This window comes from Siphateles boraxobius, unplaced genomic scaffold (genome assembly GCF_051911475.1).
Source record: "Siphateles boraxobius isolate OS27281-9 unplaced genomic scaffold, OSU_SipBor_1 30, whole genome shotgun sequence".
Classification (NCBI taxonomy): domain Eukaryota; kingdom Metazoa; phylum Chordata; class Actinopteri; order Cypriniformes; family Leuciscidae; genus Siphateles; species Siphateles boraxobius.
In genome coordinates, this window is record NW_027508920.1 from 1954044 (window position 1) to 2242401 (window position 288358).

A 288358-nucleotide genomic window follows, 5' to 3' on the forward strand; every position below is an offset into this window, starting at 1 on the left:
AATGTATTGTTTTATGTGAATGATTAGGCAGGATGATTTTCAGATCATTTTGAAGCAAAAATTCTAGGCGAGAACATCCATTAGTCAAAAGTCTTGTGGACACATATTTAGTATGTGTTTTATGTCCTTATTTCAGAAACTTTAAGTTTTAGTTTTTTCAATAACCATGCATAAACAATATTCTCTCAAAAATACAAACATGTACATACATGTTGCTCACATATTATGGTAGCCCTGTTTGTGCTAAATAGAGTGTAATGACAACTTTGCCATTAATATGTTTATAAGCAACTGAAAAAAGCACAAATGTCAGAGCATGTCAGAACACCTCCAGGTCCCAGAAAACACCTTAGACCCCAGAGGGTTAAGATTGAGCCACTGTAGTGACTTGGACTATTTCAACAATGTCTTTAATAACTTTTCGGGGAACAAGTTTCAATCCCTTAAGAAGCCTATTGAGCTTAAGAAGTGATCCAGCTCTCCGATTTAATCAAAAATATCTTAATTCGTGTTCCGAAGATGAACGAAGGTCTTATGGGGTTGAACAACATGAGGGTGAGTAATTACTGACAGAATTTTCATTTTTGGGTGAACTATCCCTTTAAGATGTCTTCTCAAGAGTTAACTGTAATCTGTAAAACATTCAACTTTGCTGAAATTAATCGTCTCACTTTGGACTACACTGGAAGTGTTCTGTTTTCTCTGCTAAACTATAATTACTAAAAACTAAAACTGAAACTAAATAAAATAAAAACTAAATAGAAATGTGTTTGCAAAATAAAAACTAAACTAAAACTAACAAAACCATTAATAAAACTAACTAAAACTAAACTGAAATTTAAAGCAAATTTGAAAACGATTTTAAAATAAAAACTACTTTAAAAAAGCAAAACTATAATAACCTTGCTTGCAACCAAATTTATTTTATTTTACGATTTCGACTACAGGCTCTTAGTAGTACTGTACAGTAAGAAAGACATTTCCCTTCCCCAGAAATGAAAATTTCTTAGAATTAATAAACAATTAACACTGAGTGTTCACAGGACGAACAGGTTGATTGATTGTAATATTAATTTTACTAGTGTGGCAAGCCAATGTTGCGGCAAAGAAGTAGGTCCCAGCTGGGAAGAATCACCAATTATGAATACTTCCACCTGTTCACCCTTCAAACATGGAACCACTCACAGCTGTAGCCAATAATGGCCCAATTGAGGTCACTATAAATCTGGGATCTGTGCTTCACTAAAGAGAGAGAGGGTCCTGGGAAGAAGCACAGGGAGGCCAAGAGTGAGACTGGCTGAAGAAAAAGAAAATACACAGTTAACCTTGTTACCTCTGTTTTACCAACTTTGCCTTTCATTTTTTCTGTCTTCCCCCTTCAAAGAGGCCTAGAGTTCAAGCGGACGGTAGGAACGTAGCGGTCACGAGTACCCCAGACCTAAGAACCTAAGTTCTAGTTTGGATCCCTTTTGGCCTTCCTATATATTTTTTGTTAAATAAAAGATAGTTTCTGTTAATGGTGCCCCTGTCTCTCTTGTGGTTGCGTTTTGTAGCAGCTGAAACCTCTCCTAGCTTTGGGGACGTGTCACACTACATTAAGTTAATTCTATTAACTGATCCAAATATTCATAATCAATTATAACAAGTTAATTTGCTTGTTTTAATTGTTGTTTTAAAGAGCTAATTTGCTACACCTGTGCCACCAGATCATGTTCATGGCAGACAGAAGTACAAGTATAAATGCACTCCAGGCCACTGATGTTCCCTTAGCAGCGAAGGCTCATGGTTCAGAGACAGGAAAAAGTACATAAAAGGATTAAGCCTCTGCAGATGATCCAGAATGTGGTAGCATGTCTGTTTTTTCAATCAGCCAAAGGGCAGAGTCAAGTCACCTTCATTTATATAGCGCTTTTAACAATATGGATTGTTTCAAAGCAGCTTTACAGTGATAATAGGAAATTAAAGTAACAGAGATTTTTTTGGCTTTACAGCAGCTCTAGAATAAAGTTATTGTCTAGCTAAAGTTAGTTTTGATTGATTCACTTCCGTCGCAACGATCATTAGTTATTATCCCTCTGGGGCCTAAAGTGTTTTGGGGTCCTTGAGATGTTTTGACATGCCCGGACACTTGTGCTTTTTCAGTTGCTTATAAACATATTTCTGTCAGGTCCATTTAAGTCAAGAACACACAAGACAATAGAAATGATTAGGAAATTTGTATTGAATAATTTGCAATTCAGTTGATAATTAAAATTTGGCGGTATGGATCTGTTCAGGGAGTCCTCTGACCTTTCATGAGCACCATGAAATAGCAGAGAGTCAGAGGAGAGCAGCAGCATTAGGGAACGCTCACAGTTTAGTACTGGGAGAGCAGAACTATTCCCCCCAAACAAACCATACCTGGCAACCTCTTGTGGATAAGACAAGAGATGGAATTAGACAATTAGAATGCTTAGAAAACTTTATGAATAAATACGATTAGTGGGCAATATGTTTCAGTTCAGATGAGTCTCCTGACCATTCATGAGCACCATGAATTTAGCAGAGTCAGGGTACAGAGGCAGCATTAGGGGACGCTCACATGAATTAGACTAGGAGAGCTGAACTATTTCCCCCAAACAGACCATAAAGCAACCTCCTGTGATAAATATGAAGGATGAATTTAAAGAGCTAATTTGCTACACCTGTGCCACCAGATCATGTTCATGGCAGACGGAAGTAAGTAAGTAAGTCAAGCCAGTAAGCGCATCCAGGGGCAATGTAACTAGCAGAAGAAAGACAAGTAAGATTTAGCAGATGAGACTTCTTTTAATTGACTCACTGAATAGTGACTGTTACTATTTTTTTTTTAGAGATGTGCCACAGCAGAAATAATTCAGTTGCACCATGAATTGTTATTACTAACTATCTATAACTGCAAGCTGCTTGATCTGTGCTGCATAGTGCTAAAGCACTGCATGTGCAACGCGAGCAGTTGCCAATGACAACAGATAAGTAACGCACATTGCCAATATGATCGACTAAGCCTAGCAAGAGCATGTAAATGAAAACGACTAGATAAGCCCAAGCAAACGGATAGCATTAGCAACAGCATGGTGCCATATCCTAATAGCTTTTAACAATGAGCATTAAAAAGGAACTTAGCTTAGCTTCGTGAAGACTTTCAGAGATGAATGGAGAATGAATACATCGAGTCCTGTTTCAATTTGCAGAGAGCGAGCAATAAGCAGTTAGGTGCGAACTGAATCTGTTTAAATAGGGTGCCCTAATTTGAGCGTAGTCATTAGCAGCGAGGGGAGATGAACAGCTGATGCGCTGATGCAGCTCAGCTGAGCAGATCGCTGATGAGACCGTGTTGGCCAATAGCATTAGCAGCATTTTGACAACTTGGCCTGCCAGAACTGACGCTGACGCTCAATTAATGGCAAAGGTGTAATTACACTCTTCTCACCACAAACAGGGCTACAATAATATGTGAGCAACATGTATGTACATGTTTGTATTTTTGAGAGAATATTGTTTATGCATGGTTATTGAAAAAACAAAAAATTAAAGTTTCTGAAATAAGGCCACAAAACACATACTAAATGTGTCCACAATACTTTTAACTAATGGATGTTGTCGCCTAGAGTTTTTGCTTCAAAATGATCTGAAAATCACCCAGCCTAATCATTCACAGAAAACAATACATTGATTTAAATTTTGTAAAACACTTTTTGTTTGGAAAGGCAATATGCGTGGGGGCGTGAAGGATCATGAATAATGCTCTGATTCACACCTGAGAAGACAATGACCTGCATAATGAGCCTTTCATTCAGGTGCGTCACACAAGAAAGAATGCAAGGACAAAAAATAAAATAAATAAATATATATATATATATATATATATAGAATTGGTTCAAAGTTAGAGTTGAAAACATCTTGAAAAAATAATTGTCTTTTTACACAAATTTTTTATACAAGCAAATTGTATAATATCCAAGGTAAACATTTCTAGTAATTGTGCAGTTAATTCTCATACTGTATTTTCAGAGAGTTTTGGAATATATCCTCTCCCCAAATGTGTCAATAATAAAAAACAATAGTAAATAATTTAATGAGAAGGCTTATTTGACCTATTAAGATTTTTTTACATCTACCTTGTAAATATATTTTTTGCTATTTTATTAAAAAGTGTTCACATGTAAATCAACAACAATTACAATTTTAACAATATTTCAAGCGTAATCTTTCTTTTTTTAAAGTATAAATTTTATCATACATATTTCAAAGTTAAGGATTCATTAGTTTGATATAACCTACATTGGAACAAACACTATAATAACATCTTAGGTGATGAGTTTATTTTTGACAAAACATACTATATATTTAACATATGAGCAGAAACTGGCTAACAAAAGCTTATTTGATGTCTATTTTACAGTAAAAACTTTATAATCTATCAATAACTAGTCAACGAAATGTTGTCTTTCATATTTCGTCTGTAACATAGTAAACAACAGTGCGCATCTGTGCTATTCATTCATTCACACACAGACACGCGATTCATATTTAAACAGTCTTTTTGCAGTTTACAGACACTATTCCATATCGCGATTAGAACAAAGCACTTAAGAATAAAAAACGTACTATTCACAATCCTCGGCTGGATCCGGTGCTCCTCAAAATGGAACTAACCAGCACTTCTGAGGTAAATTTCTGTTTTGAAAAACAGCCTCGCAAGACGACAGTACATTAATCTGATTAAACTTAGTGTGTTTTATCGAGTTGATGTGGGCGTTGGCACATTTGCATGTATTGCTCAGATCATTTGCGTTTGAATAGTGCGCGCTCTCCAAGGGCATGTTCACATTAACAGATAATGAGCTATAATGAGCTGAAATAAGAATGACTGACATCTCTCTCTTTTTATATAGATTACATAAACAGAGAATATTTTTTTTTTAGTTTTGAATTACATAATTTAAAAGTACACACTTAAATTATTATAAAGATATATTGCTCATGCCTGGGTGAATAGTATTCGCTGAGTTTTGTTTAAGTTCAGAGACGTGCTCCAGAAAAAAAAGTTCACGGAGACGGAGAGGCAGAAAGCACACCCTGTTTATTTTCTTTATTTTACAAAAGCACAAAGTTTTATTTCGATTGTAAGTGGACACATAATAAAAGTAGACATATAACAGTTTATTTTTTCATATTTCTTAAGTCTGTATGACCAAAAATGACAGAGTATTTTAAGTCTATTTTGCTGCTATGTGAAAAAAATCGAGCAAAACGCCCTGGCGCGTTTGCCTACCCCAGAGGGCTAACTTAGGGGCAGCTAACACAACACCGTTCTAACAGAAAACCCTTGATGCGATCCGGCCGCTCATTTGCACAAAACAGTGCCTGGTGGCTCGAGAACGCAAACCAAGAAATAGGTTCCAAGATACAATCCTTGAAAATTGTATAATACAGAATTTTTTTATCACTTCCACGTAGCCACGTGAACCGGAATTATCCCGACAACATTTTGTTAGAGAACGTCTTGGTTACTAGTGTAACGCTCATTCCCTGATGGAGGGAACGGAGATGTTGAGTCGAAATACCAACACTAGAGGTCACTCTTGAGAGCCCCAAACACCTCTGACGTATTCAGAAAAGGCCAATGGAATTGGTGTGTGGAATTTGCATGCCAGGCCAAGCCCTTCATGCACACACACACTTCAAGTTTGTCCTGAGGAGCCGAGACGGTGTCTCAACCCCTCAGTAACATTTCAAGTGGGAACGAGGGTTACACTAGTAACAGAAACGTTCACTTTCTGTCTGTCACGTTCCGTTACATTACGACATGGTTGTTAACGCTGGAAAGCATATTCCTCACTTAGAAAGAAACACTACGAAGACCACACCTACCCAAATGTTGAAGATACATCCAATGGACTCATAAGTGGGGAGTACCACATAGGGAAGAGTCCTTGTGGTGGGCTCCACCTAATGAGGGGGAGACTACCCGCTTCACAGCGAGTGGTGACAGGGCTAGCTCCATTCAGGGGAAGACACTGGGTTCAAAGAGAGGGAAACTGAACAGTGGAAGAATACATCGTATGGAGTCACTCTCAGGGAACCACTGTCACGGTTCATGAATTCACTGCTCTTTCTCGTCTCGTGTGTTTGTTTTTGTGCGTGTGGGCGTGTCTCATCACCGCCGCTGATCAGCAGCAACAGCTGAATCTGTTCAGCGGTGCCAGCTGCTGTTGATCAGCGGTGCCTATTTATGTTCACAGTTTTCGTCCTGTCTTTGTCAGATCGATGGTGAAAGTCCTGAGTTTGTTCCCGATTCCTGGTCCTGTCTGGCGTGTTGTTCATCGTGTGTTCCCGTCTGGATTATTCTTCGTGTTCATTGTTTCCCGTCTGGATTATTCTTCGTGTTCGTTGTTCCCGTCTGGATTAGTTGTACACTCAACACTTCACGGACCTGGTTTCACCCTTCACCACGTGGGATCTGGACTGCCCATCGAGGTCCCTGCGTCACGCTACTGCCATCGTTGTGTGTGTTCACCATCTGACCCCTCTGTGCATTTCTAAATAAATATTACTCGCAATTGCATCCGCCTCTTGTATCTGTCACAGAACGGTCTGACCAGAAAATGGAAGCAGCGTTTCAGTTCTGTTGATTTTGATTTTATTTCTAAACTTGTTTTGTCAATGAATTCTACTACTTGCATACTTGATCCACTACCTACGACTGTTTTGAAAAACTGTCTGCCTGTCATTGTGCCCCACATCACTGCTATTGTCAATACCTCACTCAACACAGGGGATGTCTCTTCTGCTTTAAAAATTGCTGCATTTAAACCAGTTCTTAAAAAGCCTGGCAGTGATATCACCGATATGTCAAATTATCGACCCATCTCCAATTTACCTTTCCTGGCAAAAGTACTTGAGCTTGTGGTTGTTGGGCAACTCCATACTCATCTTTCGACGTATAGCATACTAGAAACTTTTCAATGCGGGTTTAGATCTGGCCACAGTACAGAGACCGCTCTAGTCAGGGTCCTGAATGACATCCTCGTTATAGCTGACTCTGGGGCTTGTGGCATTTTGGTTTTATTAGACCTTAATGCTGCATTTGATACCATATGTCACTGCATATTATTGGACAGATTGCATACGTGGACCGGTCTGTCTGGAACTGTGTTAAACTGGTTTAAATCCTACCTCTCAAATCGTTCCCAATTTGTCTTACTGGGTTCTAACAGATCTCAGACTGTGCCTCTATGTCAGGGTGTCCCTCAGGGGTCAGTTTTGGGTCCTGTTTTATTTAGTATTTATATGCTACCTCTTGGGCAGATCATTCGGAGGTATGGCCTGAGCTTCCACTGTTATGCGGACGACACCCAGATTTATATCAGCTCTCAGCCTGATCTTAATTATTCCTCTTCAAAACTTTCTGACTGTTTGTTGAAAATTAAAGCATGGATGAAACTAAACTTTCTAAAATTAAACTGCTCCAAAACTGAAATCTTATTAATTGGCACTCCAATTAATGTCAGTAAATGTAAGGATTTTAAACTTTCAGTTGACAATACCCAATTGTCCCCTTCTGACCAGGTGCGTAACCTGGGTGTGATTTTTGATGCCCAGTTAACTTTTAATTCACATTTTAAAAACATAACGAAAGTTGCTTTTTTCCATCTGAGGAACATTGCACGTGTTAGACCATTTCTCTCTAGGCCTGATGCAGAGAGGCTTATCCATGCCTTCATCACATCGAGGCTTGATTACTGTAACTCTCTCTTTGCGGGTTTTCCAGCAAATTCTATTAGGAGGCTGCAATATATACAAAACTCGGCCGCACGTGTCTTGACTCATACATCCTCACGCCAACACATTACACCTGTGCTCCAGCAACTGCATAGGCTTCCAGTTCAGCTACGTATTGATTTTAAAACTCTGATTTTAACCTATAGAGCAGTACATGGGTTGGCTCCAGATTACATCTGTGATTTAGTTTCTCCTTCCATTCCCGCTCGCTCTCTCCGTTCTGCTGGCTCTCTTTCTCTGTGGCAGCCTCGTTGTAAATTAAAAACCATCGGGGGAAGGGCCTTTTCCTACAACGCACCAACATTATGGAACACATTACCTACAACTATTAGGGATGCTGATTCTCTGGATTGTTTTAAGAAACTTCTTAAGACACATCTTTTTAGTCAAGCTTTCAATTTATAATTGTATTATTTTGTTGTACTTTTTTTACTATTTCTTTATTTATTTTATCCTCATGTTTGATTGTTTTGTTCTGTACTGTAGCGCTTTGAGTCTGAGAAAGGCGCATTACAAATAAAATATATTATTATTATTATTATTATAAATTATCTCAAAACTAAAAACTTTTACATACATGCTGCTGACATATTACTGTAGCAGAGTTTGTGCTGAATACAGTGTAATCAGACTTTAGCCATGAAAATGTCACAAGTATCAGAAATAAGCACAAATGTCAGAGCATGTCAGAACACCTCCAGGACCCAGAAAACACCTCAGACCCCAGAGGGTTAACATGATGTTCCATGCATTTTTCTCTTCAACCCAGAACCTTCTACAGCAAGCGATCAAAGTTGGCATTCGTGCTCAGGCTGCTGTTTGGCAATGCGTCATTATGGGGAACGGCGGTGTGGGAGAACCAGGACCCATGCTGCACCTCGTTCCAGGCACTCTTCGAGGAGATGAGATGAGTATTTGACTGGGCAGTGGCAGGGAGAGAGGCGGCTAGGATACGAGCCGACATCCAGCAAGGTAACCGCTCGGTATCAGAATACTCCATCGAATTCCGGACCTTGGCGGCAGAGTGCAAATGGAACGAGGAGGTGCAGTGGGACATTTTCTGGCTGATCGTGTCCAAAAGGAGATCCACACCCTGGACCTTCCGACGCCCCTTAACAGGCTTATAGATCTGGCCTTAAGGATAGATGCTTGGCTAACCAGGATGGAACGACGCACTCTCTCCAACAGACCACCTGGGGGCACTGAGAGCGCACGAACCAGCGGCGGGGACACGGTCAGCACCGTTTTCGACCACAAGCCCATGCAGGTGGGTAGAGCTTGGCTTTCCCGGGAGGAGAAGGAGAGGCGGAGATCCCAGGGGCTCTGTCTCTACTGTGGGGGAACGGGCCATTTCCTTCACGCCTGCCCGGTAAAAGGGCCCAGCCCGGTAGTAAAAGTGATACTACTATCGGGTGGGATCTCAAGAAGACCTCATCATCATCCACCCTCCTTCCGGTAAGACTGAGATGGGCCACTCACACTCACGACTGTCATGCCCTGCTAGATTCCGGAGCGGAGGGTAATTTCATGGACCACACTCTTGCCCACAGACTTCAGATCCCCATCACATCTCTCGAACACAGAATATCCGTCAACGCACTCAATGGTCAAAAACTCCCCAACATTTCGCTCACCAGCGGACCCATTACTCTCATCACATCAGGCAACCATACGGAAACATTATCATTCCTTCTCATGAACTCTCCACTTGCACCCATAGTCCTTGGTCACCCGTGGTTAACCCAACACAACCCCAGAGAGGACTGGCGCCAGAATTCCGTAGTCACTTGGAGCACTCAATGTCATGAGTCCTGTCTCGTGTCTGCTTGTTCGTCTGTGTCTGTTACTGTGTTTCAGAGGAAGCAGTGGATTTATCAAACATGCCCGTAGAGTACCGCGACCTGAAGGAGGTGTCCAGTAAGTCTCGTGCTGCTTCTCTCCCTCCGCATCGTCCCTATGACTGTGCCATAGATTTACTGCCAGGTAAATCTCCGCCTAAAGGCAAGTTATATTAAGAGAGGTCATGGAAAAATATATTTCTGATTCTCTAGCATCTAAGTTCATTCGCCCTTCCTCTTCTCCTGAGGGGGCGGGGCGTGGTTCTCTGCGAACTTGTATCGATTACCGGGGGTTGAACAACATCACGGTAAGAATACCTATCCTTTGACATTGATGTCTTCAGCTTTCGAGAGGTTGCAGGGAGCATCGGTCTTCACGAAATTGGATTTACGTAATGCTTATCATTTGGTCCGCATAAGGGAGGGGGATGAATGGAAAACTGCGTTTGACACCCCCAGGGGGCACTTTGAATATTTGGTTATGCCGTTCGGGCTGTCCAACTCCCCAGCGGTTTTCCAGGCGCTCGTCAATGACGTGCTGTGAGATATGGTTGATCAGTTCATATATGTTTCCCTAGATGACACATTGATTTTTTCATCTTCTCTCCAGGAACATGTGCAGCACGTCCGACGAATGCTCCAAAGATTGCTAGAGAATGGGCTTTTTGTCAAGGCGGAGAAATGCGTTTTCATGCACAGTCTGTTGGGAGTCTGAGGGAGTACGTATGGACCCTGACAAGGTTAAGGCTGTAGTAGATTGGCCAAGTCCAGATTCCCGTAAGGCCCTACAGAGGTTTCTGGGTTCGCAAATTTTTATTGGGGTTTAATTCGCAATTTCAGCCAACTAGCCGTGCCTCTGACCGCCTTGACCTCCACCAGGACTACATTCAGGTGGTCTGATACAGCTGAGGATGTATTCGCCAAACTAAAAAGTCGCTTTGTTTCGGTTCTCACTCTGATAACCCCTGATTCCTCACGTCAGTTCGTGGTTGAGGTCGATGCGTCAGAGGTGGGGGTAGGTGCAGTACTCTCCCAACGTTCTTCCACAGACAAGATGCATCCTTGCGCGTTTTTGTCCCACCGTTTATCACCTGCTGAACGTAACTATGACATTGGTAACAGAGAGTTATTGGCAGTCAAATTAGCGTTGGAGGAATGGCGTCATTGGTTAGAAGGGTCGGGGGTACCTTTTATCGTTTGGACCAATCACAAGAATTTGGAATATATCAGAACCGCCAAAAGACTCAACTCCAGACATGCTCGGTGGGCACTTTTTTTCGGTCGTTTTGATTTTTCTCTCTCGTACCACCCGGGTTCCAAGAAATTCAAACCCGATTCTTTGTCGCGCATTTTTTACCATTCTGATGGCCCGGTTACTTCCGAGTGCATTTTACCCGAGACCCTATTTGTCTTGTAGGATTGAAAATAATTCAAGAAATTTGAAATGAGCATTTGCTTTGAAAGACGTTTGTTTTACTTTTTTCCACCCCCTCTTTCTACCACAAGAACCATTTGGAGTTCCCAAAGGCTCAGAGGGGCTGATAGTGATCAAGGCCTGTAGGCCAAGATGTGTGCACTCCGGGGGTCTATGCATTGTCTCACCTTTAGTACAATGGGGGAAGTTGTAATTATCTGATTGGTCAATTTGAATGTCTCACATTTGGGTTAAAGTCACATGGTCAGGGAAAGGATAAAAGAGGGTTGTAACTGTTGCTCTGGCCCTTTTTATGCTCTGCTCTTTTATGCTATGGGTCTCTTTCTTGGGTCTCTCTATCTCTCTCTCTCTCTCTCTCTCTCTCTCTCTCTCTATCTCAGGTAACATTTTACTTATATGCTAGGTACAATTATTGATATAAGTATTATCATCTCATACATCTATTTTGTAACTATTTTAAGTGTAACCATAACCATATTTTGTCATTAAACCTTTTCAATTACAAATAATGTGCTAACTAGTTTTGATTTGGTATTGACTTTGAAGTGCTACCTATTGCAATACAATATTGTCACTCTCTATAGCAGGGGTCACCAACCCTGCTCCTGGAGAGCTACTGTCCTGCAGATTTTAGCTCCAACCCCAAACACACCTGGACCAGCTAATCAAACTGTTCAGGGTTACTTGATAATTACATGCATGTGTGTTGGAACAGGGTTGGAACTGAAGTCTGCAGGACAGTAGCTCTCCAGGAGCAGGGTTGGTGATCCCTGCTCTATAGCAACGCTCTCCCACATATTAAAGGGATAGTTCACCCAAAAATGAAAATTCTGTCAGTATTTACTCACCCTCATGTTGTTCCAACCTCGTAAGACCTTCGTTCATCTTCGGAACACAAATTATGATATTTTTGATTAAATCTGAGAGCTGGATCACTCCTCCATAAGCTTCTTAAGGGATTGAAGCTTGCCAGCCCCTAAAAGTAATTAAAGATATCGTTAAAATAGTCCAAGTGACTACAGTGACTCAATCTTAAGTTTATCAAACGACGAGAATACTTTTTGTGCGCAAAAAATAAATAAATAACGACTTTATTTCAACTATTCGTTTCCTTCTCTGTGGGCCTCGAGTCGGTTCACTAGTGATTTAGCGCAGTTCTTCTGTTGTTGTACATCACACGCATCACACACATGACCAGCGTCGGCCAATAATGAGCCTACGTGTGACGTAGCTCTTCGCTATCACACTAAGTTAACTGACTCGAGGCCCACAGAGAAGGAAATGAATAGTTGAAATAGTCGTTATTTTTGGTTTTTTTTGCGCACAAAAAGTATTCTCGTCGCTTGATAAACTTAAGATTGAGCCACTGTAGTCACTTGGACTATTTTAACGATATCTTTAATAACTTTTCAGGGCTGGCAAGTTTGAATCCCTTAGAAGCCTATGGAGGAGTGATCCAGCTCTCAGATTTCATCAAAAATAACCTAATTCGTGTTCTGAAGATGAACGAAGGTCTTACGAGGTTGGAACAGCATGAGTGTGAGTAAATACTGACAGAATTTTCATTTTTGGGTGAACTAACCCTTTAAGCTATTGTAACTGCGCTTATTTCCGTCGTTGATATAAGTGGCAGTGGGTGGTAATAGACTGAAATGTACAGTTTTCTACTATCTTGCTGACAACGTTTCTTTAGTCATTCGGCAGTCTTGCAGACTGAACCCCTGCAGGAAATCCACCCTTACAGTCTCCACGCTCACATGGGAGGTCGAATCGAAGGTCAAGTTACCTTAGAAGGGGTAACTCCTCCGCCCGGTTGCCCAACTAATCTTTTGTTTGTGCCGGAGGGATTACGGTCCAACGTCATTCAGTGGGGGCATTGTTCTAACGTGGCTTGTCATCCAGGAGTTAACCGCACCAGTTTTTTGGTAAAAGCAACGATTCTGGTGGCCATTAATGGCTCGGGACATTCACAGTTTTGTTTTGGCCTGCTCGGTTTGTGCCACTGGTATGACTTCCAATCAACCCCCAGATGGATTACTCCAACCGCTGCCTGTCCCTTCGAGACCCTGGTCCCACATTGCGCTAGATTTTACACCGCCCTCCCGTCCTCCCAGGGCAAGATGGTCCTTTTGACCGTAGTGGACCGGTTCTCGAAGGCGACCCATTTTATCCCCTTGCCTAAATTTCCCTCTTCCAAGGAGACAGCGGTGGCTGTTGTAGATCACGTCTTTCGGTTACATGGCCTCCCGATAGACGTGGTTTCCGACAGGGGGCCCCAGTTTGTCAACATTTTGGCGAGAATTCTGTAAATTACTGGGGGCGAGTGTCAGTCTGTCCTCAGGGTTTCATCCCTAGAGCAATGGCCAAACCAAGATTTGGAAAGAGTGTTGCGATGTTTGGTATCTAAGAATCCTTCCTCCTGGAGTCAACAGCTCTCAATGGTGAGTACGCTCACAACTCGTTACCAGTGTCATCCACGGGCCTATCGCCGTTTGAGTGTAGCTTAAGGTACCAGACACCAATTTTTTCCAGCCTGGAATCCAAAATGACGGTCCCCTCCGCTCACGCATTCGTCCAGAGGTGTCACCGCACGTGGAGCAGAGCCCGTGAGACTCTACTCCAGGTGGGGGCGCACACCAAGGCTAAGGCCGATCGCCACCGGTCAAGGCCACCCGTATACATCGTTGGTCAAAAAGTGTGGCTTTCAACTAAGAACATTCCACTCCGATCCGTCTCTAATAAACTAGCTCCCAAATTCATTGGCCCGTTTCCTGTCACCAAGATCCTTAGTCCGGTGGCAGTCCGACTTAAACTTCCTCCGGCGTACCGGAGAATTCACCCCGCCTTTCATGTATCCAAAATAAAGCCTGTGTTTCATTCACACATTAATCCGCCTGCCCAGGTTCAAAATTCAGTGCATCTCCTTAACCCTCTGAGGTCTGCTATCGCACCGGCACGATAGTCTCGCTTTTTTTCTTATCAGTGCAAAAGAGACTCAAAATACTCTGTTGATTTTGATCGTACGTGTTAGTGTTATACATCATTCGATCCTGTTAAGTGTCTATTTTTTTGTGTATACATAGTTCCCACAGGCCAATTAATGTCACGTGACCTCCCTGGAGACGCCATCTTTGATGGCATAATCTGCGGTGTTTACACAGTTTTACAAGCAAATTTCGAATATTTCTTTCTGTTTATAATGTTACGCAAATCATGAAGAGACAAAATGACAGAGATTATAAAGAGACTCTATTAACACAAGACAGAGAGAGGTACAATGGGAAAATTTCAGTCATAAATGGTTTGGATCCGTATGCGCTAACGAAGGAAGCACTGAGCACTGATTATGCAGCTTTGCCTCAGATACAGTATTTTCATGTGTACCATTATCTAGTATTGGCTAGGTGTTTTTACACATGTGAGCAATTCCGAGCCTGGAAATCACTGGAGGCGTACAATCAGTTTGCCGAGGGTTGGGTTGGTGACGTTTGCTCAAGTGCAATCAATGGAAAATTAGTCATCATAGCAAATGTAGCATGATGCTAGACTATCTGTCTATTAAAAAGCCATAGCCTCCACAACTTAATTCCAATGTTCCCATTAAAACAGTCATCGGTGCTTTCTGTTATATGCATGTACAGTACTTATTTGTACACTGAAGAATAGGGGTGGAACGGTACATGTATTCGTATTGAACCGAAACGGGCGTCATGGTTCTGTGCACGAATATAAAAATAAATAAAACCCACGTGCAAATTAATTAATGTAATGCGGAACTACTTTATACGCAGGTTCTTTAGGGGCATAATATGAGATTGCAGTGCTGGAATGTGCGTGTGTGTGTGTGTGTGTGTGTGTGTGAGTGAGAGAGAGTAGCGGGCGCGATCGCGATCAAACAGTGGAAACAATGTTGTTTTTGTATGTTTTTAATACCTCATCATTTTGTTGATACAGGACATCATTCAAACTGCAAAGTGTTAACTTATATTTGTTTTGAGGGAGTTTCTTTCCTGTTTATCCTCTCCAGCCATAACCTCCGTCATTGATCTGACAAAAGCTTAGTCTTCTCACATTCATGAAGTCTAATGACGGGTATACTGTAAAATCCAAATTTAACTGAACCTCCGGCACGATTTGAACATCCATTGACCCAGCAGGAGATGACCATTTTCACTTTTTATCACGACATTAACTCGTTTCAGCTTCTTCTTCTAATGTTCTGCCCACAGCATGCCCACAGAAATGGCGCCGGGTCTGCAAATGCCCGTATGCTGTGACGTCATGTAGGAACTATGTATACTCACAATATAAACAAAGTATTGTGCTTTTAGTCAAATAAAGAAAATAAACATGATGCTAGTTTTGCCTTCTCTCTGTCAGTCTAGTCCATTCTGAAACGCGTCCTGTAATTGTAATTCCGCAAATACTTGTCATACAGGCACGAGTGTTTTCCCATAATGGAGCTGGAACTCTCTTCTTTTAAATGAATTAATTTATATAAAAAAACAAATATTCTCAGTTTATGTAATCTGTATGAAAAGAGAGAGATGTCAGTCTATTTATTTCCAGCTCATTATACCTGATTACGCGTTAATGTGCCACGCCCACGGAGAGCGCGCGCCATTCAAACGCAAATGATCTAAGGCAAGCCATTCGAACATGCCAACGCCCACCAACTGGATTATAAAACACATCATGTTTAATGAGAATCTTGCGCTTTACCTCGTCTTGCTACGCTGTGAGGAATAATACTATCTAATAACCCTGGAAAATGTACCAGAAGTGCTGGTAGTTTCATTTCGAGGAGCAACGGATCCAGCTGATGTAGTAAGTCATTTATTCTTAAGTGCTTTGTTCTAATCGCGATATTGAATAGTGTCTGTAAACCGCAAAAAGACTGTTTAAATATGAATTGTGTGTCTGTGTGTAGGCTAAATGATGAATGAACGACACAGGCGCGTGCGTTGTTTACTTCATTTATACAGCGCATGTCTGTGCCGTTCATTCACTCCTCGCACCTACATTAGTAAACATGTTATTTTTACATGAACACATCCAAACTATATTGCTATAGCCTACTAAGATGAGTAAAAATAAACTGAAATATATTGAAATAAAATGTCTGTATAAGCAACAAACTGCAAATTAAAATGTATATGCTAATATATCATAAACACGATATGTTACAGATTAAATATGAATGTTTAGACAAGATTTCGTGATTAGTTTTGGATAGATTATAAAGTTTTGACTGTAAAAAAAAGACTACTGTCACATTAAATAGGTAATTTTCTGCTCATATGTTAAATATACTATAGTATGGGATGTTTTGTCAAAAATAAAGTAGGTATATTGAATTAGCAACTAAGATGTTATGACAATGACAATGACAATGACAATTTATTTGTATAGCACTATTAAAAACAACAGCTGTTGACCAATGTGCTTTCCACATAGAATCACAAATCAATACGGAACTTTATATCTAAGAAACATGTAGGCACATATAAATACACAGTTTTTAATCAAAAGCTTTTGAAAATAAATATGTTTTAAGTTTGGATTTAAAAATAGTAAGAGATGGAGCCTGTCTTAAGCTAATTGGGAGAGCATTCCAAAGTTTAGGTGCAGCGATGCAAAACGCTCGATCTCCTCTGCGCTTTAGCCGCGATTTTGGGGTAGAAAGTAAGGCCAGATTTGAAGAGCGCAGAGACCTTGCAGGCTTTTGTTCTATTAATAATTCCACTAGATACGTTGGTGCTAATCCATTCAAAGATTTATAAACTAAAAGTAATACTTTAAATTCTACTCTGTAACACACCGGTAACCAGTGCAATGATCTTAGAATTGGTGTAATATGCTCTCTCTTTTTTTTGTTGCACAGAAAACGGGCCGTAGCATTTTGGACAAATTGTAAACGAGATAGTGTTTGCTGACAAATTCCCAAATATAATGAATTACAATAGTCCAATCTCGTCGAAATAAATACATGAATTAATTTTTCAAGGTCTTTGAATGAGAGAAACGGTTTTGCCTTAACGAGCAGACGTAGCTGATAGAAACACGATTTAACCACAGAGTTTATTTGACGATCAAATTTTAGATTGTCGTCTAAAACAAAACCCAAATCTTTCACCCAGGGTTTTAAATACACGGACATCTCACCCAGATTTAAGTTAACAGGTTTTGATTGCTCAGATGGGCTGAACATAATGATTTCGGTTTTCTTTTCGTTAAAAATTAAAAAAATTAAAGAAAGCCATGCCTTTACCTCCTCTAGGCATGCTGTAAGAGACGTTAGGCTTAAAAAATCTCGTTTCACGGGCAAATAAACCTGTGTGTCGTCTGCGTAGCAGTGAAATGACAGCCCGTGTTTTTTAAAAATGGACCCAAGAGGAAGCATATATAAAGAAAATAATAATGGAGCTAAAATAGAGCCCTGCGGAACTCCATAGTGTAGGTGTGCTGTTCTCGAATAACGTTCGCCCATCTTAACTGAAAAACTCCTATTTGTTAAAAATGATATTAACCATTTCAAAGCTGTACCTCCTATACCAACATAATGCCTTAAACGGTCAATTAGGATGGTATGATCAATAGTATCAACTGCTGCTGTTAAATCGAGAAGAACAAGTACTGTAAAATCACCAGAGTCGCAAGTAATTAAAATATCATTAAGAACTCTGACCAATGCAGTCTCTGTGGAGTGACATTTTCGAAAGCCAGACTGAAATATTTCAAATAATGAGTTCTCAGCTAAATAACTCTGTAACTGTAATAGAATAATTTTTTCAAGAAATTTTGAAACAAATGGCAAATTAGAAATTGGCCTAAAATTTGTCAGAACAGATGAATCCAGGTTAGATTTTTTAATCATTGGACGGATCACTGCATGCTTTAAGCAGTCAGGCATAATTCCGGATTCTAGACTGCGATTTATTATAAGCAGTAAATATGGAGCCATATCTGCAATGAGTTGTTTGAATAAAAAAGGAGGAAGACTATCCAGTGGTGAGCCAGAAGGCTTGACCTGCTTAGCTATTTCTAACAATTCCGCCTCAGTAACTGAGTTAAACTCACTAAATGACACAGCATCAGTTTCATTTAAGAGATGGTTATTAGAATTAAGAAAGATTGTAGAGGACGTGCAAGTTATACTCTGTCTAAGATCTCTTATTTTGTTTTCAAAGAAAAATAAAAACTCATCACATGACGGGGATGCAACCCCCGGAGTGAGTACAGTCGATGGATTTAAAGCAACATTTATAATATTAAAAAGTGTCTTTGGTCTGGAGCAGTTCTTGTTAATAATGTTTGATAGATATCGACATTTGGCTTTCTTTACTTCCTTCTGGTAGCTGCGCAGAGCATCCTTTAAAATCTCAAATGACACCTGAAGCCTGTCCTTTTTCCAATTTCGTTCCGCTCTTCTGCAACAGCGTCTGAGGCAACGAATGGAATCATCAATCCAAGGTTCATAATGGATTTTTTGTCGCGGTGATCTTAAAGGTGCCACGGCATTCAAGACATCAGAGCAGGTGGAATTAAATCTGGAAAGAAGTACTTCCGCGCTGATCTCGCAAGCAAATTCATCGAGCGATGGCATCACTTCGTCAAAGATGGTTAGGAAAGATGATTTTGTATGATTATTAATGTAACGATATGGAGCCTCACAAGATAGGGTTGTAGATATCTTCGCATGGCAGGGTACAGTGAACATAACAGTCTTATGATCAGAGAACCCGTTTTCACAGATTTCCAAATCAATGATAGAAACTCCATGCTGGAGCACTAAGTCAAGGGTTTGGCCACCTTTGTGTGTGGAAACATCGAAACTTATCATATTTTGGGGTCAGATCACCAAGGAATTCCGCAAAATCTGTTATAAAGTTTGTGTTATATTTTGGTGGTCGGTAGATAACAGCAACCAGAAGTGGATCAGCAAGTTCAAAGCAAAACGTCTGAAGTTCAAAACTGCTGTAACTGTTACTCGTCACCGTGCGACAGGTAAAATGTTCTTTATATATAGACACTAGTCCCCCACCCCGGCCAGTTGTCCGTGGGGAGTTAAAATAGCGACATTTGTTTGGCAGAAGTTCGGAAAAAGGGCTCAGATCTCCTGGACAAAGCCAGGTCTCAGTAAGAAATAGGAAGTCCAGTCTCTGCACAGAGAACAGGTCATTTAAAATAAAAGTTTTATTTACGATCGATCTGGAGTTTATCAAGGCCATCCTTACGTTCGTGGGATTTGATGTAGATTCCTTTTCATGCACTGCATGTGGTAGCGAGCGAAGATGATTCAAACACACTCCTCCACGATGGAAACGAGGAGAAAAATCAAGAGTGTGAACGCCCAAAGTCGATGCCAGCTCAATCGGAACCAAGGGAACTATCCATTGTCGAAGCGGACACAAAGAGCGTCTCCGAACAGCTCGACGCCAGGTGAATGGAAGTTCTCCACGCCTCAGCAACTCCAGCCTCAACTTAACCGCGATGCCTGCTCGTTTTCCCCGGCGCCGCCTCCGCCTCGAAACCGAAAAAGAGCCAGGCCAGCGGCGCAGGTATTCAGGTATAGATGATAAATCCGGTGGTGGTATTGAGTGAGGACCTTGAGAACCATCCTGTAATTGGTATGGCTGCACATTTGATGAGATTTTCACATTTAAAGTTAATAGAGTTTCTCGATTATATAATAATATTGATGCGCAGCATTTCTGCACGGTAGCACAAGTTAAAACATATAAGCAAACAAACAACAGACGGAGCAATAGACGGCCTGCCACACACATCGGCGCCATCTTTTTCCGGCGTTATTATAGTGTTTGTTCCAATATTCAAACTAATGAAACCTTACCTTTTTAATACGTATGTGTCAGGGTACAGGCACGGAGACAGAGGTAAGTGAATCCAAACACAGCTTTATTAAACGTGACAAGTGCAAAGGTGAGTATTTTCAAAGTTCAGGTGCAGATTAGGTGAAGATCCCTACGTGCGGGGCAGATTACAGGTGAGCAGGTCCTCTTCAGGTTAACTGCTGTCAGACAGTCACAGATCTCTTATACTTGTCTTTTCTCTTTCAGACGTCATCGTGGAAGAGACAACTCGGCGTGAACACAGGGACTCAGGAGAATACAGGGTCTCGGGGAACAATGATCCAGACAGGATTCTGAAAAACAAGGATTCAGACCGGATTTCGGAGAACAATGATCCCGACAGGATTTCGGAGAACAAGGATCCAGACAGGATTTCTGAAGACAGTGGAACAGGAATGCAGAGGTTAGTAATTCACAGGTGAGTATACGTTACTTGGCTGGAACTGGAAATATCAGAGACTTCGGGAGACAACGGGAGATGGTCTGTTCCTGTTGGGGGCTTGACAATGACTGAGGTTGTGGTGAGTGTTTTTATGCAGGGGTTGATGAGGCTTACTGATTGTGAACAGGTGCAGGTGATTAGTATTCTGGGGAGAGTGATCGTTGTGTGGTGAAGGATGTTGTGTCTGATTGGCTCCTGACATTACCCCCCCCCCCTCCAGAGTCCGCGCCAGCGGACCTTGGACCCCGACGTCGTGGTGGTCTACCTCTGGACCTTGGTGCAGGTTTGTCAGGATGTTGAGCGTGAAATTCGAGGAGCAGATTGGGATCAAGGACGTCGTTCCGGGGTATCCAACATCTTTCCTCTGGTACATACCCCTCCCAATCTATCAGATACTCAAGCTGACCACCTTGACGTCGGGAGTCCAATATCTCCTTTATCAAATAAATGGGCTCTGCTTCAATAGGCGGTATCAGGGGGTTATCTTCAGGAACCGGTTCTGTGGCTGAGTTGGGTACAGGTGAATGATGAGGTTTCAGGAGGGAGACGTGAAACGTGGGATGGATCCGATGTTCTGGGGCTAGACGAAGTTGATAGGTGACTGGGTTGATTTGTCTTACGATGGGGAATGGTCCGATGTATTTGGGGTTGAGTTTGCGGCAAGGTTGGCGTAGACGGATGTCTCTTGTGGAGAGCCAGACTAACTGTCCGGGTTGGTACTCAGGGGTTTGACGGCGACGAGCATCAGCTAAATGTCATTGGCGGTTCACCGCTTGCTGAAGGTGATGATGGGTTTGGTTCCACACTTCTTCGCTCTCTTGAAACCACTTGTTTTCTGCTGGGACTTCTGATGGTTCGCCGGACCATGGACACAATGGGGGTTGATAACCCAGCACACACTGGAAAGGAGTTAATTGCGTGGATGACTGTCTGAGGGAGTTTTGTGCGTACTCTGCCCAAATTAGATAGCGACTCCAGATGTTCTGGTTGGAGTGGCAGAACGTACGCAGGAATCGTCCTACATCTTGGATCTTTCGTTCGGTTTGGCCATTTGTTTGTGGATGATACCCTGATGATAGACTTACAGTCACGTTCATAAGATTGAAGAATGTTTGCAAAACTAGGGAGATGAATTGGGGTCCTCTGTCGGACACGATGTCCTCTAGGATACCGAGGTTTCGAAAAACATGTTCCATCAGAAGTTCAGCAGTGACAAAAGCCGTAGGGAGACCCTTCAGGGGAATAAGTCTGCATGCCTTGGAGAACCGATCGATGGCCACGAGGATACATGTGTTGCCGTCAGAAGTGGGAAGATCTGTGACGAAATCCACCCCAATGTGGGACCAGGGTCTATGTGGGACAGGAAGTGGTACTAGTTTAGCTGCAGGGAGATTCCTGGGAACTTTGGACATGGCGCAGGGAATACAACCCTGTATGAATGTTGTGATGTCCTGCTGCATGTTGGGCCACCAATACTTGAGTTGGAGAGTTGATGAAGTTTTGCTTATTCCGGGATGACCTGTGCCTACAGAGGAGTGAGCTGATGCAATGAGAGAGTTGCGGAAATCCTCAGGTACAGTACGTAAATCTTCTCGGGGGGACATCCTGGGATTCTGGGCTGTTGACGTGACAATTCCAATAACTGCTCGTTGATTTCCCACTGGATGGTGTTGACGAACAACTTCTCAGGCAGAATGGGTTCAGGTTCCTCCATCGGAGTTTCTGGGGCATGGATGCGAGAGAGAGCATCTGCTCTAGTATTCTTGGAGCCTGGGCGATAGGAGATTCTGAAATGGAAACGGGTGAAGAATAGTGCCCATCGGGCCTGACGTGGATTGAGTCTTTTAGCATCTCTCAAGTACTGGAGGTTCTTGTGATCGGTAAGTACTAAGAATGGATGTTTTGCCCCCTCCAACCAATGCCTCCATTCCTCTAAGGCAAGTTTCACAGCCAAGTTTCAAGTTTCTGCTGTAGATAACTTCTTGGAAAAGTACGCGCAAGGTATGGTCTTGGAGGATAGGTCAGAGTATTGTGACAGAATCCCACCTACCCCGGTAGTGGAGGCATCTACTTCTACCACAAATACTTTCTCTGGATCTGGATGGTGGAGCAAGGGTGGAGTGGTGAATGCTGCCTTGAGTGAGTTAAAAGCAAGCTCTGCGTCTGGGGTCCAAAGTAACATGTTCGGTTTTCCTTTTAACAGGGAGGTCAGGGGAGCTGTCAAGATACTGTATCGGTGTATAAATTGTCGGTAAAAATTTGCAAAGCCAAGGAACCTCTGGAGTTCTTTTACCGCCTGAGGAGTTGGCCAGGACATGATGGTTTCGGTCTTTCCCTTATCCATTTCCACTCCTCTTTCACTGAGTTGGTATCCCAGGAATTCGACACTGGACTGATGAAAAGTGCACTTTTCTGCTTTTAGAAACAGGGTGAATTCTCTGAGTCTTTGGAGTACCAGGGACACATGATGTTGATGTTCAACAGGGTTTTTGGAAAGAATCAGAATATCATCGATATATACTAACACAAACTTTCCCAGGAAGTCTCGGAGTACCTCGTCCATGAAGCTCTGGAACACGGAAGGAGCGTTTACCAACCCATACGGCATGACCAGGTATTCATAATGCCCTGCAGGCGTGATGAAAGCAGTTTTCCACTCTCTACGACGGGAGCGTTCGGCCTGGGTGAGTCGGTGAGTGTCGGCTTGCATCTCTTCTGGGGTTCTTTCAGACCCATAGTTCGTGAGGACATGAGGAGATGTGGTGTGAGAATGTTGAGCATCCCGATAACAGCTCTGAGATCGTTGATGTATACGGAGGGTTTGTTGTATGAATTTTTCCAGCCCCAGGTTATCACCATAGATCGCCATTTGGAGACGGAGTGCAGGATTTAAACCACCGCGATAAACAGCCAGGAGAGCCTTTTCGTTCCAACCACTCACTGAAGCTAGAGTACGAAACTCAATGGAATACTCTGAAACGGATTTCTGATCTTGTCGAAGTTGTATCAATTTATCGCTGATGGATAAATCACTGACCGGCTGGCCGAAAACTTCCTTGAAATGGTTAATGAAACTTTGTAATGACATGGTAACCTCAGTTTCTTGTGCCCACAGCGACTCAGCCCATCTCAATGCTGTTCCAGATAATTGCTGAATGATGAAAGAGATTCGTGAGCGATCAGTGGGAAACAGATGAGGTTGCTGTTCAATGATGAGCGAACACTGCAACAGGAAGCCGTTGCAATCTTCCTCCCGGCCGGAGAATGGCGCTGGTCGAGAGGTGGAACTAGCAACGCATACCAGCGTGGAAGCGGGATTTGCGGAAGTGGTGGCGGACTGAGGAAGCGAACTCGCTGCATCGGTTACAGATTGTGTTGGATCCATAGCGGTAATGGTCAAGCCTTCTGTCAGGATACAGGCACGGAGACAGAGGTAAGTGAATCCAAACATAGCTTTATTAAACGTGACAAGTGCAAAGGTGAGTATTTTCAAAGTTCAGGTGCAGATTCGGTGAAGATCACTACGTGCGGGGCAGATTACAGGTGAGCAGGTCCTCTTCAGGTTAACTGCTGTCAAACAGTCACAGATCTCTTATACTTGTCTTTTCTCTTTCAGACGTCATCGTGGAAGAGACAACTCGGCGTGAACACAGGGACTCAGGAGAATACAGGGTCTCGGGGAACAATGAACCAGACAGGATTCAGAAAAACAAGGATCCAGACAGGATTTCGGAGAACAAGGATCCAGACCGGATTTCGGAGAACAAGGATCCCGACAGGATTTCGGAGAACAAGGATCCAGACAGGATTTCAGAAGACAGCGGAACAGGAATGCAGAGGTTAGTAATTCACAGGTGAGTATACGTTACTTGGCTGGAACTGGAAATATCAGAGACTTCGGGAGACAACGGGAGATGGTCTGTTCCTGTTGGAGGCTTGACAATGACTGAGGTTGTGGTGAGTGTTTTTATGCAAGGGTTGATGAGGCTTACTGATTGTGAACAGGTGCAGGTGATTAGTATTCTGGGGAGAGTGATCGTTGTGTGGTGAAGGATGTTGTGTCTGATTGGCTCCTGACAGTATGATAAAATGTATACTTTTTACAACAAAAGAATACACTTGAAATATTGTTAAAATTGTAATTGTTGTTGTAATTGTAACCTATTTGTAATTGGTTACAATTTCTAATTGTAATATATATATATATATATATATATATATATATATATATATATATATAATTTATTTTGTCCGAGGTCACATTCTTTGGTACCCAGTGACACATCTGTGTGAAAGGCTCATTAATATGCAGCTCATTATGCGGCACATTATCCGGCCTTTGTATTCTCAGGTGTGAACACGCCTCCACGCATATTGCCTTTCCAAACAAAAAGTGTCTTATAAAATTTAAATCAATGTATTGTTTTGTTTAAATGATTAGGAGGATGATTTTCAGATCATTTTGAAGCAAAAACTCTAGGCAACAACACCCATTAGTCAAAAGTCGTGTGGACACATATTTAGTATGTGTTTTGTGGCCTTATTTCAGACACTTTAAGTTTTAGTTTTTTCAATAACCATGCATAAACAATATTATCTCAAAAATAATGTACATACATCTTGCTCACATATTATGGTAGCCCTGTTTGTACTAAATAGAGTGTAATTACACCGATGCAATTAATATGTTTATAAGCAACTGAAAAAAGCACAAATGTCAGGGCATGTCAAAACATCTAAAGGACCCCAAAAACACCTTAGACCCCAGAGGGTTAAAGAATAAAGAAAAATAAAGAAAACAATAAAGAAAATGTAGCAAAACTTTAACAGGGCACTATTTTACATTTTACATTGTGTAAATATATTTTAGGAATCAAAATATAAATTTGCATTGTACCTGATTAATGGATGTGAAGAAAAACTCAAAATATACAATCAATAAAAAACAAATATTCCATAACAGAATGTAACCAAATGAGAACATTTCAAGGCAGAACTATGGAAGGTCAATTAATGGATAAAATTCAGAGTCTTTGTTATTTGACGCTTAAGAAACTTAAAACCTGGCTGTGATACAGTGTCAGTGATTGGTTGTGAAATCTTACTGCATGAATTGAATCTTATTTAATCTTCCATATGAAAGTTTATGTGCTCGAATTATTTCTATGTATTAAACAATAGTTCAAAACAAGACATTTGTAGTACTGATTATTGGAGTCCATTTAATCGAACTTCAATGCCTTTTAAATAGTAATTATATATTACTATTTAGTATGTACCAATTTACTAATGCTCACACTCAGTCTCTCTTAATGGTCACACTCGGTATCTCTTGCGCGCTGTCGCTTGCACGCAGAGACACTCGCGCACTGTCGAGCGCCCTCTTGGACACTCGGTCTCTCTCGTGCTCTCTCACTCGCGCGCAGACACACTTGGGTCTCTCTTGCGCACTGTGGCTCATGGAGGCACGTGATCAGACAGTGGTTTAGGGAGCGCTAGGTTGGCTTTGCAAAAAAAAAAAAAAAACATTGTTACGAAGCGTTCTGAGAACAGAATGACACATTTTAAATATCGCTCGATCACGCGAATTTGATTGTGGGGAGCCAAAATCGTGATCGTGATTAAAATTTGATTAATCGTGCAGCCCTACGTCCAGGAACCAGACGTGGAGGTTCCAGATTGTGCCCTGCCCTTGAGAAAGGAGGAGATGGCAGGCGAGTTGTGACATGCAACAGGAATGGATTCTGGCCTGGCGATTTATATACGCCACTGTTGCTGTGTTGCCCATCCAGACCAACACATTCTTTCCCTGAATCAATGATCGAAACCTCTACAGGGCTAGTGGTTTCACGCAATGATTTGGAGCTTATCATTCATGCCTTTGTGTCTTCGCGTTTAGACTATTGTAATAGTTTATTTTCATGCCTAAACCAGAAGGAGCTCTCTCGACTGCAATTAATTCAAAACTCTGCAGCCAGAATTTTAACACGTACTAATAGGAGGTCTCACATTTCCCCTATCCTAAAAGAACTTCACTGGCTACCAGTGTCTTATAGGATAAATTTTAAGATTTTGGTTTTAGTTTTTAGAGCTTTGCATGGTCAGGCACCCTCCTATATTAGTGACCTGATTCAGCGTTATACCCCTGTGCGTGCTCTGAGGTCTGTGGATCAGAACCTGTTGACTGTTCCACGCACTCGCTATCGTACTAGAGGTGACCGATCTTTTCAGGCTGTTGCCTCTAGGTTGTGGAATGACCTCCCACCATCTATGCGCTCTCTTGACTCTGTTGATGCCTTCAAATGCAGACTAAAGACTCATTTATTTGTTCAGGCTTTTAATTAGCTGCTTGTGGGTTGATATGATCATGTACTGTCTATGCTTTTATTGTGTGTATTTTATGATATAATTGTTTTTGTTGTGAAGCACTTTGTGGTCTTATACCTGTGAAAGGTGCTATATAAATAAACTTTTACTTACTTACTTACTTACTTACTTAATAGTAGCTAGGCCAACAACTCAAGGCAGTTGATGCAACCTACTTTCAAAAAGCAGCTCAAGACATCTCTTCCACAAGCACTTAACCACCCCACACCTTTAAGCCAATTTAATTAAAGACTGCACAATTGAAGAGTCTGGCATACAGGTTCCACACACACACAAAAACATTCTTCTCTACATTTCTCCCCTTCTTTAGCTTGATCTAGATGTGTAATAAAACTGGCATTGTATTTTACGAATGTTGTTGGCTCATTGACAAAAGTCTCTGCTAAAATCTGTTATATTATACAGTATATAATATTAAATTATATACAGTGATTTTGTCTCTTCAGAAATCTTGGAATAAGATGCTCGATTCAATTAAAAAAAATTTTTATGAACTTTTTGAAGCATCAAAGTTTTGGTACTGTGGACTTTCAGTGAAGGGAAAGAAATCTCTCATGTTTCAGTTAACTATCTTCATTTGTGTTTCGAAGATGTTCTATGGGTATGGAACGACATGAAGGTGAGTAAATGATGATAGAGTTTTTATTATTTAAATAGTGTGCTTAAATCATTATAGTTTATTCAAATTTAAACAAATAAATGGCACTAAAATCTCATGATAGTTCAAGTATTTATAGTTCTACTAATACTAGTATTAATATATCTAATTTCTTATCTGGACTTATATGTGTTTCTGCATGTGATAGTGTTTTCACAGGTGGATACACCTACATTGCTCTGCTTTAAAGCTGTATGCCCTCCTCCCAAAACCAACAGTACACTACAACCAGAGATCCCTCATAAGCCCATATACTCCAGCCATTTCAAACTGATACAATTTCTCTTCTTCCTTTAGTACACTTTATCCTTTCTTTTTTCCGTGTCACTCTACATTCTTTGATGTAGATATTAGATAGATAGTTAGATATTAGATTTTATCTGCTTTGCCTCCTACACTCCATTTTTATTTCTCTTTTTCTAGCATTCTAGCATTCTCTTGCTCGTTCTTTCTGCTGGTGGTTGTTGGTTCATAACAATGATACAGTTTGCTTCTCTCTCAACCTTAGCATTGGAGCATTCCTGCTTAAGCATTCCCAGATATGAGTTAACAAAAACACTTGGGAACAGAACACTAAGTGTAAAATAGTGTTAAAGCCTTCCAAACCTGATTACGGAATTACATAACTGGTCATTACACTGTTCAATCCCACTACATTTTTTACATTTTTCCATGGGGAAGAATTATCTGGTATTTGCCAAGGAACTGGAGGCTTGCCAGACCATTTCCCAATGGATAAGTTTATCCCAGCCCACTCTCCTTCTGTGTCCATCCTACATTTGGATAAAAAAACACCTGCTTTCAATCCCTTGCTCTCTTGAATAAAAACTGAGGCTAGGACACCCAGCAAAACAGAGCCGGATGACATTCCTTAAGATTCCAGAATTCCCAAAACGCAGCCACAGCAGAGTGTGTTAAAGTTCATAAACAAATATCCATTTGTGTAAAACTGTAAATGTCCATCAAAACTCAAAGATTTTGAAAGGTGTGCATATGTTCCTCCATAGTTCTTCACCACCAGTGTTGTGCAAGTTACTTCCAAACTGTAATACATTGTGCATTACTTGTTACTGTTATTTAAAAGTAATTCATTATCTTACAATATTACTGTCTCAGAATTGTAATGCGTTACATTACTCCTGTATTACTTTTGAGTTACTTTCACCAAAATAGCTATAGCCTACAGTAGTAGAACTTAATATTGTAAGGCCGTAACGATATGCGATATGAAACACTCAGATCCACGAACCTGCAGAATCGCGACACACCCCTTCCAACTCCAAGAGTTATCCTTCCCGTCCAGATCCAATGCTACCACATCTTTAAATTACTATTAGTATTATTTGAATTTTGTAGTTAACATTATAAAATACGTAGACCTACACCACAAAACTAGTTGAGGATAAATTATTTAAAATTGGGGAATTCCAGCGTTATGGACATGACATTTGCAGTCAAAACTTGAAATATAAATTCTCAGAAAAATGCATTTAATACCAACATATTGAAACGTCTGTTTATCCATAGGCTACCCCCTTAAAGGAGTCCAGACATTATAAAAATATCAGTCTACACATGCATTTTATATTTAATATGAGGGAAATACACATGCATTCATGCGTGACAAAAAAAAATATTTAACTTTTAGGAGGTAAAATATTTTTTTGTAATTCTGTGAATTAGCCTACACTGCGCAAATCAAAAGTGATACTACCCACCGGATGAAGAAGGGTTGTCTCTCCACAGAACATAAAATATTCATTTTATTTTATTTTTCGTGTTCGCATTTATGAGGAAAAAACAATGTAAGGACGTGACAGTTCTCCGTTACGGACGCGACCGCTCTGAAGCGGCACTAAAAGACTGTTTTAAAACTTTCACAGAGACCTCAAACAGAAGACACAAAGCCTTTCTTTAAAGTGAATTTCGATTTGCACTAATTGTATCTTAATTTTAATCAATGTTTCATCAACCATTTGCCTGGATTTAATAAATAAGAAGTAAATATAGCAGATAATAGATAGGCTAATCACGACACGGAGGCGCCTGCGCGTGAACTGGAGCGCGTCTCATAAATTAACTGAAACTCAGCGTATAAGGTAGCCTACTTCACAGACCTGAAAAATATATCTATATTGAAATGTCTACTTGTAAACAGAACAATTCAAAATGAAAGGAAACGGACTGCTCTCTGCTTATGAAATGTGCATTTCTCTCTGGTGCATTCACTAGCCTACTGCGAAGATCGCGAGTCAGCAACGTCAACTTCATCTTTTTTAATAAACAATTAAAATGTCTCCTTGCTATATTTCACATATTCATAATCATTGCTTTTGCCGGTTCTTTGTGACAGCTTTTAGGTGCTTTATCGGCAGCGCCGCCGCCACCCTTACATCATGTTACGTGAACGCGTCACCACCGTATCAAAAATAGGATTGCGTGATGAAAACATGAAAAATACCACCTAAACATAGCCTAACTGTTTATAAAGAAAACACAGATAAAATAGAGTAGCCTAATGCGCATACGTCCATCTCGCGAATTTACAGTCTTCTTCATGCCATCTTCACCCATTAGCCGCTTTTCCACTGGCCAGCGCACAGAGGCGGAAATAATGCCTCACGGTACTCCTGTAAAAAATAAATTGCTATACATACAAATATATCAGATGCTGCCACGCAGCCATTTAGTCTTTATTTACAAACTTGGACACCACACGCGGCTATTGACTGACCACGAACAGGTAACTTAGCCTACTTGCATTTTTCATTCGTTAATGTCTTGTGGTCTTGGTGTAATTTAAAAAAAAAAAAATGTTACAATTAAAACTAAAAGTGTGTTGTAACGCAAGCGTAACTGAACATGTACCGAGTAAAATATTACTGAAAATTGATTAGTTATGCCTTACACTACTGCGTTACAGCAAAAAAAGTAATATGTTACTGTAATGCATTACGTTTGTAACGCGTTACTCCCAACACTGCTCACCACACTAAGCTGACTCCAGGATGTCCGGATGGGTCTGTATTGGACCACAATGCCTTCATCTGGCTGAGGTTGTTTGGGCTCAGTGTCCTCATCAGAATCATTGTGCAGTGCTTTCTCTTGGTAATTCTGGTACAGAACTTCTTCCTCTGAAACAACAAAACACATAGTAACTTTGTAAGACTGTGAAAACATTCCCAGAAATGATCACCTGATGGCACAGACTGAACTACACATTTCACATTTTTAACATACTATTTAACATGCCTGTGACCACTTTGCACAGACATGAATCTATCTTCTGTTTTATCTAAAAAAAAAAAAATTGAAAAAAATGTATGCATTTCAATAAATTGGTTTATAGAAATGATTGTCTGCTTCATTTGAGTCTATTAGGATATCCAACACTAAAACTGCCTGATTGGCTGATATTGACAAGCCTTTATAGGGCTGTGCAAAAAAAAAAGGTCTGTGCAAGGGCTGGTATAAACCGCAGTATAAAATGTCTATCATTAATGATTTTGTATTTCATGTATATTGAAGTATGTAAATATATAGCACTATTGACACTTCAAAGTAATGAAATGCATGAATGAGAATATAAAACGCCTGACATGCGTGATGTTAAAATAATACACACTCAATTTGTGTAAACACAGTCGGTTATGTCTCAAGTGCAAGTAAACAGTTAGATTTAAACCGGATGTGTATCAGTATAATAGATTTGTGTGTTTGATCTTAAAGGATACATATCATGCATGAAAATCTGACTTTTTCCGTGTTTAAGTGCTATAATCGGGTCCCCGGTGCATCTACCAACCCAGAAAATGTGAAAAGTGACAACCCAGCAACTTAAAAGTAATCAAAAAATAAGCCGATCAGATTTCGCTCCCCTTCTGCTGTAGGAAGGCGATCTTATTATAATAATACCGCCCCTTAATCTGCACGTTTCCACCCACTGCGCCGCCATTTGGTTTTCACAAGCGACAACAGTGCACCCAGTTCTAACGTAATGGCAAAAGTTAAAGCAAAGCATGCAAACTGTTCTGTTGTTGGCTGCACAAACGATCACAGAACACTATTTGGCAAAAAAAAGTCACAGCTGTCTTATAAAGACCTCAGGGAACTGTGTCAACGTGTAAAAGTTAAACATGATGGTACATGCAAGTCAATGAGATGAATCAATGTAACTCCACAACAACTAAATAAATGTATCCACTGACCATTTGGAAACGTTCAGGTGCAGTCTAAAAGTTTCAACCGCTTCCTGAGTCTCTCCGTAAGGCTGCACTTGACATCTAATGTGGTTAATGGTTGATTCTCACCATTAACCCTCTGGGGACCAAAAACGCGCCCCCGCGTTTTGCTCGTTTTTTTTTTTAGCAATGCAAAATAAACTCAAAATGCTGTTAATTTTGATCTTTCATTTCCGTGTTATACATCAATCGATCGTGTTCAGTTTCTTATTTTTTCTGTATACTCACAATAAAAATAAAGTGTTTTGCTTTTTGCCAAATAAAGAAAAATTAACATGATGCGAGTTCTGCACTCTCTCTGTCAGTGAACTCCAATTTGAAACGAAGTAACCCCTTGGTTAGGAAATTTGTATGTGTAAATGATATGTTTAGATCATTATGTATGAAAGCTAGAATTTAGAAGTTATTTTAGAAAATAGGCCTAGTAGGTCTTTAGATTATATTTTGACTAGTTTAAATGCTGCCTCATTATCATTAACGATGCATGCTCGCAAATATCAGTTGTAAATGTGCTGAAATGTGTAAATATACCCAGTTAATGAATTGCGCAAATGTGTTTTGTTTGCGGTGTGCCTCTCCGGTAATGGCCCATTGACACGCATATAGGCTTATTGCACGCGTCTAAAATTATTTACATCAGTTATTCATTATAGACTAATGCTACTGTGGTTATATTTATGTAATAATATTCTTCAACTTTTTTTAAAGGAATGTAGCTTCATCACTACCTCTGCCTGCAACTCGGAGTGCGCTTAGCAACGCAGTCAGAAATCAGAAAGAGTAAGTACATATTTACCTACAATTTTACAGATGTTAGTTCAATTTTGTTTATACTTAGTGTTAATACAATATGAGCCTGTATGACTTTATTATTTATTTTTGGAGATTGGTTGATGATGTTACATATGTTTTGTGTTATCAGCATTGCTAAATGTCCATCAGTTATGCATGTGCTGGAATAGTACTCTTTAAAATATATGATAATAATAGTTTTTAACTTTTTTTAAAAGGAATGTAGCTTGTTCACTCCCGCCTTCCACTGCAACGAGGACACACAGCAACAAAAATCAAAAAGAGTAAGTAAATATTTACCTACTATTTTACAGATGTTAGTTACATTTTGTTTATATACTTAGTGATGATACAAATGTATATGTGCCTGTGTGGCTTTGCAAAAAATGTGTTGTTATGCATGCACAATATAACTTTATTGATTGGTAATGTTAATATAAAAGAGCTTATATTGTGTTGTTTTATCAGCATTGCTAAATGTCCATCAGTTATGCATGTGCTGGAATAGTACTCTGTAAAATATATGATAATAATAGTTTTCAATTTTTTTTAAAAAGAATGTAGCTTGTTCACTCTCGCCTTCCACCTGAACTCGCAGGACACGCAGCAACGGAAATCAAAAAGAGTAAGTACATATTTATCTACTATTTTTTACCTACTACTGTGGATTTGCAAAAAATGTGTTATGCATGCACAATATTACAATTATTGATTGGTAATGTTAATATAAAAGAGCTTATGTTTTTTTGTTTTATCAACATGCTGATTGCCCTGATAGCCCTGACATGCTGATAGTACTTTGATCAACCTTTATTAACCTTTATTAATATTATTATTTTTATAGGAATGTGGCAAAGAGGGCCAAGACAAACAACAAGGAGTCCACTCTGTCATGGAAAACAGAAACTGACATTGATATGGTTCCACAGACTCTGTGATTCCTGCCTGCCCGGGAACTTGGACCACAGCTGAGTTCTGCTTACACACACACTCCACAGACTCTCTTCAAAATGTTTTTTTCTGAGAATGCAGTGTCAACTCTGTGCCACAACACCAATGCTCAGGCTGCTGGTGCAATTGCAAAGGGCCGCAAATTTAAATGGACTGATGTCAGCATCAGTGCGATGTACCGCTACATTGGGCTGGTGTTTTACATGGCCATGGTGAAGATGAGCTCCATCAAGGACTACTGGCGGCAAGACAGTCTTTTCTCTTGGCCTTTTCCTCCCACAATCATGGCAAGAGAGAGATACCGCACAATTTCATGGAATGTACACATGAGTAACCCAGATGCAGATAAGGAGAATGACAGAAAGAGGGGCACACCTGAACATGACCGTCTTTTCAGAGTCAAACCTCTCATGGACACTATCCGTCATGCTTGTAAAGCCATCTATTATCCTAGAAGAAACTTAGCTGTGGGTGAAAGAATGGTGGCATGCAAAGCACACACAGGCATGACACAGTACATGAAAGCTAAGCCAACCAGATGGGGTTTCAAGTTGTTTGTTCTTGCAGACTCCTCAAATGGATACACTTTGGACTTTTCTGTGTACACAGGAAAGAACAACTTTCCCACAGGCCATGGACTGTCATATGATGCTGTAACATCTCTTTTAGACTGTAAAGCTTTAGGCTCTGGGTACCATGTGTACATGGACAATTTTTACACAAGCCCAAAGCTCCTAAAAGACTTGTTTGCAATGAAGTTTGGTCCATGTGGTACTTACAGGGACAACAGGAAGGACTGCCCACATGATAGAACTAATTCACTCTCAAAAAAATCTGCCAGGGGATCCATCAGGTGGATTCGGGATGGACCTCGTATATTTGTGAAGTGGATGGACACACGTGAGGTGTCTGTCTGTTCCACCATTCAGTCTGCTTATACTGGTGAGACTGTGCAGAGGAGGGTGAAAACACAAGATACATGGAGGACAATGACATTTCCATGTCCTGCACCTGTGACTGCCTACAACAAACACATGGGTGGTGTTGACCTATCCGATCAACTCTTACAGTACTTCACTGCACAACACAAAACAATGAAGTGGTACAGAAAGATCTTTCTACACTTCTTGGACATTGCTGCCACCAATGCTTTCCTTATCCACAAAGAGCTATGTGGTAACATGAATCATAAACAGTTCATGGAACAGCTTATTGCAGAGCTCTGTGGTGTGTCACAGAAAGTAGCACCAAAACAAACCAGTAGTGACCATGTGCCGGTTCCAGGCGCTGAGCTGAGCTCAAATGCAAAGAACATTTGCACAGTTGGTCCCAAGATCTATGTGCTTTGCAAAGGACAGCTTGGTAAAAGGCAGGACACACCTTGGAAATGCCAGGCATGTAATGTTCACTTGTGTCTTCAGTTGAACAGGAACTGTTTTAAAAAATGGCACCAAGACATGTAACTGTATTCTCAAAACAATCGGATTGCTTTGATTTCACTACTTATATCCACCTTTCTGAACTTCCACTACTAGCCTTAGCCAGCTAGCATAGCAGGCGTGGTCTGCGAGGATAACGATCTGCCTTTACTTTTGTTTATTTCACATTTGCTTAGAGCCCGCATAAAACAGGGCATAATCATTTACTGTGAGATACCTGCCTTTACTTTTGTTTATTTATCGCTCACAACTGCTTTGTTTATAGCCGACTGATTATTTATTTATTTTACTCAAATTTGATTTGCTTAGAGCAAATTTAGAACATTTAGTTTCTCCACATAGAGGAATTACAATAAAACAGATTGAAAAACAAAACCTTTGAATCTCCTCTCATTCTTTGTTAGGGCTTTGTTATTTTTTCAATAACCACGCATAAACATTATTCTCTTAAAAATACAAACATGTACATACATGTTGCTCACATATTATGGTAGCCCCGTTTGTGCTATATAGAGTGAATTTACACCTTTGCCATTAACATGTTTATAAATAACTGAAAAAAGCACACGTCAGTGCATGTCAAAACATCCCAAGGGCCCAAAAAACACCTTGGTCCCCAGAGGGTTAAACTTTCACGCCTGATTGCTCCTGCGATTGCTCCTGTCTGCCTTGATTGATTGCTCCTGTCTGCCTTGCTGCTGGCCTGTGTCTGTAAGCTCCGTATAGCTTTCTGTTTTGAATCTCTATTTACTATCATTTCCTGTTGTTTATACTGCTAAATATAACTTAAGTTACTCAACATCACATATTAACCTTACATCGCTAGCTTCAATGTAAATCATTGCTAGCACAACACGCTAGTAATTCGCTAGCCTGTTAGCGTGCCATCAGTGCGCTTTATTTATTTATTTATTTTGCGCTTTCTTTCTTTATTTATTTTGCTCACGCCTTTTACAAATCCATCAAACAACTGTGGTGAGTATCAGTCAGTCAAACAAACACGGTGAGTCATGTCATGTTTTCCTCTAATTGTCACTTGCACTTCATGTAACATGTATAGCATAGCCTTCTCTGTCAGCACTGGATTTACATGTGATAAATGCAGGGAGATAGTTAGGCTGACGGAGATTTCAGAACTAGAGACACGCACCCAAACTTTAATTGAGGTTAATTGTAAGAGTGCAAGGGTCTTAGGTACTACTTTGGATGCGATTAGCTTAGAGAACACTGTACATTGTTCGGTTCCGGCTGTAGTAAAGCCCGTCTAGCAGGGCAAATGGGTGACGGTGAGACGCTGTAGTCGCGGGACAAAACACCGCTCTTCCGTTCCGATTACAACATCAAATAGATTCTCCCCACTCAGTGAAACACCCACTGAGAATCCTGTGGAATGTGCCCTAGTTATTCTATTAGGCAATTCTATTACACGAAACGTGAAAATTATTATTATTCACGTCAGCACTAATGATGTTCGACTTCGCCAGTCGGAGATCACTAAAATTAACGTTAAAGAGGTGTGTGAACTCACAAGTACGATGTCAGGCACTGTAATTTACTCTGAAGATGAAGAAGAAGAAGTTTTATTTATATAGCGCCTTTCCGTAGCTCAAGGTCGCTTTACATTGTACATTACAATACATTTACACACCGTTACACACATTACAAACACATAGGACACATATAGTCACATTATCCAAAACAGATATTAAATAGATATGTTTTAGCTGAGTCTTGAATGTAGCCACAGATGAGACATTACGAAGTGTAAGGGATAGTGAATTCCATAATTTAGGAGCATTAACACAAAATGACCTTCCACCTATAGTAGACAACCGGAAATGAGGGATGGACAATAAACCAAGTTCAGCTGATCTAAGGGACTGAGCAGGGTGGTAAAAGTAAAGTAGATCAGACAGATATGGAGGTGCAAGACCATATAATGCCTTAAACGTTAGAAGCAATATCTTAAATTGAATATGTGATGCCACGGGTATGGTGGCATGAAGGTCATGAAGCAGAGGAGTAATGTGAGCAGAACACCTGGTGGAGGTGAGAACTCTTGCTACTGAGTTTTGAACATACTGTAATCTAGCAATACATTTTTTGGGCAGACCAAGAAGTAGAGCATTGCAATAATCCAGGCGTGATGTGATTAATACATGAATTAAGGTTTCAGCATCAGCTAAAGTGAGAGAAGATCAAAGATGTGCGATATTACGAAGATGGAAAAAAGAGTTTTTAACAAGAGAAGAAATGTGAGAGCCAAAATAAAGAGTTGAGTCGATCAAGACACCAAGGTTACGAACAGATGGCGAAGGCTTAACATGAACTCCATCAATATCAAAGGACAGGTCCATCCTTTTGACTGAGGCAGAAGAGCCATTCACCAATATCTCAGTTTTTTTTATTGTTTAATTTGAGGAAATTAATAAATGCAGTGAGTGAGTCAGGAAGGGTTGGCCTATTGGAGCTGGTGGTGAGATAAATTTGAATTATCATCAGCATAGCAATGGATTTGAAGTCCAAGCCTGCGTATGATGTCACCAAGTGGATATATATAGATGATGAACAATAGTGGGCCAAGAACTGAACCTTGAGGAACACACTGTGTAAGCAAAGCAGAGGCAGATCTATACCCTTGTATAGTGATATGTACTTTCTGTCGGTGATGTATGAAATGAGCCGGGAAAGAGAGGAACCAGTGATGCCGATATCAGAAAGGCGAGAGATGAGTATTTCACGGCAGACTGTGACAAAAGCAGCGCTTAGATCGTGAAGAATCAAGATGTTTATTAAACTTGAATCCATGGACAAAAGAATGCCGATAACCACCCGAAGAAGAGGAGTTTCAGTGCTATGAGATGGGTGAAATCCTGACTGAAAAGGTTCAAAAAGACCATTTACATCTAAATATGATTGCAACTGCGAAGCCACAGCCTATTCAAGGATTTTGTTTAAGGAAGTTAAATTAGATATTGGCCTGTAATTGTCCATGTTTAGATGGTCAAGGCCTGTTTTTTTAAGAATCGGGGTCACCGCAGCCATTTTTAATTCTGCTGGAACAATGGCGGAAGCCAAACTACAGTTTATCATATGTGTCATGAAGGGTGCAACCTCGGGGACACACATTTTAAGCAAAACAGTAGGTGTAGGATCAAGTCGCCAGGATGTGGAATTAGACTTCACAATTAGATAACTTATGGCAACAGGAGTAGTCAGAGTAAAAGCAGAGAGATAGTTTGTTGAATGAGCTGAATCAGATAACATAAAATGATAATTTGATTCACTTGTATGAGGGGTGTCTTTGGTAATGGATTCAGTGATTGACTTCAGTTTGTCTGAAAAGAATTGGGAAAATCTATTTACAAGCACCCCAGAGCCCGAAATAACATGTTGTGGTGGATTAACGAGTTTGTTAACCATAGCAATGAGTGATTTGGTCCTGCACATGGAATTCCTAATGGTAGAGAAGAAATAAGAGGATCTTGCATCGTTGAGGGCTGTGCGGTAGTTGAGCAAATGTTCTTTAAAAGCCAGAGAGTGCACAATGAGTCCAGTTTTCCTGTTTAGTCTTTCTAGGAGGCGACCTTCAGTTTTCATCGTTCGAAGTTCAGCTAAAACTGAAGTTTACGAGTTTGTGATTTGAGAAAGCAAAATCAGAGCAACTAACAAGAATATTGTATAAGCCAGATGTACATATGAGATCCAGTATATGACCCCTGGAGTGAGTAGCAAAAGTTACATGTTGAGTTAAATTGAAACAGTCCATCAGAGACATCAATTCTTTGCATTGTGCATTGTTTTCATGTATATTAAAATCGCCAAGCAAAATAACAGATGAATAACTACCACAGACAAGAGTAAGTAACTCACTAATCTCAGAGAAGAAGTCAGAGGGAAATTTTGGAGGTCGGTAAATTAAGATTACAGCCAGTGACGTTTGGCCAGTCATTTTCAGTGCTAGGTATTCAAATGAAGATGCGGTTGAGAGAAATAGATGTCCCAGGTGGTGTTAAGTTGGTGTTTAGGATTTAAGTTGAAAAACTCATTAGACACCTGCCAAGTTTCTGTCAAAAGTAGCATGTCCAGGTTTATGTCAATGATTATGTCATTCAACACTGATGCTTTATCAGTTAAAGAGCGAGTGTTCAACGGCGCACATCGCAAGTCAGATGATGCACGTCTGCAGGTTCCGTGGTTGGGATCAAAACGCAATGATCTTAGATTTCCAAAGTTGATAAGTCGATTTTTCCTGCTGCGTTTTACCCGAAGCACGGGTGTTGGTACAGACAACCGGAATGTTATTTGAAGATGAGCAGTGATAAGTCCGGAGTTTCTTCTGCGAACGGTGTATGTAGCTTGGTCGGAGTAAAACTCCAAGTTGTTCACACCATTTATAAGTGTCCGGAGCCAAGCGGAAAGATCCTTTTAATGTTCTGAGTTGAGCAGCAGAAAATTGTAAACCCATCTCGGGAAAAGTAATTTGATTAACATTAACATTAACAGCCAGAAACAACACAAAAAGACCAAAAAACAAAACCTGCAAGTGGATACGTGACGACATGACCAGTGATGACCAATGTGACCCACACAACATTTTATCAGTTTAACTACATTAGCCAGAACCGTATCGGATCCACAATCCACACAATCCACAGAAGTGAATGCTACCCAACCATACCAAGGATTGACACCACAAAATGATAAAGAGAGTGGAGACTCGCCGGGTCAGTTATCCAAAACTTTTTGAATGTGTAAGTAGTCCAGTACTCCATTTATAGTAGTCCATTAATCCAAAAATGTTGATTCCCAGTAAAAAAAAACATATCCAAAAACAAACGTAACATTCAACAACAGCAGACAGGTACCAGCGTGAAGCGGCAGCACAAGTGTGCCAAATTAGGGCTGGGCGGTATATCGAGTTTGTACAATATATCGATATTTTTTATCCCCACGATATGGAATGAGGCAATACCGTTTATATCGATACAGTAGTTTGTTACGAGCACATCTGAAAAATAGCGGAGGACGCAGTGTGAACTCCTGCAGTGAAAGTACATGGTAGCCTACAATTTGTCCTAAACATGACACAAGCTTATATTAAAGGGTTAGTTCACCCCAAAATGAAAATTAAGTCATTAATTACTCACCCCCATGCTGTACCAACCCCGTAAGACCTTCGTTCATCTTCGAAACACAAATGAAGATATTTTTGATTAAATCTGAGAGGTGGATCACTGCTACATAGGCTGCCAGAGGGAATGAAACTTGACGGCCCAGAAAGTCATTAAAGAACATGTTTAAATATTCCATGTGCCCACAGTGGCTCAACTATAAGTTTATCAAGCGACGAGAATACTTTTTTTCCGAAAAAAAAAAACATAAATAACGACTTTATTCGACTACTCCTTTTCTTCCTTGTGGGCCTGAGACGAGAGTTCAAGAGATTTCCACGACGCATGCGCGAGAACTGAACAAGAAGTATTAGAAGAAGAACGTCCTCTTCTCAGTTCTCGCGCATGCGTCGTGGAAATCTCTTGAACTCTCGTCTCAGGCCCACAAGGAAGAAAAGGAATAGTCGAATAAAGTCGTTATTTATGGGGTTTTTTTCGGGAAAAAAGTAGTCTCGTCGCTTGATAAACTTATAGTTGAGCCACTGTAGGCACATGGAATATTTAAACATGTTCTTTAATGACTTTCTGGGCCGTCAAGTTTCATTCCCTCTGGCAGCCTATGTAGCAGTGATCCACCTCTCAGATTTAATCAAAAATATCTTCATTTGTGTTTTGAAGATGAACGAAGGTCTTACGGGGTTGGTACAGCATGGGGGTGAGTAATTAATGACTTAATTTTCATTTTTGGGTGAACTAACCCTTTAAGCGCTTTAAAATAACTGGTAAGATATAGTTAACAAGTTTAAAGCAGCTTGCCCTGTCAGATGCTCTGACAGAAACTGTTGCTGACTAAGGGTGTCACGATTTCGATTTTAAATCTCGTTCATCAAAATTAACTAATCTTTTTTCTAGTCACTTCAGGGGCTTTAAATGTTATACTTTTAACAGGCAAATTCCCCGAACACATCCACCTACGCAATCTTGATCATATTCTGAATTAAGAAATCATTATAATGCAGTCAAAAATAATTTACAGGGAACATTAATAATTACTCGACCTTCCGAGTCTTTTGTTCATTTGTCGCGTGACAGAGGCAATGAACGGATCGTTCATGAACGACTCATCACGGCGCGGAAAAAAAAAACACACGTGTTGAAAGGCTGTGTCGTCTAACTTAGATTCTATGTCCGAGGCCCAGAGCCCGAACTTGGCCCGACCCGGGACGATATTTCCCGTCACTATCCTCTACCCTCGGGCCGGGCTCTTGATCTACAGACGTGCACTCCCAACGCAATAGAGTGCGGCGCGGGACTAGATTTGATGGCCGAGTGCGAGCGCGGGCGATAATGCACTCACTCTGTGTGTGCGGGAGAATGAAACGATTTGCGGGACTCCCGCAAACTAGAAATAGCTATGAATAAAACATATAAAACTAATACATTTTTATTTATCTGTTGCAGAAAAGCAACAAGAACAACTAAAACAAAATAGAAACTATTTACAGGCCAGAGTTTCTATTTAAAACATGTTTGCAGCGTTGAGCGATTTAGCTAGACTCCTCACAGCTCAAAACGGACTTTTTGTTCAGTGCTGAATTCTGCAAGCTGGCAAATCCTCTAATTATAACAAACAAAGTGTAGGCTATATATTATGAAAGATTCATTGTGCAGTTAGCTTCATTGATAATAACAGAGATGGGTGAGATCGTGATGAACTGATTTCAGCTTTTTAGGAGCAACAGCAACCTGTGCTTAAAAAAAAAAGAGTAAAAATGGAGAATCGAATCGAACCGTGACCTTAGAATCGAAAATGTAATCGAATCGAGGATATGGAGAATCGTGACACCCCTATTGCTGACTGACAGATAAATAACGTTACTTGCGCTGTTTATGCGTTTGAGACGTGGTGCTTTCCTCAGTGCTTAACTTACATTTCACAGGTATATTCTCCTTCTGTAAATGTTAGAAAATCAAACAAATATGTCCATTTCACTGTCAGGAGAGGACGAGCTTCTGCAAGTGAATCTCCGCTAAAATTCAAGCTTCCGTTAATGAGCGCCGCCGCGCGCATGCGCCAAACAGACGAGCACAATAGAATAGTAGCGCAATAATTCTGACTAAAATATACATAGGCTATTGCTAAAATATTTGTTGTTGGAGACAATAAATGTGCCATATGTGGAATTTTAAACCTACAAGTATATTTTTATGAAAGTGGCCATTATAATGGGGTAGCCTAATCAAATGCAGGCTAATATAATTAGTTTGTGCTTTTGTTTTTATTTTCATTTTTAGTTTAGCCTTTAGTCATTTTAAAAACAAAAGAATTATATTTGTTTTTAGTTTGTAATGTTACAATGTAATGTGATTTTAACCACCTTTTTGCACATAATATATTGCATAGCCTACATTACATTCACTATATTTGTTTCCATATCCTTCAATATCAACATTGTTTGGATATCATTGAGCAGGATGTAAAAAAATTTTTTTTAAATAAATACAGATTTTCTTTATCCAAATAGAAAAACGTAGAAAGTACCGAGATATATATCGTATATCGCCATTTAACCAAAAAATACCGAGATATGATTTTTTGGCCATATCGCCCAGCCCTATGCCAAACATTCTCAAACCGGAAGTGACGGACACATGAACTATGTGCCTTCATTGCTCTGGCCCCCTTCCTGTTCGAAGGATTGATGAGATAGTTAGTAGACTGTCCTCACTCAATGGCTGGCTGTCTAAGTGGTGTCCGCAAAATAATATAGATTTTGGGGCAGAACTGACCTGTTGAACAGAGATGGTATTCATCCCTCCTGGGATGGTGCTGCTCTTCTCTCTAGTAATATGGCACATAGTCTTAGAGCTGAAACATGACAATCTGGGGCTCAGGTCAGGAAGCAGACAAACTGGCTAAACCGACCGTCTGCTAGCTGTCTCACGTCACTGAGGTCAGATAAATCCCATCACATAGAGACTCTTTCACCTAGATATCATCATATCACTGTTTTTGTTCCCCAATCTAGGAAATACAAAAAACTTACAAACCCTTTTAAGGGTAAAAATTTAATTGATGTTCAACAAATAAAAAACAGATATAATACTGTAAGAAATTATAGTCTGCTCCGATCCAAATTCCACTCCAATATAGATATATTGAAATGTTCCTTCACTTAAAAGAGCTTATTTATCATAGAATTAATTCCTTACAATGTGTAAGTAATATGCACAGAGTTACGGTTATCACCTATAGCATGGGGGCGACAACAGGCAATCAGGAACCATCTTGATTACAGGGACTTCAAATAAATGTTATCACCTTAACATTTTACCGTTCTACATTGAAGTGATGTACATTGTGTTTTGCACTTTGGAGTTGTGATGATGTCACCTGTTAAGCATGAAAGTTCTGCCAGTCCTGTTCTCTCTATTGTAAGTTAAATGAATCAGTTGGGCTGATTGGATTATCATCAAGATGTGAATGAGACTGTTATGCTGGTGAGATCAGGACTGGGGAAATGGGCTGACTCTTGTACTTCATTTACATGCTGAGGGGGAAGACGAATGGAATACAGTATAAAATGTTTGAGCTGAGATTATTTCGGGGTTCATTTTGACGCCGGTGAACCCAAGGTGCTCCGTGTATCTTGCCACTGCTATGTTGTAATAAACTTTATTTTTGAGATCTTCGACGTCCACATCATTTTTTTCTTACATTGGCGAGCCACCCATCGAGGAATTTCCAACAAAAAGTGGGGAAAGGTAAGAAAAAGCTGATTTCTTTCATTTATGCTGTTTTTTTCAGGGAACCCCCTCGTTTAAAAAAATCTAGAAAGGAAAATTTTAAGGAAAGAAGAGATTTTGGTTTATTCAGTATTAGCAGGCGGAGTTGTTAAGCCTATTCGGTAAAATTTTGTTTAAGATTCTAATGGAACTGAATCTGCCCGAAGCAGTGTGGTGGCAGAGTTGTATTGGAATTGTTGTCTCTAAAGTAATAGAAACAAAGTGCTTAAGTGTAAAGTTTCTAAAGTAACTGAAACATTGTGTTGGTCTCTTATAAATCTGTTAAGATTCTAAAGTAATTGATTCAACCCGAAGTAGTGTGGTGGCAGAATTATATTAGATCAGTTGTTTCTAAAGTAACCGAAACAAAAGTGTATGCAGCCTATTTGAAACCGATTGTGAAGTTGTAGTAATTCTGAGGAAATTCTAAAGTAATTGAATAAGACCCGACGCAGTGTGGTCACAGAATTATTTCACAACGATTGTGTTTTATAGTGTAGTTGATTAGTAAGTCTGTCTGACACTGTACTGCTCTGTGAAACTTAAAACAAGAACCCGAAGCAGTGTGGTTTTGCCCGACGTACTGTGGCAGTGTTTTGAATTTGATAAATATTGTTTAAGCCTAAGTTAGTGTGGCTATTTTGTTCATTTGCGTCCGAATTACTGGAGTTGTGAATAACTATTAGATCACGAGATACTCTAAAGGCCGATAAGACTTTTGAAAATGGAAGAAATTATTGTTAAATACATCGCTAAAAATGGTTCTCAGGGAATGTTTGATGGAATAGACAATATTGTTGATAAACCGTACAAGTGGGCTATCTCTAAGTTTGAAAATGATCCCAAAATGCCTAAGAACAAAAATGGGCAAATTGCTAATGCGCTTCAAGCACTTTTTGCTTCATACAAAGTAACTAGGAGGAGAGTAGATGAGTTAGAGGCTGAAAATGAGCGACTCAGTGTTGGGGTAATTTCTACAAAAAATTACCTGGCTAGTGAAACGATATGGAAAGAAGAAAAGGTCAAGATGCAGAATGAGATCGCACTTCTTAGAACTAACAATAGTATGCTTAAATCATCTGTGGAAACATTGTCCAACAATTTGGAGGAAGCGAAGGCGATTTGTCATTTTATGATAAAGAATGGCACAACTGAGAAAAACTTTAGTAAGACATTATTAGGTGTCACTTTTTGTAATCCAATTTCAGAGATGCCAGATTTGAAGGAAAACAGTGCTGAGGGTTGGGAACAGGATTCTCAGTCATTCAATAGCCACTACTCTGACTGTACAGTTAGGCTTCCCATGGCACCAGTCCATGCTACAACGACTATGCGTGATAGTGACGAAGGGGAAGAACCAATGACTTCTACTGTAGTCAGAGGTTTTAATCCAAATGAATTAGAAGCTGTGATCAAGAATATTGGGAAATTTGATCCTGCCAAACACGACCCATTAGATTTTCTGAAAAACTTGGAGGAATATGCTGAAGTTTACCAGTTTACTGATGGTGATGCATGCGTATTGTTAAGAATGTGTTTGCCTGATACTTTGTCTGGAGCCTTAACTCAGAAAGTAAAGGACAGAACTGCTAATAAGTCAGAGAGGAAACAGGCACTGCTGGATGTCCTAGGTGTGATGTCAGTTAATTAGGATAGAATATCTGAGATGCAAATGAGAAAAGGGGAACACCCAGCAGCATTTTCAGAACGATTATTAGAGATGTTTAAAACTTTCAGTGGCAATCCTGATATTACTAAGAATGATGTCAGTTTCAAGTCTGCCTTGATTAACAAATGTGACCCCCTCACCCGGTCTGCTGTGACAATGCTTGTGACACCACTCTCTGAATACAATGACATTATTGGTAAAATGACACAGTTTTACAACAATAATGCTAATGCAAATAGTCAAATGAAAACTTCCAAATCTAGACATCCAGTTGCTGCCTTTGACGGGAGAGAATGTTCTACTACATTGTCGAATGGTTTCCATCATAGACCAAGGAGATTTGCAAGAATAAATTCAAAAGGTGTTATTCTTTGCTATACATGTGCAGTGTTGGGAAGGATACTTTCAAAACGTATTTCGTTACAGAATTCAGAATACATGCCCAAAAATGTAATTTGTAATGTATTCCGTTACGTTACTCAATCTGAGTAACGTATTCTGAATACTTGGATTACTTCCACATTGAATTGCCTTTTATAAGTGTAAAAATGCGGCCATCAAATCCGGCTTACAAAACAGGCCTATTCTGGTGGGGTGGGGGTGCGGTGGTGACGCGTTCATGTAACATGTAAGGGCGGCGCTGCCAATAAAGTACCGGCAAAAGTAATGATTATGAATATGTCAAATATAGCAAGGATATATTTTAATTTTTTATTAATAAACAAGTGTTTTCTTTGTCAGTATTGGCTAAGATGAAGTTGACGATGCTGACTCGCGAGCTTCAGAAGTGAACGCGCCAGAGAGAAATGCACATTTCATACGGATTACATAAGTAGAGAGCAGTCTGTAGTCTGTTTTCTTTCGTTTTGAATTGTTCTGTTTAAAAGTAGACATGTCTGTGAGGCAAGTAGGTTACCTTATACGCAGAGTTTCGGTTCATTTATGAGACGAGCTCCAGTTCACGCGCTGGCGCCTCCGTTTCGTGATTATCTATCGTCTGCTATATTTACTTCTTATTTATTAAATCCAGGCAATTGGTTGATGAAACATTGATTAAAATTAAGATACAATTAATACAAAACGAAATTCAATTTAAAGAAAGTTTTTGTGCTTTCTGTTGGATGTCTCTGTGAAAGTTTTAAAGCATCTTTTAGTACCGCTTTCAGAGCGCTCAGGTCCTTTACGGAGAACTGTCGCGTCCGTAACATTGTTTTCCTCATAAATGCGCAGGGAAAAATCAAATAATATAAAATGAATATTTTATGTTTTGTGGAGACTGAGAGCCAACCCTTCTTCATCCGGTGGGTAGTAGTATTACTTTGGTTTGCGCAGTGTAATTCACAGAATTACTAAAAAATATTTTGCCACCTAAAAGTTAAATATTGTTTTGTGTCACGCATGTTTCCCTCATATTAAATATAAAACCCATGTGTAGACAAATATTTTTCTAATGTCTGGACTCCTTTATTAAGTGAGTATGGATATAAACAGACGTTTCAATATATGGTATTAAATGCATTTTCTGAGAATTTATATTTCAAGTTTTGACTGTAAATGTCACGTTTATAACGAAATTGGCCAATTTTAAAGAATTTATCTTCAACTAGTTTTTTGGTGTAGGTCTACGTATTTTATAATGTTAACTTCAAATAATACTAATAGTAATTTGAAGATGTGGTAGCATTGGATCTGGACGGGAAGACCCAGTAAGATCCTCCCTTCTCTTTCTTTAATGTGAAATGCTGTTTGAATTTCCAAGATAGAAACGTATTCTTGCCCTGGATCTGTTGTTAGGCTACATCTACCTCTAGCTCCTGCTGCTCCTCTTCCGACTCCATTGTGACTTCACTGATCACGCAAACCGTGCATTTTTTCGTTTTCATATTGGGGCTTCTGGAAAATGCATGGAGTTGCTTTAATTTATTTAGAGAGTGAATAAACTCATGAAACAGAGAAGTATCGTCATGTAATCCATTGATTTCAAAAATGTAACTGTATTCTAAATACCAACTGTTTAAATTGTAACTGTAACGGAATACAGTTACTCATAATTTGTATTCTGAATACGTAACGCCGGTACATGTATTCCGTTACTCCCCAACACTGTACATGTGGAAAGGATGGTCACATAGCAAGGCACTGCTTGGAGAAAAGAAAGGAAGATCAGGAAGTTGTTTGTTTTGCTTGTGGAATGATGGGGCACAAGGCAAGACAGTGTCACTTTTCACACAAAAGAAAGATGGGCTATCGTGGTTTGCTTAAGAAAATAGGCAATTTAGAAACCCAGTTGGCACTGTCGAAAGGAAATAAAGAAGAAGCGATTCACACCTTGTCAAACATATCACTGCAAGAGCAACATGACTGTAGATGCTGATGCAAATTAGAATTAGTTTTATGATAGTAACACATTTTAGAAAAAGGTTTACTATCAAAAGGGGGGTGATTCTTTATGATTTATGGAACATGTTTTATTGGCATTGCTATGTAGTTGTAATTTATAATAAATGTTTTAATGGCATTATGTTTAGAAATAATTAAAAAAAAACACCGTCTGATGTTTTGAGATTAAACTTCTGTGATTTTGATGTTTGAATGTGAAAAGATGATTGTGGGGGAAAGCGGGGCAACCTCTTCTTTTGATCATTGTTTCAGATATAAGCTTCGAGATGTTTGTCTGAAACATGTTACCTCCTGGAGAAAGATGACATGGTCGTTTGAAGGACGAGAAGGAAGTAGAACCAGTGGAGCCAGGGGATTTTCTCAAGAAAAAGAACAGAATACAGAGATTTCCAGACCTGCAAGATCCAGAACTCCAGGCCTAAAAGACCTAGAAACCCTGAGACCCACCATGAGATGGATGGAACTGATGAAGAGGCACAGACTCGAACAACACCAGTGACTGCTTCTTCTAGAAGGACTTACAGTATGCTCCATGTGAAAAAGAATGGACAATGAGAAAAGAAACAAGAAGAGATCAAACCATTTCAGAGACTAAGGACAGCAGTCTTTGCACATAGATGAAAAACAAGTGGGCAGAGGACATACCCACTCTAAGAAATGCACAAAGACACAGACTTACATGAAGAGAAAAATATATGCTTACTCATTTGCATTAGATATATTATTGTCAATTGGATGCACACATGTGGATAAAGAATGTCCACACTGAGAAAATGGACACAAAACACGTGACAAAATGAAAACACACACACACACACACACTATATTGCCTATTGATTGTTGATTGTTTGAGTTATCAAAACTAAAACAATTTACTAACATCACTGATACACATTGTGAGAGCTCAACAAGGCCTTGGAAAAAGAAAAAAGACAAAGATTTTGGCAAAACAAATGCATGATGGAGACTTAGATATTGCCTTTTCTGGTTTAATTTAAATGCACGATGGAGATTTAGATATTGCCTTTTCTGGTTTAATTAGTGGTGCTTGCCAAAGGCAAGGCATCACTAGTGTTCTTCTCCATACTTATTATTCTTCTTCTTTTTATTATTCTGGACAAAGTTTGGCGCGTAGCGTAACTCCTCCTGCACCGATTGTCACAGACCCCTGAGTGAGGCGTCAAATCATGCGGCTCATTGAGGAGAGGTGTGCTATGACTTTTCTAAGCGATCGGGTTTACGATGTTCGCACAGCGGACGAAAAAGCGGCCAAAAAAATCCCATTGACTTAACATTGCGGAATGTTCAGAATTTCAAATCCCAACCGACTTTTTCACACACACAGACACAAAGGGCCTGACACCCCTGCGTTTCTCTCCCTCTCTCTCTCCCTCAGAGGATTTATATTATCAAGCAACCAATAAGTAATGGTCTAAAATCTTCATAGCCTCACCCTAGCAACCAATTACAGCACCCTAGCAACCGTAGGCCATAGACCAATTTTTATTTTTGAGATCTTCGACGTTCACATCATTTTTTTCTTACAATACAAATGAACAAATGTGACCCGTCACAGAAACCAGGGACACAAGTCGGCAGCACAACTTTCGAGCAAAATGAGAAAGAAGAGTTTTTTTTCAAAATTGGTGAATTTAAATTTTTTGCAGAATCTGTTAATTGAAATCACGAAGAAGCCTCTCCATGTTTGAGATAGCAGTATTGGTATATTTAAAAGCTTACATTTTGAGGTTGAAATCAGCTTGTTTTCGGAGATTCTAGCATGCAGTAGGGGCGTGGCGTGTCATTGTCTGTGTGTATTTCCATACTGAATAACCCGGCGCTTTTGCCCCCGCCCTCCAAGTGAACCGCATGGCTACTTATTATGCTGTGCTCTGGCCGGCTCTATCTGATATCAAAATTCAATGAAGATGGATGCCGCAAACATATTCGCAGACGAGCTGAACCGTCTGGCAGTTACAACGAAAATGTTTTCGCCGCACTTCGTGGGCTCGGGAAACTGAACCGGAGGTATAGGCGCGGCGCGCGCGCCCTCAGTGCTTGAATACGGCGGCTCGGCTCGCTGACAGCGGTGGCTGGCTGTTTCATATGTGACGTCCCGATTGCATTGAATGGGGAACGTTTTGTGAACAGGGAACAGAGTTAATGGACTGGCAACAATCTCCATAGAACATGAACTGGCACAGAGAATCGAAATAGAGGATGCAGTTAAGACCTTTGCTGCGATGAAGGCCTGCCGTGCGCGTTTGCGAAATGTAAGTTAAGCTTCATTTGCTCTTTAGTCGTTATTTAAGATGCTGAACCTGCTGATGATATAATGTGCTTGCGGACATTTCATTTGTGTGTGTATATGCACATAAGAAAGTGGTGTAAAGAGATTTGCAACAGTAATTTGAGGAGGTGAAATGTGATTATTTGGAAAATTCCTGTCATGACTGCTTAAAGAAAAATGCCAGCAGGCATTTGCCTCCTGCATAAACTTTAATATTGTTGACATTTTGGGCACACGAGCGTTGCTCACTATTTGTGTTATATGTAGGCCTATGGCTTATTGGTCTTTGTGTGTTGTTGCTGGTTTTGCGTTATATGTATATGGCATATTGGTCTTTGTGTGTTGTAGCTGGTTTTGCGTTATATGTATATGGCATATTGGTCTTTGTGTGTTGTTGCTGGTTTCGCGTTATATGCAGGCTATATGGCATATTGGTTTTTGTGTGTTGTTGCTGGTACGTTGCAAATAGAGGGGCAGCACAATTGTTTTTCGCCTAGTGCGGCAGAAGTGCACTCATTCGAAGTGCAAAAAAAGCTGTAAAGCACAGGGGGGAGCTTTACAGGGGGTATGGCTTATCTAAATGAGATGTAAATGAGCTAGTTTCCGTGACTGGTCACAAATAATAAAGCTTGGGTTGCTGAATATTCGATCCCTTACTTCAAAAGCACTTATTGTTAATGATATAATTACAGACTATAACCTAGATGTGCTGTGTTTGACAGAAACCTGCCTAAAACCAAACAATTACATTACTTTAAATGAGTCCACCCCACAAGATTACGGTCATAAACATGAATCTCGTATGAAAGGCAAAGGGGGAGGTGTTGCTGTAATTTATAGTAATATTTTCAATATTACTAAGAAGTCTAGTTTCAAATATAATTATTTTGAAGTGTTGGTGCTTAATTTAACAATATCTAGTGTAATGATAAATCACATTTGTGATTTGTGCTGGCTACTGTATACTGCTACTGGCTACTGTGGCTACCACCAGGGCACCATACAGACTTTATCAAAGATTTTGCTGGTCAGATTTAGTACTGGCTGCAGATAAAGTCCTAATTGTTGGTGATTTTAATATACATGTAGATAACGAAACATATGCATTGGGATTGGCATTTAAAGATATTCTTAATTCTATTGGAGTTAGACAACACGTGTCAGGACCAACTCATTGTCGTAATCATACTCTAGATCTAATATTATCACATGGAATCAATGTTGATGCCGTTAAAATTCTGCAGCAGAGCGATGACATCTCATATCATTAACTAGTCTTGTGTAAAGTTCATTTAGCCAAGACTGCAAAGCCGACTCCGTGTTACAAATACGTTAGACCTATCACTTCTGCCACTAAAGATTGCTTTATAAATAATCTTCCTGATCAGTTTCATCATCTCAGCATCCCAGATAGCTTAGAAGAACTCGATATTGCGACAGAAACTTTTAACTCTCTATTTTCCAGCACTTTAGACACATCCTTTCCAAAACTTTGGAACAATCTTCCTAACATTGTCCGGGAAGCAGACACAGTCTGTCAGTTCAAATCTAGACTAAAAACACATCTCTTTGGCTTAGCATACACATTGCACATTATAGACTTCTATAGTTCAATGTTAGGCTGCATAGTTTAGATCAGCCGGAACCGGAAACACTTCCCATAAATCTTGATGTACTTTGTACATCATAAGAAGGATGGCGTCTACGCTAATATTTGTCTCTCTGTTTATCCCGAGGTTTACCGCAGTCCGCCGGATCCAGCCCGTGTCCAGATCTGATGAAGGACCAATGCCTGGACACAACGACAAAGCAGTCCTGAAGTGTCAACTAGTCTCTCCCTTGAAGGCCTCCTTCCCTTTACCTCTGTACTGATAAAACGTTGTCGGGATAATTTCGATTCACGTGGCTATGCGGAAGCAATAAAAAAATTCTCAGAGCCACCAGGCACTGTTTTATGCAAATGAGCGACCGGATTGCATTAAAGAATTTTTGGTGTTCTTACTTTTCAGTAAGTTAGAACGGTGTCGTGTTAACGGCCCCTAAGTTAATAACTAATGATCGTTGCGACGGAAATGAATCAATCCAAACTAACTTTAGCTGGACAATAACTTTATTCTAGAGCTGCTGTAAAGCCAAAACAATCTCTGTTACTTTAATTTCCTATTATCACTGTAAAGCTGCTTAAAAACAGTCCATATTGTTAAAACTTGACTTGACTTGACTTGGAAGTATTCCTGGGCCCATTTAGTAATGTCATTGACACAATCATGCCGACGAGTGATGCAGTGTCATCTGAGGGCCCAACGACCACGGGCATCCAATAAAGGTCTTCGGCCTTGTCCCTTACCCACAGAGATTTCTCCAGTTTCTCTGAATCTTTTGATGATGTTATGCACTGTAGATGATGAGATTTGCAGAGCCTTTGCAATTTGACATTGAGGAACATTGTTTTTAAAGTATTCCACAATCTTTTTACGCAGTCTTTCACAGATTGGAGAGCCTCTGCTCATCTTTATCTCTGAGAGACTCTAGCTCTTTTAGATATCCCTTTTATAGCTAATCATGTTACAAACCTGATATCAATAAACTTAATTAGTTGCTAGATGTTCTTCCAGCTGAATCTTTTCAAAATATCTTGCTTTTTCAGCCATTTGTTGCCCCCGTGCCAACTTTTTTGAGACCTGTAGCAGGCATCAAATTTGAAATGAGCTTACTTAGTGGATAAAATTATAGCTAAAATGTATCCGTTTTTTTAGTTTTCATTTTATTCAATTTTTTAAAACATTGGGTTGTAGTTACTGTCACCTGACCTACAAGTATCAGCTTCACTGCCATCCATAAATCCTCTCTCGTGGCCTCATGTGATAGTAAAGTAACCAGCGAATGAATCTTCAGAATCTCAGAGGAAGTAGTAGGTCATCCGGGGACTTTTCGCCTACTGTTTTTTAAATACTATGCATTCGGACATACTACTCTGTTGGCATGCTGTTTTTCACATACTATATAGTAGGAAAGTATTCGATTTTGGACGCAGCAATGGTCTTATTATTGGGAGATACGATGGTCCGGGGCGCATTGAAGGTTTTCTGTTTTCGGTTAGAACGGTGTCATGTAAGCTAAGTTAATAACTAATGATCTTTGCAACGGAAGTGAATCAATCAAAAACTAACTTTAGCTGGACAATAACTTTATTCTAGAGATGCTGTAAAGCCAAAACAATCTTTGTTGCTTTAATTTCCTGTTATCACTGTAAAGCTACTTTGAAACAATCTATATTGTTAAAAGCACTATATAAATGAAGGTGACTTGACTCTGCCAATGGAGAAAGCGTAACGGCTAACTTAGATCATGTGTTTAAAATCTAGCAACTACCTCCTCAGCACATGCCATATAGTACCCAGGTCTTCTTATTTCTGTTTACGGACGTGATGTAAAAACACAAAGACAAATTACCTCAAACTGACATTTCCCACAAAATCGTAACGACAGCTCAAATTATAAATACTTCTTATAAGCTTAATGTTGCAAATCGGGCTACGTTAGGGAGACCGTTTTTAACACTGATGTCTTATGTACTTGCTCGATAACTGATTTTTGTTTTTTGTTTTTTTACCTAAAAAAAGTTACATACTGCAGCTTTAAATATAACATTTTGAATATAGAAATATGCAATAATTTAAAAAACAAATGGAATAATACTTTAATTATGAAACCAATACAGCTAATAGGTGGCAGCAAGTTACAAAATTTTCCAATATGCAAAGTTGTAACATAACCAGTAAATTACCGTTATCTGCTATTATTGAACAATGCATAAGATTACAAGTATGAGCATGTGCGAGGTGAATATCACACATTTGCATTTGGGGAAAACAGCATTTTTTGGTCCAAGCCCCATTATTTTCTGGCCCTGCTTTATTTAAATTTAATTTGACAGGCTGCTAAGAATCAACAACAGCTCATGTTAACCGGTTTCATCTTGTAAACCTAAATACACAAAAAACACAATGTTCAATCTCTAAAGTGTATCCATCACACATGGAAAGTGGCAGCATTTGCGTATATAATGTAGAGTTCACCTAGTCTCTGTTGTGTGTGCTCTATGTAGCACACAGAAAGGTCTGGAGGATGCTCCAATGCTTACCCTCACTGTCAAACGTCCGCTGGGTTGGGAGGCCTTTCTTCCGCTCCACATTCTGCAAAAAGCACAAGTGATTGATTAGTTGTGCTTGACAATTGAGATTTTGACATTATTTATCCTTTTGATCTGTCATTAAAAAAATTCACAAAAATCTAACCTTTCATTTAAATAAAACGAGTGAAAGTAGGGGGGAAATCACATTATTAAACAAAACTTTTTCTCGAATACATGTTGACCACAATAATTGGCACCCCTAAAATACTACACTCACAAAACTAGCCAATATTCAAACATTGCTCTTTACTTAAAAAGAAAATGTTTGCAAATGCAATTACGTGGACAAGCCAATAAACATGCAATGGGCATGAGATGCAGAATGAATCTGAATTCACATGGGAGCATGTGGCCACATGCTCTGACTCTATCCCATCATTCTGCATAATGCATTCATAAAAGGAATGAAGGTCCACTATCACAGTATGCTGTCATTGTTCACGATACCCGAAAATTCTGAAGGATGAAATTAAGTCATGGAAGCTTAATGTCACATGCAATCTTTGACCTCTTTTGATAAATATTATGACCTTTGCCGTTATATAGTGCTGCCTGACAAGGTTAATTTGAGGGCAGTGGTCACAGTCCTAAATATACACAAATACAAATGCACACACAGTACATCAATATTAAAAACGTTAAATGGGCAATATTAAAACTATACACTATTTAGTCTAAATTAATAATAAAAAAAAATCACTTGACTAATTGACTAAAATCAATTGTTTTAAATGTAATATGTTACCATATTATCACACTTGATGTTTTATCGACAAAGTTCGGGAGGAAAACGTTCAAATTGCCTATCCAATCAGCACGAGAGGAGGCCTATATACAGTATAGCTGACTCACCTATGTTCCTCGACAGTTTTTTGCATCCCTCCACCACCCCGACTCCTCACTCGACTGGTTACTATACTAGCCAGGGATACGGGGGGAGTACTCTGGGTTCGGGACAAATTTCGAGCTCGGAGCCCTCCCCTTGGATAGGAGGTATGCAAATATGCATACTCTTTACTCTATCTGATTATTTGTAAGTGTGAACTCGTGAAACTGTGACGATCGGGTGCGGATATCTAAATCAGAGAAAATCATAGGTTCGGGTGGGTGGCAGGTGGATGATTAATTTTTAACAGTGGATTTGTGTGAAGTTAGAGCTGATCCACGCATCTCTACTGTATATACATATACACACTCTCTCCTTCATTGAGCAGTGAAAAACAATTCCTCTATAATTATAAAACAATACACAGATTAGGATTTCCAAAAGTTCCGGGATGCATTCACATTATGACCACAACATAAGAAGAACAAGTTTGTGTAATTTGTACAATATTTAGTGTTCAACTCACTTTGCACTTGGATGGACTCGGGTTAGACTGTCTCTCTTCAACGACTCCTTTCAGCACAGGCTGGGACAGGCGTTTGGCCTTTGGGTCTAATGATGGAACTTCTATATCTACACCACTGCCCATTGCCCGGCGATATGATTTGGAGCGCTGGCCTCTTGTCAGTAGTCCTATATTCTCATCTCCATCCAGTTCATCATCCTTACTGGAGGAGAAAGAAGAAGTTTCAAACATGCTTCGTGGTCGGAAGGCACTTTTACCTGTGTCCATAAACTTTTGAGAAGGCTTGTTGAAGCGTGTGTCAGAGACCAGACCCCTGGGGATGATCTGCTGGGTGCCCATCTTATGCGCTACAGGACTGTGGGTGCTCAGTATTATTGGGGAAGGGGGCTGCTTGCCCTCAGAGCCCTGAGATGACCCTGAACTCTGCCGCTGCAACAGAACACCCCCCGGCCTTTCAGTGGGGGATGGGCTGCAGGGTGTTAGGGGGTCTGAGGGAAGGCTAAGTTTGGAGGACATAGAGGGGATGCTGGAGGTGGAACTGTGAAGTGGGGAGCTGCGGTAGCCGATGGGAGATCTAGGGACATCCTGTGATTGGCGTGAAGGCGTGGAACCTTGAGATGATATGTTTGAGGTGATAGGTTTTGGTGAAACTGTGTCTGGAGGTGAAGACGCATCCCCAAAAACAATTTGATCCCTTTGAGAGGTGAGAGTGAACTGACTGGAGAGACGTTTGAGGGGCTCTGTTATGTCATGCCAAACACTGAGTTCTCCATTCCCATTCTTGGTGGGCAAAAAAGGGGTTTTAGGGGAAGAAATAGCATCTGCATTCTTATCATCCGATTTAGTAAAGCTTGACAGAGAGAACCTGCCGTTAGATAAATATCCAATACTGATGCTCCGGACCACCCTAGTCTTCCTAGTGGGTTTGTTGAGAGTGTGTTTCAGCACTGTAGTGTTTGACGCAGTGGTGCTGATCTTCTCAGCTGGCTGGGTGAGAGTGAACATGCACTTATCATCCACAGGAAAGTCTGTCATAAGAACTCCATCTATTTGGTAACTGTGAGGTCTGGGCTTGAGCTTCTTGTCATTTTCGCTGCGTCTTTTCCAGAGAGGAGTGATGTTGTTGGAGAGATCCACTTCGTTGCCAAGATCCATAATGAGTGTACTCATATCACTCAGCAATCATTCTGACCTTTGTCTGAACCGAAAGAGAGAGCGCAAAGTTGCATGAGTGGAAGTTGAACTGTGCCCTGAAAGTTATACTGATCGTTTAATAATGGCAACCAAAAGAGATGGTTCACTCAAATAAATAAATTAAAAATAAACATGCATTACCAACTCTCATATGTTCCAAACCTGTATGAATACTTAAAAGGAACAACATTACATTTTACAGTCTTAGTCACCATTCACTTTTGTATTGGGAAAAGATGAATCGTAACTGATCTTTAAATTCGATCTCTTTTCGTGTTTCACAGAAGAAATAGCCTACAGTCATAGAGTCATAGAGAAAACTGTAGTATTTTCACTTATGGGTGAAATATCCCTTTGAATTGTGCGCGAGGATGTGAGGCTCAAATCCACGATTATAAATGTACAGGTATTTTAAAAAGTTTTAACTACTTCTGAGTCTCGTAATGGATTTATAAATTTTGTAAGTATTAGTGTATCAATTCCCGTCATCCTCTGTACGATTAATCGCGCTTGTTGATAGCTCTAGCGCACAAAAACAACACACATTGCTCGCACGAAACCTTTGCAAAAATTTTTGAAAAGAAATGCAGCATACCTCTGTGTGAAGTTTAACTATAACCCTCCTCTCTACTCCTGTTTTTCAGCCCGTATGAACTATATTAGCTGCCGCTTTTCCCTCGAGAAATACAAAAATGAATGTGCTCAAAACTCCAGAAAGTCTGCGTTGTTTATTTGTCGTCACAAGGTGCTTTGCGCTTTTGCAGTCGTGTGTGTTGTCAGATTGAGACTGTAGTAATGCAGTAAGTGAAGGTTGAGCAGGGAGAGCACAAGAGTTCCCAAGTTCACGTGACGTCATGTGCTCAAGGATTGAGCTAGTGTGAGTGTCCCAATATTTTTGGCCTCAACTGAGAAGCTCATGAACTCTGATCGAGGGGAACTAAATAGTAACCGGAAATCTTATTAAGACTATTTTCATAATAAATTAATTTTGTGTAGTGTTGTGTATTTGGTGATCAAAAATAGAGATCATCGAAATGGCGTTGTGCATAACAGTGAATACGTAGCGCCATCATGTGGTGTTTGGCTATTTTTGCAATGTTTTCAAAGATTTAGGCCGGGTGTATGGCAGGCGGATTGATATGGTTGGACTATCCATAATTATAGTTACAATTGTATTTTGACGAGTCATACTTATAATTTGAATAGTCAAAATAATTAGAAATATCTAATTGGTCTAGAAAAATCTGATTAGAGATATCTCTAAATAGGTTTTAACTTTTTTTTTTTTTAAATAAATAAATAGGTTTTAACTGTCTACTATTCAAGATCTGTAATGACGTCATTGTATCTTCAATTGACGCTTCAATCATACGCAAATGTAATTTGAGATATCTAATTTAATTTTGACAATTCAAAAGGATATTTTCTGAATTTTACCTGCTCCTTGTCTATGGCAAGCCGCTTTAGCATTAAATACCCCTGGCTGTACTAGTTGGCTATGGCAAGCTGTTTAACTTTTATTCATTCCCAGTAGGGGTTGAACGTCTTCAGATTTTTTTAAAGTCGACATTTATGTGATGAAAGTCGAGTCGACGTCGACTAGTCGCTGATGACGTCATTGATGAACAAATAAGCCTGAACCTTGAGCTGAGACTCGAAAGCGGGTTGCCTTGTACACAGCTATGGCATATGACACAGTGCTCCTATACATAACAGCTTATTTTTATCAGTTCTTTTGGAGATTTCTGTAAGAAATATAACTTTATAGACAAAGTAGCACAGTAAAGATTACATTTATATGAATGCATTAGTCTGAGAGAGTGCATATGAATTGCACCCTGGCAACCTGGCTACTAGTGAAGCTGTGGGTTTCAGTTACTAAGAAATAAATGCTATAACTTTTCAGTTTGCTATTTTTTTGATAAATCACAGAACAGAGTTTACAATACATTTCTACGCTACTGAATGATCTTCACGTGATACGTGATACAAGAATTTGTATTTCTGCAAATAATGACATCATTGTTAATATCAAGAATTAACATTTTTTACTAGTGGAAATCCCTAGTGAAAAAAAATTGCTACACTATAAATTGGTATACTGAATTTTGTACTAAATGCATTTTAGTTGTCCTAAAGGAGTGCTGAAGTTCAACTAAAGTTGTATTTAATATACTTGTTTGTGCTAAAGTGGAACTATTCCAAGTATACTTAAAGGCCCACTGAAGTGCCTTGAAACACGCAGCTTTGTATGATGCGCTGACGTAATTTCCACAGAAACAGGAAACTAAGGCGGGACATATCGAATGGTGCTTCCCCCTTTTCAAATAGCCAATAGCGTTTAGTTTACCTAACAGACTGCAAGTCATACTTGACAGCACCATGGAAATGAATCCGAGCGCTGATACATTGTATTCAATAGTAAAGTTAGAGGTGTGAATAAATACTAGCCATTTGATTCTGAAAACGGAATAAAACTCGAGCGTTTGAACACACATCTCCAACCAGGCATGTACTGGCCAAGGGGGTAATCCATCAGCCGGAAACGGAAGCCTCACTGGGGGCCGCCATTGTAGCAAACCATCACCTGCTGTCAGCATTCCATTGACTCCCATTCATTTTGGCGTCACTTTGACAGCAAATAACTTTACATCTGAGGCGTCCAAAGACTTCATTTCTGTCAGGTCCATTAAGTCAAGAACACACAGACAAAAAATTAATTTAAGAATTTTATTGAATAGATTGCAAACAAGTTGATGTTCCTGAATTAAAATTTTGGCGGTATGGCTCTGTTCAGGGAGTTCTCTGACCTTTCATGAGCACCATGAAATAGCAGAGAGTCAGAGGACAGCAGCAGCAGCATTAGGGAACGCTCACACGGTTTAAGACTGTGAGAGCTAAAATATCCCCCTGTGAAAAGAGCAGGCAATATGACATAAGCAAATGCCACGTTATGCATAAGGAGGAGCTGGGGAGGTGGCGGGCAGCAGAAGCGAGCAGCGAGCCAGCAGAGCGAGCAGCAACCAGCAGAGCGAGCAGCAAACCAGCAGAGCGAGCAGCAAACCAGCAGAGCGAGCAGCAAGCATGTATGAGCAAGGTGAATGAGCTTTAAATAGGCACCTTGTTTGAGCTTTGCCATTGAGCAACGAGGGGAGTTAATCAGCTAATGCAGCTCAGCTGGAGCTGATCAGCTGACGGGACAGTGTTGATAGCAAAGCATTAGCAGCGTCTTGACTACCTGGCCTGCCAGAACTGACGCTGACGCTCAATTTGTCCATTATTTATTTCTAAAGAAACACGACAATGTATAAAAGGCTCCATTACTTTGTGGTCCCGTAGAAGCCGTTTTTGTAAAAATAGGCTAACGATTGTGTCATAACCATGCGACTCTCTGTCGCACCGTAGAGAAATTACCGTATAGACAGGAGGAGAAGCTCGCAGGCAATCTTTTACTGTCTATGAGGCAATCGGGGGACATGGAGGCATAAAGCCAAGGGAGGAGCCCATATAGAGAGTCCATAAAAGCAACGGGACGAAATATTTCAACAACGTTTTTGAGGAATTAGGTGATTCAGATTTGTCTTGGCACACCTACTAGAAGATTTACAAATGTCAGTCTGTCGTCAAGCTCAGTTTGAGCCTGCGCAGTACGCTCAGCCATCAGGAAGTGAGTGCTTCTAATGGGCTTCAGTTTTCTCCGTTGAAATCAATGGGGTCGCTGTGTCCATTTCTTTTACTGTCTATGGTACTGGCCCTCGGGACTACCAGGAGATTCCGGGGATACCACGGTCTGTGTGGGCTGGATCGTTATGTATTTTGCTTTTAAATCATTATTAATCATAAATATATTCGTAAGTATATTGCTGTATAGTCCAATTCCGGGCTTATGTGTCTCTCTCATTGGCTGCATGAAGCTGATGCGAGCTGCGAGACTGACAGGTAGGCTAAACGTGTGAAGAGCACACGTGACGGGTTCACTGAGCATTGGCCAATCAGAATCAAGTTATAGACTTGCAAAGCGCTTTACAACTGCAGCGATTAGCCTACTTATGTGATGATGTGCAACGATAGTCAATATGTTAAAGTAGGGATGGCCCGATACCGATACTGGCATCGGGGATCGGGTCGATACTGTCCTCATATACTCGTACTCGTACTCATAAAAATTCGCCGATACCACGCCCCGATACCACGTACATTTTGCGAAACGAAACTGGCCGCCGCGAGTGCTTTGTCGAGGTGAACTGAGGCATAGGGACGTGCACTCCCAACGCAAAAGAGTGTGGCGCGGCACTAGATCTGATGGCCGAGCGCGAGCGCGGGCGCGGGCGGTAATGCACTCACTCTGTGTGTGCGGGTTCCGGGAGAATAAAACGATTCGCGGGACTCCCGCAAACTAGAAATATCTATGAATACAACATATTAAAACTAATAGATTTTCATTCATCTGTTGCAGAAAAGCAAGAAGAACAACTAAAACAAAATAGAAACGATTTACAGGCCAGAGTTTCTATTCATAACATGTTTGCAGCGTTGAGCGATGTAGCCAATCACAGACATGTGTGTTGATTTCTTGAACGCAATGGCTAATCAGAAGCATTTAAGATAGACTCCCCTCACTGCTCAAAACTTTTTTGTTCAGTGCTGAATTCTGTATGCTGGCAAATCCTCTAATTATAACAAACAAAGTGTGGATATTATGAAAGATTCATTGTGCAGTCAGCTTCATTGATAATAACAGATGTGTGAGATCGCGATGAACTGTCAGCTTTTTAGGAATTAGACTATTAAGGGAGCGCACTTTGGGCGCATTCAGTCATGTCAGACCATGCACGCAGTAACTGCTTGCTTTTATGTTAAATTAACAGTGGTTTGTGTGTTAATACATTTATTATTTTACTCATTATTATTTATTTTTAGACTTGTTAAAACAAGCAGAGAAGAAAATAAAAACAGTCTTCTAACCTGTGTTCTAAAATAGTCTTCTGTCTTCTTTTCTGGGAGCCTATAGTTACTTTTGCGGTAGAAATATCGGTATCGGTACTCGATATCGGCAAGTACACAAATGTAAATACTCGTACGCGTATCGGTTTGAAAAAAAATGGTATCGGGCCATCCCTATGTTAAAGCATAAAATATCTAAACATAAGGAGGGGCCGAGAAGTTGAGAGAAAAAAAACCGACAAGCACTTGAGGCAGAGGCCACCAAATGTGTGAAAATAAATTATTTGCTGGAAGGCCGGCATAAAAGGGCTGGAAGGCCGGCTGTCAGCAGGGCGGTCCTGACTGCTAAGTTGAGACGGACATTTAATGATACATGTACGGCATTGTTTTGTTTAAAAAAGTTAAGAAATTGCAGCTGTAATAGGCCACCACTCATATATACGCTATATAAATGCCACTCTATATAAATGACATATAGATCAGATCAGTGCTGCAACTGTATAATCTCACTGCTATCAAAAATAACTTGATTAGTTTTCGTGCCCATAATACGGTGTGCGAGTTATCTTTTGCATCTTCTTTGCGACTGAATAGGTAAATTCACACACAGTTATTGTCAAAATAACTTTCTTGGTTAGAATGTAATCAATTGAGAAAAAAATCCCTTAAAGTGACAGGCAGCAGCCTTATAACTACCGTCTGTGTCATAGAGAGCCTAAGTCCCTCCCCTCCGCTTCCGGCTCATGGGACCTTATTTCTGAAAAAATATGTATGGTAGTCAATGGCGATTGGCGAGAGACAACTTATCTTTTTACAGTCTGTAAAACACAGTTTTACAAAACACAGTCTGAACTGTGCCCTGAATTACACATACTGTCACGTAACTAACACAGGAGGCAGAAAATCCAATAGCAGTAGTTTATTTGAGGGTAATCCAAATCATAGTCTTCCAGGCAAGGGTCAAATCCAAATAATCAGGCAGTCCAAAAACAAGAAACAAAACATGAACAGACAAGTAACCAACCGTAAAGTGTGAGGACATCTAACACATCGACTCCATGACATGGACTGACACAGACAGGGTATTTATACACAGAACTAAACAATGTAATAAGAAACAGCTGCGTGCAATGATGAGTGATGAGAACAGACAAAGGATCGTGGGAAATGCAGTTCCAGAATGAATGGTGACAGTAAGGGAAAGAGACCTCTAGTGGACACCTGGGGAAACACAACCAGACACTGTGACAGAACCTCCCCTCTACGGAGCGGCTACCAGACGCTCCATGACAGTTCACAAGACAACACAAGAGTCCAAGAGGAAGGTGGAAAGTGGGAAGTCCAAGGGAGGGATGCGAGGGCCAGGACCATGAAGGGGAACAGGAACAGGGGGTGATGGCTCAGCCGGCGACCAGGGCGAAGCAGACAGTCCTTCGGGCGACCAGGGCGAAGCAGACGAAGACCCTTCGGGCGGCCAGGGCGAAGCAGACGAAGACCCTTCGGGCGGCCAGGGCGGTGAAGACCCTTCGGGCGGCCAGGGCGGTGAAGACCCTTCGGGCGGCCAGGGCGGGGAAGACCCTTCGGGCGGCCAGGGCGGGGAAGACCCTTCGGGCGGCCAGGGCGGGGAAGACCCTTCGGGCGGCCAGGGCGGGGAAGACCCTTCGGGCGGCCAGGGCGGTGAAGACCCTTCGGGAGGCCAGGGCGGTGAAGACCCTTCGGGCGGCCAGGGCGGTGAAGACCCTTCGGGCGGCCAGGGCGGTGAAGACCCTTCGGGCGGCCAGGGCGGTGAAGACCCTTCGGGCGGCCAGGGCGGTGAAGACCCCTCGGGTGGCCAGGGCGTTGACTCAGGCGCCTGGCACTCAGGCACCCGTGACTCAGGCGCAGGAACAGCGGACACCGGCTCAGGAACAGACACCGGCTCCGGCTCAGGAACAGACACCGGCTCCGGCTCAGGAACAGACACCGGCTCCGGCTCAGGAACAGACACTAGCTCAGGAACAGACACCGGCTCAGGAACAGACACAAGGACAGTAACAACCACAAGGACAGACACAAACACAGAAACAAACATTGGCTCCAGAGCAGACACTGGCTCCGGCTCAGACACTGGCTCCGGCTCAGGAAGAGCAGGCACTGGCTCCGGAACAGCAGGCACTGGCTCCGGAACAGCAGGCACTGGCTCCGGAACAGCAGGCACTGGCTCCGGAACAGCAGGCACTGGCTCCGGCTCAGGAACAGCAGGCACTGGCTCCGGCTCAGGAACAGCAGGCACTGGCTCCGGCTCAGGAACAGCAGGCACTGGCTCCGGCTCAGGAACAGCAGGCACTGGCTCCGGCTCAGGAACAGCAGACACAGGCATGTCCAGAATCCGAGCCAGATGCTCCAGATAGTCCAGATCCAATAAGGCAGACAGCACTGGCTCTGCCTCCGGTTCTGGAACGGGTACTGGCTCTGCCTCCGGCTCTCGAACCGGCAAAGTCTCTGCCTCCGGCTCTGGAACGGGCACTGGTTCTGCCTCCGGCTCTGGAACGGGCACTGGTTCTGTCTCCGGCTCTGGAACGGGCACTGGTTCTGCCTCCGGCTCTGGAACGGGCACTGGTTCTGCCTCCTGCCTCCGGCTCTGGAACGGGCACTGGTTCTGCCTCCGGCTCTGGAACGGGCACTGGTTCTGCCTCCGGCTCTGGAACGGGCACTGGTTCTGCCTCCGGCTCTGGAACGGGCACTGGTTCTGCCTCCGGCTCTGGAACGGGCACTGGTTCTGTCTCCGGCTCTGGAACGGGCACTGGCTCTGCCTCCGGCTCTGGAACGGGCACTGGCTCTGCCTCCGGCTCTGGAACAGCAGACACTGGTTCCGGCCCTGGAACAGGAGACACTGGTTCCGGCTCTGGAACAGCAGACACAGGCATGTCCAGGATCCGAGCCAGACGCTCCAGATAGTCCAGGTCCAGGAAGGCAGACGGAACGTGAACAGCCTCTGACAGGGCAGATGGAACGTGAACAGTCTCTGACTGGGCAGACGGGACGTGAACAGTCTCTGACTGGGCAGACGGAACGTGAACAGTCTCTGACAGGGCAGATGGAACGTGAACAGTCTCTGACTGGGCAGACGGGACGTGAACAGTCTCTGACTGGGCAGACGGAACGTGAACAGTCTCTGAATTGGTAGACGTGCATTTCTTCCCCCTTTTCCGTCCGCAACGGTGAGATGTTGGCTCTGTGCTGTCCCCAGGGTCGAAGGAGGGCCAGGGTGGAGAGTGGTGCTGAACTTCCTCTCTACCACCTCCTCCTCTGCGACCTCCCCGGTCCCACGAAAAATGACTAGGCGGGTTCCCTCAAAATAATCTCTCCTCTCCCGCTCAGTGGCTGGGGAAGAGAAGTTTAAAAACATACCGCTGGATTTAGGTCTTGACGGAGTCGTTCTGTCACGTAACTAACACAGGAGGCAGAAAATCCAATAGCAGTAGTTTATTTGAGGGTAATCCAAATCATAGTCTTCCAAGCAGGGATCAAATCCAAATAATCAGGCAGTCCAAAAACAAGAAACAAAACATGAACAGACAAGTAACCAACCGTAAAGTGTGAGGACATCTAACACAACGACTCCGTGACATGGACTGACACAGACAGGGTATTTATACACAGAACTAAACAATGTAATAAGAAACAGCTGCGTGCAATGATGAGTGATGAGAACAGACAAAGGATCGTGGGAAATGCAGTTCCAGAATGAATGGTGACAGTAAGGGAAAGAGACCTCTAGTGGACACCTGGGGAAACACAACCAGACACTGTGACACATACGATGTTTGTCAATTTAAAAGATAATTATGAAAGTCAAGAAAGTCACAGTTTGTCATAAAACAGAAGAGTAACATTTAGTTTTTCGTGAAAATCGCTCAATGAACTACATCTCTCGTCTCGCACAATGTACGTCACCAAGCTCGAATGTGTGCAATCTGGTATAAAACACACATAGTTTAATATTTTGATTTCTGTATTAATGACTCTATTTGTATGTTCTTACTATTTGTATCGTTAAGATTTAATAAAGATTTTAAAAAAAATTAATAAAACTTTCTGCACAGAGCTGTTTGAAGTGAAAAAAAGGTATAAAACACACAGGCATAACGGCGTAACATTACGATTATAACGTTAGACTATACAAAAAATTACAGATGTTAGCTTCAGTAAAGTTAGCTTCATTCATTGAGAGAAAAGGTATGACGTCACATGCGCGCCTTTTGGGTTTGTAGTCTTTGTAATTACGTATTTTCACAGTCTTATACCTCAACAGTTTTACATCAAACTGCGACTCTCTTGACTTTAAAATGTATCTTTTAAATTGACAAACATCATATGTGTAATTCAGGGCACAATTCAAACGAGATCCAAAAATTTGTTGTCTCTCGCCATTGACTACCATACAATATTTTTCCGAAATAAGGTCCCATGGTTGTCCACCGGAAGGGGAGGGACTTAGGCTCTCTATTAATAACTCACTGCTCTTGACTAACCAGCTTTAACAAGGATTAACATATATATATAATATGTTAAGTGTAGTATTTTACTTTTTTTTAAATTTATTTTATCTGAAAACGGTGCTATTTATGATCATTTGTTCTTATTTTATTACTGACTGTTCACTTGTCTTCAGTAATGTTTGAACTTAATAGTTAGGCTAGTAGTGTTTATTGTGGTATTGAAATTGGAATTGAGAATTGTGAAATGAGATTGCAAGTTACATGCATCAAAAACAAATAAAACAATAGCTATTTTATTTTTAATTATGTATTTATTTTTTGCAGGGCAAGTAAAATTTTGAACCGTAGCATTGAGCTCTACATTTGAATATAGAAGCCAGTCTACTTCATGAATTTTTAAAGGCCTTTGATTATATAAAAAATGAAAAATAAATCACTACACAATGTTCTTCGTCTTAATTACTCTTTTACTTTATTGTAGATCAGTTGTCTTATTAAATCACTTTTACTGTAGATCAGTGGTCTTAATACTACTATCAGCAGCCAACAGGTCCACGGTAATTTGTGTAAATTAATTTTTTTTTTTAAATAAATACAATAATATATACATAAATAATAGAATGAGCTTAAAAACCTCTTCAAAATCCCCAAAATGAAGTCAGCTCTACAACTAGCTTTTTTCAGTTCCTAAAATGTTCTATTTGTGATTATTCTCAGAAGTGGTGCATGGGTCTTTTTTCTTTACTGCATACTCTTCTAATTTAAAGAAACATACTTCTTCAATTCTTTGCCATTATACATTTTAATTTTAGCCTTGGGCCCTGAGTAACACCATGTAACACCGTCACTTTTTTTGGTGCAGTGTTTAGAACGTATTGTCTCTACTTTTGTGCATTTGTGACATCATCTATGTGGGTCCAGTGGGCCACATTAGAGGAGAGTGGAGAGGAGAGAGGGCATGAGGCAGGAGAGGAATGTGAAGAAGAGAGGAGAAGAGAGTAGACAGGAGAGAGAAGAGAGGAAAAAAGACAGAGGAAAAGAAAGAACACATGATGGAGTAGAGGATAGAGAACATGGAAGAATATAGGGAGTGGAGAAGTAAGAACATACACAGTAGAGGAAAGTGAAAACACTAAGGAACAAATTGATTACTATACTCGTCCCCACCATGAAAGCTTGAAGACCTTTTTTGAGTATCATCCCCAACAAACATCAAGTAATCCAGTAGTGCAAAAAGTGTTCTGGTGCAAGGATGGCACTAATAAAAGGTGGCTTACTTACCGACAAGAACCTCATGCATTACATTGCTCTGTCTGCATAGCATTTGCCAAGTCAGCTGACAAATCTCCCTTCATAAGTGGTATGACAGACTGGAAACATATGCATCAGCGCTTAGAGGAACATGAAAAGAGCATGGCTCACAAAATTTATGCAGAAGCATTCTTTTTAAATGCCTCTAAATCTGATGTGAAAGACTTACTTAGTGGAAGTCAGTTGTCCTCACACAGGAAACAAATCCGAAAGAAACGACAAGTACTGGAGAGTGTAGTTGATGTTGTAAAGATGATTAGCAAAAGAGGCCTTAGTTATAGGTCAGAGAATGAGGCTGCATACATGCTTGATCACTTTCTAATGACTGAGACAAACCAGACACAACTATTTGTTATATTTAACAATTAATCTTTAAAACTCACTCTGGGATCTATGGTCCCATCCCCCCAACTAGGGCAAGTTTTTTCATCAGCAACCAATCCAGCTGCACATGCAAATGAGCACGATTGAAACAAAGTTCCAAAGATTTTCCCACTTGGAAATTCCACCCTTCTCATTGGTCAAGCAAACCCGGAGAGGTGGGACTTTTCTCAGGCTTTATTAGAGACAAATTCACTCTCTTCTTCTTCTGGCTTCTACTACTGCTTCTTCAGGTTGATGTCTGTGGAGACCCCCACCGGGGCCCATGGGCGCTGGCAGGCCTTGACCACAGTCTGCTATGCCTTCACTCTCCCAACAGAGTCAGACAGTAATTTCTTCATTCCAACTCAGAAGAAAACTGCAACTTAACTATCACTGAATGGACAACCATCAGCTCTTCCGACTTCCTCCCTTCTCCTGGTTGCACTGCGTGGCTTCTCTGGCCCACAATCTACATGTGCATCTGCATGTGCTCAGCCATGTGCTCATGGAGAGAGAGAAAACCTTCAAACAGAACAGAGTCAAACAAACCATTCAAGTACATCAACATTTCTTCATTCAACACTGAAGAAATCGATTGAGACTCATGGAACCATCAAAATCCTTCTTCAGGAACTTCACGAAATGTCTTCACTGCAAAGGCCATGCAAGTATACATTTAATGAGGTATACATATTTTCATAGTTAAATGGATCTTTTCCATTGTTCCATTTCCTTCTTCAGGTTTCATTCTGTCACTTACCATTTTACCTATGCATGTATGTATGTATGTATGTGTGTTTAAATTAGTTATGTTTGTGATTTAGTTAATAAAACGTGTATACAATATGTATTTGGTTCTGATTCTCTGCTTGCAACAAAGTTTATTTTACGTTTTAGATTTTGACTACAGGCTCTAAGTAGTACTGTACAGTAAGAAAGACATTTCCCTCATCCAGAAATGAAAATTTATTTGAATTAATAAACAATCAACACTGAGTGTTCACGGGACGAACAGGTGGATTGATTGTATGATTAATTTTACTACATTAAGTTAATTCTATTAACTGATCCAAATATTCATAATCAATTGTAACAAGTTATGATTGATTATTAATATTTCTTTAGAGCTAATTTGCTACAACTTCAATATTGATCGTGGTAACTTCTTGGAGGTTATAGGCCTGTTAAGCAAGTATGACATTTGTCTAAAAGAGCATTTAAAGGAATGCATTGAAAAATCCAAGAAGATTCATCAAACTGGGGCAAAAGGCAGAGGTTCCCTGGTTTTGTTACTGTCTGGGAGAAGCGTTAATTCGGTCATTAACACCATTCAGCAGATTATCCAGCAGACATAAAGGGACATTGTGAGGGACATAAAGAATACTGAAATGTTCTCACTTCAGATTGACACCACTGAAGACATCCCCTCACAAGACCAGTGTTCTGTTGTTGTACAATATGTTGCAGACAAAATTCACCAAAGGCTTATCAGCATTGTCAAGTGTAAGGAACCTACTGGACAATATTTTGTCAGTCTTGTTTCAGAGCTTGCTGAGAAGCTCAATTTGGACCTGAGCAAGTGCATCGGACATGCTACAGATGGTGCTTCTAATATGCAAGGCCAATACAAAAGGCTTTACTAAATTTACTAAGCCCAATGATAAATTTGTCTGTCGCTGAAAAGTTGATTAATTAATTTGTTGTCACACTGCTGGATTACTGTAATGCTGTTTTAGACGGAGTTTCTAAAACCACAATTAACAAACTGCAATATGTTCAGAACTCTGCCGCCCGGATCCTGACGGGAAACAGGAAATCTGACCATATTACTCCGGTTTTGAAGTCTTTACACTGGCTCCCGGTCAGGTTCCGTGTTGATTTCAAGATCATGATGTTGACATACAAGGTATTACACGGCTTAGCTCCGCAATACTTATCTGGCTTATTAATCCCTTATTAATCCCCAAACGAAAAAATTGCAGGAGCAAGACAAATAGATAGACTGGAAGTTGAGTCTGCATTGCCATCAAAAAGAAAAAGACAACCAGGCCTGTAGAGATTCCTCATGCTGAAACTGTTACAAGTCCAGAAAAGGTTTATGAAGTCACAGTCCATAATCAGATCATGGACACTGCTACTGAGACGTTGCACAGGTTTGGTTTTGAAAGTAAATAAATTCTAATCAGTCATTTTATATGCGGATTAATGTATGTATAGACATGTAGTGTGTGTGTGTGTGTGTGTGTGTGTGTGTTTACATGCGTAGTGGGCCGGTCTGAATGAAGTCCAGTGCTGATTTTTTGACCCAGTCCAGCCCTGTCTCCAACCCATATTGCTCCATGATGTGGCAACGGTAGTGATGTCCGGTTCGTGAACGAATCGTTCTTTTGAACGAACTGAATCGTTCAAAACAGAGTCTGATCCAGTTTTCTAAAGTTACTCGCTTTTGGACGTGCTGAAGTCCGCGGTGACGTCATAAAAATCTGTGATCCATTTATCGGAAATGAGAGACTGTAATTTTTGAATGCTTATATCTCCTAAATGAGAATTTTGTCATTGTTTTGGAACACACCAGCTTATTTATAACATTAAGGCTAATGTAGTGAGGTAAAAATGCTATGGCCCCTTTAAGAGCGATTCTTTGTGGGCGCGATTAGATTTCTGTGCGCTTTAAGACCGAAAGAGCAGTTGTTTGCATGGGCTACAGGCTTTGTTCGTCGTTTGAGACTTCAAAGAAGGTAATCGTTGTTCTGATAGTATGGCGGGCCGGAAGGTCCAAAAATAAGACTAATGACTTGTCGTGGGAAGTCACTTTACTATAGCCAATAGCTACTGACTTTCCTACTGATAGGCCAGCGGTGGATCTGTATACGTACTCTCCTCACACAGCGAGCGACTCACACTCCTCACACAGCGGGCGACTATGGCGGCATAATAATGTCAATAATCGCGAGAAGATTTGAGATCCTCGCGAGAGGAAATGAGATCCGCGCGCGCACAAGCGAAAGCCGCACGCGCGCATATTACTTTTGCGTGCAGAATTTCTCTGCTCGCGCGAGCAGGATTGTAACCCGCGAGGAGAAAACTGTGCTTTGAGTGTGCGCAGAATCCCATGTACAAGTCCTTGCTCTGCTGCTCGCGAAACTTTAACCTGCTCGCTCGCTCGCAGTTAATCTTTTTGGCAGTAGGTGGGTGGATCCAGTCGGCATCATTTCACTTCACATGATTGGTTACAGTTCCTGTCTTCTGTGATTGGCTGTCTATGAGAAAAGCAGTAGACAGCAAAAGCCAATGAGCATACCTCTTCTCACTTGCACCTCAAGACCCAAAGTTTAGAATAGCTCTAGGTGTTCTTATAAGATATTTACTGTCAGATGTGTGTCTGCTATATGTACTGACTGCATATGTGCATCATAGTTATTTATTTATATTAACATAAAATGTGGACAGTCTGATTCAGCCATGGCAAACTAAGTATTGTGGTCACTACCAAAACATTGGTTCATAAACATAAGGCTCTGCCTTATCTCTCCCTTCACCTGTGAGATCCAGTGCATCAGTCCCGTGTTCGGAAGCACGCGCTGCGGTTTCTTCCGCTCGGGCTAAGGCACCAGTTATAAATGAGGGAGATGTGGAGGATTCGCCACCTTACATTCCCGAAAGTGATGAGCTAGTGGAGGTATTAACAAGAGCTGTAGAAAAACTCAGCATTGTATGGCCAGTGACTAGACAGGAGTCTGTTTCTAAATCAAAATTAGATGAGAGATTTTTGCCGTCACGAGTGCAACCTCCACGCCGGTGTTTGCCGTTTTTTCCCGATCTCCACACTGAGGTGTCGAAATCATGGAAAAAACCGGTGTCATATAGGGTGTTTAGTCCCCAGACTTCAACATATTCTAATATTGTGGAGGCAAAATCATATGGTTATTCGGCTATGCCACGCGTGGAAGAGATGCTTGCGAGTTTTCTCTCCCTCGAGGCTGCGTCATCTGTTAAGGCACCGGCATTACCCACCAAGCCTCTTAGAAATATTTCGGTTTTTGTGGGTAAAGCGTATTCGGCGGCGGGTCAGGCTGCGTCATGTCTGCATACTATGTCTATTATGCAGGCATACCAGGCTGACCTGCTGAGGGACGTGAGTGAGAGTGAGGAGGTCAGTGCTGACGTGGTTCGCGAACTGCGTCAGGCTGCTGATTTATCCCTGCGCGCAACCAGAGAGTCGGCCAAGCTAGTGGGTCGATCTATGGCAGCTCTGGTGGCCGCAGAAAGACATCTGTGGTTAAATCAGACAAATATAAAAGAAAAAGAAAAAGCTTTCCTTTTAGACACTCCTCTCTCCCCCCTGGGTTTATTTGGCGATGCTGTAAATTCTGTCATCGATAAATTCCAGGAGAAGGAAAAGCAAACAACAGCTTTTAAGACATTTCTCCCTTTAAAAATTCATGTCCCTGGGGCTGCTGAGCGGGAGCAGCCCCGGCCGTCTGCGAGCTCATCATATAGGGCGCTGAAGCAGAGTGTCGCGTCTCGTGCTCCCCCTGCTGGACAGTGGGCTCAGCCGCGGCACTCTCAGCCGAAATCTCCCAGTAATAGAACTGATCTGAGGACAGTTATATTAGCTAAGAAGGCTTCGGCTAAGAAGAAGTCCTGGCGCCACGGCGCGCAGGACACTGAGGGTGGTCCCCACCGAGGCGGAAAGGTGTTCACCTCTTTCTACGGTGCCCATTCTTCCTCGGTGCCCTCAGGGGCCCGTTCTGCCAACCCCGCCTTCATGCCGGGGCGCAGACGGTCCCAGCGAGCGATTTCCCGAGGGACGCTCGCTCCCTCTGAGGAGGGTTTCAGAGCGGTTAGACCAGTTGTTCCCTGCCGGTGTGCCGTTACAGGGCGCTGCGTTTGCTGCTCAAGTTACACCAGAGCCCAGTCTCGAGAGACTGGTACCCTTAGTAGAATTTCTGGCAGAGTGGAAAAGCCTTCCAAAAATATCTCATTGGGTCCTGCAGACAATAGAAAGGGATTATGCTATCCAATTCAGGTGTCGTCCACCAAGATTCAGAGGGGTTCTGCCTACAGTGGTGGGCCCCGAGCAGGCTCTGGTTATGGAACAAGAGGTGAAAGCACTCCTTCAAAAGGAGGCTATAGAACGGGTTCCTCCTCCCAGTGTGGAGTCAGGCTATTACAGCCGATATTTCATCGTTCCAAAATAGGATGGGGGGTTGCGTCCAATTTTAGACCTGCGCCTATTGAATCGCTCGGTAGGGAAGCCAAAATTCAAGATGCTCTCTATCAAGCAGATCGTGTCACAAATCAGATCCGAGGACTGGTCTGTCACGATAGATCTAAGGGACGCGTACTTCCACATTTCCATCCTTCCACAACACAGGAAGTTCTTGAGATTCGCCTTCGGGGGCGAGGTGTACCAGCACAGGGTTCTTCCGTTTGGCCTAGCTTTATCTCCCCGCACTTTCACGAAATGCATGGACGCAGCACTAGTGCCCCTGAGGCTTCAGGGTGTTCGTGTCCTCAATTAAATCAACGATTGGTTGATTTTAGCTCAGACAGAGCAGATGACGGTTCGACATTGAGATGTCGTTCTCGTTCATATCAGGAAGTTGGGGTTGAGGCTGAACGCAAAGAAAAGTGTATTATCTCCTCAGAAGACCACTTTTCTGGGTGTCGTTTGGGTTTCGGTTTCGATGCAGGCGCGACTCGCTCCGACCCGCATCGTTTCGATTCTGTCAGCTGTGAAACAAGTAAAGCTAGGCCAGCTACTTACTGTAAAACAGTTTTAGAGACTGTCGGATCTCATGGCAGCAGCGTCCGACGTTATACCTTGCGGCCTGTTGTACATGAGATCGCTACAGTGGTGGCTCAGGACCAAGGGATTTTCCCCGAGGGGAAATCCGCTCCGCACGGTCAAAGTCACGCGGCGCTGCCTTTGTGCTCTGGTCATGTGGAAAGAAACTTGGTTCCTATTCAAAGGGCCTGTGTTGGGGGCTCTTTGTCGTCGCGTAACGCTAACGACGGATGCTTCCCTCACAGGGTGGGGGGCGGTCACGAGTGGTCGTCCAGCCCAAGGGCTGTCGCAGGACCATCATCTATCACGGCTTATAAATTGTCTAGAGATGTTGGCGGTGTTCCAGGCTCTGAAACACTTCCTAGCAGACCTGAGAGGTCATCATGTGTTAGTTCAGTCAGATAACACGTCGGTGGTCTCTTATATAAATCATCAGGGGGGCCTGCGGTTTCGCCGGCTTTACAAGTTGGCCCGTCAGATCCTCCTGTGGTCCCAAGGGAGGTTACTATTGCTGAGAGCAATGTATCTTCCTGGGTATTTGAATGTGGTAGCAGACTCCCTGTCGAGACAGGGGCCGAGGCCGGGGGATTGGAGACTCCATTCCGAGGTGGTGGAGCTCCTCTGATTGAGTTTCGGTCGCACCGAGGTGGACCTATTCGCTTCCAAGGAGACCACGTATTGTCATCTGTGGTTTTCCATCAGCCATCCAGCCCCTCTGGGGTTGGACGCTATGGTGCAGCCGTGGCCGAGGTCACGTCTGTTCGCCTTTCCCCCGATTGCTCTGCTACCTGGAGTTCTGGAGAGGGTTCGCCGGGACGGGGTCAGCCTACTATTTAGTAGCCCCGTTCTGGCCGGCCCGAGTATGGTTTCCGGACCTGATTTCTCTCCTGGACGGCTCTCCCTTGGAGCTCCCGGTCAGGAGGGATCTACTCTCTCAGGCAGGCAGCATGATATTTCACCCCCGCCCAGTTTTGTGGGCTTGGCCTCTGAGGGGGCCCAGCTCATGAACTCTGGTCTCTCAACCGAGGTTGTTGAGACCATTCTTCACTCCAGAGCTCCATCCACGAGGAAGCTTTATGCCTTGAAGTGGAAACTCTTCACCCCAGTGGGTGCATTGCTGGAATTCCTGCAGGAGCGCTTCTCCACAGGGCTATCCCCCTCCACACTAAAGGTGTATGTGGCGGCACTGGCTGCTTACCACGTCCCTTTCAGTGGAGTTTCTCTTGGGAGACACCCGCTTATAACTCGTTTCCTTTTGGCACACTGAGGCTGAGGCCAGCAGTCCGTACGAGGGTGCCGGCCTGGGATCTGGCCATCGTATTAGAAGGTCTTTCCCTAGCTCCTCTTGAACCTATCGAAGAAGTTCCTGAGAAGTTTCTCACGTTTAAGACTATCTTTCCTCACTAAAGAGAATCGGAGATTTGCAGGCTCTGTCGGTTTCACCCTCGTGCCTGGAATTTTCGCCTGGCATGGTTAAGGCTTTTCTGCATCCTAGACCAGGTTGCGTTCCCAAGGTCCCTACTAATGTTGTTAGACCTACAGTTCTGCAGGCCTTTTATCCTCCTCCATTTCTGTCGTCTGACCAGGAGAAACTTAATTTACTCTGCCCTGTTAGGGCGTTAGACGCCTATGTCCACAGAACTGCCCTGTGGAGGAAGTCAGAACAACTATTTGTGTGCTTTGGGCCACCCAAGAAGGGGTGTCCCGCGTCTAAACAGAGAATGAGTAAGTGGGTGGTCGAGGCTATCTCACTTGCCTATGAGTCGGCTGGTCAGCCTTCACCTTTGGCTGTACGAGCCCACTCTACCAGGAGTATGGCGGCTTCTAAAGCCTTACTGTCAGGAGTTTCCCTCAGTGACGTTTGTGATGCGGCTGGATGGTCTTCACCGCATACTTTCATTAAGTTCTACGACCTAGACTTAAGTTCTACCCCTGGGGCACAGGTGCTCTTGTCCTCTGTGCGCTAGTTCTCACATGGCGGTCACTTGGTCCTATGGCGACGTGGGTATTAGCGTTCCCACAGCGTTTGACGCAGCTCGAGTTCCCTTGAAAGGGAACGTCTCGGTCATTCCACCATACTCCCGGCATTCCCGCTAGCGCTTCCTTCAGGCCTATCAGAAGCTGTTGCGCTTGTGTTTATGGGGTGCTTTATAGTTTCCTGGTCGATGACGTCACCCGCCTATGACGTTCCATCTCTCTATTGGGCTGATTCCATACGTGCTTCATGACGCACAACGCAGGGGCGTTCCCACAGCGTTTGACGCAGCGTCTCGTTCCCTATCAGGGAACTAGGGTTATATACGTAACCGAGACGTTTTCATGAGCTGTATGCCAAAATCATCAGTATTAAAACAATAAAAGACCTGAAATATTTCAGTTGGTGTGTAATGAATCTAAAATATATGAAAGTTTAATTTTTATCATAACATTATGGAAAATAATGAACTTTATCACAATATGCTAATTTTTGAGAAGGATCTGTATATATAAAACCACTTGAGAAATGTATAAACATGTATCTAATTTTCACATCTCATGATTTTCCTTTGGATGTTGTTTTGGCCTTTGTTTTCTTGTAAACTCTAATGGGTTAATGTTTTAGACTTTGCATACAAATCTGTGAACTATATTTGGTCTCTATAAATTCCAATCTTCGTTCCCCATTTGTTAATTTACATTACATTTTGTTAACTTTGTGACACATGGGTATTATAAGAATCTTGAAGATTCTTTCTCTTAAACACCCAATGAAATTACAGATTCAAATGTGCTGTCTGAACACAAAGAGTCATAAAATCTCCTTCCAAAGGGACCACTTCGGATTGGCTCACATACCCCCAGAGGGTGTGACATCTTCACCCTTTTAAATGACTGATCAAGATCAGTACTGAACTTACTTCTCCTCTCCTCGCATCAGGTAACGGCTTCGCGATCCCCCTCCGGGGATCTTTTCCTTTGTTTGTTTAAGTTTTATTTTTCCTTTCTACTTTGTTCATTTCCTCAGACGAGTAAGTGAACTTAGCCTGAATTGTTTCTTTGGTAATTTAAGACTGTTAAACCTTCGTTTGAAAGTGCACGCTCCAGACCCATCCACGGGCCACTTGACTCTTCCACGGAACACATCCACCTGCCTTCGAAGGAGCCACACAACGAGCCAGTGCAAGTATACATTCGTATCGAGCTATTTAGAGCATTAAGATGTGTTTCTCCGTGTTGTTTCTGAAAGGTTTTAAGGTCTGTAATTTGCCACTGATCCTTCCAGATTCTCTCTCTCTCTTTATTTATGCATTCTCTTTCTTGGTCGTTGTATTTTGTTGTAAATACATTTTATTCCTTGTAACGTTAGTAACCGTATACGTAGTTTTCCTTTATTAAATTCATTATATTCATCTATTGACTCTGTCTCTATGCTCATATACAAGTCCCTTTAATGTTACGATCCAGTTACGTGCTTTACAAATTTATTGATACTTAAAGAGGTCTCGTTATAGAACAGGAAGGTTGTTCCTTGTGGCCAGAGGAATAACTTCTCTTGGAAGTCTATAAAGTAGGATAATTTTGCGAGGTTTAATGAGATTGAATCATCTGGTTTGCTGGACAAACATTCGATCATAAATTAATCCCCTTAAAGATTATCCTGACGATCGATCTATGATTGTCACGATTCCTGCCTTATGTTTTCCTTGTCTTGTATGGACTTTTGTTTATTCCTGTTCTGTGCTATGTTTTGTAGTCCTTTGTCGTTTTTCTTGTTTATTAGTCTCTCCAGGTGTTTCTAATTAGCCCCGCCCCCTTTTTATCTTGTTTAGCTTGTTTGCCTGTGTATTTAAACCCCTGTGCTTCAGTTGTTGTTTGTCGTTCGTTGTTTAATGTTGCTTGTAGTCTGAGTTCTGAGTACCTTGTTCCTAGTTCTGAGTTTACCCTGGATTACCTGTTTGTTGGATTATTAAAGTGCTTGCATTTGGATTCACTCTCTGCTTTGTCCTTGCTGCGCCGTAACAATGATAGACATAATTGATATTTTAAATATTTAATTAGAATCCGTTTTGATTAGGTATTGATATACAATTGAGCTGATAATAACCTGTCTGTAAAATATAGTCTACATATGCAATTAATTATACTCCTTTGTGGTTAATTGTCTAGGTACATATATGAATGCAGATGCAGGGAAAAAATCATCCCTTTTTGGGAGATTTAACATGTATGATTATCTGGGTCAAACCTGAATGGATAATTATTAATTGAAAAATTACTAATTTTTGAATACACATCCCCAAAGCCTGACCCAGGTTCCTTACATGCGTCTAGTAAGGCTGGTCATTGCTGCTGTTATGAGTCTACATATGGGCTGCTTAAACTATAATGTATAGTTAAATTATAGTTAATAAAAAAAAAAAAATAATTCTGTGAACCAACTAATTTGTTTTATTCCTTTCTTTGTTTGTTTTAGCGGATCACTGAGGGGTCCTGGTTGGAACGCGGGTGTGGTCCCTTTGGTGGATATCCTCCGTTGGTGCTGCATGTACACTGTGTGTGGTGCACATATTTTCTCTTCATGTGTGTGCGCGTGCGTGTGGTGTGTGTGTTTGTATCTTTTTTTTAGGCACGTTTACTGGTGAATATTACAGGGGTAATTGAAAGTGCATTAAACTTGAAGCTGTTGAATAAATAAGGCCAGCAGACACAACATTAAATATCATCTGCAGAATGTTTTGCTTCCCTCCTGACATGATCTTTCATTAACACTGCTGGAAGTAATTGCATAAACCGGCATAACATTAGTTTTATTATTGTGCACGCACTAAAACACAGACAGTTCCGTTCGTTGGTGGATGAATGTGAATGTGCAGAACTCAAATACAGTTCATTGTGTTGTACATTTAATCATAACAGGTAAATAGAGGATTCAACAAAAATAAATTACTAAAGTATTACTTAAATATTTGTACAAATTAATTTTATTTACAAATTGCTCATTGTTAATTTGCACTGTAGGCAAAAGTTGTCTTTTACCCTTTTTTGTATTATTCTCAGGTTAGGTCAAGTCAAGTCAAGTCATCCTCATTTATATAGCGCTTTTAACAATGTAGATTGTTTCAAAGCAGCTTTAAAGAGATAAAGATATAATTAAAGTTAAAAATTAAGGTAAAGTAAGTCGAGTCTGGTCTAAATTATAGGCATTTTAAATTACTTAGGATTCGGTCAGAAGACTTCTCTGTGGCATGTTCTTGTGTAAAGTCTTTAAAAACACTATAAATCAAGCCTCATTGGGAAGTTTTTGTAGTCAATTAAATTTATTTTAATTGGTTACTTTTCTCTTTATAATAAAGACTTCTTGGAAACCAAAGTTTCCAAAATCCTTCTCTAGGCCTCTTAGATGCAAGCTGTCCACCTTTTCATTTCCTTGAACTCCAGAAAACTCAGCCAAGATGGCTGATTTTCCTTTTAAGGTTGTAAGACAGTGGTCGGGAACCTATGGCTCGCGAGCCACACCTGGCTCTTTGGCAAAAATCATGTTTACTTGGAGGGTCGCAAGGTCTCTTACCAACAAACGAGCGATAAAAAAAATTAAGACACATCAATAGAGATCAGCTCTCTGCAGAAAAAGCAGCCAATTAAAATTCCCTTATAGTACACCCCACCGAAGTTAATGAAAAGTTTATGATAATAATAATATTCATGTTGTACACATCATATATCCTTTTATTGAAACGGGTGCTTTGCTGTGCAAAGAGACATTTCGAAACATTTCACCGGCTGGTACTTTCACTTTTGCTGCAGAGACCCTTTATGACACATGATAAATGTGTCGTATTTTTGATAATCCGCGCAGATTTCAGTTGACGATTCTGTTTAAAGTTATTAATAACAAAACATGAAGGAATAAGAAAAAAGAGCAGGATGTGCTTTATATTAAAAAGAAATATTAAAAACGCGATAAGTCGCGAAAGACAACGGAATTCTAATGACAGGATGCTGTGCGCGTGCTTCGAGTGCAACACGGACAAGCACAGTAGCCATTGTCTTCTGTTGCGCACCTAAACGGCCAAATAAACACTGAAATATATCAAAATGCCAAGTTGAGTATTCACGTAAACACAGTAGATGTACAGTACTGTGTGCATTCTCTCTCTCTCTCTCTCTCTCTCTCTCACACACACACACACACACACACACACACACACACACACACACACACACACACACACACACACACACACACACACACACACAACTTGTTTTTAGTTGTCTTTGGACCTAATAATTACTGCTGTTGAAATTGTATTGAAAAAAAGCACGTCTTTAATAATAATATTATATATATATATATATATATATATATATATATATATATATATATATATATATATATATATATATACATATATATACATGTCCTTCTAAAAAAATTAGCATATTGTGATAAAGTTCATTATTTTCCATAATGTGATGATAAAAATTAAACTTTCATATATTTTAGATTCATTGCACACCAACTGAAATATTTCAGGTCTTTTAATGTTTTAATACTGATGATTTTGGCATACAGCTCATGAAACCCCCAAATTCATATCTCAAAAAATTAGCATATTTCATCCGACCAATAAAAGAAGTGTTTTTAATACAAAAAAAAAAAAGTCTACCTTCAAATAAGTATGTTCAGTTATGCACTTAATACTAGTTTCGGGAATCCTTTTGCAGAAATGACTGCTTCAATGCGCCGTGGCATGGAGGCAATCAGCCTGTGGCACTGCTGAGGTGTTATGGAGGCCCAGGATGCTTCGATAGCGGCCTTAAGCTCATCCAGAGTGTTGGGTCATGCGTCTCTCAACTTTCTCTTCACAATATCCCACAGATTCTCTATGGGGTTCAGGTCAGGAGAGTTGGCAGGCCAATTGAGCAGAGTAATACCATGGTCAGTAAACCATTTACCAGTGGTTTTGGCACTGTGAGCAGGTGCCAGGTCGTGCTGAAAAATGAAATCAGATGGAAGCATGAAGTGCTCCAAAATCTCCTGATAGCTAGCTGCATTGACCCTGCCCTTGAGAAAACACAGTGGACCAACACCAGCAGCTGACATGGCACCCCAGACCATCACTGACTGTGGGTACTTGACACTGGACTTCAGGCATTTTGGCATTTCCTTCTCCCCAGTCTTCCTACAGACTCTGGCACCTTGATTTCCGAATGACATGCAAAATTTGCTTTCATCCGAAAAAAGTACTTTGGACCACTGAGCAACAGTCCAGTGCTGCTTCTCTGTAGCCCAGGTCAGGCACTTCTGCTTCTGGTTCAAAAGTGGCTTGACCTGGGGAATGCGGCACCTGTAGCCCATTTCCTGCACACGCCTGTGCACGGTGGCTCTGGATGTTTCTACTCCAGACTCAGTCCACTGCTTCCGCAGGTCCCCCAAGGTCTGGAATCGGTCCTTGTCCACAATCTTTCTCAGGGTCTGGTCACCTCTTCTCGTTGTGCAGCGTTTTTTGCCACACTTTTTCCTTCCCACAGACTTCCCACTGAGGTGCCTTGATACAGCACTCTGGGAACAGCCTATTTGTTCAGAAATTTCTTTCTGTGTCTAACCCTCTTGCTTGAGGGTGTCAATGATGGCCTTCTGGACATCAGTCAGGTCGGCAGTCTTACCCATGATTGCGGTTTTGAGTAATGAAACAGGCTGGGAGTTTTTAAAAGCCTCAGGAATCTTTTGCAGGTGTTTAGAGTTAATTAGTTGATTCAGATGATTTGGTTAAAAGCTCGTTTAGAGACCCTTTTCATGATATGCTAATTTTTTGAGATAGGAATTTTGGGTTTTCATGAGCTGTATGCCAAAATCATCAGTATTAAAACAATAAAAGACCTGAAATATTTCAGTTGGTGTGCAATGAATCTAAAATATATGAAAGTTTAATTTTTATCATTACATTATGGAAAATAATTAACTTTATCACAATATGCTAATTTTTTTGAGAAGGACCTGTATATATATATATTAATTAATTTATTTATATATTTATATATTTATTTTTATTTATTTATTTATTTATTTGTTTGTTTTTTGGAAAAATGCATTAACCAAAAATAAAAAAATGGCTCTTCGGTCAAAAAAGGTTCCTGACCCCAGTTTAAGAGTAGAACCACAGTAGAACTAGCTCTTTGTGTCCTTGAGCACACACACATAAATCCACACATTTCTGCTCCTTCTCCTCATGGGTAGGCACACACACATACATAACTAACAATACTGTACATTACTGTATAAGGCATTTCTTAGAAACAAATTAACAACATTGTACACAATGCATTATATTTAGTACATTGGCTAAATATGTGTAACAAAACGGCGTCTACAATAGACAAGTAGGCAGGGTAATTGCATTTCCATATAATACAACAGAAAACTACAAATCCATTAACATACGTATTTACTGACATTTGACTTGAGACTTGAGACTTGGCTTGAGACTTACTGATATAAATGTTATATTTAGACTTTATTTGGAGTACTTCTTTATTGCACAATGCACATTTCTTAATATTAAGCCTAAAATGTGTTTCAATATCACTATTAGTAAGGATAGTATGATCACTGTATATCATCAGTCTTTCAATGCAAGATATTTAAATTGTACCTAAAGTATACATGCAATAGTTCCACTTTTGTATGTATATCTTTAGTTGGAACTCAGAACTATTTCTGAATAACTAAAGTACATTAAGTACCAAATTAGTTGTTCTAATTTAGCAGACTTTAGGTATACCAATTTAGCATACTAAAGGTACAATTTCAGGGTATTTATATTATGTACATAAATATGTAAATGTATTTGTAGTATACTTGGCATAAAATGAATGTATTTCAAATATATTTTAGTATATTTATTTTTCACTAGGGATGTAATTCCATATATCAAAAATTTCCATTGTTACTAGTAGAAATCTAATTCCTGATATCAAGAATTGGCATTTTAATTATTGAAAATTGAATTGTTGATATCAAGAATTCACATCCTGGGAATTAGGGGTTGAACAGACTAGTCGACTTTAATGGTCTGCCATGACACTTTAAGCTTGACATTGACTAATCGCTGATCATTCATGGCAAATAGAGTGTGCAACAGGATTAGAAATCTTTTAAGTCCACTTTTACTCTCCGCTTCAGTTAAAATGACAAATAAATGCATAGGCTACTCAGAGAGCGCTCCACAAGACAAGTTTGATTTTACATCTGGACGCACAAAATTGATCACGTGAATGCACGTTTTACACAGCTTAATGTACAGGAAAGTTAATCGCCGTTCTAAACTGCTGCTGCATCACACACACACACACACACACACACACACACACACACACACACACACACACACACACACACACACACACACACACAGAAATTAATTGTAAACTCTGTTCTACCAGAAAGACTTGGGAGATAGAATGATCTAACAAAGCATTAATTTATTGACAGCCCAGCAAGCGATTATTTATAAAGCTTAAACGTGAACAGAAAGAAGTTCATCCACTAATAAAAACAGAAAGGGAGAGATTGGACAGCCTTGGGGTATGCCACGATGGATCCCAAATTCTTTTAGAGGTTCCCATATTAAGAATAATAGACCTATTAATATCTTTATAGAACATTTCTATAATATCAATACAATTATTGCCAAAACCAAAAACTTTCAGTGAGTGAAGTAAGAAGCCGTGTTCGATGGTGTCAAAGGCTTTACAAAAATCTAACAACACAATAAGAGCCCCTGAACCATTTGATCAGAATAGTCTAGAAGGTCAATTATAAGGCGAATGTTATTACTAATGTGTCTATTTTTCATGAAACCTGTTTGAGTCTCATTAATGATTTCATTTAATCCGGATTTTAATCTTTTTGCATACATTAGTGCAAACAATTTATAGTCTATATTTAATAGAGTGATAGGTCTCCAATTATCTATATTTTGGGCATCTTTATCTGGTTTAGGAATCAGGGAGATTAATCCTTGTTTCATAGTTCTGACCAAATCCTTTTTTTTTTAAATACATTCATTAAACAATAAGAAAAGGGGATCTTACAATACCTTCCAAAAGTGTTGGTAAAATTCAGTTGAAAGCCTATCTGGCCCCGGACTCTTACCCTTTTTCATATATTGGAGAGCTGACAGTAATTCCTCCTTCTTAAGGTCGGAGTCACAAAGGTTTTTGAAGTCATTACTAATTAACGGAATAAAATCTTGAATGTCATTAGTAAATGATTTACAAAAGTCATAATTAAAGTTAGACTGATAAAGTTTTTCATAAAAGGAGCTGACAAAATCTGAAATTAGTTTGGGATCCTTGCATAAGGTGTTGTTAATATATAATACAGGCAAAGAATTTCTCTTAAAATTCCTTTTTTCAAGGGCAAAAAAATAGGCTGTATTCCTCTCTCCCTTTTCTATCCATCTAGCTCTTGAACGCACAAAAGCTCCACTTGCCTTGCTAATATACAAGTCATCAAGTTTTAATTTTAAGGACTGGAGCTCACTTTCCTCTGTTTGAGAGAGTGTCCCAACTTTCCAAAGAGTATCAATTTTGTTTAATAGTTCTGTTTCTATGCAATCTGTGTCTTTTTTTAATTTCTTCCTAATAGCTAATTCTCTGTATTTGAATTTAAATAACTCCCATTTAGATGCATAATCTGATTTCTCTGAATTAAAGATATTGGCGGCAAACGTTTCAATATTTTTTGTAAAAATGTTATCTTCTAAGAGGGAGTTGTTAAGTTTCCAATATCCACGGAGGCAGCTGGGTTTACGAACAACCTGTAAAGACAACTCAATCACAAGGTGATCTGAAAAGGGAGCATAATGATGGGAGATATCTTGAACATGTTGTAGGGTATGGACCAATCAGACACATACTATTTATTCATTATATACAAAGGTTTATGAAACTCCTCACACAGCCCAAATGAACAAACACAAGTGAAAGAAACAGTGTCATGTTACAGGGCATGATAAGGGGATTTTACGACCTCCGAGGAATGTGGCCACATACTCAAGAGAGAGACTATGAAACAGAAACCCTCTTTAAAACAGACTTTGCTGCGTTAATCATAGACTAACTGATCTATAAATGAACATGCATAAAACTGTGAAAGAAACAGTGTAAATGGTTTACTGTCTCGTGTACTATTAGGTATATATTATGGTATGTATCCTGGTATACAACCAACTAACGATCAATGTAACCTCACCTGTATAATGCCTCCTACCTAAATAATCCTCATTTAATGACTCACACTTTGATGTACATCACCTTCTTCTAGAATGCAGTGTGGATGTGTTATAGCTATTTTAGCATTAATGAAGGTATAATCATATTATGAGACAAAGATCCGTAAATCAACTAAGAGCCACTTTCCCTCTCAGACATGTCCCCTTTCTGATTGGTCGAGTTCAACCCTTAGGGGAGGATCTTCTCCAGGCCTTATTAGAGACAGTCCACATGTGACCTCCCTCTCTTAGTTCTTTCATCCAGCCGGAACACTGTTCTGGTGTTACTGGGGAACCCCCTTCCCCCTCCACGGGGGCCCCAGGGCCCAGCAGGCCTCAATCCAACCAGATATGGGCTCAGGCAGGAGAGAGGTGACTCTCTCACAAAGAACCAAGGACAATCTCAAGAGTTTTGGAACAAAGACTCCAACCAACAACGACTCCAATCACCCATCCTTCTGGCTTCCTCACTTCTCCTGGGTGCTCGGCGTGGCCTCAACAGAGTCCCAGGCCTTGCCCAAACCAGCCATGCGGTCCTGGAGAAAGAGAACGCTCAACCAACTTCCACTTGACACTGCCGGAACCATCAACGACTTCAATTTTCAACAACTTCAAGAATTGTTCCCATTACAAATGCAAGTATTCAATTCAATGAAATGTGAAAATGAAATTCTGATGGTTCTTCTCATAGACCCTCTTCCGGTTTCCAATTTCATCCTATCACTAACCTATTTATGTATTCATGTGTGTATGTTGTTTAGTTTATTTATATTCATATAAATATCTATATTTAGTTAATAAAACCTGTACATAATATGTATTTGGTTCTGTTTTGTTTGCAATACAAGTCACTTTACGATCACGGTTTTTGCTACTGGCTCAAAGTACTGTACAGGCGAAGAAATAATTATTCTTCGGTGGCCATGGAAGATACCCTTTATTAGAATAAATTAATAATCAAAAGAGTTCGTTGGAAGAACTGATTAATTGATTGTAATATTAATTCAGCCACATCAAGTTAATCCAATTAACTGACCCAAATATTTATAATTAATAATAACAAGATATTATTGATTATTAATATTTCCAAAAAGCTGAGTTCCTTACATAATGGTGGAGAATTTTAAGGCATCGTATTAAACATTTTATGCAAGCAGACAGTAATCAATCATATGTTGTCCCATAAGTTTTATTAACATCTCATACATGCACGTACAAGTTTCTGAGTAAATCAGCAAAACTATAGCTTGAATATAACTTCCTACGAATGGCAGAAAGTTCACAAATGCTATAATGCATATTTAAATCGTACGATAAGAAACTCCTGATATTAGCGAAGAAAGCCTAATTTCAGATATAAATCGAGCATAAGCCTTCTCTGACGAAGAAATCTCAGATTAGCCGCGCGCATAAATGGTACCAAAACTAATTAACCTGATATGGACGAAGAAATCTCCATTTTCAGCATTTTTGAATGTGATCTGAGCGATGTTCCTCAATCACCGATTAAGGCCTTATTATGCGTTACGTCATTGTATTCATATTAAACCGCTGAAGCGCTCATATGAAACAATCGCGTCGAATTAGTGGTATAAATTCTAGCTTAGCTAACTAGTAATTTGCCATTGTCTGTGAAAGAACGGTGCTGTTTTGATTTGTTAAAAAGAGTCACTCACACGCAACGTCGTGTCTAAGCGAGAGACTCAGTGCAAACTGTCAGCACAGCTCGATCGCTGCTCCGAACGATCTGTGTTGTTGGTTGGCATTGCGTCCGGAACGCGAGCAGGCGTTCCTATCTAGTTTTTCTGACAACAGCACCAATCTCACAGACCCTTGTGTAAACAAGCGACGGTTGTAGCCAATAGCTCCCTCAATCCTAACTTACACGCATGACTTACAAGTAAAACCCTCTACCTCGAGTGATAGTTTTAGCACCGCCTAAAAACTTAGACACGTTAGAGCGTAAAGTGTAACCTTAAACCAAAGACTATAGATTTTGCGTGATTTGAACTGAGTGATTTGAACACGAGTAATGAGAGTCAAAGCTCTTCGAGGCTTTGAATCAAAGGAGTCAACTGAGTCACAAATGATTCTTTGTTTGAAGCGCCCTCGCTGGCGACTCCTGCTGGTCAAAACAGTGGAAGTGTAGCGGAAACTCAAATCAACGGAACACCTTTTACAAACCAATCGCAAAGGTTTTATCAAAAGGTGTAATCAGGTAATGGCAATCCGCAAGCTACCTAATATCGTTTAATATGAGGTGTCTTTCAAGGCATAATATCTTAGTAAACCGTAGGGCTCGTTTTATGAAAGCTTGACTTGAAAGTCAATCAGACCCTTTATCAAATGCGTCATTAAATGTGTACGAATCTATAAAGTGATACGAGATCACATAGAGACCAGATACACAATGGTTCACGAACCGTTGAAATTTAAAACAATTTCGAAACAGCTATGACGTGTAACGAAGCCCAGTTTAATAAAATCACGTGACCTTAGCAGTGATACACTCCGAATGATTTGAGACGAATGATTCACCCTGGTGTCAGAGCTTCACGAAGCACGTCTCATAAGAGGGTTAAACCACCCTCTTCTCTCTCTCTTTCTCTCTCTCGACCCCTTCCTCTTGGTTTCACTTTCAGATTGAAACCCAGATACTTTGGGTTCTTATTTGTGTTTCTTTTATTTTTACTTAAATCTACCCCTATTTTATTTTGTGTATTTACACCTGTTGAGCCTGAATAGTCCTATTCAGTTAAATTGAATTTAATTAAATTGGGAATTTAATTAAATCAATTTGCTTAGTCAAGTTCCCCTCTAGTTACCAGAGCTATGAGAACACACAATGTTTACATACATTTTTTTATTTTATTATTTTATTTCAATTTAGTTATTTACGTTTGTTTCAGCCTGATTTCTTATATTCAGCTAAAGAAAAAAAGAAGGGCTTAACTAAATTTGAAATTTAATTAAATTACTTGATACGCTTCCCTTTCCTTTTAGTTTTCTTAGAGCTATAAGGACGTTCTAACTTTACCTTTACCTTATTTTAGATCACTAGTCACTATCCTCATCTTCTCTCTCTCTATAGGATTACAATATCTAGTGACTGTTGTTTCCATATCGAGTTACACAGGTCATTAATATCCTACTTCCTGTCTGTGTTTTACCCATCCTCACTCCTTAGCACCAAGCTAAGTACATGAAGTACGGCTAAACACAAACGCACAGTAGGCCCCAGACAGAACTGGAAACACTTCCCATTGTTTCTTCTTCTTCTTTTGGACCTTGAGATGTCTGATGTGTCCCTGGTAGCTTAGTCTAACAGCAGCATAACCCATAAGTGACTCCTGTTTACCTATGTCTCCTAGCTAAACCTAAATAGGTAAAACACTCCTTTCTTCCTCTTCTTTTCTGGTTTCATCCCATTGTTTTATTTTGGTTTTGCTCTATCTGTTACTCTCGTAGCACAACATGTGAGAAGAACCATCAGCATTTTTGAGTAATAGGTTATGACATGTAAGAGCCCAGTCATCAGTCGATGCTGCTTAAAGCACGTCAACTAAGATACTCAAAACTTTTTTTTTTTGTTGTGTGTGCTCACCAACACTAAATTTTAGCTGCTCCACATAGCCATTCTCCCACACAGATAGCTCACCACCTCTGTAGAAACTTGCATTTGCCTTTGCCATTTCTCTCTCGTGTTCCCACAAGTGTTCCAGTAGGCCTCAGACACCCAGCCCTGCCACCAGGACCACCTGAAGACCCGGCAGAGCAGTGTCATGGACATCCTTCAGCCTGAAGCAGGCAACGACCTGCCACGGCAGAGGAAGGAACAGTTAGGCAACAATGAAAGCAGACGTCTGACACCCAGCCTGAGCCACCAAGAGCTGACCAGCATTATCTTCTCCTTGGCCATGCTCCCGCAGGCCTCAAACAGGAGGTAAATGAACTAACGCTGCCAGCCACAGGACTCCACAGAGAACGAACCCTGCTCAACGGGAGAAGGCACAGGACAGATGCAAGGACCCTGACAGAGCAGAGCAACTGAAAGAGATCATCAGTTTTCAGGCGGACGACAGCTCTGAGCACCTGCAAACCGACGGGTAAAGAACTGTTTCACTCAAAGAACTTAAAGAAATGGTTGAACTCAAAGAGAGCTAAAGCCAGCAATGTGCAGCGGAAGTCCGAACACTGACTTAGCGATGCTGTAACATTATTGACGCACTCCATGTGGTCCAAAGAGAGCTGCAACAGTCCAACCCACTGCAAATGGACCACACAAGAAAGATGGACCCTGCTGACCTTCACATTAGCAGCGTAAGCTTCCCCAGCCCTGCACAAAGGGGGGGAGGAGCCAAAGCCCTCGGCTTAACACTTCACCAGACAGTGTCCTGAGAGCCCCTGCAGCTGCAGGAGGAAAAGGTAACTCAGACAATCCCTGAAATGGCACATGAAGTGACACTCAACAATCTCAAGTGAAAGGTCAGAGACATCCCTGCCAATCCACGAGACATTGATTTTCACCTGCAGTCTGCACCTGCAGCCGGTGTGGCACACCGAGACAGACTCCATCTGATCTAGACACATCCAGCCCAGCTGGGCCCTGCCCAAACACCAAGCAGGACAGACCTAGAAGGGCCTGTGCTACCACCACCGACTCCGAACGAGTTTTCTGTGGAACTTACAACGAACCTGTGACGGAGGAGGACACCAGCTTCAAGAAACTTTTCCTCCAAAACCAGTTAGTCACCATATTTTCACCTGCCCCCACGCAATGCCCACTCAACGATGCGTGACCTGATGCAGAAGGCCTCTAACACAGAAGGCCTCCCCAGAAAAGGTTCCTAAGACCCCATTGATTCTGAACTGCAAAGCCAGAAGGCACACAGCATGAAAACAATGCAAGACTCTGCTAAAAAGTCCCTGGTCAACATAGGACATAAAACTTTTAAAGTAGATGAAAATGTGTGCTCAAAGAACAGCAAGACTCTGCATTAGTAAAAGTAGAATTTTACTGATATAAAGAAAATCTTGAATGGACGTGTAAGCCTCACCTGCCAACAGACTATGCACGACTCTTTTGAAACAAACATTTGCTACATGCTGGTTGAATTGGCACTGCTACACATTAGTTTCCATGACAATGAAGGGTTACAGGAAACACTAGCTCCAAATAGGGCATACCTTGACGCCAAAGTGTAGGAAAACCACCTGAGTTTTAAACTACTGTTAACCTACAGGCGTGCATTTGACCATTGCGGTCCAACTGGAACACAACATGCGATACGCATTTTGATCACTGGTTGCTGGCTTGTCTAAATGCAGATAAAACGATAGCGGGAATTGACATCTCTACTGTAAGTGAAAGAGTCTTAGATTTCCAACTGGTATCAGTAAGTTCAGCATTAAAGCGTAAGTCTGTTTGACAAAGGAATCTCATCTCAGCAGCTTGTAAACTGTACCGATATCTATCCTGCTTTGGTTAAAGAAATCCAAATTGCAGTATTGCTAAACCTGTTTCTGACAAAGAAAGCTCAGGACAGTGTTATATATATGTAGACCTGGGTGATGCTCCCCTTTCTACAATGTAAAGGCCTTACAAATTATTGTTAGATTGATGTAATTCACCTAAATTTTTAGCTGCATCCACAAGCAGAGAGCTACCTAGTGATCAAAACTGTTCACTCGCTGAAAAGTCAGCATTTATGCATGAGAGGGACGTAACTATATAGGCTTAGACAAGCTTTGACTTACAGCAAATCTATTTCCTTACTCTGTAAACAAATAGAATAAGTGGTGTAAAGTAAAGAGAAGAGTTCCATGAGTATAATTAGCAAATGCCAAAACACATTAGCATTTTACTGAATGTAACATCAAGTTCTTGAAAGACTAAAAGTATAGGCGCCCCCTTTTAAACCGTTTAAACATTCATAACGCAGTAAAAGGTGTAGACATTCTTCAGGTACTGTTGAATTGTTCTGACATGCACTGGTTCCCATGACAACGGCTTGTCACAGGAAGTGCTAACTCGTGACGTCATTTTGTAAACAAACCAGCCTAGGTGGCTAAGCTAACTTAACCTAGCGTCCATCCAGCTTAGGCTAAACTAAGCTAACCTAGCATCAATCCAGCTTAGGCTAAGCTACATAATAACTTCTACAGTTAGCGGTTAGCATCATTTACTTGAAGCCTTAATTACAGCTTTTATGTATACAGCGCAAAGTATTCTAAAATACTTTCTTTAACCCCATTTAGGGTTTCTAATTTTTCTCTTTCCTTACTTTCAATTCTTCTCAGCTGAATTTCACCTTCACTAGTTTAGGCATAGTCCTTGCTGAGCGCTGTAGGCTAAATTTGCAGATGCCCTGTCAATTAAACCCAAGTTTAATTACATGTAAGCTGTGTAGCTAGAGAAGAATTCTTATAGTTATGAGAATTTTCATCAGCATGTTGACTAAACCTTTGGAGGGACACACACGGTGTGGTCTTAAACACGCAACAGCTGTGACCCACTATGGAGTGTTGGTCCAGGCAAATCTAAAGGTTAGTCACTAGTGCTATTGATTACTCTCAATTTCAGATCATTCCGGCTGTTTTGATCACTTACTTAAGTCCTTTTTATTTTTATTTTACTTCGATAATAATAGCAGTCAGCTATTCACTTGTCTATACTGTCATGTATATGATTTATTTCCATTTCTTCTCTTGTTCAAATGTGGTTCCATTTCCCATAGGGCCCAGAAAGGAACCAGAGACACCTTTATTTGTGATTTTGTTTATTTTCAACAAGTGCACTAATTTTTATGACCCTGCAACACAAGTAACTTCAACGATTACCAGGGCATAACTATAGTCCTGAGGATTGATAATAAGCATAATTTGAATAGGAAAGCTGTCCTTTTTCCTCCTATTCTTCACTTCGTCAAGCCGTAGTGAACCACCAGTTAAGTCCAGAGAAATATTTTAGTCATAAGAACCATCTTAAGTCATTTATTTCATCTCGGCTATGCCCTTTCCAGGAAATACTCTCGGAACCACACAAGTCTTAGCCTCCTAACATTCACAGCTAAGATGATAAGGATACAATACACACTTCACTAGCTAGCTACACATGAAATACCTAGCTTTATGCTACATATCTAGCGAACCCATTAAACCGTGGCTCTGAACTTTCTAGGGTCATGCATTAGTCTCTCACCACAGGTGTGCCAAAATGTTGCAGATCCTCTGCTTAACCTGACCTTAACCGGTTAGGAGAACGAAAAGACTGAAAAAGCCATCGCGAGGAACACTGTTCCACCCATGGCTGCTGACATCCGACCCATGACCCAAGCCAGAGTTACAGCCACACCGGGGTGATCAAGATTCTCATCTCCTTACCCCACCTTATGGGTATAAAACAGAAGGTAAACAACCTCACATAATAGATCACAGCGTCCCACAAGGAGCGGACCTGTGCCCAAAGCCTTACAGACCAGCTAGACACTGAGGTTCGAACCAGATTCAATGCAGCTGGACTGAGCATGCCCAGGACCAGCACAGAACTGTCACCATGGCAACAACTCAGGTACCAGCCAAGCCCCTTGGAGAAGCCATGGAGGACAGCACCCTCAACCTGCAAACACCACAGGAAGACCACGGCTGTCAACGACAGCATCCTCTTCCATACCCTTCACACAGGTGTCAATCTGAGGCTCCGCAAGGACAGCTGGACGCACCTGCCTCAGAGTTACTGGAGCCGCTGACACACGCAAAATAGCTCCCTGCACAGGACTCACCCGAGGAGTCCTGTAAGGTACAAGCTTCCGACTCCTTGCCCACCCCAGCTTAGGCAAGCTTGCGTCGGCACCACCATAAGGACAGAACAACACTTCAATCCTTCAGACCTCTCGTGACTGAGAGGCTAACAACCACCTTCTGACCTCCGGCCACCAGCACCATGTCAGCTTGAAAACCTCTCTATGCTACATAGAGGCCTAACCACTTCCTGCAACCACAAGGAAACACCTGCCCCAAAACTAATGAACTTCAGAATGTCCCAACACCTGCTGCCTCAACACCTGCTGCAGAGACCTGGACTTGGCTACTGTCCACATCACCAGCCGTGGAACGACCACCGCTCCAGAAGACACGAGCAACCAGAGGCCACCATGGCCTTCCAGCCTTCTATGACAAGTGTGTTTCCGATCTCTCTGCACTTCCAACTTCGCTCGTGGTTGTCCTTGAGGGGGGACAACAACGATCGAGAGGGGGGATCTGTAGGGTATGGACCAATCAGACACATACTATTTATTCATTATATACAAAGGTTTATGAAACTCCTCACACAGCCCAAATGAACAAACACAAGTGAAAGAAACAGTGTCATGTTACAGGGCATGATAAGGGGATTTTACGACCACCGAGGAATGTGGCCACATACTCAAGAGAGAGACTATGAAACAGAAACCCTCTTTAAAACAGACTTTGCTGCGTTAATCATAGACTAACTGATCTATAAATGAACATGCATAAAACTGTGAAAGAAACAGTGTAAATGGTTTACTGTCTCGTGTACTATTAGGTATATATTATGGTATGTATCCTGGTATACAACCAACTAACGATCAATGTAACCTCACCTGTATAATGCCTCCTACCGAAATAATCCTCATTTAATGACTCACACTTTGATGTACATCACCTTCTTCTAGAATGCAGTGTGGATGTGTTATAGCTATTTTAGCATTAATGAAGGTATAATCATATTATGGGACAAAGATCCGTAAATCAACTAAGAGCCACTTTCCCTCTCAGACATGTCCCCTTTCTGATTGGTCGAGTTCAACCCTTAGGGGAGGATCTTCTCCAGGCCTTATTAGAGACAGTCCACATGTGACCTCCCTCTCTTAGTTCTTTCATCCAGCCGGAACACTGTTCTGGTGTTACTGGGGAACCCCCTTCCCCCTCCACGGGGGCCCCAGGGCCCAGCAGGCCTCAATCCAACCAGATATGGGCTCAGGCAGGAGAGAGGTGACTCTCTCACAAAGAACCAAGGACAATCTCAAGAGTTTTGGAACAAAGACTCCAACCAACAACGACTCCAATCACCCATCCTTCTGACTTCCTCACTTCTCCTGGGTGCTCGGCGTGGCCTCAACAGAGTCCCAGGCCTTGCCCAAACCAGCCATGCGGTCCTGGAGAAAGAGAACGCTCAACCAACTTCCACTTGACACTGCCGGAACCATCAACGACTTCAATTTTCAACAACTTCAAGAATTGTTCCCATTACAAATGCAAGTATTCAATTCAATGAAATGTGAAAATGAAATTCTGATGGTTCTTCTCATAGACCCTCTTCCGGTTTCCAATTTCATCCTATCACTAACCTATTTATGTATTCATGTGTGTATGTTGTTTAGTTTATTTATATTCATATAAATATCTATATTTAGTTAATAAAACCTGTACATAATATGTATTTGGTTCTGTTTTGTTTGCAATACAAGTCACTTTACGATCACGGTTTTTGCTACTGGCTCAAAGTACTGTACAGGCGAAGAAATAATTATTCTTCGGTGGCCATGGAAGATACCCTTTATTAGAATAAATTAATAATCAAAAGAGTTCGTTGGAAGAACTGATTAATTGATTGTAATATTAATTCAGCCACATCAAGTTAATCCAATTAACTGACCCAAATATTTATAATTAATAATAACAAGATATTATTGATTATTAATATTTCCAAAAAGCTGAGTTCCTTACAATGTTGTAGCAGACTGGATGAAATAAGAAATAGGTCAATTCTCGATTTTAAAGACTTTGACACATTGCTCCATGTATATTCAAATGAATTACTATTAAAGTAGCGCCGCGAATCCACTAAAGATAGATATTTGCATAAGGAATCATTAATATTAGAGCTCTGAGAGTGGGGTCTTGCTTTCCTTGGAAACCTATCCATTAAATCATCAGGGACTTGATTAAAATCTCCCACGATTATTAACTTAGCATTTGGGGTTGTTTTGAGCAATTGAGATAAAATAAGAGAAATGTCAGTGAAAAAGGAATTATTCATAGAGTATGAGTTAAACCCATAAATATTACAGATAACAAAGATGGTATTATCTAGTTTAACAGTTAGAATAACCCATCTGCCATCAGGGGAGGACACAGAATTTACAATATCTCTGTGATGTGGAGGCTGAGGCAGTAAGATCCATTTGCAGAAGTTTATTAACACAGGTAACAAAAACGAGTACAGCTGACATAAGCTCAAGCTGGCAATAGAAGAGAACTCAGGCAGGCATAAGTGGTATACTCAGGCTGGCATTAGTAGAGGGGCAATCCAATAATCCAAGCGAAACACAGGCCAAGGTCAGGACAGGCAGCGAAGGTGCGAAAGTACGTGAAGCAGTCCAGGTCAGAGATCGAAGGTCCAGAGATAACAGAGTAGTGCAACACAGACAGATAGGCAAATCAATACTTCACAGAGAACAAAAGAGCAAGCAGTCTATATAAAGGGAGGATAAGGAGCAACAGGTGATAAAGCTGAAGATGATGAGGGAATTCAGCAGGGCTGGATGGTGATGAGTGCAGAGAGGGGAGATGGGAGATGAAGTCTTAATACTCAGGAGAAAGGGATCTAATGACGCCAGAAGGAGGTGTGCTAGAGCGTTCTGTGACAGAGCCAATCGAAAAGAGACGGGAGAGATTTGGCGCAGAATTTTAAACGGTCCAATGAACCGAGGGGATAGCTTTTTGCTTTGCAGCTTCAGACGCAAGTCTCGGGTGGAGAGCCACACTCACTGGCCGGGACGATACTGAGGACCGCCACGCCTTCTCCGATCTGCATAATGCTGATAGTGGCGAATGGCACTCTGCAAATGGACATGAGCAGTATCCCAGGTAGCTTCACTACGACGGAGCCAAGTGTCCACTGCTGGGAGGTCCGATGGTTCTCCTGTCCACTGGAATAGAGGAGGCTGGAACCCTAAAACACATTGAAAGGGAGTCAATCCTGTGGCCGGTTTAAGCAGGGAGTTCTGGGCATACTCTGCCCAGACCAGAAAGCGGCTCCAGTCCTGCTGATTTTGGTGGCAATAAGTCCGCAGGAAGCGAGTGAGGTCTTGGTAAAGCCGTTCAACCTGCCCATTGGCCTGAGGATGGTATCCAGAGATGAGGCTGACGTTAATATTGAGCTTGGAGCAAAGTTCCTTCCAAACACGAGAGGTGAACTGCGGACCCCGATCAGTGATGATGTCCTCGGGAAGACCGAAGAGACGGAACACTTGATTGAGGAGCGCCTCTGCGGTCTGAAGCGCTGTGGGGAGTCCAGCCAAAGGGATGAAACGGCAGGACTTCGAGAAGCGATCGACTACTGAGAGGATATTAGTAAACCCCTGAGATCGTGGCAGATCCGTGACAAAATCTATGGCGATGTGGGACCAGGGACGTTGTGGTACTGGCAGAGGCTGTAAGAGACCAGCAGGTTTCAGGTGAGATGACTTGACAGTGTTACAAGTGGTACATTGATGTACAAACTTTATGACATCAGATCGAAGTGAAGACCACCAAAAGCGTTTAGAGACCAACTGAGTGGTGGCTGCAATACCCGGATGTCCAGCGCAAGGGGTGCAATGAACCCATTGAAGAACTCGGTTACGGAGTTCGAGGGGGACATACAGACGATCCGTGGGGCATTCAGGTGGAATTGGATGTCTTTGCTGAGACACAGTGATTTCAGAGATTATATCCCACTGTACGGGTGCAACAATGAGAGTGGAGGGCAGGATAAATTCTGGTTTAGACGGTTCCCAGAGGCTGTCGAATTGACGAGATAGGGCGTCTGCCTTTCCGTTCTTCGAGCCCGGCCGGTAGGTGATTTTAAAATTAAATCTGGAAAAGAAGAGGGACCAACGAGCCTGGCGAGCATTCAGACGTTTGGCAGATCTGATGTATTCCAGATTTCTGTGGTCAGTGAGAACTGTGAAGGGCTTGAGCGCACCCTCTAACCAGTGTCTCCACCCTTCAAAGGCCGCCTTCATAGCCAGGAGTTCCCGGTCGCCCACATCATAATTGCGTTCAGCTGCATTGAGCTTGCGTGAGTGGAAAGCACGTGGATACATTTTAGCGGGACTACCATGGCGTTGAGACAGGATCGCACCCACACCAGTGTTAGAGGCATCCACCTCTACAATAAACTCCTTCTCCGGATCTGGATGACGGAGAATGGGGGCTGTGGTGAATTTTGCTTTCAACCATTCAAACGCCGAACTGCACTCCGGGGACCAACGGAAACCTCTTCCTCCTCCCTGAAGCAGGGATGTGAGCGGAGCCACAATCATACTGAAATTACGAATGAATCTGCGGTAAAAATTGGCAAAGCCCAAGAAGCGCTGCAACTCCTTCACTGATGTGGGTTGAGTCCAGTTAACAACCGCTTGGACTTTGCTGTCATCCATAAGCACTCCCTCGGCACTGATGACGTAACCCAGAAAAGCGATGCGTATCTGATGAAATTCGCACTTCTGGATTTTGGCATATAATTGGTTCTCAATTAGACGCTGAAGGACGGCACGTACATCCTTGATGTGTGCTTCGAGGGTTTCGGAAAAAAATAGGATGTCATCAATGTATACAATAACACTCCGATTGAGCAGGTCCCGGAAAATCTCATTGACAAAGGCTTGAAAAACGGAGGGACTGTTAGAAAGTCCGAACGGCATTACCCGATATTCATAGTGGCCGGAAGTTGTGGAAAAAGCCGTCTTCCACTCATCACCCCTCCGAATGCGAATGAAATTATATGCATTCCGTAGGTCAAGTTTGGTGAAATATCGGGCAGTGCGAAGCATCACCAGGGCAGCTGGAACGAGTGGCAGCGGATAGCGGTATTTGACCGTTAATTCATTGAGACCCCGAAAGTCAATGCATGGCCGGAGACCCCCATCCTTCTTTTTTACAAAAAAGAAACCGGCAGATGCTGGAGACGTAGAGGTGGTGATGAAACCCTTGGCAAGCTGCTCCTCTATGTACGAATTCATAGCCTCAGTTTCAGGTTGAGATAGAGGATAAACTCTCCCGCGCGGTGGCACGGACCCTGGCAGTAGTTCGATGGCGCAGTCGACCGCCCGATGTGGTGGTAAATGTGAAGCCTCCCTCTCGCTGAATGCCAGGGCTAAATCATGGTAAACTTTGGGTAACTCATGGAGCCATAAATCCTTGGGAGAGAGCGAGCCCGTCTCCAGACTCTGAACAGCGGACCTGCAGTTATTTTCAGAACCCTGGACAGCGGACATGCAACTCTCCTGACAAAAGGGGGACCACTGAACAATTCTCCTCTCTACCCAGGAAATTTGTGGGTTATGTTTCTCCAGCCAGGGAAATCCCAGGATCACAGGATGAAGAGGCGAGTTGATTGTAAAAAACTGAATTGATTATGTGTGCTGCGAACCAATGCAAAGAGTGAGAGATTGCGTGGTGAACTGAACCTCTCCTGTCCCCAGGGGCCGCCCATCTAACGCTGCCACTGTCACACGTGGTTCACAAGGGAGAAGAGAGAGGTGATGAGTATTGGCAAACGCTAAGTCAATGAAATTTCCAGCAGCACCCGAATCGATTAAAGCCCCCAATTTAATAACTCTCTCATTGATATTTAATGCACTCTCTACGATGAATGAATTAGGAGAGGGTAAACAAAAACTCACCGCAGCGGGATCTCGAGATGCGGGTCTTACAGGACAGGAAGCCCTCAGATGACCGGCTTGTCCGCAGTACATGCACAGATGGTTGCGTCGTCTTCTCTCGCGTTCAGCGGGGGTGATGTGAGTATAACCGATCTGCATCGGCTCAGGCTCTGGACTAGTATGGGACTCGATATTCAAACAGGATCTGAATGGTGTGCGTCGAGCCCAGATCAGATTGTCGAGACGAATGGCGGGATCCATGATTTGATTGAGGGTCTTACCATCGTCACGACACGCCAACTCTCCCTGAAGGTCCGCATTTAATCCCTTTCGATACAGAAGCTTCAGTGGTTCCTCCCCCCAGTTAGTTTGAGCCGCAAGCGTTCGGAAGGAGAGAGTGTGATCTGCTGCAGTGGAACTTCCTTGACGTAGAGCGAGCAGTAGTTCCCCAGGCTCCTTTCCTCCTGCGGGATGTTCAAATACTTCTCTGAAGTGGGTAACAAAAACATCATAAGTAAAAGACGAAAGTTGACCTCCTGACCACATCGCCGTTGCCCACTCCAGCGCCCTTCCAGTGAGAAGCGAGCATACAAAGGAGATACGGCTCTCATCCGTGACGTGCTCCCGGGACTGGTTGAAGTCGCAGTAAGATCCATTTGCAGAAGTTTATTAACACAGGTAACAAAAACGAGGACAGCTGACATAAGCTCAAGCTGGCAATAGAAGAGAACTCAGGCAGGCATAAGTGGTATACTCAGGCTGGCGTTAGTAGAGGGGCAATCCAATAATCCAAGCGAAACACAGGCCAAGGTCAGGACAGGCAGCGAAGGTGCGGGAGTACGTGAAGCAGTCCAGGTCAGAGATCGAAGGTCCAGAGATAACAGAGTAGTGCAACACAGACAGATAGGCAAATCAATACTTCACAGAGAACAAAAGAGCAAGCAGTCTATATAAAGGGAGGATAAGGAGCAACAGGTGATAAAGCTGAAGATGATGCGGGAATTCAGCAGGGCTGGATGGTGATGAGTGCAGAGAGGGGAGATGGGAGATGAAGTCTTAATACTCAGGAGAAAGGGATCTAATGACGCCAGAAGGAGGTGTGCTAGAGCATTCTGTGACAATCTCCTTTAAACTTATGAATTAAAATAAGAACACCAGCTGGATTATTTGACCCATGACTAAAAAAAAAACATATCGCCCCATTGAGCTTTCCAAAATTTTGAATCAGAAGCAGCTGAATGAGTCTCTTGCAAGAAAATTAAATCTGCATTATAACGTCTACAAAACAGAAAAATTGCTTTTCTTTCAATGTCATCTCTTAAGCCCCGCACATTTAAAGAAACAATTTTCAACTGGTTGAACTCGAATTTGTCCATTAACAAATAAAAGTATGAAAAAGATTAGGGGAAAAAGAAAGAAAAGGAAAATGACAACCACAATGTGTATTGAACACCTACTGTAACTTGAAAGTTCTGTAACGCTGTTTCCTTTAAAAAGGTTCAGGGAATCAGTAGAGTAAGGTCGAAAATCCCTAAGAAAAATGTCAACAATTTGAGCTGGGCAAACGTGCAGAAAAAAGTAAATCAAACCTGACACACGGTTAGAAACGTCTCGGTTAAGTATGTAACCCTAGTTCCCTGACAGGGAACGAGACGCTGCGTCAAGCTGTGGGAACGCCTCTGCGTGTGTGCGTCATGAAGCACGTATGGAATCAGTCCAATGGAGAGACGGAACGTCATAGGCGGGTGACGTCATCGACCAGGAAACTATAAAGCACCCCCAAAACACAAGCGCGACAGCTTCTGATAGGCCTGAAGGAAGCGCTAACGGGCATGCTGGGAGTATGGCAAAACGACGCAGCGTCTCGTTCCCTATCAGGGAACTAGGGTTACATACGGTACCGAGACGTTCCCTTTCAAGGGAACTCGAGCTGCGTCAAGCTGTGGGAACGCCAATACCCATGTCGCCATAGGAGCAAATGACCGTCATGTGGGAACTAGCGCACAGAGGACGAGAGCACCTGCGCCCCAGGAGTGGAACTTAAGTCCAATTCATAGAACTTAACAAATGTATGCGGTGAGGACCACCCAGCCGCATCACAAACATCACTTAGCAATACTCCTGACAACAATGCTTTAGAAGCAGCCATACTCCTAGTAGAGTGGGCTCGTACAGCCAAAGGTGAAGGCTGACCAGCCGACTCATAAGCAAGTGAGATGGCCTCAACCACCCACTTGCTCATTCTCTGTTTAGACGCGGGACACCCTTTCCTGGGTGGTCCAAAGCACACAAATAACTGTTCTGATTTCCTCCACAGGGCAGCTCTGTGGACGTAAGCGTCTAACGCCCTAACCGGGCAGAGAAGGTTAAGTTTCTCCTGATCTGAGGAGGATCCTCACAAAATGAGGAGGATCCTCACAAAAGGAGGAGGATAGAAAGCCTGCAGCCCTGTAGGTCTGACAGCATTAGTAGGGACCTTAGGGACATAACCTGGTATAGGGTATAGAAAAGCCTTAACCATACCAGCAAAAACTCCAGGCACGAGGGTGCAACCGACAGGGCCTGCAAATCTCCTATTCTCTTTAGTGAGGAGATTGCAAGCAGAAAAAGAGTTTTACACATGAGAAATTTCTCAAAAACTTCCTCAATAGGTTCAAAGGGGTCCAAAGAAAGAACCTCTAGTACAATGGCCAAATCCCAAGTCGGCACCCTCAAATGAACTGCAGGCCTCAGCCTCAAAGTGCCACAAAGGAAGCGAGTTATAAGTGGGTGTCTCCCAAGAGAAACTCCACTGAAAGGGACATGGTAAGCAGCTAGTGCCGCCACTTACACCTTTAGTGTGGAGGGGGATAACCCTGCAGAGAAACGCTCCTGCAGAAACTCCAGCACTGCACCCACTGGGCCGTTAACTGGGTCCTGCCGGTGTTCTGCACACCAAGAAGTGAAAAGTTTCCACTTCAGGGCATATAACTTCCTCGTGGACGGAGCTCTGGAGTGAAGGATGGTCTCAACAACCTCAGTTGAGAGACCAGATTCTATGAGCTGGGCCCCCTCAGAGGCCAAGCCCACAGTTTCCACAACTCTGGGCGGGGGTGAAATATCGTACCGCCCTCCTGAGAGAGTAGATCCCTCCTGATCGGAATCTCCAAGGGAGAGCCGTCCAGAAGAGATATTAGGTCCGCGAACCATACTTGGGCCGGCCAGAACGGGGCTACTGGAAGTAGGCTGACCCCGTCCCGGCGAACCCTCTCCAGAACTCCTGGTAGCAGAGCAACCGGGGGAAAGGCATACAGACATGACCTCGGCCACGGCTGTACCAGAGTGCCAACCCCAGAGGGGCTTTCTGACTGATGGAGAACCACAGATGACAGTGTGTTGTCTCCTTGGAAGCGAATAGGTCCTCCTCGGTGCGACCGAAACTCAACCAAAGGAGCTCCACCACCTCGGGGTGGAGCCTCCATTCCCCCGTCCTCGGCCCCTGCCTCGACAGGGAGTCTACTACCACATTCAAATAACCAGGAAGATACATAGCTCTCAGAGACCGTAACTTCCCCTGGGACCACAGGAGGATCTGACGGGCCAACTTGTAAAGTGGACGCGACCGCAGGCCCCCCTGATGATTTATATACGAGACCACCGACATGTTGTCTGACTGAACTAACACATGATGACCTCTGAGGTCTGCTAGGAAGTGTTTCAAAGCTTGGAACACCGCCAACATCTCTAGACAATTTATATGCCATGATAGATGATGGTCCTGTCACAGACCTTGGGCTGGACGACCACTCATGACCGCCCCCCATCCTGTGAGGGAAGCATCCGTCGTTAGCGTTACGCGACGACAAAGAGCCCCCAACACAGGCCCTTTGGATAGGAACCAGGTTTCTTTCCACATGACCAGAGCACGAAGGCAGCGCCGCGCGACTTTGACCGTGCGGAGGGGATTTTCCCTCGGGGAGAATCCCTTGGTCCGGAGCCACCACTGCAGTGGTCTCATGTACAACAGGCCGCAAGGTATAACGTTGGACGCTGCTGCCATCAGACCCAACAGTCTCTGAAATTGTTTTACAGTGAGTAGCTGGCCTAGCTTTACTTGTTTCATAGCTGAAAGAATCGAAGCGATGCGGGTCGGAGAAACTCGCGCCCGCATCGAGATCGAATCCCAAACGACACCCAGAAAAGTGGTCTTCTGAGAAGGAGATAATACACTTTTCTTTGCGTTCAGCCTCAACCCCAACTTTCTCATATGAGCGAGAACAACATCTCGATGCTGAACCGCCATCTGCTCTGTCTGAGCTAAAATCAACCAATCGTCGATGTAATTGAGGATACGAATGCCCTGAAACCTCAGGGGCGCTAAAGCTGCATCCATGCATTTCGTGAAAGTGCGGGGAGATAAAGCAAGGCCAAATGGAAGAACCTTGTACTGGTACGCCTCGCCCCCGAAGGCGAACCTCAGGAACTACCTGTGTTGTGGAAGGATGGAAATATGGAAGTACGCGTCCTTCAGATCTATCGTGACAAACCAGTCCTCGGATCTGATTTGTGACACGATCTGCTTGATAGTGAGCATCTTGAATTTTAGCTTCCCTACCGAGCGATTCAACAGGCGCAGATCTAAAATTGGACGCAACCCCCCATCCTTCTTTGGAACGATGAAATATCGGCTGTAAAAACCTGACTCCAACCTGGGAGGAGGAACCCGTTCTATAGCCCCCTTTTGAAGGAGCGCTTTCACCTCTTGTTCCATTACCAGAGCTGCTCGGGGCCCACCACTGTGGGCAGAACCCCTCTGAATTTTGGTGGACGACACCTGAATTGGATAGTATAACCCTTTTTTACTGTGTGCCACTGAGATATTTTTGGAAGGCTTTTCCACTCTGCCAGAAATACTACTAAGGGTACCAGTCTCTCGAGACTGGCCTCTGGTGTAACTTGAGCAGCAAACACAGCGCCCTGTAACGGCGCACCGGCAGGGAATGACTGGCTTAACTGCTCTGAGATCCTCCTCAGAGGGGGCGAGCGTCCCTCGGGAAAACGCTCGCTGGGACCGTCTGTGCCCCGGCATGAAGGCGGGGTTGGCAGAACGGGCCCCTGAGGGCACCGAAGAAGAGCGGGCACCGTGTAATGCGGTGAACACCTCTCTCCCACGGCAGGGACCACCCTCAGCATCCTGACGCCAGTGGTGTCAGGACTTCCTCTTTGCCGAAGCCTTCTTAGCCATAATAACTGTCCTCAGAACAGTTTTGCCAGAAGACTTCAGGCTGAGAGTGCCGCGTCTGGTCCCACTGTTTGGAAGGGGGAGCGCGAGACGCGACACTCTGCTTCTGTTGCGCCCTATGTGAGGAGCTGACTGACGGCCTGGACTGCTCCCGCCCAGCAGTACCGGGGACATGAATTTTAAGAGGCATAAATTTCTGAAACGCTGCCGACTGTTTCTTCTCTTCCTGAAATCTATCTATGACCGTATTTACAGAATCACCAAAAAGACCATGAGGAGAGAGCGGAGCTTTTTTTTTCTTTCATACCAGAGAGATTTAACCATAGATGCCTCTCTGCGGCCACCAGGGCTGCCATAGTAATGCCCATTAGCTTGGCCGACTCCTTGGTGGCGCGCAGAGATAAATCTGCAGCCTGACGCAGTTCGCGAACTACGTCAGTGCTGACCTCTTGAGTGTCACTCACATCCTTTAATAAGTCAGCCTGGTATGCCTGCAAGATGGACATCGTGTGCAGGCACGCCGAGGCTTGACCGGCCGCCGAATACGCCTTACCCACTAAAGCTGACGTACTTCTAAGAGGCTTAGAGGGTAAAAGTGGTGCTTTAAGTGTAAAACTGGCTTGATATTCGCACATTTAGGGACCGTCTCTAAAGTAACATTGGTAGTCCTATAGGCCTAAACGTTTCTAACTTCAATAGCAAACTTCAATTTATTTGAATAAATTGCGCATTATGCCTGACACCTACATGAACACTTTACAGTTGGTTTTAAGACTGCAAGTCGTTCTCTTCAAATGCTATTGAAGTTAGAAATGTGTATACCAATGTCGTATGTAACTTTAGAGACGGTCCCTAAATGTGCGAATGTCCAATGTCAAGCCAATTTATGGCAGTATCACTGAGAAACGCTCAGCTTTAAACTTTGTTTGTTAAGTTCATATTCTGAGTCCTTCTGCTTGCCTGCGAGTTTGGTCTTTTATATCACTGTATTAGTCCATTAAGCTACGTTAAGCGTTTTATATGTCCAGCAGGGGAATCCTGACGTATAGAGATCGCTAAGACATGTGACCAACTGGGCGGCAACGTCATCAGAACGCAAAGAATTATGGGTATGTTTGGCCCGTTTACATGGGCTGGCATAGCAGGCTAGTGTTCTGGCCTATTTTTTTTACGTTCTATGGTTCTGGCATGAAAAAAAAAATAGCGTGAAAACAGAATATAATCCTACAAAATGCAGCGGGCTAAAGAAAACATTGTCGGACCATACCAGAAAACTGTCGTCCGTTCAAACGTATATGTTTTAAGCACCACACTCCTCGCTCTCTCTCATCTATCTGCATGCAGTCAGAATTCATGTCAAGATTGCAATGCATGCTGGAGTGTGTGTGTGTGTGTGTGTGTGTGTGAGAGAGAGAGAGAGAGAGAGAGAGAGAGAGAGAGAGAGAGAGAGAGACACAGACGCGATCGAACTGTGTGTGTGTGTGTGTGTGTGTGTGTGTGAGAGAGAGAGAGAGAGACGCGATCGAACTGTGTGTGTGTGTGTGTGTGTGTGTGTGTGTGAGAGAGAGAGACGCGGGCGCGAATCGCGCGATCGAACAGTGGAAACATAAAAACATAGGCTACTCCGTTATTTTGTTCATAGAGGTTATCATTAAAACTGCAAAGTGTTTACTTATATCTGTGTAACTTACACTCGCAATAAAACACAACATTGCGCTTTTGTCACACAACTCAAGCTGTAACCTACAACTGTCACCCAACCAAACATACAGTTTTAAAAGCAACATATTTATCCAACCCCATTTCAAAAAAGTTTGTCATCTTTTGGACATTAATCATATTGCATTGGTTTTCATTTCTTTTCTTCAGAGCAGTTACATATTCTACATTTATTAAAAAAGAAAATCAAATGTGTTTTTAATGGTAGTATTATTTTATACGAAAATCAATTATTTACCATTCAGATGAGAACAAAGTTAGGGTTCATTAAAATTAAGGAAAACAAATATATTGATTCGTTCTTAAAGGATAATTCAAGTATTTAGCATTTTGAGTCTATTTTCTAGTTAGTTTTGGATGAACTAAGTTTGAGTGGTGGGTAACTTATAGAATTTTGACGATGGGTCCTGTCTCGACTTTTTGAATCTTTTAGAATCGCCTCTGACCGCTTCAGAGTGGCTGTCTACGAGCACACACAAACATGTCCTTAAAACAACCCTTAACGTTCGTTTTCAAAACTGTGCAAGAAGGACTATTGCGGTTTATAACACAGCAGGTAGACGGCATCTTGAACACTGCGTTCTTCCCTCCATGCAATCAAGTCTGGCGCCTTCTATTTGTGCCGCGGATTCCCAAAATGCTTTGCGTTCACCACTGGTAAAACGTCACGATGACGTCACATTAGCAATCTCTATTGAGGGAAACCCTAGCCTAGCCTACTGCATGCAGCACAATCGCCGCAATATAAGGTTGAGGCAACAAACAACCAATAGATTATGTCAAACTCAAATGTAACATTGGATCTGTAGGCCTATACATCCGCATCGGGGGAATAACATTATAATCTCGTTCACGGTAGAGATGCATGTAGGCTACACAGGGAAAGTAATCGTGAAGACACTGAATTTCACATAAAACATAATAACAGATACACTTACATTGTTGTAAATGAGTTTATGAATGAATGGCTTGCTCTAACCATAGATATTATGATATCTATGACTCTAACTGTTGCTCTGGTCTTCGTCAACAACACGCGCTTGCACCCCCTGCTGGTGAGGTGAACTAACAGCAGATGGAGATTATGCTCGGTAATCTACTGCTTTTCCTGCAGTTCCTGGATGTCAACGTTGAATTTACTGTCGAATTTGAACCACTGAATTTGTGGAAGCGAATTTGCACAGCGAAATAAAATGGACCGAAAACCACCTGTTGAATATAATAGGTTGTATTTTTAATCAGTTTGAATATTTTGGAAGTGAAATATGAAAGGTGAATATGGATTATTGAAATTTTACTAATGAAAATGTGTTTGAAATGTTTTGAATTCAAATATTCACAGCTTAAATATTCAACCATGCTAAATTTCAGCCCATAAAAATGAATGCCCTAAAAATACAATGCATTAAAATACAAGCAGGGTTAATGCAATGCATATTTTTTTTCAAGTAGTACAATTCAACAGGCTTTTTGTTTCAAAAACATATGGCATTATTTTACTACCATAGGTTTCTCTCCTGTATGCATTCGCTCATGGATCTTCATGACACTTGATCGAGCAAAAGTCTTTTCACAATGTGAGCATTTAAAAGGTTTTTCTCCTGTATGAGTCCTCTTGTATAGTTTTAAGTCACTTGGCTTATAAAAACTCTTCCCACAATCACTGATCAGTGATACGGTTTTTCTCCAGTGTGAACTCTCAGATGAATTCTAAAATGAAATGGACTAGCAAAGCTCTTCCCGCAGTAGGAGCACAGGTACGGTTCCTCTCCGGTGTGAATCCTCTCATGGGTTTTCCGGTGAGTCGAATGATGGAAACGTTTCTCACAGTGTGAACACTGATACGGTTTGACATCATTGTGTGTTTTTTGGTGTAACTTTAGATAAGTTGAGTTTGTAAAGGTTTTCTCACATTCACTGCACTGGTACGGCCTCTCGTTGGTGTGGATGGGTAGATGCATTTTCAGATTAGATCCATTTTTGAAGCTCTTCTCACAGTGAGGGCACTGATACGGTCTCTCATTGGTGTGAATGCGTATATGGCTCTTCAGGTGAGATCCCTGATTGAAGCTCTTTTCGCAGTGAGGACACTTGTACGGCCTCTCATTGGTGTGTGTGAGTAGATGGCTCTTCAGAATGGATTTCAGTTTGAAGCTCTTCTCACATTGAGGGCACTGATACGGTCTCTCATCGGTGTGTGTGTATAGATGGCCCCTCAGATGGGATCCCTGGTTGAAGCTCTTCTCGCAGTGAGGACACTTGTACGGCCTCTCATTGGTGTGTGTGAGTAGATGGCTCTTCAGAATGGATTTCTTTTTGAAGCTCTTCTCACATTCACCGCACTTGTACGGCCTCTCATTGCTGTGCACGAGTAGATGGTTCTTCAGACTCGATCCCTGGGTGAAGCTCTTCTCACAGTGAGGGCACTGGTACAGCTTTTCCTCCCTGTCCTTATGAGTCATCTTATGACGGTAGAAACTAGAAGAGGAATTACATTTCTTCTCACACTGATCACAATGAAACTCTTTCTTCTTGTGTTCTTTTGAATGACGTCTCTTCTCTTCTGAGGTTGTAAAGCTGATGTCGCATATCTTGCAGGTGAAGTCTTTCTGTTCTGTGTATTTTCTCTTACGTCTCGCTAAATGTTCCTGTTTGCTGAATGTTTTTCCACAGTCGGCAACTGTCTGTCGCTGTTTGGACATAGAGGAAGTTTCTCCATCAGAAGATGAACCAGCGTCGTCATCTGAAAGGAACATAATGGGCATAAGTCAAATCACCTTTATTTATAAAGTGCTTTTTACAATACAGATTGTTTCAAAGCAGTGATAACAGGAAAATAATGCAACAAAGTTTGTTTCTAGAAGAAAATAGCGTCATAGTCCTGATAGGGCTGGGCGATAAAACGGTATCGGTATTTATCAACGGTATTTATTGTCGGTTACGATGTAAACATGTTCGATATAGCCCTTGATATTTTCATTAAAATGCGCTCGCATCGCACGTAGATCATAAAGAGCCTATCAGATGTTTTGATAAATCCGCGTGCTACCATTGACAAGCAAACAACCAATAAGATCTAAACAGCCAGGTTGCGCTGCTCTCGTGTTCGGTTCCGTCACCGCATTGACAGCCCAATATCTCTTACAGTTTTAGAGGTTTGTATTGTCCCAGGGGTGTAATGATACACGTATTCATATTTAAACCTGTTAACCGTTTCCAGAGCGTCGGCGCACTGAAGCGGTTTTTTTTTTTATTTAGTTCAAATTTACTATCAGATTTAATGTTATACCTTGACAAACTATACATCATTAAAAAGATATAATACTCAAGATTCAGTATTTGACCACTATTGTATTCTGAGAAACTTATAGTGACAGTTATGTCTTAATTTGTGTCAGGAGTTATGAAATGGAAAAATGAGTCGATACCTTTAATATGAATTATGAGCGTCAGCTGGTCCATTCATAAAAAAACACTCCGTGCTGTCGTCATGACAGCGATTCGCAAAACATCGTCCCTCAGGGCTTTAGCTCAAAAATGTGCAGACTTGGAGAAATATTGATATATTCTCATAGATTCACATCATATTTCTATAGACAGGAATAATATTTGTTGAATTTATACCCAAATGCGTCGATGTAGTCATTATGATCGCTTCTTACTGAGATGTGCTGTGTTTTCAATTCATACCAATAGCCTGAGGGCGCTATATGCACAATAACAGTCCATATATGGATCACGAAGAAGACCCATAGTCATGTGACATTCCAGGACGTCACTGATACAGAAAGTAGCTGACAGAGATCGCTGTAACATGCAGATAAAGATGTTTTGAAGACAATAAACATGATTGCAATGATATTTGAGTTACCTGTGTTCTTCAAGCCATGCCAGGTATTTCATAATAATAGATTATATTTATAATGCAATGCTAATCGATATAGATTTCATCATCGTGCAGAACACTATAAATAATAAATTTTCTGTCGGATTTTTTTTTATCTGAAGCCAAATTAGATCACAGAAGATTATTTAAAACACTCGACTTGCGTTATAAAGTAAGTTTGGAGCACAAACATGGTTTCAATCTCATAAATGGTCGTGTATTGATGGTGTGCTAAGCTAACATGCTAGCTAGCCCAGGTGCACCTGCCACCAGCAGTTGTTTTATGATTTTTTTCTAAATAGGAATGCTTACTGAAATGTTTCAGTGCATTTGATACCAGTTTCAAATATTTAGTGAGAACTTTGATAAAAGAAATTAGGGTTTGAAACCCTATGAATAGCCTGTGAATAGCCAGTCGTTAGTAGCTATAATGCAGACAAAAGAAATGCATATTTAGAGCCATAACCAGTCTGGAGAGGTGTAAATGTGTGCAAGGAGAGACTGACTCTGAATGGGGCTCGTTTGCACCACAAAATAATAGAGACAATAGACTGATTAGATGACTCAGAAGATGACTAAACATCAGTTTGCATTTTAGAGTCTAATCAAAATAAAGTAATTTGACATGATCTTGAAAAACATTTAACTAAATACAGAGTTTTAGACTTATCATTTTCAGATTTTAAATATAAAATGGTCACACATATGGCTTTAGCTGCAGTGCATTTCTAGATTGCTCCAGGGCCAACTTCAATTTTATTTTTATGAAGATGTTTCATAAAAGTAAATTTCTAATAACTTTACAAAACTTTGAAGCTATTTAAACATTTTTTTTCATTATGACAATAATTATTTATACATTTACAATAAACTACTAGGTGTCAGCTTTCAAATGAGATCATACTTGTGCTTTTAGTGCAAAGGGTTCATGAACTGTATCTGTTTAAGTTTGGGTATGCCATTTCTGGGGATTTTTCAAAAGTGGCCTTGAAGGTTAACAGGTTAACTGTTCGGTACGAGGCTGTCGGTTCGGTACGCATTACAAACCGAACAATTCGTTGGACCAATTTTCCTGCCGGTGCGACCAAAATTTTGTTAGTAGTCACACTGCCCAACATCAAATTGCAAACATAATGAAAGCGGAACGAAACTGCACTGCTCATTATTTTGTTTCATGGACCGTTTATCAGTTTGGACCAATGTCAGATTGTCAGTGCAGCACGAGCCGATCTTGGTCAAGCGACATGTTACTACAACGAGCTAAGAGATCCAGTAGAGAAAGCATTTGAATTCTCCACTGAAGTAATAACATCGCTGCGAGATCTAGTGAGAAGCATTCAAATTTCTCCATTATTAACAGATCAAACAGCGCTGACATGAAAACCAGAAGAAATATTGTTCCATGAATGAACTAGTTATAGGCTTTTAGTCCACAGATCAGCAACATTCAACATGGATATATGTAGTAACACTAACTTGTAACCATAGAAGTTTGGCAGGAATAGTAAAATGCTTTCAAGTACGCCACACATCTTGAAGTAATGAAGAACCAATCAAATTGTAGAGAAATTATGTAATGTATCATGTCATTTTGCCATACCCCCATACTATAAAAACTGATGTATTAGTGTTTACTGGTGGGATTCTCAATGGGATAATACACGGAGTGTACACAGAAACAACAATGACCACAGGGTTTTCATTGCACCCCATCTTCTAAGCGACCATCTGGCCAGCTGATAAATTAAACTTTTGCCGAATCCCGTAGGAACACATCGGATTAACACTGTAATGTTGGATGATCATCAAACAGCAAAGTACAGTCTAATTTAGATGATCGTTTGTTTCTTTATCTGTTGCTGTTTGAGTGGAACACACGCATTCATTAAATAAAGTTCAAAACAGACTTGCTTATGGTAAAAGACATAAGCGTTGAATTTATTCAATTGTGTTCGACAATCACCAAAGGATCACTAAACTTTTCTGGTCAAAAAAGGTAGAAACATACCTGAAGGATCAAAATCTTCATCACCGTCAACATTATCATTACTCTGATCTTCATCATCATCCTCTTCATCCTCCTCCTCCTCATGGCTCTGTTGTTGTTCCTCTGCTGTTTCTTCTCCTCGTCTCTCTATCAGGTTCCTGCAGTCCTCCAGTTTGACGGAGCACATCTTCATCTGCTGTTCTCCAGCGTTACAGTCAGAGGTTTGATCAGCGGATCCATGATCCTGAGCGTCAGTATAACACAGTAAAGTGAGGCTGAGCTCTGAGTCCTGTGTGTCTCTGGATCTCCAGACTGAATCCTGAGCTTCTGTCCCATCAGTCACACACACTGAAACCTTCTCCAGATCATGACAAAATAGATAAACAAAGAACAATGGTTGATACTCAGCAGTTATATTAGTGATTTGTTTTCATATTTTGCAGCTGGCTTAAAGGGGCATTCGGCAACTATTTCAACTTAATAAAACCGTTTAGAAATCATTTGGATGGTTTAATAACCTGTTCTGGTGAGAATGGTGACTTTCCCCGCTCCCCCCAAAGTTCCTAGGCGGAAAACCAACCTTGCAACATGGGGACTAACGTCCCGGTAAGTTTGAAATAGGAAGTCTCGTGAGAAGCGAGAATGAGCGAGAAACACAAACTGCTTTACAGCAATTTGACATAAAGACACACGCCACCCTCAATGTGTATGATGTATTACCCACCTCGACATAGATCCACACGATAAAGTTGACCGGCTCCGATAATAACAAATGCACATGAGCAGCGGTAGAAAGGGGGAGGAGGGTGCCACAAGTGAGTTTTTTTTATGACATTATTGTGAAATATACGCCTCACAGCTGTAGGGGAAGCTCGTTGAGAAAACATGTGACAACAATAGTGAACATCAGCGAAGAAATAGCTACAGCTGCCGAATGCCCCTTTAACTTGAGATGTGCATAAGAAGTGAGAAGCTAACACAACTGTGGTTTGATTGAACTAAAGGATGAAATGATGAGCTGCTCAAACCTCTCTGTTGGATTTGTCTCCTCTTTCTCTCAGCTTTGCCTCCAGTGACGCCACCTCTTTCTTCAGCTGACAGATTTCAGTGATGAAATCCTCAATATCCAGCATGGACAGATCCGTTCCTACTGATTTACAGCAGATCACATCCATCTGTGCTGTCATGGTCAACATCTGAAGACAAAACACATCATGAGCAGAATATTTGGAGAATATTCAGAAACTTTTCATTTCAGATGTAAATGTGCTTGAGCCACGTAATGTTACCACAGCTCATGAATATTATCAAATGTTACAATATGCATTCAGATATTAAACATGATATTGTCAGGTTTCTGCTAATTTCTCACTAAATTGTAAGCGCTTTAGGGGTCTATTGTACGAACTATTGTTGACTACAAATATCATGGTTAAAACGTGGTTTACTGAAGTAAAACAAGAGGACCTTTGTTATGGTTACTGTAATAAAACCATGGGTTTTTTTTCATGGCGAGCGGGCGAGGAAAAGCTATAATAAATTCATTATAAAGACAGAAAAGGAACAGGTAAACAGCAAAAACGCATAATGTAAAACAGATTAAAAACCCACCGTCTGAGAGATCCAGTTGTCTTTCTTTCTTCGGTACTTTTACTGTAGACTAAGTAACGTCACAGCGCCTCCTACAGTACGAGCGATGGAGTAAAAGATTAGAGGCTTCACCAAACCCAATATCTCTTATTAAAAATACCATTGTATTTCACTAGCATTGCCTAGCGACTAATATCCTAATAAATATTGACATCGCAAAACGATTGTTAGTCAGTCAGACTGTTAATATTAAAATGACCGTTAATATTTGAATTACGCAAATTCGCGGCTTTCACTGGAAGACAGTAGAAAGCGCGCGTAGATATCAGAGGCGAACTGTCCACATGTTCCTGACGCTTTTTGTTTGGAATAAATGCTGTTCTTCGCTTTCTGTTGATCTGTGAATCCTGAAAAAACACTTTTGTCAGATTCCACACTTCATTAAGCAGCAGCTTCCAACTGCGATGATAAGAAAGATTTCTTGAGCAGTAAATCAGCATATCATTTCTGCGTCGTGACATAGAAGGCTGTAGAAAATAGAAAAATACAGAAAAAATAGAATATTGATTCAAATAGAAAACAGTGATTTTAAATTGGAAACATTTATTGTATGTTGTTTTTACTGCACCCCCTCCAGCAAAACACAGGCAAGAAATGAAGCAGGCCAGCCACAAACACACTCTCCCTGAGACAAAGGAGAGCGATAAGACAATAAACTTACATTAGTAATTGCATTACAATGCTTATTGTATGCTTAGATATTACTTGGTAACTGGTAAGTAAATACAGGCTTGACTGCCGTTGCACATTAATACAGACAGTAATTAAGGCGCTAATGAAATCTGATTTGTGAACAAGACATTTCACGATTTACACCTGTCAGTAAATGCAATTGTCAATCCCAAAAACTGACAGTGTGACCTTAGAACACGTTACTGTACCTGTAGTGTATTATTTTATATCTGGATTATTTAAGGGAAATAAGCCTAATTTAATAAGTCTTAAATAACTGCTAAAAGAATTAGGTCATTCTGTTAGTGTGATTAAATGCCACATAAACACACTTTAATCCAACATCAGAAACTGATCTGCACATTACAGAGAATTTTATCCAAAGGATTCATTTTTTACACAATTAATAATGTTCGAGAACAGGGGCGTCCAATCCTGCTCCTGGAGGGCCAACGTCCTGTACAGTTCAGCTACAACACACTTGCCTGGAAGTTTCTAGTGAATCTGAAGACCTTTGCTGTGTTCAAAATCACCCCCTATACGCTCATTCACTATTCCCTATAGTCCACTTGAAGGAGTGAATGAAAACGAGTGGGTGAATTCAGACACTGAGTGCACTGGAAGGGCTGCTGCTTTTGCATAATTTGAGCTGTTTAATAAGCATTTGAAACTGGCAACTCGAGTAGTAAGATAACATTTTTTATCTTGAACTCTGTATTGTAAACTATGTATAAACCTTTATTAAACAGTTTAATAATCAATTAAAAAGCAATTAATACCTGTATGATAGTAAGCAGATAGATGCAGGAATTTATTCATTATGGTTGGAGATAAACTCTGCAGGACAGTTTGGGCGCCCCTGTTCTAGACACATACTAGTTTTTGTTTTTTTATAACAATAATATAACGTTTCCATAACACTGCAAGGCGTTTTTTTTACATAACCTAAACATGATGAAACTATAATGGTTCTGAAGCGGCGTGTTTCTTCTGGTGAGTCTGAAAACCCCATTTATAAACCTAAATTAAAAAGCAACTTATACCTGTATGATATTACGCTGTAGCCACATTGGACCAGCGGTTTGGAAAATGGATGGATGGATCGATAATTCAGTTGTGGGCATCATCTTCTGGATAGATGCAGGAATTTATTCATTATAGTTGGAGCTAAACTCTGCAGGACGGTTTGTGCACCCCTGTTCTTCTAGACACATACTAGTTTTAGGTTTTTTACAACCATAATATAAAGTTCCCATAACACTGCATGGTGTTTTTTTTTTACATAAAATTTATTAGATGAAGCTATGATGATTCTTGAGCGGCGTGTTTCTTCTTGTGAGTCTGAAAAACCCATTTAAAAGCGAATCTCTCGCCACAGATGGAGCAGCGGTAAGGTTTCTCTCCTGTATGCCATCGCTCATGGACCTTCATGGCACTTGATCGAGCAAAAGTCTTGTCACAATGTGAACATTTAAAAGGTTTTTCTCCTGTATGAGTCCTCTTGTGTAGTTTTAAGTCACTTGGCTTATAAAAACTCTTCCCACAATCACTACAGTGATACGGTCTTTCTCCAGTGTGAACTCTCAGATGAATTCTAAAAGAAAATGGACTAGCAAAGCTCTTCCCGCAGTAGGAGCACAGGTACGGTTTCTCTCCGGTGTGAATCCTCTCATGGGTTTTCCGGTGAGTCGAATGATGGAAACGTTTCTCACAGTGTGAACACTGATACGGTTTGACATTAGAGTGTGTTTTTTGGTGTAACTTTAGAGAAGTTGAGTTTGTAAAGGTTTTCTCACATTCACTGCACTGGTATGGCCTCTCATTGGTGTGAATGAGTAGATGTTTCCTCAGTTTATATCCATCTTTGAAGCTCTTCTCACATTGAGGGCACTGATACGGTCTCTCATCGGTGTGTGTGTGTAGGTGGCTCCTCAGATGGGATCCCTGGTTGAAGCTCTTCTCGCAGTGAGGACACTTGTACGGCCTCTCATTAGTGTGTGTGAGTAGATGGCTCTTCAGAATGGATTTCTTTTTGAAGCTCTTCTCACATTCACTGCACTTGTACGGCCTCTCATTGCTGTGCACAAGTAGATGGTTCTTCAGAATCCATCCCTGGGTGAAGCTCTTCTCACAGTGAGGGCACTGGTACAGCTTTTCCTCCCTGTCCTTATGAGTCATCTTATGACGGTAGAAACTAGAAGAGGAATTACATTTCTTCTCACACTGATCACAATTAAACTCTTTCTTCTTGTGCTCTTTTGAATGACGTCTCTTCTCTTCTGAGGTTGTAAAGCTGATGTCACATATCTTGCAGGTGAAGTCTTTCTGTTCTCTGCGTTTTCTCTTACATCTCGCTAAACGTTCCTGGTTGCTGAATGTTTTTCCACAATCGATCACTGTCTGTCGCTCTTTGGACATAGAGGAAGTTTCTCCATCAGAAGATGAACCAGCGTCGTCATCTGAAAGGAACATAATGGGCATAAGTCAAGTCACCTTTATTTATAAAGCGCTTTTTACAATACATATTGTTTCAAAGCAGCTTTATAATAATGCAACAAAGCTTGTTTCTAGAAGAAAATAGCGTCATAGTCCAGCTTTAGCAAGTTCAGTGATGTGGCCGGAACCCAGACTACTCCCAAATAATTAACTTGGGAAGAAAGCTGAGAATTTACTAACTAACCCCCAAAAAAGAGTGAAACGAAGTCGGCAAAATGGTATTTACAGGGGAGTCTGGATGCTCGACCGGGAGGGCCTACACAAGATCCGATGGGATCCTTCAGCTCACAGCATCGGACGGGTGGGCCAGTCGGCAGGTGAACAGGGTGTGCATACATCCATTTGACCGAGAGGGCCCATGGGTGCATACAACTTAAGGCATCGGACGGGTAATCCGGCAGGATGAACTGGCTGAGCTTGCTCCTTTAGCGGAGATAACATCACGTAGAGCCCTGCATTTCAGCCCGAGTACGACGGGCCCCGACTTATTTACGCCCCTAGGGCCGGGCTTCCGACCAATTTTCACGTCACTGTTCACATGCGGGCCAGGCCTCGGGCCTTTTTTGGGTTATCTTTTTTATATTTTTAGACATTAATTAAAAGAAAATATTAGAAGTTGACGTCGATGATAGAAAAATAAAAAGACATTTCATAACCTGTTTTTAACCTATCTTATAATTACACTGACATGACTATCTCACGCACGCACACAGAAGGTTTCTCGTCAGCGCGAGCTGCGCAACCCACGATTCACCTCATGTGCAACGGAGAGTATTAAGAGAAACCAGAGAGGAGACTTTTTTTTTAAACTTTTCGTTTGATTGACTTTATTTTCGTTTAACTGTTCGAAAATACTGATGTTTTTTGTTTGATTGGACTTTATTTTCGTTTAACTGTTCGAAAATACTGGAAAAAAAGAATGGCCATGTTCTGTGGTGCATTTTTGAGGTAAGATAACCTGCAAGTTTGTTTTTAATTAAAATTGTTTAGATTGTAGGCTATTGCTCATTTCGTTCGCGAGCGCTGCGAGCGGCCTGAGCCTGCCTCAGTAGTATTTCAAAAAACGTTGTTTTACTCACTATGGTTTAATAAATAAACATTTATTAAACTAACTGTCTGTGTGATATGTTTTAAGTGTTTTATATCTATGGATTTTATTGTAGCCAAGTAAAGCATTAGCATTGATTTGAGAGGCTAAATTGATCAAATAAATAAATGAAAAGAAACATAAACTAACAGAACTGACCCATTTAATGGCTGCAAATAGGGCAGACTGTCGCTGTGTAATGGAGAAAAAAAAAAAAAACGAGCTCGGACTCGGGCTGATAATTTTGATGAGCTGTCGGACACGGGTCGGGCTAATGGTGCGTTCACACCGGACGCGAATAGAGCGTCTAGCGCAGGGGTAGGCAAGTTCGGTCCTATGGAGCCACTGTCCTGCAGAGTTTGGCTCCAACACTGAAAAAACCTCACCTGCCTATTAGCCTTAGTAATCCTGAAGACATTGATTAGCTTGTTCAGGTGTGATTGATTAGGGTTGGAACTAAATTCTACAGGACAGTGGCTATCTAGGACCGAACTTGCCTACCCCTGGTCTAGCGCAAGTGATTTCAATGTTAAGTAAATGCAAAGACGCCTTACGCGCGTAAAAAATTCATGCGGCGCGAATGAGGCGTAGAGCGCGGCGCGGTAGACGCGAATTCGCCTCATTCGCGCGTCAAGTTCACGTGAATGGCGCGAATAGAGCGTCTGCCGCGTTACGCGCAAATGATTTATTTAGTGTTTTTTGTGCATTCACGCGTTTGATGCGATTTCGCGTCTGCCACCCGAGTTGAAAAATCTGAACTTCTGCGTCAATTCGCGCCGCGTTAACCAATCAGGAGCCAGCTTGCTGCTGTCACATGGTGAAGTAAATATTTTATCACATAAAAACTTGATTTTTAATATATGAGACAATTTTGTATGCTATTTATTTCATATCTAATCTAGATTATATGAAACATTATTATTATTCTAATGTAAAGAGAACCAACATAGGGTTGTGTAGTGTAGTGTCCTGTGTTCTTGTGTTTTTTGTATTGGATGCCATAGAATGTCATTGCACTGTAAAACAAATTTACCTACGGGTATAAATAAAGTAAACAACAACAACAAACAACAACAACAACAACAATACAACATACTAGTGCAAGAACAGTTTGTATCTGGACAAAGTGGACGTGTGAGGGAAAAAAAAATCACAGGACAGTTTAATCACTTTTATAGTAGCCTAGGCTGGCTCCATTTATCATCAAAACAAAAATAAATTACAGATCAGGTGGGTGAGGGTGAGGGTGATCCTCGCTAAGATGCAGGACAACAGGTCATCAAACTGGGCGTGGGACAGGCGGAAGTACCGCTGAAAGCGGCCGTCATCCAGGCGCAGCTCCTGGAGCAAATGGTGAAACTCGCCAACTGGGTTCACCTCCGAAGGGTCTGGTGGACCCAAATACGGCGACGATTATCCCTACGCCGTTGTTCTGCTCTCCAGAGCAAATACAGTGCAGTGACTCTCTCGATGAATGCTCGATCAACATTAGCCATCTTGTAAAAAGATGGCCGCCAGCAGATTTCGCATCCGACGCGCGTAAATTTCGCTTCACTCTTGTCGGATGCGAAATCCGTGAATGGATTAAAAGTGTACACGCGTATAACTAGACGCGGCAGGGACGAATTTGACGCTCAATTCGTGTCTGGTGTGAACGCACAGTAAGACCTGAGCGTCTCGGGCAAGGGCCGGGCTCGGGCCTAGATTTGCGGCCACCGGGGAGAAGCCCGTGCAGGGCTCTAACATCACGCAAGGGAGGAGGCATTTGTTGAGAGGGGCAGGCATTGTTGTGTGGGGTGCGGCACCAGGAAAAGCTGCGGTGTGAGGCTGAGCGGAGGGGGATAGTGCGGCCTGGCACCGGCAGAATTAGGGGCTTAGCCCAGGCTTGCTGAAGGCCTGCTACTGCAGCCAGACCTCTCGTCTTCTAGCACGCGAGTCAAAGACGCGAGGGAGAGGAGATATATGAAGAAAGTCAAGTCAAGTCACCTTCATTTATAGAGCGCTTTTAGCAATTCAAATAGTTTCAAATCAGCTTTACAGGGACAATAGGAAATAAATGGGACTGAGATTGTTTTGGCTTTACAGCAGCTGTAGAAAAAAGTTATTGTCTAGCTAAAGTAAGTTTTTGATTGATTCACTTCTGTTGCAAAGATCATTAGTAATTAACTTAGGGGCCGCTTACACAACACTGTTTTAACTGAAAACAGATAACTTTTAATGCGTTCTGGCTGTTCATTTGCACAACAACGGTGTTTGGTGGCTCGAGAACGCAAACTTTGAAATAGCTTCCAAGGTGCAAATTTTGAAGGATTTTGAAAACGTTATTGTAAGCCTGTTTATTGGTCCAATGAGGGTTTCCAATAATACAGGTGAAGGTCTTTGCGTGTTACGTCTTTTCTCGCGGCAAAGTATTTTTGGTTAAATGCAATACATTTTATCTTATGTATTATCTCGTTTCATCTGACTCCATAAAATGAAAAGGTTTTTCAATGATATCTGTGCATCATTAAATATACGTTAATGTTTGACTATTCCCTTTAACTCCAATGAAAATAAAGTTTAAGTCTGTTAGAATAATCAAATATAACAATTTATTATGTCAGGTAAATGTATTATTACAATTCCATAATTAATTGAAAGATAATCAATGCAAACCATCAAATGTTCTAGAACAAAGAGGAAAATCCTTTACCCGACACTGTATGGCTATGGGAGCTGAGAGTCGCGAGACCCTCAACCACACGGGCTAATCTGAATACAGAAAAAACAGCCCTGAGCTCTCGTTGCATTTTCCTTATATAGCCAGACCTTATTTGATATGTAAAACTTGAGTTTAGTGGAAATTTACTGTATTCCCCCACCATTACTGGGGGTAGAAGTTGACCATCTGCTAAGAATAGTGGACATTAGCATTCATGAATTTACACCTTTGGGAGTGCCTAGAGACCACATTCCTTTGTGTGCCAGTTATTCCTAAACTCTTAAAAACCTTATTACCTTTTGTTTTACTTCTTTGAGAATGAGACATTTGTACCAGTCACACAGAGACATTTCAAATAATACCAAACATGTATAAACCTTGATGAAAATCATTCACATTAAACCATTTAGATTCTTGTGTGAGTTTGGGAGATCTCTGCCAGGATGAAGAATGGGGGAGAGAAATGTAGATTAGGATGAGGGAGGTGAGACCTTCGTCTCAATAGTGCATGAGGGGGAGATCAAATGTTAATTTCCTTTGTTTTCTCAGAGAGTGGCCCTCTCTTAAAGTCCTTAGAGTTTTTCCAGTCTTACATTATCATCTCCGTGTAAACCTCAAAAACATGAATCTATATAAAAGGTGACGACGTGCACATGAATATTATACGTTTAGTCTATACAGTGTATATGCAGGAATCTTGAAGTTAATTTTAATACCTTTTCAAGACTTTTTCCAACTTCTCAATATTTTTTAATACCTCACCGCCACTTCAAGCTGTCACCATTTACATCGGTGATACTTTTAACTTAACAGTTTTATATTGTGATAAAGACTATAGACCACTCTGATAAAAAAAAATCAAATAGGCTGGGATAGTAATTCAAAGCAAAGTTTATTAAAAAACAAAACAAAACTTTGCTCCACCCTCAACAACAATCATGCTGACATGTGCCTCAGTTCTTCGTTTTTTTAATAAAAATTACTAAATTCACACACTTTTACGATGTTTTTGGGACTCAAACTGTTGGACAGCTAATTCAGAAAAAATACTATCAAAATGTAATGTAATGTATGACTTTTTAATACTTTTTAAGGGTCTTAATTTTCCCAAAATTGATTTATCACCTTTTAATACTTTTCAAGACCCCGCGGATACCCTGCTATAGGTATGCGCATTTGAATATTACAAATATTACTCTTTCTTTACAAAGTCATATTGCCAAACCTGTCTGGCCTGCATTATACAGAATTTTTAGTCGTTTCCTCAGATCCATGCAAACTGGAATCACATTTTATCTGTACAGAGGTAGGGGAAGAGAAGGAGGCCTTCACAGAGGAGAGTCGACTCTTCAAGGCTTCGTTGTCGCCGTGTCTAGGCACAGGTCATTCATCAGATCTGAATACGGCTTGGATATGGCGGACAACGGTAAACCTCGAGATAAACAGAGAGACTAATATTAGCGTAGATGCCATCCTTCTTATGATGTACCGAGTACATCAGGTGTTATGGGAATTGTTCCCGGTTCCGGCTGACCAAGTTTATGCAGCCTAACATTTTACATGATTTTGTTGATAATGTGTTATGTGTAAGCTAGGGCAAAGAGATGTGTTTTTAGTTTAGATTTAAACTGACAGAGTGTGTCTGAATGTTAGGAAGACTGTTCCAAAGTTTAGGTGCTAAATAGGAAAAGGATCTACCGCCAGCAGTTGATTTTGATATTCTAGGTATTATCAACTGGCCAGAATTTTGAGATCGCAATAGACGTGAAGGACTATAATGCTTTAAGAGCTCGCTCAAGTACTGGGGAGCCAAACCATTTAGTACTTTGTAAGTAGATATAATAATTAGAATCTAATTTTTTTCCGAATTAAGTAGTAGGAAATTAAAAGTCATCCAGTTTTTTATATCATTCCGTTAATTTTGTGAATTGGTAAGTTTCGTCAGGGCGCGTAAAAATATACAGCTGAGTATCATCAGCATTACAGTGAAAACTAATGCCATGCTTCCTAATGAGATCTCCCAAGGGTAGCATTACAGAGTGAGCAGCAACGGTCCTAGTACTGAGCCTTGTGGTACTCCATACTGAACTTGTGATCGATATGACATCTCTTTGTTTACTACTACAAACTGATAATGGTCAGTTAAGTATGATTTGAGACATGCCAATGCAAGAGATACAACCACAATCGGATAAGAGCAAATCATTTGTAACTAATGAGAGCCATCTCAGTACTATGGTACGGTCAAAATCCTGACTGGAAATCCTCGCAGATACCATTTCTTTCTAAAAAGGAACATAGTTGTGAGGATACTACCTTTTGTAGTATATTTGACAGAAAAGGTAGATTCGAAATCGGCCTGTAATTGACTAATTCTGTAGGATCAAGTGGTTTAACAAGCGGTTTAATAATAGCCAGCTTAAAAGTTTTTGTTATCCTAATGATAATGATAAATTAATGATATTAAGAAGAGGATCTATAACCTCTGGAGGCATCTCTTTCAGTAGCTTAGTCGATATAGGGTCTAACATACATTTAGTTGATTTAGATGATTTACCGAGTTTAGACAATTCTTTCTCTCCTATAGCAATGAATGAATGGAATTTTTCCTCAGGGAGACTACACTGGACTGTCTGATGTGATACTGTAGTAGACGGTTGCATAATTTTCTCTAGCATTATTAATCTTGTAAGTAAAGTAAATCATAAAGTCATTACTGCTGTGCTGTTTGGAAACGTCTGGGTAAACATCTTTATTTCTCATTAATTTAGCCACTGTTTGAAAAAAATACCTAAGGATGTGTTTGTTTTCTTCGAAGAGGGTTGAAAAAATAAGCAGATCTAGCAAGTTTGAAGGCCTTTCTGTACGCAATCGTGCTCTCTCTTCACGAAATGTGAAAAACCTCTAGTTTTGTTTTCTTCCAGTTACGCTCCATTTTACTTGCATCTCTCTTAAGGGTCCGGGTGTGCTCGTTGTACAACGGCGTTGCACTATTTTCTTGTGTGAAAAGTGCTGGAAAAGAGAGTCTAAATAGTTTCTGTTGCAACATCAAGTTCTTCTAAGCTATCTGGGATGCTGAAGAGATGAAACTGATCAGGAGGAAGATTATTTATAAAGCAATCTTTAGTGTTAAAACTGATAGTTCTACCATTTTGTGACAGGGAGTCAGTTTTGCAGCCTTGGCTAAATGAAGTATACATGAGACTAGATAATGATCTGAGATGTCATCGCTCTGCTGCAGAATTTCAACTGCATCAACATTGATTCCATGTGACAATATTAGATCTAAAGTATGATTACGTAAATGAGTGGGTCCTGACACGTGTTGTCTAACTTCAATAGAGTTTAGAATGTCTCTTGAAAGGGCGGCCTTGCGATTATGCCGAATGAGAAGTTTAAGTGGCCGAGCAAAGAAAGCAGTTTGTGTTTAGAATAGGGGTGTGCACGATACTTAAATTTTCGAAAAATAAAAAACTATTAGAATTTTAATGTTGCTTTGCTGGCTGTAAATGCTGTGAATCCATGATAAATCCCAAACACTAAATTATATTACAAAATGGAATTACTTTTAATCAAATAAATTAATGAAACTGAGTTATCATAATATGATCACCACAATGAGAAATCAAATGAAATCCAAACAGCAGTCGACTGAGGAAAGACAGCCATCCATAACTGCATTCACGACTGCAGGTAAGCGCCGCTGTACCTCGAGTGATCTGACAATATAATTTATCATCTGATTGCAAAATGATTTCATTTTGAAGACATATGCTTCCTTTAAATTTTGTTGTGAGAGACCGGTTTAAGAACAGAAAATGAAAAGTTCTGTTAGAAACTTCGCTTAGCACGCCGTTATCTTTGTGTCTCTGCAACGTCTGCCAGCGCAGTGCATTTTATTACTCGAGCATGTAAAAGAAAACCTTAAGATATATCGTAAGCTTGTTGTGTATATTGCTTAACCGTAAGCTTGTTCAGAAATGGTGACAAAAACTTTAAACTTAAAAAAATAATGTCTTTCTCGTTAAACGTCATTTAAATAAATGAAGATTCTATTTTTATGAGCCCGAATATTCGAATACAATATTTTAGAAAAATGCCTACAGTAGTTTAGAACAGTTTCGACTGTCTGGGAAGGTAGACCCGACCAGAAATATCCTATCGATTTTTCCTTGTGCGGTGAGGCTTGGAAATTAACTGTATCCAAGTTAATGCCCAGAATTCAATGGACGTGGCTAGACCCATGGTTTTATCTTGGCCGATTGGAATCCCGAGCTCAGCAGAAACCATGCGGGCTGAGAGATCGATTATAAAAACATTTTTGTAAATATGCTTATTTTCTCAGTTTAAAAAAAATTTAATCTCTCAAAGTGATAAGATGCGCTAACATGAGAAGAAGCCTTAAACGCTTTATAACCTGAGTATATTCACCTCTGACACCATCGGATTGATACTGTAATGTTGGATGATCATCAAACAGCAAATTACAGTCTGATTTAAATGATCGTTCGTTTCTTTATCTGTTGCTGGTTTGAGTGGAATACACATAGATACATTTCAAAACAGACTTGCTTATGGTAAAAGACATAAACCACATTTATTCAACTGTGTTTGGAAATCACAAAAGGAACACTAAACTTTTCTAGTCAAAAAAGGTAGCAACATACCTGAAGGATCAAAATCTTCATCATCGTCAACATAATCAATATTCTGATCTTCATCCTCCTCCTCCTCCTCCTCATGGCTACGTTGTTGGTCCTCTGCTGTGGTTTCTTCTCCTCGTTTCTCTATCAGGTTCCTGCAGTCCTCCAGTTTGACGGAGCACGTCTTCATCTGCTGTTCTCCAGCGTTACAGTCAGAGGTTTGATCAGCGGATCCATGATCCTGAGCGTCAGTATAACACAGTAAAGTGAGGCTGCACTCTGAGTCTCTAGATCTCTGGTCTCTGACTCTCCAGAGCGAATCCTGAGCTTCTGTCCCACCATCTTCAATCTCATCTTCATCATCCTCCTCCTCATGGCTCTGTTGTTGTTCCTTTGCTGTGGTTTCTTCTCCTCGTCTCTCTATCAGGTTCCTGCAGTCCTCCAGTTTGACGGAGCACATCTTCATCTGCTGTTCTCCAGCGTTACAGTCAGAGGTTTGATCAGCGGATCCATGATCCTGAGCGTCAGTATGACACAGTAAAGTGAGGCTGAGCTCTGAGTCTCTAGATCTCTGATCTCTGACTCTCCAGAGCGATTCCTGAGCTTCTGTCCCACCATCTTCAATCTCATCTTCATCATCCTCCTCCTCATGGCTCTGTTGTTGTTCCTTTGCTGTGGTTTCTTCTCCTCGTCTCTCTATCAGGTTCCTGCAGTCCTCCAGTTTGACGGAGCACATCTTCATCTGTTGTTCTCCAGCGTTACGGTCGGAGGTTTGATCAGCGGATCCATGATCCTGAGCGTCAGTACAACAGAAGAAACTGCGGTTGAGCTCTGAGTCCTTTGAGTCTCTGGATCTCCAGGCTGAATCCTGAGCTTCTGTCCCATCAGTCAGACACACTGAAAACTTCTCCAGATCCTGACAAAATAAAGAACAACTTGTTGATATTAGCCTCATTACTCAGCAGTTATCTCTAGTGGTTATTTTGGTGATTTGTTTGCATATTTTGCTGCTGGCTTAATTTGAGATGTGCATAAGTGAGAAGCTAACACAATTTTGGTTTGATTGAGCTGAAGGATGAAATGATGAGCTGCTCAAACCTCTCTGTTGGGTTTGTCTCCTCTTTCTCTCAGCTTTGCCTTCAGTGACGCCACCTCTTTCTTCAGCTGACAGATTTCAGTGATGAAATCCTCAATATCCAGCATGGACAGATCTGTTCCTACTGATTTACAGCAGATCACATCCATCTGTGCTCTCATGGTCAACATCTGAAGACAAACACATCATGAGCAGAACTAAAGAAAATAACATCTTATTTTTGGAGAATATTCAGAAACATTTCATTTCAAATGTAAATGTGTTTTCATTGCGAGCAAAAGCTATATTAAATTCATTAAAAACTAGAGACAGAACAGGTAAACAGCAAAAACGCATAATGTATAACAGATTAAACACCCACCGTCTGAGAGATCCAGTAGTCTTTCTTTCTTCGGTACTTTTACCGGTAAAGTTAGACTAAATAACGTCACAGCGCCTCCTATAGTACTAGCGATGGAGTAAAATATTAGAGGCTTCACCAAAAATAATTTATCTTATTAAAAATACCATTGTGTTTCACTGACGTTGCCTAGGGACTAATTATATTAATAAATATTGACACCAACAAACGATTGTTAGTCAGTCAGGCGGTAAGTCAAAATGACCGTTAATATTTGAATAACGCAAATTCGCGGGTTTAAGTGGAAGACAGGAGAAAGCGGCTGCGGCGCAGATATCAGAGGCGCACTGTAAAGGAAGATATGTTCCTGACGCTTTCTGTTTTCTGTACTTCACTTTCTGATGATCTGTGAATCCTGAAAAAACACTGTTTGTCAGATTCCACACTTCATTAGTATGTGAGTGGCAACAATTTTTATTTGCTTTTTTGAAAAGTGCAGTGGTTATATATAAAAAACTGGCTTATCCATCCCCACAGATCGTCTGAACACACGAAATCTCCCCTCGGCCCACCGTCTAAAAGCAGCACAAGCATTTCCAAATGCGATAAGAAAGATATCAACTGTAAGCTGATTTGTGAACTACGACATTTCACGATTCACACCTGTAAGTAAATGCAGTTGTCAATGCCAAAAACTGACCCTAGAACACGTTACTGTACCTGTAGTGTATTATTTCATTTCCATGTCTGGATCATTTCAGCTTTGTGTAACAAAATAATGAGGCTCATTTCATGTCATCATGTTTTTCAGTAAGTCTTAAATAACTGCTAAAAGAATTAGGTAATTCTGTTAGTGTGATTAAACGCCCCATAAACACACTTTAATCCAACATCAGAAACTGATCTGCACATTACAGAGAATTTAAATTTGTTACAAAGAAATACAGATTTTCATTGAGAGGATTCATTTCAACACAGTTAATAATGTTCGAGAACAGGGGCGTCCAATCCTGCTCCTGGAGGGCCAACGTCCTGTACAGTTCAGCTCCAACACACTTGCCTGGAAGTTTCTAGTGAGTCTGAAGACCTTTGCTGTGTTCAAAATCACCCCCTATACTCTCATTTACTATTCCCTACATTAGTCCACTAATATAGTTCACTTGAAGGAGTGAATAAAAACAAGTGGGTGAATTCAGACACTGAGTGCGCTGGAAGGGCTGCTGCTTTTGCATCATTTGAAACTGGCAGCTCCAGTAGAGAGATGAAAAGATTTATCTTGAACTCTGTCATGGAAACTCTGTATAACCCTTTATTACAGTTTAAAAAGCAACTTATACCTGTATGATATTACGCTGTCTCCACATTGGACCAGCGGTTCGGAAAATGGATGGATGGATGATTGAGTAGCGGGCGCCATCTTAGATGCATGAATTTATTAATTATGGTTGGAGCTAAACTCCTCAGGACAGTTTGGGCACCCCTGTTTTAGACACACATTAGTTTTAAGTTTTTTACAACCATAATATAACGTTACCAAAACACTGCAAGGTGTTTTTTTTAAATAACCTAAAAATGATGACATGAAGAAGCTATGATGATTCTGGAGCAGCGTGTTTCTTCTGGTGAGTCTGAAAAACCCTTTTAAAGGCGAATCTTTCGCCACAGATGGAGCAGCGGTAAGGTTTCTATGGAAGTAAAATAATGCCAAATGTTTTTGAAACAAAAAGCCTGTTGAATTGTACTACTTGAAAAAAATATTTATTGCATTAACCCTGATTGTATTTTAATGCATTGAATTTTTAGGGCTTGCATTTTTATGGGCTGAAATTTAGCATGATTGAATATTTAAGATGCAAATATTTAAATTCAAAACATTTCAAACACATTTTCATTAGTAAAATTTCAATAATCCATATTCACCTTTCATATTTCACTTCCAAAATATTCAAACTGATTAAAAATACAACATATAATATTCAACAGGTGGTTTTCGGTCCATTTTATTTCGCTGTGCAAATTCGCTTCCACAAATTCAGTGGTTCAAATTCGACAGTAAATTCAACGTTGACATCCAGGAACTGCAGGAAAAGCAGTAGATTACCGAGCATAATCTCCATCTGCTGTTAATTCACCTCACCAGCAGGGGGTGCAAGCGCGTGTTGTTGACGAAGACCAGAGCAACAGTTAGAGCAAGCCATTCATTCATAAAAACTCATTTACAACAATTGAGCATGCATTAAGTTTTTTTGTGATGATTATCTGGGTCAGTGTACATGCGGAAAAGATGATAAAGGCACAAAAGCTGTTTTTATGTTTCATTCATTAACTTCATTGTTACTTTCCTTGTGTTAAGCTACATCTTATCAACTTTTTCTACCATGAACGGGATTATAATCGGTTTCCCTCGATACCTCATCATACTCAAGGATTCCCCTTCCATCAGGACAAAGCGCTTAACGTAGCTTAATGGACTAATACAGTGATATAAAAGACCAAACGCGCACCTTATTGGGGAAGTATGCCTACATACATGTTAATATTCCTACATACATGATTAATCTGGGAAGGGTCATAGCACTTTCATATTGTTGTCTCATATTGTTAGTTTAACTGTAACTTAAGTCGCTTTGGATAAAAGCGTCTGCTAAATAATTAAAAGAAGATGCAGCTTCAGCAGAAAGATGACTAGCAAGCGCCTCTTCTGCTTTGGGCATCGCCCCATAAACATGAGATTTAGCCCCCACAATGTTTGAATAAGTGGAAGTTTGAGGGCTAAAAACACGATAAGAGACCGGCTTTTTCCACGATCTCGAAACCTCTGTGTGGAGATCAGGGAAGAAGGGGAAGCACCGGCTTGGAGGTTGAGAACGGGAAGGCAAAACTCTTTCATCTAATTTAGATTTTTCTCCTGCCTAACAGCTTGCCACTCGATGCTTAATTTAGAAACAGCACGAGTGAGCACCTCAATAAGCTCCTCACTTTCGGGAGAGCGTGATGGCGAATCATCGACATCTCCCGCATCCAGACTAACAACATCCAGATCCTCAGAACTGGATAGTTGCAGTACTGGGGCCTCAGTTCGGGGGGAAGAAACCGCAGAGCGTGCTTCCGAACCCGAGACTGAGGCACTGGATCTAACAGGTAAGGGCTGAGATAGGGCAGAGCCCTATCTCAAGCCCCGCTGTTAGATCCATCTGCGATCCCCACGAATGACGTCGCCGCTCAGCCTCGGCATAAGCGGGACCCGATCCGCGGGGATTGCGAACCGAACCACTCTCCTCAAAGAGTGATCGGCGGGAGCGGAGCGTTCTAAGAGGCAAACGCTCTCAATGCTCACAATCAGCCCCCTCGAGAGCTGACTGGGCATGCTGCACTCCCAAACAAACAACACATAAGCTGTGTGTATACCCGCTCGTTAAATAGCGCGAGCAGGGAGGAACACACTTTTTAAATTGTTGTTCGCTCGCCATTGTCTCTCAATATAATATATATATATATAGTTTTTTGAAATAGTGAAACTCCTGCTTAGTGACAGACAAAAACACTTGAGACAGATCCACATATAGCGCTTAATGAAGGCAAAGAAGCTGTCGCGCTTGTGTTTTGGAGGTGCTTTATAGTTTCCTGGTCGATGACGTCACCCGCCTATGACGTTCCGTCTCTCCATTGGACTGATTCCATACGTGCTTCATGACGCACACACGCAGAGGCGTTCCCACAGCTTGACGCAGCTCGAGTTCCCTTGAAAGGGAACTGTAGTCAGTTTACGGATGCTGTGCTGAATTGGCAGCAATTCTCTTGTTATTGATAACAGCAAAGGGACCACTGAGACCGGCCTTCTTTCCTTCCTTCCGTGCCACCAGGACAAGGGGCCAAAGTTTATTCCAACTTTCAATGTCTGCTTTGGAGAGAGATTCCTTGACATAGAGAGCGTTCTCTCTGAGGTCGATAGAATTCTTAGCTTCCATCCATATGATGTTGCGGTACCTCCGCGTGGCGAATCGAATGATGATGTGTCGCGGCGAGCCATCCGGCCGTTGTTTGCCTACACGATGGACCACATCCACAGCCTCCTCCAGCTTGTCTTTGATTGTGGTCGTTCGGACATTTTCTTCCTCACGTTCTTTCACTCCAAGTAATTTCAAACACCATCTGCGGCGGTACCTTTCTAGGTCTTCCACTTTAGACTTGAGAGAAACATTCTCCTGTTGCATATGTTGTATCGAAGCTTCGGCCTTACCAATCTTTTCGCCGTGAGTGGCAACATCTGAAAGGAGTCGATTAACGGTGTCAGACAAAGAGTTCACAGCCGCAGTTGTGATCTCAATGGAGCTCTCGATGTGAGTTATCTTTTGACAAACCGCGTCTTGCTTGGAGTTCAGGGACTGAATAGTGTTGAATATCTCAGTAAGCGATACAACACTATAAGCTTTTTTCTTTTTTCCAGGAGGACTTTTGCTGGGTGTAGCACAAGCATCGAAACCATTTTCAAACTTATCGTGTGATCTAAGGGAGGCTTCTCCAGATTCAGGCACGGAGACATCCATATTTTGGTCAAGAGATTCACGAGACATCAGACTGTTGAAGTTCCACGAGGCGCGCAGGTTTCTATTAACTCGTTTTTTGCCCATTATACTCAAAGGCGGGTTCCAGCTTTTGTTTTACAGTTTTTAGTGATTAAAATCATCCGCCATAGGATCAAAGTAACGACCCGTTGACCAAAGAATTCCTTCTTAACCAGAAGAGGTGCAAATTACAGATCTACTCAGCAAGACGCCATTTTGGGTCCCCCACTGCGGAGGTCAGAATGAGGAAGTATACACAGGACCGCGTCATCAGAAAGGCAGGATTATGGTCACGTTGAACCATGTGAGATGATTGACAGCTGTACAGCGAATAAGAGAATGCTGAGATCATAACTGACGCAAATCGGGAAGAGAAGAGAGAGCTCGCTGTGTTCGCTGTTTGAGGTCTTCAGATCGCATAATTCAGTGGAAAATGAATAGAAATTTTATTCTGTATGACGAAATATTTTACAAACATGTGATAAATCATTATTTCTCCAAATATGCGCACCATTGGACTTGTTAGCACAGCTGATGAGCGGATCAGCGCCAGCTGTTTTGAATGAGAATGTCCTTTATATTGTTTGTCATCTCGTCCTGTCTTTGTCAGATGGTTGTTGAGGCTCACCTAGGATATTTCTCACCGTGTCTTTCTGCGTTCCAGTCCTGTTTCCAAGCAGTGGTTTTCCCGAGGCTTCCCCGAGGATTTGCTATCTGTTCCTGTGTCTTCGTCTGCCCATTGCGTCTCTGCGTTGCCGAGCCTGAGTGTTTCTGCCAGCTTCCTGTCTGACTTTCTGAGCTATCTACTATTGTGTTCAATAAACCTGTTTCACTCGCAACTGAATCCTTTGACTATTTTCCTTCCGAGTCATAACATAACTAGCAGAGCATTCATTTAGTTTGTTAAATAAGAGGCGATCTAGCACGCTGAAATGTGTTTGTAACCCAGTAGAATACAATTCTTCAGGTAATGGGTGATTATCCTGTCTTCCAATCCTAGTGATGTCCCTGTATAAAGGTATGTGTTCCTTTAAGAACTTCATTCCTATTTCAAGTTTGATTGCTATGTACATGTGAAAAACGTTTCATTAACAAACAAGTGTAAAGAACCTAGCTATATGAAATATTAATAATCAATAATAACTTGTTATTATTAATTATGAATATTTGGGTCAGTTAATTGGATTAACTTGACGTGGCTGAATTAATATTACAATCAATTAATCAGTTCGTCCAACGAACACTTTTGATTATTAATTTATTCTAAGAAAAGGGTATCTTCCATGGCCACAGAAGAATAATTATTTCTTAGCATGTACAGCACTTTGAGCAAGTAGCAAAAACCGCGATCGTAAACGTGACTTTGTATTGCAAACAAAACAGAACCAAATACATATTATTTACAAGTTTTATTAACTAAATATAGATATTTATATGAATATAAATAAACTAAACAACATACACACATGAATACATAAATAGGTGAGTGATAGAAGGAAACCGAAAACGGAACTATTGAGAAGTTCCATGTAACTATATGAGAAGAACATCAGCATTTCATTTTCAAAGCATCAAATCAAACGTATACTTGCATGCCTGGGTAGCGTACACTATTATCAAAGTTGTGGAAAACTGAAGTTGTTGATGATTCTGCGAGTGTCAGATGTTGAAGTCTCCATCATTTTCCTCTTTGATTGATGAAGAAGATATGATGAACTTGCATGGTGGGTTAGAGTCCTCAATCTCCAGGAACGCACGGCTGGTTTGGTCAGGGCCTGGGGCCCTGTTGAGGCCATGCCGAGCACCCAGGAGAAGTGAGGAAGTCGGAAGAGTGGGTGATTGGAGTCGTTGTTGGCTGGAGTCTTTGTTCCAAAACTCCTGAGATTGTCCTTGGTTCTTTGTGAGAGAGTCTTCTCTCTCCTGCCTGAGCCCATATCTGGTTTGATCGAGGCCTGCTGGGCCCTGGGGCCCCCGTGGAGGGGGAGGGGGTTCCCCAGGATCACCAGAGCAGTGTTGCGGCTGGATGAAAGAACTAAGAGCAATCTCAGGAGTTTTCTCAGGAGTAAAATATATGAGAATTTTTATTTTTGGGTGAACTATCCCCTTAACATTCATATGCTGTTGGTATGATAATCCAAGAGCAGCATAGACTAATAAGAATAAAGTGCAACCCCTTGTGTACTTGTGAACTGTGTTGGTTTTAATCTAGAGCTCCAAAGAAATTAAAATATTTGCATAATATTAGGTGTCTGAAGATCAAGATCCCAGTCATTCAAAGGTGATGTGTCTGAACAAAGTAAGTGTAACAGAGCAGGCTCCCGCACTGCCTCCTCTTCACCACCAGAGGGAGCCGTCTCCAGAATATTAACTTCACTCACCGAACTTCAATTCCTATCATGCCTCATACCTGGGACTGATTACATTCACACCTGCACCTCATTCACACACACTCATATAAGCCTCTTCCACACACTCATTCAGTGACCATTCTTAAATAAAGCTGCAAATGCATCCTCCTGACTCCACCTCTTCACAACAGAAAGATTCTTGTCTGATGTGGACAGTGGATCTCTAGTACTACCACTCCATCCTCTGTGACAGCATCAGAATTTTGTTTATGGAAAAGCTTCTCCACTCCCCGGATAATGATAAAAGGAAATGTATAATAATCTAACAATTCAAACTTATTTGAACTTCCACATAACAAATTGCAGACTATAAAATATACCTCATGCACCATTATTATCTGTAATACTGTTGTGTAACCAGTAGATGGCTGTATAGCCCTATATATAAATATATATCCATGGCTGTATGTATTCCCTGGTTGCTGGATGTTTTCAGTCATAAATACTTGCATGTATTAGGTTTTGCATTTGGACATATATTTATTATTAAAGACTATTAAAGATTAAACATTTAAATTGAGCATTTTTAAATGATTAATATTCAAATATGGACACAAAAAGCATGTTGTTACTGATACTAGCTACATATAATAGCTTGATCAGTCACACAAAGTAAATATTGACTCACTGCGACCCGGGCAATACTTCAAAATAATTGAGTGTTTACATATCATGAACAGAGATGTGGTCTGTGGTCAAGTCATTTCTCTCCTCTTTCATAAACTCTGCATCACAAGTTAATCAGCAATTTACAAATTCAGGTTTCAATAGCTTTATTGGCATGGCAAAAAGGCTTTACATTGCCAAAGTTGAATCAGGCAGTGATTGACCAGCGCTCTGGTCCAATACCATCGGTTTTCAGATACAGTACTTTTTGTACTGTACAGTACTCTAGCCTAATGTTGTTTGGAGTGGCTGGGGGGAAATATGATCTAATCGAAGCAAATATGATCTAATAAAAGACTGTAACCGTATGTAGATAAACAGGTCATGTAATGATTGGGCTAAATCAAGACAACACTGCAGTATAATGTTATGGGCTCTCACTGAGCTCTAAAATACCTCTCCACCTGAAAAAAAAGTACTGTATTATAAATAGTAACTGAATTAGTATATTAAAACTTTTTAAAAAATCTGACTTAGGCCTACCACGAATATCCAGTGTCCTGTTAGCGACGATTACTGATGATAATGATTTAATTCGTCTGAACTATTCATTCTATAAGAAATCATCTCAACAATTGTAGCAGCAGATAAATACAGATATAAACTTTATAGAAAACTGTGCTTACAGACGCTACATCCACACATGTAAACACAGTACTGACGCCTTCACTAGCCCCGCCCCCACGAGAGATATATGCCAGAATGGAGAACGAAAACTCAGTGAGCGTACAAGAAAAGTCTGGAAGCGCATTTGTAAGTTCAGATCAGCAAAAGAAAGATGTGAAAACAGTTAGCAAAACATGCAGTGTAGTAAAAAAGGAGTCCAAAAATTTGCCTGCGGTCTTTTTTCTGCATTTTTTTTCGATTACAAGTGATGTCACTTGCAATCGACACAAATTATGTGTCAAAATGTTTCCAGCGGTTCATTCGCATTGTATTGACGCTGTTAACGTACTTTCGTGCTATAACACCACTGAAATTTCCCCCCCAAAAGTTATATTTTGCAGCTTGCGTTCATCGAAATATTATGTTATATTATTTATTTGGCATTCAAGTAGGCAAATACTGTTTTAATATAACAGCAGAGCTAATGACCATCAAGGATACAAAGGAACTATCAGGTTTATACAATTTAAAAACAAACAAACAAAAAAACATCAAGATGATGCAATTTTTTTCTTTTTATTGTAAATGTCAATGTACAGTTGAAGAGCTCTTTTCCAAAACGCTATATATCCATTTTGATTGTTTTGAGATAAAGGACAATTATTTACCCAGACCTACATATTTTGTAAGTATTTAATTTATATAGTTAAAAATCATTTTTGGGTCAGTCTGAACACCATCAACAATAATTGAGAAATCAAACAAGAATGTTAATGATCATAAATCCAAAGTTTATTCTATTTCTTTTCAAAACGCTATATATCCACTCTCCACTACATATCCACCATGTGTTCTTTGCTCAAAAATGTTATAAAACCATTCATTTTTTTCAGTCTGTTTTTAGAATAAGTTAACATACAATATCATGAGCTCTATATGAGACTATGGAGCGCTCGCAATTCACAGTAAAGACACAGTAAAACATAACACACATACAAAACAAATGGCCAATTAGTGCAATATTAAGTGCGAAACCAATTAAAATGTTGTTGCTGGAAGTGCATAACCTTTATAACAATAAAACAAAGATAAAATTTAATACTGCATTACATACTGCATTACATTCATTCACTACACTGTAGGAATTTATTCTGGGTCTTCGTCACTCTGGTGAGCGTTTCATTCACATCAGATAGTGCATCACTATAAAATGCGCTCACTGCCTCAGACACACCTATTGCTTTCAGGAGTGCAACCACATCTTGCTTCTTTGCTTTCTTCACTGTGGTTTGGCTTTCAAGAATGGCAGGTTTCAGGTCAGCCCACCGTTTGCCCCGTTTCAGCACACTGTGGAAGCAGTACTCCCCATTGTATGCCACCTTTATACCAACCTTGTTGGTACTCAAATCCAGCATGCGTGCTTCACTGATCTTGAAGCTTCTCTGCGCCTTCACGCACTCTTTTGTAGCTGACTTGTAATCAAAAGCCTTCCAGTCTGTGCCGTAAATGTACACATTACCAAACTGCTGCAGGAGGGCATGATATTCTTGTGGCAGGAGAATTGTGTCGATCCTTCTGATTTTCTGCTCAATCCTGCCAAAAACTCTATCTGCGGGGAGATAGCTGTGCCCCCTGACTGGAAATGTGTGCTCGATGCAAAGATTGGGGAAGGTTTGCCTTAGCTCCATGAGCATGGAGACCATGGTCATATTTTTGTTTTGTCCATAGCACGAGTCACTGAAGAGCCGAAGCCCCTTGGATCTGCGAATTTGACTGGCAAGGCGAACTGTGAAGCAGTCATTCAAAGCAGATGCAATCATGTTGCTGTTCTTGGGACCCTGATTTTCCTGCCACACATAGAGATGGACATCCTCTTTTGGCTGCCGACTATTCTCTCCATGGTGTCTTACAACACCTAACAGGTAGAGATACAGCTGACGAGAGTAGTAGGCCTGCCCTATTGGAGTTTTGGGAAGGATCAGATTCTGCATCATGTCAAAGCAGACTGTAGCAATGTTCAGGGAAGAAGGAGGCGGGAACCGGCGAACAATCAAAATAAACTTTATTTAAAATAAAACAAACAAACTAAAATACCGCCAGCAGCCCCTCGCGGACGACTGCTGGCTTACCCAAAATAAAACATAACGGCCAGCAGCCCCTCGCGGACGACTGCTGGCTAAAATAAAACACAAATACAAAAACCAGAACAACTAAAATCAGGCCTGTTCCTCTCTCCATCATTAATGTCGTCGCTCCCCCTTTATGCTTCCGCTCCTCCGTGAGAGATGCGAGACCGGTGTGCTATACAGGTGTTGCTCATTAGCAATCGCACCACCGGCCTCGCGCCGTTCTCTCACGTCCCTCGGCCGTCCTGTTCGCCACACAGACAGACACAGAATCCTTCGCAACTCTGCCTAGTAGGTCATAGAAAACACGAGCTCTACGACGATGCAAAATGAATGATGCAGATTCTATCTGCCTCTCTGCTTCTGTCATATTTGGATCTGTGATTCTGAATTTGTATTTGGCACAATCAGAGCATGCATCAGTTGCTGGGTGGCCGAAGCCAAGATTGAAATTTTTGGCAAAAACAGAGTAGTAGAGGGAGTAGCTTGTGTGTGCGTGGTTTAGAGCCTCAAAGAGCCCATGCATCCTGCGCACACTGAGGTCAGCTGGCAGATACCTGCGCCCAGGTGCTCCCCTCCGGCCATAGTGGCTGGCCCTGCACGTGAAGGTCTTGATGTGATTTATGATCAGTTGCCTTCTACTGTCGTTCCCCTCGATGTTTCTCGCACCACCTCTTCTCTCCGGACGAGCCTCTGCAGTCTCAGCATAATACCGGGCAACCCGGGAGGCCCGGTCTTTGCTGATTCCTGTGGTAAAGTGAAGGTAAATTAATGAATTAGATCGATTCAATGTAAAACCAACATGCATACACATCATTACACGCACTATACACATAGTCCAGTACAGAATCAACTTAAAACACTTCTTTTGATGTTCCAAGTAGCTTAGTTTTAGCGAAGTAGTCTAGAGCATTGTCTCGCAACCTTTTTTGACACCCAATAATGTAGATTTCGCACTCACACACATGCGCACGCGCACACACACACACACACACATTGCACCACTGATCTGCTCTGCTCTGCTAACGACACGTGACACACACACACACACATCCCAAACTTCCCCTTCCCCATACTCCCTAAACCAGGGGTGGGGAACCTTTTTCATTCTCTAGGATCCCTAAATATAACTTAATTGTATTGCAAATGTCATTTCTTTACAAAATATGTAATTTCATGTGAAGCTGCACAACATTAAAATTATACCGGGGACCGGCCCTCGAAACATAGGTTCCCCACCCCACCCCTGCCCTAACCCATACCGCCCCCTCTGCCACCAACACCACTTTAAAGCCTCTCACACACAAGCATGCATGCACGCACACACACACACACACACACACACACACACACACACACACACACACACACACACACACACACGTTCCCTTTACCACACCTCTTCCCCTTGCTTCCCTTAACACCACTTTAAAGCCTCCTGGACTGTCACCAAATAAACAAACACACACACACACACACACACACACACACTCCCCCCTGCCCCTTGATTCCTTCCCTGAACAGCGCTTTACAGCCCCAGTCTCCTCCACAATTCCATCAGACAAGCAGAAAAACACACACACACACACACACACACACACACACACACACACACACACACACACACACACACACACACACACACACACACACACACCTTCCTACTACATTTCATAAAGCGTCTGACCAGTAGCACCAGTAAGACATGAACACTTTCACCCCTGGAGTTTACAAACAGTTAGCACCGCTTTGTCTAGAAATGGCTTCAGCCATCCACTACACAAATAAAGGGTTGTGTATCATCATTACTTTTCTCTGATAAGTAGCCAAAAAACAATCCTTCTAATAGCATAAAACATGACGCCCATTAGTGTAACTACAAAGGAAAATCACATACAAAACGGATTTCAACTATTCAAACCATGAAAACTTTACTCACCCAAAACTGACAGGAATGTGGCCTTGCAAACTGGCAATTTGTTGGGGTGCTCATCCCACAGCAGGCTGTATTTCACGGTGACATTCCTCCCCTTCTGTCGGTTTCCGTCATTCTGACGCTGCCGTTTTACCTCAGATACGCTCATCAGGTGAAGAAGTGCCGCGTCCTGATCCACCTTATTAGGTTTGTCATGAAACTTCTGAAAATTCATGACAAGGTCATCGGGTGTCAATCTATCTGCTTGGCAAAAGCATTTAGCTGAGGTGTGTTTACATCCAATGGTGGGGATCCGTCCTCCACCAGAGTAGCGTATCTTCTTAGTTTGTTGACGTTCGTGGTTGTCTTCGTTTAAACGCCGTCGTCTTCCACCTGGCGCGGGCTTAACAGCTTCTTCGGACCCATCAAAAGTGTTTATCACAGTCAACACATTCATTTTTCCGACGTATTTAATTCACACTGACGATGTTTACCTCACGCCTCACGTACACCTCACGCATGACAGCTATTCGAAGACTCCGATTGGCCGAGAGAATATGTCGCACTGTGACTCGAAACGAGTGTATCGGCTGTCGCGGTTTGGAGTAAAACGACAACTTTCAGTACAATTTAAACAGGGATATGTAGCGATTTGGTTAGAAACATTTATGGAGCAGTGAGTAGGCTCGGTATACAACAGAATGACGTGACAAACTCATTTTTTTTTTAAATGGCGTTTATCGCGTTTTGGAAAAGAGCTCTTCAGTTAAACAACGTGAAAAATAGACAAATACAACGTACAAATAGACAATATACAATTAGTACAATATATACTGATCTTTTACTAACTAGACTTTTCCTGAAGTCAATTCACCTTTACGGACAGATACGTCTTTTATTAATAAAGACGATGAGCTTCACCATAAAAGGACCAGTGTGTTGACAAGGGTTGGAATTGGTATGGTCTCCCAATTTCCATTAGATGTTATGCACCTGTTTTTTCTTGGAGTTGTGAAAGTTGATAGGGTTTTGGATGAGGGGACCACTTCAACTCGTTTAGGTGCTCATCAGATAGGCCTAATTTCTGCAGTGCTTATGTCCTTTGCCATGAGACTCCCCAGAGAGTTTGCACGGAAAGGGAGATCCCTTGTTGAGGTAGATAGGTGGAAAGCAACAGAGTTCAGAACTTTTCTCCTGTACACTGGTCCAGTAGCACTGAAAGACCATCTGCCGAATGTTCTATACCACATTTTTATGCTTCTGCATGTAGCCATTCGAATATTATGCTGCCCCTCACTGTGTCTCCAGTACTGTGATTTTGCTGAAAAGATACTGATCACATTCAAGTCAAGCATTTTCAATCTGTTTATGGTAATTACGTTGTGTATAACATACACGGGCTGACACATCTTGCCAATGATGCAAGGCAGTTTGGTGTGCTGCATAATTTCGCAGCTTTCCCATTTGAGAACTTCCTCTACACATTAAAAAAATTGATTAGGACCCCTACCCAGCCCCTTCAACAGATCATCAGGAGATTGACAGAAAAAGCAAGTGTCAGAACTAAAATAAGGGTGTGCAAGGATGGTTTTTACCAGGAACATAAGAATGGGCCTTTTCCATACAATGTGACATCTCAGCAGTTTACACAGTATAAGAAATATGTAAATTGTGGAACTTTAATTAGTTTATCAGAGGGAGACAACTGTATTCTGTTCAATGGAGATATTTATATAGTGAAAAACATTTTAAAAGACAAGGAAGCATCGCATCTAGTCTGTCTTAAATTCCAAAACAAGTCATCTTTTTTCACCTATCCCATTGATTCATCAAGTCTTGATAACCTTTTATAGCCTACTGCTTATTTGCACTGCGCTTTTAAAAAATTGATTAGACTTAATGTGTCCAACAGACTATCATCAAAATATGTAAATGGATTTACATCTGATACAGCCTCAGGATGACCTCCAGTGCAGGCCTCAACAAGCTGGCTCCACATAGGTACACTACAGACGAAAACATACAGTGGTCATTGCATCATTTCCCAACATATCAGGTCACCACAGATTCCTAACATCCAAGACTTGGGAATATGGTCCCCTTAGAATTAATTAAAGTAATTTCCTGTGTATAAGCCACAGGAGAGTGTTTTATGCAAGTAAAAAAAAAACATTAATACCATATTAACAGCTCTCGTGTATTAACCTGAAGAAATTTAGCAAAATAAATGTATAAGCTGCGGCTAATAGTTGGGAAATTACAGTACAAGGTTATATCTGACATTTCTGTCAAAATTGAGTTGTAGTAAATTATATTTAATTCCAAGGGGACGATATGTTGAAAGGAACTTTTGAACATTAGTCACTTTCCTGTTGTATAAGATCGCAGCGAAACTTTTGTGATGTTTGGCAATGTATTGTACATTGTACTGATTCTGTTTCTTACTTTTCCATATGCAAAGACTATGGAAAGACCAAAAAATAAATAATTCTGCAGTAATGGAGCCAAAAGCCTGACCTTGCCAGCCATTTCAACAATTTGCACCATCATCACCTGCTGTGACAGTCCCTGAACTAAGACAAGATGGTACGTAGAATTATTCCAAACCTTTAACAATAGTTTTTTTTACAGGAGTTTTTAGTAATCACCTTTTTAGTTTCTGACATGGATTAGAAACTGTTCAAGGAACAAAATAAAATTTATGTAATCAAAAACGAGAATAAAACCAACTTCGCCTGGCTAAGTTGTACTATTTTCAAATGATAAACCTTTTAAGCTCTGCTTTTAACAATTAGCCTTAATATCAATGTGCTTTGATTTGCAACCACAATTTAAAGGGTAACTAAACACTAAAACAACTTTTTTTAGTTAATGATCTGTAAGAATGGAGCTTCATAAATGCTGTTCATTGATTCGAGTAAATTTTTTGACATTTGGGTATAAAGTGTTTTAATTTTCAAATATATGATGTAAAACGTCTGAGTGCTGCCCTCTTCAGGTTAAACGGAAACCTCCTGAACTCTGTGACGTAGGGTACTCTGTGACGGAACTCCGTCACGCCCTTGGTGCGAGCTCACCACACCCTTGGCAGCCCCTGGTATAAAAGCATCTAGTTCCGTCAAAACTACTGTAGCGAGTCAGGAGTTGGAATTACGAGTATTGAAAACGATCATACGGATAGCATAGCATTTATATAGTTATTTAGATTATTTCATGTAGCCTAGGTAGTTAATTAGCATAGTTGTTAGTGTTGTTAGTATTGTTAGAAGCATAGTTAATGAGTAGCATAGTATTGCATCAGTTAGGATAGCGTAAATTTTTAACATTAGCTTTATCTGTATTTAGTACAGTGGTTAGGATGATACGTAGGTGTAGTGTTGCTGGTTGCAACAGCACTGCTGGACTGCATAACTTGCTACCAGACTTGGAAATTAGGCGCCAGTGGTTCCATGCACTCGACCTTGAAGACCGTGAGTTCCCGCCTATCGCTCGAGTGTGCAACCTGCATTTTATGTGGGATTGCTTCTCCAACGCAATAGAGGTGGAAATGGGCTTCTCCACACAGCTAGCGCTGAAAAGCGACGCAGTGCCAAACGCTGCTCTTCCTGCATGGTTAAGGTGGGGGAGAAAAGTCCTCGACTTCAAATGAATATATATATATGATTTATTTTGTGTCCTCGCATTCTTTGGTACCCAGTGACACACGTGTGTGAAAGGCTCATTATGCAGCTCATTAAGGGGCACATTATGCAGGTCTTTGTTTTCTCAGGTGTGAACACGCCTCCACGCATATTGCCTTTCCAAACAAAAAGTGTCTTATAAAATTTAAATCAATGTATTGTTTTATGTGAATGATTAGGCAGGATGATTTTCAGATCATTTTGAAGCAAAAACTCTAGGCGACAACATCCATTAGTCAAAAGTCTTGAGGACACATATTTAGTATGTGTTTTGTGGCCTTATTTCAGAAACTAAAGTTTTATTTTTTTCAATAACCATGCATAAACAATATTCTCTCTCAAAATACAAACATGTACATACATGTTGCTCACATATTATGGTAGCCCTGTTTGTGCTAAATGGAGTGTAATTACACCTTTGCGATTAATATGTTTATAAGCAACTGAAAAAGGAACAAATGTCAGGGCATGTCAAAAAAGGACCCCAAAAAAACCCTAGACCTCAGAGGGTTAAAAATAAATTGGGGAAGCTATGTAAAATGCAAAATAAAAATAAAATTCCATATCTTGTAAAATCATATTTAGCTGAAAAAAGGACATAGACAACATATCAAATGTTGAAAATGTCAAATTTTACTATTTTATGGGAAATGTAAGCACATTTCTGTGTAGTTATAACAGAAATCACATTCACAATCTACACATTCTGTGTAGTTATAATGTTGCATCGTATGTTTGTCTGATTCAGAAAGAGAACCCTGGCTCTACCAGATGCTGGAAGAGATAAAGGGTCAAGTCAGGCAGAATTCACTCCTCCTTCAGGCCATTATGCGAAGAGAGAATGCGGCTGAAGTTGTAAATGAGGAGTTTCAGTTTCCAAGGAGCATGACAGGCAGTGGTTAAATTGGGCCGGGGCTCTCCGGGGCTCAGCCCCGGCACATAAGCCTGTTCGTTTGCAGTCAGTTGCCTACTGGAAATTATGTCACATAAAATTTGATGAAAGTGATGCTTTTGAAAACATATTTCTGACAATAAATGAAAGATTTTTGAAATGGCATGTCTATTTTGTCTCGGTGGAGCTGAGATGAGAACAATCGGAACACGGCCGTATTCTTGTTCAGCTGCTTAATCTCGTTGTCAGTCGACCATGATCGCGCACGCGCATCTAGGTGACACGGATAAATGTACGCAGCAATATATAATGAATATTCCTGGGAGATCCGTAGTTGCGCGGGATGTGGAAGCGCGAAAGTTCCAGAAATGTACACAAAGTGCCCTGGTCTTGAATGACAAGGTAAGGAAAATAAGACTAAATCAAAATTAAATAACCAAGACTAGGTTGACCATGTGATTTTTCTCAGGAGATGTTTTGACCATTTTACTCTAGACACCGGATTATCAGCAAACTGCCAAGAGAACTGCTAGCTGGCTACTCAAAATAAACTAGCAATATATTCAGTCAGCATATTTGTATTTGATCTGTGTGAATTACAGAAATATAAGACTTGCTAGACCTACATTTAGCTACCAAGCAACCTTTCCACAAGGATAGATTGATTTTATTTTTGTGACTTGTGCATATCTTGATGAGAAATGATGCAGAGTAGGATGAGTGTGTGTGTGTTGTAGTAGTAAAGAGAGAGAATGGGAGAAGGAAGTGTCTGTGAGGTGGACCTGGTCACCACAGACCCAAATCTTCTCAGCTGTTGCTACTGTCATATGCTGCACTGTCTCTTCATGTGGCACATTATGTTTGGCACATTGTATGGGTCACTATATATCATAACAAGGTAATACAATGTGTAATCAAGTAATGTCTGATTAACAGTAATGTAAATGCTAAATGTCCTAATACCTGTTGAGACTACAACAATGCAAAGTATATGCTCTTAAATAAATGCTCTTGATAAAAGGAGTGAACTTCATTGACAACTTCAATCTTTTCTGGAGTCAGAGGCAACTGTTTCAACAGGATGGCCACCACCCAAACAAACTTGGTTCAAGAGTGCTAAAGGGCAATATCTACTTCTCCCTCCGTCATCCTTCTGCAGTGTGTGCCAATCCACTCAACCTGAATGGCATACACACACCTGGATACAGTATGAACCACAGGACTTCACTTCAGCACCTGACTGAACATGCGGTTGACACATCACACAAGGACAATGATAACACCACTCAGCCACAACAACCTCTGCTCATGGACACAATCTCAGCTGAGCCCTGCCCACAGAGTTCACCACAGACAGACTATGGCATACTAGCACTGCTCCAAGATTCAGCACCCAAGGACGACTTTCTGGAAAACAGCCAGGGAAACCAGGACAGCATATTACAGCCTCCGATAACACCAGAGCAACAGCCCCTCTCACCAGACACGTTATCCCTCTCTTATCCCATCGCGGATTTTGCAAGTGTAGTCGAAAGACAAACTGCTGCAACCTATTTCTTGGTATTTGGTTGGCAAAATTGCTAGGCAAGTTTCATCATACATTTTACACAATTATACACCACATTCCTTGTTTCAGTTTAACCCTCTGGGGTCGACAAACGCGCCGGCGCGTTTTGCTGTTTTTTTTTTAACATAGCAGCAACATAGACTTAAAATACTCCGTCATTTTTGGTCATATAAATAAAAGCAATGCATGATTATAAACTATAGAGGGTCTTCTTTTTTGTGTACACTCACATTAACATCAAAACCGGGTGTTTTTGTAAAATAAAGAAAATAAACAGGGTGCGCTTTCAGCTCACTCTGTCTGCGCAAAAATCTTTCTGAAACAAGTCCGGAAAATGAACTGAAACTCAGCTAATACTTATCACACAAACATGAAACGTATGTCTAAAGAAAGCTTTAAATGTATACTTTTAAATAAACCAATTCACATTTAAAAAAAATATTCTCTTGCAATGTAATCTGTATGAAACTAAAGAGAAGTACAGTTTCTCCTGTCTCAGCTAATTATCGTTAATGTGTTCACACCCACTCGCAGAGCGCGCTATTCATAAGATAATGTGTTCCCAGCTAACACAGTACGTTGTGACGACGTCGTCAGTTAGTCGTCACTTGGTCAGCGTGACATTACTTTATGACAACGTTGTGAGGACGTCGTGGTAAAGTTCCATTTTTTATAATCTTGGCTAACGTTCCAGAAACGTTGTGGGCACGTTCTCAAAAGACGTCGCTAGTTTATCCCATGGAAAACGTTGTAAAGACGTGGTCAACTGGTCACCAGATAACTTAATACAATTTTTGCTGAATTAAGTACATTTCCCAAATAATATATAAATGGCGTTTCACTAGGATAATACTTGCAACGCAATATTCTGAAAAGTTATCTGGAGACCAGTTGACCACGTCTCTACAACGTTCTCCATGGGATAAACTAGCGACGTCTTTTGAGGACGTGCCCACAACGTTTCTGGAACGTTAGCCAAGATTATAAAAAATGGAACTTTACCACGACGTCCTCACAACGTTGTCATAAAGTAACTACAATGCAACTACACTAACAGGCTTTAAAAGTTTTATTAAAATAGAAATAACAGAAAGATTTTTACAGCATTAAAAAAAAAGAAATAACTGTGCTAATAGTATTAAAAGCAGGACCAATAAAGGAAGGGGGGAGGGGAAAGAATAAACTATTTTGGAGCAAAACACTGGTGTCATTAATCTTTCACCAATCTGTGTCTTTCCTGTAATGCTGACATTAACCTACCATTACCATGACTTTTAAATACTGTCAATTTAATGTGTTCTTCATAATGTAAATCAGTGTGCAGATATTTTTTTTTTTTTTTAATGTATGACAATGCTTATTAGTGGTTATTTTTCATGCCACTATATATATATATAACTTGACTACAACTACAGCCAAAATGGAAAACCCTTTTATTGTTGCTAAGGGTTTAAAATTTAAGCAGAGTAATGCAAACAGAAATGAAGATCCGACAGTCGCTGAATCGGATGAAAGCAATGACTCCAAGTGCAGAAGAGGCCAAAAAGGATGGAAACGAGTCCAATTGCTGAATTACTGGAAAACAAAAACAAAACAAAAAAGATCCAGGTAAGACATACATTCTCATGTAATCTTGGGCTATATCACATTCTACAACCACAATTTAATGTTAATTTAAACTGACAAACTGTCAAAAAGTCAGGCTGCAAAAGGTGATTCTGCAGGCTCTGACGAACACACATAACAGGAAATTATACTTCTGCATAATGTGTCTCTTTTTACACCAAAAATGTGAATTCTGCCGGTATTCAGACAGTCTCATGCATACAGATACCTATACGGGCTACAATCACCTATGTAGGCGAAATTTGTTTGACATTTCTAATCGTAAACACAGCCATGTTGAAGCCTGCAGTAATGTTTTTCATTGATGTTAATCGCAGTCCACTCTGCTTATTGTTTTGTTATACAATACAATATCACATTTGTAATCATGCTGATATTTAGGGAAAATGGCACTCTTTCTCATGTAATAAACTACATCATATGACAGGGCTATTCAATTAGCTTAATTCGGGGGCTGGATTATCAAATCGAAATGTTGAGGTGGGCCGGTGGGTTAAAGGTATACTTCACCGCTGGAAAGATTAATGTCTTTTTAAATTGGGTTATGTAGTAGAAATGTGAAATTATTTTAGAATTTGGTGCCTTCTAGACTGAGAAAATCCAGAAAATGTATTTTTTGGCTCATGTGGATGAAAGACAACTCCCAGAATGCACTTGCTTCACTGCCCTATGAGGCCAGTCCCAAGCCACGCCTACCGGTTACAGAGGGCAGCATCAGAACTTGTTTACAGCTGTGTAAAACTTTTTTCCTTGGAATAAATATGAATTATACAAACTCATAGCAATTGGTAATAATTATTTCATTTATAATTATCATAGGCATAAACGAAAATATTCTGATAGTGAGAGTTGGTAACCACAGGTAAAACCATGCATGGCCACTCGCTCACTACCACTGTATAAAAAAATGCCTAAACAAAGGTAAAAACTAGCAACATACACCGGTATTGAGGTATATTAAAAATTCAATTACTTTTAGTAATTAAAATGTTAAAGGTTTTACTTTGGTTAGTTTGAGCTTAAACTATAAAACATTAACTTTTCTGTTATAGTGATGCTACCAGATTTGTGTTTAAATTTTATTTTGTTTCGTGAGGAGAACAGTTGCAAAGTTCAAAGTTGCAACTGTTCTCCTCACAAAACAAAATTAATTTTAAACAGTTGCAAAGCTTCAGTTTGATTGATATTACTTAAAATGCACACATATATATATAAAATAGTGATAAGGTGTCAGGTAGTTGTGTGGCATTTTAATTTGCTTACCTACAGCTTCATCCTTCAAGCCAGGAAGTAAACTATGACACCAGGCACTTAAACACAGAAACAGAGGGCACAGTAATGAGCATCAATTGTTAGGTTGCGTGAATGCACTCTCTAAACAATTTCCCCATGAATGAACTATCCATGTATACACAGAGCAACAGCCTCAACATTCTTAACAAGCTATAGCCTAACTTACCTGCATCATAATCCCCTGACCCAGTTAGGGTTGTAAAGGAAATAAGACATTTAAAATGCATAGAATGCTCCTCGTCAGTCATACTAAATAACTGCCATAACGGAATTAACGTTTGTTGGTTGAAGACAGGGGTGGATATAGACTGATATAGACGAGCTCGAGTTGATTTTATTTTTTTCATATAAAGATTGTTGTTCACGTATTTTTAGTTTTTTAATTCAGGTCCATTAGACCACTGTCCCCGCTAAAACATACAGTGACATTTGTGGTAAGTAAAGTTACGTTAAATGTGTAGGGATACGTTAATGTAGAGCAATCCGACAGGCTGATCAGGACCCCGACGCGAACGGAGTGGTCTTGAATCCGTCTGAAGGGGATGTATTCGCTATAACAACAGCATCGCTATACATTATCACACTTATTACATGGCTACCTAACAAATAAATCAATAAATTGACACAAAATATTGATTTTAAAAAGGGGTTTATCCTCCAGAGCAAACAGAACTGTGTCCATGGCAACGCTCTGTTTTTCATGGCAACGGTGTGTTATACAGATGTCTTTTATCAAGAAATAATAGACCGCATACTACCAAGAATTCAACCATTAGAATTCAACCAAGCCATGTAATAAATTAATATATTAACCTTTCGTCCACAGCAAACGTTATACGCTGAGGGTGAAGTGCGCAAGACAAGTACATTTCTTGGGCGAGCGATGCGCAAAATCATGCAATTGCAGAGCTCGCGAAGCACAATCTGTCGAAATAATTGATTCTTGAATAAAATACAAGCTAACATTTGATGTAGTTATAATTAAACACATAATAAACGTTTACATTATAAAACGTCTTACCTTTTTTAAAGTGTTTCTGTATCCGCAGTCTTCCAGCGATACATCTTACGTTACCAGCCGTGTGTGTGTATAAGCGGATATGGCCCAAGTTCCTGTTCACCTGTGGGTTTACTGGCGGACAGCAGACTATATGCATACCGCCACCTATTGTACTGGAGTTTAAAATGAGGTCTATGGTTCAATACTGTGCAAACACACTGAAAAGTATTTATTGAAGCGGACCATAAAAACAATAGGCGCCCCAGTGCAAGTAGCTTTTTGGCCAAGTCACAATAATACACCTTTGTTTGTAGAAAGATGTGGTTCACTTCATGAACTTATTACTAAGGTCACAGTTGGGTGTAGACTGTGCAGACCATTGATTCAGCCTGAATTTGTATAAATACATATATTTTTGGAATCATCTTTAAACATTACATTACATTAACATTTAAATTAATTCAATTTATATTCAAATTATACATTTAAACAAAAAAGAAATCTAATTAGGGACAATTTACAAATTAATACCGTTAGATGTATGATGTCATTTGCTCTAATGCGCTCTGACTGAGAGGGATAGTTCACACATATGAACTCGTATAGCTTATTTTTCGATGTTATCATACAATTTATACATTTAAACCTTTTTATGATTTATAAAATAATTATTCTCTTCTCTTTTTCAGCTTCTTCAGGTACCATCTGCTTGTTGTAAGTCATACACACCAGTCATCCTACATCTCAGATTTGCCATGTTCATTACGTTCTGATTAGTCTGTAATGAAACATTTTAACTCGTATAGAGGCCCATCACACTCATATTCAGCCTTGTTTATTGTTTTTCTCTTTTTCTTTTGCACGTGTCCACAGCAGCCCGATACTGTACACCCCAAAAGTTCTTTTAAGAGCTAAGACTTTTAAGAGCTTTGGTTTCGTAAGTACGTTTTGACTAACTATCAGACAAGTTTTCAGTATTTATTGGCATAATGAAGCATACATGTAACATGAAACTTTAGGACTGTTACCAGGTTTGATTAATGAAATAAATTTTTTAACTACTTTTGTTTTATTAGATTTTGGATTGTCTTCCTCTGTCGCCTCAGTTTTAATTGCAAGGTAAATCATATTACTTAGCTGCTCCTAAATGTGTTGTCAGTAATATATGTTGTATATTTTATTTTTAAACTTACATTGGATATTTATATTTGGTAATTTTTTTGCGATGGGACAACTATCCATACATAGGCTATTTATGTAGATTCAGAAATTAAGAGAGCACTGCAAAACTTCCAACTTGATAAATAGATTTTTTTTATATATTTGCAGTTTAATTTCATGTGAATTGTTCAATATATAGCAAAGTAACATTTTACCAATTAATATCTATTGCAAGTGCCTAAAAATAACAAACCATTCACATTGATGTGTTGCAGTTTTTGTCCATAAGTTCTTTCATTTTGCCTTCAACACTACAAGGTAAGACATTTACAAATTTACAGTAACATGTTCTTTCTAGTAGGATTTGGTTTTAGTGCTGAAAGACCACAAAAGGACCAAACATTACAAAAATACAATATTTAAAAATAAAATCTGATAATCAGTGATCCCTAAATATTTAAGAAAAATAAGACAATTTAACTAACTTGAAAGCTCAGATTGGGTATATAAAAAAAAGGGTGTACAAATTAAATATAAATTAAATAAATGCTACTCTCCTAGAATGAGCTCTGAAAAGAGAGAGATGCACAGGAAATATGTGCATGCTTGGAGAACCACAAGGCAGGCATTGTCCAGATCGCCATCTCACCTGGAGACTAATCCAGCCGTTGAAGTACAATCACTTGATCTTCCAGTTGAAGAACAATCAGAAGGTGCTGACGGAGTAGTAATGTCAGTTGATATGGAGCAGAATTGTGAGGAATATTCATCTGACACTGAACACCATTTGCACTCTGAAAATGCAAGAGAACAGCCAATAGCAACAACATGGGAGGTAATTAACAGCTTGAATGAATCCTTGGCCTTTCACCTTGAAGACGACGACAGTAAGGACACGTCACTGGCAGAAGAGCTGTCCACTTGGGCTATTGAAAACCAGATAAAACACAATGCACTTGACAACCTTCTTAAATTGTTAAAAAGGCATGGACACAGTGAATTACCCTCAACTGCCCGGACCCTTTTGCACACTCCCCGGCAACTTGACACACAGCAATCATCTGGAATGGAATACGTTTACTTTCCACTAAAACAGAAATTACAAGAAACGTTAGAAAGTTACCCACTTGATGAAATAGTTAAACTCCACTGTATTGATTTATCCCTGAACGTTGATGGATTACCACTGTACAAAAGCTCCAAAACATGTATGTGGCCAATCCTTTGCGCAGTCATGCTAGATCCTGTTACCATTTTCCCCACGGCTCTGACATGTGGTGCAAGTCGACCAACAGATCTTGGTTTTTTGGAAGACACAGTAAGGGACCTGGGTCATCTGATGAATGACGGGATTACCTTCATGGGAAGAAAAATAAATGTCAATCTGAGGTGCTTTGTGTGTGATGCTCCAGCTCGTGCATTAGTGAAAAATAGTAAACTGTATTCCGGGTACTTTGGCTGTGACTGATGTGAGCAAAAAGGTGTGTGGTTAAACAGAGTCACATACCAAGAGACTGCTGACCTCACACTCCGGACAGATGAAGCATTCAGAAACCAAACACAATTTCAGCATCACCATGGGAACACACCTGTGTCTCACCTCCCCATAGACATGGTGAGGTGCTTTCCCATTGATTACATGCACCAGGCTTGTCTCGGTGTAATGAAAAGGCTCCTGCTCATCTGGACCAGAGGAGACAGAGCTGTGAGGGTTTCGGCCAGCCAAACCAAAGAGATTAGTGCAAGACTGCTGTCTCTCCGGAACTGCATACCATCTGCATTTGTGCGAAAGCCTAGGGGTCTTGAGGAGCTGGACAGATGGAAAGCAACCGAGTTTCGTCAGTTCCTTTTATACACAGGGAAGATTGTGTTAAAGGGAATACTGCCAGATGACATGTACTTACACTTCCTTTCTTTCAGTGTGGCCATGGCAATCCTAGTATGTCCAAGTCTTGTGCAGGAACATTCCAAATATGCCAATGAACTGCTGCAATACTTTGTGGAAAAAGGTAGGACACTCTATGGACAGGAGTTCCTCGTGTACAACACCCATACCATGCTGCACATAGCAAGTGATGCAGAAAACTTTGGTTGTCTGGAAAATTGTAGTGCCTTCATGTTTGAAAACTACCTGCAGTCACTGAAGAAGATGGTGCGTTCTGGCAGACACCCACTGATTCAGGTTTCTAAGAGACTGGAAGAGATGAGCAAACAGAAAAAAACTCCAAACAATACAAATGTACAGAAAATCTCTACAAAGGCCCGAGACTGTGCATACATCCTCAGTGGGGGCCAATGCTGTGAAATTCTTCAAGTGCCAGACAAGGAAGAAAGAGTGCTTTGCCGTGTGTACAGTAAACCGTACCCTCTGTTCCACAGCCCATGCATGTCATTTTTGATTGGTGCCTACACGTACAACCAAAAAAACAACACTATCAAATGGATTCCAACATCAGAACTCACAAAACATGCGATAAAGATGAATGCAGAAGACAGGAGTGTGATTTTTCTGTCATTGCTCCACAAGTTATAATCAAAGGTAATAGGTTGTCATATGATGTGATTTGAGGCGATTGGTAAATATAATTAGCTTCTTTTCCATTTATAATGATTTTTCTTGCTTCTTGCAGAATGTATGCAATAGTTGAATTTTTGGAGGAGGGGACTTGTGATTTGGTACTACAGACCTGGCTTTTTGAAGAAGATGAGGTATTAAATCTCACTTGTATCAACAACATACATTAACAAATATCTTTACATTCACCATGAAAATCAAAATGGACAATTCTTGCTTTTATGGAACATAACAGTGCATCTTTAAAATTATTGATGCACATTTTTTGTAAAGCACTTTTAATCTTTTTTTACAAAAGTATTTGCATGCCCTCCTTGTAAGGACAACTCTTCTATTTTTTTTCCTCATGTTTCTCTTTTCAAATTTAACACATTGTTCTCCCAACAAATGTTAGTTCCATTTAGCGTGTTTTGAGTACAATTCTCAATTATTAACATTTACATCTAACTTTTTACTTGAGTTAGATTTTCAGTTACTATTGCTTTCATATTACAGTTTGCAATTATTTTCTACTTCTACAATATTTATTTCATAATTTAATTGTACTATTTTAATGCAGGTACAATACTGTTACTGGCCACCAATTAATGTGACCAAAAAAATTAAAAGGCTTGAACTACCTGATAAAAAAAATTGGACCAGGCACAGGGTCAGAGTGTTTGCAAAAACAGGTATTTCATTTTACTTTAAAGGACCATTCAAACAAAATGTTAGTGCAACTACTGTTAAGGAATGCTAAATTATACTCACTGTATTTTTACTTCAGGTGACTATGAAACTGCTAAAAAGTGGTCCAAAAGAGCAGCTGTGCAGTCTTCTGTGGAGAGCTCTGATGACGTTCCTAAGAGAAAAAAACGACAAGTGTGTCTCAGCAGCTCCGATGAAGGTATGAACCTGAGCATGTGAAAAAGTTTACCAGTAAACAATTAAAGTAATTCAAAAATCATTTTTATTCATTTTTTTTTAAAGATACTTCTTCAGTACCTCACCCCAAAAAGAAGAACCGGGTGAACTGTACAACAACTGGTAGGCCTTTCTTAGTTTTAATTTTTTTACTTTACCACAGTGTTTGGGGGTTTTCAGAATACCCAAATTAATTTCATTAGTTGATTGATACCAATACAAGTACATTTCATTTCTTATTTACAGTGGAACCTCAGCTGCCATTTCCCCCAGCATTTAAACCGAACAAACAAACCACACTAACGCAATCAAGACCTGAAGATTGTACCATTCTTGATGCATCATTAAGACCAGCGCCTCCTAGAGACATCCAGAAGAATGGTAAATGCAAAACATAATTTGAAACTTAGTTTTTACCTTTATTTGAATGAATCAATATTGATTCTCCCAGATCACCTCCTGAGCCTACTCACTCAGAGAATCATCAGCATAGAGAGTGAGATGAAGGCGATGAGGAGCTCAACAGCAGCCCTGTATGAACTCTATGCTCGTGCCCTGGGTGATGGGACTAGTCAGCGAGTGGAGGAGATGAGCCTTGATGTGTGTGGCACTATGGAGGAACTCCTCTCTCTTGAAGAAAAAATGAAAGAGGAGACATTTCGGAATAGAGTGGTATGTGAATAGTGAACTATACGTGAAATGACAAAAAAGTGTTAGAATTAAGTTAAATAACAAAAGTTATTACCATTTTGAAAATGTATTCCATCTTGTAGACACACCATTTAAGTCTTGTTGGAGGTCCAAACCCTGGGGAAAACACCCGGCGGGTGATGCGGGCAGTGGCCTCCTACAGTGTTTGGAAGGAGTTTAGTCTGACAAAAGAACATTTCACATTATGTCGTTTAGGTCAATTAGGCTTGGGGTATGTTTGAATTTTAACTATTCCAATTCCGCTCATTCGAATCTAATTAACGTTAGGTAAAACAAAAGTTTGGATCTCGTGCTATAAACTAACATGATTAGCGCATCTCACCTCGTCATAATTTACATACAGTTGACATCTGACAATCATAACAACAAATAAAATATTAGAATGAAAGATATGATTCATGGTTACTCACACAGCGCAGCTGAAGTTTTTTCTTATATCGTTCATTCAACAACTGCCGAACAAACGTCAGTTCTTCTTCATTTTGGTTTAATGGCGGGTTGCGAACCAACATGCCGCCACCTACTGTGATGAAGTGTGAAGAGAACTGGTTTTCTCACGTAATCCCTATATAGGCTACTATTTTTTAATCCACTAATACTAATAAACTCACTATTGCATGTATTTGTTTCCTGCATTTGAGCCATTTAGTAAACACAATTACTGGATTTATAGTATATTTATAGTTATCTTATATGATTAATATAATGAAACCATCATATTTTAAATAAATCATATTGACCAGCTGAATCTAACATTTAATTTAATTTCAACAAATGTCAAAGTCAACTAAAAAAAATTATGTGCAATTAATTGTATAAAACTGAAATATACTTTTCATTTTGCAGAAGCAGGACCAGAGAAAAGGTGTGCAGCAGCATGATGACGATGATGAAACTCTCCTACTTTTTGAAGACGAATAAGACTTTTTGATTCATTAGAAATTTTCATTGTTTTTTTTCTTTTTTTTTTCTTAAAGATCAAATTAATTAAAATTAATGTATATGCCAAATTTTCACTTCTCAATAACTTTGTTGTTAACTTTTACAATATATATTCTAAAAAATTATATGTTAATTGTTTATTAGCTTACTGTGGAAAATGTCATCAACTAACTGCTGATTAATAAATGATATGAATGTTTTCTAGTTGATTGATTCTTGAGGCACACGTGTGTGACACATTGATGCATGCGGTGCATATAGGCTACACACAATCGTACAGGTAACACACTGAATAAATGCTGATTAGAGATTTTTTTTATGTGGTTTTGGTCGTTGCTACAACTAACACGGTGCTTTAATGTTACGTCCTCACAACATACCAGTTTGGTCATTGAGAAGTACTCATCACGTTCTTGCGACGTACCACTATAACGTCGCCACGACGATTATGGGAATCACAAAGTTACGTCGCTGGAACGTTATGTGGTACGTCGCTACAACTAACACGGTCCTTTGATGATACGTCCTCACAACATACCAGTTTGGTCATTAAGACGTCCTCATCACGTTCTTGCGACGTACCACTATAACGTTGCCACGACGATTATGGGAATCACAAAGTTACGTCGCTGGAACGTTATGTGGTACGTCGCTACGACGAATATGGTCTGGTCCGGTTACGTCTTCACAACGTAACTGTGTTAGCTGGGTTGAGGCGATCTATGCAAAATAGATAAACGCCCCCCAGGTAAATGCCTTAAAAGCAGCAAGTTCCATCACTAGATTCATTCACTTTCCTGCGCGTTTGGAAGATGGCACGCTACACAGGCGAAGAAGCTCTTCAGCTCGACCTGGATAGTGACGACGACTTCACATTTTCCTCAGAAAAAGAGCGGGACTCCGATGACGAACGTTTGTATTTTGAAGTGCGACTTGATCCAGCCGTGGATGCAATTTCGGATGAGTAAGTCTTTTAGTTTAACTTACATTAGTTGACAAGCTATTTTATATAAACTTGTACATATTTTACTGGTTGGACTATTTCCAGACTTGCCATCCAGTATTGAAATTTAAAATATATCTTAATAGGCCGCTTTTAGTTACGTTTAAATTGTCTAGACTATGCTATATGCTGTATGATATGAAAAATTATATGTACAAAATATTATGTATGTTTAGATTATATTTTTGACTATAGTGTTTATGCTGCATCATTTAACTATAATGCTGCATCATTTGACTATAGTGTTTTTGCTGCATCATTTGACTATAGTGTTTATGCTGGATAATTTGACTATACTGTTTATCTGTCCCTCCAGAAAAACGCGATTATGCGATCGCTGAATTCAATGCATAATCAGCCAAAGTCCGCATATTCATGCGGGGGCCGCATTTTTTCAAATACGCCGCACTTTCGCCGCATAAATTGCCGATTTCCGTGCAAAATATGCGGGGTTTGCATGATTTCATAATCCTCGCATTTTCGTTGCAAAAAAGTCACATATATCTTAGCAGAAAGTTGAAAAATGTTACGTTTGCTTCACACAAGAGCAGCCATTTCCCCCTGTTTCCATGGGAACGTTATGAAGTGACGCAATTACGCGATGGGATAGCTCACAACTGAAGTTATTGCAGAGGCCAGACAGACTCACGGAGGCGATTGACATCACACAAATCGAACTCGTATAACTGTCTGTCACACATTCTACCTTCACATCGTTACTTAATAAACAAAATAAGATAAAAGAAGTAGCATCAAACAGAAATTACCCGCACACATGGGGTGTTCAAGGCGCACATATAATATAACACTGCAGACAGTTCAACAGGGAGCGAGCAGCTCTTAAAGGGGCCACACCTTATTTACACTCGCTACAGTCTGAAATAAAACAAGATGAGAAATTAAATATTCCCAGCACTTTCTATGATGTAGTATGCTTGCTTATCAAAGGAAGTAATAAGAAATGACTCTTTACATTAAGGTAGTAGCCTAGTGAGAACAGGGTGTTGGGGGAATCACTTTTTTTCTCTTTTTCATCAAACCGCAGTTCCCTGTCAAGGGAACTCGAGCTGCGTTGAGACGCGGTGGGAACGCTCTGCGTGATTGCGTCGTGAAGCACATGTATAATCAGTCCAATGGAAGAGCGAGACGTCATAGGCGGTGACGTCATAGACCAGGAAGCTATAAAGCACACCAGAAAACAGACCGCAACAGCTTCTGTTGCCTTCAGCAAGCGATCTGTGTATTCTGTCCTTGTCATATTTATTGTTGTCTGTCAAGTTGCAATAAATATATATTATATGGCAAAAGAGAGCAAGCAGCTTTTGTGTTGTTCCCTGCCCACGTTATATCACGGGTGGGGACACACACATCAGCTTTTTGTTACTATTTGGGAGTGGAGCATGCCACAGTCAGTTCTCGAGGGGGCTGACTGTGAGCATTGCGAGAAGCTGTCCGTGAGGACGCTCCGCTCCCGCCGGGCGTTCTTCGAGGAGGACGGTTCGGTTCGCGCTCCCCGCGCGGGTCCCGCTGTTGCCGATGCACGGCGGCGACTCGCATTTTGGGGTTCGCAAACGGCTCTGACAGCGGGGGTTGGGACGGGCCCCGCCCTATTTCAGCTTTCACCTGCCAGATCCAGTGCTGGCGATTTCCAGTTCCGAGGAATTGGTATCGTTAGTGTTTTGTTTAGAAAAAGAGAACAAAACAAATAAAGATATTAAGAAAAGGCAGATGTTTGAGTTTTCAATAAATGAATAAATAAGTCAGCTCATAACTCTGTTGAATAAAGAGGAGCTTTAAAAGGAGGTTTATCTAGTGCTGTTGCTAGTTAAATATTTTCTGGCCAGCTGAACATTATGAGAGTGAAAATAAAAAGAGTTTATTAGATGAAATAAATCTAAAAACAGAAAAACTCTGTATCTCAGCCTCCTCGTCGGGGACTGCCGTTTTTTCCCTATCTCCACACACCACACTGAGGTGTCGAGATCGTGGAATAAGTCGGTTTCTATTTTATGTGTTTAATGCCCAACGTCTAACTATAGTAATGCTATGGGTATTAAGTATCATGGTATGACAGTGCCTCGGGTTAAAGAGACGCTTACTAGCTTTCTCTCTCCAGAGTCGGCGTCATCATTTTTAACCCCGACGTTACCCACCAGCCATCTAAATAATTTTTTTTATTAGGCAACGCTGGTGGGTAAATTATAAAGACATGGATGAATGTGAGGTTGTCAGCACTGACGCTATTCGAGAATTGCGTCGTGCAAAAACAGATAAGCTATACTGGGGAGGGACGGTTTCGAGAAATCGTTTCTCCTCTGCGTCCTCTGGGTGGCGACTCTCTGAGGAGGGTCGCAGCACGGCCAGTTCGGTTGTTTTCCTGCTGGTGGCCACGGAGTGATAATTTATATATATATATATAAGTTTTTCTGATAAAAAAAAACAAAAAAAAACTAAGAATAAACCGTTCAGCGGCGTTCCAGAGGTTTCTTCCTCACCAATCTAATGTTCCTGAGACTGCTGGGCGGAGCAGTCTCATGAACTTTTCCGAGGTTCCGAGGTGCCTGCTTTTTCCAATGATCCTCCGAGGAGGGTCGTTGGAACTAAGTTATTTAAAGGGAGGCAAGATCTGAGGACTGTCGTCATCTCTAATAAAGCTTCTGAGGGCTCCTCCGGGGCAGGGACGGTTTTGAGAAATCGTTTCTCCTCGGCGCCCTCTGGGGTGCGACTCTCTGAGGAGGGTCGCAGCGCTGCCAGTTCGGTTGTTCCCTGCCGGTTCGCCGTTCAGGGCACCGAGGTGTCAGCGTCCCCATACGATCCTCCGAGGAGGGTCGTAGAACGGTCAGTTCGGTTGTTCCCTGCCGGTTCGCCGCTTCAGGGCACCGTAGTGACTGTTCAACCAAATCCAGAGGCCAGTCTTGAGAGACTGGTTCCCCTAGTAGAATTTCTGGCAGCGTGGAAACTACTGCCACATATTTCTCGGTGGGTCCTGCACACTATAGAAAAGGGTTCAGAATTCGGTTCTTGTCCGCCCAGATTTCTAGGGGTCCTCCCCACTGTGGTGGACCCCGAGCAGGCTTTGGTTATGGAGCAGGAAGTACTGACACTTCTGCAAAAGGAGCTGTAGAAGGGGTTCCTCCTCCCGGCAGACAGTCAGGGTTTTACTGCCATTACTTCATTGTTCCGAAAGAGGATGAGGGGTTGCGTCCTACTCTAGACCTGCGTCAATTAAACAGCAGGTTTCAGAATCTTAAGTTCAAAGTATGCTTACGCTAAATATGATTGTGTCACAGATTCAGTCCGAGGACTGGTTTGTCACAATAGACTTAAAGGATGCTTACTTATCTATCCATCCTCATCACAGGAGGTTCCTGAGGTTTGCTTTCAGGGGCGAAGCATACCAGTATCGGGTTCTTCCATTCGTTCTAGGTTATCACCCCACACCTTTTACAATATGCGTGGATGCAGCTCTGGCTCCTCTGAGATTCCAGGGCATTCGCGTATTAAATTATATCGACGATTGGTTGATTTTAGCTCAGTCCGAGCTTTTGGCAGTTCAACATCGAGATGTCGTTCTGTCCCACATAAGGAGGTTGGGGTTGCGGCTCAACACCAAAAAGAGTGTACTCCTCCCAGCTCAGAGGACCACTTTCTAGGTGTATTATGGGATTCGACAACAATGCAAGCACGTCTGTCTCCGGCACGTATTTCTGCGATTCTCACAGCCGTAAAGAATGTAAAACTAGGTCAGTCACTCACTGCAAACAGTCTCTGAGGCAGTTGGGGCTCATGGTAGTTGTGTCTAACGTAGTTACTTTTGGCCTTCTGTACATGAGACCCCTGCAGTGGTGGCTCGGGACCAAGGGGTTTTCTCCGAGGGGAAATCCGTTTTCGCATGATCAAGGTCACGCGGCTATGCCTTCGTGCCTCGGTCATGTGGAAGAAACCTTGGTTCCTCGCCAGGGCCCAGTGCTGGGTGCTTCTTGTCGACGCGTCACGCTATCGACGGATGCTTCCCTCACAGGATGGGGGGCGGTCATGAGTGGCCGCTCGGTGAAAGGTCTTTGGCTGGGGCTCATGGCAGTTGCGTCCAACATAGTTACTTTTGGCCTTCTGTACATGAGACCCCTGCAGTGGTGGCTCGGGACCAAGGGGTTTTCTCCGAGGGGAAATCCGTTTTCGCATGATCAAGGTCACGCGGCTATGCCTTCGTGCCTCGGTCATGTGGAAGAACCTTGGTTCCTCGTCCAGGCCCAGTGTTGGGGGCTTCTTGTCGACGCATAATGCTATCGACGGATGTTTCCCTCACAAGTCGGGGGCAATCATGAGTGGTTGGTCGGCGAAGGGTCCGGATAACACACTGATGGTCTCGTATATCAGAGCAGATATCCTGTTGAGGCAGGGGCTGTGGCCCGGGGAATGGAGACTTCACCCCGAGGTGGTGGAGCTTCTTAGGGAGAACTTCGGTCAAACTACAAGTCGACCTTTCGCATCACTTGTACAATGCATTGCCCTTGTGGTTCTCCCTCACGCATCCAGCTCCGCTTAGACTGGATGTAATGTAATAGGTGTGGTTGCCGCTACACCTATACGCTTTTCCCGATATCTTTGCTCCTGGGAGCTCTGGAGTTGTGGATACTGTGGGCCCGGCCTCTGAGGGGGCCCAGCTCATAGATTCAGGTTTCTCGACCGAGGTCGTGGAGACCATACTCCAGTCTAGAGCTCCCTCCACGAGAAGACTAATATGCTGTTCTCTGCCTGGTGCAGAGAACGCCTTCTGAATCTCGTTTCTGCCCTGTTGGTAAAGTACTTGATTTCTGTAATGAATGTTTCTTTGCTGGGCTATCTCTGAGGAGAGATCCTTAATTTCGTCTTCTCCGTGGTACATGAGGCTGAGGCCTGCACGTACTTGGATTTGCACCTGGTTGGTGGTAGTATTTCTTCACCCCAGATCTGGTTGTATTTCTAGGTCCCTACTAAATGTGCAGGTCATTTGTGTTCCAGGCCTTCTGTCCTCCACCTTTAATACCCCAGATCAGGAAAATCTTAAATCTGTTATGCCCTATCCGGGCTTTGGATGCTTAGGTCCACAGAGCTGCTCAGTGGCGTTTATCAGAACAATTATTTGTCTGCTTCGGGTAACCTAAGATAGGTTGCCCTGCATCTAAACAGATAATGAGCAAGTGGGTAGTTGAGGCTATCTCACTTGCTTATGAAGCGGCCGGACAGCGTTCACCTGTGGCTGTTCAGGCCCATTCTACAAGGAGTATAGCTGCCTCTAGGCTTTAATTTCGGGTGTTTCCCTTCAGGATATTTGTAATGCGGCAGGCTGGTCCTAACCTCATACATTTGTCAGACTTTATGACCTACACCTCTCCACTCCCGGGGCTAGGTTGCTTGCTTCTAGTGTGCGCAAGGACACACAGAACGGGCATTTGTCTTATGGCGTAGTGGGTATGGGGTTCCCACCGCGTCTCAACGCAGCTCGAGTTCCCTTGAAAGGGAACGTCTCAGGTTACGTATGTAACCCTGGTTCCCTGAGAGGGAACGAGACGCTGCGTTCTCCTGCCATACTTCCTGCATGCCCTGATCGACTTGCTTCAGGCTTTTTCAGAAGCTGTCGCGGTCTGTTTTCTGGTGTGCTTTATAGCTTCCTGGTCTATGACGTCACCGCCTATGACGTCTCGCTCTTCCATTGGACTGATTATACACGTGCTTCCCGACGCAATCACGCAGAGCGTTCCTCTCATGGAACCAGGGTTACATACGTAACCTGAGACGTTTTGCAAGTTCCCGCAATTTTTGCAAGTTCCCGCAATTTCATTGCATTAAATTGCATAAATATCCCGCATATTCCATCGCATTTTTAAATATGCCCGGTTGATGAAGTGCACAAATGTGTTAATGTTTGCGGTGTGCTATCTCCGGTAATGGCCCATTGACACGCATATACAGCCATTATTCACATCAGTTATAGGCTAATGGTACTATACTTGGAAATATTTATGTAATAATAGTTTTCAACTTTTTTTTAAAGGAATGTAGCTGCATTACTACCTTCACCTGCAATTCGTAGGGCGCACAGCAACACAGTCGAAAATTAGAAAGAGTAAGTACATACAGTATTTATCCACTATTTTACAGATGTTAGTTCAATTTTGCAGAGGTGGAAAGAGTAATAAAATATTCTACTCAAGTAAAAGTACTACTACTTCAATGAAATTTTACTTAAGTACAAGTAAAAGTACCGGTCTAAAAATCTACTCAAGTAAAAGTAAAAAGTAGCTCATTTGAAATTGACTCAGAGTAAAAGTTACTGAGTTACTTTTTTAACAGCGGGGGTGGGGTGGGGGACCCTCCCGTGTAGGGTTGTAATGGTATAAGATTTTCACAGCATGGTAACGTCTCAGAAAATATCACGGTTTACAGTATTAATCAATTGTTAAATAAATAAACTGTATTATTAAATTATGGGTATTATTATTATTATCATCAGTTAAAATGACAGTTAAATTAATGAAAACAGGAATTTTTTTTGGTTGAACAAATGCTTTTATTATTACAAACTTGAAATAATTTGTTTGTTTATTAAAATTTCAATAAAACATGTCTAATCAATTAAATTCGATAATTAATAATGAATTAGATTAACAACTTATTTTTAACATTAATAATTTATTAAAATGTTTAAGAATAATATTGTCCTATGAAATGTATTTTATTCAGAAAATTAATGTTTCTTTTTATTAGGGGTGTAACGATATTCGAACCAAACCGAAGAACCGCGATACAGAACCCACGATTCGAATGGCGATACTCTCATGGCGTACCGAACACGCCCCGCCCTGCAAGCTACCCCGGCCCCGCCCAGCCCGGCTCATTAATTGGAGCTGGAATCAGTGTTGCCAAGTCCGCTTATTATAAGCGACTTTGGGCTTGTTTTTCTGTAAAGTCGCTTACAAATATTGTTAGTTGCGGGTCGCGTTTTTTTTGGGCTTGTTTCTAAAGTGTACTTGCTTATTTGGGCTTGTTCTCAGCTCGTTGTCAAGCAGATATTTTCTATATGTTATTTAAACGTAGGAGTTTGTCTTGCCTGTTCCCTCTGTCTCTCCCCTTTCCCTATACACAGAGTTTTTTCCCACCCACATCCTGCTTCTAATTGGCTCTGACCCAGATGGCAATGAGTACTAGCCAATCAGAGGCAGAGCAGGGCAATCTTTTTTTTTCTGGTTAGGAAACGTCAGTGAGTGACGTTTAAATGAAAATAGGTGCGAGTCGTGACCGTCGCGACTGATAGTGACTGGACTGTAGGAGAGTTTTTATATATAAATTATATTTTAGATATTATAGATATAGATATTATAGTTTAATATTGTTTAACCCTTTAACTGTCACTCCCCCTTTTTTCGAATAGACATGAAAATCACTATTCAAACTTAAATGGTTGTAATTCAAGAATGCTTTGGAATATAGACCTATGGTTGGTCTTGTTTTAAAGAAGACATTTGCCAGATTATTGTTGAAGCTAAGTTTTATGAAATGAGGAAAGTGAAACAGAAAAAAAGTTATACAAGTTTGAGTTTATGAAAATGAACAACGTAAAAATATAATTATTTATATTTTATACAAAATATATATATTACAAAATATATTTTACTCTAAAACTGCCAGAAAATGTAAGCCAAAAATCTGAAGAAGTTGTGTTCCAAATTTTAGGTTGATATCTCAAATAATGAGCTTTCAGTAAGATTTTATTTGGCCGCAGTACCAACATTTTTCACTAGATGGACAGCCAAGCTTCATTACAGAAGAAAAATAAACTAGCGTGTGCACAGTTTTACAAAACTAGGCACAGTTTACCAATCTGTCCACATGGGTGTAAATTGACAATCTGTACCCACAGTTTAAAACTATCTGTCACCACGGATTGTAAAACCGTGCACACAGTTTATTTATTTTTCTCTTCCTGGAACCTAGGGGGGCTCCGTAGAAAAAGCTCTTTTACTGTCTATGAGAAAAAGTCGCTTGTTTTGGGCTTGTTTTCACGGGCCTGGTTGCTTTTTTGTCCCGCGAGATCTGGCAACACTGCCTGGAATGTGTACACAACGAATTCAGTTTTGTAGTCGCCTAACCACCATTAACACCAAATAGCAAGCTCCGTGTTTTGTTACTTTCGATAATAAGCAAGGTGTAATCTTCAAATTCTGACTATTTGATCACAAAAATCAAACAATAAATGCCGTTTGGCGCTCTTTGATGTGGCGTGACAGATCGCTGTACTAGCTCCTCATTTCAAGCGACAGCGCGGAGTAAACGCGAGTAAACGCGATCATCTCTTCCTCAGTTACAGAATAAACATGAATGGACACCTGAAGGTATGTTGAAAAATACAGTATACTTACTGAAAGGCATCATAACTCGTGTAATCGCTCAATCAGTGTTTCAGCAGCGCAAAGACGTCAATAAAACTGCATAGCTTGTCTAGCCTTATATTTACCTCAGCAGGCAAGTGATTCAGGTTCCACAACTTGTTGGTTCCTAGAGAAATTAACTCTTGCACTAAATAAATGCACAATATTATCCTACATATTATATTTTACTTAACCTGTTAATTATATCTTGATTATTTAATGTACGTTTAAAATATGTTTCATGAAAATGACAGCAACTGTGTAAATTATTATATTTCAATAACGAATTAGAGTAAAGTTAATGCAAAAACTGCCTTATGTTCACATGTTTTCATACAATGTGTTGGGTGTTGATTATTATATCTAAAAAATAAATAGCATCTAAATTTAGGCTCTGTTGTTAACCTTTAATGTTGTAGTAATGTGCGGCTCCCTATATAGTTTACATCATTAGCAGATTTTTAATCCTTGCAAAACGTTTAATTGTAATTGAATTAATTTAAAGACAAAGACATCATTTTTTCATTAAACCACTGTTTAAATTTTTTTTTTTAGCTTTCTAAACTGAACCGAACCGAGACGTCAAAACCGTGGGAAAACCGAACCGTCAGTTTTGTGTATCATTACACCCCTACTTTTTATGATTTAATCCAAATATATTATCAAAAACGGTGGTAATCAAATGTAAATTTAAACTTGTGTCTTTTTATTTTTTGGGGAAGCGCTGCAAAAACAGATTTACTAAATTAAACCATGGACAAAAAAATAAATATTCCTTTAAATAATGTTCAAATAAAATGTATTATTATTGTTGTTATTATTATTATTTTGAGAAGTAGGCTACGTTCTATTGTATGCCTACAATACCCAGATAGCACACGTACGTCTGGCCGACGTCGGCCAAACATCGAGCGTCGGCCTCCCTCCCTATAACATCGCAGAGGCATCGGCCAGGCATAGGCAGAACTCCTGTTAGTCAGTGCTCTATTCCCCAGCTCCGTTACAGCGGCTTTGGGTCGGCCCACTATACAGGAGGCCGATATTTGCACGGGTCCATCTCTTTGCACTAAAACAACAACATGTCTTTTATAATTAACCATTTTGATAAAGGATGTGATATAAATATGAGAAATGGCTGGTCTTTTTAGAGCTGTAGGCTGCACAGTTTAAAACTCTTAGTCTCAGACATGCTCAGCTGTGCTGCACGCGCTGAATTAAAGTGACTGTTCGTGGTCAAAATGTACACAGATTGACATGAAAATTTAGTTGTCTCACCATAAATGCATTTAATTAAATCATACTAGGCCTACTATTTTTCACAAACATATTTTTACTTAAGCCCGGGGAAAAGCATTAACACTTACCAGAAGTAGTCTAGGCTTTAGCAAAAAAATAACTAATAACTAAAAATGCATAGGCCATTGCACATATTAAATCTCCACATAGATCTCCAAAATTAGTTTTAAATTAATAATTTAATATTTATGAGATTTTTATTTAAGTAATGTTCTAATTCTAGATATTTATATTTGTAAATGCTGCATGCTTTTGACGTGGTTTAATCTATGGGGTTAATCAATGGCCGTGCGCCTGAACTTTCGAGTCGCTTTCAAACACTGGAGTGGCGCAGAGTTGCCATGGAAACGGCGCGGGACCACTGCGACTGACAGGCAGCAAAACTCCCTCTCTCGCTGTTGTTTTCACTGCTTTCAAGTAAGATTAGTCTCTAAGAGCACACAAATAATACACACAACTGTTCTTGACACTTCTCTTACTTGTAATTGACACGCTTTTGTTGAATATTTACTTTATAGACATGGTTTAGTGTCTTCGGAAAAAGTCCGTTAGCATCTCAACCGTTTTCAGAAGAGGTTAAGCTAACGTTAACGTTAACTCGGTTGAGCTTTTGTTAAAGTTTGGGCTTTTAACCACCTATTATGTGTAGATGAGAGTTTTAGTAAAGGTGTTACTTGGAAGTGAGCTAATTTATTTAACATAAACGTAAACATAATATTTTAATATTGATAAAAAATGTTCTGTGATTTCAGCAGCAACAAAATAACCCCTCTAAAACAGAGGGGAAGCTCCACAAGCTCAACATTTCTGAAGAAAGCTGCTGCCAGAGTTATAGGAAACACAGGTGAACCGAGGAAGCTCATATCTTCATATCCATTTTGTCACAATATTTTCACCTATATCACCATGCATCTGTCATTTTCTTATTTTTCAATTTCTCAAATTTACATTTTTAATTTTTATAATTTATTTTAAGAAGGTTTTGACATCCAAACGTAAGTGACACTGTATGAGCAAACAGTGCAAACCTAAAGCAAACCTAAACCTAAACCTATAAGCAAACCTAAAACCAAATTCTGTTATCCTAATTAAGAAATTATTTTCTGTATATTCTTTCTCTTTACTACATTTCCCCTCTGCTGTAGCTTTTTTCCTTTTAATAAACCTGACATTGTATAATAATATTGTTGGCTCTGTGACAAATGGTTTGTAGTGTTGCTAGATCCTTCCATGCTGATGCCTTGCACCGTAGCAGTTTCTGTCCTGATCATCATCTCTAAGACGCTATGAACCACATGACTAGTAAGTAAAACTTCAAACATGCACTAATGTCAAACACACACTAATTGTGTTAGTACAAATTTTAATGTTTTGAAAAAATTCTTACGTTCACCAACACAGCATTAAAAACAATAATATTGTGAAATAATCTTATTATTATTTTAATAAGTTAACTGTTTTCTATGTGAATATATTGTAAAATGTAATTCCTGTGATCAAAGCTGAATTTTCTGCATCACAGCTTCACATGATCCTTCAGAAATCATTATAATATGATGATTTGATGCTCAAGAAACATTTATGATTATTATCAGTGTTGAAAACAGTTTTGCTGCTTCATATTTTTGTGTTTTTCAGGATTATTTGATGAATAGAAATGTCTCGGTTACGTATGTAACCCTAGTTCCCTTATAGGGAACGAGACGCTGCGTCAAACGCTGTGGGAACGCCCCTGCGTTGTGCGTCCTGAAGCACGTATGGAATCAGCCCAATGGAGAGATGGAACGTCATAGGCGGGTGACGTCATCGACCAGGAAACTATAAAGCACCCCATAAAAACAAGCGCAACAGCTTCTGATAGGCCTGAAGGAAGCGCTAGCGGGAATGCCGGGAGTATGGTGGAATGACGCAGCGTCTCGTTCCCTATCAGGGAACTAGGGTTACATACGTAACCGAGACGTTCCCTTTCAAGGGAACTCGAGCTGCGTCAAACGCTGTGGGAACGCTAATACCCACGTCGCCATAGGACCAAGTGACCGCCATGTGAGAACTAGTGCACAGAGGACGAGAGCACCTGTGCCCCAGGGGTAGAACTTAAGTCTAGGTCGTAGAACTTAATGAAAGTATGCGGTGACAGTAAGGCTTTAGAAGCCGCCATACTCCTGGTAGAGTGGGCTCGTACAGCCAAAGGTGAAGGCTGACCAGCCGACTCATAGGCAAGTGAGATAGCCTCGACCACCCACTTGCTCATTCTCTGTTTAGACGCGGGACACCCCTTCTTGGGTGGCCCAAATTTCCTCCACAGGGCAGTTCTGTGGACATAGGCGTCTAACGCCCTAACAGGGCAGAGTAAATTAAGTTTCTCCTGGTCAGACGACAGAAATGGAGGAGGATAAAAGGCCTGCAGAACTGTAGGTCTAACAACATTAGTAGGGACCTTGGAAACGTAACCTGGTCTAGGATGCAGAAAAGCCTTAACCATGCCAGGCGAAAATTCCAGGCACGAGGGTGAAACCGACAGAGCCTGCAAATCTCCGATTCTCTTTAGTGAGGAAAGATAGTCTTAAACGTGAGAAACTTCTCAGGAACTTCTTCGATAGGTTCAAGAGGAGCTAGGGAAAGACCTTCTAATACGATGGCCAGATCCCAGGCCGGCTCCCTCGTACGAACTGCTGGCCTCAGCCTCAGTGTGCCACGAAGGAAACGAGTTATAAGCGTTAGTGTGGAGGGGGATAGCCCTGTGGAGAAGCGCTCCTGCAGGAATTCCAGCACTGCACCCACTGGGCAGTTAACTGGGTCCTGCAGGTGCTCTCCACACCAAGAAGTGAAGAATTTCCACTTCAAGGCATAAAGCTTCCTCGTGGATGGAGCTCTGGAGTGAAGAATGGTCTCAACAACCTCGGTTGAGAGACCAGAGTTCATGAGCTGGGCCCCCTCAGAGGCCAAGCCCACAATACTGGGCGGGGGTGAAATATCATGCCGCCCGCCTGAGAGAGTAGATCCCTCCTGACCGGGAGCTCCAAGGGAGAGCCGTCCAGGAGAGAAATCAGGTCCGCAAACCATACTCGGGCCGGCCAGAGCGGGGCTACTAATAATAGGCTGACCCCGTCCCGGCGAACCCTCTCCAGAACTCCAGGTAGCAGAGCAATCGGGGGAAAGGCGAACAGACGTGACCTCGGCCACGGCTGCACCATAGCGTCCAACCCCAGAGGGGCTGGATGGCTGATGGAAAACCACAGATGACAATGCGTGGTCTCCTTGGAAGCGAATAGGCCCACCAAGGCGCGACCGAAACTCAACCAAAGGAGCTCCACCACCTCGGGATGGAGTCTCCAATCCCCCGGCCTCGGCCCCTGTCTCGACAGGGAGTCTGCTACCACATTCAAATACCCAGGAAGATACATTGCTCTCAGAAATAGTAACCTCCCTTGGGACCACAGGAGGATCTGACGGGCCAACTTGTAAAGCCGGCGAAACCGCAGGCCCCCCTGATGATTTATATAAGAGACCACCGACGTGTTGTCTGACTGAACTAACAGATTATGACCTCTCAGGTCTGCTAGGAAGTGTTTCAGAGCCTGGAACACCGCCAACATCTCTAGACAATTTATAAGCCGTGATAGATGATGGTCCTGCGACAGCCCTTGGGCTGGACGACCACTCGTGACCGCCCCCCACCCTGTGAGGGAGGCATCCGTCGTTAGCGTTACGCGACGACAAAGAGCCCCCAACACAGGCCCTTTGAATAGGAACCAAGTTTCTTTCCACATGACCAGAGCACGAAGGCAGCGCCGCGTGACTTTGACCGTGCGGAGCGGATTTCCCCTCGGGGAGAATCCCTTGGTCCTGAGCCACCACTGTAGCGATCTCATGTACAACAGGCCGCAAAGTATAACGTTGGACGCTGCTGCCATCAGACCCGACAGTCTCTAAAACTGTTTTACAGTAAGTAGCTGGCCTAGCTTTACTTGTTTCACAGCTGAGAGAATCAAAACGATGCGGGTCGGAGCGAGTCGTGCCTGCATCGAAACCGAAACCCAAATGACACCCAGAAAAGTGGTCTTCTGAGGAGATAATACACTTTTCTTTGCGTTCAGCCTCAACCCCAACTTCCTGATATGAACGAGAACGACATCTCAATGTCGAACCGCCATCTGCTCTGTCTGAGCTAAAATCAACCAATCGTTGATGTAATTGAGGACACGAACACCCTGAAGCCTCAGGGGCACTAGTGCTGCGTCCATGCATTTCGTGAAAGTGCGGGGAGATAAAGCTAGGCCAAACGGAAGAAACCTGTGCTGGTACACCTCGCCCCCGAAGGCGAATCTCAGGAACTCCCTGTGTTGTGGAAGGATGGAAATGTGGAAGTACGCGTCCCTTAGATCTATCGTGACAGACCAGTCCTCGGATCTGATTTGTGACACGATCTGCTTGATAGAGAGCATCTTGAATTTTGGCTTCCCTACCGAGCGATTCAATAGGCGCAGGTCTAAAATTGGACGCAACCCCCCATCCTATTTTGGAACGATGAAATATCGGCTGTAATAGCCTGACTCCACACTGGGAGGAGGAACCCGTTCTATAGCCTCCTTTTGAAGGAGTGCTTTCACCTCTTGTTCCATAACCAGAGCCTGCTCGGGGCCCGCCACTGTAGGCAGAACCCCTCTGAATCTTGTTGGACGACACCTGAATTGGATAGCATAATCCCTTTCTATTGTCTGCAGGACCCAATGAGATATTTTTGGAAGGCTTTTCCACTCTGCCAGAAATTCTACTAAGGGTACCAGTCTCTCGAGACTGGCCTCTGGTGTAACTTGAGCAGCAAACGCAGCGCCCTGTAACGGCACACCGGCAGGGAACAACTGGTCTAAACGCTCTGAAACCCTCCTCAGAGGGAGCGAGCGTCCCTCGGGAAATCGCTCGCTGGGACCGTCTGCGCCCCGGCATGAAGGCGGGGTTGGCAGAACGGGCCCCTGAGGGCACAGAGGAAGAATGGGCACCGTAGAAAGAGGTGAACACCTTTCCGCCTCGGTGGGGACCACCCTCAGTGTCCTGCGCGCCGTGGCGCCAGGACTTCTTCTTAGCCGAAGCCTTCTTAGCTAATATAACTGTCCTCAGATCAGTTCTATTACTGGGAGATTTCGTCTGAGAGTGCCGCGGCTGAGCCCACTGTCCAGCAGGGGGAGCACGAGACGCGACACTCTGCTTCAGCGCCCTATATGATGAGCTCGCAGACGGCCGGGGCTGCTCCCGCTCAGCAGCCCCAGGGACATGAATTTTTAAAGGGAGAAATTTCTTAAAAGCTGTTGTTTGCTTTTCCTTCTCCTGGAATTTATCGATGACAGAATTTACAGCATCGCCAAATAAACCCAGGGGGGAGAGAGGAGTGTCTAAAAGGAAAGCTTTTTCTTTTTCTTTTATATTTGTCTGATTTAACCATAGATGTCTCTCTGCGGCCACCAGAGCTGCCATAGATCGACCCACTAGCTTGGCCGACTCTCTGGTTGCGCGCAGGGATAAATCAGCAGCCTGACGCAGTTCGCGAACCACGTCAGCACTGACCTCCTCACTCTCACTCACGTCCCTCAGCAGGTCAGCCTGGTATGCCTGCATAATAGACATAGTATGCAGACATAACGCAGCCTGACCCTCCGCCGAATACGCTTTACCCACAAAAACCGAAATATTTCTTTTTTAAGAGGCTTGGTGGATAATGCCGGTGCCTTAACAGATGACGCAGCCTCGAGGGAGAGAAAACTCGCAAGCGTCTCTTCCACGCGAGGCATAGCCGAATAACCATATGATTTTTCCCCCACAATATTAGAATATGTTGAAGTCTGGGGACTAAACACTCTATATGACACCGTTTTTTTCCACGATTTCGACACCTCAGTGTGGAGATCGGGAAAAAACGGCAAGCACCGGCGTGGAGGTTGCACTCGTGACGGCAAAAATTTCTCATCTAATTTTGATTTAGAAACAGACTCCTGTCTAGTCACTGGCCATACAATGCTGAGTTTTTCTACAGCTCTTGTTAATACCTCCACTAGCTCATCACTTTCGGGAGTGTAAGGTGGCGAATCCTCCACATCTCCCTCATTTATAACTGGTGCCTCAGCCCGAGCGGAAGAAACCGCAGCGCGTGCTTCCGAACACGGGACTGAGGCACTGGATCTCACAGGTGAAGGGAGAGATAAGGCAGAGCCCGTCTCTAACCCCGCTGAGAGATCCATCTGCGATTCCCCCGATACGCGTCGCTCTGCTCTGCCTCGGCAAGAGCGGGACCCGAACCGCGGGGAGCGCGCACCGAACCGCTCTCCTCGAAGAGCGCCCGGGGGGAGCGGAGCGTCCTTAATGGCAGACGCTCGCAATGCTCACAATCAGCTCCCTCGAGAGCTGTCTGGGCATGCTGCACTCCCAAACAAAGAACGTGTGTATCCCCACTCGTAAAATAATGCGAGCAGGGAGGGACACACTTCCTAAACTGCTGTTCGTTCGCCATATCTCTCTTAATATATATATATATATATATATATATATATATATATATATATATATATATATATATATATATATATAATTGTTTGTGTGGTGCAGAGTATGTAAAGACAGACAATATTCACACAGGGACAGATTCACATATAGCGCGACTGAAGGCACAGAAAGCTGTTGCGCTTGTGTTTATGGGGTGCTTTATAGTTTCCTGGTCGATGACGTCACCCGCCTATGACGTTCCATCTCTCCATTGGGCTGATTCCATACGTGCTTCAGGACGCACAACGCAGGGGCGTTCCCACAGCGTTTGACGCAGCTCGAGTTCCCTTGAAAGGGAAGTAAAAAAACAGCATTTATTTGAAACAGATATCCTTACTCTCTCTTTTGGTCATTTTATTGCATCCTTGCCGAATACAAATATGAGTTTCTTTATTTTCCCTTTTTTAAATCTTATTGACCCCAAACTTTTGAACAGTAGTGTTTATATGTTTAGGGTCTATTTAACAATGAATCCTGGAGGGAAAAATAAATGGTTTAAATTGTTACAATGGTTTACACAAAAAACATTAATCAGCACAACTGTTTTGAACATTGATAATAATCAGAAATGTTTAGGATGTTTTCATTGTAAGAATGTATAGTATTCAAATATAAAAATGCTGACTCGTTAGTTCATGTTTTCTCATTAAAATCAGATGATTTTCTATTAATTCAATAGAATTTGAGGGAATACCAATATGGTGGCTTCACTTTACATGACGTCATGACCAATCAAGGCTGCGTTTCCCGATAACGTTGTCTCGAGACGCTACGAAGACTCTTAAGGCATAACTTAACTAAAGGTATACCATTTCTAGGCATGTTCCCCGAATACCTTAGGAAGTTGCTTAAGATATACCTTCTTACGTGCGACGTTACCTGGTGCTGTCGTGTCCGTGGTGATAGTGCTGAATTTGTTGATAACGGTGGCTAGAGAATCAATTATTCACTCGTGCAGGGGCTGCTTCATTTGCGTTATGTGAGAAAGTGGTATTCTGTATAAAATATACACTACAGAAATAGTTGAAATTGCATTTAGTAGGATTAATGGAGCATTATAAAAAATAATCCAAACTATAGCCTAGCCCAGGGGTTCCCAAACTTTTCCATGACAAGGCCCCGCAAATACCACTAAGTTCTGGCCAAGGCCCCCCTTTTGCGGGATGTGTTATTGAACCCATCGACAATACTACGGCAAATATAGAAATAAATAAATAAAACATCTAGGTGAACATCAGATATGTAATGGTGTTTGATACCAGACAATCAGAAAGATTATAGAGATGCACCGATTACAATTTTCTAGGCTGATTCCGATTTTTCATTGAGTTTGACTTGCCGATACAGCTTTTAGCCGATTAAATTTTTTCTAACCACTTTATATATTATACACGAATATTTATTTTCTATATTTTTTTTTATAAAATACCATATACTTTTACCAAAACTGAATAATAAAAACAAGTTTAAATGGGTAAATTTTCTTTGGGTAAGTCTTCATTTTCTTTTCTGACATAGCCTACTCCAGTTCTTGTTAAAACACACATGCAAATTATGTGCATTTTAGGCACTTTTTGTGTGAAATCATATTTATTTTGCCCATCAAAAGTGTGAGCAGCACAGCAAAAAGAATAGACTTAGATTAAAAATAGGCGCCGAAACCCCCGCTTCACGCTTGTGGTCTGAAACGGCCGTAATTCACGAGGTTTCCTACAGTACATGTGCGTTCCGTGTGCACGTGGGATGCTGATGTTGCGCGATGATAATCATGCGACGCCCTAGTGCATTTGACATTTGTCATGCCCGATCACATTGTAGTAATAGGCCCAGGCCCTCATATGCTCTAAGCAGTTGCTAGAGACATAGCTCCTTTCTGCAACAGCGGTCTTGTGAAACTAGATGCTTAAGGCGCTTTGGGGATACAAAAGCCAGCTGCAGAAAAAGCCTATATAAGCGGAAGAAAACAGAGATTGCTCGCTCTTCCTTGCAACCACCAACCTGACACACCAGCAGTTGTCAGGGGCAAGAAGCTTCAAGCCTAGCTAGTATCTATCTGTTAGTTAGTACTCATTTATGATCTGTAACAAGTACTCCTCTTTCATTTGATTGTTTTAATAAATTTTGTAACATTTATTATAATCATTTGACTGGACCTTGGATCATTGAGTGCGAGTCACATTCTTCTAACCGGGCCAGAAGGACCCTTCCTGAAGAGAGCGACATCAGAGGGTGAGCATTCTTTTGAGATAAGAATAATCACTGTGATATTTGATTGATCAAACAGCCTAGCCAAAGAGGCAGCATATAACATGTGTATATGTATAAAGAGTATATGTATGATATATTGTTATAGTGCGAACAAGGTTGAAGAGTACCACAAAAGGTAGACTTATAATATAAAGGGGAAATCTATTATTCAATAATAGAATACGAATTTATATAGACTGATCACCTAACTCTTGAGGACACGACTAAAGGATAGGCTCTTTAGTTACCGCGGGATTATATTAATATCAAGGATGGGATATTGTATAATTTGGAACGGTATTAATCGTGGAAATCCATCGCATGGGGGCTCGTCCGGGATTATCGTTAGATAATAAAGACCCGGAGCAAAAAGCGATTTTGATCAATCAAAGCTGGATGACCCAAAAAAGCTTCGCTATAAATAGGGGACGCCCTATTGAAAGGAAAAGCGAAATAAACCGCGCGGCAGAACCATGAGTATCTGACCAAAACTAACAAAAATCCCTTAAGAGAAAGGGTCTTGTAAATTCCTTAAGAAAAGGAAATAAGTGTTTGTCTTGGTCTGCATTTCCAGCTGAAATGACTCAAATGGCTCAAAGGCCACCAGACTTAAATGTGCTTGCAACCTCTCAACCTGTATCTGTATACCAAATCACTGTAACAACGCGTGATACATTTTTCCGAGAAAAAAGTACCAAGGAAGGCACTTCGGAATGGTATATAGGAGATTGCGAAATAAACAATGGAAGGGAGTTTATTTGCACCTCAGCAGCAGATGTAAGGGCCATAGTTGGACGGATTGACACAAATAGGACACTAGGAGACAAAATTAAAATCCATTTCGATCAAGGAATGGAGGTCTCATACAAGCCAACCATGGATTCTAGTGTAGAAGTCTATAGTGGTAGTACAAGAGTGATGTATGACGGTACGGTTCTTCCCCCGCAGAGAAGGCGCAGGGACTCTCAGAATACTGAAATCAATTATTCTGATACTGAGCGACCAGGCCCTAGTGTCCAGAGAAGATTAGACTTTCAAGAGGCAAGCCCTGGGCCGGCATATGCAGCAGTTGCAAATGAATTAGCTCAGGCTATTAATGCAGACTGGGCATCGTACCCAGAAGGGACTGACTGGGAAGGTGAAGAAAGCAGAGGAAACCAATGGGATGAACCCATTCCACAAAGAAATAGGGTTAATCATAAAAAAGCACGACCTTTGTCTAAAGAAAGAAGGAGTAGTAGCCACGCTAGGGAACACGTAGACCTAGCGGGGAGAAAAACTTTAACCCAACCGGGGCATAACCTAAAAGGAAGCATCAGGAGAGCAGAGCCCGAATACATGCAGAAATTCTTCTTAGCAGCGACAGGGCCGACAGCTGATGAAATTTTAGACATGCCCGGGAACAGTTCTAAGGCTAAACAAGATATGATAGCCGAACAACAGGATGCCTGTCAAAAAGCTCTAGCATTATGTCTCCGTCTGGCTCTCCCAGAAAATAGAGGTCGGCGTGGAAGGGACCCTGTTATGGGTGATATTTTTGAACTAAGAAAGGAAGTTCTAACAGAAACAAATAACCCAATATATAGCAGAAGAACAGAACCAGAAATAGTACCCCAAAAGGAAGGAAATTATGAATATGATTTCAGTGCAGGGGAAGAAAGCGAGGTGCCAGAGCCCAGGGAAGGATTAGGCATAAACTTAGCCTGAGTAGCAGCCTCTTCAATAAGAAAAAAGGCACTATCAGGGAATAGCCGCAGGATCACAGGGCCCTATAGAGTGCCAGGGAGCTCACAGGAAGAGTCTGAATCAAGTGAGTCCTCTTCTTCGGAGGAAGAAAATTACCCCAGGCCAGTAAGAAAAACTAGGGCAAGACCTAAGCATACCATAACGGCCACAGAAATGGGGATGTTTAATGGAATGAAACTCGACTCCAGAGATAACATGAGAAACTGCAAAAAATAGTAGAATTAGGGAAAAAGCTTAATATTCATGAGGAGGATATAGAGCTAATGATTAATCAACTGGTAGGGTTGGAACTAAAAATTGACGACATTTCCCTTCACAAGAAGAATATTTCGGGAGTGACGGCTAAAGAGAAATATGAGAAAGGGCTGAGGGAGATCAAAAGCACCGGGGTCCTAATATTCTGCAAAAATAGAGCCGAAAGAGGTAGTAAACCAATTCAAACAGTGAAAGAACTCCTGAAGTTTGAAAATGATCTGCCAGGCCTGAACTCGCTAAAAACATGGGGTAAAGAAACTCACTGGGACGAGTCACAAACTTTTGCAGTAAGGTATGACAGGCGATCCAAGCAGGAAGCTGAGAAAAAGGGAAAGCTAGAGTCCCAGAGGGTAACAGGCAACAGGCCAGAAGGTCAAAGAAAATCAGAGAGGCTCAGAGGAGCACAGGGCTATAATGGGCGACAAGGGACTAAATACTTAGAAAAGCCAACAGTTCCCAGAGAACAGAGGGAATCAATCAAACCAAGCAGCAATCAGCGAAGAAATAGATCGCGAAGCCGAGGAAGGCAAGGAAAGCCCAGTGGAGGACAATTACAGAAACCTGCATACTCAAAAAATGGCACCAGGCCAGATAGCTCAACTTATGTTTCAAAAGATGAATGGGATAAGATGACTCCAGAGCAGCAAAGCAGAGTCAGAGAACAAAGAGCTAGACAAAAACCAGCAGGGAGAAATTCGTACAGTAATGACAAAACCAAGACAAGATCCGTGAGGTCTAACGAGTTTCAGCGACAACAGAAATAGGGAATCCCCAAAGGAAAAGCAACCATCCAGTCTGACCTAATTAAAAAAAATGGACGGCTTTTTCTACCTCTACTACAATGGGAGAACGTTCCTATTGGATTCAGGGGCGGAGATCAGTTGTCTGAACGATTTACCTGGGGATGCAGAGAAACAAGAGGGAAAAATGAGAGTGTATGGCTTTAACAAATCGCAAACACCAATTTCTTCAGATTGGTACACGTGGAAAGGTGTAGCCATCATTCCTAATCAGTCAGAAAATTTGATTACATTACAGGATGCCTGTACCATTGTGGGCGAGAGTAATAAAGACGTCTCAGTCAGATGGATGAAAATGGTTGACCTCAGGGGAGAAATTGACAGAATGGTAAAAGACACTATTCTAGACAAAGACAAAGTAAGAGCAATTCTAGAAAAACATAAAAATGGAGCTGCCAAATTTAAAAATGATGTTGGCCTGCTAGGAAAAGAATTCGAGTACGAAATAAAAGGTGGTGTGCATAAACCGCAGAGACAATACCCCATACACAAAAAGGCGTTAGCAGAAATTGAAGAAACAATCAAAGAATTAAAACAGTTAGGGGTGATCAAAGAAATAGCCAATGCAGTCACAAATTCCCCGCTACAGGCCGTTCCGAAGCCGGACCAAAGCTGGAGACTCGTCACGAATTTTAAATCATTAAACCGAGTGACCGAACCAGATACGAGATATCTGATTAATGCAAAAGACGTAACCAATGGTTTGCCTAAGGGCCAGATACTAACAAAAATAGACTTAGCAAACGGTTTTTGGACAGTTCCATTAACTGAGAAAAGTATGGCTAAAACTGCGTTCACGTTCCAAACTAAGCACTATTGTTATACTAGACTTCCACAGGGATTCATGAATAGTCCAAATGCATTTCAGGCTATTGTAGTCGGTCTGATGTCGGGGTCTACCAGTAACTGTGTATATCGACGACCTAATCATCATCAATGATGATCCAGAAGAACACCTGAGGATAGTAGACGAAGTTCTGACTAGGCTGATAAAAGTGGGTTTTAAGCCTAGTTACAAGAAGATTGAGATCGGGAAAAAGGAGGTAGACTTTTTGGGCTTTGCTACAACAGGAGCCGACAGAGGGCTCTCAAAAACTACAAGAGAAAAATTGGAGGAGTTGAGACAAAAAAGCCCAACGAGCTTGAAAGGTTTGCAGAGTTTCATGGGGCACATGAATTTTATCAGGGATCTGATACCAGGTTATGCTAAATTAGCTAAGCCACTTTATGGGGCCACAAAAGGAAATGAACTAACCTGGAATGACAAGCTAGAAAAAGTTAGGTTAGAACTAATCGATTTAGCTCCGGCCCTAGGAAAAATAGCAAGAAGGGAGCCAGATCAAAAATTGATTGTGAGTGTAGAAAACACTAAAGAAGAAATGGAACTGGTACTCTACAATGAGAAAGATAAAAAGAACCCGATCCAGTTTATGTCATACCCAAAACCCGCTAATCAGGTAAAACAGGAACCGAAATCGGCGGTTGATATCTTGGCCAGCATCGCTAAATGCCTGATACCAATAAAAACCTTAGCCTTAGATCAACAGATAATCGTTGAAGCAAAGGGTGAAGGGATAACTCAACTGGCGAGAGAGGCAAAAAACTTAGTGAGTGAAGCACCAAAAGTTCATCAGTTCACATGGGCTAAATGGAGCAAGCTGCTACAGGATACGCAGATCGTTTTCGGGCAGAGTAAGACCAACAAAAAGGACAAAATAACGGAAATCCCGAAGGGGACCGTTGTTTGTTATTTTACAGACGGTTCTAAAGAGAATGACGAAACTGTGTGGGGTTTTATTAGAAAAGAAAGAGGTAAGACCGTCTTTAGACAAAAAGGACAGTTGTCACATGAGGAATCAGCACAGCAAGCTGAAGTGACTGCAGTCATAGAGGCCTTGAGGCACATGAAGTTGACACAAACAACAGGTGCGGTTTTAGTCACAGATAGCGACTATGTGGATAAAGCACTGACGGAACATATTGAGACATGGAAACTTAACGGCTTTTGCACTGCAAAAGGCAAAGCGTTAAAACAAGACGTTCTATGGAGAGAGATTGCCGTGTTGTTAGAGGATGTGAAACCACAGGTGCTGCATCAAAGCAGCCACACGGTGCAAACAACGCCTGCCACATCGGGTAATGCTGAGGTCGACAGATACCTCAGAGATAAGACAGTGCAGGTGACTAAAATAATTAGGGCGATCACCAAAGACAGTGAAAAGAATCTCATTGAAACTCTACATGAAGATTTAATGCATCCAAGTTTAAGCTACATGGCAAAGTACTGTAAAGCCACAGGGCTTAACATACAAAATTTGAAGACAACCTACCTGAAAGTCAGAAAGGCATGTTCAGAGTGCAGGAAAGTAATGACCAGCAGAAATAATGACTATGGGTCAATAAAAACAGAGCGAGAAAATGAAGAAATATCTATCGATTTCGCCGGACCGATCCGGCCCGCGACCAGACAAAAGAATTGTTACTTTTTAGTAATAGTGGATAATTGCTCCAATTTCCTGCAAATATATCCATGCAAACAGGCTACAAGCTCAGTAGTAGTGCAAGCTTTAAATGAATGGATAAAATACCGTGGACCACCGATGAGAGTCAGGGGCGACAATGCATCTAACCTGACAGGACAGGAAGTCGAGGACTACTGCAAAAAGGTTGGAGTTAAACTGATAAAAAGTGTGAAATACCAGCCCGCAAGCAATGGAATTGCTGAGGCCGCGGTTAAGAGATGCAAGGAATTTCTTATAAAGAACGAAAAATCAGGTTTTTGGGACGAATTAATTGACCGCTGCACTCACTTTCTAAATTACAGAGTCAGACCAAGTGAACTCAAAATTGAGGATCAGCCCGAACAAGAGAATTTTAGCTCCAACCCATTTAAGGTAGGCGATCAAGTAATTATACTACATAAGATCAGAGGAAAACGATTTAAACATAAAACGGGTACTGTTGATACGGTAACCAAAATCACATCAAATACTAGTGTGGAGTTGGAAAATAACGGCATTTGGTCATGTCGGGACATAATAAAAGCATATTGAAGCAGGTGGTATTTGAGTCCATTATAGAGTCTAAGACGGGCTGGGTACAATGTCAAAATGAAGCATATGCACTTCTTAGGGTGAAGAAATGGCATGAGGGTTGCCCTGACGGTACCAATAGCAAATTGATACCCTTCACGAGTTGTTGCATTTGTGAAAGGAGTGACGTGGCCCAGTTGCTTTGGGAAGGCCCGAATGAGGATCGGCCAAGCAAAGAAAGTTTGAGACAATCCCTCATGAAAGAGGGAAAAAACCTTTTTTCCTGGTATAATCCAGAAGGGAAAATAGGGCACTGTGCAGTTGGGGAAGTCACAGTGTGCGGAAACTGCAGACTAAGCAAACAGATGTGGGTCATCCAGAAGATACAACTGGGAGCGACCAGTTGTGTCTGCCGAACCTGTAATTTATGTAAAGAGAAACTTATTTTACTAGGTTCGAAGTGTTCCTGCACGTTTAGAGAGACTAAACTGGAACTGTGTAACAGATGCGATAAGCTAGAAGAGCGGAAGTGGGTGCAGACTGTCAGTAAAAAAGAAGTCTGGCTGACCCGAAAATCGAAGTTAGCTATGGGTTGTGTTTCCCAAGGTATGGTTATGACCTCGTGGGTTAGCAATCCAATTCCTCTAATGGAAGAGGAAGAGAGAACTTGGCTATATCAATATTGTAAATTGTCAGGACTGCATAGTCCATCCCATACAGACCCTCTAGAAGAAGGATCTGTTTTGGGCCAGATTCTGGGACAAATTACTTGCTTGAATGCATGGGAGAAAATCATCTCACATAATCTAAATAAACCGGACAAAGCTATTTTGGTGAAAAGAGAGGGTCAGTATGAAAGCAGCACAGCCGAGCAGTTCATAATCAATGAGATTAAAAACATGAACTTCAACATAGAGCGACATAACTGGGAAACTAGAACATGGGAACAAGGGGTCCGTGAAACCGACCTCACCATGATGTCTAGAAGTCAGATTATTATGGCTAAAGAAGCTCGATACAAAATCAAGTTTGATGAAAAGAGTGCGTCAGTGCTGATGAAAATGACGGTGAATCTCTGTTGCACCAGAGGTTTTATGGGCATAGGATTCGGCATACAAGGCATGAAAATTGCCTGGACAACGGAAAATAAACCAAAGACGGAAAGAGTTCGAGACTGGCTGCTCAAAATCACACATAGGGAAAGATAGGCAACAATATGCTTTCTGTCCCACAGCAAAAAATGACTAGAGGGGGGAGAGGACGAAAGCTGAAAGAGAAGTACAGACGACTCCATTGGGACAACAGGAAGAAATGCCAGGAGGTCATGGCGTGGATAAGTATGACTTTCATCCTCATAATAGTCATTTTGGCTGGGTTTGGAACATCAGAAATAGAAAACGTCTATACGGTATATCCTTGTATCAAAATTGAAAAGATAACTAAATTACACTGCTATAACCAAACAATAACGAAGGAAGGTTCGGTTCTGATTCTAGCAGGAATACTTTATAATCCTGAGAATAATGCTAAGTTGATGAGAAACTGGATAACTGATATAGATCCCAAATACTGGAAGTGTACCAATAAGGGAAGCTTCCTAAATTCGGCTATAGATTATGGTCCCACGACGGAGAAAGGTAAAACCATAATGAAGTGGAGCAAATTAGAAGTGCTAAATCAAACCCATGTGTTGCTGAAGGGACAAAGGATAAATGATACAGGAGTCAGAAACATTAGCCTGAGGAATTTTGACTTAGTGTGGTGGAACTATGTATATGGGAAAACAATCTCCACATGAGAATGGAACTGTGAGACAGGAACGGCAGAAATAAAAAGACTAAAAGTATTAATAGGAAGGAGTCAAAATAAATTAGAAATAACAGACAATACCTTGGAGACCAAGGAAATGAAACTACCTAAGCCAGGGCTGATGAAATACGCAGCTCAACGTGCAGGGCCCAAACCAGTGGACCGTTGGATTCGTATGAGTGAGTTTAAGGATAAGGTCCTAATCCATTCAATACACAAAAAGAAACCTGTAATTCCTGCAGAGAACGCAAACTGGATAAAGTGTTATAACAAGCCTAGAGCCACCCCCATGTGTGAAGATATCCAAAGATGCGCATGGATAGGTAAGATGATTTGGCCTAGCAATAAAGGTAGATCCACAATTGATCACAAAAAGCAGTGTGACCATAAGGTAGACCAGAAAAAGAAGGTCTGGTACTGTGTCATAAAAGCTGATGCCCCATGGGATCAGACGCTAATGGAAAAGTATGAAAATGAAACCATTAGCATGTGGCACGAATGGATTACAAGTAATTATAATTTTACAGAAGGAACCCGTGGTGAAACAGATAGGACTACATGGACCGTGAAAGCTACGCTTGAGGGAAAGAAAAGAGCTAATGGCAACTACAGACACCCATACACTCTCGAGTATTTCCCGAATTCAGGGATTCCAGCACAAATATTAGACATCTCGGGGCTGACGCATTATGTTAGAGCGAAAGTCAAAGACCAACAATACAGAAGTGCTCTTTTACTATATATGTTGCAAGGAGGGGAAGCCCTTAAGTATAATACTATTAGTAAAAGAAAAAATGGGTATGTAAGATATGGTGGGTTCCAAGGCATAAAATATAACGGCACAGGAGAAAAAGAAAATAATCTTGTGTGGCCAGTCCATGTGAAATATCTGGGCTCATATAAAATTCCTAACTCATATAAGCAACAATCCATAGGTCAATGGGAAAGTGGATATTATTTGAAAGTATCTGATCCTGATAGCTACTCGTGGGGAACTCGTAGTAGACTATACATTAGGCCTACCCAAGGAAGTTTTGCTAAAAAATGGAATGTAACTGACTGGTACGGGGGACCATGCACACGGCAGAGCACGATCATAGAGATAGTTAGAAGTTCCAAAGGGAAAAGACTAGCCTATGAATTAAATTGTACCAAAGAATTTGATCTAGGAACAGAAACTCTTATAGTGGGAGTTAGACAAGACAACCAGAATGTTGAATTCTGGAGCGACCAGGTCCAAACCACATATCCTTGTACTGCAGGAATGTTTAATGACTGGAGACATGCAACATTTAGTGCGCCTATAATGCAATCTTATGCAGCTGTAACCCTGAACAAAAGCACTGTCAGAAACCATATGTCCTGCAGCTATGAGGCTATAGAGGGAAATCAATGGAAACACGAGAATTTGAGGGTAACTCCATTAATTCTGAAACAAATGGTCGGAGAAACTCAAATGCGAAAGATATGCGCTTTGGTCCCATACCTTAATTATCTAAGTGACTGGAAAGATTTATTACACCCCGTGGATGACTTCCTAGAAGGTGAAAGCATGGGAGGACATTGGATACATAGAATTGACCTCTGGACAAAAACCAGGGGTCCCACAGATATAACTCTAACACAATTAGTTGCAAAGGTATTGAAAAAAGCTTTTGAAGACATGGGAGAGAAAATCAAGGAAATAGCCCAAAGCGTTTGGAACGTACTACTAGACATATGGTCTATATTAGAAATAGTGTTATACTGTGTCGGGGGGGTAATACTAATCATTGTGATATTAGGTATACTGATAAAAGTGTTGAACGTAGGTGTACGTTGCAGACAGCTAAGCCGACTAGCCAATCAGGCTAGGTACAGGAAAATTCCCCTGACGTTTGATAATTCAGAGTCTGAAAACGACAGTGAGGGGGAGGGCTTATAGCTGATACGAGAATCTAAAAATTGCAAGCTTGAAGTATTGCTCCACTCATCTGCTGGCCACAGTTGACTGAACTGATACAACAAGCAATAGATCTCGGAAAACCAGATCAATGGCATCATCGCTTGAACCAAACTCCTGGGGAAATGATTCCAATCTGACTGAACCCACTTGCTCCAATCCGCCGGTAAATAAATCTCAAATTACAATTTATGATACTATTTTAAGCCTATACTGGCTAGTGATGATAATGGGATTAAGGGGAAAATGGCAAATTCCAATTGCAATCTGTCACATAGCCATGTACAATCTACGTAAAGGGCTAAATCTGGCAGGAATATTAATTGGGCAAGTTGTAAAAAGCCCGAGAATGAAATCCATCTTTGGGACTCGAGGCTGGATAATACTGGAAATCCTCAATATAATACTCACCATATGTGTTATGGTACAGTATTATCTTGGGGTCAGTTATATGAAACATGTAGGATTCTGCTCTACCCTGCTGGTAATTCTTTATCTAATGATATTGGCTACCAGAAGAGTAGAGGCAGGAGGAATAACGTCTCGGTTACGTATGTAACCCTCGTTCCCTGAGTAGGGAACGGAGACGTTACGTCGGATGACGACGAATGGGGTTTCGCTTAGAACACCTATCGACTTCGAGTATTACAAAACGAGCCAATGGCAAAGAAATGCCATGGGTCTGCGGAATTTGCATAGCGTATCTCCGCCTTACCTCGTGGGTATAAAGGAGGACGCCGGCAACAGGCAGATATGTTTCTTCGCTGAGGAGCCAAGACTGAGCTCAGGCGATCCCCGCGGTACAGCGGAAAGTGGCAGGAAGACGTAACGTCTCCGTTCCCTACTCAGGGAACAAGGGTTACATACGTAACCGAGACGTTCCCTTTCGTTGTCACTCTGAGTTACGTCGGATGACGCCGAATGGGGTTACCAGTCTAATCACGCCACCTTCTCAGCTGTCTTCCAGTGCCCTGCGTAAATCTGAGATCCCTGTCGTGAGACTTGCACGGACGAAGGACTCCTATTTAGCACAGGAATACCAAGGTACACTGGGGAGCATATCCCAAAGTTTAGGGGAAATATGCAATTACTGCCAACCCAGTGGGGGGGGGGCTTAGAGAATACACATATGACCCGAAGGAGACATATGGAGAACACTGGGGTGTCCAGCCGCAGGTGGAATATTTCAACCCCAGGGGTGGCAAGGTGGCTTGCCAAGGGAAAGACACATGCTCAAAGAGGCTTACAGTGGAAATACACATGTGGGGGTCGCTCAGAGGAGGGACCATGCACACGGGAGGCACCTAGCCGACACGCAGGCAATAGACACTGGCGCCGACGTCAGGAGTGCTGGAGGAGCTCAGGGCTTCCGGGGAAGCTCACCTGAGGAGAATATCGCACGTATCCAGTCCGTGGAGTGGAATGGCGAGCAAGCGAAGACACCTGAGCGGGTCCGGTACTAGCTGGTTGAAGCGAGTACACGAGAGGACACTGGCTCCACTCGGAGATTAAAGAATCTGGCGAATGTGTTAGGTGTCGCCCAGCCTGCAGCTCTGCCGATGTCTGTTAGCGAGGCGCCATGCACTAGAGCCCAAGAGGATGCCACACTCCGGGTGGAGTGGGCAGTCACACCAAGGGGGCACGGTCGACCTTGCTGCTGGTATGCCAAAGCAATGGCGTCCACTATCCAGTGAGACAACCTTTGCTTTGAGAGAGCCTTTCCCTTCAGCTTCCCACCATAACAAACAAAGAGCTGGTCTGAGGTCCTGAAACACTGCGTCCTGTCTACATAGGCGCGGAGAGCGCGTACTGGACAGAGCAGTGCAAGGCTGGGTCTGCCTCCTCCAGGGGCAGCGCTTGCAGGTTCACCACCTGGTCCCGGAAGGGAGTGGTAGGAACCTTGGGCACGTATCCAGGCCGGGGTCTCAGGATCACGTGAGAGTAAGCCGGCCCGGACTCCAGGCACGCTTCGTCAACGGAGAATGCGTGCAGGTCCCCTACCCTCTTGATGGAGGCCAGTGCAACGCAACCAGGAGCGCTGTCTTCATAGACAGGAATTTAAGCTCGACTGATTGCAGGGGCTCAGATGGAGCACTCTTCAGGGCAGTTAGAACCACTGAGAGGTCCGAAGAGGGAACGAGAGGAGGGGGGCGGATTTAGTCTCCTCGCTCCTCTCAGGAACCTGATAACCAGGTCGTGCTTCCCCACCGACTTACCTTCGATGAGGTCATGGTGTGCGGCAATAGCGGCAACGTAGACCTTCAGGGTGGAGGGAGACAGCCTTCGCTCCAGCCCCTGTTGAAGGAAGGAAGGCACAACGCTGATCGAGCAACTCCGGGTGTCTTCTCGGTGAGAAGAGCACCAGCTGACGAAGAGGTTCCACTTCAACGCATAGACGTGTCAAGTGGACGACGCCCTAGCGGAAGTGATGGTAGCCACCACCGCTGGTGGTAGGGTACTCAAACCTGCCTCGTCCCATCAAGGAGCCACACGTGGAGGTTCCAGAGATCGGGACGAGGGTGCCATAGGTGGCCCCGTCCCTGAGGAAGAAGGTTCTTCCTCAGAGGGATCGGCCAGGGAGGTGCTGTCGCGAGGAGTACTAGTTCGGAGAACCAGGTCTGGGCGGGCCAGTATGGCGCGACCAGAATGACCTGCTCCGCGTCCTCCCTGACCTTGCGCAAGGTCTGCGCAAGAAGGCTCACTGGGGGAAACGCATACTTGCGGCCCTGCGGCCAACTGTGCGCCAGAGCATCCGTGCCGAGCGTGCCCTCGGTCAGGGAATAAAACTGGGCGCAATGGGTCGAGTCGTGGGAGGCAAACAGATCTATCTGTGCGTCCCCGAACTGGTCCCAAATCAGCTGAACCGACTGGGGATGGAGTCGCCAATCTCCCGGGAGGGGCTGAAGCCGTGAGAGCTCGTCGGCTGCACAGTTCAGGGCTCCGGGGATATAAATGGCATTAAGCGACCTCAGATGCTTCTGACTCCATATGAGGAGGTGGCGGGCGAGTTGCGACATACGGCGGGAGCGTAGACCACCTTGATGGTACGCTACAGAGGCGGTATAGTCTGAACGGACTAGTACGTGTTGGTTCTTAAGCACGGCCCGGAAGCGGCGCAAAGCAAGACGTACGGCCAGCAACTCGAGCCAATTGACGTGCCAGAGGCGTCGGGGTCCTGTCCAGGAGCCCGCGGCAGCACGTCCATTGCACATGGCACCCCAGCCCGTGGAGGAGGCATCTGTCGTTACAACAACATGCCGCAAAGCTTGTTCCAGGGGCACTCGGCCCGTAGAAAACTGAGGTTCGACCACGGGGTGAAGGTCTGACGGCAGGTCGGAGTAACTGGTACTCGGAGGGTGCCGTGTTGCCATGCCCACCTCGGGACTCGGTCGCGGAGCCAAAGCTGAAGCGGTCTCATATGAAGCAATCTGAGAGGCGAACCACGGCTGCAGATGCCATATGCCCCAGGAGCCTCTGAAGAAACTTCAGTGGAACCGCACTCTTGCGCTTGATAGTCTCAGGCAAGTCAGCATTGGCTGAGTGGAGAAGGCGACCAAGTCCATACCGAGAAAAGAGCTCCTCTGCACGGGGCAAAGTTTACTCCTTCCCCGGTTGACCCGAAGGCCCAGACGAGCTAGGTGCTGAAGCACTGGGTCCCTGTATTCGCAAACCTGGTCTCAGGAGTGAGCTTAAGACAGCCAGTCACCGAGATAGTTCAGGATGCGAACCCCGTGTTCCCATGGAGGAACAAAGGCAGCCTCAACAACCTTGTGAAGGCGCGAAGAGACAGGGCTAGCCCGAATGGGAAAACAGCGTACTGATATGCGCGCGCCCTGACAGCAAACTGTAGGTATGGTCTGAGTCGAGGGAGAACGGAGACATAAAAGTAGGCGTCCTTCAGGTCGATCGCTGCAAACCAATCCTGTGGCCGCACACATCCAGAAATGCGTTTGGCCAGGAGCATCTTGAACGGCAGCCTGTGAAGGGAGCGGTTCGGACCAGGATTGGCCGTAACCCACCAGACTTCTCCGGGACAAGGAGGTAGGGGCTGTACCCCTGGACCTCCTTTCGGCTGGAGGAACAGTCTCAATCGCACCCTTCGCCAGTAGGGTAGCAACCTCCGCTCTCATGATAGGGCATAGCCATCGACCAAAGTGGAGCGGACTCCCCTGAAGTGGGGAGGAGACCGTGCGAACTGAATCGCATAGCCGAGCCGATGGTTCGCGCGGAACAGAAGGGAAGCTCTAGGCAGGCTCCCAACTGTGCCAGCGGCGTCGAGAACCACAGACGTCCCTCCGGTGGTGCAGCGAAGCGGAATGACCGGCCCAGACGTGGACGGCATAGCGGCCCGGTGTGGGGGCAAGGTCAAAACCGCACCCTGACAGAGGAGGCCAGGGAAGGACCAGCGTTCCACAGGGGCCTGCTCTGTCAAGGGTCTGGCGACAGAGGGGGACAGGGGCGAAGCGGTCGTGGACGGCACGCCGTGTCAACCACCTCCGGGACAGAGGGGGACGAGGAGAGCGCCGCCCACATGCCGTGCTCTCCTCGTCCCCCTCTGTCCCGGAGGTGGTTGACACGGCGTGTCAACAGAACAGTCAATGGTACCAGCAAGAGGTAACACAGGGGTTGATGAGATAGTGCTTCCTCTCGGGTATGACCCATGGTCAATTTAAATCCCTTAAAATTATGAAGTGTAAACCAAATGAAATCGGCCATCGCCTGTATGAAGTAGAATTTGACTGCGTCACACCTACTGTGTACTGTACTAATTTTGTTGACACAATAGATAAATTTGATAGAAATTTTCAATATGACAATAGTCAAGGACCGAGCAAGTTCAAACCAAATAAAAAGAAAAACACCAAAGCTAGGTCAATGCCAAGAGGGGGTGTAGTAATAGGCCCTGCTGAGAATGGCATTGGCCTTGCTGTATCTGAATCTTCAGCAGGACCTCTGTCTCAATCCAAATGCAGAGGTCGAAAAGGACACAATAAAAAACATGTTCTGCCACATAAAGCCACTTGTTGAAGAGAAGTGTCGGAACTAATGAAAGTTATGAACGTTTAAAGTATATTGCTGTGTTTATGAACGTTTAAAGTGTATTGCTGTGTTTATGAACATTCAAAGTGTATTGCTGTGTTTATGAACATTTAAAATGTATTACTGTGTCTCACACCTTTCACCCGAGTTATATGAACTCTATACTTGAGGGACTCATATGCTCTAAGCAGTTGCTAGAGACATAGCTCCTTTCTGCAACAGCGGTCTTGTGAAACTAGATGCTTAAGGCGCTTTGGGGATACAAAAGCCAGCTGCAGAAAAAGCCTATATAAGCGGAAGAAAACAGAGATTGCTCGCTCTTCCTTGCAACCACCAACCTGACACACCAGCAGTTGTCAGGGGCAAGAAGCTTCAAGCCTAGCTAGTATCTATCTGTTAGTTAGTACTCATTTATGATCTGTAACAAGTACTCCTCTTTCATTTGATTGTTTTAATAAATTTTGTAACATTTATTTAATCATTTGACTGGACCTTGGATCATTGAGTGCGAGTCACATTCTTCTAACCGGGCCAGAAGGACCCTTCCTGAAGAGAGCGACATCAGAGGTTGAGCATTCTTTTGAGATAAGAATAATCACTGTGATATTTGATTGATCAAACAGCCTAGCCAAAGAGGCAGCATATAACATGTGTATATGTATAAAGAGTATATGTATGATATATTGTTATAGTGCGAACAAGGTTGAAGAGTACCACAAAAGGTAGACTTATAATATAAAGGGGAAATCTATTATTCAATAATAGAATACGAATTTATATAGACTGATCACCTAACTCTTGAGGACACGACTAAAGGATAGGCTCTTTAGTTACCGCGGGATTATATTAATATCAAGGACGGGATATTGTATAATTTGGAACGGTATTAATCGTGGAAATCCATCGCAACATGAAAGTTGCCGAATTCCGGTCACCAGCTGTTTAATCGGTGCATCTCTAAAAGATTAGCATTAAAAGTATAATGTTCAGATAGGCTATGCGACAAATTATTATAATGCTATTTCATAACAATGCTACTCATAATAATATAAATATTTTAAGTTTTTTTTACTTTTTTCCAGCTTTTTTTTCTTCTTTCAATTTTATAATTTTATTCTTTGCATTAAAACACTTGAATTAGCCTAATTAAACACTGTCTGGGTGTATTAAAACTTCAGAATTATATTCGTATAGACCTACAACAGTGATAAGGTAAAGCTAAGAGTGGTCCAGACCAACCTTCCGAACGTATGACTTACAGAAGGTATACTTCACTATGAATGTTTCGGGAAACATAATGTATTGACGAAAAGGTACAGCTTAAGGTGTAACTTAAGAACGACATAGCATTAAGAAGGTTTCGGGAAACTCGGCCCAAGTCTAGGACTGTCACTTTTGTGAAAAAATCCTGTTCGATTTTATGAGACATAAGTGTTCATTGAATCGATTGTAAAATCGATTTTCCATGTCTAAAGACGTTTCCATTTTCAACGCCAAATATAGGCAAATCCACGGACAACTAACAGGCATTAGGACGAACGTAAAGAGGGCGCTTGAGACGCGCACAAGTCAGCAATATTTCTGATGATTTCTTGGCATGAAGTTTCGTGCACAATGACAAACAGGAGTGCAACATTCTCGAAAAACAATAAGCAGAGTGGAGTGCCATAACATCAATGAAAAACATTACTGCAGGCTTCAACATGGCTGTGTTTACGATTAGAAATGTCAAACAAATTTCCCCTACGTAGGCGATTGTAAACTGTAGCCCGAATCTGTAAATGTATGCATGAGACTGTCTGTATACCGGCAGAATTCACATTTTTGTTGTAAAAAGAGACACATTATGCAGAAGTATAATTTGCTGTTATGTGTGTTTGTCAGAGCCTGCAGTTCTGAGTTTGCTGCGGGCGTATCGTGACGAGCTGGACGTGCTCCGAGAGAGGGCCATTAAAATCGATTCCCTATTTTCGTTTTCGAAACTTGTGTTGGTTGGTCCGATCGATTGTGCAATCGATTTTCGAATGTAAAGTGACAGCCCTACCCAAGTCACTTATAGATCAGTGAGTAGTGCCCAGCATATCAAAGTCCATTAAAGGAGATTTCTCGCATTTTACCCCTAAATTCTGAAATAACTATGAAGGTAAAAGAGGAGCAAAACTAGAGAGCACGTAGATGTGAATAGAGAACTTGTACAATAAATACTTGTTGTATGCTTAAATTTACACTCACAGCTCCAATGTGAAAACCTGTAAAATACAAATCTGAAGTTGAATGTTGAAATTTGCAGTCGCAGACAATAGTCACAAACCTGTATTCTGAATTTGAAGCTGCAGACAAGTAGTCACAAATGTGTAAAATGCCATTCACAGAAATACAATGACAGACACAAACTTGTAGAACATAGTTGCACTTAGGAGTCGCAAAGGAGTCGTTTTATTGGTTGGCGTCTAGCCAATGAAATTGGACTTCTTTTGTACACGATGATGTCATGAAACCCACGTCCTCTGGGATTTTCTGAAACGGTAACGTGGCTAGGGATATTAAAATAAATAAATTGTATTATCAAATTCAGCAAACACCATACTAATAAAGCCTACTATGTACAGAAAAGAAGATTAGCCCAGAATAAGAATGCAATGCGTTTAATTTCATGTTAAGAGTTTTCCTCCCAGAGAAAACCAACGCTTAACGTGGCTTAATGCATTAAGACAGTAGTATTAAAAGATCAAACTCAGTAAAAACCATACTAATAAAGCATACAGAAAACCAAATGAGCACAGAATATGAACGCAATCCGTTTAATTATACATTTAAAGTTTTCCTCTCATAGAAAACAAACTAAATGCTTAAGGCTTAATAACTAATAGTTATAAAAAAAAATCGTTAAACATTATTACTAAAACACAGGCAGCAGGTTTGGTGATTTGCAAAAACTTAATTTGTACTCATAGTTTGTCATAAACACAGAGGGAGAACTATCCCAAAAAGGTATCTCTCGCAACCTTAAAGGTGACCTATAATTCAAAATTGAATTTACCTTGGTATAGTCAAATAACAAGAGTTCAGTGCATTGACATGACATAGAGTGAATCCCAAACTGGACTGTTTTCGCGTTCTCATTTAATTCACGTTTATGAAAAACACCCCTGAAAAACGGTCGGTTCTCCACACAATACCGACTGTGACGCAATAGTCGGGATCATTAATATGTACGCCTCCAAATATTTGCATAATGCCAGCCCTCAATGCCAGGCGGAACTGCGCAACCGAAGCATGGCAGTTGCTCAGTGTGGATGTACACATCAACACAAAAGTATTTTTTAGTTCCTTCATCTGAGCCTCTGAAGAAACAATGGGTTAATTTTATTTTCTCTGGAAATTTCCAAACATTTCACCGACTGTTTCCTCAACTTGGGCCAATACAGAGCTGGCCTCGGATCGAGCTACCAAGCAACACTTTCTGATGTGTAATTGTTCAAGTTCAGACAGGTAATCTTTCTCTCAAAATCGTTCAATACTGTTTATGCATCAGTAAGTCAAGCCAGTGACTAAAATATCGGCTTCACATCGTTTCTTTTAGTAGGATGAAAATAATCGTATTTAAATTGTGAACAAATTATATACAGAAAGCGATCAAAGAACAATCTTTCCACACAGCGCGAGTTTATCTGGACACTTGCCAAACTCGTTATGAAATCAATGGCGCACGTTACTGCACAACGAAGCTCTTACTGTATTTACATCATCGTGTTTGCATTGGTGAAAGCATTAGAGAGTGCAGAAACTGCTTTGCAATGATAAGATCTTCATTCTCGCGATCAACACACTGTCATCTGCTCAATGCTCATCACGGCAACATTTTATGTGATGGGAATAGATCTAAATACTTTAAAAACATCTCACGATTCGTTAATCTCGATAGCTGTTATAGTAAAAACGTATAATAGCAGTAGTAAAGGTATTCGGGAGAGAGTTTCACATCTAATGCGTAGCTATTTCATATGCAAGCATGTCAGCCAATCACAGCAGTGGCCGCGGTTACACTAAATCCCACAGCAGAGTCGCCCCTTCAAACAGAGTGTTCAAATCAGAGGCTAAAAGCAGGCTAGGAAAAATGCCATTTATTTCTAAATTATGATTATTTTTTATCTAAAAAACATACTAACATTATAAGGGTAACCCAGGAAACATTATAAAATAATAAAAAAAAACATTCTAGGGCACCTTTAATTAAGTGAAACCCTGCAAACAAATTTGCTTTTTTTTGGCAGTTTGGTCTTTTAATACCACTGTCTTAAAGGGATAGTTCACCCAAAAATGAAAATTCTGTCAGTATTTACTCACCCTCATGTTGTTCCAACCTCGTAAGACCTTTGTTCATCTTCGGAACATGAATTAAGATATTTTTGATGAAATCTGAGAGCTGGAAAAAGTATTCTCGTCGCTTGATAAACTTAAGATTGAGCCACTGTAGTCACTTGGACTATTTTAATGATATCTTTAATTACTTCTCGGGGCTGGCAAGTTTCAATCCCTTAGAAGCCTATGGAGGAGTGATCCAGCTCTCAGATTTCATTAAAAATATCTTAATGATGAACGAAGGTGTTACGAGACAACATTAGGGAGAGTAAATACTGACATAATTTTCATGTTTGGGTGAACTATCCCTTTAATGCGTTAAGCTAGTTAAGAGTTTTCTAACAGTTTTCTATGGGAGGAAAACGCTTAACTGTACATAGTAGGCAATTTTTAATTAGTATGTTGTTTTTGGAGTTATCATTTATTTCTTTTAATATCACTGTCTATGCGTTAAGCCGCGTTTAGTTATGTTAGTCTCCGAGGACAAGTGTTTTGTGACATCATCTGCGAGTGCAAATCGACTCGGTTACTAACGTAACCTCGGTTCCCTGAGAGGAGGGAACGAGTATTGCGTAAGTAGCTTACGCTATGGGAAAACTCCTTTTCTCGAGAATACTGAAGTCTTTATGTAAAACGCATTGCAGCTGCACAGCTGGCAGCAATGAACGAAGGAAGCTCGGTCATTGGCTGTGCTGCGGCAACTTGCTCGAACCAATGACGGGGCGACTCTGAATGTGCGACCAATGAGCGCGCTTCGCGCCCGCGCGCGTCAGAGCCCGCCAAGATGGGCGTGGCCAAGAGCTATTTATTGGGCGCCCCGTCATGAGAGTTCTTTAGGTTAAAACGACTGAAGCGAACTAACCAAGCACAAGCACGGCAGCTTACGCAATACTGGTTCCCTCCTCTCAGGGAACCGAGGTTACGTTAGTAACCGAGTCGTTCCCTTTCGAGAGGTCTCTCCTATTGCGTAAGTAGCTTACGCTATGGGAACACCATGCAAAACGCAGTGCATGCTGAACTTCGCCTTATGATAGCCAGAGGCAGGTGCCTGAGCTGAAAAGCAAAGTTATCATCCAACTAGCCGGCAGAGCTTTATATGGGGGAAAAAATACAGAGCGGCTAGAAGGCGCTCAGTGTGACACAAGCACATACATAATCTAGATACGAACTCGTAGTTCAACTAGCATCATGCTGATAGTACATTGGAATGCAATGTCGGGACCTGTAGGTTGTAGAACCTGATAAATGTGGACGGTGAGGCCCAGCCTGCCGCCGCACAAATATCCTCGATCGGTATCCCGCTCGACCATGCCCAGGAAGAAGCCACACTCCTGGTGGAGTGTGCTTTGACTCCCCAGGGGCATTGAAGTCCCTTAGCTTCATAAGCCAGCGCTATAGCCTCAACTATCCAGTGAGAGATTCTCTGCTTTGAAACGGCGGAACCTTTCGTACGGCCGCCAAAGCATACAAACAGTTGTTCTGTCTGTCTGAATAGGGCAGAACGCTCCAAATACACTCTGAGAGCCCTAACGGGGCAGAGTAGATTAGCGTCTTGTTCGTCTGCTGGAGACGACAGCGCAGTTAAGGAGATAACCTGTGCTCTGAAGGGAGTGGTGAGCACTTTAGGAATATACCCGTGTTTCGGTCTAAGGACGACCCTGCAGTCGTCAGGTCCGAATTCTAGGCAGGCAGCGCTTGTCGAAAGCGCGTGCAGGTCGCCCACTCTCTTGACCGAGGCGAGTGCCAGCAAGAGCGCAGTCTTAAGCGAGAGCTGTTTAAGGTGCACGGTTCGGAGTGGTTCGAACGGGGGCCCTTTAAGAGCGTCTAGGACAGTAGCTAGGTCCCAGATCGACAATGAGGGGGGGGCGTGAAGGGTTCATCCTCCTAGCCCCTTAGGAAACGAATAATTAGGTTGTTTCTTCCCAATGGACGTTCCATTACAGGGTCGTGTGACGCTGTGATTGCCGCCACATATACTTTGAGCGTGGAGGGGGTGCGGCCCGCCTCCAGAAGCCCTTGTAGAAAAGCGAGTACGTTCGTAATCTCGCATGTTTCAGGGTTCAGGCCCTTGGCATTACACCAGTCACTGAACAGTTTCCATTTCTGAGCATATAAGCGTCTCGTGGAGGGCGCCCGCGCCTCAGCGATGGTTTTTAGTGCTCCGCTCGTGAGGTTCCTGGGAACCCGTTGAGGGGCCATGCATGAAGGGCCAACAGATCAAGTCGCAGCTCGATGATCGGACCATATAGTGTGAGCACATAAATCCTGAACTTTGGCTTTACATCGCATGCGATTTACTCGTTCAGTGTGAAAACCTTGCTGAAATCGCACAGACATCGCACAGTGTATACCCGCCTTTAGGAGGACGCAAGCAATCCGATTGGTTCAAAGCACGTTTTATAGGTAATCGCTTTAGTGCCTGGTTACAAATCAGATATCACTTTATTATATAAGTCTTTTGAACTACGTTATAACGACTATTAATATATTTTAGCATAAATTTTCAGCAGTTACTATGTTTGTGTCCCGTATTTCTGTCGACTGAACCAGCGATATCAATCATTCGCGAATTAATCATTCTTTGGTTCGATTATTTCCTTTCCATGAATTGGCCAAACGCGCTTGCATAACGGTCTGAAACGATTCGGATTCGTTCAGACCGTTCTGTCACTGAATCATCTGAAGCTATTTCTCCGTCAGTAACAACAACTAGAGAACAAATAGCGCTGTTTTCAGTTGTTTCACTCGTTTACTTATATAACGGAACGCAAGCTTAAAGGAGTTGCGTTTACTCCCGGTCCCGGACACTATTATTAAACAGCGTTGCGACATCCAGTGAGAAGCGTTTCAACCTGACACATCTCTCTGTTACAAACCACAAATCACTCAATGATTTTAACTAGTTTTAAATCGGATGAAACAGCCTCAACATTCCCAACACGACTGATGAGGTAAATAGCAGAAACATTGTGCCATGAACGAAGTTAGAAGACTAAATCCCTAATCACCACCCTTATAAACATTTACCATGAAATGTACTGTAGTAATTTACCATGGTTTGGGCAGAAATGTGGAATATTTATATTGAATACTATGTTATAGTCATTTATATTGCATTACATTTATTAGGGGGCTAGAGAAATATATAATTAATTGTGTGTATAGTTTTTACCTGTTTAGGCATTTTTTATACAGTGGTAGTGATTGAGTAGCCATGCATGGTTTTACCTATGGTTACGATATCTCACTGTCAGAATATTTTAATTTAAGCCTATAATAATTATTAATAAAATAATTCTTACCAATAGCTATGATCTTGTATAATTCATATATTTGTTCACAGCTGTATAAGCTATTTATTAAAAAAAATGTTAACCTTTATTTAACTAGGAAAGTCACATTGAGGTTAAAACCTCTTTTACAAGTGAGACCTATTATGGTCTGATAAATCTGCATACTGTTGGGTACAACATTTCCAAGTAAATACAATACTTTTGTTTACTTTAGCTTACATATTTATACTGTTATGTTTCAATAAATAAGATAAACCCATCGGCCCACCTCAACTTTTCGATTTAATAATCCGGCCCTCGAATGAAGCTAATTGAATAGCCCTGGTCTAAAGGAAACAATTAAAACGTATTTATTGATGGATTTGTTTCTTAAAGCAAAGACCTAACTGCTTTTCCCCACTGTTTTTCACTCTGTTACAGGCTGCCAGGAAGAATCCGTCTCTTACCGTGGATCTACATTGTTGCTGTTCCTTTTTTATCCCTTTTGTCCTGGAGCTCTTTCTGGTGTCATTAAACTACCTTAACTTGAATTGTGTCTGTTCATTATAGAGACAGTTACACACACAAAATTAAGAAGATATTTTTAAATGTCATTATAGCCTACTTTTTTTCATATTAGATAGTCAAGTAGCCCCGGTGCTGTATATCACCATAGACATTGAGGAGGAGAAGTTCTATATTATACGTCAATAATAATAATAATAACAATAATATGTCAATAATTAGAAATGGCCAAACTTTTCCCTCAATGTTGGAAATTCTTGCTCTGCTTTGTTTTTAGGATGACAAAAAGGTTTAAAAGTTACACTTTAGGCTACCTTAGGCTGGTCTATCTTAGTGGTCTAATAGCGACCATACAAAATAGATAGCCAATCAAAGTAGGCGGGGTTTCCTGTTCACGGAAGCAGAGCACGTTATTCCATCAGTTTAACATTGAAAGAGTGCGAGCACTGCGAGGTGAGATGAAAGTTGCAAATCATTTAACTTTAGTCAACTGTTTTACGATAGAAATGATAAATGCCTGACAGTTATGTCCAGTGATGCAAACTACTCTACTTTTTCTTCTTGAATATGGCCATTTTGAGGGATGAAAGTTGCATGTGTTCAGTATCGATGCTATTTTATTAATGTAAGTTGCGGGGGCAGCGATGACTACAGTTTCTGTGATCCTGAGTGTGCAGCGCGATCTCCGCTCTCTGAGTGTGTTTGTGTGCGTGTGCGTGCGTGCGTGCCTGTGTGTGTTCGTGCGTGCTTCAATGAAAGCAGCGCATGGTGTCTATGTAAAGGTGTAGCCAGAAAGGTTCAACCTAAATAAATAAAGGTCCTATAAAGCGGCCGGGATTTACAGCTTTGCGTCGTTCAAACATCGGCCGAAGATCATCTGCGATCATATGCCGACGTTGCGGCGACATATTGCCGATTAGCAAACGCTCTCTGAGCGACATCGTGCCGATGGAACTTTGTACATCAGACCGACATCGGCCAGACGTACGTGTGCTATCTGGGATTTCTGTCATAATTTCTCCTAGTAAAACCGAACTTTTATTTTGACGGGTTTTAGTGAAGACCTGTTTCAAAGTGTATTTGACAATGGTTTTTCATAAATAAAATTATGAAAATGCTCATTAGGCGTTCTCTCAGAGCAGCTCTGGAAATGTTCATGTATTCATATCCTCAAATTGTTTGTGAGACGCTGAAACACCATGAACGTCACGAGTACTTCAGTATGTAGTAGACAAACGCAGCTCAGCAGAACAAATATGGTTATATATTTACATGCAGTATTTTTGTGCTTAGCTTAAATATTCACAGACCATGTCGCGATTGGATTTATTCTACTTTCCATGTATTCATCCATCCATTATTTAGCATTTTTTACGTGACATCTGCATTAAGTGAATTCCATTTTCATGACTTGATTCCGGGATTCCCTTTGATACTTCAAAGAAAACGTACTTAAGTAAAAGTAAAAGTACAGATTTTAAAAACTACTTTAAAAAGTAGAAGTACACAAAAAAACTACTCAATTACGTAACGCGAGTAAATGTAATTCGTTACTTTCCACCTCTGCAATTTTGTTTATATACTTAGTGATGATACAACATGAGCTTGTATGACTTTATTATTTATTTTTGGAGGTTGGTTGATAAGGTTACATATGTTTTCTTTGTGTAATCAGCACGCTAATGCCCATTAGTTATGCATGTGCTGAAATAGTAGCCTACTCTATAAAATATATGATAATAATAGTTTTCAACTTTTTTTGAAAGGAATGTAGGTTGCTCACTCTCACCTTCAACTGGAACTCGCACTAGGAGGGCGCGCAGCAACACCGGCAGAAATCAGAAAGAGTAAGTACATATTTACCCACTATTTTACAGATGTTAGTTCAATTTTGTGTATATACTAAATGTATATGTGCCTGTGTGGCTTTGCAAAAATTCTTGTTGTTATGCATGCACAAAATTACATTTAGTGATTGGTAATGTTAATATGAAAGAGCTTATTTTCTGTTGTTTTATCAACATGTTGATTGCCCATCAGTTATGCATGTGCTGGTATAATACTTTGTTCAACCTTTATTAATATTATTATTTTTATAGGAATGTGGTAGCATCACTCTCACCTTCACCTGCAACTCGCACTGGGAGAGCACGCAACAGGAGTAGTTCAGTTTTGAGAACAATTGGAAATGATACTGAGTAAGTACACTTATTCCCTTTCTTTCAGATATTAGTATAATTCTGTTTACGTATTCCGGTTTTACATTGTCCATTCAAAAATCATGTTTCTGCATGGCTTTACAAACATTTTTTTGTCAATGTCTGGCTAATATTACTTTTAGTGCTTGAAATACATTTTTTTGTGTAATAAACATGCTCACAGTTGTTTGTTTGTTTTACAGCTATAAAGATGATGGTGATCATCAGACACCCGTTGCAAAGAGGGCCAATACAAACATTCAGACAAGCAACGAGCAGTCCACTCTGTCATGGAAAACAGAGACTGACATTGATATGGTTCGACAGACTCTGAGATTCCTGCCTCACTTGATGGGCCATTAACCATTGGGGGAGTGTCTATGTCACACCCCTGGTCTGAATCTCCTTAATATTGATAGGCCATTACCACTCCCACGCATAAACCTCTTCTGACAAAAAAACTGTTTTTCAGAATCAGAATCAGAATCAGAATCAGAAAGAGCTTTATTGCCAAGTGTGCTTGCACACACAAGGAATTTGTTTTGGTACTGAGGCTTCCAGTGGACTATACAAATACAAATACAACATGAAACATGAAACATAATACTACAAATTATAAGAATAAAAAAAATAAAAATATAAATATAAATATATGAGAATAAAACTATCACAGTTTGGTTTAGTCAGAATAGACATTTTCAGATTTACAGATTATGAACCTATTTACAGTGTTTTGAATATTATAAATAAATAAATCTACATATAAGTATCACCTGAGTTGTAGGATATTGCACTAAACAGTGGGAGTATTGCACTTACAGGCATATGCCTTGGGAGGAGTGTTAACTGTTCAGGAGGGAAATGGCCTGTTGGAAGAAACTGTTCCTGTGCCGAGATGTTCTTGTGGCCAGTGATCTGAGTCTCCGTCTTGACGGTAACAGTTCAAACAGGAGGTGTCCAGGGTGAGTGGAGTCTGTGATGATTTTACCTGCTCTCTTCCTCACTCTGGAAGAGTACAGGTCCTGGAGGTTTGGCAGGGGGGCACCAATGATCCTCTCCGCAGTCCGGACTGTCCGTTGTAGTCTCCTGGTGTCTGATTTGGTAGCTGAACCAAACCAGACAGTGATGGAAGCGCACAAGACAGACTCAATGACGGCTGAGTAGAACTGAATCAGCAGATCCTGTGGCAGGTTGAACTTCCTCAGCTGGCGAAGGAAGTACAGTCTCTGCTGGGCCTTTTTCACAGTGGAGTCAATGTGATTGTCCCACTTCAGGTCCTGAGAGATGATAGTGCCCAGGAACCTGAATGACTCCACTGCTTCCACAGTGCTGTTCATGATGGTGAGTGGGGGGAGTGCTGGGCTGTTCCTCCTGAAGTCCACGATCATCTCCACTGTTTTGAGCGTGTTCAGCTCAAGGTTGTTATAACTGCACCAGGCAGCCAGCTGTTCAACCTCCAGTCTGTAAGCAGACTCGTCACCGTTTTGGATGAGACCGATGACAGTGGTGTCGTCTGCAAATTTCAGGAGCTTGACAGTGGGGTCTTTAGAAGTGCAGTCATTAGTGTACAGGGAGAAGAGCAGTGGGGAGAGAACGCACCCTTGGGGGGCTCCGGTGCTGATTGTGAGTGTCTTGAATGTGTGTTTCCCCAGTCTCACTCGCTGCTGCCGGTCCGTCAGGAAGCTGGTGATCCACTGACAGATCGAGGATGGTATGGAGAGCTGGGTCAGTTTGGCTGTGAGAAGACCAGGCATGATGGTATTGAAGGCCGAACTGAAGTCCACAAAGAGGATCCTTGCATAAGTCCCTGGTCTGTCGAGATGTTGCAGGATATAATGCAGTCCCATGTTGACTGCATCATCCACAGACCTATTTGCTCTGTAAGCAAACTGAAAGGGATCCAGCAAGGGTCCAGTGAGGTCCTTCAGGTGGGCCAGCACCAGTCTTTCAAACGACTTCATGACCACAGACGTTAGAGCGACAGGTCTGTAGTCATTAAGTCCAGTGATTTTGGGGTTTTTGGGGACAGGAATGATAGTGGAGCGTTTGAAGCAGCAGGGAACTTCACACTGCTCCAATGATCTGTTGAAGATCTGCGTGAAGACCGGGGCCAGTTGGTCAGCGCAGGCTTTTAAACAAGCAGATGAGATGCCGTCTGGGCCTGAGGCTTTCCTAGTCTTCTGTTTTTTGAAGACTCGGCTCACGTCCTCCACACAGACCTTAAGCTCAGGTTGGATGGCAGGAGGGGGGAGTGATAATTGGAGTGCAGGAGGTGATGGTGAAAGTGTGAAGTGCAGATCAGACCAGGTGTGTGGTGTTAATGAGGGCTTTTCAAACCGGCAGTAAAATGAATTTAAATCGTCAGCCAGGTGTTGATTGTCCACAGATCGAGGGGATGGTGACTGGAAGTTGGTGATGTTCCTCAGGCCATTCCAGACTGATGATGGGTCGTTGGATGAAAACTGTTTTTTCAGTTTATCAGAGTAGTTCCTTTTAGCAACTCTGATCTCCTTTGTCAATCTGTTTCTGGCCTGGTTATACAAGATTTTATCCCCACTTCTGTAAGCATCCTCTTTGGCATGACGAAGGTGTTTGAGTTTCCCAGTAAACCATGGTTTATCATTAGTGAATGATAAGAATGTCCTGGTAGGAATGCATGTATCCTCACAGAAACTTATATATGATGTTACAGTATCTGTGAGCTCATCCAGATCATTGGTAGCAGCTTCAAAAACAGTCCAATCAGTGCAATCAAAGCAGGCCTGTAGATTCTGCTCTGCTTCATTAGTCCATCTTTTTACAGTCCGTATTCCAGGTTTAGCTGATTTCAGTTTCTGCCTGTAGGTCGGTATGAGATGAACCAAACAGTGATCAGAGAGCCCCAAAGCTGCCCGTGGGACGGAGTGATACGCATTTCTTATTGTGGTGTAACAGTGGTCCAGTATATTACTGTCTCTGGTGGGACATGTAACGTGCTGTCTGTATTTTGGTAGTTCACGGGAAAGATTTGCTTTATTAAAATCCCCAAGAATGATTAAAAGAGAGTCTGGGTACCTTTGTTCCGTTTCAGATATTTGTTCAGCCAGCTGTTGTAGCGCCGCGCTCACGCACGCGTCTGGAGGGATGTAAACATTCACGAGAATGAAAGAGGAAAATTCCCGAGGCGAGTAGAAGGGTTTACAGTTTATGAAATGTGCCTCTAAATTAGGAGAGCACATCTTCTTCAGTGTAGTTACATCTGAACACCAACTTTCGTTAATGTAGAAACACAATCCACCACCTCTCGTTTTCCCCGTTAGCTCCGCGATGCGATCCGCTCGGAACAGCTGGAAGCCCGGCAGATGTATTGCGTTGTCCGGTATGGCTTCACTCAGCCAGGTTTCAGTGAAGCACAAAGCAGCAGAGTTCAAAAAATCCTTGTTAGTGTGGGTGAGGAGAAGAAGTTCATCCGTTTTGTTAGGAAGGGATCGGAGATTCGCGAGATGAATACTGGGGAGTGCAGTGCGCAGGCCGTGCAGTGCGTTTGCGTCTGAACGCGCGTTTGAACAACAACGCTGCACCTCCGACGAGAATGTCCAGCAAAACGTCTGAATAATCAAAAACTGTAGAAAAGGTCTCTGGTGTGTGTTTCCTAATGTCCAGTAGGTCGTCTTTGGTGAAACTGATGAGGAAAGGAATGACTAAACGCAGAACAAACGAACAAAAACAACACAATAGCTGGAGAGCTCCACACCGAGGCAGCCATCCGCGGCGCCATCTTGGATCCATCAGGATCTTTTCAAAGTTTAAATCAATGTATTGTTTTATGTGAACGATTAGGCAGGATGATTTTCACATCATTTTGAAGCCAGAACTCGAAGCGACAACATCCATTTGTCAAAGGTCTTGTGGACACATATTTAGTATGTGTTTTGTGGTCTTATTTCAGCAACTTTCATTTTTATTTTTTTCAATAACCACGCATAAACATTATTCTCTTAAAAATATGTTGCTCACATATTACGGTAGCCCCGTTTGTGCTATATAGAGTGAATTTACACCTTTGCCATTAACATGTTTATAAATAACTGAAAAAAGCACAAATGTCAGAGCATGTCAGAACACCTCCAGGACCCAGAAAACACCTCAGATCCCAGAGGGTTAGCCAGTCCAACTCTGCGTCCCCCCACGGACCCACCGGTGGGTCCAAAATTGCATCATCATAATCATTTTTAAAAATAAATAACTTGTGCAGCACAAAACTAGACATATATGATATTGTTTTAAATCTTAGAATCTCAACTTTCTTGACATCCCCATCACTTTTGCATTTATGTTACATCAAAGAAGACAATAAGGTCTAAATTCGACCCCCTCTCAACGACCCCCCCCTTGAGAAAATCATATGAATAATATTCAATTTCATATTTATATCCCATGAACTCACCAGAAATAGGCAAGTCATATATCAAATGAAAGCTCTCACTCTCAAGATTTATTATTTATTTCACCGATCCAACACTTTATAATAACATTATTATCAAAAGAATCACGAAGATGGAAATTACTCTTTTGAACGAGAAAACACGAGTCATATTCCTGTTCGGATCACTACTTCCGTGTGGAGCTACTAGCCTCTAACACTATATCAGCTCGTTCCTTAGGTTGTTTTCTTCAAAATGAGACTATCTTCACATGTCTGTGAGCATGTATGGCCAACTGTAATAGTAGTAGGCCACTGTAATATGTCACCGATGCCAGATCGAAACATGCGATACTCTTATTATCCTTAGTTCTCTTACGAGAGGTTCTCTCGTATTGCGTAAGTTAGCTTACGCTACGGGAAAGATTTATCTTTTCGAGATATTGAAGCCAAAAAATTATCCTTAATTTTTGTATCCATTGTCAACGCAGTGCAGCAGCTAGCAGACCTAGAGCAGGCTGTCTAGCGTGCTCATAGGCTGCCCTGCGGGAACTGCAGCAGCCTACCACTGAGCCCGACATGACGTCACGTCCAATGAAGGGCGCTCGTGCCTTCACAGCGTCAAAGCCCATATGGGTGTGGCTTAGCGTATATAAGCAGGGCTCGTAGGCTGTATTCTCTGATTTTCATCTCTTCAGCGAAGCTCTTGCATCGCTGGATCTTGAGAGAAGCCGCCGCCATTGAGGAAGCGACAAGCCAGCCCAGGACAGCGCTTGAAGAAGCCGGCCGTCTACGCCACCTTCAGCCATCCGTGCGATCTACGCTATCCGGCGACGTATCCTTTTTACCTCTACATCACTCTAAAAGAGCAGCGAGCGTCTTTTTCAAGATGCCTCGCACTTCCTGCGGCTCGTGTGGAGCCACGCTCAGTGACGGAGACCGCCACGAGATCTGCGCTCTCTGCCTGGGCCAGGAACACGCAGCCGTCGCCCTCTCGTCTGGAGGATGCGAGCTCTGCGACGCGCTTCCGATGTCGACCCTGTGGGCTCGACTCGAAGCGTTCAAACCCACTCCACCCTATGCGGGACGCTGGATCCTGTGGCCACCGCGACGCGCTCGCCAGATTCCCTCCCTCGAGCCTCGCTCTCGCTCTCGCCTTCTCCGCCTCCCCTCACCGCCCACGCGCCCGTCGCTTCTGAGGACGAGGGCAAGGAACAGGCCACAAAGGACTGCTGTTCCATCCTGGCATCGGACAGCGAGGAATGGTCGTCTCACCGCTCCTCCGCCTCTTCGATCCAGGAATCCGGCCGGACCCAGGCTGGAGTGCACGCTGAGCTGATGCGCCTCCTCTCTCAGGCTGTCGAACGACTCGGGCTCGAGTGGTCGCCGCCGAAGGAGCCCGCACCGAACAGACTCGACGGCTGCTTCCTTCAGAGTCGCCGCCGTCCAGCGCCCGCAGCCAGGCCCGCCCCGTTTCTGCCTGAACTTCACGCAGAACTGGCTAAGTCGTGGAATGCACCTTTCTCCACGAGGCTCCAATCCAACTTCTCCACGTCGCTCTCCCAAGTGGACGGCGCCACCGAGAAAGGATACTCTACCATCCCCCTGTGGAAGAGACGGTCGCAGCGCACCTGCCCTCCCGTCCAAGGCCTGCAGAGCTACAAATTCTACAGGCCGACCTCCTCCGTGAATGGGATGAGGAGGGCCGGGACCCAGCTGCCGTTACAGACTTAAGGAGCGCGATGGATCTATCACTCCGCGCTACCAAGACCGCAGCTCAAGCCATCGGAAGGTCTATGGCCGTGTTGACCGTCACAGAGAGGCACCTCTGGTTGACGCTTGCTGACATGAGGGAAACCGAGCGTGCCACCTTCCTGAACGCGTCTCTTTCCCCTATCGGTCTCTTCGGCCCAGCGGTGAGCGGGTTCGTCGACCGTTTCTCGGAGGTTCAAAAGACCACGCAGGCCATGAATCTCTTCCTGCATCGACGCTCAAGTTCCTCTACAGGCCTCTCACATGACCCGGCGCCTGCACGAACCACCACTCAGCGCCCATCGCAGCCTAGCCAGCCTTCGCAGCCACGTCAGGGCGGCCGCCCTAGGTCGCGCTCAGACAGCCGTCACAGACCGCCGCCCTCCAGAGGGCCTCGGCATAAGATCGCGCTGAAGCCAGAGAATGCGAAGCCTACCTAGCGTCAGCAGGAAGGAAAAGACGGCCAAGTCCCTCTGCGGCCGGACCACCGCCAAAAGCTTTTCTCCCTGTCAGTCCCCTTCAAACAGGCTACTGCAGCGGTTCATTTAGCAGACAACGAGCCGGTAGAAAAACCCTCTCGCCTGCACACAAACGGCGTTTTCCTCGGCGACCCAGAGAAATCTAATAAAGAGTATAATTTCTGGTTATCCGGCTCACGCCGATGGTGTTTTAAGTGTAGAGAAAGTGCCCACTTCCCAGTGTTCACCCCTACACACAAGCTTCCCGTGTCATTCACAGAACCCACTCTCATAAAGCAGGCAAAAGTGTGTTGAATGTAAGAACTGTGATCAGTCAGGTTATGAATGTAAGTCACGTGCCCGCTGGCAAGCGCTCACGCTTACTAACGCATGCCTCTCCCCGAGCACCGCACGTGCATCTAAGCGTTGTCACAAAACGCAGGGCGATCATAAAACGGTCCCCATCCAAAGCGATCGGGACGTCAAATTTATGTGTAAGTCTCGTACCCGCACAAAAGTGCTCACGCTTACTAACATACACTTTGCCCAAGGCTACGCTCGCGCAACACGAAGTGATAAAAGGGTGCTCCCCATTCACGGCAATCGGGACGCCTCTTATGTATCAGCCTGTCACGGCTGTCAGCGAGCTGCCGCTTGCAAGCACCGAGGGCGCGCACGCCGCGCACACACCTCCGGTTTAGTTTCTCGACCCCGCAATGCACTGCGATCAGAACCCAGAGACCATTCGCTCCCTAGCTACATGTATAGACGCATGGGAAGCCATTCCAGGGGTTTCAGAATGGGTGCTGAGCACAATAAGGCACGGCTATTCGCTACAGTTCACTCGCTGTCCTCCACGCTTTCAAGTGCGGACCGCGACAACTGTGAATGCAGAAGTAGCACATCTACTCCGCCCAGAAATAGTGAAGCTGCTGTGCAAAGGGGCCATAGAATTGGTACCGCCTTCTCTGAGCGAGTCAGGCTTCTACAGTCGTTATTTTCTCGTACCCAAGAAGGACGGAGCCCTCAGACCCATCTTAGATCTGAGACGTTTGAACAAGGTGCTTATGAAAAGACCGTTCAAAATGCTCATAACCAGAAAAATCTTCGCGCACGTTCGCCCGAGGGACTGGTTTATTTCTCTCGATCTGAAAGATGCCTATTTCCAGATTCAGATAATACCCCGTCACAGGCCATTCTTGAGATTCGCCTTCGACGGTCTGGTTTATCAATACACCGTCCTGCCGTTCGGCCTGTCCCTGGCACCCCGTACATTTACGAAGTGCATGGACGCGGTTCTCACTCCCTTGAGAAATCAGGGTTTGCGAATTATGAACTATCTGGACGAATGGCTGATTTTGGCACAGTCAGAGACAGAACTACTATCTCACAGAACTGTGCTCCTCAGTCATATGGAAAGCTTGGGTCTGGCGGTCAACTGGACCAAGAGCTCATTACTGCCCAGTCAGTCAATTTCCTTTCTAGGAATAGAACTGGACTCTGTGGCCGTGACGGCTCGTTTATCGACACAGCGCGCGCGCCGTGTTCGACACCTAGCCGCGACTTTCCGGAAGGGCAGCATCATCCCTCTGAAGACATTCCAGAGGATGCTGGGCTGTATGGCTTCAGCTGCAGCAGTGCTTCAGCTGGGCTTACTGCGCATGCGCACCCTCCAACGCTGGCTCAATGCTCGTGTGTCTCGCCGAGCTTGGGCTGCCGGCTGCGAACGAATCAGAGTGACTCAGACCTGTATTACGGCTCTGCAGCCCTGGTTAACAGCCGACTGGTATCAGCGGGGTGTGATGATCGGAGCGGTTTAGTACCGAAAGGTCATCTCGACAGATGCGTCCAACTCAGGTTGGGGTACGCTCTTCGAGGGCAGACCGGTCTTTGGCCTGTGGTCAGACCAGGAAAAGCTCCTTCACATAAACTGTCTGGAAATGATAGCGGTCGAGAACGCACTGAAGCGCTTCCTCCCGCTCATACAGGACCACCATGTTCTAGTCCGATCAGACAACATGTCAGTGGTTTCCTACGTGAACCGTCAGGGCGGCGTCAGATCCAGGAACCTCAGCGATCTGAGAGAGCGCCTCCTCACGTGGTCTCAGCATCACCTGCGCTCGCTGAGAGCTGCACATGTGCCAGGCCACCTGAACGACGGCCCAGACAAACTATCCAGGGACAACATTCCCCCAGGGTCTCAAGAATCAGATTTGGTTCCTGGAGCTGACGCGGCTGTCACTAACAGCCCCGTGGCCGATTTCGGTGAGAATGGATCTCCTCTCGCAAGCTCGCGGCTCGATCTGGCATCCCGCGTTGGTCTCTGCACACATGGGTAACCAACGGGTACCCGCTACCCTGCCAGAAGGAGTGATGAACATGATCACGCAGTCTAGAGCTCCCTCTACTAGAAAGCTTTATGCGTCTAAATGGTCTGTGTTCTCCAAATGGTGCACTGACAAAAACCTGGACCCACGGACGTGTGGGGTCTCGCGGCTGCTCAGTTTCCTACAAGAGCTGTTGGATAAGGGGAGGTCCCCATCCACGCTCAAAGTCTATGTGGCGGCCGTTGCAGCGTTCACTGAGTCGACGCGGGGCCGGTCACTAGGAAAGAACGAGCTTGTCATCCGCTTCCTGAGCCAGAAGGATGAACCCTCCGCGCCCCCCGTCGGTTCCTATGTGTGATCTTTCGTTGGTCCTCGAGGCCCTGAAAGCTTTCCCCTTTGAACCACTAGATTCCGTGGAGTTAAAGTACCTATCACTCAAAACCGTTTTCATGACAGCCCTGTCATCAGTGAAACGTGTGGGGGACTTACACGCGCTGTCTGTCAGTGCCGCGTGTCTCGAGTTCGGGCCAAATGACTCAAAAGTCATCATCAAACCTAGACACGGTTACGTTCCTAAAGTGATTGGCACTCCCCTCAGAGCGTAGGTCATTACTCTATCGGCTCTGCCTTCATCCGATAACGAGAGCGACATCAATCTCCTCTGCCCAGTCAGGGCGCTGAGGGTTTACACTGCGCGCTCCGCCCCATTCAGGCGCTCGGAGCAGCTTTTCGTTTCGTTTGGTGGGCGCACCAAGGGTCTCGCCGCCTCGAAACAAAGCCTATCCAGATGGATTGTGGACGCTATAGCAGCCGCTTACGCGTCGACAGGTCTGCAATGCCCCCTGGGCATCAGGGCTCATTCCACCAGAGGCATGGCCTCTTCATGGGCATGGTCCAGCGGAATTTCTATTCACGACATATGTGTGGCGTCGGGCTGGGCCTCCCCGTCCACCTTTGTCAGGTTTTATAACCTAGAAGTTCCCGCTCTGCAGGCAAAACTTCTGTCAGTTTAAGTGAGATGTACGTTCTGTCCAGATATGTTCGTGCGCAGGCTACTCTCACGTATACTAGCTCTTCTGGTTGAGCTGCACTATGGGGTATGTGCTATATGCTTGTGCAGACCGGCGACGCCGCTCTGTATTCCCTATGAGTGCTTATGTACAATTGCTGGCCCGCGTTGCTGGCCACCTTATTTCCCACTTATTCTGGGCTTTGATGCTGTGAAAGCGCAAGCTCAGTGGTAGGCTGCTGCAGTTCCGTTCCCGCAGGGCAGCCTATGAGCACGCTAGACAGCCTGCTCTAGGTCTGCTAGCTGCTGCACTGCGTTGACAATGGATACAAAAATTAAGGATAATTTTTTGGCTTCAATATCTCGAAAAGATGAATCTTTCCCGTAGCATAAGCTAACTTACGCAATACTCATTTCCTCTTCTAGATAGAACCGAGGTTACGTTAGGTAACCGATACGTTTTCATTGTCTTTGTTAGCCGCGATTGTGATGACGTCATCACGTATTGCGTCATATTTCAAAAAAGCTGGACCTCTCAGCAATCCATAGACACGTCGATCATGCCTCTAGGCCAATCAGAGCCCAAATCTCTTATATCAAAGTTGAGGAGGCGGGTCTTCTTTTTGATTTTCCCACGCCAGCCTGCAATCATTGCAGTTGAAGTTGGAGTTGTGTTTGGGATAGTTGGATAGTTTTGTGAGTGTTTTTTCGAGTTATTGCGTGCTTTTTACAACTGGTTGGAGTGGTTTGTCTTTGGACAATGGCTTCAAGAAAGTTTTTTGTCGGCGTGGAGGAGGTTTTGGCGGAGCTTGATCGACAGAGTGACACTGAAACTTGTAGCAATGCAAGTTTTGACTCTGTTAGACAAGCTGCTTACAATGCTGGCGAGGATCCTGAATTTAAGTACACATTTCGAACTTATAAACGTTGTATTTGTTTATTTCATGAACAATACAAAATATGCATGCATCAGACATCGAGAAATATCACAACCCATGCACGTGGTTATTCATATTAGCATCGGTGGTTATGCTAAGCATGTGCGTTTTTTTGTGGCGTACTTTGTCGCATGCATATTTGAGATTATTGTTGCACCCAAAATACATATGCATGCAATAATAAACTAGCACAACCCACGCATATATTCATGCCATATTTCTAATAAGCTTGGGAGCTTTTGCTAAGCCTTTTCTGCTGTTTGCCGCTTACATGTGCTAAAATGTTACATGCGTATTTGTAGTTTTGCAGGCATGTGCAGGTGTTGTTCATCAGTGTGTGCACGTGTTGTTCATCAGTGCGTGTGTGTGTGTGTGTGTGTGTGTGTGTGTGTGTGTGTGTGTGTGTGTGTGTGTGTGTATGTATGTGTGTGTGTGTGTATACATGTTTGAGTCAAAAAGCAAATGCAAATCTGCATGTAACATTAATTTAGCATGTGGGCAATCTGATCCACATTGATGTATGCATGTGCACATATTTGTTCATCAATTGCATGATGTGTTTGTGTGTGTATACATGTTTGTGTCAAAAAGCAAATGCTCCCAAGCTTATTTGAACTATGGCATGCATATGTTTTTTTTTACATCTTTTTTCATCTATACATGAAATGTATTATACATGTTTCTGTTACATTCATATTAGAATCAGTGCATGCATGAGTTGTGCTTATTTATTGTTGCACACATGTATTTGTGTATAGTATGTGGATATGCGAATTATATTCTTGTATCTGTTATGTGCATATGTGAATTATTTTTGTGCATGTAATGTTGGCATGCATTTCTAAATTGCAATGTGTATTTATAAATTTGTTTTGTTTTGCAGTCTGGACAGTGGTGGCAGCCAGATCTGCCATGCACCAGCAGCAGGGAGGTTGTTTGCCCACCTCACACCTCCAAGACCCCCACACCCTCTGTTGGTGATTCTGTGTGGCGTGTGGCACAATACGCACCAACCGGCGGGGCTTCCCCAAAACCAAGGCAAATGACATCAGCCGCAGAGCCCAAAGGGGAACCATTCGATGGCTCCGAGACGGGAAGTTTCTCTTTGTAAAGTGGATGGACACACGAGAGGTGACAATGTGTTCGACAATGCACAAGGCATATGACGGTGATGAGGTCCTCAGGCGCGTCAAGAATCCCGAGGGTGTATGGGAAAGGCACAGAGTCCCGATTCCAGCGGCAGTGAAAGACTACAACAAATATATGGGAGGTGTGGACCTGTCAGATGCCCTCATTGGGTACTATAATGTCCTGCACAAAACGATGAAATGGTACAGGACTTTTTTTTTTTCATTTTGTTGACATTGCGGTGGTAAACGGTTTTCTTCTTTACCAGCACCTCTGCAAATCTCAGAACAAAATTCCTCTCAGCCAGAAGGAATTCAGAGAGAGACTTGTGTCTGACCTGGCCACACTGTCCAGCACCTCAGATGCCCCAGAGCCATCCACATCTCATGCCCCAGAGCCAGTGTTGTGCCTGAACGCGTTCATTGAACGATAGTTCATGAACTCGTTCATATTTTGGGCGAACGTGAACTGAAGGTACTGTATTACTGCCTGATGAACGTTATTGTGAACGTGTTCATTCTGGTGTCTGTGAACGCACGCTCTCTCAGTTTAACTTCGTTCAATAGGGTGTCAGATTTCTATAGAGTCTTCCAGGCGAAAACCCGGATAAAACATACATAAACAGGCCTTAACATGTAGCGAAAAAACACCCAATCTGGCAACACAAGCCACCAGTGTCGCACCGAGGCCGCCGCATGCATCATCAAAACAAAAAGCAGCATGTAGTCGACAAAGCAGCGAGGAGGCGTCATATCGTATGATCAGTTTTAAGACAAGGTCGGTGAGGATGGGAAAAATCTTACATTTCTGTGCAAACTTTGCCCGCCGATAAAATAACCGCTGTCTGTGGTTGTATATGGGTTGTGGCAATAATTTTAAAAAAATAGCTCGCAGCAACATATGGAAAAAAAGAAATATGAACTAGTTCCTTTTTTGGAACCGTGAACTTAGTTCAAAATTGTGAAGTATGAACTATGAACTGAACTAGTTAATTTTAAAATTTGTGAACTGAACTTTGAACTAGTTCATGTAGAAAGTGTACTATCCCAACACTGCCCAGAGCCATCCACATCTGATGCCCCAGAGCCACCCACATCCACATCTGCCACAGCAGCAGGTGAGCAATGTTGTCCGGAGTACTTTGGGTCAGATGCCGCAAGTGGGAGGAGAGTTTGTGCTTTGTGCAAACTTTCAGGCCTCAAAGTAAAGACTCCTATGTACTGTATGAAGTGCAATGTACCCTTGTGCTTGGTGCCATCTAGAAACTGTTTCAGAAAATGGCATACTGATGGACACTCAAGTAGATAATGTCTTGGTGTGCTGTTTATTATATTTGTGTATAATAAAATAAAAGAACGTCCTAGTTGCGTATGCAACCCACCGTTCCCTGAAGGAGGGAACGGAGGGCGTAGTCGACGCGACTGAAATGGGATCACGCTAGGGAGCCTGTCTTCTTCGAGTACTATTGAACGAGCCAATGTAATTGGCGTGCGTGATTCGCATCACACACTCCGCCCCCGCGGCGCGGGTATAAATACGGAAGTGGATGCACGCACTAGTTGCTTTTCGCTGAGGAGCCGAGAGTAACCCGGGGTCAGCGGTGGTCCAGCTGTAGTGGCAAGGGGACTACGTCCTCCGTTCCCTCCTTCAGGGAACGGTGGGTTGCATACGCAACCAGGACGTTCCCTTTCAGTCGATAACGTCGGACGTAGTCGACGCGACTGAAATGGGATCAACCATTGAACACGCCACTAACGCTGCCACCTTCCAGTGCCTAAACCAAAGCCTCCTGATGCCCCCGCAAACTTAAGGCGGGGAAGGACAGGGCTTAGGCCAGGGAAGTCACTGCTGTTCCTACAGGACCACTGGGAAAGCGTTCCCCGTACGTTGGAAGGAAGGGACGCTGCGGAAGCCACATCCAACCCGAGGGAGGTAACGTGGAGAATACACATATGAACTGGGCGGAAACCGGGCAGTCTAACATATGGAATGTCACTGGGGTGGCTCCAGCCTAAGACGGGGGGAGACACACCGGACAGTGACGGCAGAGAGACTCTGCCGAGGGAAGACACGGGCTCACCGCAGGGAGCCGTATCGTGGAAGAATACACATATGGGGTCACCGAAGGGACCGCAACATATGGACCCAGCCTAACACAGGTTCCACACTGCTTACGAGTGGTAGGCCTAACACCAGACGTTCCGCACGTCCGACGTCGGAGGGGTGTGGAGGAACTCAACAGGGTTCAATTTTAAGGGAACTCAACTGGAGTAGAAAGGCGCACGTATCCAGTCCATAGGAGGGGAATGGCGCAGCAAGCCGATACTTGAACCGGGCTCACGGTGAAACTGGTTTCATGAGAAGGGAGCCCACGGGAAGCAGCGGTTCAACCAGGTGTCGTCCAGCCCCCAACTCTAGAATCTGTTTAGCAAAGTATATCGTCAACGCCCAGGCGGAGCACTTTACACTCATCATAGAGGAGCTCAACACCTAAGTGGACATGTTGCATCTAGGATCTTTGCCGAAATGAAGGCAAGCACTAAGTGCAACTTTTGCATGGAAACAGCCTTCCCTCTCTGCTGAATTCCAACAGATATTTGAAGAGCTGGTCTGAGGTCTATGACTTGCATTCTGTACACCTCCAAGCGAACGGACAGAGAAGCCAGGGCTGGATCTGCCTCCTCCAGGGCAGCGCTTGCAGGCTCACCACCTGCTCCTATTACGGGAGAGGTAGGAACCTTGGGCACTATCCGAGCCGGGTTCTCAGCTTGTGAGAGTTAGCCGGCCCAGACTCCAGGCACAATACGTTGACCGAAAGCGAGCAAGTCCCTACCCTCTAGTAGAGACCACGCGAGCAGGAGAACTGATATAACAGAATTTTTAACTCACTGCCTGCAGTGGCTCAGGGGCGGTCTCTGCAGTGCAGTCGCACCAGGGACAAGGCCCAAGAGGATAAAGAGGGACACAAGGATTTACAAGACCTTGCTCCTCAGGAACCTGACGATCAGAACGTGCTTCTGCATACTTCTGCAACACGATGAGCGTCGTTTAAACACCGAGGCAACATCATTTTGAGGGTGAAGGAAAACAGCCTACTGCAACCCATTTTGCAGGAAAGAGAGCACTGAAGTGATCGAAAGCTTTCAGGATCTCCTCTGGAGAGAAGACGCACTCAACGACTAGGTTCCACTTCTAAAGGCGTAAGCACGCTACCCCATTCTAGGGGGTGCTCGCAGAAGTGATGGAAACTATCACATGTTCTTGTGATAGCCACCTGAACCTCCGCGTTCAGATGTAAGACCACCCGGAATCTCCGGGGGAAGAACGCGTGTGCCATCGTGCCCCGTCCCCGAAAGAGTTCTCAGGGGAAGTCAGGAAGGCTGTTGAAGGGAACCAGGTCTAGTTGGGCCAATAAGGGGCAACTATGAAGACCTGTTCCTCTCCTGACTTGGCACGTAGGTGCAAGCGACGGGCGCAAAAGACAGGAGCATTGCTCAACACAACATGTGAAGATCACTGGGCTTCAGGAGCATTTTCTGCTCAGCACTTGGGTGTGACAAGTTCACTGAGCTTCAGGAGCATTCCTGCTCAACACCTGAGTGTGATAAACTCACCGAGCTTCAGGAGCATTTCTGCTCAACACTTGAGTACGAAGAACCTCACTGAGCGACAGGAGCATTTCTGCTCAGCACTTGAGTGTGACAAGTTCACTGAACTTCAGGAGCATTCCTGCTCAACACCTGAGTGTGATAAACTCACTGAGTTTCAGGAGCATTTCTGCTCAACACTTGAGTGCGAAGAATTTCACTGAACGACAGGAGCATTTCTGCTCAGCACTTGAGTGTGACAAGTTCACTGAGCTTCAGGAGCATTACTGCTCAACACCTGAGTGTGATAAACTCACTGAGCTTCAGGAGCATTTCTGCTCAACACTTGAGGGCGAGGAACTTCACTGAGCACCAGGAGCATTTCTGCTCAGCACTGCGTGTGATGAATTCACTGAGCTACCTGTGATGGACTCACTGAGCTACAGGAGCATTGCTGCTCAACACCTGAGTGCGATGAACTTCACTGAGTTTCAGGAGCAATTCTGCTCAACATGAAGAGTGATGATTTCACTGACTTGCAGGCGCCAGGCGACCATGAGTCGCAGTCACTTTTAGAAGGCTCACTGGGGTTAAACGCATTTCTGCGGGCCCCTGGGGCAGCTGAGTCCCAGTGTTTGTCCAAGGGTAGTCCGCTCGGTTTACCCAAACACTGGCGGAAAAATAAAACCGGGGGGGCAACTGAGCGGCCCCGGAATGGTCATGACCCAGCCGGACCCAGGGGATGGAGTCTCCACTTGCCCTGGCTATAACTGTCGTGAGGCTCGATGGCGGCACGATTGAGTAAGCGGGAGGAGTGGTACAAGGCGCCCTCAGAAGCGTCTGACTCCAAGGAGGAGGTGACGGGTGAGTTTGTGACATGCAGGGGAAGCTTGCGCAACGGTCGCAATGTCTAACAACTCGAGGCACGAATGCCCGTGTAGTCGGGGGTCGCCCAGGCCCCCGTTAAAACACGCCCTTTGTACATGGCCCCTCTGTTGAAGAGGGTTTGGCAGCAGACCGGGATGAACTATAGTCACACAGGGTGAGCTGCTCTGCCACGGTCACCTCAGGACTCGATCGTGAAGCTAGCGCTGAAGCGGTCACATATGGAGGGAGCCAAAGGCTGCGACTACCATATACCCCAGGAGCCTCTGAAAGTTCTTTCAGTGGGACCCTTTCTCACTTCAACACCAGCTGAACACATTCTCATTGGAGAGACATGTTGGACCGAGTACCTCTCCAAAACTAGAAAAGAGATACTCAGCCCGTGGGCGAGATTACTCTCTTCCAGTTGACCTGAAGACCCAACGGGCTCTGGAGCACTCGAGGGGAAGGACACTGTACTGATACTCCACCCTTAGACGCAACACACAGGATGGCCTGCGGTGCGGGAGGTAGAGATCTGAAGCACCTGTCTTTCAGGTCAAAGCTGCAGACCAATCTTGGGCCAAGATGGTCACGACCCACCCCCTAGTAGCACGAAGAACGAGTTTACAACTGGCCTTCGTACCGGCTGGAGGAGCGGCTATATCAAATCCTTCGCCAGCAGGATAAGATAAGCACGCACAAGTCAGGAGCACTGCTCAACACTCGGTGTGATGAATATCACTGAATTTTCAGGAGCACGTCTGCTCAACACCTAATGTGATGACTATCACTGACTTGAGCGGGGTAGCCGAGCCTGATGTGGGGCAGCAAAGTAGAGAGAGTGGTGTTAGTGTGCTGTGCAACACTTACCTGTCTCCACAAGCGGCAAGGGGCGCGTGAGAAGGCGGATGACCGGGTCCTCGAACGCACCAAGCTGCCTGCTGGCGACCAAGGGGGAGCTGAGGGGTGTAAGGCTATACAGGGTCACACCCGCCAGACTGGCCCTCTTGGGACCCAGGAACAGATGAAATTGCTCTCTCTTTGAAGTGTGGGTACCGCTTGCTCCGCTTTTTTTTTTTTTTTTTTTAGGGAGCCAGCGGCGGAACAGACACACACACAAACAAAGGCTCCACCCGGCCCTCACCCGGGGGGAGGGAGTGATCGTGCCACTCCAAGAGCATCTCATCCCTTCCTGGGCGGCCCGCTCCGGAATGCTTTCGCTGTCGCTTGCCACCTGGCTTGGCAGCGCCTGGAGCGGGCTGGGCATCTCTACTGCGGCCGGCTCCATGCTGAGGCCTGGGTGGAGGCTGCTGCGGAGGGCCAGCAGGAGCGGCGGCCGGAGAACGCCCACGGCGACGAGCAGGCGGAGGAGCTGCCACCGGCAGCGGGTGGAGGCAGCAGCTGGCCACCGGGGCAGGATGTGCCGGATGACCTCCGTCTGCGCTTGAGCGGCAGAGCACTGTTTGATGCAGTTCTCCACCGCGTCGCCGACCAGCCCAACCTGGGAAATTGGGGAGACCAGGAACCAAACCTTGTCCGCATCCGCCATACCAACCAGGCTGAGCCAACGAAGGCGCTACTGGACCACCAAGGTGGACATCGCCAGACCGATCACGCACGCTACGACACCCGTACCCCGGAGGGTGAGGTCGGATGCAGTGCGGTGCTCACCTATGAGCGCACGGTCTGGATTACCCTCGTGCATGCCATGGGTGCCCTAGCCTGCAGCAACGCCATGGCACGCAAGAGGAAGGGGCTTGCCCATAGGCTTTGTAAGCTCTGCCCGTCGGAGCAGACGAAACTCACAGGCCTTAGGGGGGAGACGAGGATCCCCCCAAAAGGCAGCGGCCGCCGGACACAGGTGCACCTGTGTCGACAGACCGCTCCAATGGAGGGACACCTCGCAACCCTTCACCGTTCCTCCATCAAGGGTAATGAGGGGGAAAAGCTAGTCAGGCAGTTTCTGGCAGAGAAAGATGCTGTTCACCACCTGACAAGCTCTCCATGCATTTCGGGAAAGAAAGGCACTGGGGCGGCGAGCTGAGAACCAGCGCGGCCCGCCCCAAGATACCAAACTCCAGATTCCAACCTAGACTGAACGGGACACGGTGGAGGTTCCACTCGAGCCCGGCAGCCTCGGCGGCCCGTTTCAGCATAGCTGATAATTCTGGATCCGGCTCGGGCAACATTGAACTCCCGGAGGGAGACAATGCAGCCGAGTCATCATCTCTAGAAGTCAGCTCACCCTCCGATGCTGCAATCGGCGTCCTGTCCTCCAGGGGAGCCCCGAGTGAAACCGCTGGCCCACCCATTACAGATGGACCAGCAGACAACACAGGAGGCTCCAGTGGTTGCAGTGGAAGGGAGGAGTGAGGAGCCCACAGGGAATGGTTACCGGGCGGGACATCCAACACTATCCACCGGTCACCCATCCCACACAGCACCCGAGGGTGGGGCATGGTAATGGGGACTCGCTCTCCGCGAACGAAGGCGAGTCTCGCCCTCAACACTGCGACAGTCATGTTCCCACAGTGAAAACATGAGCTGTCCACAAAAGCTGTCTCAGCGTGCTGTAAGCCAAACACGTGACACAACAGTTGTGACCATCAGAGAGAGACAGGGAACGACCGCACCCAGAAACGCACGGGCGGAATGACATCTTGAAAAAGACGCAAACGCACCCGTGTTGCTCTTTCAGAAAATAGGACCGTCACCAGTGCCGGAGCACACAGGGGAATGACCGCGGCAACACTGAACAGAGAACTGAAACAGTGAAGCACTCACTTTTCCGCCCTCTAACCAGCCATCAACACACACAAACATTTAGAAATTTGTTGCTGTTAAAACAGCAGTTGAGAGCTCAAAGCTCGCGATCACCGCTGCACTCGCGCTGTAGAACACCAGCACTGGGAGAGTCTTCCTGAAGAACACCGACACACTCGCTCGTTGTAGACAACAGCACTCTCAGAGACATCAAACGATCGGCTCCGAAGCGAAAGGCAACTAGTGGCAACATCCACTTCCGTATTTATACCCGCGCCGCGGGGGCGGAGTGTGTGATGCGAATCACGCACGCCAATTACATTGGTTCGTTCAATAGTACTCGAAGAAGACAGGCTCCCTAGCGTGATCCCATTTCAGTCGCGTCGACTACGTCCGACGTTATCGACTGAAAGGGAACTGCAAATTTCTCATACCTCGCTCATTTTTCTAATATATTACATAACATGGGTTAAGTTAGGTGATTAAGTGTTTCTCTTGTCAAGTGTAACATGGTAAAAATAGTATTTTTCAGATAATAAGCCTATTTTTGCACTTTGAATAATTTGGGTTTATGGAGTAAACGTGGAGACTTCAGAGATGACATTGTCTCCCTTCAATTAAAGCTCAATAACTTTTGTTAAGAAGGTGATAGAAAGATAATTATTTTTTTCTCTATTCACAGCCACATAGAGGATTCAAAAGAAACCTTCCACAGGGAAATACACCAAACATGTCCTAAATTACAGACTCTCAAATAATACATTAATAAATAAATTAATCAATATCTGACTTTTTATCCTAGTTTTTCATAACATTGTGAATAAATATAATAAAATAAATGCAATATTCCACCACTGTGTTAAAGTTTAGAGTGTTTTCTGTAAAATGAGACCATTTTTATCTATTTACTTCAATGTATATGGTTAGGACGCTCTTTTAAATTCAGATATGCCCAATTCTTTTAGCAATCAAAAACAGAGACTGTAAAAGTACACTTGGAGACACCAGTGACTCCTTTCAGTTAAATATCAATAACTTTTTTTTAGAAGGTGATATCAAGAATTTTTTCCCCCTGTTTACTGCCACCTAGTGGAATCAAAAGAAACTGCAGAAGAGCCATGGGCAAAACAGGTCCAAAATTACAGATTTTCAAATTAAAAGATAATTAAAAAATATAAAAGAAATATGACTTTTTATGTGTGTTTATCATAAAACTGTGAATAAATACAATACAATATATGCAATATTCCACCACTGTCTTAAAGTGTAGAGTGTTTTCTGTAAAATGAGACCATTTTTATCCATTTACTCCAATGTATGTGGGTAGGGCGCTCTTTTAAATTCATATATGCCTAAATCTCTAAAAAATTCAAAATATGTTGCAGAGTTCTAAATATATATATAGTAGGTTACGATAAAAGGTATTATACTATGTTTACCATTCTTGGGAGCAGAAATGACGAATTCTGACACCTTCATAAACCATGCAAATTAGGCTGTCAGAAGGAGACAAAGAAAGTCTCTCCCGCTAAAAGTTTCTGAGGGTGATTGGTCAGCTCACCATGAAGAGGTGTGAGCTAAGCTTTCCTTAAAGGTTGATGATGGCGGCTTATCCTTGCTTCTAGTGTTCTAGTTCATTCTATCCTTATTCTAGTATTCTATTCTATTTTTCTATTCTTCATTTCTTGCTTTGTTTTAGTCTTGTGCTCATTCATTTCTATCTCCGAGTGAAATAGACCTGAATTTCCGGCAACCTCGCTTTCAAGTAGACTTCTAAACTTCCAGCGAACGACACGCGCTCCGGAAGAACCGAAAGATCGCTTCAAACTCAAGACCCAACGAGGATCATCACACAAACACACACACACACACACACACACACACACACACACACACACACACACACACACACACACACACACACACACACACACACACACACACACACACATTCTTGCTCAGCACCAAAGATCCATGCAAGTATTATTTTTATTTAAGATTGTTTGCCCCTGCTTTAAGGTGATTTGATTCTTTGCTAGCTCTCAAAGGTTCAACTCGATCAACTGTTTGTGATATCTACCATTCTGTGATCTCTCTCTCTTTCTTTCTTTACTTTCGTTATTCTGAATATGTATTCTTTGTTTAAATGTAGTTGTGTGTTTTCATAGTTTCATTTAATAAAACCCATTATACGCTTGATTGTCTCTGTCTGCTGCTCACCGAACAAAGTCTCTTAAATGTGTGATTTTAAGCTACAAGATTTATATTAAGTATCTTAGTTATAGAACAGAATAGTAATTATTAATGATCAGAAGAATAACCTTTCCTGAGAGTTTATAAGAAGAAGAATCTTTCTTGAGAATTGATAAGAAGATCGTACGGTCTGTCCGGTGGACGAACAGATTATTCGAGGTGAAATTAATTCTGTTAAGGGTTATTATGAAAATCGATCTATTGCCTATCTGTATTGATTATAATTCGTTGTAATTAATTATCTATATGTAACGGAGTAAAAAGAGTTGCTAGTTAAATTATATTAAAAGTGATGCAACTACGCCATCTAGGGGCAGTTTGATTCAGTGTGACTGTAGGAATCGCGTTGCACTTACCCACACTGTGATAAAGAGATAACGGATTGTTGTCCCGAGATCTATTTGCTGAACCCAAGATTCAACACTGTCATACTGTGTTACAGCAATAAAGAATTCTGATCCAAGTGGTTGTCCGTGGTGATGTGTAGCAGCAACAGTAGGATGGAGTGACCCGTCACATTGGTGCCGTGACTCATCGATTTGAAGTTGGATCTTCACCCCGACCTGGGACCATTCTACTGGATGGCTTCATCACGCCGTCAGGTGGACAGCATATCGTTTTGCACATTAGTATAGGCCTCAGTTGCTTTTATTTATTGATACATTTTTCTTTGTTAGTCTTTTCTGACTATATTGCATGCAGTTTGTTTTTACTGATTGGCTGACACTGTGTTACTGATTGTTTGATGCTGCATGATACGCCAATATGAGCTACAGACAAGGGTATATCAGCACACCATTTAGTGAAGGCATTGGTAGGAGGAGGGGGACTCTGATTTTTTTGGATTTTGATAGTCCTGGTCAGGGAGGTGACATTCATGTCGTGGGGGATAGTCAGATTGCTGCAGCGGCCCCTATAGCTAGTGGGGTCGGATTTTCTTCCCAGAATCACTACACTGAACATGCACCACACGCACAAGTTGTTGATACGTCCACCCCTATTTCTACTCCCCTGTTACCTGACATAGAGAGTCAAATGAGTGCGCCTCAGCCCAACACAAGCAGTGTCCACGCCTAGCACAGCACACATGCTCAGCGCACCCACTAACACATCCACACAGAGTCTGGACTTGTCTCAAGTCCAACTGGTACCTCACAGGAAGGTGAAGGAGCCTCCAACCTTCAGAGGGGATAGCACAGACACAGTGAATGTTCGTGAGTGAGAAGACTTAATGAGGAGTTACATAAAGAAAATAAATATCAGAGCAGAGCAACAGGCTGAAGAAATACTCACGCATCTCAGAGGCAAAGCAAAAGATGTCGTGAGGTTTGGGATGAGGAACAGTGGAATTAAAGTAATTGAGAACCCGGAGGCCATCTATGGTATTCTGCGTAAACATTTTGCTGCTGTCCCCTGTTCACCCCTCCCCCTAGCAGACTTTTACACTACACTGCCAAAGAGTGATGAGGGTGCATATGACTACTGGCTACGGCTCCATCAGGCTGCGGATGTTGCTACTGACCGGCTTAAAGAACAGGGTAAAACACTAGAGTCCCCCGCCCTGGAAGTGACGCACATGTTTATCAAAAATTGTCCATCTATAGAACTTGCCTTGGCGTTCAGGTCAAAGACAATAGATAAGTTGTCTGTTGAAGTGGTCCAGGATGTGCTAGATGAATATCACACTGAGATTCGCTCTAAGGGCACTGCCTCTGCTGTGGATAAGAGACTCAATGAGAAGGTTCACGTGAACAAGGTTGAAATGCAGTGCGCTGGTGTGTCTTCACCTGACAGACAAGACCTTCATGCAGCCAACTTGACTGAGTCCCCTGCTCTTGACCGCGTCATCACAATGTTAGAAAAAATTCTACTTCAGAGAGCTACTCCTGCCCAGGCCATGTCAAACAGGGTGTCTAAGCCTAGACTTCCCAGGATTGAGGGTCTGAATAGCATGCCATGTGCTGTATGTGGTGATGCTGCACATTCTGCCTTGACTCACTGTCGTGACAGGAAACTCTGCTTCCTGTGCCATTCACCTGACCATTCTAGACGCAGCTGCCCAGCACAGATGTCCGCTCAGTCGGGAAACTGATGGGTCTGCATCAAGAGCAGGACAGTGCGGACCCTGTTTGTGAGCCTCCTACTGACGATACAGATGATTTTGAGTCACTATACCAGTCATTCAGTTCCAAAGTACCCCCAAGCATAACCGTTATATTTCAAGGCCTACATAAAATACAGAGGTCTGATAGTTTGTTCTATACCACTATCTCAGCAGCGAACATAACTCTGAAAGCAATGATAGATAGTGGTTGCATGGCATGCACACTGAGCGAAGCAGCAGAAGCACGCCTCTTGCAGCATAACTCAGGCCTGAGAAAATATTCTGCTGATGGGGTCATCATTGTCGGATCTGGCGGTCAACAAGTCACACCTAAAGCTATATATGATGTGGATGTGGTGGTCTACGATTGCAAGATGGTCATCCCAATGTTTGTGGTGCCTGGCCAGACTGATGAAGTGATATTGGGTAGCAATGCTATTAAGAAGGTCCTTCATTTCATGAGAAAGTCTGACAGCTATTGGCGGTTGATGTCTGAACCCAGTGGTGGCATTGATGAGGATTGTCATCACTTCTTCTCTGTTCTTTCAAATATGGAGAAATGGAGAGGTGACACAGTACCTGTCAAGGTTGGTACGCTGAATCTGCAACAGTGTGTGACTCTACAACCGGAGAGTGAGCATCTTGTGTGGGGCAAACTGCCTGCATCGGCACCTATATCAGCAGGCAGCACAGTGGTTGTAGAACCAACTCAATCAAGATGCAGGCCAAGAAAGGTTTTGGTTGGTAGAGTTGTTACACCGATGTTGGGCGACAGATGGCTGCCAGTGAAGATCATGAACCCCACCGCTGAGCTGGTAGTGTTAAAGAGAAACACAAAATTAGCAGATGTGTCTCCCTGCATCGCTGCCGAAGACTTATCTCAGCCTGACAGCGTTCAAGTTTTCCCCCAAGCTGTGACAGATGCTTCTACGACAAGGTCCAGAGGAGACATTAAGAGAGCATTGGATGAGCTTGGTCTACATGACCTGGATCTGGATGCGTGTGAAGTCTCTGATCTGTGGACAGACAAGCTCTTGCAGATCATTGAGAGGTATGAGACAATCTTTTCGCGGCACAAGTTGGACTGTGGAGAGGCATCTGACTTTGTGCACAAGATACATTTGGTGGATGAAAAGCCATTCCGCCTTCCTTACCGCAGAGTGCCGCCAAATCACTATGAAAAGCTAAGAACAGCTCTCAATGATATGGAAGAAAGAGGCATTATTAGTAAATCCAACAGTGAGTATGCGTCGCCACTGGTTCTTGTGTGGAAGAAAAATGGAGATCTGCGCATCTGTACGGACTTTAGATGGCTTAATGCAAGGACAGTTAAGGACGCACACCCACTGCCTCACCAGGCCTATGCTCTCGCTGCACTTGGTGGAAATGTCTACTTTTCCACCATGGACCTGACCTCTGGGTTTTACAATGTGCCTTTACATGAAGACCATAGGAAGTACACTGCTTTCTCTTCCCCCTTTGGTCTGCATGAATACAACCGGATGCCTCAAGGTCTGTCGAACAGCCCAGCTACATTCATGCGAATGATGCTTTCCATTTTCGGAGATGAGAATTTCACCAGTCTCCTATGTTACCTGGATGACCTCATGGTCTTTGCTCCTACTGAACAGCTAGCACTTGAGCGTTTGGAGATGGTTTTCTCTCGTTTGAAGAACAACAATCTCAAGTTGGCTCCGAAAAAGTGCTACTTTCTGCGGAGAACAGTAAGGTTTCTGGGCCATGTCATCACTGAGTCAGGAGTGCAGACAGACCCTGGAAAGGTTGAAGCCATTGGCCGGATACAGGTGTCTGATCTGATGGACAGTGACGGGGTCTCTCCTTCGCAGAAGAAGATTCGGTCCTTCTTAGGGATGTTGCTATACTATCAACATTTCATTGCAGGGTGTTCGGCTAAGGCCAGACCCCTTTTCAAGCTTCTCTCAGAACAGAACAATGGGGGGAAAGCTCAGAGAGGAAGGAAACCTAAGAAAAAGTCCTGCAGTCCTGTGAAGCTCACGCCAGAGACTGGACCCCCGAGTGTCAGGATTCCTTTGACACTTTAAAGCATGATCTATTACACACCGTGACGTTAGCCCATCCTGACTTCGGGAAGACGTTCATCCTGGCAGTAGACGCTTCGTTTGATGGGATTGGCGCGGTCATCTCCCAGCTTCAGCCTGGTGAAGAGGTTGCAAGGCCAGTGGCCTTTGCTAGCAAAACACTGTCACGTGCCCAATTGAACTACCCAGCGCATCGATTAGAATTCCTTGCCTTGAAGTGGGGTGTATGTGATAAGTTCTCCCACTGGCTAAAAGGTGTGCACTTCACTGCATGGTCTGACAACAATCCCTTGACCTACATTCTAACGAAACCCAGGTTAGATGCATGTGAACAAAGATGGGTTGCGAAACTAGCTGCATATGACTTTGATTTGAAGTATGTCCCAGGACCGAAGAATACCGTTGCTGATGCCCTAAGCCATGAACCTTTTGTCCAGTCCTGTGTAAGTCATCGTCTGATGAAACAGCCTTACTTGTCTCTTGGCTCGTTTCCACTGAGCGGTACGGTACGGTAAGCAATTATTTGCATTTCCACTGTCAAAAGTTGTGAATGGTACCAAAAAGCCGAACCGTACCGTACCACTTTTTGGGTACCCTTCCGTTGGGGTACCTAGCACAGTGGTACAGTACTAAAGGGAGGAGCTAGACTCACTGCAGAACGCTGATTGGTTGACAGAGTATTGTCACTTGCGCGAGCTACAAGGGGAATGGCAACATAAGAAGCGCCATTTTTTAATATACAGTTGGAATATAATACTACGGTTATTCTTTCACGAAATGTAGTTTTAAGAGTTTTTGAGGCGAGAATGTAGTTGTTTAAAGCTCAAATCTGCGGTTTATTTATAATGATTTATGATAATTTGATCCATTCCAGGCGATCACCGGGCGCTCGGCGCTCATGTTCCCCACCTGGAACACCCTTTCCTCGGCTAGTCGTTCTGACGTTTGCCGCTGACTCTGTAGTGATAATTCGTCTTGTGTGACGTTATATCTAACGGGTGATCTTTGGTCTCGTGAATCGATAATTCGTTCCCTGGCCAATCGTTTTGGCTGAGGGCTAAGTGAAGTTTCATATATTTAGGCTATAACTTTTCCGTTGTAAAGTTAACGTTAGACTAGCGCTGAATTTGTATATTTGACTGAATTGTTTGCTTTATTTCTTATTGTATAGCTTCTTGTAACGTTACCTTTTACTTATACTTTTATAATGGCTATTATTGATAGAACTGAAATTTAACAAAAAGAGATAGGGTTGAGTTTTGTCATTTTTTATTACAAGATTATCACTGTAATGTTGTTTATTGCAACATTTGTACAAATGCACATATTACCTGGAATATGTTTAATATTTTTTTAAATTTAAACGAAAAGATGCAGGGTTGTGTTTTATATTTCGTTTTGTTATAAATAGGCTAATGTTAAACATGTATATAATCAGGTCTATACATTGACTGAACCACATTTGTGTGCCTATAATGTTTAAAATGTATTTAAATGAAAACGAAAAGAGGCAGAGTGGTGTTTTATAACATATTTTGTTTTATTGTTGCCTAAAATGTACATGCAGAGCAAGCTGAGTGACGCTTTCACGAATGCGCTGTTCCATTTGGAGAATTACCGGACTCGCGTCCTCGGGAGTCCTTCTGCTGAGAACTTTACATACTTGGTATTGAGAAATGCCTACTGTCGGCAGTTGTCTCCTTGTGACAAACATGCCGAGAAGCAAGAACAAGATCTGCTGTATGCCATCCATTGGTGTTTACTTTGTCGCTTTCTTCTTCGCGCGAAAATGACGTTGATCGCTTCTTTCCGGCAAACACCACGCCTATCAAGTAGGGTACTGTTGGCGGTGGAAACGCTAGCTGGATCATGGTTTACTGACCCGACCCGAACCGTACTGTACCGTACCGTACTGCTCAGTGGAAACGAGCCATCTGTTGAATGAAGTCAATGGAGTTGTCACCGGCACAGTGCAAGATCCTTTTCGGATGAACACCAATTGTCAAGCTGTTCAGACCACCGATGACCATGTTGATGAAGTCCTGAGTCCCGAACCGGATCCCTGTTTGCCTTTTGGAGGTGCGATCAGTGCTGAGGAGGTGTCAGCAGTCATGGATGCCCATCGCACTGGGGGGGTCTCTCAGCTGTTTTGCACAGGCCCAGAGTCACTGCAACTGCCTGGGGAAGATCCATCCATTGCCATTCCACTCAGCCAATTGCACAATCTACAACAGCAAGATGCTGTAGTCAGCAGAGTCCTCTTGTATGTACAGCGGCGTAGGAAGCCAAATGGTCGCGTGAGATTAGGTGAGCCGAGCCCTGTACTCAGGCTGTTGAAACACTGGAAGAAGTTGAGGGTGCGCAATGGACTCCTCTACAGAGTGAAGAGGGACTGCCACATGGACAGGAAGATCTTTCAGTTTGTCTACCCAGAAGCTTTGAAACAACAAGTGCTTCATGGAGTTCATGATATAGCTGGTCACCAGGGCCGCTCAAGAACACTCTCTCTGGCCAGTGAATGATTTTTTTGGACAGGCATGCAGAGAGATATTGCGAGTTACGTGGAGCACTGTCAGAGATGATTCTTAGGGAAAACTCCTGAGGCAGACGCCCGAGCTCCTCTCGAGAATATCCGTACCTCAGCTCCCATGGAATTGATTTGCATCGATTTTTGGACAGCGGAATTGGGTGACAAGAAGACTACTGATGTTCTTGTTGTCACAGACCACTTCTCGAAGCTAGCTCTTTTCCCCTGTCTGAACCAGTCTGCAAAACAAGTTGCCCGATGTCTTTGGGATAAATTTTTCTGCATCTATGGGTTCCCGAAAAGAATCCATTCAGATCAAGGAGCTAACTTTGAGAGCTGGCTTCTTAAAGATCTACTGGAGATGGCAGGTGTGCATAAATCTCATACGACTCCGTATTAGAGGATGACACGGGAGTGGATTTTCACTCCTGTCCCGTCCCACTCCCATAGAAAGAAATCTTGTCCCGTCCCACTCCCAGACCAAAGTTTAAAAAATAATCCCATCCCATCCCGCTCCTGGTAAATTGACTCCCAATCCCATCCCGCTCCTGTTTAAACTGACTCCCGTTCCTGTACCGCTCCCATATACGGCAATTTTCGCTTGATGAACGAAGCGATGCTTGCCTGATTCTTTCCCGAATTTGCCTTGCAAGTGTGCTTCTTCAGACCGCTCGTCCCTGAATCACTTGACTAAGACTAAGCATGTCTTACAAGCAGCGTACATTGTGCTATCACCGTCACATTCTACTCTCATAAACTTAATTAATATTTCAGACTTTCCGACCAGTTCTGTGAACTTAATAGACATGTCATTACTTCTGACTTTGCGCTGTAAATCATTTTTTGCCACATCGACTTCTCCGCGGCTGTTAGCTCCCTCTACACTGCTCTTTGAATTTCGGCGGTAAGCCGTGACAAAAAGCACTGATGGCTTCTGGGACGGCTGGGTCGTGTAGTTATTTTTTAATTGCGTTACATTGTAGGCGTATTAAAAGGAAACTACAAAATGATGCATTTACTTTTTTCTTTTTTTGTCGTCTTTGCTATTGGTTGATTCCCGCTCCCGTCTGCTCCCGTTAACCATTTATCCTGTACCGTCCAAATCCCGTGATTGATAGCAAAGATGACTCCCATCCTGCAGGAATCCCACGGGAATCCCGTGACCCGTGGGATTCCCGAAAAAATGTCAGCCTCTACTCCGTATCATCCCATGGGCAATGGCATTGCGGAAAGGTTCAACAGAACTCTTGGAGGCATGATAAGAGCTCTTCCTCCGAAGTGCAAGGCCAGGTGGCCACAGATGCTCCAAAAGCTGACCTTCTGTTATAATTGCACGGTGCATGAGACGACAGGCTTTGCACTGTTTTTCCTGATGTTTGGGCGGATCCCACGCTTGCCTGTTGATATCATGTTTCACCATGTTCTGGAGGACGCCAATGTTATCAGCCACCATGAGTTCGTGCACAACCTTAAGCGGGACCTATCTGAAGCAGCGCGGATTGCCCAAAAGAATGCAACCGGAGAACAAGCCCGTCATGCCAAAATATACAACCGATAGATCAGAGGAATGCCGTTGGCTCTGGGCGACCGCGTGTTGCTGGCCAAACGTGGTGAGAAAGGAAAGAGAAAAGTCGCGGACAGGTGGGACTCAACTCCTTTCGATGTGGTGTCTGTGAGATCCGCAGTCAATGTGTACCGAATCAGAGATACTGTCACAGGGAAGGAAAAAGTCGTACACAGAAACATGCTGCTCCCTGTAGATTTCCTGACATTCCCTGGACAGGAGGGGGAACCTGGCATCCCTTGAGGAGTCACAGTCTGATAACTGGTGTGCCGGTGCACAGAGCTCTGTGGCAGTGGCTGATAAGGAGGATTCTCAGACGCGCACCATGAACTGGCTCCTGCAGTCACCGGTCTTAGCGGAAGCGGAGAGTGAGAGTGTTTCTGAGGAAGACGTCGTTGAGAAGGCCTTATCCGTAGATGCCTCTTGAGATGACCAGTCAGATGAACGGCAGGACAGTGTTCTTGATGACTCTGTAACTGACCAAATCACTCATGCACACACTGACAAGTCACCAGACCTAGTATATGACATTGCACACTTACCTGTTGATAGATCTGTTGCCCTTAGTGACACTCCACATCTAGTGGAGGTTAGACCAGACCAAGTTGTTTGTGCGCATCCTCCTAACACACGCGCCCCTTCAGTTGTCACCAGATGTGGAAGACCTGTCAGGAATCCAAATAGGCTTATCTGTGAGATGTCAGGCCAAAGATTGTTGGGGAATACTGAACCCATTTTAGGGTCTGCATTTAGTTTCATTGCAGTGTCGATGGGAGTTTAGTATGTTCAATTAGACTTTGTTTTTTTGTTTAGTTTTTTTTCCTCATTGCCAGCCTGATCTGTGATCTGTGATTATTTCCTGACATTCTCTAAACTGTAAGGGCAAAGTTATGTACAACACTGTGAGGTGTAGATGGCATCTCTGTTTCTCTGTGATAAATACGGGGTTTGGTACCACCCTGTGTTTACGCACTTCTTATGGAAGGATTTTTGATATTGAGATTTTGGTACATCAGTGCTCGCGATGCACATTTTTTTTGTTTTTTGTTTTGTTTTGTTTTTGGTCCTTTCCTTTCTTTCTGTCTACCAGATTTTCATGGATGTTGCCCCATTTTAACATAATTTAAGGGGGGTGTATGTAACGGAGTAAAAAGAGTTGCTAGTTAAATTATATTAAAAGTGATGCAACTATGCCATCTAGGGGCAGTTTGATTCAGTGTGACTGTGGGAATAGCGTTGCACTTACCAACACTGTGATAAAGAGATAACGGATTGTTGTCCCGAGATCTATTTGCTGAACCCAAGATTCAACACTGTCATACTGTGTTCCAGCAATAAAGAAACCTGATCCAAGTGGTTGTCCGTGGTGATGTGTAGCAGCAACAGTAGGATGGAGTGACCCGTCACATATATATAGAGATACAAATACATGGACCATGTATTTAAAATATGTATGCAATACTCGATCATAACCATGATTAATTATTAATTATATATTCCCTTCTTTGTGCTAATTCGCTACATGTCCCTTGTCTAGTAATTAGTCTGTGTATTTAAGCCCTCATGTTTGCCCCATGTCTTGGTCTAGTATTGAATGTTTCTTGTCCAGGTTTCCTGTCCATGTTCTTGTTTCTGTTTCATGCCTTGCCATGCCTTTGTTTTGTGTTTGTTCACGTTTGTTAATTAAAGTTGCATTTGGGTTCTCAACTACTACTTGCCTCCCATGACAGTCGCTGATGACATCATTGATGAACAAATAAGACTGAAACTCGAGCTGAGACTCGAAAGCGGCATATGACATGGCATATGACACAGCGCTCCTATACATAACAGCTTACTTTTATCAGTTCTTTTGTCTTTTGGACATTATATTTTTCAAAGATTTCTGTAAGAAATATAACTTTATAGATAAGATAGCACAGTAAAGATAAAATTCATATGAATTCATTAGTGTGAGAGAGTGCGTATGAATTGCACCTGGCAATTCTCTCTACTAATAGTGAAGCTGTGGGTTTTAGTTACTAAGAAATATATGCTAGAACTTTTCAGGTTCTATGCTATTTTATTGATAAATTACAGAAATGAAAGCTTTAGTATAAGTTCTGCCAGGAAGACTTAATTACTACGTCACTTATTACATTCACATCTATCCAATCATGTCTTTATACTCGCTGTATAAAAGATCGGTACTTACACATGTTTGAGTTCGCAGATGCTGACGCAACAATTACCTCCACCCTCCTCACCACCACCAGGATGGTCCTGTCCATACCTCCCGGGGGGAGAAAGGTATTCCTGCACAACCGGAGGCTGCAGTTTCAGGACCCTAGTTTTTTGTGACAGCACCACCTAAAGAACTGGATCACCAAAAACACTAATTTAACCCCTATCGCGGCAAAGATCACAGACAGCCCCAGATTATTGTTGTTCAACATTCATTACTGATTAAAACATCACACTCTTACTCAGTGGCATAACTTTGCTTTAAAAAGTGGGTGGGACAAGGGGGGGTTGCTAATACAATGCTAAATCAGATGTACCTATGTACAATAATATACCGATGTCCAGCAATCGATTTAAATAGTACATTGTGTTTAGTTTTTCGTTTAATGAGATCTAATATGTGTTGGTGCCGAGAATTTTCATTAGAAGAAATACATAGATCCGATTATTCTTCGCATGTACTTTAATGGTCCAGTGGCAGAACTTTTGCCAAGCGTACGAGGTTCTGGGTTCTAATCCGCACTCGTATAGTTTTTTTTTCATCATTAAAACCGATTATGTTTATCAGTGGTTGTATATCAAGCAGGGACACGTTTGTGTGCATTTTACTTTGTGATTTCACTGGAACAAATAGAGAGTCTCTCCCCAATGGATTAAAGAGCACGTGTGAACCACAAGAGAACACTGTACCCGCGCCACTGATCGCAGAGTCAACGAGCACAGGGTTCACTGTTCAGAGTCAGGTTCACAGTAGCTAAAAAGGCCAAATGTGATTAAATGCCCACATTGTTCCGTCACTGTAATAAAAAAGAACTTGATAATCCACATTAACAGAAAACATACTGACCATTCGAAAGATATTACAAAGCACTTGCATCTTTCCAGTGTGTGTGTTGATCCCTCAAATGGACTGTCAGCAGTTCAAAGAAGTGGTCATGGTTTCACTATACCAGTTCATGTTCAGAGAAAGATGTGGGGCAAAGCTCATTATGTTAGATGTGAGTTGGAGGAGTGTTGCCAGTACCAGCTACTTGCTCACCGGAGTGGACACACGTTTAGTCTCTGTGAACACCTTCGTTCACTGGATTATTGTTTTGAGACAGCATCTGAGGAGCACCTGGAACCATGAGTCCTTGATGAGATGGTCGAGCTTAAATTCATAGGAGAGTGAAAGAAGGCAGTTTTTTTGAAAAGACAAAAAAAAGCTCAGACAGCTCATGCTCCATTTTCAGTGTTGGTGGAATTAGGTGAATCTCAAAAGCAAATCACTCTCTCCATACATGAGCCTACTGTTCATCACTATAATCGCCTTGGGAGAGTAATGGTAACATACAATTCAACTGCAAGTACTTGGCACTGCCCATGTGCAAAGCCACAATTGTCTTGCCCTCACAAAACCATAGCCAAATGGCACTTACCAAATCAAAGGAATTTTCATCAACTTATCTTCCAGTTGAAACAACATGTATGATCTGCTGTGGTGAAACTGCACTTGACATGCCACTGCTGATTACTGCAAAAGCTAAAATTGTCACCATGGAAAGTGTCATTGACAGTAAGTTCAACATTCAAAAATGTATGTTCATTAGTCATTTAGATTGTATCATAATCATTCATGAATCTTACTTGCACCCACTCTTTTTAGACATCTCTACTTACACCAGAAGATGCCCAGGGTGTAATATGATTTATAGGTACCAGGAATGGCAGGATGGTCTCCACAATTTTGATGATCATGTGCTTCTGAGTCTCAAACTGTGTCTGTACCTAAGACACAGTTTACAGGTTTGTCTTTATTGCATAGTGTTTAATGACACACATACCTATCCAATAATTAAGCTTTAAAAAATTTTAGTTGACTCATTCCTGTTATGTCTATTCCAGAACCATGTATCAGTTTCCAGGGCTATAGATACTTTGGAGCGCCTCCGGAGAATAAAATACCCCAACAGAGACATGGATATGGTCATTTTGAGGCCTTAACAGATACCGAATACTTGTATTCCTGTGTTAACTGTGGTTACCATCCTCCCATGGTCATCATGGACTTGCACAAGAAGGGTGTTTTTAGCATGTCAGGTAAGAGTTTGTTTTCTTTTTTAGATAGTAACCAGAGTAATGAAATGTAAAAGTACTTTTCTTGAAATACTATCTATCCGCCCGTACAACGAACAACCGACTATCTATCTGTCTCTTACTTTTTTGTTTGTTTCTTTTTTGTAAGTGAGTGACCTCAAAGAGCCTCCACCTGATTTTAGAGGGGAAGTTGACATTGAGAATTTCTGGAAATCAGTAAATCTTGAGATGATTGCTCTAGGATTTGTCCCCAGTGTTTTTTTTGTTTTGGTTTTTTTTTTAACCAGCAATAAATTCCTCTTTGTTATGGTCTCTTCTGGGAATGATTTATTGAATTTCAATCTATTTTTTTTCCTCCGAAATGCGTCTCAGTTTTCATATTATATAGACTAATAAATGTGTGCATGTCCATCAGGCCGGGCCAAAAATCCATTTGCTGTGCAACCTAGCTATGAAAGGTGGGCTCCATGGATAGGAAGCAAGACTAGGAAGGATAACACTGTATTGAATACAGAATACGCTAAAGTTGTTACAGCAAAGGTCACATCAGCTGTAGCTCAAATGATGAATGTCTCAGAAGACCGTCTTGTGGATGAGCTGATGAAGCAGAAGGTAGAAATCTTCATAAAATTCAACTTCAGTTGAATCATGTGATCTTTGAGACAAAAGGATTGTTCTGACAATGTACTTGCATTATTTAACAGGTCGGTGTTGTCCAAAATCTATGCAAGGCCTGTAATATTGACTCTAAAGGTTCTCGGATGGATCTAGTTTCAAGATTAAGAGTGGAGATGCAGAACAGGCAGTCATATGACAAAATGTTCCAGAAAATCTGGGGAGCATCAGGTGGGCATATTACTTTAATGAGATGATAATTGAGAGATGATAATTATACACATCCTTATTCAGTTTTTATTATGGCTTTCAATTTGAGAGCCGAACGTCCCAGAGATTTTGCGGACCTGTTGTTGTCATGGAAGCACATTCCTAATGTTATTGTCTATGACTTTGCGCGAGGCTTGGCCACACATGGTAATTTGCGTGTGCCCACTGCTATTCCATTTCAACCTCATGAAGGGAGACTAGCTGAGCCAACACCAGACAACATCAGTTCAGCAAAGCAGGGCAAACTAAACGTCTCTCTTCCTTGGTTGTTTGAGAAGACAGACAATTTGAATATCAAATGCCATCCCATCACTGGATCATATGAGCACTACGTGTTATATGACAAACTTCATGACTCGAACACAAAAGACCCCCAGGAAGTACTCAGAAGAATCAGCCTGGTCCCAGAGCTACAGGGTTGGCTAAATAGTCAAATAGCAGAACAGTTTTTTGCAAGCTTGCGAAAAAGCAACTATTTCCTCAACAACATGGCACCATTAACACATATTTTTATGATGCGTGTTGAAGATTTTATTATTTAGAAAACAAGTAATTTTGCTATATATTTGGACACAATTATTTCTTCTGTCTGTGTGTCATGATTCTGCCATCATGTCCTTGTATTCTTTTAGTATTGTGGCAGGATCATGACAGACCCATGTTTTATGTACAAGCGCATGGTCTGTTGTTTGGGCCATGTGCTTGTGTTGTCTCGTCTCTTTACCCCGCCCCCTTGTTATCCTGATTTAGTCATTATTGCTTTATCTGTGTCACCTGTCATGTCATGATTAGTCTCCCTATTTTATCCCCTTGTGTTTCGCTGTCTTTTGTCTGTTCATTGCCAAACGTCACTAGTGAGTATCCTGTCAAGTCTAGTCATTATTAGTAGCCTAGTCATTGTTAGTATTGTAAGATGTATTGTTTGTTTCTTGTTCAGTCTTTTTCTAGTACTGCCTTGTCAGTCTTATATCCCTTGTTTCGTCTGTTTTGCCCCCTCGTGGGTTTTTGTTTTCCTGTTTTCTGTCTACAATAAACGTTCTGTGATTTGCATACTGTCTGCGCCTGGGTTCATCCGCCATCCACATCACAGAATGAACCGACCAAAGAAGAACCCAGCAGACCGTTTGTCCTTCTCTGCCAAGCATCGTCTGGACCCCCTTGAAGAAGTCTGGTTGTCATCCCCCCTCAACAAGAAGAGTGTCACCCTTCCATACTCACCCGAGGGTGAGTGGATCTTGTCGAACTTCTCCCGGTTGTATGACCACTTCTCCCGGGAGGAGTCTGGGGCGGCGTCCTCGAGGTCTTTACCTTCTGCCAGTCTTCCTGTCATCCCGGAGGGTCGTATGATAGGCGTTGCGATGCTTGGGGACCAGGCTGGTTCCCCCACGACTCCAGAGGCGTCTTCCACACCCACTGACCTCCGTGGTAAACGAGGGAGACGGGTTTCGTGGGATTCCCCTTCGGAATCATCGTCATCTGAGCTCACCCTACCAGAAGTGGTCTTCCCAGTTCCTGTTTTGTCTTCCGCTGAGCCCGTCCAGCCGATCACGAGTCCTGTTGTGACCATTGCTTCCCGACCTAGGAGAAAGAGGAGGAAGAGGGGAGCCTCCCATCCTTCGTCAAGCGCTGTTCCAGAGCCCGCTACTGCAAGCGCTGTTCCAGAGCCCGCTACTGCAAGCGCTGTTCCAGAGCCCGCTACTGCAAGCGCTGTTCCAGAGCCCGCTACTGCAAGCGCTGTTCCAGAGCCCGCTACTGCAAGCGCTGTTCCAGAGCCCGCTACTGCAAGCGCTGTTCCAGAGCCCGCTACTGCAAGCGCTGTTCCAGAGCCCGCTACTGCAAGCGCTGTTCCAGAGCCCGCTACTGCAAGCGCTGTTCCAGAGCCCGCTACTGCAAGCGCTGTTCCAGAGCCCGCCTCTGTGAGAGCTGCGGCCGATCAAGCAGCAGAAGCAGTCCTGCAAGTGGTGTCTGCTCGTAAGCGGATGCCTATCATTGTTGCTGCCGAGACTCTAGCAGACTACCTTGCCAAGCTTGTCAAGATCCTCGATGTGCCCGTCATGTCTTGTCCCGAGCCCACTGTGTCTGTGAGCTCTACTCCCAAGCCTACCACTGTGAGCGCCGCACCCGATCCTGTCCCTGTTAGCGCTGCACCCAAGCCTGTCACTGGGAGCGTTGCACCCAAGCCTGCCACGGAGAGCGCTGCACCCAGTCCTGCCCCTTCACCTGCTATGTCCCCCGTCAGGAGTCCCATTTCCTCATCCTCTGTGTCCTCCGTGTCTGAAACTGTTCCTGCTACCACTGAAGCAGTATCCCAGTCTGTCTTCCCGGTCGCCCCTGTCTCCACGAATTCTCGGACTGTTTCCCCGTTTGTCCCTGTTTCCACTAGTCCCCGGACCGTTTCCCCGTTTGTCCCTGTCACCACTAGTTCTCGGACTGTTTTCCCTGTCTCCACTAAGCCCCGGACTGTTTCCCCCAAGACCTCTCCTTGTGTGTCTCCGTCTAAGCCTGCCCAGAGTCCTCGTCCTCAGCCCTCATCCCGTGGACCCAAGATCCCCAGTCTTCCCATCTTCCCTGGACCTCCCCCCATGAACCCTGTGATTCCTCCACCTCCCCTGCGATGTTTGATGTTTTTATTGTTCCACCCTAACCCTGTAATTGTTTATTCATGTATGCCGTTATTAGTGTTTTCCATGTTTTGTTGGTTTTTGTCTATGTCTCGTTCCGTCTTGTCTTGTGCTTAGTGTCCCTTTGAGCGTCTGGAAGCCGCTCCTTAAGCGGGGGGTTCTGTCATGATTCTGCCATGTCCTTGTATTCTTCTAGTATTGTGGCAGGATCATGACAGACCCATGTTTTATGTACAAGCGCATGGTCTGTTGTTTGGGCCATGTGCTTGTGTTGTCTCGTCTCTTTACCCCGCCCCCTTGTTATCCTGATTTAGTCATTATTGCTTTATCTGTGTCACCTGTCATGATTAGTCTCCCTATTTTATCCCCTTGTGTTTCGCTGTCTTTTGTCGGTTCATTGCCAAAAGTTACTAGTGAGTATCCTGTCTAGTCATTATTAGTAGCCTAGTCATTGTTAGTATTGTAAGATGTATTGTTTGTTTCTTGTTCAGTCTTTTTCTAGTACTGCCTTGTCAGTCTTATATCCCTTGTTTCGTCTGTTTTGCCCCCTTGTGGGTTTTTGTTTTCTGTCTACAATAAACGTTCTGTGATTTGCATACTGTCTGCGCCTGGGTTCATCCGCCATCCACATAACACTGTGACTTTGGATTTCCTCTGTGTATGAGAAAGACCTTGAATGGAATGTTGTTTGCTGCAGAAAATTCTATTCTGAGAAGTCACATGGTAAAAGACCTTTACCCAAAACTATCTATAGGGTGTGTTACCTTCTTTGGAAGAAGATGTATGCATATAACTCTGAACCAAAATATACTCGAGAGCGCGCTGGAAGGCTGGAGGGCCAGTGGGCCGGAGGGCCAGAGCGTTAGAGCGCCGCTCTATGGAACGGAAGGCGTTCGAAAATAAAGTCTAATTATTTCTGGCATCAAAGATCTCTGCGAAGTTATTTTCCACAAAGATTGAAAACCACTTCATGCGCAACATCATTCATCATAAGAACACATCCACAAACCAGAAGCTTCTGGAAGTACAGTTGCAACGTGGTCACAGACCTCATGGAATTGAAGATATCATCCTGTCTGACTTGGGACAAGCTATTCTAGGTCAGTAGCCAATAGTTATGCTGCACTGCTTTCTTTTATAAACCATGATATTTTGAGTAACTTTACAATAGTAACCTTGTTTTACCCTACTTTTCTCAGCCCCACAAGCCAGTAAAAGAGAAACCGTCAGGCAACATCCACATCACATAAACAAGGACATTAGTGAGGGAATTTTTTTTTCTCCTTGTGACTTTCAATGTTTTTTTCCCTTTTTGCTAATAATTTTTTTTGAACACACAGAAGACTGTGGACCTCAATGTGAAGCATTCACCAAGTGTGAAAATATTTCAGCCTGTCGAGCATCATGGACTTTGGGAAATCATCCATCTCAAAAAGAACTAGTTAGTTTCAATAAATTATTAATACAGCTCTGTTTAACTGTGGGATTTTGAATGTTGAAACCTTTTTTTGTTTGTTTATAGCTAAACCACATACTGGACATTGAGAGACCAGCTTAACGAACTAATCGTTCGAACAACGAATGCTGTCCTAAACCGTGCTGACTTTTGGACACTGGGCTTTAACAGAGACATGGAATCAACTGTAAGATTACAGCTGTTTTACATTGCTTTATATATTTGTTGTTACATGGATTTCTAATTAATATTGTAATTATATACTTTTTTCAGATTGGAAATGGTTGTTTTCAGTTGATTAAAAGCATTGCAAGCTCAAAGGTATTTTAATTATATATTTAGTTACTTAGAAATACCTTCAAGTTGTACAATATTCAGTTTATACAATATTACAATAGCTGAGTTGACAGTACATATTTTGAATGGCACCCTCCTACACACAATACCCTGCAGGGCAAGAACATTTATGTAGCCAATGTTTATGTTGTACCAACATGGCTGCCACCAAACAACTGTGATCCATTTGTGAGTCTACCTGTAAGTACATGTTGTTCTATTCCCTGTTATGCATGCTTTTAAGATGTGTTCACTAAAACTTTCTAATTCATGTCAGGATGATGCTTACTTGAAAGATGCCCTTGTGACTCCGATTTGGACACCAGGACACTACCAGTTGTGTGTACGTATTCACACGCCATTTAGTGAATATAAAAATATATATATATATATATATAAAAAAAGTCGTCTTTGCATGCCCGTAGTCCTTTGATTTCAGTGCATGTATAACTGCAGAAAGTACTAAATAGATGTAAATGTACACATTTAAAAAACTTTTTTTTGTAGAATTTTTGTAGAACATAACAGCTTACTTTTATCAGTTCTTTTGTCTTTTGGACATTATATTTTTCAAAGATTTCTGTAAGAAATATAACTTTATAGATAAGATAGCACAGTAAAGATAAAATTCATATGAATTCATTAGTGTGAGAGAGTGCGTATGAATTGCACCTGGCAATTCTCTCTACTAATAGTGAAGCTGTGGGTTTTAGTTACTAAGAAATATATGCTAGAACTTTTCAGGTTCTATGCTATTTTATTGATAAATTACAGAAATGAAAGCTTTAGTATAAGTTCTGCCAGGAAGACTTAATTACTACGTCACTTATTACATTCACATCTATCCAATCATGTCTTTATACTCGCTGTATAAAAGATCGGTACTTACACATGTTTGAGTTCGCAGATGCTGACGCAACAATTACCTCCACCCTCCTCACCACCACCAGGATGGTCCTGTCCATACCTCCCGGGGGGAGAAAGGTATTCCTGCACAACCGGAGGCTGCAGTTTCAGGACCCTAGTTTTTTGTGACAGCACCACCTAAAGAACTGGATCACCAAAAACACTAATTTAACCCCTATCGCGGCAAAGATCACAGACAGCCCCAGATTATTGTTGTTCAACATTCATTACTGATTAAAACATCACACTCTTACTCAGTGGCATAACTTTGCTTTAAAAAGTGGGTGGGACAAGGGGGGGTTGCTAATACAATGCTAAATCAGATGTACCTATGTACAATAATATACCGATGTCCAGCAATCGATTTAAATAGTACATTGTGTTTAGTTTTTCGTTTAATGAGATCTAATATGTGTTGGTGCCGAGAATTTTCATTAGAAGAAATACATAGATCCGATTATTCTTCGCATGTACTTTAATGGTCCAGTGGCAGAACTTTTGCCAAGCGTACGAGGTTCTGGGTTCTAATCCGCACTCGTATAGTTTTTTTTTCATCATTAAAACCGATTATGTTTATCAGTGGTTGTATATCAAGCAGGGACACGTTTGTGTGCATTTTACTTTGTGATTTCACTGGAACAAATAGAGAGTCTCTCCCCAATGGATTAAAGAGCACGTGTGAACCACAAGAGAACACTGTACCCGCGCCACTGATCGCAGAGTCAACGAGCACAGGGTTCACTGTTCAGAGTCAGGTTCACAGTAGCTAAAAAGGCCAAATGTGATTAAATGCCCACATTGTTCCGTCACTGTAATAAAAAAGAACTTGATAATCCACATTAACAGAAAACATACTGACCATTCGAAAGATATTACAAAGCACTTGCATCTTTCCAGTGTGTGTGTTGATCCCTCAAATGGACTGTCAGCAGTTCAAAGAAGTGGTCATGGTTTCACTATACCAGTTCATGTTCAGAGAAAGATGTGGGGCAAAGCTCATTATGTTAGATGTGAGTTGGAGGAGTGTTGCCAGTACCAGCTACTTGCTCACCGGAGTGGACACACGTTTAGTCTCTGTGAACACCTTCGTTCACTGGATTATTGTTTTGAGACAGCATCTGAGGAGCACCTGGAACCATGAGTCCTTGATGAGATGGTCGAGCTTAAATTCATAGGAGAGTGAAAGAAGGCAGTTTTTTTGAAAAGACAAAAAAAAGCTCAGACAGCTCATGCTCCATTTTCAGTGTTGGTGGAATTAGGTGAATCTCAAAAGCAAATCACTCTCTCCATACATGAGCCTACTGTTCATCACTATAATCGCCTTGGGAGAGTAATGGTAACATACAATTCAACTGCAAGTACTTGGCACTGCCCATGTGCAAAGCCACAATTGTCTTGCCCTCACAAAACCATAGCCAAATGGCACTTACCAAATCAAAGGAATTTTCATCAACTTATCTTCCAGTTGAAACAACATGTATGATCTGCTGTGGTGAAACTGCACTTGACATGCCACTGCTGATTACTGCAAAAGCTAAAATTGTCACCATGGAAAGTGTCATTGACAGTAAGTTCAACATTCAAAAATGTATGTTCATTAGTCATTTAGATTGTATCATAATCATTCATGAATCTTACTTGCACCCACTCTTTTTAGACATCTCTACTTACACCAGAAGATGCCCAGGGTGTAATATGATTTATAGGTACCAGGAATGGCAGGATGGTCTCCACAATTTTGATGATCATGTGCTTCTGAGTCTCAAACTGTGTCTGTACCTAAGACACAGTTTACAGGTTTGTCTTTATTGCATAGTGTTTAATGACACACATACCTATCCAATAATTAAGCTTTAAAAAATTTTAGTTGACTCATTCCTGTTATGTCTATTCCAGAACCATGTATCAGTTTCCAGGGCTATAGATACTTTGGAGCGCCTCCGGAGAATAAAATACCCCAACAGAGACATGGATATGGTCATTTTGAGGCCTTAACAGATACCGAATACTTGTATTCCTGTGTTAACTGTGGTTACCATCCTCCCATGGTCATCATGGACTTGCACAAGAAGGGTGTTTTTAGCATGTCAGGTAAGAGTTTGTTTTCTTTTTTAGATAGTAACCAGAGTAATGAAATGTAAAAGTACTTTTCTTGAAATACTATCTATCCGCCCGTACAACGAACAACCGACTATCTATCTGTCTCTTACTTTTTTGTTTGTTTCTTTTTTGTAAGTGAGTGACCTCAAAGAGCCTCCACCTGATTTTAGAGGGGAAGTTGACATTGAGAATTTCTGGAAATCAGTAAATCTTGAGATGATTGCTCTAGGATTTGTCCCCAGTGTTTTTTTTGTTTTGGTTTTTTTTTTAACCAGCAATAAATTCCTCTTTGTTATGGTCTCTTCTGGGAATGATTTATTGAATTTCAATCTATTTTTTTTCCTCCGAAATGCGTCTCAGTTTTCATATTATATAGACTAATAAATGTGTGCATGTCCATCAGGCCGGGCCAAAAATCCATTTGCTGTGCAACCTAGCTATGAAAGGTGGGCTCCATGGATAGGAAGCAAGACTAGGAAGGATAACACTGTATTGAATACAGAATACGCTAAAGTTGTTACAGCAAAGGTCACATCAGCTGTAGCTCAAATGATGAATGTCTCAGAAGACCGTCTTGTGGATGAGCTGATGAAGCAGAAGGTAGAAATCTTCATAAAATTCAACTTCAGTTGAATCATGTGATCTTTGAGACAAAAGGATTGTTCTGACAATGTACTTGCATTATTTAACAGGTCGGTGTTGTCCAAAATCTATGCAAGGCCTGTAATATTGACTCTAAAGGTTCTCGGATGGATCTAGTTTCAAGATTAAGAGTGGAGATGCAGAACAGGCAGTCATATGACAAAATGTTCCAGAAAATCTGGGGAGCATCAGGTGGGCATATTACTTTAATGAGATGATAATTGAGAGATGATAATTATACACATCCTTATTCAGTTTTTATTATGGCTTTCAATTTGAGAGCCGAACGTCCCAGAGATTTTGCGGACCTGTTGTTGTCATGGAAGCACATTCCTAATGTTATTGTCTATGACTTTGCGCGAGGCTTGGCCACACATGGTAATTTGCGTGTGCCCACTGCTATTCCATTTCAACCTCATGAAGGGAGACTAGCTGAGCCAACACCAGACAACATCAGTTCAGCAAAGCAGGGCAAACTAAACGTCTCTCTTCCTTGGTTGTTTGAGAAGACAGACAATTTGAATATCAAATGCCATCCCATCACTGGATCATATGAGCACTACGTGTTATATGACAAACTTCATGACTCGAACACAAAAGACCCCCAGGAAGTACTCAGAAGAATCAGCCTGGTCCCAGAGCTACAGGGTTGGCTAAATAGTCAAATAGCAGAACAGTTTTTTGCAAGCTTGCGAAAAAGCAACTATTTCCTCAACAACATGGCACCATTAACACATATTTTTATGATGCGTGTTGAAGATTTTATTATTTAGAAAACAAGTAATTTTGCTATATATTTGGACACAATTATTTCTTCTGTCTGTGTGTCATGATTCTGCCATCATGTCCTTGTATTCTTTTAGTATTGTGGCAGGATCATGACAGACCCATGTTTTATGTACAAGCGCATGGTCTGTTGTTTGGGCCATGTGCTTGTGTTGTCTCGTCTCTTTACCCCGCCCCCTTGTTATCCTGATTTAGTCATTATTGCTTTATCTGTGTCACCTGTCATGTCATGATTAGTCTCCCTATTTTATCCCCTTGTGTTTCGCTGTCTTTTGTCTGTTCATTGCCAAACGTCACTAGTGAGTATCCTGTCAAGTCTAGTCATTATTAGTAGCCTAGTCATTGTTAGTATTGTAAGATGTATTGTTTGTTTCTTGTTCAGTCTTTTTCTAGTACTGCCTTGTCAGTCTTATATCCCTTGTTTCGTCTGTTTTGCCCCCTCGTGGGTTTTTGTTTTCCTGTTTTCTGTCTACAATAAACGTTCTGTGATTTGCATACTGTCTGCGCCTGGGTTCATCCGCCATCCACATCACAGAATGAACCGACCAAAGAAGAACCCAGCAGACCGTTTGTCCTTCTCTGCCAAGCATCGTCTGGACCCCCTTGAAGAAGTCTGGTTGTCATCCCCCCTCAACAAGAAGAGTGTCACCCTTCCATACTCACCCGAGGGTGAGTGGATCTTGTCGAACTTCTCCCGGTTGTATGACCACTTCTCCCGGGAGGAGTCTGGGGCGGCGTCCTCGAGGTCTTTACCTTCTGCCAGTCTTCCTGTCATCCCGGAGGGTCGTATGATAGGCGTTGCGATGCTTGGGGACCAGGCTGGTTCCCCCACGACTCCAGAGGCGTCTTCCACACCCACTGACCTCCGTGGTAAACGAGGGAGACGGGTTTCGTGGGATTCCCCTTCGGAATCATCGTCATCTGAGCTCACCCTACCAGAAGTGGTCTTCCCAGTTCCTGTTTTGTCTTCCGCTGAGCCCGTCCAGCCGATCACGAGTCCTGTTGTGACCATTGCTTCCCGACCTAGGAGAAAGAGGAGGAAGAGGGGAGCCTCCCATCCTTCGTCAAGCGCTGTTCCAGAGCCCGCTACTGCAAGCGCTGTTCCAGAGCCCGCTACTGCAAGCGCTGTTCCAGAGCCCGCTACTGCAAGCGCTGTTCCAGAGCCCGCTACTGCAAGCGCTGTTCCAGAGCCCGCTACTGCAAGCGCTGTTCCAGAGCCCGCTACTGCAAGCGCTGTTCCAGAGCCCGCTACTGCAAGCGCTGTTCCAGAGCCCGCTACTGCAAGCGCTGTTCCAGAGCCCGCTACTGCAAGCGCTGTTCCAGAGCCCGCTACTGCAAGCGCTGTTCCAGAGCCCGCCTCTGTGAGAGCTGCGGCCGATCAAGCAGCAGAAGCAGTCCTGCAAGTGGTGTCTGCTCGTAAGCGGATGCCTATCATTGTTGCTGCCGAGACTCTAGCAGACTACCTTGCCAAGCTTGTCAAGATCCTCGATGTGCCCGTCATGTCTTGTCCCGAGCCCACTGTGTCTGTGAGCTCTACTCCCAAGCCTACCACTGTGAGCGCCGCACCCGATCCTGTCCCTGTTAGCGCTGCACCCAAGCCTGTCACTGGGAGCGTTGCACCCAAGCCTGCCACGGAGAGCGCTGCACCCAGTCCTGCCCCTTCACCTGCTATGTCCCCCGTCAGGAGTCCCATTTCCTCATCCTCTGTGTCCTCCGTGTCTGAAACTGTTCCTGCTACCACTGAAGCAGTATCCCAGTCTGTCTTCCCGGTCGCCCCTGTCTCCACGAATTCTCGGACTGTTTCCCCGTTTGTCCCTGTTTCCACTAGTCCCCGGACCGTTTCCCCGTTTGTCCCTGTCACCACTAGTTCTCGGACTGTTTTCCCTGTCTCCACTAAGCCCCGGACTGTTTCCCCCAAGACCTCTCCTTGTGTGTCTCCGTCTAAGCCTGCCCAGAGTCCTCGTCCTCAGCCCTCATCCCGTGGACCCAAGATCCCCAGTCTTCCCATCTTCCCTGGACCTCCCCCCATGAACCCTGTGATTCCTCCACCTCCCCTGCGATGTTTGATGTTTTTATTGTTCCACCCTAACCCTGTAATTGTTTATTCATGTATGCCGTTATTAGTGTTTTCCATGTTTTGTTGGTTTTTGTCTATGTCTCGTTCCGTCTTGTCTTGTGCTTAGTGTCCCTTTGAGCGTCTGGAAGCCGCTCCTTAAGCGGGGGGTTCTGTCATGATTCTGCCATGTCCTTGTATTCTTCTAGTATTGTGGCAGGATCATGACAGACCCATGTTTTATGTACAAGCGCATGGTCTGTTGTTTGGGCCATGTGCTTGTGTTGTCTCGTCTCTTTACCCCGCCCCCTTGTTATCCTGATTTAGTCATTATTGCTTTATCTGTGTCACCTGTCATGATTAGTCTCCCTATTTTATCCCCTTGTGTTTCGCTGTCTTTTGTCGGTTCATTGCCAAAAGTTACTAGTGAGTATCCTGTCTAGTCATTATTAGTAGCCTAGTCATTGTTAGTATTGTAAGATGTATTGTTTGTTTCTTGTTCAGTCTTTTTCTAGTACTGCCTTGTCAGTCTTATATCCCTTGTTTCGTCTGTTTTGCCCCCTTGTGGGTTTTTGTTTTCCTGTTTTCTGTCTACAATAAACGTTCTGTGATTTGCATACTGTCTGCGCCTGGGTTCATCCGCCATCCACATAACACTGTGACTTTGGATTTCCTCTGTGTATGAGAAAGACCTTGAATGGAATGTTGTTTGCTGCAGAAAATTCTATTCTGAGAAGTCACATGGTAAAAGACCTTTACCCAAAACTATCTATAGGGTGTGTTACCTTCTTTGGAAGAAGATGTATGCATATAACTCTGAACCAAAATATACTCGAGAGCGCGCTGGAAGGCTGGAGGGCCAGTGGGCCGGAGGGCCAGAGCGTTAGAGCGCCGCTCTATGGAACGGAAGGCGTTCGAAAATAAAGTCTAATTATTTCTGGCATCAAAGATCTCTGCGAAGTTATTTTCCACAAAGATTGAAAACCACTTCATGCGCAACATCATTCATCATAAGAACACATCCACAAACCAGAAGCTTCTGGAAGTACAGTTGCAACGTGGTCACAGACCTCATGGAATTGAAGATATCATCCTGTCTGACTTGGGACAAGCTATTCTAGGTCAGTAGCCAATAGTTATGCTGCACTGCTTTCTTTTATAAACCATGATATTTTGAGTAACTTTACAATAGTAACCTTGTTTTACCCTACTTTTCTCAGCCCCACAAGCCAGTAAAAGAGAAACCGTCAGGCAACATCCACATCACATAAACAAGGACATTAGTGAGGGAATTTTTTTTTCTCCTTGTGACTTTCAATGTTTTTTTCCCTTTTTGCTAATAATTTTTTTTGAACACACAGAAGACTGTGGACCTCAATGTGAAGCATTCACCAAGTGTGAAAATATTTCAGCCTGTCGAGCATCATGGACTTTGGGAAATCATCCATCTCAAAAAGAACTAGTTAGTTTCAATAAATTATTAATACAGCTCTGTTTAACTGTGGGATTTTGAATGTTGAAACCTTTTTTTGTTTGTTTATAGCTAAACCACATACTGGACATTGAGAGACCAGCTTAACGAACTAATCGTTCGAACAACGAATGCTGTCCTAAACCGTGCTGACTTTTGGACACTGGGCTTTAACAGAGACATGGAATCAACTGTAAGATTACAGCTGTTTTACATTGCTTTATATATTTGTTGTTACATGGATTTCTAATTAATATTGTAATTATATACTTTTTTCAGATTGGAAATGGTTGTTTTCAGTTGATTAAAAGCATTGCAAGCTCAAAGGTATTTTAATTATATATTTAGTTACTTAGAAATACCTTCAAGTTGTACAATATTCAGTTTATACAATATTACAATAGCTGAGTTGACAGTACATATTTTGAATGGCACCCTCCTACACACAATACCCTGCAGGGCAAGAACATTTATGTAGCCAATGTTTATGTTGTACCAACATGGCTGCCACCAAACAACTGTGATCCATTTGTGAGTCTACCTGTAAGTACATGTTGTTCTATTCCCTGTTATGCATGCTTTTAAGATGTGTTCACTAAAACTTTCTAATTCATGTCAGGATGATGCTTACTTGAAAGATGCCCTTGTGACTCCGATTTGGACACCAGGACACTACCAGTTGTGTGTACGTATTCACACGCCATTTAGTGAATATAAAAATATATATATATATATATATAAAAAAAGTCGTCTTTGCATGCCCGTAGTCCTTTGATTTCAGTGCATGTATAACTGCAGAAAGTACTAAATAGATGTAAATGTACACATTTAAAAAACTTTTTTTTGTAGAATGTGAAAAAAAAAAAAAAAAAGAAATTTGGGCTGTTAATAATGTTATTTATGGAAAAAAACAATACTGTTCTTTTCTTTAGGTTTTGAAGCCAGCCCAGAAAGTAATTCTCTTTTTAGACTCTAAATGTTCTGAGACACTACTCGGATGTGGTAACCAGAGATTCAAAGCTCTGTTGAGGCCTTTGGAGAAATTTACTTAAAATGCGTGGTTGTGCTTTTGTTCAGAGAAGGTCACGTTCATATGACCTGTCTCTATACGCTGCAAGATCATCTTATTTCTGTCACAGTGTTGGGTTTGTGTTTCCGGGTGTCCACTAGAGGTCCTCTTCCACACGGTGTCATCCACATTATGAACTGCATTCCCCACAATCCTTGTCTGTACCCATCACTGTATCATTGCACTCAGCTGTTCCCCATCATCATTGCACTCAGCTGTTCCCCATTATCATTGTTAGTTCTGTGTTATATATACCCTGCCTGTTTAGTGTTAGTTACCGAGTCCTTGTTATTCGTCACACCACTTCGGAGTTCTGTGTTTCTTGCCTGTTCTTGTTTTGTTTCTCGTGTATTTTATGTTTGGATTGCCCTATGGATAGTGATGGCAAAATGAGGCTTCCTGAACCACTGAGACCTCGCAGACCATTGCTTCACCCAAAGGTTCATTACTCGAAGCTTCATTCAGCATTGCTCACTAGTGACACCTAGCTTCTGTGCAAAGAAATAGCAGACCAATTAATTCATTCTGAAACAATGACCTGAGCAGACTTATGATGTCAGTATACCCCCCTGTTCTGTTTTATTTATTTATTTTCTTCTCACTGTTAATGTCTGTAACCTTTCATTTGCAATAATAAAAATACCTGAGCAGACATTTGTCCATTGCCTGGGTATAAAATAAAATATGTATATTTCTCTGTCTGAATTTACTTCTGCAGAGACAACTGTCTCTCTCACTCACACACACACACACACACACACACACACACACACACACACACACATACACAGAGTTAATTAATTATTAATAAATGGTTTGGATAGTGACAGTATGAACAACAAAAGTGACACTGTGTTGAGTGCAGTGCTTATGGTGGAGGGAGTGTATAAAGTAAAGTGCAACAGAAAAGTGTGGGGTGTTAAAGGTTAAGAATTGTTTCTGGTGATTTTGTGCATTGAACTGTTACTATTTTTGTGCAGTGTTGTGCTTATGGGACTGGGGACGTAGAGGAACGAAGGAAGGATTAAAAATTATTTTTATTGAGGAACAGAATTTTTTCAAGTGTGTTGGGGCTTAGACGATTCCTCTTCTTGGACAGAACCTCTCCAGCCTTGGAAAAGATCCTTTCACATGGAACAGAGGATGCGGGGGAACATAAAAATGCCAGGGCCAGATGGTATAAATGAGGATACTGATGTTTATGTTGAGCCCAATATACCAGTGGATCCTCAGATCTTGTGAGATTCACTTCAGATAAATATCGGTCCACTTCTACAGTAGCATCTGCTGTTGCACTTGAGCTCCTTCTACCGTGTTCAACCGTGCTATCCAGCAGATGCCAAAGGTCACCTAATAATAGAGGTACAAAGAAAAAATACTCCATTAACAATGGTTCACATTACTAAATCACTAATGTGAACATTCACACAACAAACACATATAGTACTTACTGTTGTCTGTGGATTGGCCTGCTTCTGAAGAGGCTGGCAGCTGAGTTGGGGGAATATTGGTGGAAGCAGAATGGAGACCAGAACTTCTGATTACAGTAGCGCATTCAGATTTTAATCTTGATATTCCTTCTTGCAGTTTCCCTTGACTTAAGAATCCCAGTTTTTTGAATCTGGGATCCAATAACGTGGGTATGGTCATCACACTTATTGATTCTAAATGTACTGCTTTTTCCCTGACCCTCCGTACAAGGCGTTCACCCAGCTGCCTTGCTGGATTGGACTTGAGGCCTTCTAGCTTACTCGTTACAGCGTGATTAAGCATCTTCATCAAAGGAATCACTTTGGAGGCAGACACCCTTTTCTCTCCTGAAAGCTCTACTGTAGCCTGGCGGAAAGGGGCAAGAACATGTAAAGCATCCTGGACTGCCTCATACTCCAGGGCTGTAGGAGGGGTGATGTCGGTCTTTAGAGAGGCCAGGGCTGCCCCCACTGGCTCTCTCAGCTGATAGAGACGTTCCAGCATGTTGTAAGTGCTGTTCCAGCGAGTGTCCGCTTCAATTATCATTTTCAGAACTGGTCTCCCCATCTGCTCCTGTACTTGGGCCAGTCTCTCTTTTGCTGTAGTGCTTGTTCGGAAATAGGTCACAAGTTTCCTACATTTGGTTCGAATGTCGTTGAAGCTACTGATGTCATCAAAAGATTTCCTCACAATAAGGTTTAGTGCATGTGCAATGCATACCGCATGCCTAACATTCAGTGATGTTACACATGCTATCATGTTGGCTGCTGCATCAGTTACCAGGCACTTAACTTTATCCTTTATGCCCTACTCCTCCATGAGCTTGATATGTCCAGTAGCCAAGTTCTCAGCAGTATGGCTCTTAGGGAAATGCTGTACACCTAGTTAAATAGTGCAGAGCTTGTCATTGTCTATAAAATGGCAAGTCACTGCTAGGTAGGCATCCATGTTTAGCGATGTCCACATATCACAGGTAAGGCTTATAGCCTGAACGTTCTGCAACTGCTCTCTTGCCTTCTCCTTAGCCTCCTTGTACTTATGATCAACAATGACCTTCAAAGCCTGTGGATAGAAATAAATGCAGTTACTCTTACTTTTAACTTCTTAAATAATGATGAACCACTTTATTAATCCCATACCTTTCTAGTTGGGATCACGTAAGTGGGATCCAACACATGCAGGAGCTCCCTAAATCCATCATCATCCACAATGGAAAAGGGTTGGGAGTCCTTGATGACCATGTTCACCAGGGCCTCATTCACCATTTCTTTTTTGGAATCTATAATAAAATAAAATGCAGGTGTATTGTAGGAGCCTAAAACATTATCTAAATAATGTTTTTTAATGATTATTATCAATTACTTTGACTACTGTGTGGATTGTTAGTAGTCTGTGCATGCTCGTGCAGTGCTCGATAATGCCTGAGCATGGAGGACGTGTTATTGCTGTATGTCAGCTCCTTTAGGCACAGCAAGCATTTCACCTTGAAACATAAATGAATAGACATTAAATATAATACAACCATATAGTGAGGATTATTATATAAAGACAGTAAAATAATAATAATAACAATTGTCAAGCGTTTGTTTGACTGTGCGTTTCCCCACACTTGAAAGAGATATGTTCTCACTATTTGAACTTGTCAACTGGATTCCACTCAATGATAAGGCCTTGAATTATTTCCATCCATTTATTAGAATTCATGTAGGTAAAAAACCTTTAAAGACACAAACATACAGCACATAGTGTTAAATCACAAGAAAACCAATAAAGTGCATAAGTTGGCAGGTTTAACATGACTTAATTTAACTGTTGCACAGCGCTACAAAACCATCAGTACCTTAAGTCAATGAACCATTTAAACACATATATTGCACATAGGTGTGAGCTTTGGTAAATTAAACATTCAATCAAAAGTGGCAAGTGTTATACAGATCAATAACAAGAATATTGCATCCGTAATTTATTCTACATTTTAAAGTACAAAATAAATGCACTAATACCTTTCTTAATATCATGAAATAACAAATGGTCTTAACCATTTTTATAAATGAATTACTATTTTAATAATTAAACAATCTACACGCAACTATAGTCAAATCACTTAAATTATTATTTCTATTTATGTCAAATGGGTTTAAGCAGTATTTCATATGATTTAATATTAAATGATTAAAACTATTAAACATTTCAAACACTGAGCTACCCGATTAAACCAGGCAGAATAGGCATATTTTAACACACTACACCAATAAACACCATATATTAAAATACGCTACTCAAAAACAACGGAGCGACTTCCAGAGCTTCACACGCTGAGAACAACAACTAGCAAGCATAAAGTTCAGTATTTCTTGCTTCAACAGAGCTTCAATCTTACCGGCTGTCACTTCAGAGTTCTTTGGTGAGTACCCAAATCCCGCACAGTGTTCAGAACAGACATCAGGCTATAATTCTCGAGCCAGCGCTGCTGTCTGCCGTAGCGTCAGCTCCCAGTGCACCCCAACAACAGCAATGGTGCGTTGCCTTATCCAGCCTGAGCACGCGCAACTGACTACAGATTAGTTTCATCTGGTACCAATTAATGGAATGTGGGGTGACGCGCGGTTTGCCGCAACAACAATAATAATACAAATTGTGTTTGTACCTTATTGTGAGCAACCATTTCAAAAAACTCCCAGACAGGGGAGGATTTCCTCTTTCTTGCTGGCTCCATTACAAGGAAAAAGGAAGAGGTCACAAAAAGCAAACAATTCCAAAAGGGCAATCCAAATCAAAAAGCAGTCCAGTCCAAATCCAAAAATCCAAAGCAATCCAAATAATCTTATCTAATTAATATAACAATACTGTAATATAGCTACTACAATTAATACTAACAATATACTATAACTAATCTAACCTGATATAATGTAATAATATACAGCCCTAACACATATATTGCACAATAACGACGATGAAACAACTGTCTAACTCCAACTCTCTAACTCTAACTCTCTGACTCTCTGACACTACTACGACTGATTCTACTACTCCTGCAACACCCACAAGGAGGTGCGAGTTTCGAACCCCCTTTATCCGGAAACGACACTCAGACCGAACCGATGACGTATCCACACAAACCGAGGCCTCGTTTGTCATTAGTCACGTGATTTTCAAGTTAACAATACAAGCCTCGAATCGCGGCTTCATCTGGCACGCCCATTTTTGCTCGACACAAGCTCCGACGCCTCGCTTAAAATGTCACATCAATACCTATGGATTTTGACCCTTGCCTGGATTGGTTTTTGTGAGTACGGATTACCCTTAATAAATACTGCTATTGGATCCCTGTTTCCTGTGTGTGGTATCGTGACAATTTCAGGTATTGTTCAGTTGGAGCTGTTTTTCAACTGTATGAAGGTTTGTACTTGTTCTAATGTACTTCAGGTTTCTCAGACCTTTTTTGCATTAGTGATGATTTCAGATTTAAACACCTTTGTTTCATTGTGACAGCTTATGGTCTGAGAAATCTTTGTGATGTGACGATGCTTGCATGTTCAGTTGTTCACTAATAGTCACAGTTATGTGACTTATTTCATGAAGTTCATAGTATTGTATGTATTGTTCAGATGTTGTTTTCCTATATTATGCATGAAGGTTTGTTCTCATTGTGTTCTTGAACTGGTTTCTCAGAGGTTACTGAGAGTACTAAGGGATCCCTATCTGATCCAAGGTCATTTTGTAATCAATATCATGCTAATGTTATCTACAGTTCTTTCTACATAGTTGCAGGCCATATTTAAAAATGTATGGAACCCCTAGCTCTTTCACTGAACCCAGTTTGAGAAACTGTTCTACAGATTTAAATGTGCATGAAGGTTATTAAGAAAAAGCTGCTAATGTTAGAAAGAACACAATCTGTAATCAACAGGGATATTACGAACAGGATAATGCCTGGGAAATGGGCTGAAAAGACAGGCCTTGATTTAGAGGTAAATTTGATCAAGTTTCAAAGTGTTACTTATTGAAATTTTTGTCACTAATGTATTTTGCTATATTAAAGTGGTTTCCAGGGCAACCGTATGGTAATGACTGCGGTGTCTTCATGTTAACGGTAAGCTTATTTTTTGTTTGTTCATCATCTGGCTATTTTTAATTCTCTTTTGCCTCATCATGTTGGCATAATCTAGATCCATCTCCACTTGTTTGATCCACGTCTTTTTAGGTGCATTTCTCAATACTTTCCAGCTGTCTGGCCTGGTTTGCCATAGGGTGCGGTATGGGAGACTGCGCTCATCCATCCTGCAAACATGTCCAAACCATCGGAGGCGGGCCCGTTCAATAAAGACGCTTATTTTCAGTTGGTGAGAACAGCGACTGCGAACTTCCTCATTCGGGATCTTGTCAAGGAGTGTAACTCCAAGAATCCGGCGGAGGCAGCGCATTTGGAACACCTCCAATCTTCTCACGTCTGCCTCTAAGAGTACCCAAGTTATCATAGGTATTAGACGGCAGGATTTTGAGAAGCGGTCAATTATAACTAGGACTGTTGTGAATTCAGTTGATGGAGGTAAATCAGTAACAAAGTCAATAGAAAGGTGTGACCAAGGTCGTTGAGGAATGGGCAAAGGCTGCAACAAACCAGAGGGTAATTGTTTGGGTGTTTTGGACTGAGCACAGATCGAGCAGGACTTGACATATTTAGTCACATCCTTAATCATAGATGGCCAACAGAATGAATTTTGTGTGAGACAAAGAGTTATTGAGATACCTGGATGACCTGAGCAGGGTGATGTATGGACCCATTGCATGACTCTAGCACAAAGGTTTACAGGAACATAGTGCTTGTTGGGGGGGGGGGGCAACCCTGTGGCGTTGGTTCATTCTGCTGCTCTCTTTGAATCTCCTCCATCAAATCCCATGAAACAGGTGCAATGATTATTATTGGTGGCAGAATGAATTCTGCCGTGGATTCCGTTTGGGGATGATCATGTCGCCTGGATAGGGCATCAGCCTTGCTGTTTTTACTACCAGGTCTGTAAGTTACGGTGAATTGGAATCTTGTGAAGAAAAGTGACCAAGCGTGCTTGTCGAGAATTTAGTCTCTTGGCACTCTTGACGTACTCAAGATTCTTATGGTCCGTTATAACCTGGAATGGGTGAATGTAACCCTCTAGCCAGTGTCTCCATTCCTCTATTACAGCTTTCATAGACAGAAGTTCCTTGTTGCCGACATCATAGTTGCGTTCTGCTTCAGTGAGCTTTTTTGAAAAATATGCGCAAGGATAAAGCTTGCCTGTGTTGTGAACTTTTCTTCTAAAGTTTAGGAACACAGAAGCGAAGACCAGGAGACTTGGTTGTATCTTCAGCAAGATTCTTTATTGCGAAACATGAGCTGTTGGTAGCTGCAGTCCTCATCAAGTCAAGTCTAATAACTAAAAAAAAACAGTGTTTACCTTTCAAGGGGGAGGGATTTAAGATCAGCATGTCAGTGTAACTCAGAGCCTCTGAAACAAAGCATGTAAATAAAAGCCTGTTCTCGGAGATTCTTCAGACCTGCATTTTCATAGAGAAACAAAGCATGTAAATAAAAGCCTGTTCTCGGAGATTCCTCAAACCTGATAACATTAGTATGACAGTGTAACTCACAGCCTCTGAATGCTAAGCAGGTAAATAAAAGACAGAAGTCAGCCTGTTCCCGGAGATTCATCAAATCTGATACTGATAGAAGTAACAAAAATGTCATCATCTATGCCTCAAGATGGTAAATACTTGTGTGAACTTTCTCAGTTAAAATACTGTTGAATAAATTTGTAACACTACATTTCCCCCTTTGAGTGTTCTAATAACTCTCACATTATATACAAATTCAAACACTTAAAAGTTCATTCTTGTAACTTGTGATCGTTACAGGCACATAACGCATGTTCTGTGTTTGCTTTCTGTAATTGCATGCTGACACAGAAACAAACATGCAATTAGGGTCCGTGAAGTTCTTACGGATAATAGTCTTTTCTGGTTGGAACTGTCATTTTCTCGTGAGAGGCGTGATTTATTTGTTAAATGAAACACTTGATACTGTGGACGCATAGATAGTACGCCAGTAGAACAAACAACAACATAATTGCTATTTCCTTTATCCACAGCCAGGGTTTCCCAATCAAGTTTACGAACCATGAAGAATTATTTTGAGTCATCTGGTGTAATTTTGCTGAAAGATCAAGAATGTCTTGTTGGATTTTGATCAAGTTCTCTGTTGGATCCATTAAACCAGTGCAGCACTCAGGTCCAATGATGGTGCAGGCTCCTCCTTGCGTTGCTAGAATGTAATCCAAGGCGACCCTGTTCTGTAAGATCATTATCTTGTGTGAAGCGAGAGTGTCTGTGATGTTACCCAGGGCCAAAGCTGTATTATAGGCCAATTTCTGTACAGAATTCGATAAGCTTCTGACTTGATCAAGGGCCTGCATGACACCATAAGATGGTATTAATGCTCCAAGAGTTCTTGACCACCATGTTTGTGCACAAGTGAGTCCTGGAATGCAGCCATCTGCTTCGTTGGTGGTAGGAGCTGAATTTTGTAACTGTGGGGAGCTTGGGGTGGAGTCTGCATTTTCTCTGATAGCTGGTAGAACATAAACAAGGGTGCACCTTCCGTAGAATTGGCTGGGGAGGATGCTGTAGACAAAGTTCCACATAACCAAAAAGTGTCAGTTGGTGGAGAGATCATACACAACTGATTTATTGCAAAAAAATTGGGTAGGGAGGGGTTTCTGGAGAAACACTCTGCTAAGTCATTTTCCTCTTTCTTATTTGTTGTAGTAACGTACACATGGGATTCTGTTCCTCTTTCAATCACAAAGCTGCAACGTTCACGAGGAATTTCACCCAGTGGAGTCGATGCTGGAGCATAATTTTCCATGCACCAATAGAACATCATTGGCAGGAGTAGATCTGTCATGATGGGAGTAGCTGAGGTTAGGTTGCAGGATGATAGTCCTGGAATGCAACACGGAGAAGCTGGAGGAAGTGTTATGTTGTGACATGTATCCTTGTTGTATAATCCACTGGTATGATGATTGAATAAGGTACATGTGTCACATTTGGAGATAGGGTGTGCCACCCAGGGGATTCCTGCTCCTACTGAAGGTGGGTGTGGCATGTGTAGGATTACAAATTTTATTTAAATGTTTAATTTAGATTTCCAATACATTAGTATTCTATATTGAGCAAGTTTGAATATTACTGAGACCATTTGTCTCATGTCTCAGCTCATTTACATGCTTTGTTCATCAATGTAATACCTCCCCCTTGAAATGTATATAAGCTAAAATGTAAAGTTCCCTTAGATTAGACTTGATTGAGATGACTACAGCGACGAAATAAAGAACTTATACCTCAACAATCTCCTGGTCTGCAACTCTATCTTTTCTACACTTGAGAAGAAAAAAGGTTTTCAACAGATGGTGCCGTGAGCCGGATGGAGCTGAAACACCTGAATCCAGAACTGAATCTCAACAAAAGATTTCAACAAAGACTGAATTCCAGACTGAATCTTGAAACTTCAAGCTCAAAAAAAAATCTCAACAAAGAATGAACTTCTGACTGAATTCCAGACTGAATTTTGAAACTTCAAGCTCAACAAAGATTTCAACAAAGAATTATCTTTCTGACTGAGTTCCAGACGGAATCTTTCCGTACAACTAAAGATTTGGTGAGTTTCACTCTATTCAAAGAACAACTGCAGACCAGTACAAATGTGTTTTCCTCTGTGCCGCCAGAGAAAAGAGTTAAAAGACAGCTGTAGAGTTTGCTAACTAAAGTTACCCTTTAAAAGTTTTTAGAGATGAAAGATATCCTCTGTTTTTGTCAGGCAGGGAAGTTTTAACATTAGCCTACGTGTTAATATATTGGTTTGGTTACCCTCTGGTCACAGAGAAGGTTAGCATTACGTGCTAATAATATTTTGGTTTTATCCTCTGAATAGTCAGGGAAGTTGTTTGTATCCTCTGATTCAATCAGGGAAGATTAGCGTAAAGTGCTAGTAATTTGTGTTACCCTTTGCTCTGTCAAAGAAGGTTAACAATAGTTGATCTGTGTTAACAAGTGTACCCTCTGATCAGAGAAGTTTTAGTGTTTCTGATTGTGTGATAAAGAAACATCACAAAATGGTTAGAAGAAATGCTCGGCTGGTTCCAACAACGGAAAAGGTGGTCTTGCGACCCCTTTGTGGTCAGATAGTGAATTTAAAACACTGTTAGGAGAACAAATGAACCTAATAGTCAAAGAAAAAGTTAGACAAGAACTAACACAGAAATATGAGATTCATCCAGACAAGATTTGGTCGGTAGATGAGTGTAAAAAGGTGCTTGGAGCAAGTATCTGCAAAAAAAATGTGAAAGGGATATTATGCTGCCATAGAGAATTTGGTTTAGCAGTAGCTACACAACAGTCTCAGCATAACTCAGAACTAGAAAAAGAGAACAAAGAGCTACGTGCTAGAATTTCTTCTTTGACTAAGAAATTGAACCGCAACAAACCTATAGAAAAAAATGATGTAGAAGAAGTTAGTCAGCCGGATAACATTTACCCTGACTTACGAGCGTTCTTTGAAACAGATGCGGCTCTCCGCCCAGTAACTGATGTGCCTGTAAATTCAGTAAATGTGTGTGGTGCTAGAAAGAGTTCGCAGGGAATTGAGGGAACTGAAAGTGTTCCTCCCAACTCTTCTGTTGTCCAAATCCAAACTGTTGCAAAAGCACTTGGACCTAAAGACATAGAGCGACTGTCCCAGAGCCTACCTTCAGCACGTAAACAGTTTTCTGAATTTAGAAGAACTTTAATCAGCAAAATGCATCTATATGACATGTCGTTAACAGAGGTCACACAGTTAATGTCACAAATTTTAACTGAAACTGAATTCAACAGTTTTGAATCTGCCGTGACTTCTGAACTACAACATGCTAGTAGAAGTGATATGAGAGAAGGTGTTTTGAAAATCCTAAAGAATATCTTAGGGCCCAAAATAGATTGGTCTAGAATTACTAGCTGTGTACAAAAGAAAGATGAAAATGTGTGCGAATATACTGAGAGGTTTTGTCAGTCAGCCGTAACGTACAGTGGAATAGTGGATGACTCTGAAAGTGTGCTTGATGACAAAGGACCACTGATTCATATCTGGTCAGATGGTCTTGTTGCTGAATACAGAAGAGATTTGCCATACCTAGATATAGCTTGGTCTAACAGAACTCTCAGAAGTAACTTAGAGAGTTTGGCAGCATGGGAAAGAGATGCTGATGTTAAAGCCAAAGTGAGAGTAGCAGCAGCAGCTACATTTAGCACAACGCCACCAGTAAACAGGTGGTCTAAAAAAGAAGGCAAATGCCACTACTGTGGAAAATTAGGACATTGGGAGAAAGAGTGAAGGAAGAAGTTGCAAGATGCAAAAAGAAATGCTATGCATAATTCTGCTCCTTCTCAGCCTGCATACAACCCTGAAATAGTTCCGCAAGTGTCCACTGAAACTTTAGGACAGCTAGTTCAGGCTCTTCTAAGAGCACAAAAAGACCAGGAAAAAAACTAATTGTTGGGGCTGTGAGTAGCTACCTTTCACCTGTAATCCATCATAATGACAAAATAATTTTTGTGAAAGGTAGCATACAAGAGAAAGAAATTGATTTTTTTGTTTGATACAGGTGCAGAGATTACAATAATTCATACAAAATTGGCTAAAGGTTTAGACATACCGTACAAGAAAACCAAACTTTCTTTAACTGGTGTAGTAGGTGAAGATTCTGTTTTGTATGAAACCCCGCCCATAGAGGTACAATTTGGCCCTAAAACTCTGACTACAAAACTGCTATGTGCTCCATTAAACACAGGTGCAATTTTAGGCATGGATCTCCTGAGACATGTACATCTAACTTTAGACATGTCCTCAGAATCTGCTAGCATTCTAATTTCCTCAGCACAAGTTTCTACCAATAATGTAATCCCTCCAGAGTATGCTTTCTTACAGAATCATCCAATTTGGGCTAAAGACAAGGATGATTGTGGTTTGTTGACAGGTGTAGAACCAATAAAATTGACGGGGACTCCACCTCCGGTCACCAAACAATATCCGATCAATAAGGAAGCTATACAGGAGATCAAACCTATTGTAGAAAAGTTGCTGACGCAAGGAGTGCTAGTTAAAACCAACAGTCCCTGTAAATCACACATTTGGCCCATCAAGAAATCCAATGGGACATGGAGACTTACAATAGACTACAGAGTAGCCAATAAAAATATTGATAAAATCACCCCTCTAGTGGCAGATCCTTCCACAATTTGTAATGGCATACCATTAGAGTAAGATTTTTTCAGGAATTGATATGTCTAATGGATTCTTTTCTGTACCGTTGCACTCTGATAGCCAGCCATGGTTAGCTTTCACAGTTGACTATGAGCAATACCAGTGGACACGTTTGCCACAGGGATTTCAAAACTCCCCAACCATATACCATCAGGCTGTCAGAGGTGATTTGTGTGACCCAGAATGTCCAGTAAAACAGTCCACTATGATCCAATATGTCGATGATATTTTGATTGCCTCAACAGATCACGAGGTACATCAAACTGAATTGGCATCATTGTTGGACTATTTGCATAAGAAAGGAACAAATGCAGCTTTCACAAAGCTCAAATTGCTAAAAAGCAAGTCACATTTCTGGTTCAAACAATTGGTGCAGGAAATAGATCCATTACACAGGATCGAGCGGCTTCAGTCAAAGCCATACCTCCGCCTACTACCATTAAAACACTCTGATCATTTTTAGGAACAGCAGGTTAATGTAGACCTTGGATTGAAGACTATGCCTCAATTGCACAGCCGCTCTATGACTTGTTGAAAGGCCATGGTAAAGAGTCAGATACTGTTTGTATGGAAGAACTTCACCTCAAAGCATTCAATGATTTGAAGAGAGCACTATGTCAAGCACCAGCATTAGGAATTGCCCAATCTGATAGACCCTTTGCGGTTTATGTCCATGAACACTTAGGCTTTATGACTGCATGTCTAATGCAAGAACATGGGGGAAGTTTACGCCCAATACATTACTATTCTGGTAAACTTGACATAGTTGCTCAAGGTATGGGCCCATGCCTCAGAGCAGTGCAGGCAGTTCATCTAGCTCTTCAGGCTTCATCAATAATAGTGTTAGGACAGACTGTTAATGTAAAATGCCCTCATGCAGTGTCTGCACTAATGAATCAATCAAAAGCCACTTCTGTCACCACCTCCCGTTGGGGAAATTGGTTAGCAACTCTCACAGCCCCGAACATTGTTTTACAGCGTGCACCAGTCACAAACCCATCCTCATGTATGATGTCTGCAATGACTAAGAATTTGTTAGAGGATGAAGGAGAAGTGACTCACAATTGTGTTACGCTTACATATACACCTACGAGTGAAGTAAAAGAAACTTCCATAGAGAATTCCGAATTTGAGCTGTTTGTTGACGGTTCAGCTCAAGTAATTGAAGGTAACAGACGAGCAGGTTATGCAGTAACGTCCACTACAGAAGTGTTAGCTTCAGGACGTCTTCCAGATCATTTTTCAGCTCAAGCTGCAGAACTAGTAGCCCTAACAAGAGCATGCACGCTAGCTTCAGGATCAGTTGCTAATATCTACATAGACTCCAGATATTCTTTTGGGGTAATTCATGATTTTGGTGTCATTTTGCAAACCAGACAGTTTCTAACTTCTGCTGGATCCCCCATTAAGCATGCTGAATTAGTGAAAGATCTAATGTTTTCCATGAAACTTCCAAAGAAATTAGCAGTGATCAAAGTGAAAGCACATCTCACAACTAATACTACGGAAGCTAAAGGTAATGCTCTTGCTGATATGGCAGCTAAACAGGCTTGTTTCTATGCAACTGTACAAGTGTGTTCAAGTAGTGCACCACAGAAGACAATTATGCCTCCTGAATCAATAATTGATCTGTACAAAGACATTCCTCTGTATGAAGCATGGACATGGTTAGACAAAGGAGCCACCGAGGATTCATCCGGTTGCTGTACCAAAGGGGGAAAGTATGTTGCTCCCGAATCACTGTTGCCATATTTGGCTCAACAAATACACAATTTGGGTCACAGTGTTCCAGCAACGATGAATAACAGGTTCTCAAATCAGTGGTGGAATCCAAAATTCAGAAATGTAGCCACTGAAACAGCCAAGAGGTGTGTTACATGTCAGAAAAATAATGATGTACCAGCAGCCACTACACCAGCAGCACATACCCCAGCCCCACCAGGACCATTTCGTCACCTGCAAGTTGATTACATATCATAGCCTCGTTGTAAGGGAAAAACTGATGTTTTGGTAGTAATAGATAAGTTCTCAAGATGGGTAGAAGCTTATCCAACAGGGCGTGCTACAGCTGCACATACTGCTAAATGTCTTGTCACTGATTTCATTCCCAGATGGGGATTACCAGATTGCATTGACTCAGATCAAGGTACACACTTCACAGGACAGGTAGTCAAGGAAGTGTCTAGAATTTTGAAGATTAAGTGGAATCTTCACTGCCCATACAGGCCACAAGCATCAGGACAGGTTGAACGATCGAACAGAACAATCAAAACCAGACTAAGCAAAATGCATCAGGAAGGGGTACCATGGGTCGAAGCACTGCCAGCAGTACTGTGTAGTATGAGAGCATCACCTAACAGAACAGTAGGACTGAGCCCTCATGAGATTATTACTGGACGCCCCATGCAGATGCCAGGTGTGATTGATCTTAGAAATGCTGATGTACACATTGCCTCAGATGCCCTGATTGCTTACTGTGAAAACCTAACAAAGGCGGTACATAGTGCCAGAGGGAGAGTTGAGTCATGTTGGCAGACTCCACCAGAAGGTGATCAAGTCAGAAGCTTATCGAATTCTGTACAGAAATTGGCCAATTATACGGCTTTGGCCCTTGGTAACATCACGGACACTCTCGCTTCGCACAAGATAATGATCTTACAGAACAGAGTGGCCTTGGATTACATTCTAGCAACGCAAGGAGGAGCCTGCACCATCATCGGACCTGAGTGCTGCACCAGGTTAATGGATCCAACAGAGAACTTGAACAAAATCCATCAAGACATTGGAAATAGCAATTGTGGAAATAGCAATTGTGTTGTTGTTTGTTCTACTTGCGTACTATCTATGCGTCCACAGTATCAAGTGTTTCATTCAACATATGAATCACGCCTCTCACGAGAAAATCACAGTTCCTACCAGAAAAGACTATTACCCTTAAGAACTTCACGGACTCTAAAATTGCATGTTTGTTTCTGTGTCAGCATGCAATTGCAGAAAAAGCAACACAGAAGCATGTGCCTGTAACGATCACAAGTTAGAAGAATTAACTTTTAAGTGTCAAAATTTGTATTTTGTGAGCTATTTAGAACTCTCAAAGGGGGAAATGTAGGATTACAAATTTTATTTAAATGTTTAATTTAGATTTCCAATACATTAGTATTCTATATTGAGCAAGTTTGAATATTACTGAGACCATTTGTCTCATGTCTCAGCTCATTTACATGCTTTGTTCATCACAATGTAATCCCTCCCCCTTGAAATGTATATAAGCTAAAATGTAAAGTTCCCTTAGATTAGACTTGATTGAGATGACTACAGCGACGAAATAAAGAACTTATACCTCAACAATCTCCTGGTCTGCAACTCTATCTTTTCTACACTTGAGAAGAAAAAAGGTTTTCAACACATGCAAACTTTTTTTTTTCAGCAAATAGGGCATTTCTTGACATATTCATCAGCTCTAAGAATATGTTGCTTCTGGAGTCCACACTTTGTGCGATGTCCATGATGCTTAGTAGTACGACAATCTTGATCATGTTGATGGATGACTGAAGGTTTCGTATGTGAGTCTCTGCGTTGTGTATTTTTTTTCTTTCATGATAGTTGGTTCGACAGTGGGTCTAGTCGTTTTCTTGAAGTTTTCTTGTGGCTTCATACGCAGATGAGGAGGTCGGTGCGTATGGGTCTCGGGACAGCCATCATCAAGTGGTATCTGCACAGAGTAAGAAAGAAAACAAAAGACAGGACAGCAGTATTTGTTCAAACACTAGAGTTGTAACTTTTCAGAGTCTGCTAGACAGTAGAGCAGTATTTGTTCAACCACTTGGGTTGTAAACTTTTCTGAGTCTGCTATTGTTGTTCCCTATTTCCCTATTTCTTAAACCCTTTGACACCTAAGGAAACAGTGAGGTAAGGATGGACTAGTGGATGGGGAAAACCTATGAGGGAGTCTTCACCCCAGGGGTGTTGCGCTCGGTTCTTCCCGGGGCTCCTCACTGGTTCCGTGTTCTAACCTATCCCTGTAGGTCGGGGAACAACTTTACAGTGTGACACGTGAGTCCAGGTTTTCTTTCCCTGACACAATACTGCACCTGCTGTAATCAACATCACTTGATGTTGTCCCTGCCACTTAGGCTCTAAAGGCTTGTTTCTGAATGACTTTATCATGACCCATTGACCTAAGATGATTGTGTGTCCACCTTCTGGTGGAGTCTGCCAACATGTCTCAACTCTCTCTTTGGCACTCTGTACTGCCTTTGTTAGGTTTTCACAGTAAGCAATCAGGGCATCTGAGGCAATGTGTACATCAGCATTTCTAAGATCAATCACACCTGGCATCTGCATGGGGCGTCCAGTAATAATCTCATGAGGGCTCAGTCCTACTGTTCTGTTAGGTGATGCTCTCATACTACACGGTACCGCTGGCAGCGCTTCCACCCATGGTACTCCTTCCTGATGCATTTTGCTTAGTCTGGTTTTGATTGTTCTGTTCGATTGTTCAACCTGTCCTGATGCTTGTGGCCTGTATGGGCAGTGAAGATTCCACTTAATCTTCAAAATTCTAGACACTTCCTTGCCTACCTGTCCTGTGAAGTGTGTACCTTGATCTGAGTTAATGCAATCTGGTAATCCCCATCTGGGAATGAAATCAGTGACGAGACATTTAGCAGTATGTAGCACGCCCTGTTGGATAAGCTTCTACCCATCTTGAGAACTTATCTATTACTACCAAAACATCAGTTTTTCCCTTACAACGAGGCTATGATATGTAATCAACTTGCAGGTGACGAAATGGTCCCGGTAGGGCTGGGGTATGTGCTGCTGGTACATCATTATTTTTCTGACAACACACCTCTTGGCTGTTTCAGTGGCTACATTTCTGAATTTTGGATTCCACCATTGATTTGAGAACCTGTGATTCATCGTTGCTGGACCACTGTGACCCAAATTGTGTATTTGTTGAGCCAAATATGGCAGCAGTGATTCAGGAGCGACATACTTTCCCCCTTTGGTCCAGCAACCGGATGCATCCACTGTGGCTCCTTTTAGACGGTGGGCCGAACGTGTTTTTCGTGTAGTGGATCGATCTCCATCGATACAGTATTCGCTTCTTTTATGTACGATAGTAAGTCATTATATGTAGTCAAATAAAATTTGTTGGCAATTCTGGTTTGATCATATATTTTCACAAACGTATGTTTTGATTGTCAATCTTCTTAGGCAAATCGTGAGACAGCTCTAGTAGCTGAACCAATCGGATTGTAGTTTTTAACGTCATTAAAAATACTAACCAATCACAGACGGCCAGGCTAGGACTCCGAAAGGGGCGGGAGTTATATAGCGGTAATGATGTATTGTGGACCTATATTTATATATCTAACATACATAAGACACTTTATCTTGGATATGGAGTGCTGTGTGCATGTTACTAGCTGTACATCAAATAACATCATACCCTTTTCCCTAACAAGTTGGATCAAGTTTGTACAGTACTCTAAAGAGCATTGTACAAACTTGATCCAACTTGTTAGTGAAAAGGGTATGATGTTATTTGATGTACAGCTAGTAACATGCACACAACACTCCATATCCAAGATAAAGTGTCTTATTTTTGGGGGATTCCAAAAATAAGACAAGTGACAAATAAGACAAGACAAAAATAAGTGTCTTATTTTAAGTGTCCCTTTTTGGGGGATTTGTATTGTAAAAAAGCTTTTGTAATTAAATTCAAAATAGAAAAAAGTCACAGAAGGCCACATTCCAGATGTGTCAATTCCTGTTGGCTACCATAGAGAATGCTACATGCAGTACGCTAACAAAATAAATATTGAGAGAACCAGCAAGAAGAAATAAGACAGTACAGGAAGTTGAAGGTTTGTAAGGCAGCTTTGTAGTGGTTAAGTGTAGTTGTTTGAACTCATACGTTTGGAAAAATCATGGTATAAATGCTTAGAATCCTTTTTAACCCCAAACATAAATTATTGATATTTACATCTCAGAAATAGTGAAAATAATATACATATATAATGTAATAACATATATATTAAGTTAATTATTATATATTTATTCTTATAAAAGTTGAATATGTATTATCTTAGCATGACTATCTTTATAACTTAATGACAATTCAACTATTTTGGTCAAGCAGACTTTAGTAGTAATATATGTAATGGTAGAACATTTAACATATCATATTAACAACAATAAATAGATCCCTCTGAAACTATGCACACAAAAAATAAACCCTGCCCATGTAAACCCTGCCAGGCCAGACCATGGATGTATTAAGAGAAAGGCCAGACATAGCCCTGTGTCTTAATTGGCATTTTAGTCAAGGTAAACTAATAAAAGGGTTCTATAGACACAGCAACATCTAGTACACACATTGTTCAACATATAGCGACTGAAAATGTGCTCCAATCAGATGAGCAAAACATTAAAAGGGTTTTATGATGAACCGTGAAAAACAAAAGGCATTTTCATTGTTTTAGCAGAATAGATGTGTCAGGGCTTAGTCAGATCAGGTCGCGAAGATGTCTCACAGCAGGCCTGAGGATCTGGGTTTACCTGGGGAAACAGATTAGCAGAGTTGTAAACAGTGTAGTAAAATGATTGGTTCCCGCCACGGTCTAATAAATGAGGATTTACATTTGAGGCACTTAAAAAAAAGTGTAACTAGATGAGGATAGGTAAAATGCATACAATAATCACACCTTGTCAATATTAATAATAAAAGCATAACATTGAAGTGGTTATCCAACTTGATAATCAGCTTGTAGTTGCAGTACCTGAAAATAAGGTAGACATTTTGTGAAAATTTATGTCATGAGTAATTAATACACTAAACACTTGATGAAATATATACAACATTAAGGATAAAATATACAACATTAAGGATAAATATTGTAATGTTATTTAATACATGGTATTTCTTCCATGACTAGCTATTAGGATATCTGCTGTTGATGTAAAACTATTTAATACATGTTATCTCTTCCATGCCTAGCTAGTAGGTGATGTAACTAGTAGATGTAAACTTATGATAGATGTTATCTTTTCCACTTTTATCTCTGTCTAGTAATCGTCTTTCATATCGACTCGGTTACTAACGTAACCTCGGTTCCCTGAGAGGAGGGAACGAGTATTGCGTAAGTAGCTTACGCTATGGGAAAACTCCTTTTCTCGAGAATATTGAAGTCTTTATGAAAAACGCATTGCAGCTGCACAGCAGACAGCAATGAGTGAAGGAGCTCGGTCATCGGCTGTGCTGCGGCAACTTGCTCGAACCAATGTCGGGGCGACTCTGAATGCGCGACAAATGAGCGCGCCTCGCGCCCGCGCGCGTCAGAGCCCGCCAAGATCTGCGTGGCCAAGAGCTATATATTGGGCGCCCCGTCATGAGAGTTCTTTAGTTTAAAACGACTGAAGCGAACTAACCAAGCACAAGCACGGCAGCTTACGCAATACTCGTTCCCTCCTCTCAGGGAACTGAGGTTACGTTAGTAACCGAGTCGTTCCCTTTCGAGAGGTCTCTTCTATTGCGTAAGTAGCTTACGCTATGGGAACACCATGCAAAACGTCGTGCGTGCTGCACTTCGCCTTATGATAGCCAGAGGCAGGTGCCTGAGCTAAAAAGCAAAGTTATCATCCAACTAGCCGGCAGAGGCGAGCTTTATATATGGGAAAAAAGTAAAGAGCGGCCAGAAGGCGCTCAGTGTGACACAAGCACATACATAATCTAGATACGAACTCATAGTTCTACTAGCATCATGCTGATAGTACATTGGAATGCAATGTCGGGACCTGTAGGTTGTAAAACCTGATAAATGTGGACGGTGAGGCCCAGCCTGCCGCCGCACAAATATCCTCGATCGGTATCCCGCTCGACCACGCCCAGCAAGAAGCCACACTCCTGGTGGAGTGTGCTTTGACTCCCCAGGGGCATTGAAGTCCCTTGGCTTCATAAGCCAGAGCTATAGCCTCAACTATCCAGTGAGAGATTCTCTGCTTTGAAACGGCGGAACCCTTCGTACGGCTGCCAAAGCATACAAACAGTTGTTCTGTCTGTCTGAATGGGGCAGAACGCTCCAAATACACTCTGAGAGCCCTAACGGGCAGAGTAGGTTAGCGTCGTGTTCGTCTGCTGGAGACGATAGCGCAGTTAGGGAGATAACCTGTGCTCTGAAGGGAGTGGTGAGCACTTTAGGAATATACCCATGTTTTGGCCTAAGGACGACCCTGCAGTCGTTAGGTTCGAATTCCAAGCAGGCAGCGCTTGCCGAAAGCGCGTGCAGATCGCCCACTCTCTTGACCGAGGCGAGTGCCAGCAAGAGCGCAGTTTTGAGCGAGAGCTGCTTAAGGTGCACGGTTCGGAGTGGTTCGAACGGGGGCCCTTTAAGGGCGTCTAGGACAGTAGCTAGGTCCCAGATTGGTAGGGGGGGCGTGAAGGGTTCATTCTACTTCCTGCTCAGCTACTGTTCGGACGCTCTCGCTTACTGCTCCGCGCTTTGCTCTATCGCTTTTATATTTCTATATTTTATCTCCTTTTATCACCTAATTTTAACTTCAGCAAATCAGCACAGTGCTCAAACGTTTGGATTACTACAAAAAAAAGCAGAATTATTTTATTCAACCAGCCTCCCACTGAAAGCTTACATTCCGGGGAAGAGAAAACAAAACTGCCTACATTCATAAGGATAAGAAAATGCCTCCTCTGGAATCTACTTGCTGCTCCAACTGCCACAGACTTTTACAAAGGATTGCAATTCTTGAAACAAAGTTAATTGCGGGACCACCAAACCAGACGGAACACACAACAGAGCTTCGTCATGGACGTCCTCAGCATACAGCCGGTGAGTCCCATGAATCTAGTGCTTCTCGACAGGCCATACTGAGTGTAGAGAAACAAGCCGATCGTTTTACTAATCGATGGCACAAACAGGGTGCGAGACCCAAAGGCACTCGAGACATCAGATTGTCACGAGCATCACATATTACTGCAGTAGCATCCTCTACCCCAGATACGGCTCTGACAAGGACTGCAAACACTGGTCTCCTACCACCGCCTATACATCTTGAGAACAGATTTGAAGTATTAATGAATGAGGAATCCCCAAATTTGATGAATGTGATCACACACAGACAGAATCAGCCAGTAGCTAACACTGATGCTAACTGGGGCTCAAGGTCGAGCAGACAGCGGCACTCAGCTCACAGTGCAGCCAAGCCCAGGACTCTGATAGTGGGCGACTCCATAATCAGAAACATTAATAGCAGGGATACAACAACGTGCTGCCTTCCACAAGCAACAACATCTGATGTAAACAGGGAACTTCAGAACATTCTGATGAAACATAAGACTGCAAATCGACTCATCATTCATGTGGGGAAGAATGATATTCATAAAGAGCAGTCGGAACTTCTTAAAAAGGATTTCAATGAACTTTTTGAAACACTTAAAAGACTGAAAGTTCAAACATTCATCAGTGGACCACTCCCAGCAAGAGGAACAAACAGGTTTTCACGGTTGCTTGGGCTTAATACATGGCTGCAAAAAACCTGCAATATAAAAGGAGTGAACTTTATTGACAACTTCAATCTTTTCTGGAGTCAGAGGCAACTGTTTCAACAGGATGGCCACCACCCAAACAAACTTGGTTCAAGAGTGCTAAAGGACAATATCTACTTCTCCCTCCGTCATCCTTCTGCAATGTGTGCCAATCCACTCAACCTGAATGGCACACACACACCTGGATACAGTATGAATGACCACAGGATTTCACTTCAGCCCCTGAATGGACATGCGGTTGACACATCACACAAGGACAGTGATAACACCACTCAGCCACAACAACCTCTGCTCACGGACACAATCTCAGCTGAGCCCTGCCCACAGAGCTCACCACAGACAGACTGTGACATACCAGTACTGCTCCAATATACAGCACCCAAGGACGACTTTCTGGAAAACAGCCAGGGAAACCAGGACAGCATATTACAGCCTCCAATAACACCAGAGCAAAAATCACTCTCACTGGAAACATTATCACTCTCTCCAACATCTCCACTTCTGTGCTTCTCAGAGAAAATGGAACAACTGGTGCACGCTGGAACTAGACTATCCCACTCTTTTGCTGCGAGCCCCCAGATACCAACCAAAAAACGCCAGGCCCCACAACCACCAAAGCCTACGGGCCCAGCTCGCCCTCCCCCTCCCCCTGTGAGAGCTCTTCGGCCTCTGCCACAGCGCCAGGGCCCACACCCTCCTCCAGCGGCTCGAGGTGAACCAAAAACAACTGATACCAGCTCTCAGTGATATGTGTCGGGTCCCCGCTATGATAACAATAACTTTCTCAAATGTTTACAGAACAAGCGGGAACCCAGTGTGCCTGTATGTTTTTCTATTGCTGTTCAATTACATGATAGAAAGTCTAAGGCCTTCAAAAGCCGTACAGCAAACCCATCTAATCTGGTGCCTATTACACGACATACCAAGATTGCTGTGGGGACAAAAAGTAAGACTGTTAAGTTAGCACTTTTAAACATCCGCTCACTTAAAAATAAATCACTTTTAGTCAATGACTTAATAACCACATACAACCTGGATTTTATGTTGCTAAATGAAACTTGGCTAGAAGAAAGTTGCAGTGCAACAGTCCTCAATGAAACAGCCCCTCCTAACTTTACTTTTATGAGTGTCTGCAGAGCTGTCAGAAGAGGCGGAGGTTTAGCTGCTCTTTATAAAGATGTCTATCAATGTAAGCAAATATCATTTGGGAATTACCCGTCTTTCGAATATCTGGGTATTGTGTTAAAAGGTGCTCCACGCATTTTACTTATCATTGTTTACAGGCCTCCAAAATACTCTCCAGCTTTTGCTGAGAACTTAACAGAACTGTTAAGTTCTATTTCCTCAGAGTTTGACTGCTTTGCCATTGCTGGAGATTTTAACATTCACATAGATAATGCAGAAAACAATATGGCAAAAGAAATCAAAACTGTTTTAAAAACTTTTGATCTGACTCAGCATGTACATGGAGCCACACATAATCGTGGACACACTCTAGATTTACTTATCAGTAAGGGTCTAAACATTTCATCAATTGTTATTAAGGATGTAGCACTGTCTGATCATTTTTGTATTTTCTTTGATATATTGATCTCTCCTGCCATTGAAGCTAGATCTGTGTCTGTCAAGAAGAGATGCTTAAATGAGAATACTAGTGTACTATTTATGAAGGCTATATCTTTAACACCAAGCATATCTGCTGACTCTGTTGATTTTCTCCTTGATTCTTTTAACTCAAAAGTTAAGAGTGTAATTGATGATATTGCTCCTGTGAAAGTCAGGAAGAAGAGTGGCAGACAAAAAGCACCTTGGAGAAACTCAACAGCAGTGCAAAATATGAAAAGACAATGCAGAAAAGCAGAGCGCATGTGGCGGAAGACAAAACTTGTAGTCCATTATAACATCTACAAAGACAGCATCCATGCTTTCAATAAGGAACTAAGCAAAGCTAGACAGACTTTTTTCTCGAATATTATAAACAGCAATATAAACAACACGCGCACTCTTTTTGCTACTGTAGAGAGACTGACAAACCCCCCAAACCATATTCCCAGTGAAATGCTCTCAGTGAGAAAGTGCAGTGAGTTTGCTTCTTTCTTCTCTGAGAAGATCAATAATATCAGAAAGGTGATCAGCTCATCCTTGAGTTGCGCTGGGGTCAGGCAGATCAAACAACAGCACGAGAAAGTAGCCACTATGTCTGATTTCGAAGAAATTGATGGCAAAATTTGGGAAGAAACCGTACAGCAACTAAAAACATCAACCTGCGCCCTTGATGCACTTCCCACATCTTTTTTCAAAAATGTGTTGCACAGCTTAGAAGCAGATCTCCTAGAAGTGGTAAATGCCTCACTTCTCTCTGGGAGTTTTCCGACCTCCCTGAAAACTGCTGTTGTCAAGCCCCTCCTGAAAAAGAGCAATCTGGATAAGACCATATTAAACAACTATAGACCGATCTCAAATCTTCCTTTCATAGGCAAGATCATTGAAAAAGTTGTCTTCAATCAGCTGAACAAATTCTTAAGCTCGAATGGATACTTTGACCATTTTCAATCTGGTTTCCGACCGCACCACAGTACAGAGACCGTGCTCATAAAGATAATAAATGATATTCGCTTAAATACTGATACAGGCAAATTATCAGTGCTGGTACTACTCGACCTCAGTGCTGCATTTGACACTGTCGATCACAAAATACTTCTTGACAGGCTGGAAAACTGGGTCGGGCTTTCTGGGATAGTCCTAAAATGGTTCAGGTCATACTTAGGAGGCAGAGGTTATTATGTGAGTATAGGAGACCATAAGTCTGAGTGGACATCCATGACATGCGGAGTCCCTCAAGGCTCAATTCTTGCGCCACTCCTATTCAACCTGTACATGCTCCCAATGAGCCAAATAATGAGAAAGAACCAAATCGCTTACCATAGCTATGCAGACGACACACAGCTCTACTTATCCCTATCGCCTAACGATTACAGCCCCATTGACTCCCTTTGCCAATGCATTGATGAAGTAAACAATTGGATGTGCCAAAACTTTCTTCAGTTAAACAAAGACAAAACTGAAGTCATTGCGTTTGGAAACAAAGATGAAGTTCTCAAGGTGAACGCATACCTTCAGTCTAGGGGTCAAACAACTAAAAATCAAGTCAGGAATCTGGGTGTGTCTCTGGAGTCAGACATTAGTTTCAGTAGTCATGTCAAAGCAATAACTAAATCAGCATATTATCACCTGAAAAATATTGCAAGAATTAGATGCTTTGTTTCCAGTCAAGACTTAGAAGAACTTGTGCATGCTTTCATCACCAGTAGGGTGGATTATTGTAATGGACTTCTCACTGGCCTTCCCAAAAAGACCATAAGACAGTTGCAGCTCATACAGAACGCTGCTGCTAGAATTCTGAGCAGAACCAGAAAATATGAACACATCACACCAGTCCTCAGGTCTTTACACTGGCTGCCAGTTACATTTAGGATTGATTTTAAAGTATTATTACTGGTATATAAATCATTCAATGGCCTAGGACCTCAATACATTGCAGATATGCTCACTGAATATAAACCCAACAGATCACTCAGATCATTAGGATCACATCGGCTAGAAATACCAAGGGTTCACTCTAAGCATGGCGAGTCTGCTTTTAGCTACTATGCCAGCCGCAGCTGAAATCAGCTTCCAGAAGAGATCAGATGTGCTCCTACAGTAGTCACATTCAAATCCAGACTCAAAACACATCTGTTTAATTGTGCATTTACTGAATGAGCACTGTGCCACTGTTCGTCCGACTGTTTGCACTGTATTTTATTTTATGTTTTAATTATTCTGATTTCTGTATTTTATCTTTTATTCTAAACTGTTTTAATTATTCTGATTTCTTTTGATTATTTTAATTTCTTCTATGTAAAGCACTTTGAATTACCATTGTGTATGAAATGTGCTATATAAATAAACTTGCCTTGCCTTGCCTTGCCTCCTAGCGCCCCTTAGGAAACGAATAATTAGGTCGTTTCTTCCCAATGGACGTTCCATCACAGGGTCGTGTGACGCTGTGATGGCCGCCACATATACTTTGAGCGTGGAGGGGGAGCGGCCCGCCTCCAGGAGCCCTTGTAGAAAAGCGAGTACGTTCGTAATCTTGCATGTTTCAGGGTTCAGGCCTTCGGCGTTACACTAGTCACTGAACACTTTCCATTTCTGGGCATATAAGCGTCTCGTGGAGGGCGCCCGCGCCTCAGCGATGGTTTTTAGCGCTCCACTCGTGAGGTTCCTGGGAATCCGTTGAGGGGCCATGCATGAAGGGCCCACAGATCGGGCGGGGATGAAATATCATCCCGCTGGCCTGACTGAGGAGGTCTGGCCTCAGTGGAATCGGCCGTGGTGCAGATTGCATTTGCATCAATTCTGGAAACCATGTTTGGTTCTTCCAGAGTGGGGCTATCAGGAGCACTGCGTTTTTCTCCTCTCTGACCCGACTGATGACCTGTGGCAGCATCGCGATCGGGGGAAAAGCATATACGGGGCGGCTCGGCCAGCTCTGGGCGAGCGCGTCCGTGCTTTTCGTGAAGAAAAGAGAGCAGTGTGCATTCTCCTTGGAGGCGAAGAGGTCGACCTCCGCCTCGCCAAAGATTTTCCATAACCACTGAATCGTCAGCGGGTTGAGAGCCCATTCTCCTGGGAGAATCTTGTCTCTGGATAGCATGTCTGCCCCTTGGTTCAGCGCGCCTGGCACATGCGCCGCTCTCAGCGAGCGTAAGTTGTGCTGGGACCATAAGATGAGTCTCCTGGCCATTGAATGCATGGAGCTCGACCTGAGTCCACCCTGGCGATTTATGTACGACACTACCGTCATGTTGTCCGTTCGGACCAGGACGTGTTCGTTTTTTAGATGTGGAAGCAGGGCTCTGAGAGCCAAAGCGACCCCTTTCATCTACAGTTTATGTGTAGGCTCTTCTCCGGGTTTGACCAAAAGCCGGAGACAGGCCTGCCCTCGTAAAGGCCCCCCCAACCTATTTTGGAGGCATCTGTTGTGATCATCTTTCTCCTTGTGTTCACACCCAGACTCACGCCTGACTGGTACCAGTCGGCGGCTTTCCAGTGCGTCAGGGCTTTTATACAGCCGTGGTTCGCTCTGATTAAAAGGTGGCCCGAAAGCCACGCGTGAGCAGGGACGCGGCTCTTGAGCCAGCGTTGGAGAGGACGCATATGCAACAATCCTAGCTGGAGTACGGCCGATGCTGAGGCCATGAGACCCAGCATCCTCTGAAACCGCTTGACGGGGGCGCACGCGCCCGCCCTGAATGATGTTGCAAGGAGCCGGATGATGAGCGCGCACTATGATGAGAGACGAGCTGTCATTTGCATCGAGTCTAGAACTATTCCCAGGAAAGAAATCTTCTGGTTGGGAGATAGTATACTTTTTGCAAAATTGATTCTTAGACCCAGGCATTCTAGATGGCTGATAATCCAAGATCTGTGTGTTATTAACTGACTCTCTGATTGTGCTAGGACCAGCCAATAGTCGAGATAATTCAGTATTCGCACTCCCCTTCGTCTCAGGGGGGAAAGTGCTGCATCCATACATTTCGTGAATGTACGGGGAGCCAGGGACAGGCCGAACGGAAGTACTGTGTACTGGTAAGACTGTCCCTCGAAAGCGAATCTCAGAAAAGGCCTGTGATGAGGCGCTATTGGAATGTGAAAGTAAGCATCTTTCAGATCCACTGAGAGAAACCAATCTCCTGGGCGTACTTGCGCGAGGATATGTTTGGTTGTTAACATTCTGAACGAGCGAATCATTAGTGCTTTGTTCAGGTATCTGAGATCTAGGATGGGGCGGAGACCGCCATCCTTTTTCGGGACGAGAAAATAGCAGCTGTAAAAACCTGCCCCGCTCATAGAGGGGGAAACAGTTTCCACAGCGCCCTTTTCTATTAATTTGCGCACCTCGGTGCGTAGAACATGTGAACACTCCTTTCTCACTTTCGTTTTGACCACAGTCGTAAAACGTGGTGGTCTGCGAGCGAACTGGAGCGAGTATCCGTGCTTTATTATATTCAGCACCCATTTCGGCATATCTGGAATGTTTTCCCATGCCGCTGCGTGTACAGATATGGGCTGAATACAGGCTAGGGGCGGGCCGCTGTGACGTAGGGACCCGGCCACCGAATCACCTGAGCTCGTAGCTCTCAGAGGCGCGGGCGCGCTCTGAGCAGCTGAGTGAATGGGCGCGTGTGTGATTACAACAGCGCGCGCTATGTCTGTAAGACTCGCAGCCTGAGCTGGGGTTGTGTTTGACACTGTAGGGACAGTGTTTATAAGTGGGGGTGCATAGACAGTGGTAGGCACACTTTTATAATGTTTCCCGCTTTTACTGGGGATGATTTCATAACTGTGTGAACAGTGCTTGTGTGTAGTGGTGCGTACATGACCGTAGGCACGTGATCTACATTCATGGGGCGTGCAGCCTGAGCTGGGAATGAATTTGGCACTGTTTTGACAGTATCTGGGAATGCACACTTTGTGGACATGTGAACCCTTAGTGACACAGGCAGAAAAATACTCTTTTTGTGTTTTCTGTGTGTCGCCGTAAAAACGGCGTTTGTTTGCAGGTGAGCGAGCTCTGTGACTGGCCCATTGACTGCTGTATAGACATTTCCAGCCGCCTGTACGGGGACTGGGTAATGTTTGAGATTTTGCAGAGAGAGTGGTCCAGCTTTTGCGAGACACGCACTCTCTCTTCTCATTCCTGTGGCTAGGAAGGCTTTCGAGGCTCAGGGTTCAGCACAATCTTGGGCCGAGGACCCCGTCGCTCAGGAGGCGGCTTGCGGTTGTGGGAGCGCGAGCGGCGTCGAGCGTCAGTCTGAGGCGCGGTCTGAGAGGCGGTGGGGGCTGCTCTAGCCTGCTGCGGCTGTGGCAGCCTCTGTCTGCTCTGCGTTGAGCTGGAGCGTTTAGGCAGGAAATGGCGCATAGCTTGTGAAGCGTTCTGGGCCTCAGTGAAGCGTTCGGCGAAACCTTTAACTGCCGGTCACAAATGTCGCGGGGCGAACAGATGTAAATACTTGCGTGTAGCGTGTAGCGCGCGGGATGGCTCAGTAGGAAGGCGTTCGAAGGCGGCTGAAGATGCCGACGTCCTCGTAGCAATCCCGCTGGTATGCTTTTCCACGGCGGCGAAGGCTTTCAATAATCCGGAGGATTCAGCGAAGAAGGTGTTCGCTGAAGGAGATTAAATCTAAAGAACTCTCATGACGGGGCGCCCAATATATAGCTCTTGGCCACGCCCATCTGGCGGGCTCTGACGCGCGCGGGCGCGAGGCGTGCTCATTGGTCGCGCATTCAGAGTCGCCCCGTCATTGGTTCGAGCAAGTTGCCGCAGCACAGCCAATGACCGAGCTCCTTCGCTCATTGCTGTCTGCTGTGCAGCTGCAATGCGTTTTACATAAAGACTTCAATATTCTCGAGAAAAGGAGTTTTCCCATAGCGTAAGCTACTTACGCAATAGGAGAGACCTCTCAAAAAGGGAACCTAATTTACGGCGCTACAGCCTGATAGAATAACTGTGTTTACGTTAACATGCACTGCTAAAATTACATCTAGCTAACGTTTACATGCTAACACGTTAGCTCTGTATCTCCTCAAAACAAATGTTTTCTTCTCTGTGATCTGTATGTCATTTCTAACAAGTGTTAACGGTTTACAGAGTTCATGCACTAAGCTAACATTAGCTAACATTATAAAACCGGTATAAACAGCAGTATTTACCGGAGCCATTACACCTGGAAACTTGGATGACGCTGTTAATGTTTCTCGACTTCAGATAGGATTCCTGCTGGGAAATGTTTGATTGTGTAGATTTCGTTAGAGAAGATTTTATGGTGTGAACTCATGGATGTGGATAGTTAGCTAGAAAACACATTTGCAACGCTAACCCTACAGTCGTGGTAATAGCACTATATTTTGAATGAATACTATTGGCAGACGTTAGTCACATGACGATAGAATTAGTTTTTTGATTGGTTAGATGTATAGTGCTCCCTCGCATTTGCCTAATCCGTTTATTAAACGTAAATTTAGTTTTCAAAAAAATATGATCGACTTGACACTGCCAACAAGCGGATACGTGTTCAGAAAAAAATGATTTAGTTTATGTGAAAAAAGCAGCTACTCTATCCTCGAGGATCTATCATTTCAAAAACTAAAGCAGATAGCAGCGTTCGGCCCACCGTCTATTTGTCTAACCATAGACAAATGTATTTGTCAAATGTATTTGTCTAATACATGATGATATGTTCGTGACGGGTGCACGCTGTAAGGCAATGTTCGGGGCTGTGAGAGTTGCTAACCAATTTCCCCAACGGGAAGAGGTGACAGATGTGACTTTTGCTTGATTCATTAGTGCAGACACTGCATGAGGGCATTTTACATTTACAGTCTGTCCTAACACCATTATTGATGAAGCCTGAAGAGCTAGATGAACTGCCTGCACTGCTCTGAGGCATGGGCCCATACCTTGAGCGACTATGTCAAGTTTACCAGAATAGTAATGTATTGGGCGTAAACTTCCCCCATGATCTTGCATTAGCCATGCAGTCATAAAGCCTAAGTGTTCATGGACATAAAGCACAAAGGGTCTATCAGATTGGGCAATTCCTAATGCTGGTGCTTGACATAGTGCTCTCTTCAAATCATTGAATGCTTTGAGGTGAAATTCTTCCATACAAACAGTATCTGAATCTTTACCATGGCCTTTCAACAAGTCATAGAGCGGCTGCGCAATTGAGGCATAGTCTTCAATCCAAGGTCTACAGTAACCTGCTGTTCCTAAAAATAATCGAAGTGTTTTAATGGTAGTAGGCGGAGGTATGGTTTTGACTGAAGCTGCTCTATCCTGTGTAATGGATCTATTTCCTGCACCAATTGTTTGACCCAGAAATGTGACTTGCTTTTTAGCAATTTGAGCTTTGTGAAAGCTGCATTTGTGTCATTTTTTATGCAAATAGTCCAACAATGATGCCAATTCAGTTTGATGTATCTCGTGATCTGTTGAGGCAATCAAAATATCATCGACATATTGGATCATAGTGGACTGTTTTACCGAACATTCTGTGTCACACAAATCTCGTCTGACAGCCTGATGGTATATGGTTGGGGAGATGTAACATCTTGTGGCAAACGTGAAACCCCCGTGGCAAACGTGTCCACTGGTATTGCTCATAGTCAACTGTGAAAGCTAACCATGGCTGGCTGTCAGAGTGCAATGGTACAGAAAATAATCCAGTTCCTGTCAATTTGACTGGTTCTTCACCTGTCAATAAACCACAATCATCCTTGTCTTTAGCCCAAATTGGATGATTCTGTAAGAAAGCATACTCTGGAGGGATTACATTATTGGTAGAAACTTGTGCTGAGGAAATTTTAATGCTAACAGATTCTGAGGACATGTCTAACGTTAGATGTACTTGTCTCAGGAGATCCATGCCTAAAATTGCACCTGTATTTAATGGAGCACATAGCATTTTGTAGTCAGAGTTTTTGGGCCAAATTGAACATCTATGGGCAGGGTTTCATACAAAACAGAATGTTCACCTACTACGCCAGTTAAAGAAAGTTTGGTTTTCTTGTACGGAATGTCTAAACCTTTAGCCAATTTTGTAGGAATTATTGTAATTTCGGCACCTGTACCAAGCAAAAAGTCAATCTCTTTCTCTTGTATGCTACCTTTCACAAAAATTCTTGTCATTATGATGGATTCCAGGAGTGAGGTAGCTGCTCACAGCCCCAACAATTAGTTTTTTTCCTGGTCTTTTTGTGCTCTTAGAAGAGCCTGAACTAGCTGTCCTAAAGTCTCAGTGGACATTTGCGGAACTGCTTCAGGGTTGTAAGCAGGGGCGTCACTAGGATTTTAATTTTAGGGGGGCTAAGCCTCCAATTAGGGTATTTTATTTTATTTTTATAAAAAAAGGTAACTTTAGTTTCGGATCAGTCCCACTTTATATTAAGTGGCCCTAATACCCGTGTACATACATGGTAACTCCTCTGGAACTGTCCACAATATAAAGTGTAAAACGGTGTTAACTTAAACCTCTATGCAACACTGTATTAACAGTGTACTTACATGGTAACTCCTCAGGAACTGTCCACTTAATATAAAGTGTAAAACAGCCATAACTTACTGTGTAATATCCAAAACCTAAACCTCTATGCAACACTGTATTAACAGTGTACTTACATGGTAACGCATCAGTAACTCTGCACTTGATACAATGTGTAAAACGGTCATAACTTACTGTGTATTATGCAAAACCCAAACATCTGTGCAACACTGTATTAACAGTGTACTTACATGGTAACTCCTCAGGAACTGTCCACTTAATATAAAGTGTAAAACGGTCATAACTTACTGTAATATAAAAAACCCAAACCTCTATGCAACACTGTATTAACAGTGTACTTGCATGGTAATTCCTCAGGAATTGTCCACTTAATATAAAGTGTAATTGTTAGGGGCATTGTTGTGTACCATCAGTGTTGTTACATGATAATTTCATGGGAACTTCCCACTTCCCAATTGTGAAATGTTACATGCTAATTCTATTGGAAATGTCCACTCGAAAGTAATTTAACAATTGCATGGGTAAAATGTCCAAGTATTAAACCTTGAATACTTCTAATTATACTACAGGGCTGTTGAATGCTTGATTCTGATTGGTTGAGAACGTTCTAAGGTGTGCAATTATTTTCAGGGAAACGCACGGCTAAAGTAATTCCAGGCAGGTTTGACCGCATTACAGTTCCATATCACTGCGCGTAGTTAACTGTAATAACGGAAAATAGGATACAATTCATAACAAGAAAAAACATGCAGCCCATGCGCTTGATCTGCAATTTTCGATGTCTAACTTCACAATCGATGGAAACATGCAGTTTAATTTTAATAAACAAAGTATATAGCCCTATATAGTCAATAGAAAATTAAACTGAATAGGCCTATATAAATAAATTGATAGTCCTGCTGCACGGGTTTTCGTAATTATTGCAGATAATAGGCTATAACAAATAAATAATTATTGATAGGCCTATAGCCTACTTGTTAATAGGACTTTGTGTTTCATTTACTACTGTCAATGTTAGGAAAAAAACATGAACGAACTAATTAAAATGAATTGAATTAATAAATAATAACATTGAAGCACATGCCTCTCTCTCGCTCTCTCTCTAATAACTGCATTGATAACTGCATAAAGCCGGGGACACACTTATTGTAAGGCCGGTTAAGAATGTAATTTGATTCTTTGTTATGATTGATCATGCCCAACGCGTGTTCGACAACGACAGGCCGTTGAATTATTCTAAAAATAATGCACACCGAGGTGTAACGGCCACTCCGCTTCGCGTCGTGACCGCATTACCACCTCGGGTGTGCATTATTTTTAGAATAATTCAACGGCCTGTCGTCAATTATTCCTTACGTAAATCAAGTATTGAGGACTGCAAAAAAGAGGGAAAAAAAAGGTAGTAAAGCTAAACAATGTTTATTAACACACGTTACAGTTTAACAGATTCTGAAGTAAAACTTCAGTGTACCTGCAGCTGGGTTAAGACTAGAACAGCATTGTATACCATGACCAAAATTGTCAAATCAACCTCCGTTACCATTTCAGAGCAGTTATAAGGAACATCACAGTGTATCAAGAATTGGCGTGAATTAGGCAAGGCAAGTTTATTTATATATATATATTTCATACACAATGGTAATTCAAAGTGCTTTACATAGAAGAAATTAAAATAATCAAAAGAAATCAGAATAATTAAAACAGTTTAGAATAAAAGATAAAATACAGAAATCAGAATAATTAAAACATAAAATAAAATACAGTGCAAACAGTCGGACGAACAGTGGCACAGTGCTCATTCAGTAAATGCACAGTTAAACAGATGTGTTTTGAGTCTGGATTTGAATGTGACTACTGTAGGAGCACATCTGATCTCTTCTGGAAGCTGGTTCCAGCTGCGGCTGGCATAGTAGCTAAAAGCAGACTCGCCGTGCTTAGAGTGAACCCTTGGTATTTCTAGCCGATGTGATCCTAATGATCTGAGTGATCTGTTGGGTTTATATTCACGGAGCATATCTGCAATGTATTGAGGTCCTAGGCCATTGAATGATTTATATACCAGTAATAATACTTTAAAATCAATCCTAAATGTAACTGGCAGCCAGTGTAAAGACCTGAGGACTGGTGTGATGTGTTCATATTTTCTGGTTCTGCTCAGAATCCTAGCAGCAGCGTTCTGTATGAGCTGCAACTGTCTTATGGTCTTTTTGGGAAGGCCAGTGAGAAGTCCATTACAATAATCCACCCTACTGGTGATGAAAGCATGCACAAGTTTTTCTAAGTCTTGACTGGAAACAAAGCATCTAATTCTTGCAATATTTTTCAGGTGATAATATGCTGATTTAGTTATTGCTTTGACATGACTACTGAAACTAATGTCTGACTCCAGAGACACACCCAGATTCCTGACTTGATTTTTAGTTGTTTGACCCCTAGACTGAAGGTATGCGTTCACCTTGAGAACTTCATCTTTGTTTCCAAACGCAATGACTTCAGTTTTGTCTTTGTTTAACTGAAGAAAGTTTTGGCACATCCAATTGTTTACTTCATCAATGCATTGGCAAAGGGAGTCAATGGGGCTGTAATCGTTAGGCGATAGGGATAAGTAGAGCTGTGTGTCGTCTGCATAGCTATGGTAAGCGATTTGGTTCTTTCTCATTATTTGGCTCATTGGGAGCATGTACAGGTTGAATAGGAGTGGCGCAAGAATTGAGCCTTGAAGGACTCCGCATGTCATGGATGTCCACTCAGACTTATGGTCTCCTATACTCACATAATAACCTCTGCCTCCTAAGAATGACCTGAACCATTTTAGGACTATCCCAGAAAGCCCGACCCAGTTTTCCAGCCTGTCAAGAAGTATTTTGTGATCGACAGTGTCGAATGCAGCACTGAGGTCGAGTACTACCAGCACTGATAAAATGCCTGTATCAGTATTTAAGCGAATATCATTTATTATCTTTATGAGCGCGGTCTCTGTACTGTGGTGCGGTCGGAAACCAGATTGAAAATGGTCAAAGTATCCATTCGAGCTTAAGAATTTGTTCAGCTGATTGAAGACAACTTTTTCAATGATCTTGCCTATGAAAGGAAGATTTGAGATCGGTCTATAGTTGTTTAATATGGTCTTATCCAGATTGCTCTTTTTCAGGAGGGGCTTGACAACAGCAGTTTTCAGGGAGGTCGGAAAACTCCCAGAGAGAAGTGAGGCATTTACCACTTCTAGGAGATCTGCTTCTAAGCTGTGTAACACATTTTTGAAAAAAGATGTGGGAAGTGCATCAAGGGCGCAGGTTGATGTTTTTAGTTGCTGTACGGTTTCTTCCAAAATTTTGCCATCAATTTCTTCGAAATCAGACATAGTGGCTACTTTCTCGTGCTGTTGTCTGATCTGCCTGACACCAGCGCAACTCAAGGATGAGCTGATCACCTTTCTGATATTATTGATTTTCTCAGAGAAGAAAGAAGCAAACTCACTGCACTTTCTCACTGAGAGCATTTCACTGGGAATCTGGCTTGGGGGGTTTGTCAGTCTCTCTACAGTAGCAAAAAGAGTGCGCGTGTTGTTTATATTGCTGTTTATAATATTTGAGAAAAAAGTCTGTCTAGCTTTGCTTAGTTCCTTATTGAAAGCATGGATGCTGTCTTTGTAGATGTTATAATGGACTACAAGTTTTGTCTTCCGCCACATGCGCTCTGCTTTTCTGCATTGTCTTTTCATATTTTGCACTGCTGTTGAGTTTCTCCAAGGTGCTTTTTGTCTGCCACTCTTCTTCCTGACTTTCACAGGAGCAATATCATCAATTACACTCTTAACTTTTGAGTTAAAAGAATCAAGGAGAAAATCAACAAAGTCAGCAGATATGCTTGGTGTTAAAGATATAGCCTTCATAAATAGTACACTAGTGTTCTCATTTAAGCATCTCTTCTTGACAGACACAGATCTAGCTTCAATGGCAGGAGAGATCAATATATCAAAGAAAATACAAAAATGATCAGACAGTGCTACATCCTTAATAACAATTGATGAAATGTTTAGACCCTTACTGATAAGTAAATCTAGAGTGTGTCCACGATTATGTGTGGCTCCATGTACATGCTGAGTCAGATCAAAAGTTTTTAAAACAGTTTTGATTTCTTTTGCCATATTGTTTTCTGCATTATCTATGTGGATGTTAAAATCTCCAGCAATGGCAAAGCAGTCAAACTCTGAGGAAATTGTTGATAACAGTTCTGTTAAGTTCTCAGCAAAAGCTGGAGAGTATTTTGGAGGCCTGTAAACAATGATAAGTAAAATGCGTGGAGCACCTTTTAACACAATACCCAGATATTCGAAAGACGGGTAATTCCCAAATGATATTTGCTTACATTGATAGACATCTTTATAAAGAGCAGCTAAACCTCCGCCTCTTCTGACAGCTCTGCAGACACTCATAAAAGTAAAGTTAGGAGGGGCTGTTTCATTGAGGACTGTTGCACTGCAACTTTCTTCTAGCCAAGTTTCATTTAGCAACATAAAATCCAGGTTGTATGTGGTTATTAAGTCGTTGACTAATAGTGATTTATTTTTAAGTGAGCGGATGTTTAAAAGTGCTAACTTAACAGTCTTACTTTTTGTCCCCACAGCAATCGTGGTATGTCGTGTAATAGGCACCAGATTAGATGGGTTTGCTGTACGGCTTTTGAAGGCCTTAGACTTTCTATCATGCAATCGAACAGCAATAGAAAAAGATACAGGCACACTGGGTTCCCGCTTGTTCTGTAAACATTTGAGAAAGTTATTGTTATCATAGCGGGGACCCGACACATATCACTGAGAGCTGGTATCAGTTGTTTTTGGTTCACCTCGAGCCGCCGGAGGAGGGTGTGGGCCCTGGCGCTGTGGCAGAGGCCGAAGAGCTCTCACAGGAGGAGGGGGAGGGCGAGCTGGGCCCGTAGGCTTTGGTGGTTGTGGGGCCTGAAATTTTTTGGTTGGTATCTGGGGGCTCGCAGCAAAAGAGTGGGATAGTCTAGTTCCAGCATGCACCAGTTGTTCCATTTTCTCTGAGAAGCACAGAAGTGGAGATGCTGGAGAGAGTGATAATGTTTCCGGTGAGAGTGATTTTTGCTCTGGTGTTATTGGAGGCTGTAATATGCTGTCCTGGTTTCCCTGGCTGTTTTCCAGAAAGTCGTCCTTGGGTGCTGTATATTGGAGCAGTGCTGGTATGTCACAGTCTGTCTGTGGTGAGCTCTGTGGGCAGGGCTCAGCTGAGATTGTGTCCGTGAGCAGAGGTTGTTGTGGCTGAGTGGTGTTATCACTGTCCTTGTGTGATGTGTCAACCGCATGTCCATTCAGGGGCTGAAGTAAAATCCTGTGGTCATTCATACTGTATCCAGGTGTGTGTGTGCCATTCAGGTTGAGTGGATTGGCACACATTGCAGAAGGATGACGGAGGGAGAAGTAGATATTGTCCTTTAGTACTCTTGAACCAAGTTTGTTTGGGTGGTGGCCATCCTGTTGAAACAGTTGCCTCTGACTCCAGAAAAGATTGAAGTTGTCAATAAAGTTCACTCCTTTTATATTGCAGGTTTTTTGCAGCCATGTATTAAGCCCAAGCAACCGTGAAAACCTGTTTGTTCCTCTTGCTGGGAGTGGTCCACTGATGAATGTTTGAACTTTCAGTCTTTTAAGTGTTTCAAAAAGTTCATTGAAATCCTTTTTTTTAGAAGTTCCGACTGCTCTTTATGAATATCATTCTTCCCCACATGAATGATGAGTCGATTTGCAGTCTTATGTTTCATCAGAATGTTCTGAAGTTCCCTGTTTACATCAGATGTTGTTGCTTGTGGAAGGCAGCACGTTGTTGTATCCCTGCTATTAATGTTTCTGATTACGGAGTCGCCCACTATCAGAGTCCTGTGCCCGGCTGCACTGTGAGCTGAGTGCCGCTGTCTGGTCGACCTTGAGCCCCAGTTAGCATCAGTGTTAGCTACTGGCTGATTCAGTCTGTGTGCGATCACATTCACCAAATTTGGGGATTCCTCATTCATTAATACTTCAAATCTGTTCTCAAGATGTATAGGCGGTGGTAGGAGACCAGTGTTTGCAGTCCTTGTCAGAACCGTATCTGGGGTGGAGGATGCTACTGCAGTAATATGTGATGCTCGTGACAATCTGATGTCGCGAGTGCCTTTGGGTCTCGCACCCTGTTTGTGCCATCGATTAGTAAAACGATCGGCTTGTTTCTCTACACTCAGTATGGCCTGTCGAGAAGCACTAGATTCATGGGACTCACCGGCTGTATGCTGAGGACGTCCATGACGAAGCTCTGTTGTGTGTTCCGTCTGGTTTGGTGGTCCCGCAATTAACTTTGTTTCAAGAATTGCAATCCTTTGTAAAAGTCTGTGGCAGTTGGAGCAGCAAGTAGATTCCAGAGGAGGTATTTTCTTATCCTTATGAAAGTAGGCAGTTGTGTTTTCTCTTCCCCGGAATGTAAGCTTTCAGTGGGAGGCTGGTTGAATAAAATAATTCTGCTTTTTTTTTTGTAGTAATCCAAACGTTTGAGCACTGTGCTGATTTGCTGAAGTTAAAATTAGGTGATAAAAGGAGATAAAATATAGAAATATAAAAGTGATAGAGCAAAGCGCGGAGCAGTAAGCGAGAGCGTCCGAACAGTAGCTGAGCAGGAAGTGCAGGAAGTGAAATTACAAAATTTACCTTAAAGGAACACGCCGACTTTAGCTTATTCACCGTATCCCCCAGAGTTAGATAAGTCCATACATACCCTTTTCATCTCAGTGCGTCCCGAAACTTTGACGCACCCACCGCTAGCCTAGCTTAGCACAAAGACTGGAAGTAAATGGCTTCAGCTAGCATACTGCTCCCAATAAGTGACAAAATAACGCCAACATTTTACTATTTATATGTTGTGATTTGTATAGTCACAGTGTGTACAAATAACAAGGTCATATGAGACACCGCCATCTTTAACCGTATACATACTGGGAACTATTCTCAGAAGGCGAAGCACTACTTGGGCGGAGTGATTAGCGCAACACTCTGAGCGAACTCTCTGCTCCTCACCACGGGGCTTCTCAGGTGATGCGAGCAAATCACTCCGCCCCAAGTAGCAGTGCTTCGCCTTCTGAGAATATGTGACCAGTCACGGAAACTAGGGACACAAGTCGGTTCTGGGGCATTTTGAGTTATTCATAGATTCTGAGAGTGTAATATCCAAGCTTTCCAACGATGTGGAACATGTGGAAATCTGATAATATTTGGAGAAGTTGTGGCCATTTTAAAGTAGGCACTTAAAAAAGCTCAAAGAGGAGAAAACGAGCTCTAAAGATTGTGCAGTTCTCACCTGTCTCTGCTGCTGGGGGTGACAATAGGGCTCATTTACATCTCATTTAGATAAGCCATACCCCCTGTAAAGCTCCTCCATGTGCTTTACAGCTTTTTTTACACTTCGAATGAGTGCACTTCTGCCGCACTAGGCGAAAAACAATTGTGCTGCTCCTCTATTTGCAACGTACCAGCAACAACACACAAAGACCAATAATGCCATATAGCCTGCATATAACGCGAAACCAGCAACAACACATAAAGACCAATATGCCATATACATATAACGCAAATCCAGCAACAACACACAAAGACCAATATGCCATATAGCCTGCATATAACGCAAAACCAGCAACAACACACAAAGGCCAATATGCCATATACATACAGTATAACGCAAAACCAGCAACAACACACAAAGACCAATATGCCATATACATATAACGCAAAACCAGCAAGAACAAACAAAGACCAATAAGCCATAGGCCTACATATAACGCAAATAGTGCGCAACGCTCGTGTGCCCAAAATGTCAACAATATTAAAGTTTATGTAGGAGGCAAATGCCTGCTGGCATTTTTCTTTAAGCAGTCATTTCTGTAATTTTCCAAATAATCACATTTCACCTCCTCTAATTACTGTTGCAAATCTCTTTACACCACTTTCTTATGTGCGTATACACACACAAATGAAATGTCCGCAAGCACATTATATCATCAGCAGGTTCAGCATCTTAAATAACGACTAAAGAGCAAATGAAGCTTAACTTACATTTCAGAAACACGCACGGCAGGCCTTCATCGCAGCAAAGGTCTTAACTGCATCCTCTATTTCGATTCTCCGTCACATATGAAACAGCCAGCCACCGCTGTCAGCGAGCCGAGCCGCCGAATTGAAGCACTGAGGGCGCGCGCGCTGCGCCCATACCTCCGGTTCTGTTTCCCGAGCCCACGAAGTGCGGCGAAAACATTTTCGGTGTAACTGCCAGACGGTTCAGCTCGTCTGCGACAATCTTTGCGGCATCCATCTTCATTGAATTTTGATATCAGAGAGAGCCGGCCAGAGCACAGCATAATAAGTAGCCACGTGGTTGACTTGGAGGGCGGGGGCAAAAGCGCCGGGTTATTCAGTATGGAAATACACACAGACAATGACACGCCACGCCCCTACTGCATGCTAGAATCTCCGAAAACAAGCCGATTTCAACCTCAAAATGTAAGCTTTTAAATATACCAATACTGCTATCTCAAACATGGAGAAGCTTCTTCGTGATTTCAATTAACAGATTCTCCAAAAAATTGAAAATCACCAATTTTGAAAAAAAACTCTTCTTTCTCATTTTGCTCGAAAGTTGTGCTGCCGACTTGTGTCCCTGGTTTCTGTGACGGGTCACATATAGTTCCCAGCATGTATACGGTTATAAGATGGCTGTGTCTCATATGACCTTGTTATTTGAACACTCTGTGACTATACAAATCACAACATATAAATAGTAAAATGTTGGCGTTATTTTGTCACTTATTGGGAGCAGTATGCTAGCTGAAGCCATTTACTTCCAGTCTTTGTGCAAAGCTAGGCTAGCGGTGGGTGCGTCAGAGTTACGGGACGCACGGAGATGAAAAGGGCATGTATGGACTTATCTAACTCTAGGGGATACGGTGAATAAGCTAAAGTCCCAAAATGTCGGCGTGTTCCTTTAACAATGTCTAAATTTAATTAAATAAGCAGCTTGGAGGTTTTATGTCTTTCCATCTCAACTTGTATGTTATTGGCAGCAGTTTACGCTCTTTTTTGGCATTTTCTATGGCAGACCTGAGGTCTGCTGTCAGTGACTGCAGGCACCGCTTTGCAAAGTCGCAGAGTTTCTCCTCCTTTAATCTGAACTTCGGGATGCTTCGGTAAAACTCT

The 288358-nt window shown here is 42.4% G+C and overlaps 4 protein-coding genes and 3 long non-coding RNA genes across 8 annotated transcripts in view; 3 read left to right on the plus strand and 4 right to left on the minus strand.

Moving 5' to 3' along the window:
* The window catches only part of LOC143757179 (rho guanine nucleotide exchange factor 26-like), a 179811-nt gene extending 122072 nt beyond the window's left edge, over positions 1-57739 (minus strand). Inside the window, exons 1-4 of the mRNA XM_077248128.1 lie at positions 57458-57739; positions 55669-56866; positions 54266-54317; positions 30428-30573 (exon numbers count right to left, since the gene is read on the minus strand). Of these exons, the coding sequence (XP_077104243.1) occupies positions 30428-30573; positions 54266-54317; positions 55669-56838 (1368 nt within the window). The 5' untranslated portion in view covers positions 56839-56866; positions 57458-57739. The remainder of the gene's footprint in view (positions 1-30427; positions 30574-54265; positions 54318-55668; positions 56867-57457) is intronic.
* A 20291-nt stretch (positions 57740-78030) lies between these two features.
* Positions 78031-131582, plus strand: LOC143757171 (uncharacterized). The gene is made up of 2 exons (XR_013210426.1): positions 78031-78284; positions 131408-131582. It is a non-coding gene; the product is annotated as an uncharacterized LOC143757171 (long non-coding RNA).
* On the minus strand, positions 106833-113483 carry LOC143757170 (uncharacterized). The gene is made up of 4 exons (XM_077248117.1): positions 113105-113483; positions 112522-112689; positions 111515-111848; positions 106833-108363 (listed from the first exon to the last, which is right to left on the minus strand). The coding sequence occupies exons 2-4, from the start codon at positions 112687-112689 to the stop codon at positions 107288-107290; spliced, it is 1578 nt and encodes a 525-aa protein (XP_077104232.1). The 5' UTR covers positions 113105-113483; the 3' UTR covers positions 106833-107287.
* LOC143757169 (uncharacterized) lies at positions 113667-126277 on the minus strand. Of its 2 annotated transcripts, XM_077248115.1 has the most exons (5): positions 126200-126277; positions 125841-126008; positions 124767-125658; positions 114859-116274; positions 113667-113762 (listed from the first exon to the last, which is right to left on the minus strand). In XM_077248115.1, exons 2-4 carry the CDS (start codon positions 126006-126008, stop codon positions 115118-115120), a joined length of 2217 nt encoding a protein of 738 aa, XP_077104230.1. In that variant the 5' UTR covers positions 126200-126277; the 3' UTR covers positions 113667-113762; positions 114859-115117. The 2 variants fall into 2 exon arrangements, with proteins under 2 accessions (XP_077104230.1, XP_077104231.1); XM_077248116.1 differs by lacking the exons at positions 113667-113762; positions 126200-126277 and having other exon boundaries at positions 115086-116274; positions 125841-126022.
* Positions 131583-140926: 9344 nt separating the features above from the next.
* LOC143757194 (uncharacterized) lies at positions 140927-199730 on the plus strand. The gene is made up of 5 exons (XR_013210432.1): positions 140927-141050; positions 161852-161923; positions 198852-198932; positions 199185-199283; positions 199487-199730. It is a non-coding gene; the product is annotated as an uncharacterized LOC143757194 (long non-coding RNA).
* LOC143757188 (uncharacterized) lies at positions 146023-151970 on the minus strand. The gene is made up of 10 exons (XM_077248152.1): positions 151588-151970; positions 151456-151493; positions 151273-151366; positions 150935-151039; positions 150688-150770; positions 150555-150609; positions 150333-150477; positions 148544-148695; positions 147493-147539; positions 146023-146178 (listed from the first exon to the last, which is right to left on the minus strand). Exons 4-9 carry the CDS (start codon positions 151017-151019, stop codon positions 147508-147510), a joined length of 552 nt encoding a protein of 183 aa, XP_077104267.1. The 5' UTR covers positions 151020-151039; positions 151273-151366; positions 151456-151493; positions 151588-151970; the 3' UTR covers positions 146023-146178; positions 147493-147507.
* On the plus strand, positions 152121-153070 carry LOC143757196 (uncharacterized). The gene is made up of 4 exons (XR_013210435.1): positions 152121-152222; positions 152314-152392; positions 152818-152929; positions 153025-153070. It is a non-coding gene; the product is annotated as an uncharacterized LOC143757196 (long non-coding RNA).
* Positions 199731-288358: the final 88628 nt, after the last annotated feature.

Bases quoted from the DNA above. Each gene is read 5' to 3' on its own strand.
- LOC143757169 (XM_077248115.1), bottom strand. From the start codon at position 126,008: ATGTTGACCATGAGAGCACAGATGGATGTGATCTGCTGTAAATCAGTA. The intron at 125,659-125,840 runs GTTTGAGCAGCT...TTATTTTGTCAG, and splicing joins GAGACAAACCCAACAGAGAG to GATCTGGAGAAGTTTTCAGT. The intron at 116,275-124,766 runs GTATGTTGCTAC...TGTTCCTTTCAG, and splicing joins TGAAGATTTTGATCCTTCAG to ATGACGACGCTGGTTCATCT.
- LOC143757188 (XM_077248152.1), bottom strand. From the start codon at position 151,019: ATGACCCAGGTCCCTTACTGTGTCTTCCAAAAAACCAAGATCTGTTGG. The intron at 150,610-150,687 runs GTAATTCACTGT...GGTTTTCAATAG, and splicing joins AAGGGTCCGGGCAGTTGAGG to CCCAAGTGGACAGCTCTTCT. The intron at 150,478-150,554 runs GTGAAAGGCCAA...TTGCATTTTCAG, and splicing joins TTACTGTCGTCGTCTTCAAG to AGTGCAAATGGTGTTCAGTG.
- LOC143757170 (XM_077248117.1), bottom strand. From the start codon at position 112,689: ATGTTGACCATGACAGCACAGATGGATGTGATCTGCTGTAAATCAGTA. The intron at 111,849-112,521 runs GTTTGAGCAGCT...GATCTGGAGAAG, and splicing joins GAGACAAATCCAACAGAGAG to GTTTCAGTGTGTGTGACTGA. The intron at 108,364-111,514 runs GTATGTTTCTAC...TGTTCCTTTCAG, and splicing joins TGAAGATTTTGATCCTTCAG to ATGACGACGCTGGTTCATCT.